The 288,358-nt window shown below is 44.6% G+C and overlaps 1 protein-coding gene across 1 annotated transcript; it reads left to right on the top strand.

Annotated features, from left to right (window-relative positions):
• Positions 1 to 56,830: 56,830 nt before the first annotated feature.
• On the top strand, positions 56,831 to 268,763 carry C6H1orf21 (chromosome 6 C1orf21 homolog). Its single transcript, XM_051147567.1, has 6 exons — positions 56,831 to 57,068; positions 147,026 to 147,249; positions 175,181 to 175,275; positions 237,321 to 237,397; positions 243,192 to 243,252; positions 267,245 to 268,763. The coding sequence occupies exons 2-6, from the start codon at positions 147,156 to 147,158 to the stop codon at positions 267,281 to 267,283; spliced, it is 366 nt and encodes a 121-aa protein (XP_051003524.1). The 5' UTR covers positions 56,831 to 57,068; positions 147,026 to 147,155; the 3' UTR covers positions 267,284 to 268,763.
• Positions 268,764 to 288,358: the final 19,595 nt, after the last annotated feature.

The raw sequence follows: 288,358 nt of genomic DNA, 5'->3' as shown, positions 1-288,358 counted from the left end.
GTTATATCTTGACTCTCTTCGTGGATGTGGGAGAGAGCAGAAGGAGAGGAGAGAAGAAAAAGAGAAAGAGGGAGAGGGAGGGAGGGGAGGGAGGGAGGGAGGGAGGGAGGGAGAAAGAGTGAGACTGCTATTTAAGAAAACGTAGTCTAACACCAGAGAATGTTAATGTTTTTAAAAATAGGATAAACCAAACTTCAGACACATATAACTATGCCCCCAAAACATGGCAATTTTATGATGTGCCTACCTGGTAGAATTCTGCTTCAGTCTGCCTACCTGTGATGTCATTGCCTACCTGCCATGGGGGTGTGGCCCTGCCCACGGCTATATAAAAGGACCCCCTCCTTGTGGTTCTTTCTCTTACCTCTTATTCCCTTTCTCTTCCTCTGTCTCTGTCTCTCTCTCTACTCTCTCTCTCTCTCTCTCTCTCTCTCTCTCTCTGTCCCTATAGGCCCCCTCTTTTACCCCTTATTCTCTCTCTCCTCTCTCCCACTCTCTTCTTCCTCTCTCTCTGGGGTACCCCCCCCTTTCCTTCTCTCCCCCCTCCCCTATGCTTATTAAACCTCATATAATCTAATATCTGCTGCCTAGTACTTTATTATCTTATTACCGTATCTTCTTCTATAAACATAAAAATACCTTCAAAAGAACTGCATGCCGCGGAGAGTGTAGTAATGAATGCATGTGTCTGTCCCATGAGCTATCACTGACCTGTATACTTTTGAGTTAATATCTGATACTAAAGATTAGAAGAGGGATACCTGAGAGATGGCTCTATTAGAGGCCCCAGGCTTGTTTCCAGCACCCACATGGGGGAGGGGTTCCTGTCCCTGGAGATCCAGTGGCTTCTTCTGGCCTCCACAGGCACTGCATGTGTGTGGTGCCCAGAAATACATGCAGGCAAAACATACATACAGGTATAGCAAAAATCTTTTTGTTGTTGTTGGTTTTTTTTTTTGTTTTTGTTTTTTTGTTTTTGTTTTTTTTTGGTCAAAGCACACAGGACACACCTTTGCAAATGCCAGCTGGAGTGGCTACCTCCTTCAGATGGGCATACCCCATACCTCAGTTCCCACCCAGCCTGTCCCATCATTCAGATTACTTCCTAGTAAGGGTGCACCCACATTCCATACCATTTCACATGCAAATAACCATCTAAAAATATTTGTGTGGCTTCCTAGATGTTTACTATTGTCTTCATCGCTCTCCTAATACAAAATAGAAAAGCCCCATTACGTTGGCAGTACTTACGACCTGTTTATACGGCACCCAGCTTGACAGCCTCTAGCCACTGGGGATTGCTGAACTTCCAAAATACAGTTAGTCCCAATCAAAATGTGCTATAAGTGTAAACTATACACTGCATGCCACATTTAGGATGACGACAAATAACATTATTATTGACATTTTTATTTGACCTCCATGTTAAAGTGATCATATTTTGACATAGTGAGTGAAATGGAATACCATATGAAAATGATTTCCACTGTTTCTTTTCAGTTGCCCGTGTCGGTGTTGGGCATGTTACATTACGCAAGGTTCTTTGCCTTGCGTCTTCTTGGGGAGCTCTGATCTTGACTGGATGTGGACTTGCTAAAAAGTTTACCCAAATCCCATGAGTTTGGGAGTTAAATAATGCATTTTGGTGAACACAAAGCATGGGTCTGAACAGGTGAAACGTGGCCCGGTTCGAATCCCTCACCTGCCACAACTGGAGCTGAAGTGCCCTGTTTGTTCTTTCATTCCATCCTAGACTACTTCGTCTGCCATAGGTGGTAGTGATGGGGGTGGGTGAGGATGGAAAAGTAGGGGGAGAGATTACTTTTAAGCTTCAAGACTGCTGAGAAGTTGTACTTGTTTGGATCCTCTGAGAGCAACTTCAAGAGGAGCTCGGGTGTGCAAGTGTTTTATTAAGGAGAAGGCTGTGAAAGGAAAGCCAAGGAAAGATCCACATAGCTGGGCTAGAAAGTCTAAGACACAGGCGGATGAGAGCAAGAGGAGAGATAGAAGCTTTCTAGGGGCCTCACGGGCTACGAAAAGCTCCACAAAGGGCCCAAAGAGAGAAGAGCCTATGTCTGTCTAAGTTAATGTTCTTTTTACTGTGAAAAGACATAGGTGTGGAGCTTTGCGCAGGACAAACTCATGGTTCACTAAGCCGAGCTTGATGAATCATTTGCTGGCTGACATTGATGCCCTATCTTGGTAAATAGGTGTTTAGTAAATTCCTCAGAAAAAGAGGACAACAAAAGTCAGTACCATCTTTTAAGACATAAGAATAAGGAAGGACGTGGTCCAGTCATCACCACAAGGGCAAAAGCGTCGGTCTTTCAGAAAGTCTTTGTAACTTTGCTTAATTGAGGACGGTCCTGTCTATGTTACTTGGAGGGCCTCGGGGCTCCTATATCATAACACGTTAGAAAAAACATAATAAAGGTACTGAACAACTTAAGATTGTATGGGAACATAATACCAGCATTTTGCACTATAAACTTAACTTCTGTCCATAGCGTCTGGGTTCTTTGAACAACATAGAATTTTTGTGTTAAAGCAGTAAACAAACAAACAGGTTCTGGGGAGATGGCTCTGGGGGCAAAAGCACCACATGCAAGCTTGAGGAACTGAGTTACAATTCCCCTAGTAACTCTGCATTAAAACCAGTTACAGTAGCACAGACCGTGGAATCCCAGATTGCCCAGTGGAGACATGTGGCGCATGCCACCATCATTCATGGTGTAAACGACTAAAACACAGACCTTACATTTCTGAGAGCAGGTCTAGACCCCACAAGATTTAGGTAATTGTTCTCTGGACATGAACTCTGAGCGTCCCCCAATATTGAGACCACCTCACCTGGTGGGATGCCTGATGGAACTCAAGAAAGAAATAAGCAGGCTCAAGATGAGACTTTAGATAGCCTAAGGACCATATAGTGGGGGAGGGAAAGGTCCCCCTGCGTCCATGACCTAGGAGAAGGAATAGGTGAAAGCAGAGGGAGGGAGAAGGAGAATCCAAGTGAATGGGAGAACAATTGAGTGTATCTGAATAAATTAATAAAATTAAAAAATAAAAAATAAAGTAATTGTTCATGGGTAAATAAGGGTGAGAGGATTTTTTCTTTTGTTTCTGTCAAAAAGACATGCAAAGAACAAACATAATAAAATAATGAGATCAAGCCTTTGAGAGCCCTGTTGCAGCTGCAATATGTAAACAATGAATATGCACAGTGGAGTAGGGGGTGAGATTTTTTCTCTATAATTCCGGGTACTGTTGCCAGGAGAAATTAGGCTTTAGGGCTATGGGGTCTATCCCTACACTATAGGTAGTCTCTTGTACTGCTTGCTGTGACTCAACTAGCTGGCAAGAAGCAACTCAGAAAGGAGGTTTGTATGAAGCTCGTTATATATGAAGGATACAGTCAACTACAAGGCCAGAAGGGCCTAGGCACAGCTGCGAGAGACAGCCCAGTAGGGCGGGGCTCTAAGGCCGTAGTCCTACCCACCACTGACGCACTTCCCTCCAGCAAAAGACTCCTCCTTCTTAAGGTCGTGCCCTCTAAAAAACAGCACAACCCAGCTAGAGACCAGTGAGCTCAAAGGCAGACGCTACACGGACGTTTCACACTCAAAACACCAGGGTTTGATACGTTAAAGAAACCGCGTTTTCAACTCTCATGCATTTGCTTTCCTCATTTACCCCCACACCTCCCTGCCCACTCCTGTTACGTTGAGGTCGCTTAACATTCCCTGTAGAGAGCTGTCCCCAGCCAATGACAAATCCTTGGCTCAACAGAGGCAGGCAGATCGCAGTTGATGGGTTATAGACTATAGGGAATAAATGAATGAATGCGTGAAGTGAATGAGCGATTGGGGCCTATTTCTCCTGGCCTGCCAATTTAAAATACAAGGTCTTCCCCTCAACTCAAAAAAGCAGAGCTCTTGGATTGAAGAGGCGTTGAATAGTAAATTATGTACAAAGAATTAAGGGTTACCATTGCTTATGAGGAAGCGCTTTGTCATTAGTGGATTGGCCCCCACGTTTCCTCTCAATTAGAAACTGCTGCATAACCCACAGGCCACACGGAGAAGCTCAGCATTATATGCCTAGCCCCAGAGATCTTCTATGAGATTTATTCAATCTTCACTTTATTTCGGTGTGACGTGTGGGACTAACTCAGACAACCTGTGAGAGAAGCAGTTTTATCACTCTCCCACTTCGTCCTTGGATTGTGCACGGATTACCCATCCGTCTGGCCGCCGTTCCCATCTTCTCTTAACTAAGAGCCTATTGGGAATTAACTGGTAGGAACTAGTTCATATTAAGCATATGAAGTTGACTTCTTTAAAGGACGGCTTCGTTAAAAAAGAGTAAAGAAGTCCAATCAAGATAGGCTTTTAGCATATAGATAAGTTAATCTGTAATCATGGACGCCCCATCTTGGATAAATAGTAAAGGGAGACACTTAGTGACCAGCTTTTCTGAAAGTTCTTTAACCCAGTCATGAGGAGCACGTGCCTTGCAAGATTTATGAAAAGACCCCTGCTCCTATTGAAAAATTTAAGATGTATTATTTAACTTTGCATAGGCAATTTCGTCTTTTGGAAGTGGCTGTTGAACCATGAAACTCACAAGTCACTATAATCAAAAAGTAAGTAGCATGTGTTTTGTTTTTTCCTTATAAGATCATACGGTTTTGTTTTGTTGTTGGTTTTGCGAGACAAAGGGTTTATCCTGGTAGCGTTGGCCTAATCCTGAACGTCAATTTGTAGACCAGGCTGAACTAGATGTCAAACACTCTGTAAGAAGTGCAAAAAATGGCCCCTCAGCTCCACAGAGCTTAGGTACAGCCATCAGGGCCCCTCGGCTCAGCAAGAGCTTACAATGCAGGCAGGCAGCAGGCGTTCCGGTTGAGCTATGCTGGCTGCACAACACAGACCTTTTGGCTGTGGCGTTTCTTCAATATCAAGGAACGTAGAATTAATAATTCATCGGACAACGTGTTGTTGAGAGTGGAATCCAACAATTGATCCCTATCAAAGCATGCCAATTAGGAGTGAAAACATCTAATGAAAAATGAAGTCAATTTAAGAGGCTGTATAGGGAAATGGGGTAGGTTGAAAGAAGTGGCTTTCTACACCATTAATGGTCGCGCGGTGAACTTAATGTTTGTTTTTGCTTCAATTGGAAAAGTGTTTAAAAAAAATAATGAATAAGAGTAGTAAGTAAGAAAAGGGTAGGCAAGAGGAGAAGAGAAATAGATGTTGATTGAATTTATGTCTTTATTTGTGTAGAAGGCGCGGCAGCGAGCCAGCTGGCATGACTCAGGATCTCAGACCAGACCGTGTACACGCGATGCTCTGCTTACACACTAGCGCGTCTTCAGCCAGAGGAGAAATTTTAGTAGACAGTCACAGGAAAGCGTGTGTTAACAATGTCCCTTATTTTATTTCAGTTTGGTTTTTTCGAGACCAGGTTTCGCTGTGGGCCTTGGGTTGGCCTGGGCCTCTTGGTAGACCAGGCCTGGCTCGACTCAACAGAGATGCCGCCTACTTGACCCCGATGCTGGATTAAAGGGTGTGCCACCACACCAGCGCAGTGCCTTATGTTGATGCAGTGAATGTCCCATAAAACTATTGGCTACCATGACATCCCTCAGGCACAGCCAAGAGCAGAGGGCCGCGGGCATATTCCATACGGGCTGTCCCCAGAAACAAAGCATTATGTGTTATGATTGGATCCCAGACGAAGAACTTAGGGCGACGAAGCAAAGTGTGTCAGCGGGAAAGGCAACTGTAGCTTTGCAGAATCTTTTCAGTTGCCGTGCCAACACACCGATAGGAAAACTTCCTAAAGGCAGGCAATACCAAAAACTACCCTGGAAGTAAACTTGGAAAAAATGATAATTCTCTCTGCCTGCTTTAAGTGGTCCTTGAGAGTCCAAGACTGTCTGCCATCACATTCCCTCCAGGGTTGCTGTGCTCATAAAAGACATTTCTGGGATAATTATGTTTTGAGAACTCTTTCAAACATAGGAAACACACTAATCTGACGCTGTTTTCTTGTACTGCTTTGTAGGACATACCAATGCTGTATGCCTTACAGTCCCAGTGTAATTTCGTTCGCAGCCTGGAACAATGCCTGTGGCATAAATGCTGGCTCATGGCTATTGTCTGAGGTCAAGTGGAGGTCAAGCGCGTTGCGTGTCACTGTTTCTCTTACATGTTTCCTGTGTCAGAGGAGCCTTTGGCAGCGAAACTGCTTTACATGGGTATTGTGTTGGGCCAGTTATGATGAATAGAGTTTTTAATTCTGGACTTATAGTCCTGCAGGGAAGACTGGCAAGGCTGGATCTTACTGGGCCTCGAGAAAGGAAGACTCTGGAGGTTGTCGTTTGTACCGTGTTGGTTCGGAATGGCTGACTTGCATATTCATGCTATTTGATTCCAGCTGCATTTTCACTTCAAGGAAATGGAAGAACACTGTGCTTTTATGTCTAAAACGTTATTCAGGATTTCTATGTGCGTGTGTGGTTTGTCTCATCTGTTTTCTGTGCACTACATGTATTTCCAATGTCCCGTGGAGACCAGAAGAGGTTGTGAGCCACCCATGTGGTTACTCGCGAATCAAACCAGTTTTTCGGAATCTAACATATGCTCTTAACCACGGGTCATCTTGGCTAACCCAAAGGATACATTCTGATTGAATATTGCCCTTAGTTGGGAGCTTTCTTTATTGGCTGTGGGTAGACCTTACCTCACACTTAAAAACCAAAGCAAACCCGCCCCTGTTGTAGAGATAATTGTTAGAAAACGTAAAATTATTTAAAAATTAGAATAATTTAGATTAATATGTTTGTACATCTGATGAAAGGAATTAAACCATGGGAAATGTTTGGAATTATAGTGTTTAGTTGACGTTCGCCTCTGCATATAAAGGCATACAAATGAATATATATCCGTTTATTAATGTGTATTCGCAGTTATGCATATATAGTCACCAACATAATCAGTAAGAAAACTAATTCCCAATAGATTCATTAAAAAAAATGTATAGCATTTTTTTTTATTCTGGCAAGTCTAAAAAGAAAAGATAAAAAAAGCCTTAAAAATTTAGGTCCAGTATTCTAATATCAGAAATAAAAATTAAACGGAATCCCCTTGAGTTAATTATATGTTCATTAACACATATTGTCACAAGTAATGCTTATTATTGGCAAAAGTAGAAACGTTCTGGAAGCATTTCACATAGTATTGCAAAACAAAGATGCTTGCTGTTCTTCAGGCAGACAGAGAGCAATCTATACGTTATGTTTTCTCATTATGTACTATAAAATAGAACTAGAAAAATAGGAAGTGTTAAAGCAATACAACCATGTAGGGAAATTTTTCAAGAAAATTATGAAATCATAAGAACAGTCAATGAAACAACACTAAATAAAACAGATTGCGCCCTAGCTGTGCTTAGACGGTTTTGGTGTAGTGTGAAAACCTGTGTGTCTATGAACATGCATAGAAAAGCTTCAAAAGGACGTTTTCAATATTACAATTTGACTCTGATTGTTAATATGGTTTAGTGCTTCTCTTTTCGTTGTGCTTCTTTCTCCACACATTTTCTCTACAACAATCATGTACGTACGTGAGGCTTTAAAACTAGCTCTAAAGGTAAAAGAAATGGAAGGCCTGGGCTACTGGCATCCTATAATGCTCCACAGAGCATTTCAGCTTTCTCTGGGTGAGTGGCATCTCAGCACATTTCCCTGGTTCTGTGGCGCGGTGCTTGATGCATATTTCTCTGTTTTGTTTTGTTGCTAGACCGGGTTTCGCTTTGTAACCAAGGCTGGACTGCAAACCCCAGCGATCTGCCTGCCTCGCCTCCCAAGTACTGGATAAAAGAAGTGCCACCTGCCCGCTGGTGATTTTTAATTTATTTATTGTATGTATATGATTGCTCTGATCGTGCATGTACACCGGCACACCAGATGAGGGCACCCAGATCTCATTATAGATGATTGTAACTCACATGTGGTTGCTGGATTGAACTCAGGACCGCTGAAGAGCAGACAGGCTCTTAATGTTGAGCCATCTCTCCAGCTTGCTTTCTAAAACTGTTTTATTTTCTCTTCTCCCAGGACAGGTATTGTCGTGACAGATGTTGCACAGTCCCTTCAGACATGCCTGAAAGCCACGTCAATCTATGTGCAAGTGTCATTTTGTACTGAAGAAGGGATAGCCTGATGACCGAGGTTTGGCTAAGAGTAACAGTGTGGTGTTTACACTGTAGAGGCGTCTGTTTCAATCCTAGACCCAAAAAGTAGGAGAAAAAAGTTAGCTCATTACAAAAAATAGGCAAAGGTGTTTTACCCTCACCGTTCAGGAAAACCTGCCCAGCCTTCCTTAAACCCTAGTAGGTACTCGCCCCGTTTTCTGAGGGGTTCTTTTCCAGATTTGTCCAATAAGACTAGTATTTGCTGCACTCTTCATGGGGTTCAGTTTCCCTGACGCACGGACCCACACAGCTGACCTGTGTCCCCTTAAGCATAACGTCCATTTTTACTCATTGGTCGTGCACTGCAAACACACTACTGAGCACCAGAACGTTTTTTTGTCTGGGGGACAGCGAACTGCCGTTAAAATATAAGTTACTGCCAGCATGGTGGCAGCACAGGCCTTTATTCCCTCCCAGCACGGGGGAGGCAAGAGGCAGGCAGATCTCTGAGTTCGAGGCCAACCTGGTCTCAGAGTGAGTTTGAGGACAGCCAGGACTACAGAGAGAAACCTGTGCCTTGAACCCTGTCACCTCCCAAAAGAGAAATGCAAAACGAGAAAGTAAAACTAATTTCTTGAAGTGAGGGCAATGGCCTCTTCCAACACGTCTGCAGTCATGCATGTTAAGTTGTTTTAGATTAGCTGACCCCAAAGTAGCTGCACTAAGCCAAACTGGTGTATTAGCACTGTTCTCTTAACGAACTTCCCTGTCCGTCACAGGTTGTTGGAGGATCATTGCTCAGATAAGCATTTCTTTGAATAACTTTGCTTGGAAATGACGTACATAAAACCATGGAACAGAATTCAACCGTGATGAAACTGGTAAGACCCAGAAATGAAGTAATGCCAGTCCCTGACACCTTAGAGTGATTAATAATTTTCATCGTGGGTTAGAATAACCCTAGATGCTGTAAGAAGCATGGTTTTTTTCAACAATGCTGTCCTTTTCTTTCGTGTAGTTTTTTTATTTTTTTCTCATCAACCCTTGATCTCTAGAGCGCAATCTACCACTATTGTTCTGTAAAAGGTCGAATATTGGTGTTTTATGTTGTTTCAAGCCTCCTGATGCCTGCTAGATGTGTGTTTGTCTTTTTGTTGTGTACAGTCTGTTTGTAAGATATAAAATGATTCTTAGTACAAGATCTCAACAAAATAAGGGTCTCTGGTCAGCTTAGACCTATAACTCTAGTCTGTTGACCCTCCTGTCAAAACAATGGTCCCCTGACAGGCAGCGTCAGCATGTTTAAGGAAGCTCACGAATATGCGCATCCTGTAGCCCTCCCTCCTCTCCATCCACTGCATGCAAAAGCTCTGCCTTTGTATGGAGCGCCGGGTCCCCCACAAGCCTTCCAGGTGATTGTCCAGCAGGCTGTCAAGTTACCTGCATACCAGACCCTAAAGCGCCTTGAAGCATGTCATGACCCAAGCTTCCCTGAAATCCTGAGGGTGGGCCCAAGTCAGAAATCCTGGGGTGGGCGCCAAGGCCATGGATGCTGTTAAAAATGTTTGCAGGTATTTCAGTTTGTGGCTTCCTGTTGGGAATGGATCTATAGACACCGGATGACAGTTTTTTCATATCTGCAAAGAAAAAGTTGTCCGTGGATGTTGCCAAGGGTACGTAAAATCAGACTGTTGTTGTTGTTGTTTGTTTGTGATATTTCTTGAAAGGGACTCACTGCAAACAGTTGATCAGAAGATAGCTATCTGGAACTGCATATGAAAAGCACAATGTTAGTTAATCACTTGGTTTTTTTGTTTTTGTTTTTGTGTTTGTTTGTTTTTTAGTTTTTACCAGACAGGTTCTCTGTGGGTATACCTGGCGTATCCTGCCTTGGTTAATTTGTAGATCAGGCTGGACCGCGAACTCACAGTGATCCAACTGCCTCTTGCTACCCAAGTGCTGGGAATACAGGCAATGCACCCACCATACCCAGTTACATGGACATTTTTAAAGCGTGGTGAGAATGGAGCTCTGTCATGGTGTGGTGAACACCCCCATAATCCAGCAATCCAGCTGGGAATCGTGTGGATGACTTAAAATTAGCAAGAACATACTGAGTTCCTACAAATATTGGACGCACATAGAAAAATCACCAAGGCGAGAGAGAACTGGGCAGAATGCATGGCTTCAAAGCTGACGTCAGATTGGCACGGTAGTGGTACTGATCGTGCCAAAGCCTTGGGCTCGGCCCAACATCATCTATAGCCAGGTAGCGATGAGCAATGAGGAGGTGGAGATCTCAAAAAGTCAAGGTCACCCCCCCCCCCCATATACAGTTTCAGAGGGATTCAATTTGAGAGACCTGTCTAAAAAAAAAATGTGTGTGGATTGCAACTAGATATGAAATAATGTGCATATGAAAAGAATCCTTTTTATTCAAAGAGCCCCAATTTCAGTGTTACTGAAAGGAATCAAACTAGAATCAATCTGCTAAAAAAACAGTTCCCATTCCCAATCCCCTGAGGTGAAATTAAAAAGGACTTCCTCCGCTAGACCCCCTGGCCTTACCACAGTGGGGCGTTGGCCCAATATTCACCACTCCACCCACCCCCCCCCCCCCCCCCCCCCCCCCCCCCCCCCAAAACAGTGCTCAATGGATGGCGTGTTTTCATGCTTGTTTCAGAACCAGTTTCCTCTATTACTGTGTGGAGAAACACGTGCATGGTTTCATTCCTGGTAAGATAATTCTAGAGTGTCACATTTGACAAATGACATCACTAGTCCTGTTACGAGCCAAAACAATTTTAGAACCTCTCTCAATAATTGGGGCTTCAGGCAAGGCCTGTAATATAACCACAGGATATACAGTACAGAGTGTCCCGTACCACACCCTGAAGATCACAAAAATCCATTCCGTTACAGAAGCTTGGCCCTGTAAGGTCAAGCCCTGTGGTCCACCAGCGTAGGAATCCTTTGACTGGAAGTGTTCCTTGACTGGAGGTGCCTGCTGTGTTCTGTGCCACTGTGGCAAGGCTCACTGGATGCGTCATCCTTCCTTTGTCCTCAAAAAAAATCCACCTCTGGCCACTACCACCGCCTTTTCTGCCTGCTTTGTTGATTAGGTATGCCGTTGGCTCAGAACAGACGCCATGTTCTGCCAGGTTGATTCTTGGTAGTGACCACAAACTGTGGTAATTATACTGTTTGTGGTTGGTATTTGGATAGAAGAATGGAACCACAATCTGGCCATAAACCGTCAGAGGAAGTGCTGTAGAGAAACCTTCGGAGAGATTCTCCTTTGCTGGTTCAATGAAATGCAAGGAAAGAACCTTCATTTGGTCATTCTTATTTTTTCCCCCCTTCATTCTATTCTTTCGTTGTAGGGGACTAATTCTGGGTAGAAATACCGTCTGTCACTAACTTATAGTGTCAATCCCAACAACAATTAGTTTTGTAAAGGATGTTGCTGCTGGGAGCCAATGTACAACATCTCACATGAAATATGTTTACGCGAAAGTGCAACATAGCACAAATAAGCACATAAGTTGTTAATTTCTGTAATTTTAGAAATAAATGCAAGTAGATATGTACATATAGTGATTATTGAATTAAAATATGATGATTATTGAATATAATAATTAATATATTATATATTATCACAGTTGGAATGAATGTTCAAGAATATGGCCACAGCATTAGAGAGTGGATTAACTTCTGTGAAGAGGCTGGGCCTTTTTGTTCTTTAATGTTATTTACTTCTTCACTTTACAGAGACCTTTTAAAAATCTCATTCCTTTCTGACTTTCCCCCCTTTCTATGTAAGGTTTGCGTATTGCAAGTGCCACAGCGTCACTAAAATTCTTAGGTTTGTATTCTGACCCATGCTAGACACTGACACATGGGACTGGCCACACCATGAAGGTACTGGCTTTTTTGAAGTCTGTTTAATGTATCATTGCTTTAATGTTGTTTACCATGGTCACAGTCTGAGCGGCCGAAGGCTGCTCTGTGTGCTTGTACTTTGCATGTCATAGGGAATTCATACCCATCAGAAGAATGCCAGTGAGTCCCATTTGCAATAGAAGGCCCAGATGGAGCCTGGAGAATGTGCAATAAGTTCTGGTCCTATCTTGGAGACCCGGCACAACTGTCCTCTCTTTCTATATCCAGTTAAAAACCAGAGGGTGAGCATCCAGAGCTCATGTTTGTTTTGTTTGTGTTGTTTTGCCAGATAGGGTTCGCGTGTAGCCTGGCTATCCTAAATTCACTTTTGTAGGTCAGGCTGGCCTTGAACTCACAGAGTTCCAACTGCCTCTGCCTCCCCAAGTGCTGGGGAATTACAGGCATGTGCCACCATGTCCCACTCCGTAGCTCGTCTTTAAGAGCACAGGAATCCTTTCTTTTCTCTTGTCTGCTCTCTTTGGACATTTGTCTGAACTCATATTGGTAGTATAAGTTGTTTAAGGCAAACATTTTTATGTCGTCAAGAAAGTTTCTTTTGAAGCCCTAAGAATTTTCATTGCTGTAGTGTGGTGTTGAGTGTATGTTTGGTAATATACACATGTGTGTGTGTGGGATATGAAGTGTGAACACAAGCTAACCTTTTGAGAGCAGCATCAATTACTTCAGTCTACAGTACAAGTTTAATAGGGAAACTTCAAAGGCATGGGACCAAATGCCGAACATAAATGCTGTTTAAAAGAAGTGGCCTTTCAAGGAAAATGTCTCAGCCCGCAGACGACTCTGGTGCCGCAAAAAGAAATTGCTTAATTTATCTCTAGCTTCCTCCCTTCTCCATCCCCTGAAAGGACAATTTGTGGGACTGGGTGTGAGTGTGGGCACAGTAGAGAGAGCATGGCCTCTGGCTTTCAGATAGAAACACATAAGTAAACCTCAGGAAGGGAGGCTGCTTCATGCTAGGACTAAAAAGTCACAAGAAACAACGGGAAGAATGAGGAGCTCAAGCAAAGGTGGAGGGTGTGTCACTGGAGGAGACCAGGATTCCCGAAGCGGACTCTGAAGTTTGAAATTAACTCCTTTGTGGGACGGTGTGGTCCTTAGGAAGTTTAATGAGAGAGGGGAATATGCCAGAGCCAAGCAAATGTGCATGTAAATATGATTTCTAGTCCTTGGCCAGCCAGGTAAAGACAAAAAACCATTGGCGAATAACTGATACCAAGAGTGGTATTAATGGCAGAGCAAAAGCACTCTTGGGCTCCTTATGCAATACGAATGCTCCTTATGAAACAGTGACAGACGTACAGTGGTCGCTGTCTTCTACGTTGCATTTAAGTACTAAGACCTGGCCCAGATTTCGAGTTGTCCTGGAATTCAGTGACCTATGAAATGTTCCCAGTAGCAGGCACCCAAAATGTTTTGAAAGGAGCTAAGTCAACCATTTAATAGGGAAAAGCCAGCTCTGTCAGTTTTGACAGATAGTTAGACAAGCCTAGGAGAAATTTAGGCAAATACGTAATTAAGGCATTTTGCTTAGAGCACAGGAGCGGGGTCTGGAATCTGACAGACCGTGTTTCGCCGAGCAGACTTTTTCCACTCACTGATTGCCTCCGTTGTGGCAAGGTGTAATGAGCCTCATTGTCTTCCGGAGAAAATTTCTCAATGGAAGGGTGGGAGTAAGTAGAGGTGCTGGTTTAGGGCTGTGGGCCGCCTCCGATTCCAACGCTGAAGTTCAGATCCTCCACGCCATGTGTGACTTTTGGAACAAGGATTTGTCGAATGGTTACAAACGGCTTCGGGTGCCCCACCCGTCTATTAGTAGACTATGGCCTAGTTTCTTGGTTGGAAGAAAAGTTAGAGCTAGACCTGCACGCAAGTAGAGAATACAACAGCAATTTTAGGCAACTCAGTGATGTTTCTGACGCCACCAATGCTGGGAAGTTGCACAGCACAAGGTGCTTTTGTAAACTCTCAGTAAGGACACAACCGCACCAAGCCATTTTGTCCCAGCTCCAGAAGTGTGAAGAATGGTTTCCTCTGGTACTTAATGCAACTCTTTTTGTGTAGTATTCTGTCAAGAGACTGTCCTAATAAACGCATACCGTGCATGACATAAGCACACCAGACGTGGCCATGTATGGATGCCAGAATTTTAATGATCTTTGTGTGTGTGTATACTCTCCTGGGAGCTTATGAGTAAGAATTGACTTTGGCAGAAGGTAACTATTTGGCCGGTTTTGGAGTCCCACTGAAACAACAGTAGTGGGTGAACCATGATTTGGTTAGAATGTCAATGTTTGGGCTGATACAGGTTGAATAAAGTGTGAGGAAGTGGCAGTACATAGAGATATATAATGTGTAGTAAAATATTGGTCTCTAGAGAACCCCATTTTTCAGAACTTATTAAGAATTTGCTCTTTTTCTCATGCATTTTTCTTTTTTTTTCTTTTAATAAATAAAAACGTAGTTTTTCCCCTTTAAAACTAAAATGCCGAATAATGGAGAACGCCCTCGTTTCATCTCCTTTACAGTTGCTACAATGGAAATAACTGAGGGGGTAGCAGACAAGAGTTTGTTTAACTCAACAGTGCTGGCAGGTTGAAGACAATCCACTGCTGCTGCTGGGATCCAGTTGTGCTCGTGGTAAAGCTGTCCAAAGGCAGAGAGAGTGAGGAAGAGGCCATGCTGGGAAACAGGCAGCAAGCAAGACGGAAACCCAGGTTGTTCTTATATTACAAGTCAATCTTGTGGAGACCAAGCAGGCTCCATGGACTGCACCTCCACTGACTGACTACGGCTGTAGCCCCGCCTCTGAAAGGTTCTTACCAATGTCTCTCTCCCATCATGTCATGACCTCAACCTCCAAAGCATGAAACCGTAATAGTGGAGCAAAACCCAACACAACATCTGCGCTGTACTGCTTTTTCAATAGTCTATCTTTAAAGCTAAAAGAAACTGGCTAGCCAAAACTGAAATAAAAAACATCACAGATGCCCTTCAATACTTACGCTTACTATTTAGAATAAAACCACTGGGCCTTTAGTAGGAAAACTACAGTAAATTCTCTCTTATTTCCCTTTTTTTTTTTGTTGTTTTTTTTTTTTTTTTTTGAGACAGGGTTTATTTAGTTTAACGCCTGGTTGTCTTAGACTCGCTTTGTTGATCCAGGCTGGTCTTGAAATCACAGAGATCTACCTGCCTCGTCTCCAGTGCTTGGGATTAAAGGCATGTGTCACCCACACCCAACGTTTAATGTTCCCAGTATTTATTTATTATTTATTTTATTATTTATTGAATGTTTGGGTTGTTCAAGACAGGGGTTTCTCTGTTAGCCTTGACTGTCCTAGACTCATTTTGTAGACCAGATGGCCTCGAACTCACATGATCTGACTGCCATTGCCTTCCAAGTGTTGGAGATTAAAGGCATGCACCACCACAACCCGGCTTATTTTCCCAATTTGTATTTAACAGTTCGTCCCATGTCAATTTAACCACATGGCCATTGTAGGCCTTACATAGCGCATTCATCCAGTGGAGATTCGGATGAGTCTTAGCTCCAGCCTATCTGCAGGGCGGAGGTAGCAACAATCTCTCTTGAGAATGTCTCAAAAGTGACAGATGGTAGACATGTAACATCACCATGGACAGAGCAGAGCATCCAAAGATTCCGGAGCAATTAATGGATGACGCTGGGGCAGAAACAACCCTGCTAGAAAGGCCGGAGGACTTCATGGGGGCGAGGGGTACAGAAATGGAGTCCGTTTTCTTTTTTTTTTTTAAGAATTTAGTTATTTATGATTATACACACAGTGCTCTGCCTGCATGTACACCTGCGTGCCAGAAGAGGGCATCACACCACATTACAGATTGCTGGAGCCACAGGTGGTTGCTGGGATGTGAACTCCAGGACCGTCTGAAGAGCAGGCGCCCGCTCTTAACCTCTGAGCCCTCGCCAGCCCATCCTGTTTCAAGGGATGAACACGAACTGGTCTGAGAGAGCACCGAGCACAGACTGAGATGCTGGGTGTAGCATCAGGAAAAGATTCCTCCACTGAATTAGTCTGAACTGAGAACTGAAGGGAGAGGTGGTACTGGAGCCCACAGTGCAAGAACAAGAGCTCAGTGGCTTTTGCATGGCTGAGAATGCGTGGAGATGGAGTTTTCAGGTAGACCAGGAAAGGGAATACTGTACTCCTACACTGATCTTTCATGTTATGTGGGGGTGGGGGTGGGGGTCCACGTGCATGTTTTACAAGTGTATGCAACACAGGTGTGTGGTGTTCGGGTTGGAGGCCCAAAGCTATGACAGGAATTTTCCCGAATACTCTCCCACCCTTTAGGCCTTGTAAGACAGGATCTTGCGGGGCGTCTTGTCCTGGGGAATCCTTGTCGCAGGCTTCTGGTTTCCCCGGATCTCAGCAGGGTAACGCACCCTCTTGGAATTTACGTGGATGTCTGGGAATCCTTTACCAAACTCTAGTGTCTGGTTGTGTAATGCAAGTCTTTAACGATCTGGTAATCCTTACTAGACTTGAGATCATGCTGGCCCAAGCTAACAGTCTGCGTTGTATCCCGTTGGCAGTAAATGATAGTTTTATTGTGGGAAAATTGCAAAACAACAGATTACCAGCTTAAGTCATGTTTTCAGTGTAGAATCGGTGAGTGAGAGTGGCACCATTGTATTGCACAAACCTTCACCACTCACTGACCCGTTCCGGAACTTACTTACATCACAGATGCTGTGTTTTAAATAATTACCTACCCAGTTACAAGGCCTACTACCCCTTTGAGCCTTGCAACCACAAATTCTACCCTGCCATCTCATCATCTAGATTTATCTATTCCAGGTGGCCGCAATAGGAATGGACTCATCAGTATGGTTTCTTCTTTTCTGGCTTGGTGAACGTAGCAAAAGCTTTGAGGTTCATCCAACCGTGTAGCATGGTTTAAGAGTTATGCTCTCTTTGCCTGCGAGGCACACAGCGTGGTGTTGGGCATACAACACGGCGGTGACGTTCATCGGTTGGATGGCCATTGCGGTTTGCTTTTTGAATTTTGGTTCCTGTAATAATGCAGTCCATGATACTGGTGGGTAACGACCTTCCTAAGTCTTGGCTCTTGACTTCCTGAGTGGGAACGTGGCAGGCTGTAAGAGCAGTCGATATTTAACTTTGTGAAGAACAAGCTATTTTTCCATAGCAACATACTCTGTTTCATGGTTGTCACGACATACACGGCTTTCAAATTTCCATGTCCGGGACAAAATGTCGTTAGTGTCTGTTGTTGGGGTGGAAGCGAAGAAGTAACCATGTTCTTTAATAGGGATAAACGTGGCCCCACTGGGGGTTTTCGCTTTAACATTGCTTTGGCTTAGCATGCACCATTGTAGTGCAACGGGGACAGGGGCAACTTGTCAATTGAGACTGCTACCATGTGGAGGCAAACACTGATAACCTTGAAAGCCATCTCTCTGGCCCATCACGTGCTTCAGATCTACATTTCTCTAATGGTTAGTTGTGCTGGGCACTTTTTTGCCTTGGTTTTTTTCCTCTGGAGAAATGCTTATTAGTTCCTTTGCCTGATTCTAAGCTATGTGGTTTTTGTTTTGCTTGTTTGTTTTGACTTTTGTGTTGTTTGTTTGGGTTTGTTTGGTTGTTTGTCCCGTATTGAGTTGTAGACGCTTTACTTTACGGAGATAGTGCTTTCTATCAGTTCGCAATTTGCCAGTATTCTCTTTCCATTCTTGGTTATCTTACGTTTTGCTGACAATGGTTCTTTGTATGACAAAAAGGTTCGTTAAAATAATTTTAAGATTATACATGGTATTGTTCTGGTCAGTGTGTAAGAGAGTGAATGGGGAGTGAGGGGGATGTCAAGGCAGGGGGACAGGGGGACAAGGCTGGATTCGTCTTAACCTTAGGCAAGAGACAATGAAATACTGGCTATAAAAGGAGAAGGAAAGGCTGGGGGCGGGGGGGAGATGGGTCTCTTAGCGACATTGTTGCAAAGTTCTTGCCACTGGAACAATTAGAACTAGAGTTTGTTTTCCCGAAGCCAGGTAATTTCTTGGCTGGGCATGGTGCCCACCTGTAAACCCCGAGCTTCAAAGGTAAGACGGGGTAGAACCAGCCATACTAGTGTAAATTGGTGAGGTCTGGCCTTAATGAGAGACACCTGTCTCCAGAAAAAAAAAAGATGGAAGTAGTCGAGGAAGATCCTGATGTTAACCTCTGGCCTGCATGTGGCATGCACGTTTATATACAACAGACAAACATACACAAGGCACACAACACAAGTATGCAGCAAACGGGGGATGAGAGAACAGAAATAAAGAGTTCCCTGTTATGACTTTTCCTAGTGATACATGAATAGTCAGTTGGTGCAATGATAAAGGGACAAAGAAACAATTCCACCAAGCTTGCTTAGTGAACCCTGAGGGTTTTGGGGTTACTCGCATAAGAGAATAGGTAGAGTGTCACCTGAAAAAGCAGAGATGACTCGAAGCAGCTCATCATCGCATAACTCAGACCGCATGGTGACAACTCAAAAAAAAAGCTACATCTTGATGCTTCCAGACAAGCTCCTGGTCCTTCTGCATAGTAGAGAGCCCCATGATTGCCCAGCCTTGCTACTACGGCTGTATAACACCTGGGGAAGGAGCTTCAATCAGGCGCCGTCTGAGCCCTCTAAGTTGTCCTTGACGATTCCTGCCTTGTATGCTTTGTTTGATTCCATTGTGTCCTGCGGAAATGCTTTCAGAGCAATGAGCTATACAGCATAATAGGAGAATTATGAGAGATAATGAGGACCACGCCTGTGGAGTGGAGGAAGGGGCTGACAAGGAGGGCCTTTGAGAAGAGAGATTCTAATGGGTAAGATTGGGAGGCTAGGTGAAGGGATGGATGCTCGTGGCCTGGAACAACTTGGTCAACTGCCCTCCGTGGTTTCTGTTGATAACCTAAGGAAGCCCATCTTTGACACAGAACCGGCCCTGCCACTAGAGGGATGCAGGTCAATAAAAAGTGTACGAAGAAACCCCGTTCAAAGAATCTGCATTGCCGTGTGCTAGAGTGCTGACACATTGCATACACACCCCAATCATTAGGGTCCGCATCCCTGGTCCGTCACACAGAGATACGAGAGCATGGGATGGGTTGAGGGCAAATGGAAGCAGGTTCTAGTGGTGTAACTGCACTGAGGACCCAGCTCACAGGAAATCTTAGATAGTTGAAGGGCCGTGTTTTGCAGCTCGGGTTCCTGTGCCCCGGAGAGCGCGGAGAATCCTAGCTGCTGCAATCAGAAAACTGGATTAGGCCCTGTGGATGGCTCGGTCGATGAAACAACAAGAGCTTGGTTTGTTGGAACACACACACACACACACACCCCACACACACACACACACACACACACACGTAACTAAGCAACACGCTGCAGCGCGCACACCTGCGATCCCAGCATCTGCAGAGACGTAGGGTACTGTTTAGTCCTGCAAGCAGTCACAAAGCACCAGGTTCAATGAGAGACCTGTCTCAAAAAAAATTTAAGTGGGAGAACAGGGTGGAGGTTGGGGGAGGATGAAAGAGTTGGCTCCGTGGTTAAGAGTGCTTGCTGCGTCTAGTAGAGGACCATTCTTCAGTTTCAGTATCCAGATCAGACAGTTCATAGACAACCCTCTAACCAGCTCCAGGGAATCCAAGGCCGCTTCAAGCGCTGTCAGCACCGGCACACCATGTGCAACACAACGCATGCATGCATGTATATATGCAAGTAAAGAAATAAAGGTATTTTAAAAAAGATACAGTGGAAAGTAACACAGGAAAATTGGACCTCCATCCTCAAGGCATAGGTAGGTGGTACACATATGCGGTGTGGCGTGCACACACATCTGAAAGTCAGGTTTTTGATTGGCGCTTTTCTTAGCCTCTTCGCTTCAATCAGAGAGTGACGCAACACGTGCAAGGGGTGACTGGAATGTGTTGGCCGGATTGGAAACTGTACTGCCAAATGGCTTTAACAAAGCATTTATAATGAGACAGTGATTGTCACAGTGGGATAACTAAGAGCTGTGGGTGTGTCCCATACAAGATGAGACCATATCAAATAAGATATTATAATATTTTCTTTTTTATTTTTTAAAGAGGACACCACATTTCATTATAGATGATTGTGAGCCATCATGTGGTTGCTGGGAATTGAACTCAGGACCTCAGCCAGTGCTCTTAACCTCTGAGCCAGCTCTCCAGCCTACCATAATACTTATTTCTTCTTCTTCTTCTTCTTCTTCTTCTTCTTCTTCTTCTTCTTCTTCTTCTTCTTCTTCTTCTTCTTTTTCTCTTTCTCCTTCTCCTTCTCTTTCTTCTTCTTCTTTTGTTTGAGACAGGGTTTCTCTATGCTCTCTTGGCTGTACTGGACTCACTTTGTAGACCAGGCTGGCCTCCAACTCACATGGCTCTGCATCCTGAGTGCTGGGATTAAAAGTGTGGGCCACCACACCCAGCTCCATAATACTTCTTTGAGACTGAAATAATGTGGTACCTAAGTGAAAATAAAAGAGAGTTGAATAGTATATAAAAACCTAAATAAATAAATATTTAGACAAGATTAATGTCCCCTCCTATAACGTATTGCACTTTTGGTGGGAGCAACAAAATGTTGGCAAAAATTAGACACACATATAAACATATATCCATAGTGAAAACTTTACACAGTGAATTACAAAATAATCTAAGAAATTAAGAATAAATTATGAAATATTAACAAAATATATTAACTACTTGGAAATTTTAAAATATGGAACATTTCTTAAAAGGCATTTGATCAAGATCTCAAAACTAAAATTTTGTTTGTTTTTTTAAAAAGATTTATTTATTTATTATTTATACAGTGTTCTGCCTGCAAGCCAGAGAAGGGTACCAGATCTCACTATAGATGGTTGTGAGCCATCACGTGATTGCTGGGAATTGAACTCAGGACCTTTGGAAGAGCAGACAGTGCTCTTAACCTCTGAGCCATCTCTTCAGCCCTCAAAACTAAAATTTTAACTCTGTAATAAGCAGTGAAAGTGGAACATGCATCACATATCAATGAATGGGGTACAACCAAATATGTCATCTGAGCTAATGATAAAAGGTCACAATGCCTATATTATTTTCAATGATGAAAATAAACACTTTTAAAATGTAGTATCTAGCTAGAAAGAGTGTTTACAAGTTAGAAAAAGAAAACTTATAGAGATGAAACTTCATTTAACCAAAAGAGAAACAAAACTTGATAGAACATAAATTAAATCAAATAGTATTTTTTAAAAAGCCAGTGAAACACATGATCTTTTGCAAACAAGTAAAGCAATAACAGAATGTAACAATATAGATGACTGAAAAGGAGAGGGGGCCAATGAGGTGCTTCAGGGTATGATGCTTGCCAGGGAAGCCTAGTAATCTGGGTTTGAACCCTGGAACCCACCCAAAGCAGGCAACAACCAGCTGCACAAATGTAACCTCTGATTTCCATGTGCACACATCTTGTGCACATGTGTGCATGTGCACACATACTCACAAAAATAATAAATTGTAAATAGTAAATTGAAATAACTTTAAAAATAAAAAAAAGAAGCCAGGCATGGTGGCACATGCCTTTAATCCTAGCACTTGAGGCAGAGGCAGGTGGATCATTGTAAGTTTGAGGCCAGCCTGGTCTACAAAGTGAGTCTAGGACAGCCAGGGCTACACAGAGAAATCCTGTCTCAAAAAACCAAAAATTAAATAAATAAAGAGTATAAGCTGAAACAGATGGGAAATTTTTTATAACAAGACATGATTGCACATTTTCAAATCTAGAAGAAATAGATTTTTCTTTTTGAGACAGTTTCTCTATGTTAGTCTTGGCTGCCCTGGACTCGCTTTGTACACCATGCTGGCCTTGAACTCACAGCGATCCACCTGCCTCTGCCTCCCAAGTGCTGGGATTAAAGGCATGCGCCACCAGTTTAAGTCCATAATGTGTATTCAGGGTCAGTGAAGGACAGAGTACTATGTTTGGTCCATGGAACAACAAAAGACTAAAGGAGAAAAATCTAAACAAGAAGTTGAAAAATGTAGTAGCTGCTTTCTCTGAATTTGAAACACTCCCTCCTGGAAGGAGTGGGGCTCTTAAGATTCCAGTGGAGGAAATGTAAAATGCTCAGCAAGTCAACTTATGAGGCTGAGGAAAGCACTGAAGCTTACAAGATTCACAAGGCCCATCCCCAAAGTTATAGGAGCAGTGAAAACTTCCTGTTTTACCTGTTCTCTGCTCTCTGACCAGCCTAGCTGCCTGCAAGTTGTGTGTGATGCTCCAGAGGTTTTTGTGAGCTGTCACTCATGTTGGGATAGGTTTGTTTGTTTTTGTTTTGTTTTTGTTTTTTTTTGGTTTTTTTTTTTTTGACAATTTAAGTACCTTTAGTCTTCCGTAGTTCTGTAAGTGACCCCAACAAACTCACTGGTTCACTAAGCTAGACTTGGATGTAATCATTTTGCTGGTCTGACATTGATGCCCTATCTTAGGTAAATAGGTGTTTATTTAAATCTCCTCAGAAAAAGGCAGACAACAAAAGTCAGTACCATTCTTTTAAGACATAAGAATAAGGAAGGACGTGTCCATCAGTCACCACAATGGCAAAAGCTGTTCGGTCTTTCAGAAAAGTCTTTGTAACTTTGCCTTATGGGAACGGTCCTGTCTATGTTCTGGGAGGCCTCGGGGCTCCTATAGTCATAACATACTTAGAAACATTAATAAATGGTACTGAACAAACTTAATATTTATGGTAACTAATAACCAGCATGTTTTGCACTATAAACTTCTGTCCATAGCTGTCTGGTTCTTTGAACAACATAGAATTTTGTTTAAACAGTAAACAAACAAACAGGTCTGGGGAGATGGCTCTGGGGGCAAAAGCACTCACCATGCAAGCTTGAGGACCTGAGTTACAATTCCTATAACTCTGCATTAAAACCAGGTACAGTAGCACATGTCTGTAATCCCAGTGCTCCAGTGGAGACATGTGCGCATGCACACCATTCATTCATGGTTAACAACGAGCTAAACCACAGAACCTTACCTTTCTGAGAGCATAGCTAGACCCCACAGATTTAAGGTAATTGTTCTCTGACATGAACTCTGGCGCCCCATATTTGACCACCTCCCTTGGTGAGGAGTCCTGATGGAACTCAAAGAAAGAATAAGCAGGCTACCAAGATGAGCTTTAATAGCCTATGACCATATAGTGGGGGAGGAGGTCCCCCTCGGTCATAGACCTAGGAGAAGGAATAGGGTGAAAGCAGGAAGGGAGGGAGAACAGGAGAATCCAAGTGATGGGATAACAATTGAGTTGTAATCTGAATAAATTAATAAAATTAAAATTAAAAAATAAAGTAATTGTTCTATGGTAAATAAGGGTGAGAGATTTTTTCTTTTGTTTCTTCAAAAAGACATGCAAAGAACAAACATAAATAAATAAATGAGATCAAGGCCTTTGAGAGCCCTGTTGCAGCTGCAGATGTAACAATGAATATCACAGTAGGAGTAGGGGGTGAGATTTTTTTCTCTATAATTCCGGGGATACTGTTGCCAAGAATTAGGCTTTAAGGACTATGGGTTCTATCCCTACACTATATTAGTTACTTTTACTGCTGCTGTGACCAATAGCTGGCAAGAAGCAACTTCAGAAAGGAGGGTTTGTATGAGCTCGTTATATATGAAAGGATACAGTCTACCAAGGCCAGGAAGGCTAGGCACAGCTGCGAGGACAGCCCAGAAGTGGGCGGGGCTCTAAGGCCGTAAGTCCTACCCACCACTGACGCACTTCCTCCAGCAAGACTCCTCCTTCTGAAGGTTCCGTGCCCTTCTAAAACAGCACCACCCAGCTAGAGACCATGCGCTCAAAGGCAGGACTCTACCACGGACGTTTCACACTCAAACCACCAGAGGTTTGTACTTTAAAGAAACCGCGTTTCACTCTCATGGCATTTGCTTCCTCATTTACCCCCACCTCCCTGCCCACATCCTTTACTTGATTCTCTTACATTCCCTTAAGAGCTGTCCCCAAGGCTCAATGACAACTCCTTGGCTTCACAGAGGCCTGCCAGATCGCCAGTTGATTGGTTATAGACTATAGGGAATAAATGAATGAATGCGTGAATGAATGAGCGATTGGTGCCTATTTCTCCTGGCCTGCCAATTTAAAGATACAAGTTCCTCCCTCTCAAAAAAGCATAGCTCTTGGATTTGAGAGGCGTTGAATAGTAAATTATGTACAAAGAATTAAGGGTTACCATCTGCTTATGAGGACGCGCTTTGTCATTAGTGATTGCCCCCACGTTCCTCTCAATTAGAGAACTGCTGCATAACCCACAGAGCCCACGGAGAAGCTCAGCATTATATGCTGCCCACAGAGATGCTTCTATGAGCTTATTCACTGCTTATTTCGGGTGACGTGTGGGACTAACTCAGACAAGCCTGTGAGAGAAGCAGTTTTATCTCTCCCATCCTTCGTCCTTAGGATTGTGCACGGATTACCCATCCGTCTGGCCTCCGTTCCCCATCTTCTCTTAACTAAGAGCCTATTAATTAACTGGTAGGAACTATTACATATGTAAGCATATGAAGTATTACTTCTTTAAAGGACTTCTTCCTTTAGTAAAGAAGTCAATCAAGAATAGGCTTTTAGCATATAGAGAAGTTAATCTGTAATCATGAACGCCCCATCTTGGATAACAGTAGAAGGGACACTTAGTGACCAGCTTTCTGAAAGTTACTTTACCCAGTCATGAGCCAGTGCTTGCAAGATTTATGAAAAAGACCCTGCTCCTATATGAAAAATTAAGATGTATATTTTAACTTTGCATAGGCAAATTCGTGCTTTAGGGAAGTGGCTTTGAACCAATGAAACTCACAAGTCACTATAAGTCAAAAAGTAAGTAGCATGTGTTTGTTTTCCTTATAATAGTCATACGGTTTTGTTTTGGTTTGTTTTTTCGAGACAGGGTTTCTCTGTGTAGCGTTGGCTATCCTGAACTCACTTTGTAGACCAGGCTGAACTAGATGTCAAACATCTGGTAGAAGTGCCAAAAATGGCCCCTCAGCTCACACAGAGCTTAGGTAGCAGCCATGCAGGCCCCTCGGCTCAGCACAGAGCTTACATAGCAGGCAGGCAGGCAGGCGTTCCTGTTGAGCTAGGCTGGCTGCACAACAAGACTCTTTTGGCTGTTGCTGTTCTTCATATCAAGGGACGTAGGAATTAATAATTCATCGGACAACTGTTTGTTGAGAGTGGAATCCGAACAATTGATCCCTTATCAAAGCATGCAATTAGGAGTGAAAACATCTAAATGAAAAATGAGTCAGATTTAAGAGATTATTAAGGGGAATTGGAGGTTAGGGTATGAAAGAAGTGGCTTTCTACACAATTAATGTCGCCGTAACTTAATGTTTGTTTGCTTCAGAATTTTTAAAAAGATAAGAAATAGAGTAAGTAAGAAAGAAAGGGTGCAAAAGGAAGAAAAGTGTATTTTATGTCTTTATTTGTTGAAGGCGCAGGGCCTAGACTCAGACTCAGACTCAGACTCAGACCGTGTACACGCTGTGCATCTGCTTTACCACTAAGCTGCGTCTTCAGCCAGAGAGACAATTTTAGTAGACCGTCACAGGAAAGCTGGTGTGTTAAACAATGTCCTTATTTTTATTTCATTTGGTTTTTCGAGACCAGGTTTCTCTGTGTAGCCTTGGTTGGCCTGGGCTCTCTTGGTAGACCAGGCTGGGCTCGAACTCACAGAGATCCGCCTACCTTGACCTCCCGAGTGCTGGAATTAAAGGCGTGTGCCACCACACCCAGCTGCAGTGCCCTTATTTTGATGGCAGTGAATGTCATAAAAACTATTGGCTACACATGCCATCCCTCAGGCAAGGCCAAGAGCAGAGGCCTCGGGCATCATTCCATACAGGCTGTCCCAGAAACAAAGCATTATGTGTTATGATTTGATCCCAGACGGAGAACTTAGGCTACGAAGCAAAGTGTGTCAGCGGGAAAGGCATCTGATAGCTTTGCAGAATCTTTTTCAGTTGCTGCCAACACACCAGATAGGAAAACTTCCTAAAGGCTGCAATACCAAAAACTACCCTTGAGTAAACTTGGAAAAAATGATATTCCTCTCCTGTCCCTTTAAGTGGTCCTTTGAGCAGCCAGAGACTTCTGCCATCACATTCCCTCACAGGGTTGCTGTGCTCCATAGAAAGACATTTCTGGGATAATTATGTTTTAGAAGAACTTCTTTCAAACATAGAAAACACACTAATCTGACTCTGTTTCTTGTATCTGCTTTGTAGGACATACCAATGCTGTATCCTTAAGTCCAGTTATTTCGCAGCCTGGAACAAGCCTGTGCATAAATGCTGGCTCAGTGGCTATGTCTGAGGTCAGTGGAGGTCAAGGCCGTTGCTGTGTCACTGTTCTGCTACATGTTTCCTGTTCAGAAGGAGCATTTCTGGCAAGCAGCAACTGCTTTAACATGTTTATTGTTTTGGGCCAGTATGATGAAATGAGTTTTAATTTCTGGACTTAGAGTCTCTGCAGAGGAAGTACTGCAGCTGGATCTTACTGGGCTCTAGAAAAGGAGAGACTTCTGGAGGTTGCTTTTGTCCGTGTTGGTTCTGACTGGCTGACTTGCATATGCATGCTATTTGATTCCATGCTGCATTTCACTTCAAGGAAATGGAAGAACACTTGCTTTATTTCTAAAACGTTATTCATTTACTTTATGTGCGTGTGTGTTTTGTCTCACTGTGTTTCTGTGCACTACATGTATTTCCAATGTCCGTGGAGACCAGAAGAGGTTGTGAGCCACCATGTGGGTACTCGGAATCAAACCAGTTTTCCGGAAGTCTAACATATGCTCTTAACCACTGGGTCATCTTGCTAACCCAAAGGATACATTCTGATTGAATATTGCCTTAGTTGGGGAGCTTTTCTTATTGCTGTGTGTATGACCCTTACCTCACACTATAAACCAAAGCAAACCCTAGCCCTGTTTAAGAGATAATTGTAGAAAAACGTAAAATTAAATTTAAAAATTAGAATAATTTTAGATTAATATATGTTGTACATCTATGAAAGGAATTTAAACATGGAAATGTTGGGAAATTATAGATTTTTAAGTTTACTTCCTCTGCATATAAAGGCATACAAAATGAATAATATATCCTTTATTAATGTGTACAGCATTTATGCATATATAGTCACCAACATAATCAGTAAGAAAACTAATTCCTCATTAGAAAAAAATGTATAATCACTGGCAAGTCTAAAAAGAAAAGATAAAAAAAGCCTTAAAATATTTTAAGGGTCAGTATTCATAATACTTCAGAAATAAAAATTAAAACTGGAACCTTGATTTTATCTGTCACTTAACACATATATTTCACAAGTAATGCTTATTATTGGCAAAAGTAGAAACTTTCTGGAAAGCATTTTCACAATATGTGCAAAACAAAGATGCTTGGCTGTTCTCAGGCAGACAAGAGCAATGCTATACTTATGTTTTCTCATTATGTTACTTAAAATAGAACTAGAAAAATAGGAATAGTTAAAGCAATACAACCATGTAGGGGAAATTTTCAAGAAAATTATGAAATCATAAGAACATTCATATGAAACAACACTAAATGAAAACAAGATTGCGCCTAGCTGTGCCTGTAGTACGGTTTTGGTTAGTTAAACCTGTGTGTCTATACATGCATAAGAAAAAGCTTCAAAGGACGTTTTCAATATTACAATATTGACTCTGAGTTGTGCTAATATGGTTAGTGCTTTCTTTTCTGTGCTTCTTTTCTCCACACATTTTCTACAACAATCATGTACTACTTGAGCTTTAAGAACTAGCTTCTAAAGGTAAAAGAAATGGAATGCCTGGTCTAACTGGCATCCTAGAAGTGCTCCACAGAAGCATTCAGCTTTCTCTGGGTGAGTGGCCTCTCAGCACATTCCCTGGGTTCTGTGGCCTGGTGCTTTATCATACTTCTGTTTTGTTTTGTTTTTCTAGACCGGGTTTCGCTTTGTAGACCAGGCTGGACTCAAACCCACAGCGATCTGCCTGCCTCTGCCTCCCAAGTACTGGGATTAAAAGCATGTGCCACCTGCCCTGGCTGAATTTTTAATTTATTTATTTTATGTATATGATTGCTCTATCTGCATGTACACCGGCACACCAGATGAGGGCACCAGATCTCATTATAGATGATTGTGAACCACCATGTGGTTGCTGGGAATTGAACTCAGGACCTCTGGAAGAGCAGACAGTGCTCTTAACTGTTGAGCCATCTCTCCAGCTTGCTTTCTAAAACTGCTTTTAGTTTTCTTCTCCAGGACAGGTATATGTCAGTGACAGATGTTGCCAGTCCCTTCAGACTATGCCTGAGAGCCACGTCACATCTGATGTGTCAGATGTACAGTTTGTACTAAGAAGGATAGCCTGAGACCGAGGGTGTTGGCTAAGAGTACAGTGTGTGTTTAACATGTGAGAGGCTCTGTGTTCAATCTCTAGCCCAAAAAAAGTAGGAGAAAAAAAGTATAGCTCATTACAAAGAAATAGGCAAAGGTGTTACCCTCAGCCTTCAGAGGAAACACTCTGCCCAGCCTTCCTTAAACCCTTAGTAGGGTCTCTCCCCGTTTTCTGTAGTCTCAGATTGTCCAGATAAGACTTCAGTATTTGCTGCACTCTTCATGTGTCAGTTCCCTGACGCACGGACCACACAGCTGACCTGTGTCCCTTAAGCATAAACGTCCATTTTACTCATTTGTGTCACTTCAAAACACACTACTGAGCAACCAGACGTATTTTTTGTCTGGGGGACTCAGCTGAACCTTGCCGTTAAAAATTACTTTATGCCAGGCATGGTGGCACAGGCCTTTATTCCCAGCACTGGGGAGGCAGAGGCAGGCAGATCTCTGAGTTCGAGGCCAACCTGGTCTACAGAGTGAGTTTGAGGACAGCCAGGACTACAGAGAGAAACCTTGCCTTGAACCCTGTCACCTCCCAAAAGAGAATTCAAACGAGAAGTAAAATACTAATTTCTTGAAGTGAGGTCAATGGCCTCTTCAACACTGTCTGCAGTCATGCATGTAAGTGATTTTAGATTAGCTGACCCCAAAGTAGCTGCATAAAGCCAACTCTTGTGTCATTAGCACATGTTCTCTTACAAGACTCCCTGTCCGTCAACAGGTGGAGGATCATTAGCTCAGATAAGCATTTCTTTGAATAACTTTGCTTGGAAATGACTACATAAAACCATGGAACAGAATTCAACCATGAAACTGGTTAAGACTAAATGAAGTAATGCCAGTCCCCTGACACCTTAGAGGGATTAATAATCTTTCATCTGTGGTTAGAATATACCCTATGCTTGTAAGAGCATGTTTTTTTCAACAATGCGTTCTTTTCTTTTTCTGTAAGTTTTTTATTTTTTCTCATCAACCCCTTTGATGCTCTAGAGCAGCAATCTACCACTATGTTCTGTAAAAGGTCAGATATTGGCTGTTTTATGTTTTTTCAAGCCTCCTGATGCCTGCTATGTGTGGTTTTTCTTTTGTTACAGTCTTTTTTAAGATATAAAATGATTCTTAGTACAGATGCTCAACAAAATAAGGGTCTCTGGTCAGCTTAGACCTATAACCTCTAGTCTGTTGACCTCACTGTCAAACAATGGTCCCCTGACCAGCAGCGTCAGCATGTTTAAGGAGCTCACTAATGATGCTCATCCTTGTAGCCCCTCCCTCCTCTCCATCCACTGCATCAGAAGCTCTGCCTTTGTATGGAGCGCCTGTGCCCCCACAAGCCTTCCAGGTGATTTCCAGGCAGGCTGTCAAGCTTACCTGCATACCAGACTCACTAAAAGCGCCTTGAAGCATGTCAGTACCCAAGCTTCCCTGAAATCCTAGGGTGGGGCCAAGTCAGAAATCCTGGGGTGGGGCCAAGGCATGGATGCTGTTAAAATGTTGCAGGTGATTCAGTTTGTGGCTTCTGTTGGGAATGGCTCTATAGACCCCGGATGACAGTTTTCATATCTGCAAAGAAAAAGTTAGTCTTGATAATGTTGCCAAGGGTACGTAATACTTCAGACTGTTGTTGTTGTTGTTGTTTTGATATTTCTTGAAGGGATCTCACTGCAAACAGTTGATCAGAAGATAGCTATCTGGAACTGCATATAAAGCACAATGTTAGTTACACTGGTTTTTTGTTTTTGTTTTTGTTTTGTTTTGTTTTAGTTTTTCCAGACAGGGGTTCTCTGTGTTATCCTGGCTATCCTGCACTTGATTTGTAGATCAGGCTGGCCTCGAACTCACAGTGATCCAACTGCCTCTGCTACCCAAGTGCTGGGAATACAGGCATGCACCACCATACCCAGTTACACTGGACATTTTAAAGGGTTGAGAATGGAGCTCTGTCATGGTGTGGTGAGACACCCCCATAATCCCAGCATCCAGACTGGGAATCGTGTGGATGGACTTATTATCAGAAACATACTGAGTTCCTACTAAATTGGAAGCACTATGACAAAAATCACAAAGGCTGAGAGAAACTGGGCAGAATGCATGGCTATCAAAGCTGACTGTCAGATTGCACGTGTAGTGTGTACTTATCGTGCACAAAGCCTTGGGCTCTGGCCCCAAACATCATCTAAGCCAGGATCGATGAGCACTGAGGAGGTGGAGGATCTCAAAAAGTCAAGGTCACCCCCCCCCCCCATATACAGTTCAGAGGGATTCAATTTGAGAGACTCTGTCTAAAAAAAAAAATGTGTGTGGATTTCTAACTAGATATGAATAATTTGCATATGAAAAAGAATCCTTTTTATTTCAAAGAAGCCCCAATTTCAGTTTTACTGAAAGAATCAAACTAGAATCAATCTGCTCAAGTTCCCATTCCCAATCCCCTGAGGTGAAATCTAAAGGACTTCTCGCTAGACCCCTGGCCTTACCACAGTGGGCTTGGCCCATATTCCACCACTCCTCAAACAGTGCTCAATGGATGGCGTGTTTCATGCTTGTTTCAGAAACACAGTTTTCCTCTACTTACTGTGTGGAGAAACACTTGCATGGTTTCATTCTGGTAAGATAATTCTAGAGTGTCACATTTGACAAATGACATCAGCTAGTCTGTTCTAGCCATAAACCAATTTAGAACTCTTCTGCATAATTTGGCTTCAGGTCAAGGCCCTGTAATATGAACCAACAGGATATACAGTACAGAGTGTCCGTAGCCACTACCCTGAAGATCAGCAAAAATCATTCCTGTACGAGAAGCTTGGCCTGTAAGGTCAAGCCCTGTGGTCACCAGCGTAGGATCTTTGACTGGAATTGTTCCTTGACTGGAGGTGCCTCTGTGTTCTGTCCACTGTGGCAGGCTCACTGGATGCGTCATCCTTCCTTTGTCCTCATCCCCTCTGGCCACTGACCACCGCTCTGCCTTCTTTGTTATTAGGTATGCCCGTTTTGCTCAGGAACCAGACAGCCATGTTCTCCAGTTGATTCTTGGTAGTGACACAAACTGTGGTAATTCTACTGTTGTGGTTGGTATTTGGAATAAGAATGGAACCACAATTCTGGCCAATGAAACCTCAGAGGAAGTCTGTAGGAAGACCTTCTGGAGAGTTCTCTTTGCTGGTTCAATGAAATGCAAGGAAAGAACCTTCATTTTTTCATTCTTATTTTTTTCCCCCTTCATTCTTTCTTTTCGTTGTAGGGGACTAATTCTAGGGTAGGAAATACTCTGTCACTAACTTATATGTCAATCCACAACATGTAGTTTTGTAAAGATGTGCTGCTGGGAGCCAATGTAACCATCTCACATGAAATATGTTTACAGCTGAAAGTCAACATAGCACAATAAGCACATAGTATGTTAATTTCTTTATAGAAATAAAATCAATAGGATATATACATATATTGATTATTGATATTAAAATAATTATGTATTATTAAGTATATAATTAATATAATTATATATTATCACAGTTGGAATGACTGTTCAAGAATATGGCCAACAGCATTGAGAGAGTGCATTCTGTTGAGAGGCTGGCCTTTTTTCTTTAATTTATTTACTTCTTCACTTTACAGAGACCTTTTAAAATCTCATTCCTTTCTTACTTTCCCCCCTTTCTATGTAAGTTTTCGGTATTGCAAGGCCACAGCTCACTAAAATTCTTAGGTTTGTATTCTGACCCATGCTAGACACTGACACAATGGACTGGCCACACCATGAAGGTACTGGCTTTTTTGAAGTCTGTTTATATGTATCATTCTTTACATTGTTGTTACCATGGTCACAGTCTGAGCTGCCCGAAGGCTGCTCTGTGTGCTTGGTACTTTGCATGTCATAGGAATTCATACCCATCAGAAGAATGCACCAGTGATCTCCATTTGCAAATAGAAGGCCAGAGTGGAGCTGGAGAATGTCAACATAGTTCTGGTTCTATCTTGGAGACCCTGAGCACTAACTGTCCTCTTCTTTCTATATCCAGTTAAAAACCAGAGTGGTGAGCATCAGAGCTCATTGTTTGTTTGTTTGTTTGTTTTGCCAGATAGGGTTTCTCTGTGTAGCCGTGGCTATCCTAAATTCACTTTGTAGGTCAGGCTGGCCTTGAACTCACAGAGTTCCACCTGCCTCTGCCTCCCCAAGTGCTGGGATTACAGGCATGTGCCACCATGTCCCACTCCGTAGCTCGTCTTTAAGAGCACAGTGAATCCTTTCTTTTCTCTTGTCTGCTCTCTTTGGACATTTCTGAACTCAGCTATTGGATTATATAGATGTGTTTAAGGCAGACATTTTTATGTCTTCAAGAAGATTTTTCTTTGAAGCCCTAAGAATTTCATTGCTGTAGTGTGTGTGTTGAGTGTATGTTGTGTACATATACACATGTGTGTGTGTGGATATGAGTGTGAACACAAGCTCACCTTTTGAGAGCAGTCATCAATTACTTCAGTTCTACAGTAGCAAGTTTATAGGGAAACTTCAAAGGCATGGACCAAATCCGAACATAATGCTGCTTTAAAAGTAAGTGCCTTCAAGGAAAATGTCTCATCCCGCAGACTGACTCTGGTAGCCGGCAAAAAGAAATTGGCTTAATTTATCTCCTAGCTTCCCCCTTCTCCATCCCCTGAAAGGACAGATTTGTGGGACTGGGTGTGAGTGTGGGCACAGGAGAGAGAGCATGGCCTCTGGCTTTCAGATAGAAACATCATAATGTACCTCAGAGAAGGGAGGCTGCTTCATGCTAGGACTAAAAGTCACAAGAAACATCGGGAAAGAATGAAGGAGCTCAAGCAAGGTGAGGGTGTGTCACTGGAGGAGACCAGGATTCTCCGAAGCGGACTCTGAGTTTGAAATTAACTCCTTTGTGGACGGTGTGTCCTTAGGAGTTTAATGAGAGAGGGGAATATGCCAGAGCCAAGCAAATGTGCATGTTAAATATGATTCTTATGGTCCTTGGCCAGCCAGGTAAAGACATAAAAACCATTGGCTGAATAACTGATACCAAGATTGGTATTAATTGCATAGCAAAAGCACTCTTGGGCTCCTTATGCAATACTTACTGCTCCTTATGAAACAGTGACAGACAGTACAGTGTGTCTGTCTTCTACGTTGCAGTTTAAGTACCTTAAGACCTGGCCCAGATTTCGAGTTGTCTTTGAACTTCAGTGACCTGAAATGTTTCCAGTAGCAGGCACCCAGCAAATGTTTTGAAATGGAGCTAAGTCACCATTTAATAGGGAAAAGGTCCAGACTCTGTCAGTTGACAGATATTTACTAAGCCTAGGAGAAATTAGGCAGATACCGTAATTAAGGCATTTTGCTTATAGCACAGGAGCGGGGTCTGGAATCTGACAGACCGTGTTTCGCATCGCAGCTTTTCCACTCACTGATTGCTCTTGTTGCAGGTGTAATGAGCCTCAGTTTCTTCCCTGAGAAAATTTCTCAATGGAATGGTGGGGATTAAGTGAGGTGCTGTTGTAGGCTGTGGCTCCCTCCAGATTCAAACGCTGAAGTTCAGATCCTCCACGCCATGGTGTGACTTTTGGAAACAAGGATGTTGTAAGTGGTTAAAAATCGGCTCGGGTGTCCCCACCCGTCTTAGTAGACTATGGCTAGTTTCTTGGTTGGAATGAAAAGTTTAGAAGATAGACCTGCACGCATAGAGAATACAACAGCAGATTTAGGCAAACATCAGTGATGTTTCTGACGCCACCACATGCTAGGGAAGTGGCACAGCACAGGTTCTTTCTTGTAACTCTCAGAAGGAACCAACCGCACCAGCCATTTGTCCAGCCTCCAGAATTGTGAAGTAATGGTTTCCTGGTACTTAAGCAACTCTTTTTGTAGTATTCTGTCAAGACTGTCCTAATAAACGCATACCTGTGGCATACATAGCACAACCAGGACAGTGCCTAGTGTAATGGTGTCCAGAATTTTATTGATCATTTGGTGTGTGTTATACTCTCCTGGGAGCTTATGATTAAGAATGACTTTGGCAGAAGGTAACTATTTGGCGGTTTTGGAGATCCACTGAACACAACAGTAGTGGGTGAACCATGATTTGTGTTAGAATGGTCAATGTTGGCTGATACAGGTTAGAATAAAGTGTGAGGAAGTGGCAGTACATAGAGGAATGATATATGTTGTAAGTAAAATATTGTTCTCTAGAGAACCACATTTTCAGAAACTTATTAAGAATTTCTCTTTTTCTCAGCATTTTTTCTTTTTTCTTTCTTTAATACAATGAAAACAGTATTTTTCCCCTTTAAAACTAAAAGTGCCGATAAATGGAGAACGCCCTCGTTTTCATCTCCTTTCAGTTGCTACAATGAAATAACTGAAGGTGGGTAGCAGACAAGAGTTTGTTTAACTCACAGTGCTGCAGGTTGAAGAGCATGCCACTGGCTGCTGCTGGGATCCAGTTTGCCTCGTGGTAAAAGCTGTCACAAAGGCAGGAGAGAGTGAGGAAGAGGCATGCTGGGAAACAAGGCAGCAGCAGACTGGAAACCCAGGTTTGTTCTTATTATTACAAGTCACTCTTGTGGAGACCAAGCAGGCTCCATGGACTGCACCTCCACTGACTGACTTACCTGGCTGTAAGCCCCGCCTCTGAAAGGTTCTTACCATGTCTCTCCCATCATGTCATGAGCCTCAAGCCTCCAAAGCATGACCTATAGTGGACAAAACCAAACCACATCTGCGCTATTACTCTTTTTCATAGTCTATCTTTAAAGCTAAAAGAAACTGGCTAGCCAAAACTGAAATAAAAAACATCACAGATGCCTTCAAATACTTACTCTTAACTATTTAGAATAAAACCACTGGGCCTTTAGTAGGAAAACTACAGTAAATTCTTCTCTTATTTCCCTTTTTTTTTTTTTTTTTTTTTTTTTTTTGAGACAGGGTTTTTATGTGTAACAGCCCTGGTTGTCTTAGACTCGCTTTGTTGACCAGGCTGGTCTTGAACTCACAGAGATCTACCTGCCTCTGTCTCCCAAGTGCTGGGATTAAAGGCATGTGTCACCACACCCAACTTTTATTTCCCAATTATTTATTTATTTATTTATTTATTTATTTATTTATTTATTTTGGGTTTTCAAGACAGGGTTTCTCTGTGTAGCCTTGACTGTCCTAGACTCATTTTGTAGACCAGGCTGGCCTCGAACTCACAGTGATCTGCCTGCCTCTGCCTTCCAAGTGTTGGAATTAAAGGCATGCACCACCACACCCTGCTTATTTCCCAATTTTTAAAAAGTCCATTTCTTCCCATGTCCAAATTTAAAAGCAGTGGGCTATACATAGACGTCCATTCATCCAGTGGGAGATTCTGAGTGAGTCTTTAGCTCCAGCCTATGCTGCAGGCTGAGGTACCACAATCTCTCTTGAGAATGTCTCAAACTAGTGACAGATGGATAGACAATGTAACAATCACCATGGACAGAGCAGAGCATCCCAAGATTCAGGAGCATTAAGGGATGACGCTGGGGAGAAACAACCCTGCTAGAAGAGGCCGGAGGGACTTCATGGGGCGAGGGGTACAGAAAAAGTCCTGTTTCTTTCTTTTTTTTTTTTAAGATTTATTTATTTATTATTATACACACAGTGCTCTGCCTGCATGTACACCTGCAGGCCAGAAGAGGGCATCACACCACATTACAGATTGCTGTGAGCCACCATGTGGTTGCTGGGGATTGAACTCAGGACCTCTGGAAGAGCAGGCAGCGCTCTTAACCTCTGAGCCATCTCTCCAGCCCAGTCCTGTTTCAAGGGATGAACACGAACTGGTCTGAGAGAGACACCGAGCACAGACTGATGATGCTGGGTGTAGCATAAGGAAAAGATTCCTCCCCTGAAATTAGTCTGAACTGAGAACTGAAGGGAGAGGGTGGTCTGGAGGCCCACAGTGCAAGAACAAGAGCTCAGTGCTTTGCATGGCTGGAGATGCGTGGAGATGGAGTTTCAGGTACTGACAGGAAAGGGATCCTGTACTGTCCTACACTGCTTTTCATGTGTATGTGGGGTGGGGGTGGGGGTCGCACGTGCATGTTTACAAGTGTATGCAACACAGGTGTGTGGTTTCGTGTGGAGGCCCAAAGCTGATGACAGGATTTTCCCGAATCACTCTCCCACCCTTAGCCTTTTAAGACAGGATCTTGCTGGGCGTCTTGTCCTGGGAATCCTTTCTCAGGCTTCTGTTTCCGGAATCTCAGGCAGGGTACCGCACCCTCTTGGCATTTACGTGGATTCTGGGAATCCTTTCCAAACTCTAGTGTCTGGTTTGTAAGGCAAGTACTTTAACTACTGGTAAGTCTCTCTAGACTTGAGATCATGCTTGGCCAAGCTAAGCAGTCGTCGTTGTATCCCGTTGGCAGTAAATGATATTTTTATTGTGGGAAAATATGCAAAACAAGATTTACCATCTTAGTCATGTTTTCAGTGTATAATTCGGTGATGAGAAGTGCATCCATTGTATTGCACAACCTTCACCACTCACTACCCATTTCCGGAACTTACTTATCATCACAGATGCTGTGTTATTTAAATATTCTACCCAGTTACAAGGCCCCTACTCCCCTTGAGGCCTTGACAACCACAATTCTACCTGCCATCTCTACAGATTTATCTATTCCAGGTGGCCTCATAGGAATGGACTCATGCAGTATTGGTTTCTTCTTTTCTGGCTTGGTGAACGTAGCAAAAAGCTTTTGAGGTTCATCCACGTGTAGCATGGTTAAGAGTTATGCTCTCTTTGCGAGGCCACACAGCGTTGTGCTATGGGCATACCACACTGCGTTGATGCGTTCATCGGTTGGTGGCCATTGCGGTTGCTTTTGACTTTTGGTTCCTGTGAATAATGCAGCCATGAACAGTGGTGTGTAGCTACCTTCCTAAGTCTTTGCTCTTGACTTCTCTAGTGGAACTGGCAGGCTGTACAGCAGTCTATATTTAACTTTGTGAAGAACAAGCTATTTTCCATAGCAACTACTCTGTTTCATGTTGTCACGAGCAATACACGGGCTTTCAAATTTTCCATGTCCTGGACAAAATGTCTTAGTTTCTGTTGTGGGGTGGAAGCGAAGAGTAACCATCTTAATAGGGATAAAGTGGCCCCCACTGTGGGTTTTCTTTAACATTGACTTTGGCTTATGCATGCACCATTGTATGCACGGAGGACAGAGAGCAACTTGTCAATTTGAACTTCTACCATGTGGAGGCAAACACTTTACCTGTGAAGCCATCTCTCTGGCCCATCACTGTGCTTCAGATCTACATTTCTCTAATGGTTAGTTGATGCTGGGCACTTTTTTGCCTTGTATTTTTTCCTCTGGAGAAATGCTTATTTAGTTCCTTTGCCTGATTCTAAGCTATGTTGGTTTTTGTTTGCTTGTTTGTTTGACTTTTGTTTGTTTGTTTGGGTTTTGTTTGGTTGTTTGTCTGGTATTGAGTTGTAAGTACTCTTTACATTTACTGGATATCAGTTGCTTATCAGATTCGCAATTTGCCAGTATTCTCTTCCATTTCCTTGGTTATCTTACGTTTTGCTGACAATGTCTTTTGATGAGCAAAAAGGTCGTTAAATAATTTTAAGATGATACATGGTATTTTCTGGTCAGTGTGTAGAGAGTGAATTGGAGTAGGGGGATGTCAAAGGCAGGGGGACAGGCTGGATCGTCTTAACCTGTAGGCAAGAGACAATGAAATACTGGCTATAAAAGGAGAAGGAAAGGCTGGGGGCGGGGGGGAGATGGTCTCTTTAGCGACATGTAGCAAAGTTCTTGCCACATGAACATTAGAACTAGAGTTTGTTTTCCCAGAAGCCAGGTAAATTCTTGGTGGGCATGGTTGCCCACCTGTAACCCAGCTCAAAGGTAGAGACAGGGGTAAGCCAGCCATACTAGTTAAATTGGTGAGGTCTGGCCTTAAATGAGAGACCCTGTCTCCATAAAAAAAGATGGAAGTAAATCGAGGAAGATACCTGATGTTAACCTCTGGCCTCAATGTGCATGCACTTTTATATACACAGACAAACATACACAAGCACACAACACAAGTATGCATGCAAAACGGGGGATGAGAGAACAGAAATAAAGAGTTCCCTTTATGACTTTTCCTAGTGATACATGAATACCTCATGTGTGCAATGATGACAGGACAAAGAAACAATTCCACCCAAGTCTTGCTTAGTGAACCCCTGAGGTTATGGGGTTACTCATAAGAGAATAGGTGAGAGTTCACCTGAAAAAGCATAGATGACTCGAAGGCAGCTGCATCATCGCATAACTCAGACCAGCATGGGTGACAACTCAAAAAAAGCTACATTCTTGATGCTTCCAGAACAAGCTCCTGGTCCTTCTGCATAGTAGAGAGCCCCATATTCCCAGCCATTGCTACTGCTTGTATAACCCTGGGGAAGAGCCTTCAAGTCAGGCGCCCTCTGAGCCCTCTAAGTTTCCTTTACTTCCTGCCTTTGTATGCTTTGTTTGATTCCATTGTTTCCTGGAGGAAATGCTTCAGAGCAAATGGCTATACAGCATAATTATGGATAATTATGAAGAGATAATGAGGACCCGCCTGTGGGAGTGGAGGTAAGGGCTGACAAGGAGGGACCTTTGAGAAGAGGAAGTTCTAATGGGTAAGATGTGGGTAGGGCTAGGTGAAGGGATGGATGCTCGTGGCCTGGAACAACTTGGTCAACTGCCTCCTTGGTTTCTGTTGATAACCTAAGGGAAGCCCATCTTTGACACAGACCGGGCTGCCACTAGGAGGGATGCAGGTCAATAAAAAGTGTAACGAAGAAACCCACGTTCAAATCTGCATTGCCGTGTGCTAGTGCTGACACATTGCATACACATCCCCAAATCATTAGGGTCCGCATCCCTGTCTGTCACACAGAGATAACGAGAGCATGGGGATGGGTTGAGGGTCAAATGGAAAGAGGTTCGTGTGTAACTGCACTGAGCCCAGCTCACAGGAAATCTTGATATGTGAAGGCCGTGTTTGCAGCTCTGTTTCCTGTGCTCCAGGAGAGCGCTGGGAGAATCCTAGCTCTGCAATCAGAAAACTGGATTTAGGGCCTGGGGAGATGGCTCGGTAGATAAACACAAGAGCTTGGTTTTGGAACACACACACACACACACACACACACACACACACACACACACACACACGTAACTAAGCACTGCTGCATGCACCTGCGATCCCAGCATCTGCAGGAGACGGGAGGGTACTGTTAGTCTCAGCAGTCAGCAAGCACCAGGTTCAATGAGAGACCTGTCTCAAAAAAAATTAAGGTGGAGAACAGGGTGGAGGTTGGGGGAGGATGAAAGAGTTGGCTCCGTGGTTAAGAGTGCTTGCTGCTCTAGTAGAGGACCATTCTTCAGTTTCCAGTATCCAGATCAGACAGTTCATAGACACCTCTAACTCCAGCTCCAGGGAATCCAAGGCCCTCTTCCAGCAGCTGTCAGCACCTGCACACACATGTGCACACAAACGCATGCATGCATGTATATATGCAAGTAAAGAATAAAATGTATTTTAAAGAGACAGTGGAAAGTAACACAGGAAAATTGACCTCCATCCTCAAGCATAGGTATGGATGTACACATATGCGTGTGCGTGCACACACATCTGAAAGTCAGGTTTTTGATTGCTTTTCTAGCCTCTTCTGCTTCAAATCAGAGAGTGACAGCAACCAGTGCAAGTGGTGACTGGAATGTTGGCCGTCTTCGGAGGTATCCCATCCCATCCCATCCACTAAGCTCCACCCACTTGGTGTTCAGATCTGAAGAAATGTGTTAACTCACCTGGAGGACACTGAGGATAGCGCTAAGGATTTTTATGGCTTTGGTGGAGCCTACCAGTCATTACAGTGAAGGTGACCCACAAATGGCCAGGGCCTGAATAGCTTGGTGGCTACTCTGAACCTTATTTGTCCTGCCTTGCATCACAAGATGACTTCCTGTGTCACCCTCTCTGCCAGTGTCCTGTAACAGAGATCTGGAAGATCTTACATGAGCACTTCCTGCCCTGAGGACTTGGTTAGTTGTTGCTTTCTCTCCTTCAAATCTAGCCAGAGAGTCCTGTTATATCTTGACTCTCTTCGTGGATGTGGAGAGAGCAGAAGGAGAGGAAGAAAAAGAGAAAGAGGGAGAGGGAGGGAGGGAGGGAGGGAGGGAGGGAGGGAGGGAGAAAGAGTGAGACTGCTATTTAAGAAAACGTAGTCTAACACCAGAGAATGTTAATGTTTTTAAAAATAGGATAAACCAAACTTCAGACACATATAACTATGCCCCCAAAACATGGCAATTTTATGATGTGCCTACCTGGTAGAATTCTGCTTCAGTCTGCCTACCTGTGATGTCATTGCCTACCTGCCATGGGGGTGTGGCCCTGCCCACGGCTATATAAAAGGACACCCCCTCCTTGTGGTTCTTTCTCTTACCTCTTATTCCCTTTCTCTTCCTCTGTCTCTGTCTCTCTCTCTACTCTCTCTCTCTCTCTCTCTCTCTCTCTCTCTCTCTCTCTGTCCCTATAGGCCCCCTCTTTTACCCCTTATTCTCTCTCTCCTCTCTCCCACTCTCTTCTTCCTCTCTCTCTGGGGTACCCCTCCCCCTTTCCTTCTCTCCCCCCTCCCCTATGCTTATTAAACCTCATATAATCTAATATCTGCTGCCTAGTACTTTATTATCTTATTACCGTATCTTCTTCTATAAACATAAAAATACCTTCAAAAGAACTGCATGCCGCGGAGAGTGTAGTAATGAATGCATGTGTCTGTCCCATGAGCTATCACTGACCTGTATACTTTTGAGTTAATATCTGATACTAAAGATTAGAAGAGGGATACCTGAGAGATGGCTCTATTAGAGGCCCCAGGCTTGTTTCCAGCACCCACATGGGGGAGGGGTTCCTGTCCCTGGAGATCCAGTGGCTTCTTCTGGCCTCCACAGGCACTGCATGTGTGTGGTGCCCAGAAATACATGCAGGCAAAACATACATACAGGTATAGCAAAAATCTTTTTGTTGTTGTTGGTTTTTTTTTTTGTTTTTGTTTTTTTGTTTTTTGTTTTTTTTTTGGTCAAAGCACACAGGACACACCTTTGCAAATGCCAGCTGGAGTGGCTACCTCCTTCAGATGGGCATACCCCATACCTCAGTTCCCACCCAGCCTGTCCCATCATTCAGATTACTTCCTAGTAAGGGTGCACCCACATTCCATACCATTTCACATGCAAATAACCATCTAAGAAATATTTGTGTGGCTTCCTAGATGTTTACTATTGTCTTCATCGCTCTCCTAATACAAAATAGAAAAGCCCCATTACGTTGGCAGTACTTACGACCTGTTTATACGGCACCCAGCTTGACAGCCTCTAGCCACTGGGGATTGCTGAACTTCCAAAATACAGTTAGTCCCAATCAAAATGTGCTATAAGTGTAAACTATACACTGCATGCCACATTTAGGATGACGACAAATAACATTATTATTGACATTTTTATTTGACCTCCATGTTAAAGTGATCATATTTTGACATAGTGAGTGAAATGGAATACCATATGAAAATGATTTCCACTGTTTCTTTTCAGTTGCCCGTGTCGGTGTTGGGCATGTTACATTACGCAAGGTTCTTTGCCTTGCGTCTTCTTGGGGAGCTCTGATCTTGACTGGATGTGGACTTGCTAAAAAGTTTACCCAAATCCCATGAGTTTGGGAGTTAAATAATGCATTTTGGTGAACACAAAGCATGGGTCTGAACAGGTGAAACGTGGCCCGGTTCGAATCCCTCACCTGCCACAACTGGAGCTGAAGTGCCCTGTTTGTTCTTTCATTCCATCCTAGACTACTTCGTCTGCCATAGGTGGTAGTGATGGGGGTGGGTGAGGATGGAAAAGTAGGGGGAGAGATTACTTTTAAGCTTCAAGACTGCTGAGAAGTTGTACTTGTTTGGATCCTCTGAGAGCAACTTCAAGAGGAGCTCGGGTGTGCAAGTGTTTTATTAAGGAGAAGGCTGTGAAAGGAAAGCCAAGGAAAGATCCACATAGCTGGGCTAGAAAGTCTAAGACACAGGCGGATGAGAGCAAGAGGAGAGATAGAAGCTTTCTAGGGGCCTCACGGGCTACGAAAAGCTCCACAAAGGGCCCAAAGAGAGAAGAGCCTATGTCTGTCTAAGTTAATGTTCTTTTTACTGTGAAAAGACATAGGTGTGGAGCTTTGCGCAGGTACAGCTGTGTGTCTCGGTGCAACCATTAGGTCCCAGGACTTTGCATCTCTCTAGTGGAGGTCTGCCGGCATACCACAGAAGCCAGCCCTGATGACACACAGGCTAGTTAGGCAATTCAGAAAAAGCATGGCCAGTATATTACTGGCAAGAGATCAGAGAGCTAAAATAACCATTCTTTTCTCTCATATACTTAAAGGAAAAGAGCAGCCTTGGTATGTAATTAACTACAGTGTAAATTGAAGTGCTGGGTTAGCTTCCAGGGAGTCTGCTGGGGGTTTGAGATGAAAATCTTAAAGGTCACTTCTACTTCCGTACCTATCACACTTCTCTGTTTTCAGGGAAAGACTGGTAGGTGGGCTCGCCTCTCAGCAACATGTTTTCGTCAAAGAAGCTACGAAGACTGAAGGAGAAACAGAAGACACACAGAGAAATGATATTACTATATAGCTCAGGCTGGCCTCAAACTTGCTGCGTAGCACAGGGTAGCCTCGTAGCCTCCCAAGGGCTATGATGACAGTCATGTGTCACTACACTTAGCTCAACATAATGGATATTTCTGTTTTAATGTTTTATCATCATCATCATCATTTTGTGTGTGTATGTGTGTGTGTGTGTGTGTGTGTGTAAATCAGAGAAATTAGGTCTTTCCTTCCACTGGTACCTGGTTTCCAGACATTGAACTAGTCATTGGCTTTGTTTTTGTGGCAAACACTGACCCATCTCCCCAGCCTCTCTCTCTCTCTCTCTCTTTCTGTGTATGTGTACACACATATATATGTATATATAAATTGCTTAGTTGTCCCTTTGATTGAAAATAGAATCATATACAATGTGTCCTGACTACAATTTTCTTTCCCTCTCTTCCTCCCAGTTTCTCCCCGACCCCACCCCACTTCTGTCCAGGTCCACTCCCTTTCTGTCTTTCCTTAGAATGGAATAGAATTCTAAGAGATAACAAAAAACATAATAACCTAAAATGGAAACCACCACATTAAAGTTGGACAAGGCAAGCCAACAGAGGGGAAAGAGAAGGCACAAGAATCAGAGACCCACTCACCCATGTACTCAGGAGTGGCATACGAATACTAAGCTGAAAACTATAGTATATATACAGAGGACCTGGTGTAGACCAGTGCAGGCCCTGTGCTGTCTGCTTCAGTCTCTGTCCTTCATGTGACTGTTGCTCAGCTGATGTAGAGAGCCTTGTTCATGTCAGCAGCCACGTCACCCTGAACAAGCCTGATCTTGTCAGTGACCAGCCCACATCCTACTGTATGGAAGTGGGCATTATTCATATTTTTCAAAACACATGAATATACAATTTAATTAAATTTACTAGCTTGTTAAGGTTTTATTTATTTTTATTTTATGTATGTGAGTGCTTTGTCTGCATATACCCGTATATTTTTGGACCAAAAGTGGGGGCAAAATTAGGGTGTGCCTTATGGTCTGATTGCTCTTTTCACTCTTTTTCTTGTTTTACTGCTCTAAAAACTAGGTGCGTCTTATGGTCAGGTGCGTCTTATAGTCCAAAACATATAGTACGTATATGCACCCCATACATGTGGGGCCCAGCAGAGGGCTTTGGGCCTCCTGGAACTGAATTGCTGGTGGCTTTGAGCCACCATGTGGGTGCTGGGAACCAAATCCAGGTTCTTTGTATGAGCAGCAGTAAGTGCTCTTAGCCACTGAGCTAGTGCTCCAGCCCACATTAAATTTACTTTTGTTATACTTGTGATCTCATGAAATGAACAATTTTCATGCTATTTGTAGCACAGTCACAAATGTTTCCTATTGTCAGCAAAGCCCTTAAACTAGTGCCTTCTAGTGAAGATCAACGGTCACTTCCTTACAGTAAGTTCTTACAAAGTGAATAAATGCTAAATAAACACCAGCCTTCTAATGCTTTGATTAATTATTCATCAATTTACTCTATCACCAAGAGTATCTATTCTTCTAAACTTCTTTTGTTTTTTAAGACAGGGTTTCTCTGTGTATCCCTGTCTGTCCTGGACTTGCTTTGTAGATAAGGCTGGCCTTGAACTCACAGAGATCCTCCTGCCTCCCAGAGTGCTGGGATGACAAGCTTGTGTCACCACATTCAGTCTTCTAAACTTTGTCAGCACCATAGTTAATACTTTTTTTAAAAAAAAAATCATATTTTAATTGTAAAATTGAACTTTCTCGTCTTATAATCTATTGTCCTTCATTTTGAGTTATTTCTTCATATCTTTAACCAATTTTCTGTTGAATAGTATCTTTTTATTTACAGGACACTTTACATATTAAGACAACTTCAATTTGTTTATCAAATATATTACAAATACTACCCAGTGTGTCTCCTATTATTTTATGTATGATGTTATGTGACTTGTAACTTCTTCAGACATTCAAAACCAGCAGTCTTCTTTTGTTTCATTCATAGTTTCTAATTAGATAAGGCTTATACAGAGATTTCTCCAGTGTTTGGTCTTCTACTAAACTGAGAACAGAAGTGGCTTGACTTTTCACTTTTAAATGGGTCGTCATCAACTGGAATTTAATTTTATGTTTTGCTCAAAGTAAGCACCCACTGTGGTTATTTTACGGTCGATGCCAGCTTGTCCCAACAGTCGCCACAGCGTGACCTCTTCTTTTCCTTCTCACCTTTCACACAGGTAGCCTTTGTAAAGCCTTCTGTTGCGCGTTCCTAGTCTTGTTGCATCAGATAATGTAGCCAGCTCTTTCTACGTGAGGAAATGCGTTCACATTTCTACCTTACCACGTACGCCAGGCAGGTCTCAGTTATGAGCTATTACGTGGTGTTGAGGAATGAATTTTTATGGCCAATAAAGTATTTAAGCTTGTGAATGGCGTTTATTTCCTTTTATACGCTGGAGGGTTTCTGCTATTTCACTTATAGTAGTATTTGGTGTTACAGTGTGCGACAGTGGGACAGACTGACGGCTGCCCTATGCAGTCACTTCCGGGGTGGGTTGTATCTTCCTAGCTTCCTTTGCGTTGGTGTTTGTGAGGTCTGGCCATCCTGAGATTTCTGATCTTGCATTTCAAGAAAGATTCTGTTTCCCGTTATGCTTCAGAAAATTATTACAGTAATTCTTCTTGGTCCCTCTGACTCAAGCAGTGATGACGAAGCCTCCATTTCTCACAGTTAAAAAGCAAACAAGCCTCTTAGGAACACCATGCGCATCCCTCAGGGCTAAAAGAGAGACTGGTTCATCAGATGAGGGGGTGTGCCTGGAGAGCCAACTCTGGGCTGGAGGGACACCCTCTGCTGATTGGCTGCCCTGATCAGTGCTAACCTGCTCTAGGTGCTCTCTTTCAATAGCCCGCCTTGGCACTGAAGCACTCTGGGTTTTGTAGCTGATGCGTTCTCAAGGGATTGGTAAGTGCGTCTTCCCACCTCCCGGCTGCTGTAGCTCTAACCTCTTTCTGCGCTGTCCAGTGAGTGTCCACTGGCCACACTTTCATCCTGATTCTCGGTTTTTTTTTTTTTTTTTTTTTTTTTTTTTTTTTTTTTGCTAGTACTGAATGTCTTTCAAACGAGTTCTGCTTAAAGAGTGTCTAACAAGCATGCTTTATGTCTTTGGTGCTGTAGCAGCGCTTGAGTTGAGGTTCTAAGATGCTCTCTGTTTCCGCTATTGTTTTAATTCCTTTGAGAGTAGATTTTCAAGGAACATGGGAGAATTAGGCTTTTGTGCTCCAACTACCATCATGAGGTAGAAATTGCTTCTTGGTGGGTTTTTTGTTTGTTTTTTGTTTTGTTTTGTTTTGTTTTTTCTTATTTAAAAACTAAAAAGAACCTTTTGTCAAAGGTCTAGGGGAAGGGAATAGGTTGGAAGAAGAAAGGTAGGAATGGGAAGATACAATCGAGGGGATAACAATCGGGATGTAATCTGAATAAATTATAATAAATTTAAAAAACTAAAAAGAATTAATTTTAAAATACTACTCCTTGGTAAGTTATTGTGGCTGCACCTTTCATTCCTTCACTCAGGAAACAGTGGCAGGCAGGAAGATCACTGGCCTGGCCTGTATAGGTCAGTTTCAGGTCAGATGGAGATGCATAGTAAGACCCTGTCTCAAATAGTAATAATAACAACAACAACAATAATAAATCTTACTGATTTTGCTGAAATAATGATGGGGATAAATTTTCAAAAAAGGGAAGCAATGCCGGAACATTTTTCTTATCTTTACCTTTCTTTTTTTTTTTCATTCATTCCTCCCATACTATTTTGTTATTTGTTGTTGCTCACTTGTTTGAATCAGAGGGTCATGTGGAATAGGCTGGTCTTGAACTCTGTGAAGCTAAGGATGATTTTCAATTCCTGATTGTTAGATCCTATTGTAAGGCGTGGCTGGCATGGCCTACCTTCTACCTAGGGGCGGGGCTTCCTCTCTCCGGGAGACTCACTATGTAAACCAGATGTTTTGCTTTCACTGCCCCCTTTTGCCCTTTACTGCCCTTTTTTCCCCCACCTTCCTACCCTCTCTCCTTCCTTTACCCCTAACCCCCAGTGTGCACTCCCCCTCCTCCTCCCCCTCCCGTGCCACTTCCAATAAACCTGCATTTATATATTATAGCTTCGACACCAGTTATCACTGATCATCCAAGTGCTGGGATTACAGTCACGTGCGAGCTTCTCATTTCCTTAGTCTCTGTCGTCTCCTTCAGAGTCCGTTTGTTCAAGGGCACCCCATGGATGAAGTGATGTGGGAGATAAACTCCTTCGGTTACCACATTTGAACCTCACCACTTAGCTCTGTGCAAAGTCTTATAGGAAATCCCAAAGGAAACCTAGTGCTGGCTACCACAAGGGCTACTGTAAGACTTTAAGCAGACTTCAAAGGGGGGAACAGATGAAAAGACACAACATGATTTCACATTAGGTAAATGCAAAATGAAACCACAATGAGAAGACAATGACCTTTCACGTCCACCAGGACTGGGAACTTAAAAAGCAAACAATAGAAGTGTCTGCGAAGACAAGCAGAAGTTGAAAACCTATCCTCCGGGATGCAGGGAACATGCAAGAATGTTAGTAGTAGTGATGACTGTGCATGTGACTATAAGCCACTGAACCATATGGCTTATAAGATCCATATGTGCTTCCTAATAGTAAAAGTGGAGTGGCAGTGCAAGACATACGGCAAGTTTCAAAGTCTTTTTTATATACCTCAAAACTTCAAGAAGAGGCAAGGGAAGAAGGGCCATTGAGAGGAGAGAGGTTTTAGATGAATTCTCTGAAAAACAAACAAACAGCATTGAATCCAGACCACAAAGAACAAGGCTTTTAACATAACAAAACCCTGAGTCCGGAATCTTCTCTGTGAACAGGCCTTTTCTAGCTCTCTCTGCTGCAGGGGAGAAGCTTGAGGCTGGAGCAGTGGCTCAGTGGGTAAGAGCACTCGATACAGACACACAGAGAACTTGAATTCAAACACACAGAACCCACCTTCAAAGTCACAGGTCACCTGTGGATATGTGCACCTGTAACCCCATGGGGACCGGAGGATCACCAGGGCTGGATGGCTGCCAGTCCAGCTCCAGGTTCAGTGAGAAAGAAGCCTTGTCTAAAGAAGGTAGGGCAGAGGTGATAGGGAAGGACCCCTGGTGTCTTTTCTCCTCTTGTGCACACACAAGTGCTCACAAATACAACACACACACACAGACACACACACACACAGTGTCAAGGCTAAGAGAGATCAAAATGGCTTACCCATCACCACGCAGTAAGCAAATGGCAGGACAAGACGATTGGCTGAGAGTCAGCTCTGGAGCCCTGCAGGAGTTTGAATGTGCTACAGGAGTGTGAGAGGTTCTACGCAGAGAGGATGTTTAGCGATGACTCAAGGAGAGAAAACTACACTATGTTGGCGGGAACCTGTTGCACTTGCAACTGAGACCAGTCTGGAAAAGCAGTTGGCAGTTCAGACAGACTTCCTTCATCCTCCCCCAATGAGCTAGAGCCTCTTAAAGTAAAATAAGGATTATGTAGGTTGAAAAGAAGAAGAAAAGGCCCCCACAAAATTTCCAAGACACAGGATCCTCAGTAAACGTATAGGCTAACCCATCAAGCAGTAAACACACTGCGGGAAAGTTGAGACTGAGATGGGTAGAGAAGAACTTAGATATTGCTTATACACACATACTTGGAACACTTTGAAATCTTTTTAATTTTTTTTTATTTTTTTGGTTTTTCGAGACAGGGTTTCTCTGTGTAGCCTTGGCTGTCCTAGACTTGCTTTGTAGACCAGGCTAGCCTCGAACTCACAGCGATCCGCCTGCTTCTGCCTCCCGAGTGCTGGGATTAAAGGCGTGCGCCACCACGCCCGGCTCACTTTGAAATCTTGTTAGGAGATTTCCCAATCTCTTTTCCTTTTAGAAGCAGCCAGAAAATAACAGTTTGCTGATTTCTCTGTGGTCACCATATTTTCCATTAGATCTTAAAGGGTCAAGTTCGCAGTAATCGTGCCTGTGGATTTTGTAAGTGCTATTCACAACAGCTTACGTATGGAATCATATCCAGATGCACCTCCCTTCACCGGACAAAAAGGTAAAGGGAACATGGTGTGTTTCCAGAGTGGAATACCGTTCAGCCATAAAACGAATCAAATATCCGTCATTTACAGTATTGTGGGTAGACCTGTAGATCACTGTGTTAAGTAAAAACAAGCCAGACATAGAAAAACAAACACCAGGAGCTCTCACTTAAGAAACAAGAAGTCACCAGGAGGCGCTGACAGCGCAGGCCTTTAATCTCAGCATCAGGGAGGCAGAGGCAGGCGGATCTCTGTGTTCAAGGCTAGTGTGGTCTATGTGTAAGTTCCAGGACAGCCAAGGCTACACAGAGAAATCCTGTCTCACCACCCCCAAGCCCTACAAAGAAAAAAAAAAGTCAAGCTTGTAGAAGCACGGAAAAACAGTGGTTACTAGGTGTGGGGAAGAACAAGAAAGTGGGAGGACAGGAAAAAGTTAAGAGGGCCTTTTAGGCACTGGGAAGATGCTGGGGTTGTGATCCTTGAGCAGATACTGGGCAAAGGATTAGTCCTTGAGTAGAAGCAGTTGGATGCACAGAATGAATGCACGATGCATACAACGAGGAACTGTCACTGTCAAGAATCCCACTAATTATATAAATAACAGGTATTTAAAGTATAATATCTAAAAATCAACAAATACACAACACCATACAACTGTAACACAAATAGGCTCATACCGTCAGAGCCTGTGCAATTGACTCAGCTATTTTGGGGGTTGTAGTTTCATTGCATGAGTAGGGTTATAGTGATTTCCTGTGACTCGCGTTACTGTCTCGCCAGCAAGAACGACGCTGCACACACAGGATCCTTCTGCAGTAAAGCTTTAATGCGTCTTAAGAGGGAGAGCATAAGCTTACGACAAGTAAAATGGAGACCCCAAACAGCAGAAACCCATCCCTTATATAGGAAACTGTTCTCCGCTTAGGATGTGTCAGTCCCTGATTGGCTGTTACTCATCAGGCGATATGACGCCACGGGAGAGGCAGAGCACAACAAGTGGAAAGTTCCTTCGCACGTGCGCAGATTACTTGTTTACCAGTTTGGGACACAGGATGTCAGCGCCATCTTGTAATGGCGAATGTGAGTGCGGCCTCTCACATCTTCCCTCTTGTTTATTCTAACATTGGGCCATTTTCTGAAGCAGGGTAGAGAAAAGAGAGGGCATTTTCAAAGAGGTAAAGTTGGGATAGAAGTAAAACACACACACACACACACACACACACACACATTTCTGTTCCTGTTTCTCTCTCTGAAGTTTTCTTTGTCTCACATTCTTTGGGCTATCTCACAATTGCTTAGCTTTCTGAACGCTGATATTTATTGTTGCCTCACAGAAGATGCACACAGCAACTTGATGGATGAGTCCCCCAGCGTCTCCTGAAGGGTGCACTGAGCTAAAGTACTGTGGAAATCTCACAGCCTGACTCCATTTCCCACGGATTTCAGTAGCCTGGAGCACGAGACCAACATGTGAAACAGCCTGGAGCATGAGACCGCCACGTGAAACAGCAATACTACATGTACAAGTAAGATGGAAGCAGGACTCTCTCAGCAATGATCAGCAAGAACCAAATGACTTGGTCATCGGGGAGTCATAGTCACATAGAAATAGGAAAGCTCACTTGTGTAACCTAGGAGAAAAGGTTCCATACTGTCCTTGCTAACTGCCAACATCTGAGCAAAGCAAAGGCCACTGAAGCAAAAAAGGGAGAAAGCCAACCATCCTGAGAGTTCACCTCAGCCCTCCTGCATCCCACACCCACCCCTGCTTGAATCCCGATTACAGCTCTTAAACTCTTGGCTTCAGGTATGGATATTTTGGTCTGCCTACCCAACCTGTGAAAACAAGATAAAAGAAAATGTATACCCTAAGGTGAAACCCGAGGAAAAAATAAATATAAGAGCTATAATTTTAGGATCTAGAAAAGCAGGTTACTCAGAGTAATTCACACATTGTTGAAAGACCAATTAGAGCCATTAACAAGTTGCTGGCACTGGCTTTAAAACTCTCTACTCTGATTTAACCTGGGACCATGCAGGAGCTGCCGGGCCTTCACATGATGCACTATAATCAAAACACATAAACAGCTCTCAATCTACAGCTGCACGTAGCATTTTACCTGCGGGTATAAACCTTATACCCTACCCCCGTTCTCAAGACTCTAGCTGCTGCTGATGGTGTGACTAATACAAAAGATGTGTGTGAAAGGTCCCCAAGAGCATAAAGCTGTACAGTTTCATCAAGTGGAGAGGAGGCACTGTACACTCAAGGGGCTGCAAGCATTCCGATCGAACTTTTAGATTTAAGAGTCTGAATGTGGCCTTGGAAGACCAGAAGGAAAAGTAAATTTCCTTCCTTCCTTTCTTTCTTCCTTCCTTCCTTCCTTCTCCCCTCCCTGCTCCCCCAAACAGGATCTTTCTGTGTAGTTCTAGCTGTCCTGGGACTCTCTTTGTTGGCCAAGCTGGCCAAGAACTCACAGAGCTCCTCCCGCCTCTGCCTCCCGAGTGCTGGGATTATAGACGTACGCTGCTGCTCAGTTGAAAATATATTTCTTAGCGTGGGCTCAGGCACGGAAGTAATAAGATTCGGCACTGTATGACTTCCCTCCTCTTCATTCTGTCTCCCGCCCTCTGCATGGGAAGGCTGATAAGAGCATCAGACCGTGACACTGGGAGGATGCAGTGAGTTACTTCAGAGTCATTATGAATTACACAATGGAAGCATGGCACATAACGCATAATCAAATAGCACGCGCTGATACTGCATGGAGCAATAGCTTTAGGAACAGGGAGAATTATGATGATGATGATGATGATGATGATGATGATGATAATAGCACCTTTGAAGATTTTTTTTAAAAGATTCATTCATTTATTTGGGTGTGTCTGTGTGCTGAGATCAGATGACAACTTCCAGAAGTCACTTCTCTCTTTCCACTATTGATTCATCTTCATGTACTTACGTGTACGTGTGCATGACACAGATTGTCCACGGAGGTCAGAGGTCAACTTGTGTGGGTCAGTTCTTTCCTTCCACCCCATGAGTTTCTAGGGCCAAACTCAAGTGGTCGGGCTTGAAGGCGAGGATCCTTGCCTTGTTTTGAGGCAGGGTCTCTCTTGTGTCTGCTGCCTACTGGCCCAGGAGCGTCCCGCTGAGTTTCCTGTGTCCTGAACTTATAGGACCCAGGCTTATAGGATTGCAGGGAATCACAGCCATCTGTTGATCCTCACGTTGAGCTGAGGTCGCCTTGTGAATCAAGTGCTTTTACTTGCTCCTGTCATCTCCTCCGCCCCCATCTTTGAGGATTAAAATGTAGCTTTTCTGGGTAAAAAGGCCGTTACTCTGGAGGCAATATTTAAAGTGTTGGATGGAACGGGATTCAGATATTCTGGTGATGTGGAAGAGCAACAGAGTGATGCCAGGAAGATGCATATGTAAGTCTGCACATAATTATTTATATGTATCTGTGTTTATAGCATTTATATCGCCAATCAATTTGCATTGAAATGGCTAGTAGATTAGGTTGACAAGCAGCTGGGTTTTTTGCTGTTTATTTTATGAGACAGGGTCTATGAAGTCCTGGCTGGCCATTTTGAGATCAGATGACAGCCTCTTCTTCCCAAACCCTGGCAAAGTCATTGCTGAGCTCCAGCCCCAGGCCAGGCAGTTTTTCAGTTTTTATTGCTGCATGGGTTAGTGGCACATTTGCCTCCCTCCAGTCCCTGGTGGCAGTCCTCCTGCTTCCTCCTCTCACATGCTGTTCTTCTACCCTGACACTGCAGTGGCTAGGTGTGACAAGGTGCTGGTGCTCTCTGTTCTCGTCCCTCCCAAATTTGTGGGCAAAGGAAGAAGACGTAGATGCCTAGAAATCCATGTGAAATGAGGAATTGGCATGTACTTTGAAGTAATGCTTAACAAAGAGGTTAATTTCTGGCCAGGCATGGTGGCGCATGCCTTTAATCTCAGCACTTGGGAGGCAGAGGCAGGCGGATCTCTGTGAGTTTGAAGCCAGCCTGGTCTACAAAGCAAGTCCAGGACAGCTAAGGCTACACAGAGAGACCTTGTTTCGAAACACCCCCCCCCCAAAAAAGAGGTTAATTTCTGTAAGAGTTCTACTACCAATGGGTAAACTTACTAAAAACCTCATGAGACTAGTTTATGATTTCTTTGTATATAAACACTTCCCAAAGAGTTTTTAGTGCTTTTAAAATTTTTTTTTTTTTTTTTTTTTTGAGACAGGGTTTCTCTGTGTAGCCCTGGCTGTCCTGGACTCTACTTTTGTAGACCAGACTGGCCTCAAACTCACAGAGATCCTCCTGCCTTTGCCTCCCAATCCTGGCATTACACCATGTGGGGCTCAAAAATTTAATCTTAAAAATGGATCAAAGTTGTAAATGCTTCATGCCCTATGTGACTAGATTGCCTGTGATCAGTATGGAGATTTAAATACAGGATTCTGTCAATGAGATTCAAATGAGTAGTTTCTCTGAGGAACAAGTAACACTAACAAGCATATTGTAACTGGGACCTGATAAATTATCTGGTCTCCTAATGAAGTGTTTAATAAATGTGTGCTGACTGAATAACAATTAAAAAAAAAAAAAGAAAGGGAAATAGTTATGTTGGAAGCACTTAACAAGTGTTTATTTCTGGATGGTGAAATTATGATTTTTAAATTTTGTCTTCATATTTAGCCAATTTTTTTTTTTACATTAAAAATATTTCACAGTATAGAATGGTGACACATCCCAGAGATCCCAGTGCTTGGGAAGAAGAGGTTGGGAAACAGGAGCTCAAGGTCAGAGGTGGCTACGTGAAATATTGTCACTCAAAACAACAAAAACACAAGGAACATGTACCACTCTGACTAATTTTCAAACTAGTTCACAGAATGGGTGGGCCTCCAGCAGTACATGTGTGAAGTGCTTGCTCGGTGGCCTTCTGTTACCTCTCAGGATTTCAAGTCACAGGGCAGCCCCAGAGCTTTGGGCTCAGGAAATCTCCAGTACCAGCCCTTGTCTGAGACTGGTCAGAAGGAAGAGATACAAGACATCTGAGAGCTTGGTCCACTTAGGGTGGTCTGTGCAGATGAGGAAGGGAGAAGAGGCAAACAACAGAGTGCACGGCCCTCAGTGATCCTTTTATGTACATGTTGACATGGACACACACGCATGCCTGCACATTGGCTATATTTTACTTTCGTTTTATCACCAATGAAACTTTAGGGCTTGTCCTAAACACCCCAGAGAATGGTTGACTACATTTGAATGAACTCAGCAGCAGTGCCTACCCTCTTCAAGCCAGAATTTAAAGGGGTGGGGGGGAACATGCTAAACTCCGGGCTAACATATATTGAAAATAGCCGGCCCAGTGGCAAACGCCTTTAGTCCCAGCACTTGGGAGGCGGAGGCAGGCAGGCGGATGGCTGTGAGTTCGAGGCCAACCTGAATTACAAAGCGAGCCCTAGACAGCTAAGGCTAACACAGAGAGACCTTGTCTCAGGGAAAAAACAAATTAAACATATATTGAAAATGACCACGCCTGTTTGTTTACTTCTTATGCCACACACAACTGTCTTACTGCTTCAGTTATTTTCTTCTTACTTTCATAGCGAGTTTATGAGCAAGAGACTACTATCAACTCCATTGTGCAGTAGGAAAAGCTGGCTAAGCATCCCACACGCACTTTTCCTTCCTAGCCATTCCCTTTCAAGGGCTTAGGCTATACATCCAGGCTACAAAAAGAAAAATAAACTAAAATACAGGTACTTAAAAATGCAATCCAAGTTGAGTTTCATGAACAATGTAATATTAGCCTTTAACGTTGACAAAGAGATGGAAAGGGAATTGAATTTGAAAGAGGCCGGCTTTCCAGATACTAATGGGTGGGTTTTTAGCTCATTTCATTAAGCCGAATTATGAATTTGCTTTTCAATTAAGTGTCCTATCACTGTCACAGCTGTGTCTCTTTTTGCCTTCCAACTTCATCCTGGCCCAAAGTGGGAAGTGACTGGGTTGTGTGTGTAACCGGTGAGGTCTGGGGAGGATCTTTTACCCCCATTGTTTTCTTGGGTGTCCTCGCTCTGGGGGCCTGGCATTCCTCACAGTGTCTAAAGCAATGAAGGAGCAGTGAAGCGCTGGGAAGCTGCACAAAAGACCTGCAAAGCCTATCAGTGTAGAAAGATCAATTCAGTGTGCACGCGAACCGCCCAGTGTGCCTGGGATGGGGAGAAAAACACCCCTTTCCTAAGGGAAGGAAATTGGTTGACCCATGAGGGTCCATAAAGAACTGGCCCGCTAGCGGGGGGGGGGGGACAATCTTTATAGGTCCCTTGTCAATCTCTCAGCTGGCCTGCCCTCACCCCTTCGGTTCTAAGAGGATCTAGAGGGTGGAGAAAGCAGAGCAAGGCGTCCTCATATCTCCCCCAGCAGTTTTTGGCTTTTACTAAGTCGCAGACGCTTCTTCCTTCAGTCAGCTTGTAGGCACTGCAGTTAGCTCCGAGGCAAGGTGGAGATGTTCAGAGGCAGGCCTCCCGGCCTAGGCTGTGGCCGGCCCTGCCCAGCCTGGGAGGGGTAGGGCGAGGCGGTGCAAGCCTTCCCTAGTCAGCCTCTCCGCCGGGCCTAGGTCTTTCGATCTGCAAGACAGACGTCTCCCCTCCCCGCCTCAATCCTGTGAAGCCTCGGTTTGCACCCACGCCAGACAAGATACAGCCTTTCTATCTGGGTCTGTCCTCCTGCCTGCACCGGTGCGCGCCAAATCACACAGGCACACACACACAGACACACATCGCCTTCCGTGCAACACACACATCACACTCCCGGTTGCGCCCACACTCGCCACACAGACACACAGTCAGCCCTTCTTGCAGCGTTCATGCACACAGAGCTCGCCCTCCCTGCAGCACGCGTGTGCATTCACACACTAAGCTCGTTACACACACACACACACACACACACACACACACACACACACACACACACACACACACTCACACACACGCAGGCAGACAGACTCACACAAGCTCGCCAATCCTCCTCCCTCCCCGCAGCCCCGCTGCCCAGCCCGTCTTCCCGGAGCGCCGCGCCCGGCGGCCTCCGCAGGCCCCGCCCTGGGGGAGGAGAGCCGGACGCGCGCGGGAGCCGGGCAGGGGAGGGGACGGGCGGCGGGGGAGTGTCTGGCTGCCCCCGCCCCTCGAATGAGCGACTGGGCGCGGAGGTCCCCTCCCTCCTCGCTCGGAGTCTGCCAGCTCCCGCTCGCTCCCTGCCCACTCCCGGGGGGCCGTTCCGTGGCGCGGCCGCCACGGCCACCGCTTCTTTCACACTTTAGTTGCGAGCCGCGCACGGCGCACCGCGCTCAGTGACTGGAGAGCTGGCCGCGCGCCGCCTTCCTGCACGCACGCACGCGGGCCCGGCTCCGGGGTTTTTTTGCTTTTACTCCAGGCGGCCGGGAGGAGGGGGAGCCCTGGCCACACTGTAGGGAGGAGGAGGACGTGGAGGAGGGAGGAAGAGAGCAGGCGAGGAGGCCAGGGGCGGGGGGCGGGGGGCTTGCCACCTTCAGCCCCCCCCCGCGAGCGCCCAAGGTAAGCGGGAGCCACCGGCGGCGCGCTGGGCATCCCCGGTGGGCGAGGAGGGAGGCCTGCGGGTGTCTGCCGAAAGGATGGGAGCCGCGATCCCGGTGCTGCCGGCGCTTGCCTGGTGCTGGGCTGCTGCTGCTGCTGCTGCTGCTGCCGCCGCTAAGGGGCTGCTGGGGCTGCTTGCTGCCAGGGACTGGAGCAAGGCTCGGGGAGCTGCAGGGAGGGTGGAGGGGGGGTCTGCTTGCGGGGTGGAGGGGTTGGGATGCGGTTAGGGCTGCTGACGACTTTCGTCACATAGAGGCCTGGATGGCTGGTGTGAGACACCCCTCCCTTCCCACCCGCGCCCCGTGCCGCCCTCAGCCTTCCTGCTCTTCTCTAGCTTTGCTTGTAGCCACTGTTACTTTGCAAGCAGGAGCTGGGAGAGGTGGGGCGGGGGGGGGGGGGAACCCACCCAAATTTAGAATCTTTCGCTAAGTCTCCAAGTCCCTTTTCTGGCTTCCACTGATGCACACGTTTCTGTGGGTGATGTGATTCCCGGGATTTCTGAAGTTTTGACCTTTTGGGGTGGCTTGTTTTCTGTACATCTGTTTGCCTTCCCCCGTGTGTTTATTATTCGTGCCCTTGCGCGGCAGCCCGAGGGTGCTTGGTTATATTACATGAGCAGATTTCTTTTCCCTCTGCAGGCAGTTCGAGAAGTGCCGCGGCGCCTGGGCTGCCTTTGCTAGGCTGCCTAATGTCCTTCCCAGTCAGCCACCCTGCCCCCTCCCTCCAGAGATATTTTTTTTTATACCCCAGTTTAATGAGTGTGTGGGAGAAGTTCCTAGGCTGAAGGGCTTTCATCGCCCATTCATTCCTCTTGTGAAGGCCCTGAATGGCTCAGGCATGCTGATAACATTTGGGGGTGCCTTTCTTTGCTTATAGAGTTGCACAGCCAGAGATAAAAATATATACACCCGAACACGCATTAATCTTGAGAGATAGAGGGAAGTGATTTGTTTCCAGTGGGAAGTTGACAACCTATGAGATACCTTCATCGCATGCGAGTTAGGAAACGTGTTTTAAAATAGAGCTTATGTTCTGTGTGGCTGGAAGACGGCCATAAGTTCAGTTGCTGAGCAGCTCTGAAAGTGATACACCCTGAATAACCAGGACCTTACTGAAGACGCTGTACACTGACTCAGACACTGGGAGGGGGCCGGTTGGCCACAGATTCCCTGCAGTACTTTTTTTTCCTCTTTAGACGCACGGGAAACTGACAAGCTCGTTACACAAATGGTTATAAGGAGCACTTTCCAATTCCAGCCGATGGCGTTCAGTTTTTATCTAATGGGAATAACCTTTGAGTTTGGTAGAATTGGGACGAACCAGGATGAAACAAACATGGGCAGAGTGGGCTCAGACTACTTCAGCTCCCGTGGGGGGAGCTTGGGTGATGTTTAAGGAAGGTCTGTTAAGCCCAAGGCACAGAATTTGGGATGAGGGTTCTACCCTTTTTCATACTTTTGGAGCTGGGTGATAACCTGAGTATGTGCTGTGTTGGGGCTTGAAAATTGATCTGGACTCCCATCATCTGTTTTTGTTTTGATAACAAGGTAGGAAGGGTCTGTGGGGTAGAACAAACCAGCGTATTTAAAGGCGTTAGGCACTGTTGCTGGAGCTAGCGCTTCTGGGATCAGAAATGCGGGTTGAAATGTAATCCCTCCAGTGTTTGGTACTGTGCACACTAGGTTCAGAGAACTGGACTGCTAGGAAACAAACAAAGACAGGAGCTCTGGACCCCTTAGATGGGAGAGTGTTTCAGGAGGGACGAGGTGCCCCTGTCCTTTACTTCTTGTTTCATTTGTCTCAACGCATACCCCATCTAATTTTGGGACATACACCCTACTTGCCCTCTTGATTGGGTGGTAGAGAGGATGCGCAATCTCCAACAGGAAAAAGTTCGTTCTAGATCTTTGTGTTCTTAGCTTCTTCCTTTTTCAGAGTTAAAAGTTTTTACTCTATGTTGAAAAAACTGATAATTTTGTTTTCCTGGCTAGTAATTTATCTCTTCCCCGGCCTACCTCCCTTAATCATTTTGTAAGGACTTCTGGGAGCTGATAGTGAGTATGTGTGTGTGTGTGTGTATGTATGTATGTATGTGTGTATGTAGTCTTTTGATGAGATCCCGTCTCAAAGGAGGTGGACAAAGTTCCTGAAGATGACACGTGAGCTTGTCCTCTATCCTTCAGATGTGTTTGTGTTCTCTGCCTGTCTGTCTGTCTCTCTCTCTCTCTTTGAGACTAGAGTCTCTCGAAGACTCACAGATAAGAATGAAGAACTTCCCCATTCATGGGCCTGTCTATTGTGACTGATTCAAACACGCTACCAAGGATGAAGATGGTTCACACCTTGTACTATGTCCAGGCTGTCGGTGTGTTAGCATTGCTTTGGATTTGGCATTGTGCAAGCTTTGCTCAGTGTCGTGTCTGAGTGCCTTGCTCTAGGCTCTTGTTTGGCCACATCTATTGCATGTTCTTTATCAGAGAAGATGTCAAAAGCTAAGTGTCCCCGAGCTTCCCTTAAGTCAGAAAGATGCAGGAGACATTTATACAGAGGAACCTAAGTGTGCCAATTACCACGGGCTTCCTGTGAACTCATCTATATGACTGGTAGCCATACGAACACCTTTTGTGGCAGGCAACTTTAAATACAAAGCTCATGGGCTTTTTGCGTCCTTCAAGGTTTTCTTCTAGCCCTACTTTGAGGATAGCTCCAAAGAGAGACTATGATGGTAATTCTGGCTGGACACTGTGGAAGAAAAATAGGAGTTAACAGAAAATGTTCAGCTGGCATTGTCTTATAATACAATGCCTTGCTTTCCTTCAGCTTGTTAGAGTTGAGCATGAAGGGGGCGTGGTGTCGCCTTGTGTGTCCCGAATGTATTTTTCCTCCTGCTGTGTTGCTGATGTCTCAGGCTGTGGGTGGTGGTTTAAACTGTTTAACTCTGGATCTCCTCATGGCTAAACTCAATGCACCTCAACTCCTCAGAGCTGTGTGGTTGAGGCAGTGCCGGGGAAGGAACGGGGCGTGCCAGCCAGCCCTCACAGCGGCATACTGCCCATTGGCAACCAGAGGCGAGGCTTGGCACAGCTGCTCTTATAACGCACTTTTACGTGAAAATGCTTTTACATAAAAGTTGATTTGCCTCTTAACTTTTCAGAAACATATTGACTATGTAAAGCAACCCAGACATCTATCTGGTAAATAAGGGGTCACTCTGGTAATGGAGGGGTGAGACTTAGTTTCATGAAAAAGTACATCTCTTCAAAAATACTATTTTGGAAATGATTATAGGGCGGGACTCTGCCCTAAAGGAAGTAGAGGGTTATGGGAGATGGTACAGGTATGAAGCCCCACACAGTGTACATTGCTGGGTATTCAGACGTTTCTCTCATCCTTCTCTGCTTTAGGATGTAGAAGTATTTTAATAACCTTTTTACTTATTGTGTGTTCATGTGTATGTGAACACAGGTACATGTGTGTGCACAGGGCAGCTTTCAGAAATTGGTTTTCTTCCTCCACCATGTGGGCCCTAGGGGTCAAACTCAGGTTGTCAGGCTCGGTACCTGCCACCCTTATGCAATGAGCCATGTCACTGACTCAAGGAGAAATCATTTTATGTTACTAATATGTTTTTTTTTAAGCAAATATGTGCATTTTACCTATTTCATGGTCCTTCTTTGAGCTTTACTCCATAGTGTGAGAGAAATAAATTGTATTTAGATAGGTTCTAGATAAAATCCTGCAAAGTAGATTGCAACAGACAGTGCAAAGTACTGCTTAGAAAAACCACACACACACACACACACACACACACACACACACACACACACACAGGGAGGGAGAATAGGTCTTTTGTGCTGGAAGAACTGCAGTAGTAAAACCGCATTTTAAAAGATAGTGACAGTTTTGACTTTTAGGCTCATAACTCAAGAGCTTATCTGAAATGGTGTATAAATTATACATATACATATTTTTAAGGCAGGCAGTTACTTAGCCTGTCTCAGTTCTGAAGTTTAATTTTACAAGTTACAGTTGCAATAAGAAACAACATGACATGCTGCGGTTATGCAATTATGACAGGAGTGCTTGGGGGTAAACCAGGCTAGGATAAACACAGCGATGAATGCACAGCAGTGTCTGCAGTTGCCAGGTATTAATACGATCCCTCACTTTCCTACAAATGTGTAGCTGGAAAACTGTATTTCCTCCGTTGTAAGTTGCTCTGTTCCCCGGGAGAGGAGACCGCTTTCCCAGTCTGATTTCAAGCTACTGACCATGCTCCTGGAAGGCAGGGCTGCCTTGCTCATCTCAGAACCCCCCATGGCAGCTGGCAGGGCATACTACTTTGCACTTGGAAGTCACTCAAATAGCGATCAAACTGAAGGAATTAACTTAATTAGTTAAGGTCTGTAATGTGTTTAAGACCTTGGAGAAATACATTAGATGCAGACATAGTTTTTTTTAATAAACCTGCACGATAGTTTATTAAGAGCTGTGTATCATGCCTCGGGGTGGAGTTTTTGAAACATTTGTCAGGGACGTAAACATGGCAAACGAACATGGTAAACATGGCTCTTTTAGGTAACCTCGACTCTGAGTTAGGGTCATCTTAATTTGGAGTAGCCATGGTTTCCATAGCTGATGAATCTTTCCCTCCGGCCACTCCATCTCATTTGTCTGAGGAGCTCAGCTAACATCTATACCTCTTACTCACCATTTCATGTTTCTTTTTGTGTTTATATTTATAGTCTTCTTGGACATTCAACCTTAGTGGTAGCAGTCAGGGCTTTCCGTGTTGGCGTCTGCCCTGGTGGTGAGGTCCTGGGAGAGCTCTAGCACTCCCAGCTCCCAGTTTATTAGGTTCACAGCTGCTTCCTCTAAAATAACCTGGGAAAAAGCAATGTGGAGCCCTGCCCAGTGCAGTGAGCTCACTCAGGCTCCCGGTATCCTGTGGCTCTCTCAGAAATCTGTTCTCTTGGGCTGGCCTTACCTTCCTCCAGTTCCTCTGCCAAATATCCCTTGGAGTTTCCTATCCTTCCTGGAGCTTTTCCGTGCTCTTCTGTCCCATAGATGTCCACCCACAGCCCCTCTGGCTTCTCCTCCCACCACTGTATTTTTACCTGCAACACCTGAGGTTCCTTTGAGACTGGGCTGCCCTGGTACGTATTTTAACCACCTCCCAGGAGCCGCTTACCCCCTGTTCCTCTCACCTGACGTCCTACTGCAGACTTCCTGCTTCCAGCCAGACTCTGCCCTCAGGGCGCCTCTGCCTGAGTCCTGCTTTGCTTTGCCCCACGCCTCATTCCTACCACCTTCTCCCGCCCTCACTCCTCACCCCCCCCCTCCCCAATCAGGCCTTAGATCTTCCAGCACATACATGCCTTGGCCTGTTTCACAGCCTCCCGCCATCTCAACTGATGTGTTTACAGCATTTGTGAGTTGACAGTCACACAACTTCAGACCTCGTGGGATAGATGGGATTAGAGGAGTAGAAGTCAGGGGGCTTCCAACCCCGGGTTTCACTTTGGGCTCCACAGTGCTGTGTTGTTGACCTCGAAAGGCTCCGGGCCATTTACAAATATGACTTGGAGCATCGTGCTTCTTTGCCTCACTTGAGGACTCCATCCTCTGCTGGGGAGTAGCGAAGGGGAATATCCTGCCGACAATTGTTATTTTTAAAAAAATTTTATCCACAAATCTTGGAAAGCGTTTCAGAGCTTTCCATAATAGCCCCATTCAAAGGCTTTATTACGGCACCGGATTCTCCTTGCTAATCACACGTAGAAGTGGTTTCATTTCACGTCTTTATCTTTTCTTCTCCTTTAGTTAAATAACTATAACGTGAAGTGCTCCCCTCCCCCCCTTTTTTTTGATGATTTTACAGTTACAGTGAGTCTTGGGACACACTTATGCCAAGCAAAGGTCTCTGTAGCAAAAACCTTACATTGTCAATTTCACCTCTAGGTCTGTGGTCTGTGCTGACCTTTTCAGGAAGACTGGTGAGAGTAGAAACAGCCACGTGGCAGATGTAATACAGCTCCGAAACAGCCACCTGGCAGATGTAATACTATACAGCTCAGTGGGAAGACACAATCTGAGGTCCTAGGTTTGATTCTCAGCTCCAGAGGGGAGAGGAGGGGAAAAAAAAAAAAGCAAAAAACCGCATAAGCCTGTTAATGTGGGACTGGCCTTTTTACAACTTGAGAAGTGCAGTGAGCCAGCCCTTCTGCAGTGCAGCAGGGAGGCCAAGGGTTTGAGTGAGCATCCCGCTGCCATGGCTCTCTGACTTAGCTGACGATGGCAGATATCACAGTAGTTTGAGTTCACATCATCGAATGCATCTTCATCGAATTCCACTTTACTTGTTGACTTCCGGCTTTTCTTGCCCGAGCCATGCATTGTTTACCCTGGAATATGGGGCCTTTTTTTTTTTTTTCAGAGAAAGGAGTGGTAGGTGAAGTGGGTCTCATAACAGCCTGAGAGGCGCTGAGAGCACCACAGCCGCTCCTGACAGCTTCTCCTTGAACTCCGGTATTGAGGAGGAGGAGGAGGAGGAGTGCGTTTGTTGTCTTCAGTGTGGCAGAGGCCTTGGGTTTACACGGCTTCTCATGAGAAGCCCTGGAGGCCCTGGGTAGAGTAAAGTGACGCAGAGATGAGTCCTGTATGTCAGGAGTTGACTTTGGTTCTGTCTGCAAGCTCAGCCGAAAGCAATTTTCCTCTGATGGTCATGTGACAGTTCCTAGGATTAGAGAGTTCTAAGGGAAGAAACAAGCCTGGCAAGGCGGCTCACGTGGCTCTCTCTGTGAGTTCGAGGCAAGCCAGGTCTACAAAGCGAGTCTAGGGCCACCAGGGCTGTTAACACAGAGAAAGCCTGTCTCGAAAAACCTTTTAAAAAAGAGAGGGGGGGTGGTTTAAGCATCATACATCCACCCTAGATACTTGGATGGAGGATTTCACAATCTAGAAGTCTCTGTGAGCTGCCATAACATCCGCCGAAAACTCACATGTTCTGTTTTCTGTGTTGGGGACCTAGGACTCTCTGAGACAGGTCCTCCAAAACAAACCTGCTTACCTTTTGTGGCTTCCTCAGGCCGGCCTCTCACTGTTCCTCCTGAGACTGAAGAAGCCCTTTCTCAAGCCTGAGCTATAGCCCCTCCCACCCATCATTCATATATTTCTTGGTCCTAGGTAAATAGATGCTCTTCTGTCCTGCCCACTCAACCAGAAGAATTGGTTGTGTTGTGTAAATAGTTATTGGTTGATTGACAGCTAGTAATTGATTTGAAGCTTGGATTTTTTTTTTTTTTTTTTAAGAAAATGGCATTCCTATTTAAAATTCTCTTTAACTAAATGAGGAAGTCTAGTCTGGACTGGGAAAGATAGTGTTGTTGTTGGCCAAGGTGAAGGCACTCATGTGTCTTATCTGCTCCAATAATTTATTGGGCAAACATTTGCTTTTGTGGGTGATGTTCTGTGTCATCCCTGTGCCTGGCACGGGGGTGGGGGTGGGAGTGGATGGGGGGGAAGAGATGCTGGAGATACAGAGATCAAGAGGCCTGGCCCTGGCTTTGTATAGTTCCCAGGCAAGCCGGGGGGATTGTCGTGTGAACACGTGATCCCTGGTGAATACACAAAGGTGCTTTGGGAGCTGAGATAAGAAAGCTAGGAGATAGGCCCACAGGGCACCCATTTTCCCTGGGAACAGTCTTGGTTCACTCCACCTGCCCAACACTGCTAACAAAGTGCTCTGTCACCCCTCGGAAGGCCTCAGGTGGACAGTTAATTATGGTTTGATAAGTTTTAATTTTTCTCACCCTACTCATTCATGGACTCTTAGACTGGCATTTTGGGACAAGCAGGTCTGGCAGCAGCAGCGGTGGAGGATGGGGAGGACGGAAGGGCAATGAATCAGGCAGAGGAAGCTCTGTGACAAGGTGGATGTGGTTCTTTGTGGCTCCTTTTTCCCAGCAAATGGAGGACTGGAAGATGAGGCTGACGAACTGTGTAGTTTGCTGTAGAGTTTGGATCTTTACCCAACATCTTCAGCAGTGGAGGTCACCGCAACAGAGAAGACACACGTTTTTGCATTCTGTTCTTGACGGGTAGAGAAGAGATAAAGGGACAAAGAACAAGTGAGCCAGCCTAGTTAGGGCTGCTGAGAGGTAAGTTAATGCCTAAGCCTGGGCAAAGAGGGAGATAGGACAAGCATTAAAAAACAAAAACAAAAAACAAGCCAGAATTGGAAGAAACCGGTAAAACTGGGCAAAAAAAAAAAAAAAAAAAGAAAGAAAGAAAAAAAAAGAAAAAAAAGAAAAGAAATTGAAGGACAAGTATTAATATTTTTTGAATCTATCATGCTGAGATGACTATTCAAGCACTCAGTGAAAAAGTTACCGAGTCAGTTAAAACATACCGCATTTTAGGATGTCTGTTCTCCTAGCTGGAGAGGCCTGATAGCTAGCTGAGGTTCTGGGCCGCCTTGCAGAACAGAGGTTGGGTTAGAATTACAGGTTTGATCTCAGCTCAGTCATCATTTCTTAGGGAATCATTTTGCAATTTCCACAGCAAGGTTAAACTCCTTTATTCTACCTTCTTACTGTGCCATGCGACTCCTCCCTTGTATGTCATCGCAGTGTTGCAACTGTGTGTTCACTTTTGTGATTTTTGGATTAACATTAGTACTACACCCCAGCCCAGTGTAAAGTACACAAGGGCAAGATTGCATCTTTGATCCTTCCCTATTAAAAGGAATCCTATCATACACCGGGGTGGGCGTGGTGACAGTGCATGTGTGTTGCGTTGCCTATGTGCATGGATGAATGAATGAATGAATGAATGAATGAAAGAAAGAAAGAAATGTGGTCGGTGCTATTGTAGTTTAGTTTGAGATTGCCCCTAGGAAGGTATAGAGGAGAAAACAGAACACCAAGTTCTGGGAAACTCCAACCTTCAAGATATGTGGTAGAAAGCACAGAGGAGAAAATTCCAAAATGGAATGTCTCAAAGAGGCAAGCTGACTAGGCTAGAGTTGTCTGTAAGAGGAGAAAGGATGGAGCAGTGGTGTTCCGTCAGCATTCTTGCATAAGAAGCAAAATAATTCTGATGAATGTTACTCAGGATTTAGGACGTCTCTTATTAAAATAAGAGAGCTGGGACTATCTACTTCATTGAGGAATATAAATATTTCCTCACTCTTCAGAAATCATAACCAAACCAAACCACTGGCAACCTGCCATTGTTATGCTAAGGTATGCTTCATGCAAAGCTAGAAGTTCTATCACGGTTAGTTTGTGTGCTCAAACTCTCAACAACTTACGCCGGCACCTGGTGAAGTGGTAACGCATTTGGGCTGTATTTTTGGAAGGGGTATGAAACAGCACAGTGTTTAATCATTGTGAATTTATGAGTGTGTGTATTGATTTACAAGGGGGATGAAAATCCATCCTGCAGACGAATAGCCATTAAGACTAACCACACAGTTGCAACATTATCACAAAGGATGGCTAGTTGTCTCTTTCCAGAAGTGGAGGCTGAGAAATGGTGTCACTAATGATTTGTAATATAAATAGGGAAGCCCGTCTACAGAGAAACTAAAGGTAGAGGTGGGTGACGCATCCTAATAGAGTGGAAAGGATACAGTAGCTTTGGGTTCAACAGATGCTATTCAGCTTCCTCCACTTCCAGCCTGTGATCCTGACTTGCAGTGGCAACACTTGACAGTGGTACTAATTGAAGCTAACCTGTACTGAGTATTTGCTCTGCTCTGAGGTACTGTGCTTGCAATAGCTAGCTGCAACAATTACTTCTACTTTATACATAGGAAAAATTGAGGCACAGCATGTTTAGGACCATGGCCAAGGTCTTGTGGGTAACTAGTAGTGGTGCTGGGAGTAGAATCAGATTCTCTGACCCCATTGGAAGGCTCTGCCCTCTACCCTGCCTGATCTCTTTACCTGTGTTTCTTTTTAAATCATAATTACAGACATGATTATCATCTTGTCTGTACCTACTGGATTACTATTTCTAAATGATAAAAGCCTTTAAAAAATATAACCGCAATATTATTATCACGCCTAAACTTTAAAAACGTAATTCTTTTATATCAGATATCAAAAGAGCAAATTCTCTTGATTGTGTGTGTTTGTGTGTTGTTGTTGTTTTTGTTTTTTTCTTTTTCTTTTTTTCTTTTGTGACAGTCAAGATCCAAATGATGTTCACAGCTGAGGGATGCATCTGTTTTTATAGACTGGCCTCTTTTATCTGCATTTCTTCCTCATTTTCTTACCGAGAGTTTATTTGCTGAAGAGACGACTGTTTCTTGGGAGGTTTCTGCATTCTGTGACTTTCTGGTTGCATCTTTTTAATCTTTTCTTTCCTGTTTTTCCTGCACACTGGTAGCCCATCGCGTGGAGTGTGGTACCCATCCAGTTGCTTCACAGGAGTGGTCACAAGCACCCTATATCTTTGGGGAAGAGTTAAGAGAAAGGGCCTTGACTGAAGTCTTGTAGGTAGTAAGTGAGGGGCTGAGACTGTAAGCCAGGCTCAGTGGATGACTCAGTGGGCTTTGTTGTTGTGGTCAACCCGTTTCTTCCATGATAGAATTATCCTAGGCCCTTCAAGCCACTGGTGGTCACTGTCATTGCGGAACAGGTTATAAGATCAGGATAGTCTTCCTGCACTTGCTAGCTGGGAGTTTTCTTTCATTAAATGTATCAGCCATTTGGTGTATGTCTTTCAGTACGATTAATGATTGGTTTCCTTCCCTTTATTATAATCAATGTTCAAAATGAGTTGATTTTCTAGTATCTTCCAAATGAGAGCAGTGAGAGATTTCTCATATTGCTTATGCAAATATCATTATAAACACATGGATTTTAGTGTAGTTTTCATTTAAACCCCCTGTGAGTATTTATTGATTTTTATACATTTTTTTCTCTAGACAGAGTCTTGCATTTAGACCAGGCTGGCCTCCAATTGGAAATCTTCCTGCTTCATCCTCCAGATGGTTATTTATTTTGAAGCTTATCCTATTCCCCGCCCCCCTCCCAGTGGGAGAGTCTTTAAATTGGTTTCTGAATTTGCTTGACAAGTCTGGAAAGACATTGATTGATCCATTACTTTATAGTTTAACAAGGTATTTTAGATTTATGTTGCATTTTTTGTGCTTCAGATCTTCATTAGTGATAAATGGTATTTAGATACCACAGCCTAGATACTAAAGGTGCTTGCTGCCTACAGATCTTTTTGCTTTTTTTTCCTCAGTGGGCAGAATTAGGAAGGTAAACATGTATATATGTATCTACTGAGATATGGTTACAAACACATGCGTATATATACAGATGGGAGATAGTAATTAATATGCATATGTTCATATTTATGCATAATTTTATTTAAGGCAATCAAACTTTTGCCTTTCTTTCCCCTAGGAAAAGCAGTAGAATCCCATAGTTCCATGCATTCCTTTTTGCACTTAATAGTGTATTTGAGGGATCACTTTGGGGTTTTCTCATTACATCTTACAACTGTGACTTTGTTTTGTTAAAGTATCCAAAGTACTCATTTGAGTACACGGCTGCTTCTCATCTGTTGTACTTCCATTGTAGTGGGGAGTGGGTTGTTTTGTTGATGGAGATTTAGCTGGCAATCAAACAAAAACTTGAGTGTATAGAGCTACACTGGAAAGCCTTGTGGACATTTGTTAATATTTGAAGCCTTATCTTTACAATAGGTTCTAAGAGGGAGAGTCACCAGGTCAAAGGATAAATGCCGTGTAATTTTGTTCAATGCAGCAGTTCCCTGTTGTCCTCAGAGATGCTGCAAGGTCCCCAGTGGATGCCTGGACGTGGCAGATCATGCCAAAGCCTGTATTCTTTCTTAGACCTCTGGTAAGACTTACTTTGTAAAGCAGACACAGTAAGAGGTTAAAGTTAAACAGTTGTGACACTGTGCTTGTAAATAAAAGTTTTTAGAACATGAATTATATATTTCTGCATATTCTCATTTAGCGTTATCTAAATAGTGAGAGATGGTGATGCATGGGGCTCTCCTCTTTCCTGGGGGGCCGATTCCACCAGCCCACTGAGGCAAGGGGAGCAGAAGACGAGGTGCAGGGCCCGGAAGGCCATAAGCAAGATGGAGATGAGCCACTCCAGGGACCACTCCGGGAACTAGTCCATCTCTATCAGGGAGAACGAAGGCTGTATACCCCTTGGGGAGTGGATAGGGCCTTCCAGGATAGGTGTTCGTAATTGGTGGAAAACAGGCACTTTAAGGATGCTGGTTTTGCATTTGACAGCGTGCATCTATCATATGAACGGGAACACAGCACCTAATTATCCTATAGGCACAGGGAGAAGAGAGCTAGCAGGGAGCTGTGTCAAGGGCCATATATCAAGTGTGCTGTGTCTAAAGACACTCTCCAGATGGAGTCAGGCAGAGAGGGAGTCCTACACCTAACGCTGAGCTCAGAATGGCTATGCAGACAGGATGGCAACCTCAAACAGCAGGGCCCTTCCAACAATGTACTCACGTAATTCATTACCCGCCTTCATCTTGAGGCAAGGTCTGTTGTGTCTCAGGGTCTTTGTAGGCAAGGATGACCTTGAACTTTTGCTCTTTGAAAGTGCTGGGATATCAGCTCTTGCACCGTCATGCCCAGTTGCATATGGAGCTAGTGATCAAACCCATGGCTTCCTGAATTGTAGCCAAGCACGCTCCCAGATGAGCTTCACCTCAACCCTCTTTGTTTCTGATTCTAAATCAACTGCCCCATCCCCATGAATCATCTCTTAATTTTTTCCCTTTATTGTTATATTTTCAATTTATCATTTGTCATTTTTACCGACTGCACTATTCATTATATAAATGATTTGTTTTGTTTTGTTTTTTTTATTGCTTCATGGTTTTGAGTCATATTTTGGAAAAACTGCCCTTATTTTCCAGGCTTTAGAGAAATACTTTATGGTATAATATAATGTAATATAAACCATGCATGTAATTTGTTAGTTGCTGTGATAAATATGTAGATGAGAGTAATTGAAATAATATATTTCCTTTATCTCGAAATATTATCATAATAAGTAATCAGAGTTTTTTTTCTTTCCTTTTTTATGTATTTATTTTTCTGAGACAAGGTTTCTCTTTGTACCCTTGAATGTCCTGGACTCGATTTTTGGTCCAATTTGGCCTTGAACTCATAGCAATCCTCCTGCCTCTGCCACCCTGAAGGCTGGGATTAAAGGTGCATGCCACGAGGCCCAGCTAGTAATCTGTATTTTAAAATTATTGATATTTCCATGTTTGTTAGTGTATATTACTCAAAAATAATAAGTTTCATTGTATTTCATACATATGTAAATGTATTTTGATCATATTTGCCCCATACTAAAAAATTTAAGACTATATATGGATGCTTTAACTTAAAAGATTAAAAATGTTTTGTGGATGTATGTGTGCATGTGTGTTTATGTGCACCATGTGTGCAGGAGCCCTAGGAGGCCGGCAGAGAGCATCAGACCCCTGGCACTGGAGTTCCAGGCAGGCGTGAGCCACCATGTGAGCGCTAGGGATTGGACCTAGGACCTCTGCGGTGGCAATTAAGTGAGCCTTGACCTCTGAGCATCTTTTCATCTTTGTGCTTTAACTTTTAACATAGCTCAGCTTTGTACTAAGCTTTTAGTGTAAATAGTGGGTCTGTATTTAGATTTCATGATTTGCAGTTGAAAAAGAGTAATTTCATGTAACAATGTCCCACATGCACCTGAGAGTCTCTCTATAACTGAATTGAGTACAAGTGTTTGGACGTCCAGTTTCATTTACTTAAGAGTAAATCTAAAGAAGAGTACTGAGTTCCCAAGCACTCGGTCACCATGTATGCTTGGCTGCTGCCCTTTGTAGGCCCAGGCATGGAAGAGACTCAGCTATGTTGTTTTTTAATAATTGTGTGATTTTTGTCATTAGCATTTTACTATGAGTTTATCTTAGTGGATGGTGTGGAGACTGGATCCAATTTCCTCTTCCTTCAATATGGTTATCTGAGTATTGCAAGACCCTGCTTTAAAAAAAAAAAAATCCATGTTTGCCCATTGATTTTAGATAGGCTCCAATTATACAATTAATTTCCATAGGTAATCAGTTGTATTTCTACATCCTCAATTCAGCTGTGTCCCTTCATGCTCCAGTACCCTGCTGTCTAAGCATAGTGAATGTAGAATATATTTTAATATTAAAATCATTCACGGTGCAATACCATCTCATGCTTGGCAGATCTGTCGGTGTCAAGTGTTGGGCAGATGGACAGAGGGGCCACACTTCTGGTGCTGGTGATGTCAGATTGATGCAATGATTTTGAGAAGAGGTCTGGGCAGCGTCATTCCATCAGCCATCAGGGTAGCAGAATGGGGTCTCCTTATAATATGTAACAAGACTGGAGTGGGAGCAGGAACTTCACTTTGCCATTCCAGCATTATCAATCTTTATGTGTTGGGCTGATTTCCCATTGAGAAACTCTTAAACACGTACAAGAATGCCTGGAGCAGTGCCGTTCATGATAGCAACACTCTTGAAATGGCCAGTGCATCTGCCAACAGTACACGGAGTAAGGCAGCTCTGTATTCATACAAATAGTAGTGAGAGTAACCTACACATTGGTAAGTCACCCTGTAGTAGCCTGCTGTTTTATCTTCCCACAAGCCTGCATGCTTTTGAAGTTGTAATGGCTGAGATGGGGGAAGGCAAAAATGGGACAACAATATGGTAGGGCGCCATTTATGTGAAGTTCAAAAAATGCTTAGCTAAAGCACCTTTTTGTTAATGAGAGATTCGTGTGTAGGAAACTGTATTCCGATAAGCAAGGTCGTTGAGTGAGAGGGCTGTAGCTACTGCACTGTGAAGGCAGGTTGTGCTTGGGAAGGGGCATGTGGGAAATTCTGTGGGTCCTCGCGTGGCCCAGAGATGGGCGTGTAGATGCTCATTTTTGCTTTCATACTTTAAAAATCTACATGCATTATTGGTTAGTTCGTTGCATAGAGGATCCAAACAGCAGTGGCCCAAATCTAGACAGAGGCTAAGCAAAGCTCAAAGTAAACGTATGCTGGCGAAGGCTGCCAGGTTGTTTTGTTTTTGTTTTTTCATTTCTTAGGTCATAGCAATAACTTTTCAGTTGTATGAAAGACTGAAAGGAAAACAATTTTTATTGATACTTGTGTCAAGCAGCAGGATATGTTCTCAGGTAGTATTTGCACGCAGGTTACTGTGCCATCAACAGACGCAATATATGTAGGCTTGTCAGTCCTTCCATACTAAGCAAAAGTGTTGTTTATGTAGATCACGGTCACTTAAAACTTTACTGAGTGAAAGCAGATCCTCCCTCCCTCCCTCCCCTTCTTCCTTCCTTCCTTTTTTCTTAGTTAGGATCTCATGTAATCAGGCTGGTCTCAAATTCACCACGTAGCAGAGTCTGGCCTTGAACTATGAATCCTCCTGCCTCCACCTCCCAAAGGCTGGGATTATAGGCACACACCAACTGTGCCTGCCGGGAGTGACTTTTCGAAGCAAACTCTCAATAAGCACATGTTATATGCCAGACACGGTGTGTCTCAGGAGCTCATGCAGTTTGAAAAGCAGCCCGGTGGAAAACGAGACATGGTCTGCCTTCTGCAGATTAATAAACTGGTGTCCAAGAGGGTAAACAACTTGTCCAACATGGGTTTATCTGGCCCCCAAGTCCACATTCATCATTTTTGTTCTAAGAAGTTCTAATTTCTTCTTTCTTTCTGTTGAGAACTTTGGCTTCTCCTCCGTCCCTTTTCTGCTTTGGTGGAGATCCATCCCAGAAAGACTGTTTCTACCGCCTCAACTTTTAGACAGGGAAATCCTTCAGTCTCGTGGGCACAGGTCTTCATAATATCTCAGGGAGGTTTTTAAACATCAGTTGTAGGCTTGCTTCACTGTGGACCTGTGAAACAGCTGTTTCCTGCTCCGCCGACTTGCGTGGATTCATTGGTGTTGAGCGGATTTGATTCTGTGGAAGACCCGTCCCTGTGTCTTATTCCTTGTTTTTAAATATGATGCCTTCCCTAGTTTGTGCCCCCAAGACTAGCCTGGATTCTCAAACCTTCTTTAGGTACAAACCCCACCTGTGCCCCTCTCTTGCTTGTCAAGTGTAAACACCTATGGTGGCTCTTATTTCCTAGAAGGACCTATATGTTTCAATTTATACATGTTCCCCGATCTTTTACCTTTGGTGTAGCAGGTTTAAAAAGCAGAGGACTGATAATTCTTACTTTGGCTTGATGTATATCAAGTCCCCCTGTATTCCCCCCCCCCCACTTTTTACTGGCATTTTCATCAGCTGACAGGGCGACTGGGCATCAGGATGGGTAAGAAAATTCAAATGAGCCTTTGGTTGCTAGGGAACCTGGTTAACTCAGAAATTATGACTTCCAACAATTATGGAGAAATCGCAAGAGAGCTGCTTGGGAATTGCTGTCCTTTCCTTTTTTGATTCATGCCCCTATGGCTGTTAAGCTTCTTTCCCTGGGAGCCAATACACTAGCTGTTTCAAGGAAGTGAAAGTGTGTGTGTGGGGATGGGGGGAGGGAGCTAGGGATGTAGGTCGTTGGTACTGTGCGCTCTTAGCACAGAGCACAGGCTTGATCCCCAGCGCTAGCAGAAGACGCTAATGTCTTACAATCAAAAGGAGAGCATCAGTGTAGGAGTGAAAATGGCGGCTGCCCATCTCTTCTGATCTGTAGGTCTTTGGGTGCCTCTTGATGACCAAGAGAGGTACTTCTAGAATGACTGACAACCCATATTTGTTTATTTCTTCCATTTTCACTGTTTGGAGTTTTGGGGTCACGTATCAGGAAACATACCATCTCATGATATACTCTTTGCTCTCTGTGAAGAGGAAATCTTCATTTTTTTTTTTTTACTTAAAAAAAAAAAAATCATCTTTCTGACTAGCCAAGTTACAAACTAACCACATTTTTCCTTGACCAAACTCATTTGATGGGAGAAGAGGCGCAATGTGTGAGCATGGGGGGTGGGGTAGGGGAGATGCCTAGGGCACCAGCTTGGTTTTCTACTGCTCTCTCAGATCATGCACTCCCTAATTTGGGGCTCTGTTTGGGGTCTTTAATTGTTACAAAGGTAGGATTCAAGTGAGGGTCAGGAATCTATGTGAGTGACAAAGCAGGAAAACCAACCCTGATATTTATGATCAACTGTTGTGCTTGGGAAGTGTGATTGCTATTTGAAAGTGTGACCAAGTTGTTTGTTAAATGGGAAGGAAGATAGAAACGGGAGAGGATTCATTGGGCTAGCAGTTCCTCCCTTCAGAGGCCCTGGAGACATCCTTGCAGGGTAGGAAATACATTCAGGATGCTTTCCCCAGTGATTGTTCCATTCAAGGGCTATTCAGGAAAGACTTGAGCCTTGTTCTGACCCCTTTTCATTGTGCTGTTAGGAGTCAGCTGCGCATGTGGGCCGTGGGGGAGACTTGTGGAGACTGATTCAGAACTGGATGCTTATAACACAGTAAATGAGTCTTTACCTTCTTTCCTTGGTGTGAAGCGAACTGTGGTTATCATGTTTTCTGTGTTCCCAGGAGTCCCATGTCAAGCTGCCCTCCATCTTACTTAGTATAGTGTGTACATCTGCTAACCCAGTGCTTGCACATCTAGAAGCACGGGCACATTTGCCTCCCAAAAAAACAGAATGCACCATCTTGGGTTGATTTAATAGCTTTAATAAATAGGGGTTTTTTGTTTGTTTGTTTAAACAAATCCCTGTTCTCCTCGAAGCATGGGAACAGCATGGCTTTTTGTGGGAATGAGGAAAGGCAGACAAGAATGTTTAAGGCAGCGTATGAGATCTTTGGCAAACCATTCATGGTGACTAGGATGCCAGGTGAGTGTTATGTTTACATAGGTATCTTTTTATTCCTTTTTATCAAGTATGCAGAAATTGTGTGTCTGTGTGGTGGTGGTGGTGTGTGTGTGTGGTTTGTGGTGTGTGTGTGTGTGTGTGTGTGTGTGTGTGTGTGTGTGTGTGTGTCTGTGTCTTTGTATTGGTTGCAGTCATGATGGAAGGTACCATTTATAGATGCAGGGTCTGGTCCTGGCACTGTTTGGGCAGATGCATTAATGGGTATCAGGAGAGGAGGAAAGTTTAGAAACCATCAGGTAGTACTGGGAGTCTGGGTTCTCATTCTCACATCTTACTAACCTCTACCTTTGTTAGCTCAAATGATCGATACAGCTCAGGGTAGCTGGATGATTAACAGACCAATAATACTAAGACTAGGCAGCCAGGGAGGAGAAGACGAAATAGACATGGCAGCAGTTCTGCATCTCCTCGCTGAGTAGGTAGATGACTCAGTACACTTGGTAAAACATTAAAATTGCTCTAATAAAACCAGGAAGTGTGTGCATGTTAATGCTATTACATCACAGTGGGGAATTGGCTGTTTTTTTTTTTTTTTTTTTGGTGGTGGTGGGTCTGCAAATTAAACACAAATCCCAAACTGAAACATTGCTTGTCACTGACTAGATGGGCAGCTGAGTGAGCACAAAAGCTCAGTCCATTGATTCTGTAGCAGTCCTGGGGTTCAGAAGGTCTGTGCTCAGAGGTGACCTCCTGCCCGTGAAGAGACCCCAGCATCCCATAGCATGATCCCTCCTAGCAGTGGGAAACACTGTTGTATTATCTTGACCTTTCACTCACTCACTCACTCACTCACTCACTCACTCACTCACTCATTCATTCAATTAAACCCAAATCAACAGTGGATTGTCAGTGAGTTATTTGCTAGGACGTGGGGCTTTGTTAAATTTAGCTATAAATTAAATGTTAGCTATCACCAGGCATGGTGGTGCACGTCTTTAATCCTCAGCACTTGGGAGGCAGAGGTAGGTAGATCTCTCTGAGTTCAAGGCCAGGTTAGTTTACAGAGAGTTCTAAGATAGCCAGGGCTACATAGAGAGACCCTGTCTAAAAAAAAAAAAAAAAAAAAAAAAGTTAACTATCAAAGAGGGATCAAAACAAAACAGAACAAAAACCTGTTGGGGTATCTTAAGGAAAGGAATCCTTGACAAGACCTTGGAAGTGGGCGGAGCCATGGCAGTGCTAACTGCACAGAAGGCTAAAGCACGTTTTCATGGGGGCTCTATCACCCTCGGGGGATTCTCTGACATTTGAAATAGCTGTGGTAAATGGTCAGATTTCACCACACTTTCTCTTCCATCCCAATCTGATGAAGTCTCACGCATAACAAAAATAACACATTAGGGGCCTTTTATCTACTGCTGACAATGCTCCCTCAGAAGAAAGTCTGTGCCTTTCACTGTTCTCAGAGCAACCCAGTGGGCTTAGATGTCAGTGTTCTTCCTAGTAGAGACTACCTAGAGTTATTTCAGCAAGAAGGTGAGACAGCCATCTTCATTGTAGCCCTCCTCCTCCTCTTCTTCCTCCTCCTCTTCTTAGATTTATTATTTTAAATTTCTATGTGTGTGTGTTCAGGGGTGGGGTTGTGCACATGAAGCAGGTGACCGCAGAGGTCAGAGGTGCTGGGTTCCTCTGGCACTGGTGTTACAGGCAGTTGTAACCTGCCTGACTCAGATGCCGGGAACCAAACTCCAATCCTCTGCAACTGCTGAACCGTCTCATTAGCCCCCGACACTGCCAGCTCTTGCTCAGCACCTTTTTGGTCTCTGTGTTTGTTTCCCTTCATTTTTACTTGGCATACAAAAACAGATTCTTTTGTAATTTCAGGGAGGGCCTGAACCTGATGTTGGATACAATTGATAGAGTCTTCCTGTGCTTTCCTCTCCTTGGTCCAGGAGCTTGCCTAACCCCTACCCCACAACCTGATCTTTGTTCTTTGCTGCTTAGGACCCTGATTCAGATCTTTACCTGTTGTAGGAAGAAATCACTTCACAACACTGGGAGGAGGTAAATGAAGTGGGAGTCCTGGAGGGTGGGATGTAGACTGTGGACCCAAAGAAGGGGTGGGAAATCTGCCAAAAATGAGCTCAGTGGAATTTGAAGGCAAGTTATGTCTCATGTGTCGTGTGGAGTGAAGGGGCAAATTCAAACAGAAGAAGAAACAGAGCTTTGCCAGAGTGTTAGGGTTCTTCCTTCCAGAGTAGTAATTAATTCCCCACTGAGTGAGGACTTGGTCTCCCTGCCCCGCCCATGTGGGTAGCTCATCTCTCACCTTGCCCCATGCCAGGCTCACAGTGGGCTTGATGAATTATACTGAATCGGATTCAATGTTGTGTTGACTCCAGGAGCTCCAAGGGCTTATTGCTTCATTTCCCATCACTCTGCATTACTGAATAATATCCTATGGTTCTAGCCCTACCCCCATGGCTTTACTCTTATTTATGCCTTTTCCCTTGCAGTACAGCAGGGTAGCTGCCGGCAAAAGAGAGCCAAAGCATTTTTATAAATTTGTGTAAGGGCAGGGAAAGAGATATAGCAGAATGGGGATAAAGGATGAAAAATTGGCAAGCTTATGAGAAATAAAAATGATATATTAGACATCCTCTACGGAGAAGAAGTTATAGAGATGGTAGGAAATTTATTTTTCCAATATGAACTGAAATACAAATTTATCTATAAATTTAAAATAACATCTGAAACAGAGTTTCTATAGCAAAATCCTTTCTCTAGCAGCCCCAAAAGGCTCCCCCCGTATGCAGGATTTACTCATTGTGACCTCATCAGTAAGAGGGAACAAATTAAGGGGCCCACTGAGCCCAAGCCCATCCTCACGCTACCCTTGTATGCTTTAGAGAAAGAACAGGAGCCTAGGCAAGAGAACTGCATGCTTAAGTGGCCCCAGGCAAGGCAGAGTCCGGTTGATCATTTTCTCAGTTCTGATGCTGAAAGACGGTCAAGGAAGTCCTTCCTCGGTCTAGAGAAAGGTGCGTAATGCTCTTGCAGAGGATCTGAGTTTGGCTGAAACTCGAGGCTCCGCTCTGATGCCTCTGGCTTCTGTGGACACGAGCACTCATGTGAACCTACGATCCTCCATACACATAGTTAAAATTAGTAATAATAAAGATGCCTTTATTGCTGGAGTGGGGGATAAGCTGGTTCTCAGAAGCATTCCTGGGTGTAGCTCCTCTCCTGCAAGTAATTACCCTCATCTGCTGGGTGGGCTATCCTGGGATGCCTTGAATCCAAGGCGACTCAAGAGGAAAGGCTAAGGACAATGACAGCTCTGTGCCTTCAGCCAAAGTAAAGACTACAGACACAAAATGCAGGCAGATGTCAAACTTTCATCTCTTAGCTCCACTGTGGGCCAAGGGAGCAGTTAATACTTTTTTTTTTCAAAAGTAGCTAGGAAAAAAGCTTTGTATCTAGAAAAATAAGCTGCAAGTTTCTTCTTATTTCAGAGTTTTATTGATATGACTAGTAAAACAAAATTGCTATGAGGGTTGGAGTGATGGCTCAGTGGTTAAGAGCACTGCTGTCCGATCTTCTAGAGGTCCTGAGTTCAGTTCTCAGCAACCGCATGGTGACTCACAAACATCTATAAAGAAAGAGATCTGGTGCGCTCCTCCACTGTGCAGGCACACCTGCAGGCAGAATACTGTAGTAAATAAATTAATAAACAAACAAATCTTTAAAAAATTGCTACATAAGATAAAAGATCTGCAAATAATTTGCCTAAGAAACACAGCATTAGAAGCAATGTTTGCTAATACTATCGATGGACATGCTCAAAGACGTTGGGGACCACCTTGGGAAGGTAATCCTGAAATACAGCATGATTTTTGGATAGATATCTAGGATTTTATGCCTTCACTTTAACTACTGAAGAGTGGCCACATTTGTAATAGCACAGAGTATAGTGAAGATTGGATGGTAGGTTGCTGTGTAGTTTTGAAACATCAGCCAGAGCCGGTTCATTTCCAGGTGGACATATTTCTGCAAGTTGAAATGAATTACAATAGGCCCTACATAGCAACATCTTGCTAATGGTTTATGATGGTATTGAACAAGAATTTGTAACCAGGTTTCAGATTTTCTTCTAATACATCCTTTGGATTTATTTTATCTGACAGAATGAGAGTTTAAGTTACTAAAAAAATATTTTTTTTTTCCTCAAAATTTCTGTCAACTAATGTTGCTTCTCTTGGGCAATCATAAAACTCTGCATTGATAATGTAAATGAAATATTTCCAGTTTGGAGAAAAGTCCCTCATTGATTTTCTGTATTTTACTGACAATATGTCTTTGCTTAAATTTGAATCTTTTTACTTAAAGGATGGTTTCTGGTCAAACCCAGGCTCCGAGGGTCTGTCTCATTTTCAGGAATTAGCTGCCGAGCTGGTTTGCTTTGAGAATTTTGCTTTGAGGCTCTGCAGGACCAGGGACGTTCCTTGTTCATGACTGACAAGTGAGAGTGCCCTTGTTCACAAGCGAGGGTGCTAGTTTGTTCTTTGGAGTGGACTTCTGAGCCCCTCTGGGTGCTTTCACACTAGGCAGAGAGAGCTTAATCCAGTACAGTCGAAGAGTGCTGGCTCTATGTGTTTCCTCAGAGGTGGTTTCTTTCTGTCATAAGCCAAAGTTTAGTCCGGACCCACCTGTTTGCTTTGGAGTTCAGAGCCCCCGGTGTGAGACACTACACTTACCCTCTGGTGCTATCCTGATGGTAATGATATGGCTGGGAAATTTGCCAGAGGATTGTATATTTATCAATTATTTGATAGAGGTGCCCATTGTTGCATTTGGTTTGCAGTTTGCTTCTCGTGATGCGTTCTGTGATGACAACATCATTGGGCGGTTTTTAGGTTCTGTTTACTTTAATTACTTTATTTCTGTCACCCACATTTAAATATCACTTCTGTGAGATACAACAAAGCTTTGCTTAGGGAGAAATGAAGCCGGGGTCAGTTACATCATCTGAACGGATGGTAAGTCGTTTCCCAGCGATGGGCTGTAGGCCTGCAGTGGGGCTTCTTGTGTAAGGAGTGTGCACTTGAAGGTGTGTCTCACGGACTTGGGTCTGGAAACTTTTCTGTGCTTGAGAATGTTTTGACAGGAGGTAAGCATCCCTTAGCAGAAACCCGAGTAAAATAAAGCATGCCTAGGCACTTATTAAATAGTATTTGGTGTGTGTGTGTGTGCGCACGCACGCGCGCGTGTGCGCATGCCAGTGCGTGACAGAGATCAACCTTAGGTGCTGGTCCTCAGGCACTTGATAACATTGCATTTGAGGCAGGGCTCCTCACTAACTCCATCAGTCAGATACATTGGCTGTCCAGTGAGCGAGCGCTAAGGATCTTCTGCCTCTCTGTCAGCACTGGGTTACTAGTATGCAACACCATGCTGGTTTTTAAATATATTTTTTTAAACCAAGGGTTCTGGGGGATTGAACTTGGGTCCTCAAACTTGTAAGGCAAACACTTTGCCACCTGAATGACTGCCCCAGTCCTATTTACTTGTTTCTTAAAGAATCAAATGATAAAGACAAAACCCAAGGATGCCATTGCGCATCAGTCATGTGAAACCAGAAGAGTGTTCATATCTGGAAATGCCCAAGAGCATTAGAGGCAAGCTACAAAGCTGGCCCCGCGTTTCCCTGCTGCCGCTTGAAAGGAAGAGGCACAACTGGTTTCAAAGCTCAGTTAGTTCTAAGGTAAAATATAGCACTGTTCTGGGCAGATGTGGCTATTTCTGCTACTATCCGGCAGGAATTTCTCCTTGAACATTGGCAGTCTGACTTCACCTGGGAAAAGCCCTGGCATCTTTTCCAGGCTGTGTGAAATAGCTCTGTTGATGAGTGCAAGCATGGGCTTTATAAGGCACCGCTTCTGTGCCCCTGGAGGAGGCAGCTCTCAGGATGGGATCGACCTGAGATCCCGAAAGCAAGCAGAAGGAGTCTAGATGCTGCTGTTCCTTCTGACATCTGCTGGGTGGAACTGTGCTGCGCAGTGACCCTGCGGTGTCGACTCTGAGCAGATTCTGAATTCTTCAATCAAGAGACTGATTGAGGCTCCCATATGCCATGGTGTATGGGCATTACAAAAAAGTATGTGAGAGAAATTCTTAAAATGCTAGCATCCAGAGATTGGGGCCTCCAGGAAAAAGCCCCTGTCTAACCTGGGGGATGCAGGACTCAGTCCTCAGCATAGCAAAACTTCCCCAGCAACAAAGAATGGAAACATCTCGTATATACCATCCAATCCTGGGACAAGGCCCATCTACAGATCCTCACAAAGATTGCAGTGTGTTTATAGCTGATGTTAGCATTCATTTGAACTAAGTCTGACAGACTGACTGGGAACACAGGAGTGAGGAGTTTGCTTTGGGTTCACGTCGCTGTCCCATGTGGACATGCGAATGGTGACAGAGTTGGTTATTTTAGGTTTATCCACGTGGATGCAGTCTGGGGACTCTGTTGTTGCCGTTTTGTCTGTTCTGGAACAGTAAGTCTCTTCAGTGTCTGTGCCAGACCTCACCATAGCAGGTGAGTCTTTCTAAAGAGTATCTAGGAGGCTGAGGCAGTAGGCGTAAGGACACACAAACAGATCACTGTCATAGGAAAGGGTGTGACAGAACCTTTCATCTTTGCTCTTAGTCCCAGAGCTATGGGAAAAAGGTGTCTCTGTCACTAAAAATATGGCTGCATGTAGCCGAGGCATCTTCAGGCCTTATTTGTATTTTGTAAATAAGAAAGTAAAGAAAGGAAGCCAGAAGCAAAGGAAGAGTGTCCTAGTTTGCTTTCTATTGCTGTCAATAAGACTAAGACAACTTGGGGAAGACAAGGTTTGCCTCAGCTTATACCTGCAGTCCATTACTGAAGGAAATCCAGGCAAGAACCTGGAGGCAGGAGCTGATGCAGAGGCCATAGAGGAGTGCTGCTTACTGCCTTGCTGCCCATGGCTTGTTCAGCCTGCTTTCTTATAGCACCTGTGGCCACCAGCCCCAGCGTGACACTGTCCCCAGTGAGCTGGGCCTGCCCACATCAGTCATTAATCAAGAAAACACCCTATAGACTTGCCTACAAGCTAGTCTTACAGAAATATTTTCTCAGCTAAGATCCCCTGTTCCCAGATATGTCTAGGTTTGTGCCAAGTTGACAAAAACCAACCAATAGCATGTGAGATCCGGAGAGGCAGAGCGAGGAGAAAGGAAAGTCCCTCTGCCCTTGTGCTCCTCTGTGCATACACTGCAGGTATTTCTTCATCAGTCTAGGTGAATCCCAGGCATCATCATCCACTTTCCTGTGTGATTTGTAAGAACACAATGCTGACAGACTTACAAAGGACTTCCATAGAGCACATGAATTGTAGGAGTATCTCTTCCCACCCTGTAACACCCAACCCTGGACCAGAAGTTAATAGCTGCTCATTAAGTTAATTTGGTTAGATGCCAGGGAATAGGCTTTGCGTTGTAAATATCACATCGGTCTTTCTATGGAAATCACTGTGTATGCGGCCCACAGCTGACTGTGTAAACCTGACCCAAATGGAAAAGGGCTCTTGATGGTGCTGGTGCTGGTGGTGCTGGTGGTGGTGGTGGTGATGGTGGTGGTGATGGTGTTGGTGGAGGTGGTGGTGGTGGTGATGGTGGTGGTGGTGGTGGTAGTGATGGTGGTGGTGGTGGTGATGGTGGTGGTGGTGGTGGTGGTGGTGGTGGTATTGCTGGAGGTGGTGGAGGTGGTGGTGGTGTTGATGATGGTGGTGGTGGTGGTGATGGTGGTGGTGGTGGTGATGGTGGTGGTGGTGGTATTGCTGGAGGTGGTGGAGGTGGTGGTGGTGGTGGTGGTGGAAAAGGAGGAGGAGGAGGTGGTGGTGGTGGTGGTGATGGTGGTGGTGGTGGAGGTGTGTTATTAGAAATGCAAAACCAAAAACCTAACCAAGCTCTCAGTTGGCAGTGACTGTTCTGACCCCATGCTTAATCTCATCTTCTTGAATAGTTTCACATAGCATCTGGAGGTTGGCTCTGCTTTTGGTCACCACTGGTCTTTGGTTAAAACCGTGGAGTGCCATTGGTTAAGTTTTAGGCTCGAGGGATTAAAATGAATGCTACTGATCACTGGTTTATTGAGCGTCTTGCCTTCTTTTGTATATCTCTTTCCTCCAAGTGAAGACATTCCCTCCAGAGGGATGGGGGATGGGAGGGCTCTGAGGAGGCTAAGGCAGCTTACAAGACCGGGAAGATTAGAAAGTTGGGATTTACATGGAGGAGACTCATCCACAGAGCTGCCTGAAGCATGGCTGGGGTACTGCCGTGATGCAGCCATCATGAGCCTTCACCCATGTTGGGGTGGACCCTTGAGTCACCCATGTACCTGTAAGCATTCCCCTTCTTCTCATGCTACTGAACATAATCGTAATAAACTCGTTGGCTCGCCAACCTGGGCTTGGGTCGAAGCATTTCACTGGAGTGAAGAGCTATTTGTTCACATCTTCCTCCTGTGTGGAGGGGAAACAAAGCTCTGCGCTTCTGTTGTTTCATTTTTTCTTTCAGCCCTCGAGCACCATTTTTGTTAGGTCAGAGGTGCCTTTGATGAAGATCAATACAGCTTGAGCGACATGGCACATGGACTGCAGAGTGCCTCTCCCCACACCCAGGAGCCTGGCTCTGGATTTGAAGCTAATTGCGAACTTGGCCATTTGAATGCTTTTGTTTGTTTGTTTCATATTCTTGGAACGACCATTTACAAGTGGTAGGGTTTGCCTTCCTGTGGCTCCCATTGGGCATGGCAGTTCTAGTTTCTGGAGCACGGGTCACATGTGGGTCAGCAGAGGAGTTTTATGTGTTTAAGCACACTCACCTGGCAGACAGGAGGCAAGGGTCCTCGCTACTGGCTTTGCTACTAGTTCGAAGTGTGGCTTTGAAAACCCATTTCACTTCTTCTTGTCCTTGGTACCTCCACTTACTAGAACAGATTCAGACTTCAGAGCACAAGCCAGTCTCCTAAGAAGCTCTCTGAAGTGACAGCTCATCGGCTTTACCCACTGATGACACTCCGTTGTGGGAGTCCTGGGAGAGAAACCAGCAACCTGCCTATTTGGCATGCTGCATTCTGATAGAGGTTGGACTGTGGCCCACATGGCCACAAACATATGGCATCGGTCAGCACTTTCCTTAACTGTGGGAGGTGACCCGCTAATGGTCTTGAATTTCGTTTAGCGGAATTTGGAAGGCTATTTATAATGTTGAGCAAGAGAAGAGAAAGTACCAGAAGCATCAAGGAGTCAAGAGGAGCCAAGTTAGAGGGTCACCCAGTGTGTTTTTAGGTGCTTGTTGCACTCACACATGCTGGCTTGAGAAGACTGCCCGGTGTCTGCCAGTCAACTTGAAGAGTCCAAAGAAATTAAATGGAAAATTACAGAATTAAAGAAGCTGTAATTTAAAGCACATGGTGTGGTGACGCTGTGTGCCATCTCACTCCATCCTACTGGTCTGTGGAGGAACCATTTGTCCAGTGTCTGCACGGTATATGTGGCTCACTTGATAATCATTTGGTAGGCATGCTAGTTGTCAAATCGACAGTGCGGTTAGTTATCCCAAGAGCATACTGTTGAAAACACCTTATTATTACAGATGTTACCTTCCAGGAAAAAGGCCGTGGTTCATACTGGGTTCATGAGCTACGATTTGGATGTAGTTTGTCTCTCAAAAGTTCATGTGTTAGAAGTGTGCCGCTTGCTGTGGTGGCAGTATTGAAGTGACAGAAGTTTGAAGCTGTGGTGGCAGTGTTGAAGTGACAGAAGTTTGAAGAGTAGGCCGGGCGAAGGCTTGTTAGGTTTTGAGGCCGTTATCCTCTGAGTAGATTAGTGGCGGACTTGTGTGTGAGTTACTTCTCTTCAGAGCGTATTGTTTTAAGGTGATGTGGCTGGGGTGGGGGCTGGAGACGTGCTTAGTGGTTAAGCACACTTGCTGCTCTTGCAAGGCTCTGGGTTGAGTTCCCAGAACCCACGTAGTGGTATACAACCTGCTGTGACTGCAGTTCCAGGGGGGAACCGGTGCCTTCTTCTGGCCTCCAAGGGCACAAGACCCAAACGTGGTGCACATCTCTATTCATGGAGGCAAAACACCCATACAGAAAAGTTAAACAAATATGTTTTTAAAAGGTAGCATGTTTGGATTCTTATATTGTAATGAGGTTGAGTGGGGTTGGGGGCTTGCCAGGATGCTGGCTGCGGCTCTAGTGCGATGAGCTAAGCTATCTTCTCTATAAAATATCCAGCTTCAAGTATTTTGTTGTAACAACAGAAAATGGACTAGTATAAATAGTTCAGGCATCCACTGGACCTCTTAGAATGTGTCTATTGAAGACAAGGGTGTTAGCACAATAGCAATCCCGGTTTCTCTTCTACTTAATTAAAACAAGTCCCCAAACAACAAGATTGCCAGGGAGAAACTAAATCTTCACAGGAATAAAATAACTTTGTGGGGGGGGGGGGGGAAAGAGAGAGAGAGAGAGAGAGAGAGAAAGAGAGAGAGAGAGAGAGGAGAGAGAGAGAGACTTGTCTACTGAAAGAAGTCTGGATAGGCACTCCCAGGAACCTACGTACCCCTCTCTTTGCTGGTATTTGCTCAGTAAATATTTTCGAGTGAAGCCTCTCGAATGTCATTCGGTCCTGGGTTCTTTGAAGCATCACATTTGCATATTTTTGTTTCTTCCATCAAGCAGCTGAGGAGAAGAACAATGCAGAAAGAGTTGTTGTTTGTGGAAGTTAACCGAGCTACTGGGTTAGCAGGGAACTGGCGGAGGTCGTCGATTCAGCTCTGTCCACCCTCTGTCTCATGTCTGTCTGAGTGCGAAATATTGTCATAGTGCCTTTGGCGATTTTGTACTAATTCCAAAGAAAGGCCTCATCGTCATTGTCGTTGTCATCGTGTTTGTGTAAAAACAAACAAAACTCAGGCACATCCATCACCCTGGACATGTGGAACTCTTCTTTAGAATTTCCCTTCAGAGTGAGATTAGGATCCTCACTAGAAAACCAGTTTCATGACTTCAGGGTTACACCTCATCTTTGTGAAAAACAGCGTTACTCAATGTGATTGCCTACCCTGCTCGGCAAGCCTGGCGCTGCCTGCTGGTTGCGTCTCTGAGTTCTGTTTCTCGGAGAATGACAGTTTGTTGCCTCTGGGCTGTTGGAGTGGCATCATGAGAGCTCAGAAGACTCTTCAGCCGGGAGATTTAGTACATCAGAGCAGTCTTTTGGGCTTCTGGAGGAAGTGCTGGGTTCCAAAGACGACTGTGCAGAAAGGCCAGCACTGTGAAATGGAAAGTTTTCGAAGCACTCTATAAAGCAAAAATCATCCGCTCTTGAGTTCATTATTTGATTAACGGTGAGATGCCTGGAAGCTGAGGGGCCAGAGCTTGGCCAGGCGAGCTATGATGAGGAGCTGGGTGGCTTCCTCTATGATTCCTTCAAGGAGTACATGACTGAGTGTGTGTGTGTGTGTGTGTGTGTGTGTGTGTGTGTGTGTGTGTGTGTGTACCTGCATGTGCCTGTGCTTGCAGCTGTGTGTATAAATAAGCCAGTTGATTTATGCTCTGCCTTCAGTGTTTTTGGCTCAATGGTGCATCAGGAAGGGTGACTGCCCAGGCAAGGCAGGGCATGTCACATGTGAGGTATGTTACTGTCACAGCACTTCCAAGTGAAGAGAAAAGCTGCATACAAAGAATATGGCCTTTACTGCCATTGAAGGAGGGAGGGAGGGAAATCGAAATATAGAGCTGTTTCTATAGCGACGATATTTTTTTTTTAAGTATAGTTAGACCCCAAGTATGCCCCTCCCACAAAGACACTCATGTTTCAGGACAACTCCTATGGTGGTTGCAGTTGCGGAAGCTTTTAATTAATTTTTTTCCTCCTAAGGATAGCCCATTTATTTTATATTAAAATTGTTACAAATTATAGATCCCAAAAATTAAGACTAGGATTAGCATCGTGATTAAAACAACTTAGTAGGGCTTTAAAATGTAGGGGTTTTTAAGCAGTTACCAGAAAAAGAATTTTTGTCATTTATATGTAATCTAATTTTAGATATTTGAATTCAAAATACAGAATTAGAAAGCAAGAGGGAAACTTTACTTAGCCACATTTGAGCTATTTCATTGAAACCAGGCAATTTCTAATGTTGAATGTTAGCTTCTCCTTTAACCTCTGGGGGAGAAATTGGGCGTAGTTCGTGAGATGGCCGCTATCCATCTGACAAGAGTAAAAACAAATATTTTCTCACACAGTGTCTGGGAGACAAACCATAGGCAAATTTGGGGGGAAAGACAAAGTAACCCATGATGGAAGAAGCTGAATGAAGGCCAGGCCTGGCAGGTGACCAAGCTTGGTCATACTTCTTATATGGGAACTGGCCTTCCCTCCTTGGCCCCTACTATCTTTGATTCAAGTCTACATTAGCTGTGGCAGCACAATGCCCATTTGCAAAGGCTGGTAAGGAGGATAGAGGCTATCCTTATCACCGCAAGCCTTTAGGGAGACCAGGGCTGACTTCAGTAAGCTGGGCCATCTCTTTATGTTTTCTTCTTGTTGGTTTGGCTGTCAGAGTGGTCTGGATGATTTAACAAGATGACCAGCTATTTTATTATAAAAATACAGCATGGTGCATCCCTATAATTCTGTCACTGTGGAGGCTGAGGCAGGGGGTTTGCAAGTTCAAGGCTAGCCTGTGCTATGTAGTGTGACTATGTTTCATACAGCAATCAAGAAGAGTACAGCTCTTTCCACAGTGGTCTTCCCACTCACTTCTTTGAGTCTTGCTTTTCTGTCAATCACTAACTGCACCCCGGAGCCTTTTAAAAACATGGCGTAGGTCTTACTGTTTGGGATTCCTAAAGATGTGAATCAGTTTTATAGTGAAAGAAGCAAAGTAGGGCTCAGACAGCCCTGGGTCTGCAGAGAGCTTACCTGAGCATTTTCAGTTTGTGTCTTAGATTGTTTAGTCGTTTAGTCTTCCTGAACCCAGTTTCCTCCCGGGTGCAGTGAGAACAGGTTTCTTTTTCCCTGTGAAAAAAGAGCCAAGAGCCAATTTAAAAACCAAAGATTTATTTAGCTTATGATTCTCATATCTGGAAAGTCTAATTTATGGTGGTGGAGTCTTTTGAGGACATCCTGGCTGCTTTACCAGATAGTGTGCTGAAGAGTGGCAATCCACTCCCGACCGACCAGGACCAGTCCAGTCCCACAATAGCCAGGGCTCACCAGGAAGCACATCAATTACTCTTGCAGATGCCAACACCTCTCACTCATAGACTGTGCCTTACCACCTCCCAACACTGCTGCACTGGGCTCCAGGCTCCCACTATACGAACCTTTAGGGGATGTCTAATTGCCAGCCATTGGGTTTTTAGCAACTCACGTTTCTTGGGTCGGATTCTGTGGTAGAAAATCCAGTCACCAGTTTTACCATTCAGGGAGTCTTGAGTACCTCATAGATCAGAGGAAGTGAAGCAACCAAAGATCATTGTCACCCATTCCACAAATAATTCATCAAACGCCTATGATATCCCAAGCACTCGAGAGCCCATTGAGTGAGCAGTCTAGACAAATCCCGCCCTTCACTGAGTGTATCTGCCTCCTAACTGGTGAAAGCTGGCAATACATATAGTAAATTAATAAGCTATATCATGGTTTAAAGCATAGTACCATGGGGAGAGAAAATAGAAAGAAAAAGCAGAGCTAAAGGGCATGTTAGTTTCAAGAGTCTAATAGGGAGGGAGCATTAATTGAAAGATTTCAGGTGAAGGTAGCCATGCAGTTGTGTGGAAGCATTCAAGGCTGGGCAGCCCTAGGAGGCATCCAGTGTAGCCAGAGAGGCCGTGAAGGGCAGAGAGGAAGGATGGAGGGCCCTCTCTGCAGTACCTGGGAGCTCCAGGCGCTCTGGCTTTTGCTCTTAGAGGAAGGGTAAGAGTTACCTGCAGGATGACAGGATCTGACCCTTTCTCCCTCTTTTAGTGAAAATAGCTTTTTTTTTTGTCCCTTCCCTCTACTCCTCCCAGTTCCTCCTCCCTCTACTCCTCCCAGTTCTTCCCCACCTCCCCTTCCATGTGGCTCCTCCCTCCTTTCTGTCTCTCGTCAGAAAACAAACAGGCATCTAGGAGATAATAATAAAGTAAAGTATGATGGCATAAAACAAAAGCCCAGCAAGTCACACACACAGAGGGAAAGAACCCAAGAAAAGGCACAAGAAATAGTGTGGAGGCAGAGACTCGCTTGTTTGCACACTCAGGGATCCCAGAAAAACACTAAATGTGTGTGTGCCTGTGTGTCTGTGCGTATTTAACATTATGAGACGAGGACCCTCCAAAGATGCCCTTAGTTCACTTTCTGTTGGCCATCCAGTGCTAGGCATGTATCCTACCCTTAAGAGTAGTTTGTTTCCGCAGTGAGACTTCCTTGGAAGAAAACTAACATTTCTATCAATTGGAGATGGCTTCTGGGTTTAGGGGTGGTGGTGTATATCCACTTCTTTCCGCTCTAGGAGCCCATCTAGTGCAGACCCTTGCAGGCCCTGTGCATGCTGCCTCAGTCTCTGAGCTCATGTGAGCTTTGCTCGTGTTGATTTAGAAGCCCTCCATCCCTTCTGGCTCTTACATGCTTTCTGCCTCCTCTTCCTCAGGGTCCCCTGTGCTCTAAGGGGAGGGATTTGATGGTGATATCCCTTTTAGGCCTGAGTGTTCCAAGATTTCTCACTCTGCATAATGTCTGGCTGTGGGTCTCTGTATTTATTCCCATCTACTTCAGGAGGAAGCTTCTCTGATGATGGCTGAGCAAGATACTGATTATAAGTATAGCAGAATGTTATTAGGAGTCATTTTATAGATACTTTTTTTTTCTTTCTTAGAACAGTAGTATTTGGTTTCCCCCCCAGGTCTCAGATATCTAGTCTCAGGCTTTTAGTCACCCATGCAGTGTTGGATATGGGTTCCGTCTTTTGGAGTGCGCCTTAAATCAAATCAGTTATTGGTTGGTTACTCCTACAAGCTTTGTGCCACCATTACCCTAATATATCTTGCAGGCAAAGACACCACAAGGGTGTGGCTGGGTTGGTGTTTATCTTTGTCCCCTAGTAGCATGCAGAGTGCCTTCCTGTACCAAAGATGTACGGGTGAGGGTGCTACGTAGGCACCCGCTTGTCTTCTCCATGTTCAACGAGTTGTGTAGGTGTTGTCTTCAGCAACAGGGCCTTCCTTGCTGTCAGTTTGTGGAGAGCAACCTATAGTCTTGGCAACAGCCCCTTTGGCCAACTCAATTAAATGTCCTGGTCCTGGAAAGCTTCGTTTAGTAATGAGATATCCAGTTGTGGCTCTGTTGCCTCCATTATTTGGTGGTTTCATTTAGATATTCATATATTTATATATTTTTCCAAAGCTTCTACCATATTAGGTTTCTATACTATCTCTCAAGTGGCCCTTAATTTTAGCTATTTTTCCTTGTTCCCCTCTTGGCAACCCCTCTCCACTTGATCCTCCTGTACCAGCCCCTCCCCCCATCTATTTATAACTTTTTAGTTTGTTTCCTTTCCTAGTAAGATCTGTCATTGTCTCCCTGTCCCCCAACCTGTCCCTGGTCCCTCACTTTGTACCCAACCTCTGTGGTTCTACAGATCGTAGCTTTGTCCTCGTGATAACTTGTAAGTTATCATTGACTTACCAGTTAATATCTACATATACATGAATAAGTGAATGTATACCGTATTTGTCTTTCTGGGGTCACCTCACTCAGGATGTTTTTTTCTCCCTAGTTCTACCCATTTCCCTGTTAATTTTATTAAAAAAAATATCTGAGTAATATTACATTGTGTAAATATACCACTTTTATTTTTCCGTTCATCTGTTGAGGGGCACCTAGGTTGTTTACAGTTTCTGCTTGTTATGAACACAGCGGCAGTGAACACGGTTGATATCTGTAATAGGTATGAGTGACCTTTGGGTAGATGCCCAAGAGTGGTATTTCAATTCCCATTTTCCTGATGACCACAGTAGCTGTACAAGTTTGCTTCTCAGCAATGGATGAGTGTTCCCCTTGCTCCACACCTTCACCAGCGTTAGTTGTGAATTAAAAAAAAAAAAAAATGGTCTTAGCCATTCCGATGGGTGTATGATGAAATCTCAAGCAGTTTTAGTTTGCAAGTCCCTGATGACTAAGGATGTTGGCCGTTTAAGTATTTCACAGCCAGTTGAGTTTCCTTTCTTGAGAATTCTGTTTAGATATGTACCCCAGTTTTTAATTGGGGTATTTGTTTTCTTGATAGTTTCTTGAGTTCCCTATATATTTTGGATATTAGACCTCTATTGGATGTATAGTTGGTCAAAATATTTTCCCATTCTGTAGGATGCTGCTTTGTCTGAGTGATGGTATTCTTTGCCACACAGAAGCTTTTCAGTTTCATGAGGTCCTACTTAGTAATTGTTGATCTCGGTGCCTGTGCTAACAGTGTTCTGTTCAGAAAGTCTTTTCCTGTGCCAAGGAGTTCAAGGCTGTTTCCCACTTTCTCTTCTATCAGAAGTGTATCTGGTTTTATGTTTAGACCTTTGATTCATTTTGGACTGGAGTTTTATGTAAGGTAATAAGTATAGAACTATCTGGATTCTTCTACATGCAGCTATCCAGTTTGACTGGCAATGTTTGTTGAAGATGCTATCTCCCCCCACCCCCCAGGATGAGTTTCTGATTTCTTTATTGAAAATCAGGTATCCATAGATGTGTGGATCTATGTCTGTGTCTTTATTTAGAATCTATTGAGCAGCATGTCTGTTTTTGTGCCAGTGCCATGCTGTTTTTATTACTATAGTTCTGTGGTACCCTTTGGGCTTGGGGATGGTGATGCTGCTGGCGTTGCTTCTCTTATTCAGCATCTGATACTTGTACAGACCCACTGGTCACAATGGAGTGAGCAAAGGAGATGGAGGGTGTTGCCAGGCACAGCTTTTGGAGTGACTCTGGATCCTCCCTTCTCCCTCCCTCCCTCTGTCTTGTTAAAGCCCGTTAGATCATGTTCCTAAATCTAGCCCACAAGTTTTATTTGGCTATTTCCTCCTGCTGGGGCTCACCACTAAGGTTCCGCTATCGAAGCATTGAAGTCCATCCATCAAAAGACCCCTTTGGATCGCCTAATTAACATGCCTAATTAAAATTAAACATTTCATCGAAACAGGGGGGGTTCCCATTATCCCTTTATAAACTGCCGTTTTCCTATGGGCCACGTTTGTCTCCTCTCTACTCAGAAACAGTCCTGTGTCCTGCAGGACAAAAGCGGCTTTCCTTTCTCCCTTGCTCCCTTTCCCTTCTCCCTCCTCCTCTGTCTCCTGTCTGTCTCTACTCCCTGCTCCCCATCTCTCTGGGGCAAATAAATCTCCTTTGTGCAGAGAACTTGGCCATGGGGTTCCTGAGTGATAGTTTTCCTCTGATCTTTGACCCCTAAGTTGGAGTCAAGGTGTCAGCGGACTCTGCCTACACTCCATTGTGTGTGTTCTTCAAATTCAAAATTGAAGGGATGTTGCTGAGATGACTAGGCAGGTGTGTAAAGGTGCTTGTCACCAAGCCTGATGACTAGGCAGGTGTGTAAGGGTGCTTGTCACCAAGCCTGATGACTAGGCAGGTGTGTAAGGGTGCTTGTCACCAAGCCTGATGACTTGTGTTTGATCCCTTAGACGCATGCAGTGGAAGGAGAGAGCCCATTTTCACAGACTGTCCTCTCACTTCAGTATATGAGCTGTGGCAGGTATGTGTGCATCCGTCACACACACACACACACACACACACACACACACACGCACACACACACACACACATGCACACACAGATACACACATGCATGCACACACACACAAACACACACAAAAAATGTATTACGCAACAAGAAATTGAAGGGCTCCTCAGGGAAATTGTGAAACTATCCTTTATACTCTGAGAGCCAGGATTTGGGCAGCACTGGAGGGAAACGTGCTGATCTTGTTTATTTTTATTAACTATGTATCTTGGAGGATGAAACCTGAAGCTGTTTTGCTTTTGAGTTGTTTGTCCTTATTACTTTGGTGGTAGGTTTGTTTGTCTGTGAAGCTTGGGGTTATAGATGGATACTTCGTGTACAAAGTAGCAAGCAGTTCATTATTTTGGCTTCAAGATGTCATTACAGTTAAGTTCTCTAGGTCTGGCCACCAGGCAGGCAGCCATGGGACCACAATGTACATGGTATTAAAATGAGACAAAGATCATTTTTACCTAAAGAAAGAGAACACTGCAAAGCCATCTAATTTCAACTGTTAGGAGAAAGCTGATTTGTCTTGAGTTTGCCTTCCATTAGGGTCTTTCTGTTTTTTTTTTTTACAATAATCTGTACTAAACTAGGCCCCTTGGCTTTTGGACTTTCCCCGAGAACACCTTATTCAGCGTTGAAATGCACTTGCCTTCCTCCAGATGTTAACTGAGCTTGTTAAAGGCTGGAGAGATGCCGCAGGGTTTAAGAGCACTTGTTGCTGTTCCAGAGGAGTAGGTTTGACTCCCAGCATGCTTTTGGTGGCTCACAGCCATCTCTAACTCCAGTCCCAAGGGATCCAGCGAACTCTTCCGGCCTCTGCTGGACACAAAGCGTGTCCATGGTAGACAAGAGAGTTGACATTTGAAAGTAGGCTCATAAATTAGTTCTTAACATAGTAATCTCCTTCAGCTATACTTTTAAGAAATATTTTAAGCTCATAATTAAAAAGTGAGATCTCCAGTAAGTGGAGACTAGTCTGTGTACAGATGACAATCTAATGATTTGGAGAAAAGATGATTATCTAAGTTTTGAGTGTTTTTCTTCTTTTCAGTTGTTTTGCTTTTTTTGCTTCCTGATTATAAATCTTCCTCCCTTTCTGTGATTGTCACACTTTCTGTGGATGTCACACTTTCACTATTGTTAGGTGTGTTTTTTGTGCATTTCTTCTGAACCCCTGTTATCACCTTTCTCTTTGAATACTTTCATGCACTGTTCAATCAAACCAAAACTTAACCAAGAGAAAAATAAAATTCCTTCAGGCTTTAAAATGAAACTGATGGTTGATGTGTGCTGACATTAGGAAACTTTTTGTATGTTTTTGATCACTTAAAAAATAACTCAGCAGGGCATGGTTGCGCATGCCTTTAATCCTGGCACTCAGGAAGGCAGAGGCAGGCAGATCTCTGTGAGTTCAAGGCCAGCCTAGAATACAAAGCAAATCCAGGACAGTCAGGGCTACACAGAGAAACCCTGTCTCAAAAAACAAACAAACAAACAAACAAACAGAACAAAACCAAAAACCCTTCTCACTTTTTTGTGTGTATTTGACTTTGATGAGGAAATCAAAAAAATGCATGGTGCTGTTGCTAGTTACTATGTGCCAGGCAGAGTGGAGTTCCCTGGGTCATCAGTTCTCTTTTTTTTTTCTACTGTGAGTGGCAGTTTTCAATAATAAATCACAGCTTTCTTCCCCATTGGCTAGAAATGCAGGAGGCCAAGTAGGAAGTGCTTGCAGGGGCATTGCCTGCAGTTTGCAGATGCTTTCTAATTTCGGCTTCACAGCGGTAATTAGTGTAACAAGTATGTCTGAGCTTGAGCTGGGGAGCATCGTCTGGAGCTCCACAAAATAAGCTGCTTCGTGGGCATAAGATAAGTACCCCAGGAGCCCTATGGAGATCGGTTCATACACTGTATGTATGGACAAAAGTATGTAAAAATACCAACTGTACACTAACCTTGGCAAAAGATATATCAGCCAAGCATGTGAGGCAGAGAGGTGGGGAGTGGCCTTTGAACTCACATGGGTTGGCATTGGATGATGGGTAAGATTTCAGTGGGTCATGGTTGCTAGAGCATGCATGTCAGGCAGGGAAGAGATGAATAGTAGTACAGGGCCACTGCAGCATGGCTGCTGCTGACTCCCACTGCCAGACATTTGCTTCCCCTTCCCACCTTATTGTCCTTTTATTTTCCTTTCAAAACTTAGTTCAAACCTCACCATGTCCATCCTGAGGAAGACTTATTATGGTTTGGGCATAAAGTCTTCCCCCAAAGACTCATTATGGTCCCCAATTGGTGCATCCAATCACTGAGAGGTGATTATGAGGGTTCACCCACTGAGTGAGACATAATTTGATGGCCAGATATGGAGGTGATGGAGACACTGAGAGGTGGGGCCTAGCTATGGGAAGGAGGTCCCTGGGGCATGGCCTGGGGCCTCTTTCTTCTTCTAAGCCTCTCAGTCTCATCACTAAATGGCCACTATGAGGTGAGCGGCTCTTCTCGGCCACACCCACTGTATCATGAGATCTGCCTTACCACAGGCTGAAAGCAATGAAACCAGCTGGTCACAGACTGCAGCCTCTGAGACCGTGGGCAAAAGTAAGTTGTCCCTCATCTTTATTGTCTCGTGTATTTGGTCCCAGGGTCGAGAATCTGAGTACAAAGACTGCTTGAAATGCATATGGTGATCGGAATCAGACCCTCACCTGCTGAGCTCTTGGGCGAATTAACAGGCGAAATTTATATCAACGCTGCTGCCATGCAGAGTTCTTGGCCTCCATCGTTGGCTTGGTCTTTCATCTCTACACTTTCCCTATAAGGCAGACATACTGCCTATCTTATTTCCCAGACTGAGGGAACTGATCTGAAAGAAACAAGAAAATTGCTTAAGGGCATACATCAAGAAACGTGGCAGGACTAGGCCTTGGGCACTGGCACTTTGACTTAAGAAATGCTACTCTTTACTGTGGAGAGCCCTGCCACACCACTGTGTATTTATTCGCAAAGCCTCATTGTATGATTTTTTAGCATAAGCATGCGGTAGCTGCTCAGAATTTAAAGGCATGGCGGTTCCTATTTTCCATCTCCTTAATTTGACAAAGAGCTTTTTCTTCCCATGCATTTCCTCCTGGTAATATTTGATGCAGATTTCACACAATAGGCTGTAAGCGTCTTGAAGGCAGAGACTATACACAATATGGGTGCTGTCATAGAAAATCAGCACTGTGGAGTGGTTCACATCTAGGACTTCAGGCAAACCCTGCTGGGTTTGAAGCCAGCCCCAATGGCCTATTGCCTTTGTGTCTTAGGCACATTATCCTTCCTGAGGGCTCTGCTTCCTTGTCTATTTAGTGGGGATAATGTATTTGTGTTATATATATAAAACCCAAGGAGATAATGCCTATCAAGGGCTTAACAGAATGCTTGGCATCTAATAGGCCAACAGGTCCAATGATTCTTAGTGAATTATTGCCAAAAGTTAGGTACTCTGCCTCATGTTAGAGGTGTAGAGATAAAGATTCCTTTCCCATGAGGAGCCTCGCAAGGCAGAATGGTCACCAGATACGTTATAGTTATGTACAGTAAGGTACAGTAGGCAGCTTGAAAAGGAGATCAGCCAGCTCTTTGGCGGGGGAGATAGCCAAGTTGGGTTTTGAAAGATGAATAAAAGTCATAAGACAGAGCAGGAATAGAGTCCTCAAATGCCAGGTTTGTGGATTTAATTGAATAGGGAATGGGAAGTCATCGAAAGTTCTTGAGTGGGAGGGTGACATCAACAGAGCTGTCCTTTAGGGAGATTAATCTGACAGAAATATGTAGGATGAGTTAGTGGGGAGAGAAGTGAGGAAATAAATACCACAAAGACCTTTAGTGGAACCTCCTACACGGGATAGAAATCCACTCGGCAGCAGCAGCCCCTACAGATGGTCAGCCAGCTGATACCTGGACCGCCCCACAGTGGGAAGTTCACTACCCCCATTGGGTGGCTCCCTGTGTCCTACTCGCCTCTACTTCCCTCTTACCCATCCATTCCCAGCAGCATCCATGTGTCTATCACTTACTGTTTCCTGTGTGACCCCTGGGTACTGGGAGCATAAAACTGAGTATTGTCGGTCTTACCTTAGGGCTGCTCACAGTGTGCAGTAGCTGTGGGTTTTGTCCACTATTGAGTGTAGTCCTGATGGCTGGAAATTGTTTCTCCTTAGCTTCATCCTGAATCTTTGAGCCTCTGTCTTGCTAAGCACTCCCCCCCCCGGCATTGTGTACCCCAATCTCGTGCGCATCTTTCATTCATGTTCACAAACTTCTGTCAGGGAACTTGCTCTCTTCGCTGTGGGAAACCAGCTAGCTCCTTTATGAGAGCCTTAGAAAGCAGGCCTGGAGCTGAGTGAGGTTTTGAAAGCTACTTAGGGCCTGTATCTCAGCCCTCATCACTCTGGGGTAAGATTTGAGTCACAAATAAGTTGTGACTTGCCTCAGATCACACAGCTGCCGAGTGACAAAACTAGGGCAAGAACTCAGGCTTTCCAGTGTCCAGACTTGCAAGGCTCCTACATTGTCTGTCTCTTAACTCCTCCCAGATGGTCCACACACTTCTTCGTACCTCTCGATAGTCTGGCGGGAGAGTTGAAGGTCCTGATGCAGTTGCATTCTGATCTGGATGGCGAACTGAGTTAGAGTTGTAAAAGGCCAGTGAGTGTGGTGTTTGAGCTTCATGCCAACCCCATGCCTACATTTCCTCCTTCAATCTCCCTGTGGGTGGGTTTGTTGGTCTGGTTTCAAGAAGGCAAAACTGAGCCTCACAGGAATGCAGTGCTTTCTAACCCTTGACCACGGACGGGGCCATGCTGGGACTTCAGTGTCCGCCACTGACCTCCCCAGAATGTCTGACAGATCCTAATGAAGATGCACTGAATGAAAGCTCAGTATTTGTGGATGGCCAACATCTCAGTCCTTGGGCCATTGGCCCTTTTTCCTTGAGTGGTGCAGATGCTCTCCATAATCCGCCTCTGGAAGAGTCTTCAAATCTGAATGGAGGGCTCCTGTTTTCACTAAACTGCACACCATTGCTTTTACGTGACTTCATAGATCCAGAGTGGAGCGAAGCTCTTGAGCTGGGACCTGCTTTTCTTGGCTCTGTCCTTCCTGCGTGGGTGGGGGAGGGGGGACCTAGCAACTTTCTTAGAAATCAGTCAGGATGTGCGATTAAACAGGCCAGCGTGTGTGTGGAGCGACTTCAAAACCAGTGCGTGAATGCTAATCCTGTGTTCTAAAATAAGGATGGGGCCTGCCTTGAGCTTGAGCTCTGAGTGTTTGTCCTCTGTTCTCACCTTCCTCAGGCTTTTCCATGCTGTGAGGAGAGCTCCGCCCACCCCCCACCCCCACACTTATGATGTTACTGGCCTGTTAAGGGCAAGGCCAGAGGCCACTTTAGAAAAACAACTCCCAAGTTGCTGGATTAGAGTGAACTTTTCTTGTCAGCACACGTTCTGGCAAGCGTGTTTACAGCACTGTGGAAGAAGCCCTTATCACAGCCCAGTGAGTGTTCGCTTTGCCCAGATGTGCTCCCAGCGCCAGAGTTCTTTGAGAACACAGGCCAGAGGGGGTTCAGCCTTATGAACCCCTCCTTTGCCTGATCCTATAAAGAGGTCAAAGGAGGTTTCGGTTGTATCCGGTGTTGAACATCCTTCCCAGATTAATGTCCTGGGCAGCTTTGCTGCTTTCCCTCTGGCTTCGTCCCCATCAAGATAAACATGTTGGAAAGGGCAGGGACCAAGGGCAGAGCCAAGGAAAAATGTGGCCCCGAGGGCTGATTCCCCCACAATACCACTGGAGCATGAATGAACTTGGTCGCCATTAGGTAACTGTGAACCCTCAGACCCTGGCATGATCCATGCCTGTCCATTCTGAGTGCAACTGCCGAGATTGCTACAGGGACTCTCCTAACTGGGCTCTCCTATCCCTCTATTTCCCAACCTCCCAGTTAGTTCTGCTCACACAGCCAAACGGGTCCTTCTCAGATCCTGACTGATCATACTGGCCCCCTGTTGCTGCCAGCCCTTCAGCTCCAGGCTCCATGGAGCAAGCATCATCCAGGACCTCGCCCACCGCTCAGGCTTGGCCGTCTCCACAGCCTGACTTGTGGGTACCCTATGCACTGGTCCTCCTTCACAGGCCTTCTTTCCACAGGCTGCTCCTGACAAGCTCTTCTTCTTCAGGCACCGTATCTTCTGATAGCTTTTCCTTTTCTAACGCTGTCTTGAGTTTTGGCTTTGGTGGTCTTCCCCGGCGGCCCCTCTCTCAGCATCCGGTACTAACCCTTCTCAATATAGACGTCATCTCTATGTTTCTTAATCCATTTAATCCCCCGTCTGTGCTTTTCTGTTCTGTGATGAGCACAAGAGGCACAAGGCAGAAAACAGTTTATTTTGCTTATAGTCCTAAAGGGCTAGATGTCTGTAGTAGTGAAGGCATGGCAGCAGGCCACAAGCACAGGAAGCTGGCTGGTCATATTTCAGTCACACATAAGGAGCAGAGTAAGCTAACTGGAAATGGGACAGGCTAAGAATTCTCAAAGCTCATTGCTAGCGACGTACTTCTTCCACGTTCTAAATGGTCCATAACCTCCTTATGTGGCAGTGCCGACTGGGGACCAAGTGTTCGACTATATGAGCCGCTGGGGGACATTTCTTACTGAAACTACAGCCCCATCCCTCAACACCAAGTACTCTGAGGAGAGGCCAGGACCTTGTCTGTTTCCTAGGCAACACATACTGTATTCTCCTCACAGTTTCCCCACTCAGGAGATGCTGAGGTCCTCCTCTGTGCCAGGCCACGTGCCTACCTATTGACTTGGGTTTTTCAGACATAAAGGAACCACTAGTAACCAGTTAGTAACTGGCCCCCTTGGGAGTAGAGATGCTGGCTGAGGTATTCAGAGGGCTGGCAAAGGTATCTCTAGAAGGTTCTGTCTGAGCAGAGTTCAGCTCTTAACTTGTTATTTTTATGCTTCAGGTGTCATGACTCTTGACACCCCAAATGGACCCAACTTTTTCTGCTCACTTAACAGCTCTTTCGGAAACAGGGTATACAAGTTCACTTGACACGATCTTAGTGCATCCCTGGTTAATGCCTTGTGATTATAAAACTCTCTGAGAAAGCTCCACTTTAGCGTTGACAGAAAGCTGGCCACTGCTTTAGTTTTCTGAGTCTGTCTCCATTTGGAAAGGGAGAGAGGGTGGGAGGGAGAGAGAGAGGGGCTGGGGGGAGGGGGAGAATGGAAGGGGAAAAAGAAAAAAAAAGCTGCGTTTTGAACAATGGACCCGCAAAGATTCCCAGAGATGCTCAGAGGCCTGGGCCTCCTCGTCTCTCCTCAACTACCTTTTCTCCCTTTTTAGATATTCTTGTTATTTTTTTCCCTTGTTCTTTTCACTGCCAAGCCCAGGGAGGTGTCTTAGCGTAGGGAACAGAGTGCTAGAATCTGGAGGCCCGATGTTCTCTTCAGCTGGGTGGCCCTAGGCAGGCTTTTACTCCTACCTGTTGATGATAGAGTTGACAGGAATGAACTCGGTGTCCCCTTCCAGCTTCTGGCCCCAGGCAGCCCCACTTCCTGATGTCACAACCTTCTAGCTCCAGAACCCAGGCTGAGCAACACTTGAGCCTCTCAGCTCAAGGCTCGCATGGCTCACCGTCCCTGCCCTGTCCTCCTTGATTGGAAAAGTTGATTGGCTGCCTTTCTTCTCCTTTAACCTCCTAGCACCATTCTCCTGCCTTTATCTTTTCTTGGCATGGCCATCCCAACTTTGTACACACTTGGGCCATACTTGGAAAAAACTTTGTCCCCTTCACTCTAAAGCTAGAACTGTACTGAGGTGCTCAGATTTAGATTCTGCCCCAGCTGTCTGGCTGTGGGTAGGATACTTCACCTGCCTGAGTTCCGCCTCACTTTCCTTATCCACAAAATGCGGATGAGAACAGAGCCCACGTCTGTGGACGCCGTGAGATGTCGGCTGCTCAGAGTTCAGTACTTTATTTCTGGTGAGCTGCCTTTCAGTGTTAGCCACTTTAAATGTTCGTCCCTTCAAATTTCAACCATTGAAAACTCCCCAGCAGGCCCCCATTGAATTCTTCAGCTGTCTCATGTACTGTAGGGTACTATGGCCGAAACTTTGCAGGCCAACCAAGTGGCTGCCTAATGAACAGGACCGCAGAGGGCAGCTTTAGGAGGAGAGCATGGAAGCCAGGCCCAGAAAAGAGTCTTTTTCTAAGCGGTGCAAGAGGTGGTTTATTTACATGGTCAGAGCAGGACAAGGCTGATTGTACCTCATGTGTCAGAATTAAAAAAGCGCGCACACACACACACACACACACACACACACACTTAGCCACATGAGCACTGAGTTGCTTTAATATTTTCCAGGAATCCAAGTAAGGATTTATTTATTTATTTTCATTGCTTCAAGACAGGGTCTCGTGGAGCCCAAACCGGTCTTGATTTCCTATGTAGCCGGGCCTGGCCTTGAACTCCTTGTTCTGCTTTCCGGATGTGGCTTTTTCCAATATCCTTTGGTGTCTGGAGATAATTGCTCCTTCCTGCGGATGTAGATGTTTCTGTTGCTTCCCTTAGAGCCTGGGTTCTACTGGGCCTGTGCCCCTGGGAGATAAAATAGGCAGACAGAACGGAAGTAGCTGGGTCCGAACAGAGTGCAGCATGAGATGTGTTTTGTAGGATCCAGATGCAAGGGAGTGATTAAAACGTTCCGTTTCATTATTAGGATGTCATAAGTGGAGGGCCCGTTAGGGGAAAGGACTGTGGGCAGGGCTTTGGTCACTGTACCCACGAGTGTACCTTCTGAGGTGTTTTCCTAACCTGTCCCCTTCTCCATTCAGTCTCAGTGACTCCACACAACATTGTCACTCTCAGTTGTCCACCAGGCGTGTCTTAAACACCCACGGAGTGCCCAGGACTCTGCTCACACAGATGAATTGATGCCCATCGAGTCTGCAGACGCTCACAGTCTGCTCCTTTTCCATCTACAGCCCACTCCTAAAAGTGGCCTCTAAGTTACTAACGCTGGGAGAGTAAAGGGAGTTTGGAGCCACAGAGGCCTGGCATCTTGCTCCTGTGAAGTCAAAGGTGTTGGTCACATCCATGTCGATGGCGGTTATAGAAAAGTTCTCTGCATTTGCAAGTGACATAATTTTTTTCTCTTAAAAAAGGAATCTATGAAGGCTTCCAATCCTACAAATTCCATGATTGTATGATTCTAGATTAATTTAGGAAAGGAGGCAGACAGTTTTGGATGTGTTTCCATGGACACTGTGGACGTTGTGTTAGGGTGTCTGCTTAGTCACATTTGTTGCCATCTGTCATCAAAGAATTGCTGGATTTTGGTCTGAGGGCAGCTCAAGGCACTGATAGGGGCCTGCTGTCCTAATATTCAGCTGAAATGTTAGAATGTTCTAGCAGCTTAGCATTACCATCAGACAGTATTAAGCTTTCCAGGCAATTGTACAGTATACCAAAAACCAACTAACCAACCAACCAAACAAACAAACAAAAAACACAATTAAGTTTTTATTTATACTAGTTAGAAAAGAATTTTTAATATTGGTCTGTCCAGTTGATATGCTTTAGGAAATATTAATACAAAAATAATTTTCCAATGTTAATACAATAATTATTTGAATTAACTGGAGATTATTTGTGTGTGTGTGTGTTTGCTAAGTTTGACAGCCCCAGGCATGAACAGTGTTAGCATACAGCAATATTTATCACATAATAAGAAACTTTCCAGTCAGCTCTAGAGGGTGCCTCCACACTACGCCCCTACTCAGATGAGAGGAGCTGCTAATGGTAATTCAAGCATGATAGATCTTATTATTCATAGGAATTTGATATTTCCTTTTCTCTCCTTGCTAATAAAGTGACAATACTTTCATTAAAATGACCACAAATAAAGTGTGTATCTTAATTATCAATTGGTTACTTATATTTTTGAGAAGCAGATTTTTAAAAAATTAATTTTTAGTGACATTTGAATTTATAACGTAACTTATGAATGACTTCCTCCTGGCTTTGTTTTTCTTTTTTTCTTTTTACTTTTTTAATTAATTTATTAATATTACATCTCAATTGTTATCCCGTCACTTGTATCCTCCCATTTCTCCCTCCTTCCCTTCCTCCAACTTTCACTCTATTCCCCTCCCCTAGGTCTGTGACCGGCGTGGGGGGTTGGCGGGGGACCTCCTCCTCCACTATATGGTCATAGGCTCTCAAGTCTCATCTTGGTAGCCTGCTTATTCTTTCTTTGATTACAACCAGGTCTCCCCACCAAGGGGAGGTTGTCAAATATGGGGCACCAGAGTTCATGTCAGAGTTAGTCCCTACTTGGATCTAGCCAATGGACAGGACACATTCATTCTCTCTCTTTCTCTCTCTCTCTCTCTCTCTCTCTCTCTGATAAAACATTCTGGAATTTGTAGGAGTTGGGACCTGTTACCTGAATGACATCTACACCGGTGCCTGTCCCCACACCCTGTTCTGCAGTTCATCTTTGCTTCTCATTAGCCTTTGACTATTTATGACTTTTTCCAGTCATCATTTCTTCTTTTACAATCTGGTGCCTGTGTGAGGAAGAAGGGAAGAACACAGCCCCATGTCTTGGCACAACTTATAGGTATGATTTGTAGGTGTGGTTTGATGACTTAAGGTATGGCCCAGAGTCCTGCGTGGGAAACACCAGCAGAGGCCTGCCGAACCCTTCAGGTAATGAGGAACTCCCCACTCTTCCTTGTGCTACATTGAGGGATGGAAACAGGAATCTGAAGTGCAAACTGGATGTTTTCATGATCGTGGTTGATATCAAAAGACGGGGTCAAGCATCTTTATTTCTCTAAACCTTCGTTCGGCCTCAGAATTTCTGCATTGACATTCAGATGAGTGCTTTCCAAGGCAGAGCTCGGAGTACGTGCTTTTATCCCATCAAGTCTGAGGAGTGAAGAGCCGCAGCTACCGTCGTTTTCCTATTTCTTCTTGAGCACTACAGGGGTCACAGGTCTGATGATGGTTCTTCCTCTGGTGGCAGGAGTAGAGTGTAGTCTATATGCGTGATGGTCACTCATGGCCTTGATTTGTTCACTCTGTCTATTAAACACTTCCCAGTGGCAGGCACTGGTCTCTGGGGTGGGACTACCACTAAGAACAACACAGAAGGCCCTTGGTTTCATGGGAGACCTGTCCTAAGAATAAGGAGTCGCCATAACCAAGGCGCTTGTTCCAGTAATTCACATAACAGGAATAAATAAGGAAATCTTTGTCTTACAAGGAGATTTCTCCCACACCTTTCCTTGGCTTGCTTTACCTCTTGTCTGAACTCTCTGTGTTTGGTTCCTCCATTTCTTGAGAACCTTTTTTTTCCTCCTGGCGTCACACTCTGAGTGTAAAGACAGAGCGTGAAGGTGGACAGGAGACATGAAAGTGTCAGGCAGCACGGAAATCTACAGTAGGGACGCTGTTTTATGAACTTTCCCCAGTGATCAAAAAGAGGAAAGTTTAGAGATATAAAGCAAGGTACTTGCCACCAAGCCTAATGACCTCAATTTTGATCCCTGGAACCCACATGCTAGAAAGAGAGAACTGACTCCTTCATGCTGGCCTCTGATCACGTGATTCTTCATGCACGTTTGCACATAATACACACCATAGGTAAACAACCATATATTTTTTTTTTATATTAAACTCAAATAAAAAAAGGTTAGAGTTCACGTTCTCAGTAGCTTTTCAGGAGCTGACTTGTTTCCCCGGTAGGTGTGACATAGGACTTTGCTCACTTCCACTTTGCTCTGTTCTGCGTGGCTTATAGGGGGCGGCACACCGAGACGACAGTCCTGTTTTACAGTTGTGTTAGGAATTTATGAGCTGGAAGGTCTCAGGACTTCTGTAACTACCCAGGAAAGAAGCCCCTACCTTCCTCTTTCTGTATTATGTAGTACTAGAAGGACAGATGGGTCCCTCTGCCTGTGTGGCCTTTTCTGTTCCCCGCTGTGATGCTTCTAGCACTCACCTCACAACACAGAGAGAAAGCAGTTACCTCAGCAAGGCATACTATGTGGACAACATTGCTCAAGGTCAGGTGTAGCTTGGCCTCCAGGACTGAGGTACAAGTTACAGAGGGTGGCATGTCAGCACACCTCTCGGTGACCCTCTTGTTGGAAGCTCTGCTGGTGGGATGCATCCCTTTATTAGATTGTGTACCCCCTTAAGGATGGGGACTGCGTTTTGTCTGTTCTTGAATAACTTTGTGCTATAAAAAGATATACAACAATTTGCTTATGATGAGAGTTATTTTGACTCAGAGTCTGGGAGATTTCAGCCCACTGTTGATGATCACTGTTGCTTTGAGACTTTGAGGTAAGCAGTACTAAATGGCAAACAGGGCTCCTTCACCTCATGACTAGTGTGAGAGAAAGAGGAAGGAACTATGATCCCACAATCCCTTTGAAGATACCCTAAATATCTTAACACCTTCCTCTAGGCCTAGTCTCCTAAAGTATCCACTGCCTCCCTGTAGTGCCAAGCTGGGTTAATCCTTTAAAATGTAGGTGTTTGGGAGGCATTTCAGAACCAAATTATAGTGCCTTAAACCCTTGGAGTGTTTTCTGAATCTGCAAGAGAGCCTCAAGAATATGGTCACTTTAAATGCAAAAAGGATCTCATTAGACACACACACACATACAAGAAAAAGAAAGAAAGAAAGAAAGGAAGGAAGAAAGGAAGGAAGGAAAGAAAGAATAACAAGCTACATCACTAGGTTGCAATCATGACACATCATTAAGAATGTTATCTTTCTGTTTCTGGCTTGTTTGTTCACATCAGTCTGGTTTGAATCCTGGTTCTCACACTGTTTGGCTATTTGATCTTAAGCAGTGTTGTGGTGATGCTGTCAGATGATTGTGGAGCCTGTGGGAGACAGGGCGTGGCTTATGGATGGAGGTCATAGCCTGTAGCCTAGCCTCACTTCTGGTCCTCTTCTCAGATCTACAAGCAAACTGTCTTGTGCTCCTGTTGCCGTGGCTGACCTGCGGCTACAGCCATGCCTTCCCCATTATGGCGAACTCCTTCTTCCCCTTCAGTTGTTCCCACCAGATAGTGTTGCAGCAGTGAGAAAAATAAGTACAAACCAGCTTACCTGTCTCTGGAGGCCCTGGTGTATACAGCTATACAAATGAGAGTTGATAGGGTTCTGTGTGACAAAGCCAGACCTTACACCAGGGCTGCCCTGACTCTACAGCATTGCTTTACCTAGCATGTCCCCCCCAGAAAAGCTTGCCTGCCTGCTTTCCTTCCTTCCTTCCTTCCTTCCTTCCTTCCTTCCTTCCAAAAACTTACTCTCCGCTATATGTATTACACACAAGAAGCCATGATTACAGCCTGTGATTTAGTTAAAATAGAAACTGGCTAATAAGATTTGTAAACTACTTGAGGCCAACCCAACAGTTTGTGAACTCCTTGGGATTCATCATTTGTGATGGGACATCATCTTATGTATGAAGAGTTACAGGGATAGTTAAGGTTATGGCGCAAAGAAAAGTGGCATAAAAATGGAATCTAATGATTCCTTAAGGGCTTTCTCTTTCTTGTGGTTGATTTAAGGAAAAGGAACAAGAAAAAGAAGTGAAGAGTTTGCCCATTTGGTAGTCAGTTGAGTTCTCTAGATATCGTGACTGGAGGAATGGATTAGACACTTTTCCTGGTTCTGCTCTCCCAGGTCTGATGGGGAGGAGTCTCGTGAGGGTGGGGGCCACTAAGATGGACTTTAGAGTAAATGGGGGGGGGGGGAGTAGAGTAATAGGAAGTGGTTTCTGAATCCTCCACAGTAGATATTGATGGCTTTGGGGAGCCTATTTCAAGATTAACAGCATCAGAAAACATCCATTTCCTTTCTGTGTTTGTATAAAGTATTTGTCTTCATATTTACCTTGAGCGAAGTCCTCTTTGTCTAAATTTCTTTGAAAGGCACTATGAAGTTAAACTTGCTTCAGAATAGCAAGGTAGTTAGCAGGTTTGGAGAGGTATTGTCAATACTTGCAAGGTTGCAATGTGAACACTGTGTATGTGTGTGTGTGTGTGTGTGTGTGTGTGTGTGTGTGTGTGTGTGTGTGTGTGTGTTTGCATGCAGTGAGGGTTGTGAAGCATGTGTCAATGGAAGATACCATTAAGTTATGCATTCAGCAATTATGGTAAGCATTACTAAGAAACTGAGACTGAAACATTCGTCCCTCAGGGAAGCTCCTTAAACTCAAAATAGCTTCAGGAAGTTCCTGAAACTGACCAGATTCACTCTGCCCCTCCCTGCCAGAATAAGCCATAAAAGCAGCAAAGATGCCCCAAGCTAAGCAGAAGAAGGCTCCCAGGTAAGCCAAGCTGTGAAAGAAGACTCTCAGACTGTCAGAAGCCTGTCAGAGGTTTAGACCAGTTACTTGAACCGAGTACATTGCAACCTGTTGCGCCGCTTGCAGCCTGTGCAGTGTGCGTCAGCTTTCCCAAGTCTGTGAGCTGTCACCCATGCTGGGATGGGCCTTGGTGAGTCATTTCTGCTCCTGTAAGTAACCCCTCACTGGTATTCCTTTAAGTAACCCCAGTAAAACTTATCGCTTCACCAAGTAGGACTTGGGCGGCATCTGTTCTTTGGTCTGTTGTGGGATCCCTGTCTGGGGTGAGTAGACGTAAGTGTTGTGTCTGCTCTGGAAACATTTTGTCATACAACAGAACCTGCCCACCTCCCTTTTTTTCTTTTTTCCTTTGTTTAATGAAAGACCCCAACTTCTCTTTAAAAAAAAAAAAAAAAAAAAAAAAAAAAAAGTCCTGGAGCGGCTTTGCATTTTGTTAGAGTTCTGAAGCCAAAGACTAGGAGAGGTGTCTCCTTATGTTTGCGCCTAAGGGCCCACTCTCCTCTGTCTGTTTAGGCCCACTTCCTCAGCGGCTGCAGTTCCACTCACTTCCTTTGGAGCGGCAGGGTGGAAGAGGTACCTTCTTCTGTTAGAAGTCTTCCTCTTTTGATTTGTGGAAATTTGCACCCTGGGCTAAACAGACATTTCCCTCATTACAGCTTCCTCTTAATTTTTGTGATGGAGTTATTTTTAGTGAGTCACCACGTTTCTCCTGTTCCCCATTTGACTAAGCTGTACCTGTTCCTTCTCTTTTGCCATTAATTACTTTCCACAGCTTGTTTTTAAACCTTTCCTGTATTGAGAGGCACTTCACCATCTTTTTTTTTGTTTGCTTCTTTTTAGGAATAGGTGCGGAGGGGCGTCTTTTGTTTGGAAGTCAGGTATAGGATCTGCCCTAACTTTATATGTATTTATTTCCAGGCGCACTTTCATTTAGCATACCACAATTAGAATTCATTCCCTGGGCTCTTTATTCTTTTATTCTCAGTGAACCTAAAAAGGACCTCCCTACTTTTAGGTGCAATTCCAAAAGAGAGGACAGGAGCAGTCTGTGTGACTACAACAGTCTTGAGTGACTGTGTATGTCGCATTACAAACCATGGCTGTCTTTAAAATGTCCCATACTGAAGCCCTGGGGGAATGGGTTGTATGTTTCCTGTTTCATCGATGATTTGTCAGAGCTAGCGGTTTAACCGCTGTGGAAAAAATGTATACTGAGTTCCTTGGGAACTTACTCCTGTATTTAAAGCTGCTGTAAACCCCAAGACAGTTGCTTGTCAAGGAATTGGGCACTAGTTAAAGTAGTAGGTTAGCTCGTTTCTGCTGTAGTTCAGGTACAGCAGGAACAGATGTTGACAGTGCTTGCTGTTCGTTTTCACTCTTCGTGTGGAAGATAACAATGGCTGTCGCAGCCCAACCTGTAGATTCTGCTCAGCTATGGTGTGATCAGCAAGCAGAAGATGCTGATAATGAAATGCACCTTGAACTCCGGGGTCACATGGTGCTTGATTCAAGTCCTAACTTTCCCCTAACTCTTGGATGAACTTGCAAGTTACTTAGCTTTAGGATAGTTCATCTGTAAAGTAGAAGGAAACAGTAGATCCTTGCGGGGGGGGGGGGGCAGTGACCTGATTAAATGGTGAAATGTTTGTGAATTGCTAGGAGCCGGATACGTAATAAGCGTTCATTAAAATGACAGCTATAAAATGCAAGGTGTTTTCTATGTCTAGCCTTGCTCTGAATAGTGAGTAACATGAGGCCATTATATTTATTAAAAACTTCAGGCACTGTAGCTGGGCCGATACTCAGCTATGCTAACAGTGGCCTGCCCTATTCCTGCCACATGGCCTGTTACCTGTCATCTTAGTTTCATTCTGGCACTTGCTTCTTTATCCATATTCTCAATGCCAGCTCTCCAGGTCCCCACCTGAGAGTCACTCATTCCCTCTGTCTCTTGTCTCTCTTTCTCTCTATCCCTGTAAGTCCCTGAAACTCCTGTTCAGCTCTTTATTTTAGCCAATCGGGAAAGTGATGGAAAACAATGTTTGCAACATAGCAAGACAGGAGGTGCTTCATAATAACGACAGTGCCAAAATCTGGACTGTAACCAGACCTCTGGCTACAGAAATCAGCATTTGAATACACAGTACACAAAAACATCCTTCAACAGACAGCTGCTTATAGCACTTGAAGCAGTCATAGACTGTAAGTCAGGCCAGGCGACACAGTGGAAATTCTGAGTCTCTTAGCAGTAGAACCTCCATTAAACCCCCATGTCTCTTTGAATTTCTTGATTTGTGTCATGGATATATATAAAAGAGGATTATGGTAAACTTTATGAAAAATGTGACCTTTGAAAATACAGAGAATTAGTTGATCTTCATAAATGCTGATAACCCGACCCTGTGGCTGCCAGGGCCTTGGACAGGCCTGCTCTAGGACGTACAATTACTGGGGGAACTCGGCTTACACTGACCATTAGTTCCCCTGTGGCACTTATCACACGGCGACAATCCCCTTCCCAGTAACTGACATGTACTTTCTGGGTCAAGACAGGGTTAGATCCTTAAATACTCTTAGGACCTGAACGTGTTTGATTGTTAAGATGAACGTCTTTATTCTTCTACAGTTGGTATTCTTTTGCAGAATCTTTTTTCTGTTTTAAATTAACTTTAAGTTAGGATGCAAATTAATTGTTTTCATTATGGCATGCATGCTGTTATACCTTGCTGTTACCCTCCTCCATGCTGCCCTTCCCCCTTCCTTTCTTGTTGCTGCCCCCCTTCTGCCCCCCCTCCCAGCTTTCATGTCACATGCTAGGTGATCCCTATCTTCAACATCTTGGCTATATTCTGTCATGAAAAAATTTTTTTTCTGTGTATGAAAAAAAGGAAGCTATAAATGAAAGGATTATGACATTCAGTGTGCTATGTTACCATGTGAGTCGGGTGTTTCCAGATGTGATTCTTGTGAGCCAGTCAGAATTTGGTATCAGACCAGCAGTGTTTTAAATAATTAAACATCATGTGACAGGTTTAATTTTGAAAGAATCTGCCTCATTCTTCCCGGCCAATTTTGTATGAAACATTATAGGTTTGAAGTTTTTTGTATGAAGCATTATAGGTTTGCAGTCCTCTGGGCATTGAATGCGAAGAAAAGGTGAGCCAGGCCGAATGGAGAATGGCTCTGTGCCTTTTCCTGGAGATCCCCAGCTCGGAGGCACTTCCCCAAGGCTTAGGTGCGAAGTCCCTTGATCATATACTTAGCACTTCTATTCTTATTGCAGCCTGTTTTGTTTCTGTAGCCGTGTGCCCTGCGCACGCAGCTCTGGGTGAGAATATCATGTGTAAGATAGGATCTTCTTCCTTAGCTGCCTCATGGTTTGGGGGCTGGAGATGACAGTCACTCTGAAGCATATTGTCATCTGGTTTCACAACCTGAAGTTTGGTTCATCATTGAGTACTGGGTTTTATATTCCACTGGGGGGAAAAGTCTATAAATACTTTGACAACTTTCCTCTTCTCTCACAGAAGGCTCCGCCTCCTGTGGCAATAATCTTCACAAGTGTGTGCTTGGCCCCAGAGTCTACAAGTTAAATTTCCTTTGTAAATACTGTGCCTGGAAAACCAGTATTGTGTCCATTTCTACTTTTGTTTCTTTTTCCAAGCCCATGGTCTCACTCTGTAGCTTAGACTGGCCTCAAACTCAGCATCTTCCTGCCTCAGCCTTCCAAGTGCTGAGATAGTACAGGCAGGACTGAAAGAAAGAGAGAGCCAGAGAGAATGAGCGACTCTCAGCTGGGCACCGGGAGAGCTGGCGTGGAGAATATGGATGGAGAAGCGAGTGTCACAGAGGGCTGGTTAGCGTATTGGGAGAACTCATTTCAAGTCCTTTTTGTGTAATTAGACTGTTGATTTATTTCTCCGGGTGCTCCATCCCTTCTTCCCAAAGCTGTCCTGAGCATCATCCCTAAGGAACAGTAGAGAAGTCTCTAGAACTTCATTGTTTCCATCACTGCCATTTGTCGTGCTGGCCTTTGCTGCTGCTGCTGACGTAGCGACTCTGGAACAAATTGCAGGGCCAAGATAGCTAAGCAAAGTCCTGAAGGCTTCCTAGTGTATTGGGAGCAGGGAGTGAAATGTCCTGTCCGCGGTGGGGCCTGTACACAGGCAGCATTTTTCACAATGACTGGAAGCACAGCATGACTCTCTAGAATGAACAGGTATTGAAGGGTTTTTTTTTTTTTCAATGAAAGAATTCTTGTTTTCTGGGGTGTGGCGGGGCGTGGGCGGGGTGGGGCGGGAGTTCTGAGTCCTAAAGTGCCCTAACTCTAGGCATTCTTCCTTCACATGAAGTCAGTTTACATAGAAATCCCAGGTTTAGTGATCTCTGTCTCAGCACAGGAAGACCTTTGCTCTTTTCTCTCTGTGTTGCATCCCCAGGGTTATGTTAACAATCACCTCAGTCTCTTATTTTCATCAGCATCATTCTCAAGTAAAGTGGGCTCCTTAGCTAGGATGCTCTGGAAGAAGACATATTGAATTCTAGTCTAATTTTTCTTTCTCTGGAGACAGGGTTTCTCTGTGTAGTCTTGGCTGTCCTGGACTCGCTTTGTAGACCAGGCTGGCCTCGAACTCACAGAGATCTGCCTGCATCTGTCTCCTTGAGCTCTGGGATTAAAGCCTGCGCCACCAAGCCCAGCTGCCTAAACTGGTTCTTTTTAATGTAAAAATGAACATGTACTGTTTAGCTTCCCTGTGCAGGTCACATTATTGGTATGAGAATGGGTGAAATGGTCCATGCTGTCACTCAGGGACATTTCATGCTCACAGGGAGGAGGCTGGCCAGGTGTGGAGGCAGACAAGGAGGGTAAAAAGAAGAGTGTCCAAGCTAAGAAAATACTATTGTACCTGTTGAGTTCTTGGTGTGGAAACACCTAGAATGATTCAGCATTTGTTCGGGGGTCATGTGGAATGTGATTTCTGCTGAAATAGACAGGATGCGAGTGAGAAAATAGCAAAGTATGATGGGTTACTACTTCCATGAAGTGTGGAAAAAAACCTTCCAGCAGAGGAAAAGTTGGAGTTGAGCTACGCCTTTCAGTTGACAAAAGTTCATGAGAGAGCGGATGTTGTCGACTTGGCTTCCTGTTCTCTACAGTGGTTGCCTGTCTAGTCTGTGCCCCAGCATCACTTGTTGGCTTGGACTTAGCACTCACCCTAACAAAAGTCACTTCGTAGGTGTGCTTACAAACACATTGGAACGGGCTTGTTCTCAAATGTCAGTTTGTGGATATACACTTTTGTAATGGAAAGCCTATTTACTTTTCTGGGCCAACTTTGCCCCAGACCACTTACTTGTCTATGAATAAGAACCTGCTTTGTTTTCGACATGGTGTTTACTTCCAGTGACAGGGTAGTTATAATACATGGGGACACTTAATGCTTTGGAATATATTTGATACAAATGTTGAAGAAAATGTTATTCCTTAGGGGTACAGACAAGAGAAAGGTTAAAGGCAATGAAGTGGGTTTTCAGGAGAGAGACAGTGTTCCTGTGGGAGGAAAATGCCACGTGGGGTAGTGGTGAGAAGCACAGTGTCATGTGCAACCTTGAGTCACTATGTCACTTTATGTCAATAGTTAGCACCAATACTATGTCATTAACTAAATAGTTTTGGGGTTTTTTTTGCAAGATAAAGAATTATGATTGTATGGACTTAGCTTTATGATAAAGATAGCCCTTGAATTGACACGGTAGAGAATGCTCTTTCATGAGTTTTCTTGAAAGACAGTAGAGATTTCTAATTTGGGTAAGTTATCATGGCAGACTTTTAAAAATGCAGGACATGCTCAAAACCTCTCATTGAGGTAAACACAGAAATAAAACACTTCAGTGTTGTGTTGTTGTTGTTCTCCCGTGTGTGTGTGTGTGTGTGTGTGTGTGTGTGTGTGTATTGGTGTGTGTGTGTGGGGGGTGTGTGTGGGTGGGTGGGTGGGTGTAGATATCATCTTCCTGATGTCTTTAGGATTGCTATGGTGGGTCTGGGAGTACAGTGCTTTGTGGGTATAGTATGCAGAGCTTTTTATGCTTTTCTGAATCTCTCCTGACCACCAATAGTTTTATTGCCACACTGTCTCCTGTTGTCATCCTTACATTTTTACTGGCTTCCTCACACCATCCTCAGTTATCCTGGTTCCCTTAGTTGCATGTTTGCATCTTCATCTCTGGTCTCCGGCCTGCAGTTCTGTCCTTTGCATCTGCCCTGGGCATCACTTGCCAACTCCTTATCTTCCTGTTTGCATCAGCATCTCCGAAACTGTATTTGGTGATTTCTGCCCAGACCACACAGCTCTGAATCAGCCTAGATTGTTCTTCCTTCCCTACCTATTCAGTGCCTGGATCCTTCTCCTTTCCCTTCCTTCTTTCTTTCCTTCCGTTTTCCTCCTCCCGCCTCCTCCTCCTTTCATGGAATCTTATCCTCATTCTTGCATAGAAGACACTTACTTTACTGATTGGATTAAAGCGGTCTCTCCCATCCACTCCAACCTGATTAAAAAAAATCCTCCTTTGATACATCTTGATAGAACTCTACAGTCTTATAAGTTATATTTACCAAAATACTGGACCTGAATCTATCTGATCAGATGTCCACAGCCAAGGGACAGTGTACACAATATGAAGGAATCCAGTGAACACATTAGAGGATACTCTGTAGTTGTAATGAACAAGAAGTCAAAACTTAACAGATCAGATGACCAGGGACAAAACAAGCACACGTGCAGAGGGAACCTATAGCTTGGAAGAGACCAAAGGGGCCTGACAGAGCGCCAGGTATACAGGATGGATTGGGTCCTGATTTCAAGGAAAGGAAAACAGTATAAGAGAATTGAGTGTTCAACACTAGCTTGGTTTTAAAAATGGCTTTAAGGACTTGCAGGATCTGGTAATAGTGTGGTTATGTTGCCTTTTTAAACAAGTGGTCCTTCTAGAGACAGAACATCTAGGAATGAGATCTCGTGTGTGTGTGTGTGTGTGTGTGTGTGTGTGTGTGTGTGTGTGTGTGTGTGTGTGTGTTGGGGTGATGATTTAAGGTTAGACATGGATACAAGGGGCTGTGTTTTACGGGTCTCTCTACTTCCAGTATTTCTTTAAAGTCTCCAGAAGTGAATATTAAAAACAGCAACAAAGCAAACCCTGACTTTGAAATGCACTCCTATTTCCTCTGTTCTTTCCAGAATCCTACCATGCATTTTCTAGAAAGGCAGTCCAGGCTTAATTCTTTGTTACTGATGCAGCATTTTCTTCTGTTGTCTATTTTTTAAAGACTTATTTTTACCTTGAGTATGAGTTTTGCCTGCATGTATGTGTGTACACCACATATATGCCTGCTCCCTGAAGATGCACTGGCTCTTTTGGAAACCGAGTTAGAGGCAGTCGTGACAGAGTGGCCACGAGGATGCTGGATCCTCTGCACGTGCAGCAGGTGCTCCCAGCCAACGAGCCAGCTCTTTATTCTGCTCCTTATTTCTAAACTGCTGGTCTCTTCAATTCTTGGTTTATTCTAGAATTCTTAATCAGTTCATAGATGAGCTCCAAAAAAGAATTAATTCCTCTGAGATGTAGTGCTTCATATATATGCAAATGTGTACTTTTTTTTTTTTTAAAGAATTCAGTCTTTTGACTTTTATCTTAGTTCAGGTGTGCATGATTCAAGAGCATTTTGGACCTCCTCACACTCTCCTCAGTTATCCTGGTTCCCTTAGTTGCATGTTTGCATCTTCATCTCTGGTCTCCAGCCTGCAGTTCTGTCCTTTGCATCCACCCTGGGCATCACTTGCCAACTCCTTACCTTCCTTGTCTGCATCAGCATCTCAGAAACTGTATTTGGGTGATTTCTGCCCAGACCACACAGCTCTGAATTAGCCTAGATTGTTCTTCCTTCCCTATCTTAGCATCTTTAGGTCTGGTGTGCCCTCTTCTTGTTTGGTACCCTGTCCTAGTTCAGGCCCACCTTGCACTTGCTTATGGGACCCCAACTGTAACTTAGGTGCCAGTTTCATTGCTTCTAGCCCAGTTTCTTGTGCCTCTGCATGCTGTGCATCTCTGCTGATCCCAGTGGCTTATCAGGGCTCAGTGAAGCTCTTCATTAACTAGCTCCGGTCCTCACAGTCAGTCTCATCCTGACGATTCCTCCTCAGACTTATTTGGAGCGCAACAAGTCAGATCCCCACCATCTCCTAGCACCGTGCCCTGCCCTGTGTCAAGGTGGGAAATGCCTCTTTAGCCTTCCTATTTTAGGAGATGGTTCTGCTGGGTCCCTCAGGGGCTACCGTTTGCAAAGTCACCATGCTAGACTGTCAGGGCTTTTAATTGTGTGTCTCCAGGGCTGCACACTCATGCGTTAGTACTTTCATAGCATCTCTGAGGATACCTAGCTGTTGCCTGAGACTTGGAGATGGTCAGTACAAGTTGCCCTGAGCCTTCAAGGACTGTTTTTCTCACTGTGGACCTCACTTCCTCCTTTGCTGGGAGATGGTGGCAGGGAGAAGACAAAGCCCCATTTCTGTTGATTTTCATTCCCCCAAGAAAAGAGAAGATGTGAGGCCTGGACCAGAAGGGAGGTGAAGGAGTGTTCTAAGATGTTTTTCTCTAGTGACTTGAGCATGTTTCTCCCCTTCTAAGTTTCCTTGTTTTCTCTCATTTTTAAAAAGCAATTCCTATAAAATATGGGGTACGGGATTTGCCGAAAGAGTATTCTCTTCCCAACCTTTCTGTTTAAATATATCGTTTGAAATCAATAAGGTGATGAAAATATTATTTAAACCTCACTATCCAACACTTTTTAACAATAACAAAGATTTTAACTGGACTTATTTTTAATTTACTTATTTATTATAATTATGAGTATGTGTGCATGCATTCGTGCATGCCATGGTGCATGTGTAGGGCAGAGAACAACTTTGTTAAGTCAGTTCTCTCCCACCTTTACATGGGTTCTGGCGATCAAACTCAAGCATCAGACTTACATGGTGTGTCACCAGCTCTAACTGGCTTTCTTAGTGCCCATTGAGCCACTAAACTCAGTGTTGATAGTAGACCCAGTTTCCCAGAAAATAATTCAAATCTTCTGAGAACAGTTTAAGTCAGAAAAGGCTTTCCCAGTTATCTCAGCATTATGCATGTAATAGCAGTCATAATTAAGAGCCCTGTGTTTAATATATTTATAAGCCAGGGATTAGCATCAATGAGCCTGTATCTAATTGTGTGATCATGTATCTCTGCATAGCTTTCTTTCAGTTTGTAGCAACTTCCTCACACCAGGGGGCTGGACCAAGACATAGGGTGTGCTAACCCTTAATGGTTTTGAAATTGGGAAAGGAATGCTTATATTGACTTCATTTTAGAAATAAAAAAAAAAGCCCCCCTAACTGGTGTGTACGGCATGGGTACAGAGCGTGGAATTGATGGGGGACTTCTATGTTGAAATTGAGTGTACGGATATACAGTGTTATGGCTCAAGGATGGTGAGTCTTGAAGACAGCATGGTTAGGTCCTGGGTGGATACCTGCTACAGCTGTGTGTCACCTTACTGAGGAGCTTTACAAAGGGCTTGTCATGTGAGCTTCAATTCTAGAAGTCCCATTTTATTGACCTTAGTGGAGCCAGTGAAGTGCAGGGCGTGGGAGGTTTGGGCTCTGCGAGAGGCAGCCAGGCTGTGTCCCTGCAGGCAGGCTTCTACCTGCTTCCGCTTCCTGGGCTCCCCTGCTCCCATTGCTCCATGCTAAGTGAATGGAATAAGGCAGTAGCACGGATGGTAAGCTATGTGTTGTCCTCCCAATAGACCTGCCTTTAAATGGATGCGAGCAATATCTTAATACAGAGAACAGGAAATCTGTGAGCTTTATGGTAGTAAAGTTTGGCATACCCCAAAGGTATGATATATATGTGGACACCTGGCCCCCAGCACACCGTCCCCCCACACACACACAGAGGGAGAGGGGAGAGACTGTATCTAGATTGCCTGTTATTTCGCTGTGACTTTTAGATATTCTGCTTTGTCCGCGCCAACATAAAACTTAATGAAATTTGATTTTCATGAAAGGTTTTAAAAAGGTCAGGATAGATCATGACATATTTTTGGAGTCAATGAGTTATTTTAATCTCTATAACCAGATTAGTTGATTCTGTAGATTTTCTTGTGGTGTCGACCTCTCTGGCTCCTTCAATCCTTCCTTCCCCTCTTCCATGGGATTTTCCAAGCTCCACTTAATGTTTGGCGGTTGGTCTCTGCATCTGTTTCCATCAGTTGCTGGGTGAAGCCTCTCAGATGACCGTTATGCTAGCCTCCTATCTGCAAGTACAGCAGAGTGGCATTAATAGTGTCAGGGGTGGGCTCCCTCTCGTGCCATGGGTCTCAAGCTGGGCAAGTCATTGGTTGGCCGTTACCTCAGTTCTGCTCCATCTTTGACCCCCACACATCTTGTAGAGAGAAGATGGGTCTGAGGTTTTGGTGCTATTGCTGTTTTGATTCAGTTTTTTTGAACATTGAGTTTAATCTCAACCTGCCTATGAACATCTACTTAGTGTTTTGTGGCTCTGATGAATGAGATTGGGGGGGGGTGAGGACAAGAAGAGAGAGAGGGAGAGAAAGGAAGAGAGAGAGAAGAGGGAAATATGAATAAGAATGTAGGGAGGTTTCTCTAAGGTTTAGGAAGCATGGCCTCAAAGCATGCCCCCAAACAAAAACGTGTGTGTTGGGCCTGGTCTGGTGGCACATGCCTGTCATTCCAAGCATTTAGGAGGATCGAGAGTTCAAAGCCAACCTCAGCTACACAGTGAGGCCCTATCTTAAAATATTAGTTATTATTTTTTACTTTGTTGTCTAGCATATGGAAGGCTTCCTTTGCTCCGGGCTCACAGAGGGCAGGAGTGACCGCTAGGCGTTAGAAACTCAAGCTCCCCGTGTTTATAAACCAGATGGGCAAGTGCTTCACTGGCTGATTACGTTCTCTGTAAATTGTTTTGGTTTTAGACATAAATGTTAATGTTAGTTTGTTGTTGGACACAAATAAAAGTGCTAATGAGTCCCGGAATGGTCTCTGTCCATCCGGTCAGGGCAAATGTGTTGTGACATTGAAATCACAAAGCAAATCAAAGGCCAGATACTAAGTGAATTCTCCCTTAGTGACATATGGAATTCTTCTTGGATCCCTAGACAGCTGCCTGTGTTGTATGGAAACACTTTGGTGGGGGGGGGGGGGATGCTGGCTATAGATGGTTTGGAATCTTATTATTGACAAGGTAGAAGAGTGGCTGACTGGCTGACTGCGAAGGAAGAATGGTGCATCACCGCCGAGTCTCCTAGAAAGAAGCACTGTTTTGGTTTGGAAGATTCTCACACTGGAGTCCAGGCTGGCATCAAATTCAAGGCAGTCGACCTACCTCAGTCACCTGAGGACTAAGATCACAGACCAAAGCTGGAGATGCAGTGACCGCCCCCGGCCATCATTACTGGGGTCACCGCTGGGGAGGCGCTGACCTCTCCTCTCATTGGTGGGGTCTCCATTAGAGAGGTCCTGGGCCTCTTGTGTTTATAACAAACAACAGTTGGGAATTGCTCTAGAAATAAGCCTCTGAGATTTCTGTTTGTGACAAGGTCATGTCACATTTGCCTTATGCAGTAGCAGTGTGACCCCATCGTTGCCAAGAGTGAGGCATCATGGCCACCATATTCGCTGACCTTTTCGCTGTGTTCCTATGTGATTGATGTCTTAAAGCAAGTTTTGGTTAATAGTTTTAACCAATAAATATCACGAAAAAGTTCCGCAGATCCCATTACTTAGAGTGCCACACGGGGTTAGTGACATTGTATTCTCCAGGGCAAGAACAAAATCTGTCTGTACCTTCCGTGTTTATCCTCTGCCGTGACCCTCTTGGAGCACTGTCTTTTTGTGGCCCAGCATACTTTTACTGGAAACTGTATGATGAGGGATTTTTAAAGCCTTTAAAAAATTTAGTAGCTTTGGCCCATCTCCTTTGTTTATACCATAAAAGCTCTTGCGGGGCGCTGGGGGGAAGGGCCTGGTGGGGGGAGTCACTTAGAAAGAAGCATGAAGTGTTTTGCCAAGAGGACAGCTGTCTCTCAGAAGCTATTGATTGCTTTTATTCTGCTGTTTCCCTCTTCAACAGTGAACTGACTCAGTGTCAGCCACGGTGTACTTCTAGAAAGATCTCCTGGTTGGAGAAAGCACACTATGAAATGTTTCTAAGTGACGAAGAAGCCACCGCTTTGGGGAGAAGAGCGTCGTGTTGTAGCTGTGCTGTCTCTGTGGAGTAGAGCTCCATTCCTTCTGCAGGTTCCATGCGGTGGAAGCTGCAGCTTGCATGGGGCAGGCATCCCAAGCTGGTGGTGTCGTCTCTGGTACAGGGGCAGCGGAAAGCGCGGCTTCTGACAGCATGCGTTTGTTCTGCAATTCTTCCTTTGCCATTGATACAATTTTAGTTTGGAGTGTTGTGTCACAACACATTTAAACATCTAGAACCATCGTTCTCAGGAAACTGATGCTTCATTTTCCAGAAGACGGCAGCTCGGCATTCCTCTGCCCTGTTTCTTCAGCCTGGCGAACGGCCTGATTTTAATTTTCTCTCGTGCTCTAAGACGGCTTCATTAGTTGCTGGCACCTAGTTTTGTTTTTGCCCTTTGAATAAATCTCTACTAGAACTAACCTTTTATTTTATTTTATGTGCATTGGTATTTAGCCTGCATGTATGTCTGTGTGAGGGTGTCAGCTCTTGGCGTTACAGACAGTTGTGAGCCACCAAGGGGTTGCTGGGAATTGAACCCAGGCCCTCTGGAAGAGCCCTCAGTGCTTTTAACTGCTGAGCCATCTCTCCAACCCCCGAACAATTTTTTTTTATGCTTTTGTTTTATTTATTTAAATCTGATTATTTTCTGTTAATTATGATGTTTGGCCTGTTCTTGAAGAAATAGCTTTCTATATGAGACTTCTGAGATGAGGTTGCAGTGAGGACCAGATAATTCTGATTTTTTTCCACTTATGTTAGGGCTCATCTGAACGAAGCTCCTGCCATAGCGTTGCCTAGGATGGGCTGTTGGATTTCAGTCTGAAAGACAGGCCTATGGAGAAGACTGATTGCAGCGAGTCTTTGGATAGATCGATTGAACTGTTTCTAAATTTAAAAACAAGTACATTTTGTAGATGGAAATTTAAACTGCATAGCCTTGGGTGCCTGCAGGTTTTGGATGAATATTTACCACACATGGACATCTACCCACCCACAGATCTACACACACACATACACAGTGAAATATGCCCCTCCCCCTTTTGGAAAGACAGTAAGTAAAGAATTCTGAATGTTTGAAACAGCCTTTTCGTTACTAAAACTGAGAACTGAAGGAAAGGATAGAAATAGTTCAAATTTCCTACATTTTCTCTACTTCAGTATGATATGGTTGGGTCAAATACTTTATTTTGTGTGGGCCATCTATTGTCAGAAAGGGTATAAACAGAATCAGTAATTACAGTCACAGAGTCTTAGAGGCAGGGTTTATGGCATGTCCAATGGCTGCCGGCAACGTAACCCACTAATTACAAGCTTATGAAAGATACAGGGTCCTTTACTAGGTACCTGGGATTGAAATTTGACTTCCCTAAGTTTCTTAGGAGACACTGGTCTCAACCAAGTGCAAGACTGGCCTCAGACACCTGCGTTCTTTGGAAGAAATGGGAACAGTACATACTTTCTCTTATATAAAGGATTTTAAATGAATTATGCCCTTGTTTCAAAACAGTCTAGCTTTTGAAAGTGGGGATTAAAGTTTAATGAGGTGTGATGTGTCGTGGGCATCTAATAATAGATCTGTTCTGACATCCAAGTTTTGAGTTTCTCAAGGTTCTGTTGTTAAAGATGGTGAAGATATTTGTGGGTTTGTCCCCAGCCTTATGACCTAGCATGTGTTAAGAGCACCTGGGTTCCCTGCAGACTTCCGGTGGCATTAACACAATCTTGGGTTACATAGATGTGGCACTGATCGAGGGTGATTTGGGGTGTGGGGGCGGTCTTTTAAGTTATTTTATTTTATTTTATTTTATTTTTGGTTTTTCGAGACAGGGTGTCTCTGTGTAGCCTTGGCTGTCCTGGACTCACTTTGTAGACCAGGCTGGCCTCGAACTCACAGCGATCCGCCTGCCTCTGCCTCCCGAGTGCTGGGATTAAAGGCGTGCGCCACCACGCCCGGCTATTATTTTTCTTTTATAGAGATTGGCCCTCCATAGAGATTCCTCGTTATTAATAAGGACCAGAGCTGTTCAAAGAGAGTAAATAAACGCTCTGAGCCTAATCACAATTAAGCCGAGTTAAGAACACAGTGGCACTTGATGGCTGCATAACCTCACCAAAGCCGACTTCTCAGACCCTAGCTCTCCCACAAGTTTGGAGAGAGCCTTAGATGTCTGATTTGCCGCATGCTAGGTGAGCTGTCTAGCAAGTGAACTTACAAATAAAGCCAGCTCCAGAGGCACTTCTGCACCTCCGGTGTGCACATGAGGTTTTTAGCAGTCCAATTCTGAGCGCTAGGTAAGGCCCAGCATCTGCATCCCTCAAATAAGCCCTCTCGCTCTTGTCAGTCCCCAGATCACACCTTGAAAAACAGTTTTAGGAAATGACGGTGACACAGTTGTGCTTCTTGTACCCCACAGCTGGAGTCAGTGCATCCTTTGGGCAGTAAGATTTCCCCCTTTGAGGGGAGCAATAAACATAGTATCACTTCATGATTACCTTTCAAAGTAATTGCTAACGTTAAGATTTACTAAATCGCCACTAAAATTCCTGTCATTTGGTTTCCCTTCCTATTTCCCGGATCTACAGTACCTACACATACCCGGCCCTAAATGAATAAGTCAGCCAAGTAAGATTATGAGCGAATGACCGTCTAAGTGCGAGACTAGGGATCGTAGGAGTATTGTCCGCTTTTGGTTTTTGTTTTTTGGTTTTTTTTTTTTTTTTCTTTTTTTTGTTGTTTTTTGAGACATGGTTTCTCTGTGTAGCCCTGACTGTCCTGGAACTTGCTCTGTACACCAGGCCGGCCTCAAACTCAGAGCTCTGCCTGCCTCTGCCTCCCAAGCACTGGGATTAAAGGTGTGTGCCATTGCACCAAGCCACTTTTGGTTTTGAGTGTCACATTTTCAATAGTGGGCTGTGGGATCAAACACACCAAGAAGACACAGTTCTATGAGTAGAGGTGAGCATTCTGTGTGTTGAGGCCCCGTTCCTGTCTGTTGTAGGTTGCCTGTGAGTAGAGGTGAGCATTCTGTGTGTTGAGGCCCCGTTCCTGTCTGTTGTAGGGTACCTGTGAGTAGAGGTGAGCATTCTATGTGTTGAGGCCCCGTTCCTGTCTGTTGTAGGGTGTTTGTGTTGACACCTGGTCTCCCTTCAAGGCCTGGTGCTTGCCTTTACTTTCTGGATAATCAAAATAGCTCATCATAGCCAGTAGGTTAAACAGTGTGTGTGTGTGCGCGCGCGCGTGTGTGTGATATTTCATATTGACATGTAGAAGCTTGGTCCTCAGAAAGACTCTGTTTTTCTCCTGTTGTTTTATGAACTCCTGGCTCCCACTCCTCTTTAGGAGCAAGTGTAGTGGCCCATACTCAAGGTTTGAAACTCTTCATGCTGAAATTCTCCATACTCCAACTCAAGCCCTCCCTTCTCAGCACACTTTGTCCTGACTCCGTTCAGGCATACCTTGTAGCTTTTTCTTTGATCCTTCATTTTCTGCTAATTCTACCAATTACCTTATTGTATGATAGGTTTTTATTATATCTTTAGAGGATAGAACTGATGTTTTGACGTATGTATGCCTGATGAAATGACCACAACATTCAATCAAAGTAACACATCTAGGATACCTTCTCACCAAGTTACCTTCTAGAAGGTCTATGAGTGTGTGTTTGTGTGTATATGTGCATGTATGTGGTGTGTGTGTGTGTGTATGTGCATGCATATGTATGTATATGTGGGTGGGTGTGTCTATGTGTGTGCATGCATATGTGTACATATGTAGTGTGTGTGAGTATATGAAGTATGTGTGCATATGTAAGGTGAGTGTGTGTGTGTGTGTGTGTGTGTGTGTGTGTGTGTGTGACAATAGTACCTGAACTCTACTGTCAGCAACTTTCCATTGTAAAACTCAGTGTAATTTATGTATCATCTGAAACTGCTGCCCTGTGCTCTTTGAGTTACTTCTCTCCCACATACCTTTCTGGTAATCACTATTCTAGTCCCTGTTTCTGTGTATTTAACTTTATTTTAAATATATGTCCCAATGAGTTTAAAAGAGGCTAGGTCATGCAGTATTTGGTTTTCTGTCCTTAGCTTACTTCATTTAGCTTGATGTCATCTAGTTTAATCCATATTTTTGTTCATGTGGGACCTTTTATAAGACAGAATAATTGCCTCATTTAATAGTACTTTCTTTATTCATCCACTCATAGACAAGTGTTTGTATGATATATGTATGTATATAATACTCTATATTTTGTATATATAGCTCCTGGGAACAATACTACAGAAAGCTTGAGAGTACCAGTATCTGTGTGGCATGCTCTTTCCGCTGACTTTGAGAGCATATTGAGAAAGAGGGTTGCTAGGGCATATTCTAGTACTGATTTTTGAGAGCCATCCATACTGTTTTCTCAAAGTAGCTGTACAAAGTTACATCTCCGCCAACAGTGCCCAAAGGTTCCAATTTCTCTGCCTTCTCACCAACACATGTTATGTATTTAAAATGGACAGCCTAACAGATTTGCTGTGTATCCCATTGTGGGCTTCATGGGCACTTCCCAGTAGCCAGTGATGCCATCACCTTCCCAAATCTGTTGGCTCTTCATATGTGCTCTAGAAAATAAGTCTGTTTAGGTCTCGCTCTACAACCCCCGCACCCTTTTGCTGTGGAGTGGTTTTTTGTTTTTTTTTTGTATATATTTGTTTTCTTTGATACTTTCATTTATGTAGATAATAAGTTTTAGATAACAGAATTCAGCCCTTATTGCCTTGTCCCATCCCCCCTTTTTTTCCACTGAAAACCTTTCTTCCCAATGAGTCTACGTCCTACCTTCATGCCCTTTTTGTGCCTGTGACCCACTACTGAACTTACTCATGGTTGCCCATGTAAGCATGGTAAGAGCTTGTTTGATGGCACATGGTCAGTTTATCAGTGGCTACACCACTGAAGAGAGGGACACTCCTTCCTCCAGCCGCATTACCTTTGCATAGCTTCTCAGCAAGGGTGGAGTCTCACTGACCCTTCTCCCATGATGCAATGCTGGCTGACCCAGCGCCATTGCAAGGCTTATGCAGGTAACCACAGACCCAATCAGCTCATGACTGCCATCCGCCCCGTTGCCTCAGGAAGATGCCGCTTTCCAGCACTTGTCCCCAGCCTCTGGCTCCTACATTCTGTGCCTCATCCTCTGCAGTGTTCCTTGAGCCTTGGGGAGGAGGCTAGATGTTCTTTGCCTGAGCGCTTCACAGATCTTATTCTCAGTCTTCATCAGTTGGAAGTCTCTCTTACCCACCATCCATGGCAAGAAGAAGTTTCCGTTGACGAAGGCAGAGAGCTCCACTGATCTGTGGATATGAGGGCAAGTGTTTAGGAGCCAGTTTTCCTTGCTGTTTCTCATCACCCACCTTTTGCTCGCTGAAAATTACTCCACTGAACTCAGATATTATTTAGATATACCTCTGTATAAGTCTGTATATATTGTATATGCCTCTGTGTAAGTCGGGTGTGGCCTGGGTTACACAGGTCTAACAATGGATGTGGACTGAGCAAAATTATGGCGTGAAACACTAAGCTCGGAAAGAAGATCGTCTGGGGCAGCCTTTTGGAGAGGATGCCAAAGGAAGGTGGGGGTCAGCTTCCCCTCTGAGCATAGTATGATAGCATTGCCCTTTATATTTTAGAGTTGTAAATAAACTCTTTACAAGACAGGGTTGCCTTGTGTGCAGTAGTCAACAAAGACTCTAGAGTATTCTAGAAATTCTTACTTGAAGGAAGGCATTCAGGGCTTAGAAAGGCTAGGATTACATCTGTCACCTTGAGAGGCAAATTAGTATGCTCAGCAAATACTGAACAGAGACGAGTAACATTTGGCTGGCCTTCTAGGGATGTGTGCTCTGTAGTACATAGACCGACACAGGCAGCCAGCTCTGACCTGGTAAGATGGATACCAGCAAACAACCCAAGGGGAGCCGACCTCATCCTAGCTGAAGAGAGTTCAGGCTGATAGTTGGAGAGAAACATTGCTCCTTTTCTTTCTTTCTACTATTTGTCTGTTTATAGGACTACAGCTCTGTTTCTGTAGATGTATTTGTGTCTTGGCTGCTTTGCTGTGACTCACTAACCCTGCTCTTCTGAGTTTGAAAGCCCCCCTCCTCACCCAGGCCCAGTGTCCATCCCCTCTTCTCTGAAGCTTTACCTCAGCTATCAACTCCACGCACATGAACACATTTCCCTTTGCTCCTTCATGCTAGAGTATGCGTATTTCTCGTTAGCCCATGCATTTGCTCGGCTCTTCATCATATCTCACTCACTGGTACCAAACACGAAAATGGCTGCTTCTGCGTATTCTGATAAAGTCATTCAGAAAGGTGTAACTTTGTTTTTGATCGGGTTTCACTTTGTAGTCTTGGCTGGCCTCAGACTCACTAGGTAGACCAGAGATCCTCCTGCCTCTACCTCCTGAGTGCTGAGATTAGAGGTGTGTGCAGCTGTGCCCAACTAGAAAATATATATATATATATTTTTTTTTTTTACATAAATTTTATTTCTCTGTACTTCTTAAGCAGGCTCAATGGGCCACAGGCAGTCTGAGGTCTGTGAATACACTATTATTATATCCTGGTTACTTTTTCTGTCAACATAATTTAGAGTCAGTTGGGAAGAGGAGCTCTCAACTTTGTAAGACCCGCCTTTAGGCAACTCTGTCAAGCACTTTCTTGGTTAATAATTGATGTGGGAAGGCTCAGCCCACCGTGGGTGGTACCAACACTGGACAGGTGGCCTTGAGTGGAGTGTGAGCAGCAAGCCAGTAAGAAACAGCATCTGTCCATGACTTCTACTTTAGTCTCTGCCTTGAGTTCCTGCCCTCATGTCTCTCAGTCCTGGAAATATAAGATGAAATAAACCTTTTCCTCCTCAAGTAGCTTTTGCCCATGATGCTTTCTCACAGCTGTGGGAAAGTGTGACCTGTGCACTGTGGAGCTCACCCTGAAAGCTGTGCCCCCGAGCTGCATTGACTGAGTCCGTATGGGTGCATGCTTACGGTTCTTTTGTGCCACTTTCATGGGTATCGTGCCAGCTACCATCATGTGCGCGTCCACATTCTCTTTCCTCCACCTGATCAGTTATAGACTTTAAGGCAAATAAAGAGAAAGTGAGTTTGCACTAATTTCAAATGTTCTGAGACACCTTCCTGGAAGTCACACTTACTATAAAGTTCACTGAGGCAATAAGTAATAGCCCTTTTTATCAGTGAAGAGTGTGTGTACTTCCTCATAGACGGGCTTTTTATTTTTTATTTTTTAGTCTTACCTCCTGTAAAAGACCTACTAAGTTCTTGGTAATGTGCCTTTGCTTTGCATATTTTGGCTCAAACCCTCAGAAGGCTCCTAGAAGGAAAATGCTAGTATACCTATTTTATTGGAGAGAAAACAGGTTTAGAGAGATTAGTTCTGCCTAGGGTCTGCCCACTGTCCAGTTTGTCTGTTTGTAGGTGAGGGTGTGTGTTCTGGTCCAAGAGCAGGGCTGCCTTACTATAGGTGCCCTGTTCCTGCTGGAAACCAGTAATTGGAAGCGTAGATTATTGAGCACGGAGGGAAAATGACTATTTTCTTGTGTAGTCGTTGCTCCCAAGGTGTGTACTGCTTTGCTTTGTTCAGCATGGTGGGGGGTGCTGGACATCAAACCGTGGGCGTCACGGCAGCTAGGCGACGGTTGCACAGCTGAGGCACACTCTACCCCATCTTCTGCGGCACTTGCTTCTCTACTGGGATTCAAAGGACATTTGTCAAAATCCATAGTTGCTTCTTTGACTGTGCTGGTTCTCCTTGGAATAACAGATTAGAGGAAACTTCTCTGAAGAATTTAACGTGTATAATTAAAGATCAAGACAATAAAGACCTTGAACATACGCCTGGCCTATGTGTACTGAAATAAATGGGTATGCTATCGAGTCTGCTATAATTTGCAACAACGCCACAACAATTTAATTTAATGTCTCCATTCACTTTTTCAACAGTCTGGCTTGCTGCCAGTTATCACAAGCGATCTGGAAATTCTCTCATAACAAAGTTAATTTTAATTCATTGCTAAATATATGCCATAAAAGGAACTTAAGAGACTCAGACTAACTCAGTGCTTGAGCATTAAAATTTGCGTCAGGAAACAAAACAGTGGTGAAATAACAGTGTACCGGAAACAGTAAGAAATGAACGCTTCCGTAAAGGCTGTCAAATTGAAATGACTCGAAGCCGGAGTGGTATTTATGCCGTTACCAAATGTTTGTGTGGTAGAGGTGATTCTCCTTGAGAAAAGTCTGGGTTTTTAAAAAACCAACCTGGGAATAGTTTTCCTACTGAAGAACTACTCAGCAGCTTTTCAGTGTATCACAGGAGGCTGTTTCTTAGACTATGCCTTTGTTTCAGTGTGTCAGTATTTTAGTCCTTTTCCGGGTGGTGAACACAGAGTCCTAAACCTCCATGTCAGCCTCCATCATTTTCACTGGCTGAGTCAATGTGGCATGGAGAGTCACCTATTTTCTAAACAGCCAGACTTCCAAGGAAGGAGTTCATAACTTTTAAGAAAATAAACAGTATTTCTCTAGTTATGTCTCTTTTTATTTTTCCTTCTGGAGATGGCAAAAGCTAAATCAGATTAATTTGTTTTTTTTTGTTTTTGTTTTTGTTTTTCAACTGGTGATTTTGGCGGTCAAGCCTCAGTCTTCGAGTGCAGAGCAGAGCAGTTACTATTGAGCTATCCTCCCAGCCCCCACTCTCCTCAGGCTGTTCAGGTTTGCTTTCATACTTTTAGAGCAGATACTGTCAAGTATTACATTTGTACCGGTAACAAACTGGCACCGGTGGTGAGGTGTCTAATTTGGCCTCCCAGAACATTGAGACAGCACACGGCTTTCTTCTTTATCTCCCTGTGAAATGAATGGCTCCCCGCATTTCTCATAAAAGAGATTTTATTAGTGTTCCTTGTGCTGTGTATTGGCTTAAGATCCCAAAGCCGCCCCAGGATTGTTATAGCCTGTCTCTGTTTATTGACGTTGTCTGCATTCTTAAGCCTTATCTCTTACTCAGGAAGCGTGCTCTGGACACCTGTGCCCCAGTCACAGTCCAAGGAATCATTTAAAAGTGAGGAGGGGAGCTCTGGCGTCCTACCCTCATCCTCCGCTGTAGGGACGGACACTTAGGAAAGCAGTGGGAAGAGTGGATGAGGAGTTGCGGGGGGGCTGCAACTAGTAACTGAGGCTCCCAAGAGCCAGACACTTGGAGCTGAAAGGAGAGGCTGAAGTGGGCTGCCTAGGGTGGTGTTTCACACTTGTAACCCCAGCACTTGGAAGGCCAGGGCAGGGGCACTGCTGCGAAGCTTGGGCTATGGTGAATTCTAGGTCAGCTGTGCTACACTGTAAGACCTTGTGTCCAAAAGTGCAACAAACAAAAAGAAGCCCTGGCCTGGCGGGAAGCAAGGCCACCCCCAAGGACCACTGCACACACTCACTTCCCCAAGGACCTCCGCATCCATCGACTCACTTTTCCCAAGGACCTCTGCATCCACTCACTTCCCCCAGAACCTCTGCATCTACTCAACTCACTTCTCCAAGGACCTGTGCATCCACTCACTCACTTCCCCAAAAACCTCTGCAACCACTCACTTCCCCAAAAACCTCTGCATCCACTCACTTCCCCAAGGACCTCTGTATCCACTCACTCACTTCTCCAAGAACCTCTGCATCCACTCACTCACTTCTCCAAGGACCTCTGCATCCACTCACTCACTTCTCTAAGGACCTCTGCATCCACTCACTTCCCCAAGAACCTCTGCATCCACTCACTTCCCCAAGGACCTCTGTATCCACTCATTCACTTTTCCAAGGACCTCTGCATCCACTCACTTCCCCAAGGACCGCTGCATCCACTCACTTCCCCAAGGATCTCTGCATCCACTCACTCACTTCTCCAAGGACCTGTGCATCCACTCACTTCCCCAAGGACCTGTTCATCCACTCACTCACTTCCCCAAGGACCTCTGCATCCACTCACTCACTTCTCCAAGGACCTGTGCATCCACTCACTTCCCCAAGGATCTGTGCATCCACTCACTTCCCCAAGGACCGCTGCATCCACTCACTTCCCCAAGGATCTCTGCATCCACTCACTCACTTCCCCAAGGACCTGTGCATCCACTCACTTCCCCAAGGACCTGTTCATCCACTCACTCACTTCTCCAAGGACTTCTGCATCCACTCACTCACTTCTCCAAGGACCTGTGCATCCACTCACTTCCCCAAGGACCTGTGCATCCACTCACTTCCCCAAGAACCTCTGCGTCCACTCACTCACTTCTCCAAGGACCGCTGCATTCCCTCACTCACTTACCCAAGGACATGTGCATCCACTCACTTCCCCAAGGACCTGTTCATCCACTCACTCACTTCCCCAAGGACCTTTCATCCACTCACTCACTTCCCCAAGGACCTCTGCATCCACTGACTCACTTCCCCAAGGACCTCTGCATCCACTCACTTCCCCAAGGATCTCTGCATCTACTCAACTCACTTCTCCAAGGACCTCTGCATCCACTCACTCACTTCCCCAAGGACCTCTGCTCCACTCACTCACTTACCCAAGGACATGTGCATCCACTCACTTCCCCAAGGACCTGTTCATCCACTCACTCACTTCCCCAAGGACCTTTCATCCACTCACTCACTTCCCCAAGGACCTCTGCATCCACTGACTCACTTCCCCAAGGACCTCTGCATCCACTCACTTCCCCAAGGATCTCTGCGTCTACTCAACTCACTTCTCCAAGGACCTCTGCATCCACTCACTCACTTCCCCAAGGACCTCTGCTCCACTCACTCACTTCCCCAAGGACCTCTGCATCCACTCACTCACTTCCCCAAGGACCTCTGCATCCACTCAGTCACTTCCCCCAAGGACTTCTGCATCCACTCACTCACTTCCCAAAGGACCTCTGCATCCACTCACTCACTTCCCCAAGGACCTCTGCATCCACTCACTCACTTCCCCAAGGACCTCTGCATCCACTCACTCACTTCCCCAAGGACCTCTGCATCCACTCACTCACTTCCCTAAGGACCTCTGCATCCACTCACTTCCTCAAGACCTCTGCATTCACTCACTCACTTCCCCAAGGACCTGTGCATCCACTCACTCACTTACCCAAGGACCTCTGCATCCACTCACTAACTTCCCCAAGGACCTCTGCATCCACTCATTCACTTCCCTAAGGACCTCTGCATCCACTCACTTACTTCCTCAAGGACCTCTGCATCCACTCACTCACTTCCCCAAAGACCTGTGCATCCAGTCACTCACTTCCTCAGGGACCTCTGCATCCACTCACTCACTTCCCCCAAGGACCTCTGCCTCCACTCACTCACTTCCCCAAGGACCTCTGCCTCCACTCACTCACTTCCCCAAGGACCTCTGCCTCCACTCACTCACTTCCCCAAGGACCTCTGCATCCACTCACTCACTTCCCCAAGGACCTCTGCATCCACTGACTCACTTCCCCAAGGACCTCTGCATGCACTCACTCACTTCCCCAAGGACCTCTGCCTCCACTCACTCACTTCCCCAAGGACCTCTGCATCCACTCACTCACTTCCCCAAGGACCTCTGCATCCATTCACTCACTTCCCCAAGGACCTCTGCTTCCACTCACTTCTCTGTATTTCATTTCCCTCAACTCTTCCTCTGGTTGTTCTCGTTTCCTCAGTCTCCCACAGTCCTTAGCATGTGCCTGGTCTTCTCACCCTATTTATTACTCTCCAGTTCATGTGTAGCCACTTCAGACTTTTCCCTGTGAGAACTCTAAACATGGTCCTTTCTAGACCCAGGACAGCAAAGCCAGCAAGTGCCTTGGGGGAAAATGGCTCCACTGTGGTTAGAAATCATTATTGTTTCTCTGTCGATATTAAGTCACATACTTAACTCAAGATCTTCTTGAGAGGTGGTGATTGAACTAGTCAAGTCGAGATGGGTAAGAGGTAGGAAGAAAGCCACTCGGTACACCCTAGATGCCAGCATTTGTTCTAGTCACTTGAGAAACCACTGCCATTGTCCGATGGATCTGTTCCCTGTGTGGCTAGTAATATCACCAACAGTGTGCAGTTCCAGTGGACACTGAATGGAAATGGAGTTGTGTCGAGGCCGGGATGACGCTCAGTGGTAGAACACATGTTTAGCATGTGCAAGCCCCCATGTTCCTGTCTTAGGGTTCCTACTGTTGCCATTATAAACATCATGAGCAAAAGCAGCTTGGGGAGGAAAGGGATTATTTCTGCTTAAGACTCTCAGATCATGCTCCATCATGTAGGGAAGTCAAGGCAGGAACTTAAGGTAGGAACCTGGAGGCAGGGACTGAAACACAACACTGCTCACTGGCTTGCTCCTCAGAGCTTGCTCAGACTGCCTTTTTACATCACCCAGGAGCACCATCCCAGGATGCCATGGCCTACAGTGAGCTAGGCCCACCAACACTAATCAGTAATCAAGAAAATGCACTACAGACTTGAGCCTGGAGGCCCTGTGGTGAGGGACATTTTCTTATTTGAGGTTCCCTCTTCCCAGTCATGTCTAGGTTTATCCCCAGTTGACATAAAACTGACCAGGACGGTTCCATTTGCTAGAACCTCTCCCAAAAGAATACAAAAAAGGAAGAAATTGACCTTTGTATGTGCTAACAGGACAAGCTAAGGTCAAAGATGTTATAAATACTATTGGCTGTTATCTAATACTCTACAAGGAAAAAAAAAACAGTTACTCTTCAGCAGAGATCAAATTAAGGTAACGACCCCCCTCCCTTTAAAGTATGCTTCTCCTTACTTCGCTGGGCACCTAGCCCTGGGTTAACTCTATTGGCACATAGAACCTCTTATTTGTCCTCTAAGTTGCCTGGATGAACCTGGCTGACTGACTAAGCGCCTGTGTGAAAGATAATGCACATGATGGGTGCTGCATAAACATAAGTCGAACTTGTAACTGTGGCTCTGAATATTGTCACTGCGCATCACCATGTGACCCTTTGAGGAAGGACAGGTGTCTTTCCTTGTCCCCAGCTGTGCTTTGGTCACCCGCTGTCATTGGGCATCACTGCTGGAGATAGCCTGGTAGCCACACCTCTCTTCATGCTGTGACCTGGAACACCCATCTCAATCGCTCCATTATTTGTTCCTCTGGCTAGGGCCTCAAAGAACTTACCAGGCCACACAGACTCTGACCTCGCCTGCCCCTTGGGGACAGCATGCTTCTTCTCTTCTGATGCCAGTGGACCGGATTCTCCTGTGTCTCATGTAACATACCATCCTCTTGACAGAGTTGAGTGGGTGGCCAGCCTCTAACATGGGGTTGATGGGATGGAAATGCAATCCATAAAACTGAGTGTAAGACTTTGGGCTTAAGCTTTCCACATCCTTGGGACCTGACCTTGTGTACCTTGGGAAGTTTGAGTCTCCATTTCTTAGTAAACTTTTCTCACTCTTGATTGTTTTCTACTAAGAAATTCTGACATGACTTTATAGGTATATAAAATAGATATTTATCAGGCATTTACTGATAACATATAATCAGAAATTTTATTTTAAAATAATTCTTTGGTATACGTAGAGTTTTTTTCCTTTCTTTCTTTCTTTCTTTCTTTCTTTCTTTCTTTCTTTCTTTTTCTTTCTTTTTCTTTCTTTCTTTTTTACCGTTAAGAATGATGGCAGATTTGCTTACTAATGAGTAATGAAATTGGTCCAATTATTTTTACTTAGTTAAATCATGGCTGACTGTTTGATCCTAGAGGAAGTAGAACACCAATAGCATTTACTTCAGAGCTGACGGCTGTTTTGATTTGTCATTGTCACTGTGAGAATGCCATGTTGTCACACGACCACATAGTACAAAACAGCAGAAGTATGTTTCGAAGCACCTACTTCAGAGACTGTTGGAAATTCTGCTCTAATCCTAAACCAGAATCCATTTAGTGACGTTTTAAGTGAAACTCGAGTCAACAGCTCAAACACCAATTTATACAATCACACATGTTAGCACCATATAGTTTTAAAGCACACTGATTTGACACATGCTGAGAAAAGATGGCTGGATAGTAGTCAAAGTCTTTGTTTTCCAGGGCTGGGAAGATGGCTTAGTCTGTAAAGCATTTTCTGTTGCTGTGATAAACACCATGACAAAAAGCAGCTTAGCGGGAAAGGGTTTATCTTATCACATAGACCATAGTCTGTCAATGAGGGAAGACAGGACAGGAAGATGAGCAGGAAGCATGGAAGAAAGCCGCTCACTTGTGTGCTCCCAGACTCAAGTTCAGCAGCCTTTCCTTGTAGCTCAGGCTCACTTGTCTTGGGATGGTATTGCCCACCGCGGGCGGCGCCTTCCTACACATCAGTTAGCCCACAGACATGTTCGAGGTTAGTCTGATGGAGGCAGTTCTTCAAGTGAGATTCCTCTTTCCCAGATGTGTCAAGTTGACAGCCAAGATCAGCTGGGACACAAGGCAGGCTTGGAGACCAGAGTTTAGATTTCTAGCACACGCATGAAAATCCAGGTGTGGTGACATGTGTCTACATCCTGGTAGGGGTGTGGCAGAAGCAGGAAGATCTCTGGAGCTTCCTGGCCTCCTTCATTGGTGAGCTCCAGGTTCAGTTAGGAAGATGTCTGACACTGATAGCTGGTCTGCACACACACGTGCGCGCACACACACACACACGAACACGAACATGAACAAACACATAAACACACGCATACAGAAAAAAATCTTTGTCTTCCATAATTAAATCATTACGATTCTATAAGAGCAGAACACTTGATATGAATGGTGAATAAACAAATAAATCCCATACTGCACTTCACAGTGGTCTCTAATCTGAGCCATGCCATCTCAGGCAGCATTCCTACCGTTGCAGGGCGTGAACAGCGCATGTAGCGCCAAGTGTTTGAGTTCTGCATTCAGAACCCCCCGCCTTCGCTTGCCTGACTTGCAGTTTAAGAAGTTGTGTCTTGGACACTGCCACCCATAGGTCGTTGCCCGGCCCTTGTCACCTTCCCTTTCCTTCAGTACAGAACAGGGGGCCCCCAGTAGACAGGAGGCAGCTAATGTTTGGGAAGGCTGCAGGTCTAGCTGCAGCACTTCCCTGTCTTACAGACTGACGGCGCCTAGCTGTTCTGCTGATCCCACTATGCACCTGTGTTTCAGAGTGAGTGTGACAGGGGAGGACAGTGTTTTTTTTTTTTTTTTTTTTTTAATTATTTATTATGTACAATGTTCTATTGCATGCACACCTGCACACCAGAAGAGGGCATCAGATCACATTACAGATGGTTGTGAGCCACCATGTGGTTGCTGGGAATTGAACTCAGGAACTCTGGAAGAGCAGACAGTGCTCTTAACCTCTCAGCCATCTCTCCAGCCCCGCGAATGGTGGTTTTAATCTAGCAAGAACCCATTGCCCTTCGAGGGATGAAGGGTAGGCTCGTGGCTTACTCCTGTTTGATTTGCTTGCTTCACTGGGGGGGGGGGGGGGAGAGACACAAATGGCTGTGTCATTCCACAGAGAAGTCTGCTTTTTCTTTGACATACAAATAAACAATCTTCCACGTTTGATTTACTTCTTTTTACCGCTGCTGGAACCATTAGTTTTTTTTTTTTTAAACCACATTGTTTTGTTGTTTTACTGTATTATGACCTTCATTTTTGGATGGGAAGAGGAAACAAAACAATAAATATGCCTCTGTATCTTATTATATAAGGTGTGGAGGGCCCTTAGCTGCAAGTGACCGCTAGAAAACGGAATCCTCTAAAGTCTAAAGGATGGGCTGATAAACTAAAGCAAACCCCAGGGTGGAGGGCAGGGGCTACACTGTTTCTGGAAATGTCTTTATCATGACAGTTCAATTTTTATCCGCTTGTTAAAAGAAAGCATTAAAATATCTTGTCTCTGTCTTGTCCCCTTTGTCTGTCAGAAGGTCAGGAGTAATGCAAATATCGCTGTTCGCTTTCATTTAAAGCGCATAGCCGGCCTGCAGACTATAAAAATGTTAGGTGTTGGCTGTTAAGAGCATCTAGATTCTTATTAATTTGGGTTGTGCCAAAGCAAAAGTGTAATTGGCATCTGGTCCTAAGTAATATGTATTCTTCTTCTTCATAGTCCTGATGCTGAGATGTTTGGAACCTGGGATCAAGGCTCCTATAACCTTCCAGTTGTTTCTCCAATCTGTCTGCCAGTATTGATTTGTCATTAGCCAAATCTGACTTGAGCAGTGTGTTTCCAAGCCCATGCCAGGCACGTATGTAGATATTGGCACAGTTTGGGAAAAGGTCTCAGGCTGCTCTGTTGCTAGGTTACTGAACCCTGAAGTACTGAGCCCCAAACATAGCTCCGAATTCTACGCTCCAAATTCATTATTTATGGTTGCAAGCAGCTGCTGTTCATACTTGGGTAAACAACGAGATACAAAATGAATAAAAGTAAATAGTTCAACACAGCATCTTGACAGATAACCTCGGGCAGACATCTGGGACTTGGTCAGTAAAGGAAACTGACTTGATGGTACTGTTTATGCTCAGAGAGCTGTTGAGCCACCTTTGCAGAGCTTTGATGTTGACTCAGTCATGAGCTTGAATTGAACCCTGTAGCCAGAGCTAGCCAATGAGGCTGCAAGTGCTGTAGTCCAGTGTTTTCTGGGCTAGAGGTGGGGTTAAAAGTGTCAGTTTTGAATATTCACTTTCCACTGAAATTTCTCCTCTTTATATTTTTAGTTACATGGGCAATTAAAAAAAAAAAAAAAGGAAAACCCTTATTCAGAGAACATGTTTACCAAAATATGGTATATAATATATAATCAACATTTGACCTCTTTAAATCACCTTGGATAGTGATTTTTTTTTTTCAGCTGTACTTTTCACAAAAGTTTCTTTTAAAGCCAAAATTACTATAGTTCTCTCATCCTACAACTTCTGCTTTCCAACCAGCATCTAAGGTAACAAATGTTAGTTAAGACTTCCATCTTTTACAAAGACTCACGCAGGAGCAGACTCATCGAAAGCACAACTGGCCTCCAAAATTCACAAACGACACCAAAACACAAGGTCACAATACAACGCAAGAGAACGGGCGATGCCCCCCAAGGCTGTGTGTATAATTATTTCCTAAATGAGAGTTAAATGCTAACTTCAGAGAGAGGACTCCTGGTGGACCAAGTTAGATGGAGATGGAAGGATAAGTGCAGACTTGTAGCAACTTGGAGGGTGGTGAGTGGGTCCTGCAGACCCACGCTGAAGACATCAGAGCAAGGGAAGAGCTGTGGCCTAGAGCACGGTTTCTTAGAGATGCTAGGGTGTGTTCTGACCTTTGAAGGGTGGCCAGACTTTGATAGCAGGCAGAGATCATAGGAGGAGTTCTGCAGACGACTGAGAATACAAAATTTTGTGGCTAGACACTACACTTACCTCATCAAAGCACCCCTAAAAGCCAGATGGGATGGCATATGTGTATGGAAAACCTTCAGTCACATGATAAGGTTTTATGCTTTCACTTGGAAGAACACATTTATTACTTTTTTAAAGGATGTATTTAATTGTGTATACATATGTGTTTCTGTGTGGAATATATGCTGTGAGTGTGTAGGTGCTTTCTGAGGCCTGAGGCAACAGATCCCCCTGGGTGCTCGCAACCAAACTCAGATCCCTTCAAGAGGCTCTGCGCCACTGAGCAGTCTGTCTAACCCTTACTTACTACGTTTCTGGTGAGCATATATTCTAAGCTAAGTTCTATTGATGTAACCCCAACACTCAGGAAGCTGAAACAGGATGGTAGCAAGTTTGAGGCCAGCCTTGGTTGGACAGCAACACTCTGCCTTTTAAAAAATGCCATAGAGTTTAAAATTCATATTTCTTGAAATGATTTGGAAAGGCTGTTGTGCACTGTGATGGTGGCTCTGAGGTGGGCGACCATCCGTGGCTCCAGCACCTTTTAGGAAGGTCGGCGTATGTGCACCAAAAGTCAGGCAAAGGTGAGGCAGGAGAACCCTTTTCTGTGCAAGGTCGAGGGGCAGCAAACACAATCGGAGACACAGAGGCCTGCTGTTTGGCATTTGAGGATTTGTTGAGTCCCAACACAGCTGTGGGAAAATACAGCGATGGCGTCTACCTTCCAGACACGGCTCCTGTCCTTGTAGCATCTGCTAGACTGACATGTCTTCAAAACACCACAGAACCAACTCACTGAGAAAGCGTTTAGAAGAGTGAGGAAACTGAGGCACATTATGGAATGAGAGTCACGGGGCACGCAGGGCAGAATACTGAGGAGAAGGTTATTTGTCGAGACCCATGGCGGGATTCTCTTATTCTGAAGCGGTAGGAAGAAGCTGTGGTGGTTTAGCAGGTCTCGGCGAGAGGTAGTAGTATTTCCCCAGCGTTCAGTGTTCTCGGTTGTGGCTTTAGGAACCTGACCTTCAAGTCTTCACCCGGGAAGCGTCCGTGAGTGTCAAGGGTCTGAAGCTGGAAGAAGGCCTTGATTTATCTTTGTCATAGAAAATTGATGAGATACTTTTGAGTTTGTGAGAAGTAAAATGTTTTGGTGAGAATCTGAATCATTTTCTGCCAAAACTGCCATCCCAGACGCCCATCGGACATGACTGTGCAGTTTTCCCTCTCAGGAAAAGCAAAATGGAAACAAAGGAACACAATATAGCAAAATCTGAAGTCCGAAGGCCAGGTCCATAGATGATCTACAAATACTGATTTTAGTTTATATCCTTTTAAAAAATATTTTTCAACAAGAGCTTGGCATTAGAAACACTTTGTCATATTTTTTTTTCTAGCCTCCTCCTGGGGTGGCAGTCACAGGGATGAAGTTGGACTAGGGGACAGTGTGTTGGCAGTCCTCCTAGGCACAGCAGTGATAACCAGGCTGCCCCATGTATGTCTGTCGTTTTTAGGCATACATAGCCCGTGCAGGTGAAATACCCACTGCTGAGCCTACAGCCGCATTTCAGGCCAGGGGCTAGCTGGACTGGAATGTAGTCACACCGTCCTTTTGCTTCCTCAAGCCCTCTCGGAAGCTTAATGCCTGAGCCGAGTGTTTAACGCTGTGTTTCACATAAAGCCTCCGTGTCTGCAGTGAGAACCGCTCGTAGCCAGCGTGTCTTGATGCTGCACTGTGGGCCTTCACACTCGTGTCGTGCGGTCTCCTTCTCCGAGTACATGCCATGGACAAGCAGGAGAGAACACCACGTTCACCAACAATGTGACCTCAAGTAGGGAACATTGGGTTGATTCAGAATAGTTGGTTGCAATTTCTGGGAACATTTACAAGGTCATCACAGCTTGGGACCTTTAGCCCTATATACTTTTGGATTGACTTTTGGTGGCCAGATAAGAACATGCAGGGTTAGGGGGAGCATCCCTTCTGCTTGTCCTCTCGGATCCCAGTGACCGTCCAAGGCTAACTGCAGGTGCAGTGAGAAGAGTTAAGGTTAAATGTGGCAGAGACACGGCCGTCACTCTGCTGATTTTGTCTTGTCCTCTTGGATCTAGTCTCCAAGCTTCCGGTGACAGTGATTACACAGAATGGCTTTTTGGCTGCCTGCTACAGAATCAACACAGTTCCCCAAAGCCTTAAGCTTTTCTGGAGAACAATATGAAAGAAAATGGAGATGCTTAAAAACAAAATCCAACTTAGTAGGTGGAAGGGTCTGGTTTCTGTTACCTGAAAAGATATTTATCATTTGGCCTCCTAAAGATATCATCCTTAAAATGCTCTTTGCTGTGGAAAACCATTCAAAGACTTCAATTCCAGCCAGAATAATCAATCAATTTGATAGATTCGATAGTTGATCTATCCAATAGATTCTACCAGATGGGTCTGTTAAAGTGATGCAGCTCGTGTATTGATTCTAATGAAAAGTGAGGAAACACGTGCAGGGGGCGGAGCTAGATCCCTTACTTTGAATCTCTGGACCCCAGTGGAAAGTAGAAGATGAAGGAGGTTGGCAAAAAAGTATTGTCAAAATAAATAAATAGCCCATTTCCCCAGAGCAGATTAGGGCCAACATTCAAGTGCCAAAACATTGAAAATTCTGCCATTACTCCTTTCCTGTTTTTTTGGAAGAATATACTGAACATTTTAAATTCTCTGTAATGAAGCCGAGCATAATGGCACATGACTGTAATCCCAGCACTTGGGAGGCAAAGGCATGTAAATCACTGTGAGTTAGAGGCCAGCCTGGTCTACAAAGGTGAGTCCAGGACAGGCAGGGCTACACAGAGAAACCCTATCTCAAAAAACAAAACAAAACACAAACGAAAAACAAAAAACAAACAAACAAAATAAATTATTGGTATTGGCCCAGACGAACATTTTAAACTTTGATTATTGCTATTTATTAAAGACGTCACTGTCCATGAAGATAAGTTAACACAGAGCTGAAGGCAGCTCCCTTCCTTAAAAGCATTCTCTGTTATGCCATGTCTCTGTGAAAAGAGGATTCCAAGATACTTCATACATTGGCCATTTATTTCTCCACTGTTGACCTGCCAATGTGGTAGACACAACACAGAGAGAAATGATTAGGGCAGATTGTAATCTTGGAAATCTCCCTGGTGGGGGAGACAGAAACAAGCTGGTAACAGTGAACTTCATGCTCGTGGGAACTCTGACCACATGTGACTTCTGCCCTACTGTGTGTTTGCACGCAGCCCGTGCCGGTAGAGCCTTGAGACATGCTGCACAGGGACTGAGTGTCCCATACCCAGTACAACAGAGGCGCCTGGCGCTCTGCTCAGGGCTCTTCTGGAGAAAGAGCTCTCTCCCAGTGTCCTCTTCATGGTAGGTCATCCTGCTAACCCTTGGTTCCTAAAACCAATAACCTGCCACAAATTATCTGCCCCTCTCTATTTCTTCTTTTGTTCCTTCTGCTTCTGGTCTCCGAAAGTTCATCAATGTGCCATTAATAGTGTGGACCATGACAATAGGTACTTAGTAGCTGGTTTCTTCACGCCAGGTGTCATCTTAGATGCTTGCCACAGGTCATCTGGCCTCCTCTCCACATCCACAAGGCCTGATTCCAGGGTACAGATGAGACGCAAGGCATGCCACAGGAAGGAACTTGCCCACATATTCTTTCCCATAAGATACCGGATATAATTTACTGCTTCATCAGGATGGTGTATCTATGAGAGAAACATCTTCCCCTGCATGAGGAGGTTTTGCCTGTTCACATTCTCCAAGCTTTCAAGGCCCTTTCAGATCACACACAATGTGTCCTAGAGAAAGGATGAAGATTCCAGAAGACAGAATTTGAGAGAGAGCAGAGACTGTTCTGTAGAGATACGTTTCAGCGAGCTGCTGTCTACCCAGCAGTCTGGGGTACTCACAGATGCCACCCACACCTGGACCATGTGGCCTGAGATCCTAGAATGAGACCTCATAGGCCAGAGGAAACACCAGCGTCTTGTGGTGGGATTTCACTTATTTTAGTTCAGGGACTAGAAAGAAAAGGGGAGGTTGTTTTGGGAGGGAAGAGGGGCACATGTTTATATTTTTAGGGAAACTGTGCTTTGAAGTTGTAGGACTAAGATCTTTCAGCGTTCCTACTCTATTAAAAGTAATAATAATTCTGGCCATATTAAATATATCCACTCTCAAATATCGACACCAATTAAGTTCTCAGGTAAAATCCATGCATTCCTTTGTGTTTCTGAGTTGTAAAAACTCATTTGCTTCTGGTTCATGCTTCTGTGGTTTAAATTGTTTAGAGATTTATTTTATTTTTTATTTTTGTGTATATATATATATATATATATATATATATATATATATATATATATATATATATGAATGCAAGGTGGGAGAGTGAGCACATGTTTGTGTGTGGCATGTGCATAGTGTGGCTTGGACCCTCAGGAGCCAGAGTGATAGGCAGTTAGAGCTACCCAGCATGGGTACTGATGTCCTGGAGAGCCCACACTGACGTTGGTTTGTGGTTTAATCAGGAACTGTTTGACTGTCTGTCCTCCCAGAAGCCGTGTCCAGTACTCACAGTATGATGGCACAAAGTTCTTATCCTGAGCTTGAAGGACAGACGTTATTCCCCAGGTGGTTTTGTTTTGTTTTTTCCTAACTGATTCACTACAAGAAGCATCACAAGAATTAATTTTATTCATTAAAGCCAGGATAGAGAAGGGGGGAAAAGGCTCTCTGCTCTGATTTTCAGATTTTAACACATCGAAGCCATCATCACCTGTGGGCCAAACATTATCAGAAATCATACTGATATTTCTTATGTCAGTACTACCTGGAGCGCTTCTGAGAAATGTCCAGACTTTAGACTTCCAAGCATCTGTTAATGGAGAAATGTTAGGAAAAATAAAAAATAAAAGAAGTATGTACATGAATTGACTCTAGGTGAGACGAGGCCTTTTCGTGACTGGTCATTCTATCCTCACCATGGAGCCCTGGGTCAGGCAGGCCACAGACTCAAGCTTAGCTACGTGAATCCCAGCCTCGGTCCAGGGACAGGCCTGTGACCGTGGAGAGCAGGGTTGACCTGCCTCACGTCCGTTCTTTCTACTTCCCACCCGTCTCTTTGCCTCACTTGGAAAATCCCGCAGATGTGTACCCCCTTGCGTCAAGGCCTGCTACTCCTGTATTTCTGTGAGATACCTCTGCCCAACTTATTTGCAGAGAGGTGAGTTCTCCCATTAAGAAAACAGAAGCCAAAAGCTGTGTGTCTTTGGAGTTAATAGCATATTGTCTATTGTTTTGATACCGAGTAAGTGTGAGTGGAGGGGTGAGCCTGGTTGGTCTGTGATGTGAGCAGGAAGATTTGACGTCCAGATACCATCATGTCAAATGCATTTCATCTCTGTGTATTTTTAGCAATCACATTGAAATGTGAAAAGGTGTTAACAGCAGGCCCAAGGGTACCAGAGCTTCAAGATTAGAAATCACTTTTAAGATCCCCCCCAACGACCCCCAGTGGGCTCTTGCATTAGCACTCACTATGGGGACTCACAGCAGATGGGCAAACAGACTGATTATTTTTACAAAGTGTGTGTGTGTGTGTGTGTGTGTGTGTGTGTGTTTGTGTATGTGTGTGTGTGTTTCTTTATGGGGCTTAGATGCTGTCTCTTTCTTCAACAAAAGAACTGTGTTTTAGATGTCGCCTTGTCTTGGTTTCCCTTTTTAATCAAAAGTACAAAAGGGGCCACTTTGCTCTGGTCTATTAATAAGGCAACTGCATCCTTTTCTTAACTGCTGACTTCATAACCCTCTGTGTGCCCATTGCAATCAGAATTTGGTTTCTTTCCAGACCTGCAAGCCTCGTGTGGGCCTTCACATCCGTGTTCTTTCTGGCCTCGGGTTCTTTATGGGGTTTATCACTTCTTTTAATTCGCTTTTTTCAGATGTGGTTTTCTTCACAAGAAATTTTTCTGAGATATTTTGTCATTTCTATCCAAAATGAAAAGGTCTTTGAGTAATTAGTGGGAGGCAAAGTCACCTATAACATTATAAAATCAGAAATCTCTAACTGTAGCCTGTTTGTTTAAACAAAGGGGTTGTTTAGCTCTTTGATTTTCCTAAAAAAAAAAAAAAGTTTTATTTTACTTTTCAGTTTTATGAAAGTGGTTTTCTTTTTAATGAAACCCTGCTTCTCCTAGTTTTTCCTTGTGATGGGCATGCATATAAAATCCATGTGTGCATATAGACAGAATTTCCTGTGATGTGCCGTGAGTCAGCGTGGAGTGAGAACTCGCCTTATGATACTGTGAGAACCTTGGAGCACGGTACAGGGAAAGGATGCAAACATGGTCACACAGTTTTAAAGTCCATCATAAAAAAAATTGAATTAGGTGTATAGATTTGCTGATGCATTTTATAAGAAAATAGTCTTTAAAGATGGTATTGAATTAGATTAGGTCATGGTATTGTGGTTTCCACATTTTGAGGACACTACAGATGTCCTCAGTCATTTGAGGAGAATTGTACACAAAGCCATTAGCAACTAGTTGGGCTCTGTGTTTTCTGAGATGTCCGATGGTCCTAGCTCATAGATTATTTAGCTTAAAAACAAACCAACCTGTGAGTTCGTATTAGAAGTGCCCATCAAACTTCAAAGAGATGCTTTGGCTCAGTTCTCACACTGTGATCTGCGGCTTCAAGCAGCAGCATGCTGTTAACAATGCTGGGGGAGAGTGTGGACTCTGCATGCTTGCTTGCACCGCGAGCCTTGCATCTGAGTGCTGTGATTGGAGAGACCTAAGTGAATAGGCCAGATGGGGGGCTGGGAAGGAGCCCAAGCAAAGCTGAAGGGAAGATGGAAGCTGAATAGGAGCTCCTGTTTTTATGTGAAGGTACGAACCGGAGGGGAGCTTTCCTGAGCAGGTGGCTCTACCAGTCCCCAGGGACACATCCTTGAAAGTCTGCTCAGAAGGACGTCTGAAGCCGAATTCAAGTGGAGCAAGAGACTCTTAGAGGAAGCCTTGACATTACACACGAGTACCGAAGACTAAGCAGTTGAGAGGTGTTCTGATGAGGGGTCCTTAGCTGTAGTCTGGTCTCAACCCCAGCACCTCTTTATACTCACTCTCTCAAAGCTGAGTCAGGTGCCTGTGGGGTGACCGCTCTGGTGTCCTGTGTTTAATCTGCGGAAGCCAGACCACATGACTGCGCAAGCGGTCGAATTAACCTTCTTCACTGATTGTTTAGATTCTGTGTGGGCAGAGAGGGAGTCATCTCTCACCTTCTTACCACTGTGGGTTTGGTACCTACCGATCACAGCCTACTACTACTAGGGAGTTTTCAATTAACATCTGCTAATTAAGTGGTTAAATGGCATAGTCAAAGTTTCCTCAGTGATCCGTGCATGACGAACTCCATTACCGCCAGAGAGGTAAACTTATTGAAATGTATTTGTAATGAGCTTGTAAAACTTGAAAATGTCACTTTTAAAGTCAAAATAGTGCTACAAGCTATGTCCTCTAGTGTATTTTATAAATGAACTCTACACCGACTGCTGATGGAGAGAGAGTGCCTATTGAGTGACGGTGCTTATCACAACATACTTAGCTGGATGTGGTGGTTCATGCCCAAGTCCCAACTGAATCAGGAAGATGCTTTAGCCCAAGAGTTCAAGATCCCTTCCCTCACCTTCCTTTCCACACACCCCTCCCCGCGCCCCGTGATATCATATCATATATACTAAATATATACCTAACTAAACTGAAACTTCTTATGGAGTCATTTGAATTGCCTTCCCTATGCCTGCGTGAAGTGGTTTTCTTGTACACTTTTTATTTGGAAAAGAAGGGGCTTCCTTCCAGCCCTGTGACTTCCCCTTTGATGCTGAGCTGAGAAAGGAGTTGATGCTGGCCTGAGGAGGGGCTGACAGAGGCCAGAAACCACCCCAGCACCAGCAGGGAGAGGGTTAGTGAGATCGTAGCTGCTGTAGGCTGGGGAGGCATTTTCACCTCCTCACTCCTCTCTTGTTTCTGTGGTAGGCAGAGGCTAATCATGCTACTAATTTAATACATTTTGCAGAAAGCCCTCCTGGGCAAGTCACGCCTTCTCCGGGCTCTTCAAATCACCAGCGGCGCTGGCCTCTTTCTGCCCTGACCCTTTGGAAGCAAGTGTACAAACTTTCTCGAGCCCAGTTCTTAGTTCAGTTGCTCGTCACGTGTGCATGCTGTCGCTGTGTCTTCAGACCAGTCAGTTTCTACTGAACCTTTAATACCACACAGAGATACCACTTCCTCAGTCTAGTTGCTGCCGCCACCCAGTCAGAATTTGATCTGCTCTTTTGAATCATGCATTGCCATTGATTCTGCCACTGCCCTTGTTGTGGGTATATATCTGTTTTCATTGTCATCAGCTCTCCCCCATCATGCTCCTGAGATATACTGTTGTTTCAAAGACCCTACTGCTAAGTAATAGAATAGCTTCTGTGTATGTGTGTTAGTACATACATTCACAGACCTAGATTTCATATAACCTTTATAAAGATGAAAACATGTTAACGTAAGGTCCCCTGATGTATGAAGGGGGTGTCAGCATTAGCTCTCTAGGAGACAAAGCTCCATGGTTTGTAACATTTCTCCAAGCAGCTCTGTGCTTTCTTCTCAGGATCAGCGATAGAGAATTCTGAGCGGTTACACACAGGCAGCGTATGTTATTGTCATGGTATTGCTGCAGCTATTGTTTGCATGGCTTGATTTGGATCATTACCCTTGTATTTAATCTCATTTATTAACTTAATTAGGTTGTTGGGGGAAAGGCTCTTTGCTGAGGTTTTATGGCTTAAATGATCAGATTTCTGTATCTACAGATGTCCTTTGCTATATCTATATCTACAGCTGTCCTGCTGAAAAATAATGTGTGCAGCTTTGGGTAGCAGCATCTGTGAGACTTGATGGTCTCAATTGATCCTGGCAGGAATGGTAGGATGTGGGTGCTGGTGAAGGCTGACCAAAGCTTGAGGAGGAAATGGCTGTGTTGATAAGGGGAGGGACCAGGGGAGGGATGGATAAGAGGCATTGTAACAGGAACAGCGTCGGGGTTGTAGCGCCTCATTTCCAGGACTGCAATGGCTAAATAAGACCAATGATAAACACAACAAAACCAACCCAAAGTATGTGAGTGTGTTGAACACCACAAACCCTGAGACTCTGGCAGTGAAGGTGCTCTCACATCAGTCAAAGTGAGGGTTTGCTCTGAGTAACTTATATTTAATGAGGGTCCCCTCCAAGGGGTTCATTCATAAGCAGCCCTTATGCCTTTATGAGAGACCAGTTGCCACAAAGGCCATGCCAGGAGTTAGGCAACTGAGTGGTGTGTTTTCTCCGTCTTCCTATGGTTTTGGCTCAATCCTGGAAACGGTGAGTAGGCGGAGCAGAAAGTGAGCGCAAATGAGTCTAACTCTGGGTACTTAACCTGGTCCATGGCTCCATCTGAGAAGGAAGGGATCCCCTGGGAAGGATGGCCTGCAGGCAGGGGTGGCAACAAGGCACCGTGTGGCTCTCACTGGTGTGCTTTGCTTATTCTAGAAGTTTCAAGACTCCAGAACATCAGCAAATTTGGAAGCACCTTGGATGCCCATGTGGCCATCCGTAGTTATCATATCCTCGAGTAGACGCGGAATGGCTTTTGCTTTTCTTTGAGAATGTCTCTTAACCAGCATGCATTGTGTGCAGCATGGCTTCCCTGGTTGCTTTCTGAGCAGGGATCGAGAGGACATGGCCACCCTGCACTTCTTTTCCTCAGCACTGAGTGCTGAAGCCAGGAGTTGGGCTGTGTAAAATGCTGGCCACCCACCCTGGGGAAGCAGTCCCAGGTACAGGTCTCCCTTTCTTACCCAGCTTCCTCTCTTCGCAGGTGCACACACTGTGACCAACACAGCCACAACGTGGATTTCCTTTGTGCTTGAAGAGAGGGGAAGAAAATGTCCCCGTGTCTGTAGAGATGATTTGCAGTTCAGCCCGGGTGAAGCTGACCAAATGAGACTATGGGCTGTGCCTCTGCCAAGCATGTTGCTACTGTTCAGAATGAAGAGGAAACCCAGAAAGGGAAGAACTACCAGAACGGAGATGTGCTTGGCGGTGAGTGCTCACACGCTCTGCTCCTTGGCCTTTTACCTTGGGTGATGGCGAGCCACTGGACTGCTCTCATGTCTTCTGCTCTTCTCATGTCAAAGTGATGCTGAGACTTGAGTTCAGTCAGTGGTGACCTTTCCTATCGTACGTTTACATCGTTTGTACCCAGGGAGGCTTGGGGAGGATCGTGGAGGTTTTAGACACAAGTTCACAGTCAAATCAACTTAAAGAACAAGAGATGTTTTAAGTACGGATATCAGGCGATGGCATGTGTGTCCTGGTGGGGGGACAACTGAAAACACAAGCCAGAAGTGGAGTGGGTAGAGGTTTATAAATGAGAAGGTGGGTGTGTTTTAGGGTTAATAGAGTGAATTTATATATTTTAAAAAATGCTATAAGGAATTTTAGTGTACCTAGTGCAAGGACCACACAAGCTCATGGCCTCCTTCTCTAAGCCCAAGAATTAAAAGAAGTGCGGGGGAGGGGGTAGATTTTAAAAATCAAGATGCTTTGCATAAAAACTCAGTGTTTTCAGGAGCTCTCACAACTCTAGGTCTTTATTTCTTGGGGAATCAGCAGTGGTGTTTGTCCTTTAGTCAGCCTTTAGCCTCCATTGAGCCCCAGACCCTTCTCTCATCAACATGCGCCAAGCCTAGGTCACTCTGTAGCATTACCTGCCTAGCCACTTGCTGGGTTTTGAACCTCTTAACCTTGGGTTTGTCCTTTGAAAGAGCAATTTCTGCTTTGATGGTGGTATGTGTATTTGTATACGGTTCTAGTTAGTATAGGGCACATGAAACAGTTTCTATTGAGTGATTTCAACAGTAATATCCAATAACTGGGAAAAAATAGCTCTTTTATTTATAAAAATACCATTTCCTCTCTTACTGGATAAAGAATCTCTCCAGGAAATATTTCATCCCCTAGTCAGTCTCAGACAGTGCTGTTACTTGTACAGTGTGTAGCTGTGTGTGTGTGTGTGTGTGTGTGTGTGTCACATGCATGCACGTGCACATACACACACATGCATGCAAATGAGTGCATGTGTGTAGAGGCCAGAGGACAGTCTTAGCTATCTGTTGTCAACCATGCTGCATCTTGGCTTTTCTGAGACAGGGTTTCACTGGCTGGACAAGAAGCCCCGTCCCAGGGGCCCAGTCTGTCTCCATTTTTCCAGTGCTGGCATTATAAGCAAGTGCCACCAAGCCTGGCATTTTTGTCTGAGTTCTGGGGGACAGACTCAGGTCTTTGTCATATAGAGCAAGCTCTAAGCTGACTGAGCCATCTCCCCCGCCCTGACATTTGACCCATTGTAATGATCGTTCTTGAACTGGGATTTCTATGTGCTCTTGTGAATGAGGAGTTTTGTCCTGCACCAGACTTCCCTATCGTGGTGACTACCTGGAGGATTTAGAAGTGTAGGGCAACATAACGGTTATTTGAGCATCTTCATAAAGCCAGACACCAGCTCACTGAAACCTCGGATACCTGGGAAACAGCTAATTAGAACCGGATTCGTTGCTGTAACCCTTAAATACTTAACTTCCAAGAGAAAATGATCCACCATCAAGGGTTTGTTTAAACTAGCCTCTGTGTGATGTTCTGTCATGATCGCTTTTATAATGGGGCTACTTGGGATGGAGCTGCTACCATATGTCAACACCGGGAGGCATTTGCATTCATTCTCCTGTTGAAGTTTCACAACAATCCTGTGAAATATGCGCTGTCTCAGTTGGCATATGTAGGGGCTGACTCACAAAAAGCTGGATGCTTCAAAGCTTCCCAGCTACTCAGTGTCAGCATCCACAGAGCCCAGGCCCTGGTTCACCGCCTCATCCCACGCTCCCGGCGCAGCATACTGTTTAAGGCTTTTTGCTACGCGTCACAGAGATTACCGGGCAAGCATTGCACAGCTCTTGCTGTCTTTGACTTTGTGGGAGGATGAGGAAGTGTCATGAAGCAAAATAAACAAAATAGCAGAAGATACCTATCATGGTAAGGCCCAGGGGACTAGACTGATTTCAAAGCCAGAATCAGAATGATATATGTATGTATACATGCATGTATGTATGAGTGTGTGTATATATACATATATGTATATGGAGGAAAATTACATATATAATTTGTATTTTTACATTTTATATATATATAATATATAATTTATTTTAAAATATATATGTATATACTTTACATCCTGACCACAGTTTTTCCCTCCTTTTCCCTCACACATCCCCACACTCTCAACCCTACATCTACTCCTCCATTTCTGTTCAGAAAACAGCAGGCCTCCCATGGATATCAACCAGCCATGGCATTTCATGTTGCAGTAAGACTAGGCACCTCCTCTCCTATTAAGGAAAGATGAGGCAACCCAGTAGGAGGAAGGAGTCCCAAAGGCAGGCAACAGAATCAGAGACAGCCCCTGCTCTCACTATTCGGAGTTCCACACAAAGACGGAGCTACACAACTGTAACACACGTGCAGAGGACCTAAGGGCTCAGGGACACACAGGGGCTGACCTGACATCCATGGAGCCTGCACAGAAGGAATTCTTTAAAGAGGTGGATAGGAACCTGTCTTGGAATAATCTAAACTTGTTGGATAAGTGTTCAGGAGCGAGCTAGGTGAGAAAAGGCTGGAAGTGATGTGAGACACACCCAAGAATTATAAAGAACCCAGTTTGAATGGAGCATAAAATATATGTGAAGAAACCCAAGTTGGGGTTAAGTAATAGGGGAAAAATGAGTATCAAATTACAGTCTTTAGAAAGAAAATCTATGGCAAGGGCACGATTTGATGATATTGGTACAGAGCATTTATATTCAGGTAGTCAGCTGTTGCCGGGTAGACTCTCAGTCTCGGTGGTGTGCAACAGCCTGTGCTTGGTTTTGATCTCGAGTTGCAGGGTCAGCTGGATGCTGCTTCACTCATCTCGCATCTTCGGCCCCACACACCATGAGCCACTGAGGGCCAGGTATCTTTTCTAAGAAGAACAAGTGTATGAAGCACACACAGGGTGCTTACTAAAGATAAACACATATGCATCACATTTCACTAGCCAAGCAGGTGACACAGGCCCAAAGTCAAGAGGGAGAAAAGTGTACACTGGCTGCATTGCATGTATGGTGAGGATGTGTATGCAGGGAGCAGCTAGCATTTGGTAATCAGGCTATTCCAGGTCTGCCTAGACCCTGATGGCTCTGTGCATCCATGCAGTCCAATTATAGGAAGTACAGTTAAAGAATCTGCTGAGGTGTGTGTGTGTGTGTGTGTGTGTGTGTGTGTGTGTGTGTGTGTGTGTGTGTGTGTATTTGAGAGAGAGGAGAGAAAAAGAGAAAAATGGAGAGATGATCTTATACTGACCTGCTACCTGTCTAAACTTTGTAGGGACCAGTTTCTCAGGACAACGGTGAAGATTAAATGACCAAATGCTCCTGATGTATTTAGAAATGCAAAGCAGTAGGAGGCAAAGTTATAATTCATTGTGTATCTCTTATAATTTTGATTGCACAAAGTGAAGAGTCATTACGGACACTTTGTTCATAAAATAACTAGAGAGAGGATAATGTGTCTCTGTGTGATACAGTAACCATTAGCCACATGTGACTGTGGAGCATTGATGATGTGGCTAGGCCTGCGATACTTTTACATTTTATACTAAATGAAGAGCTAATATGGAAAAAAACAAAACAGCTCATTAATAATTCCATTATTGATTGCATGCTAAAATGATAACGGGCATCTATCAGATTAAGCAAATTGTATTATGAAAGTTACTTGCACCTATTATTTTGTTTTTGTTTTTGTTTTTTGCACCTGCTATTTTGTAATGCAGCCACTACAATACTGAGAGTCCAGGCCAGGCCTGGTGGCATATGCCTTTAATCCCAGAACTCGAGAGGAAGCAGAGGATGGATCCGTGAGTTCGAGGCCAGCCTGGTCCACATAGTAAGTTTCAGGACATGCAGAGCTACATAGTGAGACCCTGTGTCAAAACCCAACAATAATAACAAGCAATAACACAACCACCCCCAAAAAACAGACTGTTAAAGGCCGGGGGCATTTAGGGAGACTTTGATAGGGCTGGTTTGTAGATGGTAAGAACTCAAAAAGCTGAACGCCAGAAGATCTAATAATCCAATCAAAAAGTGGGCAAATGAAATAGACATGCTTTTCAAATGCATCACTTGTTTTCTATATGTGGAATATCTTTTCTTTAAAAGACACTAATGCAGGAAGAGGAACTACTGGGGAGCAGGAAGGAGCATTGGGCGTGGAATATGTGTGGATAATGAAGGGAGGGTTCCGTATAATCAACATACTTGATACACATGTATAAAAAAAGCACAAAACCAACTCTTTCATATAATTAGCAAACAATAATAATAAAAAGAGATGCAGGTGTCTAATATATGAAAACATTGTCAACATCATTAGCCATCACAGAAATACAACTCAAACTACATTGTGATTGAGTGTCACACCAGCAAGAAGAAGAGCAAATGCTGCCAAGGATGGAGGCAGTTGAGGGAACTTTATAACACGGTTGTTTATCAGTGCAAATTATCTAATGTAAATTAGACCAGCCATGATGGGGATGGTATGGAGAGTTCTTTCTAAAAACCAAAAATAGAACTACCATATGGTCCAGCTATTCCACCGCTGCATATATTATCCAAAAGAGCGGAGATACCTGCGTGCCCGTGTTTATTACGGCCCAATCCATAGTAGCCATGCTGTGCGACCAGCCAGGGTACCCTTAAATGGATGCATCAGTCAAGAAAAGATACTCTGCATAGGCAGTGGGGTTTTATTTAGCTATAAAGAACAAAATTAGGTTGTTGGCAGAAAAATGACTGGAATTTGAAACTTCATATTAAGCAAAATAAGCCATTTGCACAAATGATGTGTGTTTTCTGTCATATGTGGAATTTGGGGGAAGCAGAGTTAAAAGTAAAAAGATGAGGGGACTCAAAAAGATAAGGAGAAGAGAGGATAAGAAAGGGTAATAGAGCTTGTGACTTTGTAAGCACATGCATGGAAATGCCGCAGTAAGACCTGTTAACCTTGTATAGTTTCTACTTACAGTACGAAACTTAAAAACAAACAAGCAAAAAGCATTTAACTCAAAATGTGAAGGATATATCCTAGTGTAGTCTTGGAAGATACTATGAGCTCAGAAAGTTTTGCAAGGCTAGAAGCCCACACAGCCTTCATAAATTAAAGAAACCTAACACCCTGGCCAAGAGTGTTTTAACTGCGCGCTCTTGTAATAAAAGTACAGCCTGCTTGGTTATTAAAGCCTTTGAGAACCAAAACTCTTCTGCCTGAGGGAAGTTGTTTCTGGAGACACTCGAGTTTCTCCAGTGTGTTGGGCACTGTATTGTGCACATGACACATAGATTATCTTGCTTTATCTTCCATACAGCCTGCAGGAAAACAGGGCCTCTAGTGTGCCAGGCTCTAATACCCAGTGATAACACACATGCACACGCATGTACACACTCGCTTGCTCACGCACATGCGCGCGCGCATGCACACACACACACACACACACACACACACACACACACACACACACACACACACAGGATCACAGAGGGCGATGAATTCTGGCTTACCAGCAGGAGTTTGGTTCCATCTTCACCACTGCTTGCATTACCTTTAAAAAGAACCTTAGCTCTCACTGTGCCACATCTGTAATATGGAGATAATCATGGTGCCTATCACATGGACGTGTGTGTAACAAGAGAGAGTAGGTGAGGCAGGGCCTGATGCACAAGTAGCTCCCAAGCACTCATTGTCGCTGAATGGCTTCGTTTCCGTTGACTGACTCAGCCGTTTTACTCCTGCCCCCTTGGCCACCGCTAAACACACAGCATTTGTGTTTTACTAGTTGGAAGTTTTTGGTGATAGAAGTCAAGAAATGCTCCATGAGCTCATTGTATACATATATATGAGTTTGTGTGTATACATATACACATATATGCACACATGTATAGAATCATATATATACGTTTATGGAGCATTTGAGGGAATACACACACACACACACACACACACACACACACACACACATTCCTAGATGCTAATTTTCCCTTGGTGTTGGCTATGGAGAGAAGTGAGAGTCATATATCGCCTAGTGTTCCCGGCAGCCTGACTATAAGAGGAAGAAGCCTTTGACTGGGCAGATCCTGTTTCAGGGTTACCAGCAGGGCCCCGGGAGTCCAAGCAGTTTCCTTCAGTTACTCAGTTGCCCCTCCAGGGGCCTTGTGTTTCTGTAACTGCTTGGATCCCTCTAAAGTGAAGTGAGCTCAGCTCCGTGGAAGGCAGTGGTGCAGCTGGTGCTTCCTGCACCCTTCAGTTGGGACACACAGGGAACCGGAGCAGCAGGCAAGGCTCGCTTGGTGCTGGGGGAAGTCCTATGGGAGTGACTCACCAACAGGAGTGGAAGTGGGTGGGGGCGGTGTATCTTTACCCTTAACAGTTCTCCTTCCCAAATGACACCAATGGATTGGAAACTGTGACTTCTCCCTGGAATCCTGGCTGGTGTGACAAGGGTGTTTCATAGGCGTCTGCCTGGCAGTCTCCCATAGCATCGCCCCTCCTGGCAGACTGGCCTCATTTCATCCCTCTTGCTCCTGTGTGGAGACCAACATCTAGGGCTTGAGTGTGCCTGCTGCTTTTGCCATGAGTTATTACAAGGCGTCTAAGGCTGCTTCTTCTTCTTCTTCTTCTTCTTCTTCTTCTTCTTCTTCTTCTTCTTCTTCTTCTTCTTCTTCTTCTTCTCCTCCTCCTCCTCCTCCTCCTCCTCCTCCTCCTCCTTCTCCTTTTCTTCTCCTTCTTCTCCTTCTTCTCCTTTCTTCTTCTTCTTCTTCTTCTTCTTCTTCTTCTTCTTCTTCTTCTTCTTCTTCTTCTTCTTCTTCTTCTTCTTCTTTCTTCTTTCTTCTTCTTCCATGCAGTTATCACTATTACCTTGTCTGTTCCAGACGAGAGGAGGAGGCTGAAGTTAAGACCTATCCTTGGTCACTTAGCTAAGTAGGATTGTTTGTATACTGAGGAAGGTGGCCTGATTGAGAGGATTCCCCCTTCAGGAGTAAACATACCTGTTGCGGGGGTGGAGGGGGGCATTAAATCTAAACCAGTCTTTGCTTAGGAGCTTTGGGATAAGAAATGACTAAGGGCCTCATTTAACCAGTTAAACACGGATGTCTGGAGATTCTGTTGTGGGAATTAGGGTTCTTTTCGGTGGAGTTGAAATACAGTCATGTTAACCACACAGCCATGAAATCTGGCAAACTGGCTCAAGAAGGCTGAGCTCCTCTCCTTACAAGCACGTAGACTTGTCAGACTAGAGAGCTTCTCACTGGCTTAGGTCCCCTCTGTACAGTGTGGGGGATGACCGGTACTTTCCACGGAGCTGTGGGCCTTACACGCATTGTTGCATGTTAAGCTTTTCAGTATTACTTGGTGACATGGGATAAGCTCTGAGTGGGTGCCAACTGTTAATCTCCACCGTTGTGCTGGCAGTGGGGACATGCTTCTGTTTATGCAGCTGTGACTTCTGAAAGTTGTTGACGGTCCTCTGCAATTAAACTTGGAAGAATTTTTTTTTTTTTTTTTTTTTTTTTTTTGGTTTTTTGAGACAGGATTTCTCTGTGTAGCCTTGCCTGTCCTGGACTCACTTTGTAGACTCGAATTCATAGTGATCCACCGGCCTCTGCCTCCCAAGTGCTAGGATTAAAGGTGTGCGCCACCACGCTCGGCTTCATTATCATGTTTTAAACAATGTCAGATTCACCAAACCTGAACAGTTGAGTCATTAACCTGGTGATTCTATATTTTAGATCTTTAAGTATTTGTGTTAATATGATTTTCTTCCCTTTCTGTCTTGACTTAGTCAGAACTTCTGTATTTGTAAGGTGTGTGTGTATGTGTGTGTGTGTTTTAAATCAGAAAGACAAGGGATGTATCTAAGAAATTATAGAAATATAGAAATATATGTATATATATAGTATGGTTTTTAAATTTTCCCACCACACAGCTTAACAAGCGTATGCCTTATTTATTGTGTGTGTTTTTATTACTGTGACAAAATACCAAAGTAAACCACTTAAAAGTGTAGGGACTTATTATGGTGCACAGCTTCAGCCTGTGCTGCGGGCTCCAGTTCATTGGGCCTGAGATCAGATAGACGTCGTGACAATGGAAGGACGCATGTGGCAGAGAAGACTGTTCACTCGGGGGGACAAAGAAGAAAGAGAAAATGGGGAAGGCCTGCTTCCTCAAACTGGACCTGCCCATAGTCCACCACCTCTCAGTTGTATAACTGAATTATGAATCAAAAAAAAAAAAAAAAAAAAAAAGCACTGGGTTCACTGAGGAGGTCAAAGCTTCCATGATCCATGATCCACTCACATCTACATGTCCCACCTCTGAACCAAGCCTTCAGCATGTTAACCTTCAGAGGACTTCAAACCCAAGCCACGCTACCAGACATAAATAGTGTCTGTGTGTGTTTATGTGTGGTGGTGGTGGTGGTGGTGGTGGTGGTGGGTTTTTTTGTTTGGTTTGGTTTGGTTTTCTGAGACAGAGTTTCTCTGTGTAGCCCTGGCTGTCCTTGACTCACTTTGTAGACCAGGCTGGCCTTGAACTCACAGAGATTGACCTACCTCTGCCTAAGTGTGTGTTTTATAACCTGAACTTTGCCAACACGCCAACACTTCGTGTAGATGTGGACCAAGGATGTTTCTTTCTTTCTTTTTTTTTTTTAATTGAAAAATAAAATCATTCATATTACATCTCAATTGCTATCCCATCCCGTGCATCCTCCCATTCCTCCCTCCCTCCCGCTTTCACCCCATTCCCCTTCCCTATGACTGTGACTGATGGGGACCTCCTCCCCTTGAATATGATGCTAGGTTATCAAGTTTCATCTTGGTAGTCTGCTATCCTTCCTTCGAGTGCCATCGGGCCTCCCCATCAAGGGGACATGGCCAAATAAAGGGCACCAGAGTTCATGTGAAAGTCAGTCTCCAGTCTCCACTTAACTGTGGAGAATATTCTGTCCCTTGGCTAGGTCTGGGTAGGGGTTTGATGATGACTGCACGTATTGTCCTTGGTTGGTGCCGTAGATCGAGCAGAACCCCTGGGCCCAGATCTGCCCATCATAGTGTTCTTCTTGTAGGTTTCTAGGACCCTCTGGATCCATCTATTTCCCTATCTCAAAGACGTTTCTTAAAAGATATTTCTTTTTGAAGTGCCCTACAGAGAACACGAGGAGATAGACACTGATGATGCCTGTCATTAGAGAAATGCATCTAGAACAAAACGAAAATTTTAAATGATGTACAAAATAGGTATTGTTTTAGCTCACAGTTTATTTCATTTTATTTATTTATTTATTTATTTTTGTTTGTTTGTTTGTTTTTTTGAGATAGGGTTTCTCTATGTAGCCTTAGCCATCCTAGACTTGCTTTGGAGACCAGGCTGGCCTCAAACTCACAGCCTCTGCCTCCTGAGTGCTGGGATCAAAGGTGTGCGCCACCACACCCAGCTCACATTTTATTTCTTAAAAGGTATTTATTCATAATATTAAAGTTGAATTCCTCACTTTATATTAAGAATTTCCAGGTGAACTTATAATTTTATTTACCTAACGTGTGTGTATATATGTATATGTGTGTATGTATGTGGGTGCTTATGTACTACTGTGCACACATGTTACGGTGTGTTTCTGGAGGCCAGAAAACAGTTTGCAAGAGTTGGGTCTTTCCTTCCACTGTGTTACCATGTGGGTCCCAGCAGTAGAGCTCGGGGAGTCAGTCAGGCTTGGCTGCAGGCTCTGCACCATCTCACTGGCTCTTCAGATGAGTCTGCAAATTTAAATGGAAGGTAAGAGATGGGGAACTAAAGAGTTCATCTCAGTCCACAAAACACTTACCACACAAGCATAAGGAAACGGTGCCTCCCTGGGACCCACGGAAAAGGTTGTATGTGTAATCCCTTCCAAGGCCCAGAGACCAGGAGAGTGGGTGGGAAGCCTAGGAGAGGTGGAGGATGGGGAGGTGTGTTTTCAGAAAGACCTCTTTCTTCTATGTAAGACATAGAAGTTGCACTCATGAGCTCACCATAGCTGTGGTCACTCAGCACAAGACATGCACAAGACTGAGCCCGTCAACTTTTCTCATGGAAGGGGGAGGGGCTTGTGAGGCCCCACCACTCCCTGGGAGTCTAGACACTTTCTTCAGTGGTGTAGCCACAAATAAGTTGCCTGTGTTCCAGTAATGCCCCCCCCCCACTTCTGCTCATATGGGAAACCTGATTAAACTCAGGGGGCCACACATACTAAAGCCTTGAAAGTAGGCGTGGGACCTCCTCAGGAGGGAGATGTGGAGAATGGAGGTTGAAGATGGGTAAAATCCACTCTATACATGCATGGAACTGAGAATGACAGCAAAATTTAAAAAGTAAATTTTTCCCCAAAGTGCCAGCTGTGAAGGTGCTCAGTGCTGAGAAGGACGAACGGGGCTGGCCGAGCAGCCAGCCTGGCCAAGTGTTTTTAATAATCTTAGCTTGCAAAATGTCTTCCATTTAATGCTATGAAAATTTGACCTCATAAAACCAAGTTGATAAATTTGGCTGTGTAAAAAAAAAAAAATCTAAAAACCTCTTCATGGCATTAACTAAATGAACCACTGTAAGCTAAGTTAAAAAGACAACTGTCAAACCATGAACAGTATTTGCAAAACAAATAAGGTAAATGTGAGAAATTTTTTTTTTTTTTTAAAAAAAGACGTGAAATCTAAAAGCAAATGCTAATTGAAAACTGAGCTGAATTTTTGACCAGGCAGTTTAAAGAAGAAAAGTTTATAAGAGTTCAGTAAGCAGACAGAAAAATATTCAACCACTCAGTCATAAGTAACCCCTACTCTCACCCTACCCCCACACAAAAAGAAAGCAGAACAAAGCCATTTTTACCCCATCAAACTAGGCAGGAATAGACATCTGTCTTATGTTCTAATGAGCAATGTCAAACCAGAAATTTTTTTTTCCTGGAGCACAAAATAGCAATGTGCGCATGGATTGAAATAATTATGCCTTTTGTGCCTGCGGTTTATTATGAGGAAGTAACTAGACAATTGTATATCGTGCACACCTGTATGCTCTGAGGTCTCCCTCACTATCGGAACATATGTGCAACAGAGTCAGTAAAGGTTAAGTAACCCTGCAGTGTTTTCTAAAGTGAAAAGTGCAAGGAGATTTTGCACAGTGTGTCTTATTTATAACAGTTTCTCAAGCGTTTTGTTTGCTTCCAATTATATTTGCTTGTTTATTGTCTGTTTGCTTGTGTATTTATTGATTTATTTATGTGTGCGCCACACATGTAGAGGTCCAAGGACAACCCTGAGATTGAATTTGGGCCATGAGGCCTGGCAGAAAGGCACCTTTACCAACTGAGCTATCTTGCTGAACCCTTGTGTTCTGTTTTCTGAGCCTCATGGCGTAGCCCAGGCTAGCCTACAGCCTGCTTATCTACCCAGGCTGGTCTCATATTCATAGCAACCTTCTGTCTCCACTGGGATTAGAGGCATATGGTACCATACCTGGCTATATGTTTCGTTTGTAATATATTTAATATTCTGCGTCAGTGCATAAAGAAAGAAGGTGTTCAGGTGCCTTCCACCAGCATTAACAATAGTCTGTCTGTGACTGTGAATTTCTTCTTTGTATTTATAGTTAACACATATTATTCCGTGCAACTATTTATTTTGATCAAAATAATTTAAATGTTTCCAACCTCCAAAGGGCTTTGGTTGAATTTTCGGGCACTGCAGATCTGCTTCCTGAGGGAAAGTGTGCCATGACTGGAAATAGCTTTGGGCCATAGGGATCTGTGTGATGGCATGCTTGCTCAGGTAAACAGATGGGTGCTCCTCACCAGTGCTTGCTTCAGTCAAACCTTAGTGTTCCTTGTCAGTCTGCAAAACATTTGCTCACTGTTCCGCATGCTCTGGACACCGGGCTAAGCAGCACAGCTCATACAGATGGGCAGAGCTAATGCCTGCCTCTAAGGAACTAATGAGCGGGTGACAGATGGATATCTTCGCCTAAAGTGTCAGTATCCTGTGGAGATGCTGCAGAAGGGTGCCACATTACAGGATCAGGGGAGGACGCACACAAGATGATTAAAGTCTTTGCTTAAAAGATGAACAAACAAAAGAAGCAGTGGGGCTGAAGCACGGCAACGGTATAAGCGGAGGCTCAGACACGGTGCATACAAGATTTGTCCAGAGGAGGCCGGGGAGCCGAACAAATAAGCAAGAAACCAGCTAGAAAATCTCACATTAGGAAAAGAGCCCTAAATATTTGGGAATTTCACACTAATTTCCCCCCAAGACACTAAGAAGCTCACACAGACAGTCTTAAGAATCATGTTACCGGTCTGGAAATTGGCTGAACATTTGGAAAAAAATACTAGAAAAAGAGTTTAGAAGATTGGAAGCCAGTCGCTTAGATGGGCAGCCAAAACCTCCTATTAGATAATTATGGACCCTGAAATAAGGATCTTAGAGCACAGGCTCCCATGTATGTTGAGACTGCACTATTACAAAGCCATGACAAAACCAGATGAGTCATGGTATGACAGTATTATGGCCTTTGTCCTCCATGGGATCGGATACGACCTACTTACTTTCGTTAATTGCTGGTGTCTTCAAAGAAATGATGTGTGCCGTGCAGTCTGTGCATCTTATGTTACATGCAGATGTGCTTCATGAAGCCTATCAAGGGAGCTGGCAAGATGGCTAAGTGACCTGAGTTCAGGGCCAGCACACATATAAAAGGCAGGTGTAATGCTGGAGAGGTAGGGATGGGTGGATCCCTGGGCCTCATGGGTCAGCCAGTCTAGTCAAAACTGTAAGCTCTAGATTCAGTGACATGCCCTGTCTCAGAATATAGGTGGGGGGTGATTGAGGAGGGTACTCAAAACTGACCTCTGAATGCATGTAGACACTTGGGATATATACCTGTGTGTGTACAGACACACACACACACACACACACACACACAGCTTTGGGAGTCATCACCGCCTTAAGATTTAAGTTGTTCCCATTGCTACACGTAAACCCTAAATCTTTGCCTGTAGCACACCATTCCCATGGGACAGTAGAAAAGACATGGTGGGGAGTATCAGTGAGATGTCTACCTCCGTGAGACAGCAAGAGTGAGGCATAACAATCTAGCATTAAGCCACCTGCCCTCAGTGTTCCTCAGCTATGAATTGCATTCAGTTGAACAGTTTGTCATCATAAATTGTTGTCACAGTTTAATTGTGTTTCTGATAACAGTGCTCTAAACTGTGAGGAAAATTGCCCCCAACCAATTAAGTGCTCCTAAGCTAATAATTCTGCATGAGGGGTGTTGATTGGCCTGTTACAAGGTTGAGTGTTCCATTGGACTGAGGCTGTAGGAGAAGGCACTGTTTGCTTGCTGATCGTGGATAGCAACTGTACAGATTCAGGCATCCTGCCATCAGTCTGTAAGCTGTTTTACAAGAGAAAATGCTGATGTGTAGGTAATCATTCAGGATGAAACTAAGGCCTAGAAGCAACACTCAAGTGCAATGAGTGAGTGCTCCATGGTCCGAATGTCCACCAGTGCCCCATGCTGTGCATGTTATCTCTCCAAGTTAATACGATGAGATTCTAACTCTCAGCTTAATTGTGGTAAGGGTTAGGTCCTGAGGGGTAGCACTCATTAATGTTGTCAGTACTCTTATCAAAGGGTTCCCAGGACAGTTGGCCTGCATTTGCTTCCCTGTACCTACACATTAAAAAGGCAGGCGACTGACTCTGACATGAACTCTGGTGGCCCATATTTGATCACTTCCCTTTGGTGGGGAGGCCTGGCGGCACTCAAAGAAAGAATAATCAGGCTAGGAAGATGAGACTTGATAGCCTATGACCATATAGTAGGGGAGGAGGTCCCCCTCAGTCATAGACCTAGGGGAGGGGAATAGGGTGAAAGCGGGAGGGAGGGAGGGAGGGAGGAATGGGAGGATACAAGTGATGGGATAACAATTGAGACGTAATCTGAATAAATTAATTTTAAAAATCTACCTTACATTAATATTTTAAATACAAAAATCGTGTTGATAAGGTTGAGGAGAAACAAGAACACTGTACATAGCTGTAGGAATGCACATTAGTGCAGGGCCAATGAAACAGTTTGGCTGTCTCTCAAAAAATTAAAAATAAAACACCACATGATTCAAAAAAAAAAAAGGCAGGCACCACTTGTGAGAAAGCAAGCCTCCATAGACCCCTGCTGGCACTCTGACCTTGGACTTCCCAGCTTCCAAAATTGTGAGAAACAAACTACATAGAAATATTATCTTGTAGCAGATGAGCTGATTTGGACATGTGGGTGATAGAAACATGCAGTGTGTCCTGCTTTAGAAGTAGAAAGAAAAGTAAAATGGGATGAGATAGGCATCCCCTGCTTGGAGAAAAACCCAGCCCCAGTTCAGGTGATCATCATTATTTTATGATCACTGATAGCGACCTGCTTGAAGAAAGTATAAATGATTGCTGGGTGCTGTTGTGCACACTCAGGTAAAGGAACCGAGGTTGTGAGAAACAAGGTGGATTCTGAAGGTTTGCTCAGGTCATTTTTTTCTAACATCTGGTCAGAAACTCTACTGCTTTTGAATCCCAGACCTTATTTCATCAGTGAGCAATGTGTACCATTGAAAGAGGAAGCAAAGCGGCTGGAGAGATGGCTCAGAGGTTAAGAGAACCGTCTGCTCTGCCAAAGGTCCCGAGTTCAATTCCCAGCAACCACATGGTGCCTCACGACCATCTGTAATGAGATCTGGTGCCTTCTTGTGCAGGCAGAATATAAATAATAAATTAAAAAAAAAAAAAAGAAAGAAAGAAAGAAGAAGCAAAGAAATAGAAACAGTGCCTTTATTCTAGATGTTTCCAATTCAATGGAAAAACAAAGCTTTGGGTCACCTGTCTCTTGTTTTATCAAGAGTTGGATTTATCAGACACTGATTTAAGCACTACATACGTGGGGCCTTTTTTTTTTTTTCCTGGTCTGCCATATGAGCAGAGATATATAGCTACATTATTCTGGCTCCTATTCCTACTGTGGTGACCTACTGTGTGACTCTTCAGGTGACAGTGACATCAGGGCTCTGCAGGCATGCCCTCTCATTGTAAACTCCTCCTGAGCCAGGTTCAGCCGCTAGACTCTTGGCAACCTGATCCCAAGGAAGGCCGAAGGTACCTGTTGTTGGAGGCTGAGTGCTAGAGATGCATTCACATGTTTGGCACAGCCTGGCTCTTGAATTCCTTGGACCGGATGAAAACTGTGTGCAACAGACAATTAATGTCACAATGGTAATATGTATGTAAATGCCCTGCTACCACATATCTAACAATCACTGTTTAAACATGAGTGAAATTATCTTTGAACGTTCTAAAGGTTTTTCATAGTAAAAGTTTAGCTAAAAAGGGTCATAAGTGGGGAGGGAAGACTATAGGGACAAACATAGCTTTTGTAGTCTGCTTTCTTTTACTCATAAACCATATTTGAAGTTATAGTGTATACGAATATTCAATTTTTCATTTAAAATGCTTTCACAAGCATATGCATATGACTATTAAGAAATAAAGTGGGGCTGGAGAGATATCTCAGTAGTTAAGAATACCTACTGCCTTTGCTTAGGATCTCTATTCCCAGTACACACATTAAGTGGCTCACAGGTGCGCCTGAGACTCCAGTTCCAGTGGACCCAGTGCCCTCTTCTGGCCTCCTTGGGCACTGCACTCAAGTGGTGCACATACACATACACACATACAGTAAAAAACAAACATTAGGAGGAAATGAAGGTTAAAAAAAAAAAAAAAACTAAAGGCAAAGTAGAAGTAGCATGTCTACAAACTATGAAATAGCATGTCTCCAGGCTGGACCATTCCCGCAAGCTGCAAGCAGAGCCACACAGGTCCAAATCTCTATCCAGACCACAGTGCATTTCCATTTTGAAAACCACATTCAAAGCAAACTAAATTACATTTGCGTTCTCTTCCCGCCATGGCTGTCTGTGTTTTACTATGTAAATGTCACTGCTGGTCTTGATATGCAGCCACGGAAGAAATCGTCACGTGATATAGAAATATGGGAGTTTAGTTTTAATGCACAAGAGCCTTTGCATTCATTGTGTCATCTGCATGGCAGTATTTTCCCATTAATCTTTTAGCTCTGGTTACCTCCTTTCACTCAAGAAATGTCTTTACTTTGCAGTGCTCATAACTTGCGAGGAGGGCTTTCCTCCTGTGCCTTACCAAGTTTCTCTGATACAGCTGTTAAGAGTTCAGAGAGAATACAATATGTTTCTAATGGAACTCTCAAAATCAGAATTACTCAATTAAGAAACACTAACTGTGCAAATATTATTGAAATAAAGCCTGGCTTTTGCTAGCGGATAAAAGATGTAGTTGGGCTATGGCTGCCCATTTTGTCTGCACTAGAGGAGATGAGCCAGGCCATAGGTGGGAAGACGGATGTATGTGGTTAGCAGGGATGAAGCCACACAGAGAAAGAAAAGGTGGTCAGCAGAGGAAAGGGTGGCTTGTTCAGGCTCACTGGCCGGGAAAAGTCAAGGAGTCGGCCTCTGCGCACACCTGCAGGAAGCAAGCCAGGAGAGCACTTGAGACCTTAGTGTTTACAGAGAAGCAGCCTCAAGCCATATGTCTGAGAAGGAGCTGTCTGATGGGTTCCAGGAGAGAAGCTTGAGACCCTGGCGCCCAGGTGATGAACAGAGGTGGGAAAGCCAGGCCCAGTAGCTGAGGCAAAGATGCAGAGGAGGGGTCCCAGTGGATGAAGCCTGACTTTGGTTTTAAACTAAAAAAAAAAAGAAACCAAAAAACTACCCAAGGCGAGGAGGAATGGGTCAGTGTGTACAATGTCACACTAAGATAGAAAATCTGATATTTGGATGCTCAGTAGGGAGGCTGACTATAGCTAGTAATAATGTTGTGTTTCAAAGAAATGTTTTAAGTGGACTGATTACCCTGATTCGATCATTGCTCGATGCACATACAGGGAAAATCCTTACAGAGAACTGTTTAAAAACACTATCCTGGCTGCCACGGAGGGGACCCACTGTAGAAGGTGAGCGTAAGGCCTAATACAGCGCACCTTTGATAGTGAGTTCTAGGCCAGCCAAGACTATATAGTGAGACTCTGTCTCAAAAAAGAAAAAAGGGGGTGAGATGGGGGAGTAGAGAGCGGAGGAGCAGCCAAGAGCTCTATCCCGTCATTCTAATGAGAGGTGCTGGGGTCCCAACTGATATGCCAGTGGAGATGGGGAACCCAAGGCCAGGTTTGGGGTTCTTGAGAAGAATGGTTAAGCATGGGATTCATCACAACCCTCTTATTCATGGCTTTCTCCTTGAATCTGGGAGTAGGGGGAGATGCTTGTACCAAAGGAGCTCCCCTCACGAAGCAATGGCATCCTCTGAAGCTTCCCAGTGTGGGAGGGCCAAGGAGCCTGAGCATTTAGAAAGTGTATCGAGCTGAGCTGAGAGTAATACGGTCAGAGCTCTCCTACCTCAGTGGCCGCTTCCCCCCCACCCCCCCCCCCACCCCCGGTGTTCACATTTGAGTCTGGCTGAGAGGTGCAGAGCAGAATTAAAGGGGATGGTGACATGCCTTGTGGCATGTCCAGGCCTCAGCTCTGCACAGGCACAAGGTAGCGCGTCACCGCTGGTCTCCAGAACCCAGCTATGCTTGCCTGCACTCAACCTAAGCATGAACGGGGATTTCTGGCATGCAGTGTTTGTTTAATTGAGAGCTGGTGCTCCCATCGAGCCATGTTGCTGGTCTCACCTCCCTCCCCCTAGCAGCCATTTCTCCCCCTCTGCCACAGTCTCTGGTTCGTCCACTCCTTCCTGTCCCTCACAGCCTCCTGAGCTCCTGTTTATTTTCTTCCCATTTGCCATCAGTTTTGCCCCCAAGGCCCGGCCCCAGCCTCTCTACTTCAGATGCATTCTCCCCAGGTCCTGTGCTACATGAGAGGAGGAAGTATGCACGTAAAGCCTAGCTCTCTGTGGAGGTGAACCAAACGCCCAGATAACTTCCCGTGGAGACCCTGCGGTGCGCGCTCTCATCTGCCCTCTGTCCAGTCTCACCATCCCTCTGCTAACAGCATGAGGAAGCTGTAGCGTGCTCAGGGAAAGAAGTGTTTTGTGCACCACAGAACCTTACAGCAGGGGAAAGTGCCCGATGACAAGATGCAGTGTGTGTGTGTGTGTTTGTGTTTGTGTGTGTGTGTGTGTGTGTGTGTGTCTTGTCAGACACCGTGAAGGTGATCCATGGTGGTTGGCGTCACCTCTACTGATTGTGAGGAGCAGCCAACAGAAGATGAATCTCAGAAGATGAGGTAGTGGAGGTAGTCTGATGGCCGGGTGGAAAGGGTAGAGAAGGGAGCAGGAGATGGAGACGATTAAAATGGGGTTTAGTAAGGCAAAGCCAGGCCCTTCCACAGAGCATCCTGAAGGAGACAACTGAGGGCAACTGGAAATGATCTTTTGTTTTATGAGGATGCAGTTTTTGTGGAAAAGAGGTACATGCTCATCAGAGGAGAGGAGAGCGAGGCAGCCGACCTCCCTCATGCTCCCAGCATTCCCATCACTCATTTCCAAAATTTATGGATGAGGGAAGCAGGGAATATTTTTTCAGAAGTAAAGAAATTACATTACTTCACCGTGAAGTGTAGTTGGGATGTGTTTTTTCCCTTTTGAAAGTCCAGTCACGCCGTTTGTATCAGGGAAATTACTTTGGCTGAGAATGACTCTATCCATTTTCTTCCTGTTCTTTCTAATAATGACTTCGCTACTGCCGAAGCCTTTTTAATAGCTCTATAACCCAGGTAAAGCCAGGCTCCTGGAGGCCAGCATCAGTCCAGAGACATATTTAAAGGAACACTGACATCATCGAAAGGCTATTGAAACTTATCAAATTACCCTTAAACCCAAAAAAGCCATCTAGTCATGGGCAGCACATTGAAACGTACTTATCACCACCACCCCCGCCCCCCGAATTTCTGCCACTGGCCATTCCTATCTTTCTTCTTTTGAACTTCCTCAAAACTCTGCAACTTCCCAGCCTACCCAGGGCTTCGTGCGCCTCTCCTTCCATCTGTTCTCCTCTTTAAGTCTGAAACTCCAGTATCATGCAGACTGGCTGGTTCCTTGGCTAATCTCTGGACCTCTCTCAATCTGTACCACAAACCTCATGAGCCAGTCTGCTCTTGGCAAGGCAGCCTTCTGCTTGGCTCCCAGGATGTCAGGTGTTTAGCATCGAGACAAATGAGACAAACATTTCTCTGCACTGTGTCATGATTATCTGAGATTCTTTCCTCAACCAGAAATTCAGTTAAGTCGGGATCCAGTGAAAGGAATTAAGTTCAGTGGGCATAGTCATAGATTGTGGTTCCTCCCAGATGCACACACAGGTGTATGCACATGCAAATACATACACGCACACACACACACACACACACACACACACACACACACACACACACACACTTTTCCTGAACTAAAGGGTAAGTGAGAGTTTTCTGGTGTTGATTCAATGCAAATGCCTCCTGCAGAAAGAATAAGAGATTATTCTGAAGCAAACATGAGTGGCCATGCTGTGGCACAAACATCAAGTTCCACTGGGGCAGAGGTTGCTTGAGCTTTCATAGACACATAAGGAAACAAAGCCATGAGTCAATATTTGGCAAACTCATTGATGGGGACGTCAGGTAGGCTTGTTACAGCAGGGCCAGGGAGGTCTCAGATGCTGCCCTTGGGTTTAGATGCGAACGGTCATGCTGGCGTGTTTGTTTTTGCTACTTTATTTGGGTCTTATATCTTCTAGTCCCCCAATCCCTTCCAAGTCCCCCAACACTAGGTTGGCAAGAAAGGAGGTGAGAGGGGAAAGGGGACCTAGACCTCGTTAGACTACTACTTCCTGCTGCTTACGGCCATCAGGTTCCTGGGGTCAAGTTTGATCTTCGTACAGAGGATACTCAATTTCTTCTTCTCTCTTTGCCCCCAACCACTTGACAAACCACAACAACAGCGACCACCAGCAGCAGCAGCAAGGGGAACAGCAGCCTCTTCCTCTTCTTCAGACCACCGCCCCCTCTCTGGGCTCTGGCATTTATACCCTCTTGAGAGTCCCCACAATTCCAAATGTAAACTATCTGCAGCTGGCAAATCATAATCCGCTGCTGTGGGCAATCTGAAGTAGTCCTGTATACCACACCTGGGATTAAAACCAAAACACAGTCGCATAACGCAACTGGGTTTTTTAAGAAACCAAAATTCTCACTACAGGCCAACTACGTAATACACCTTAAATGTTTTTCCTCATAGTGACGAACACATTGAGTCCGATACAGAGTTTGGTAGTGTTTATTGAGAGGACAAAAGGTACCTTTGGAGCATTCCATCCTTATACAGTTGTGGCGTGCTACACAGACTGTGGGGGCTTCAGAGAACTTCAGTTCATACTGATGATCCTCCACTCTCCTACTAATCAGGCATCCTATGAATGTGTGGCTGTGGTTGGTGAAGGAAGTAACTACAGATGAAACAGCTGAAATGTATTAGAAAAACAACTTGTTCTTCTTGGCCCTCCAGGGGGTGGTGGGTTAGCAATGTTACATACAAAGAACACATGTGACACTGTAGCAGCGTCCTTACATGCTTCTCTACCATGCTCTATAGTTTGTCTAAAAAAGAATTCAGTGTTTATGTTTATTCTCGATATTATATGAAACATGTATGTAAATTATGTTATAGACCAGTTCTGAAGCTCTACCATACAACAGCCCAGTCAGTGTTCCATGAAATAGACCCATTAAGGCCACTTCAAAAAAATAATTTTTAACTCTGGGGCCAGGTGTGGTGACGCAGGCCTTTAATCCCAGCACTTGGGAGGCAGAGACAGGCAGATCGCTGAGTGTTCGAGGCCAGCCTGGTCTACAAAGTGAGTCTAGGACAACCAAGGCTACACAGAGAAGCCCTGTCTGAAAAAAAAAATTAACTCTGATTTTTGCTTATCTTTTATTTAAATATAAACAAGCATCAGGTTTCATTATTGAATAAACACACAAAAGGTACAAGGAATTTGTATCTTAGTGGCATTTGCATACTTAAATTATGCCTCATCTTAACAGGCTTGTATATAAATATGAACAACGTGTTCTTTCTCTAGTAGACTTCCAAGGGCTAGATACCACTTGTGTTCAGTCTCCACAAAGTGTAACGCCCAAAACAATTCTTGTTGTTTTTGAACAACTGGAATCTTTAGGTCATTAACACATAAGTGCTTCCAATTTGAACGAAGCTTTTATTTATCAAGATTTAGTATAAACTCTGAAAAGTACAGAAACTTTCCATGGATGTGCAGAAAGATGCCTTGTGCTAGATAGCTCTGAAACATTAGGGCATGTATAACTATCCTAGAGATTATTCAGTAATGACCATCCCGTGAGCGCTGATGAGATCACTGTACACAAGGACAGTTAGGAAGTTATGGTTAGAGACTGCACGGCTCAGGGCCTTGATGTCAGTTCTCCGGTGGAGTCTGCTTCATGCATAACGTTGTTCCAAATTTAGAGTCCATCTGATGAACCTTGGCGGTGAGATGCACTCAGACTTTGTGTGCTGAGGGATATATGCCGAAGCTCGAGACGGGTTCTCAGGGCAGGAGTTGTCCCCTCCTCCAAGACACCTGTTTTCCTTGGGCGTCTTCTACACCCCCTCCCCCTTCCCTGTGTAGCTTAGCACGGAGCCCAGCACATAGTGTGTATTGATAGGAGTTTGATTGATTAAAACTGAACATAGATATGCCGACATGGGGCAAATCTTCACTGTTTTGTGCACGTTAGTACCTCTACAGTTTACACTTCGGTCCAGCAGATGCCCCACACGGAGCTCCTGCTACAAAGGGAGAACACAGCACTCGCCTGTAGAGAACAGGACGATAGGAGAGGTCATTTGAAATACACGCTGATGTGAGGGTTATGTATGGAAGTTAGGGTGCCTGGGTTCCCATCTCCACTATTTATAGAGTTGTGTGTGAAAGAAGGGGAGAGGGAAGAGGAGATGAAGTGAAGGAAGGAGCAGAGAGTAACATGTGTCTGATGAGAAATTTCTAAACTTGATTAAAAACAACAAAAAACAAAACAAAACAAACAAACAACAACAACAACAGTGACCCAAAGTTCAAGAGGCTCAGTAGTGCCCCCAAAAGACAGAAGCTAAGGCAGTCTGTGAATGTGGATTCCTCCACTCCCTTCTTAGCACAAATCCAGCCTGCTTCTCTTTTTGTGTTGTATGTATACTTCTGAATGCACCAACTGAAGATTCTTCCCTTACGAAGATAACCCTTTGGGCAGAAAAGCAAGTTTGAGAAAAGGCCTCGAGACACGTCACCTTAGTAGGACACTGCAGTAGAGGGCCAAGGGTAGGAAGCCGCAGAGCACACTGGGGCCTTGCAGCGTGGCCGAGCTCAGGAATGTGTGTGAAGGGGAGGCTGTTGGACATCAAACAAGCCTTTTGCCTGCCTATACTATTGGCTTAGCTCCAGCCCTCTGCCCAGGATCAAGAGAGAAAATTCTTCATCTTTCCTCCAACATCACAAGACTGCCTCCTCACAAGACCTACCATGAGAAGTCTTCTTCTTGCTGACCTGGCTCAGCTCTGTTAGGTTGAAGGGGCTTCCAGGGAGAAAGCTGAAAAGAAAACCATCTTTTCTGTATTTTCTGTGCAAACATGAGCTTATAAGTGCAGACCATTCGAGCCTGTGCACACACACACACTCACATGTGTGGTGTATTTGTGTATGTATTTGTGTGTGAGAGTTTGTGTGTGAGAGAGTGTATATGTATTTGTGTCTGAGAGTGTATATATTTGAGTGTGTGAGTATGTGTATATTTGTGTGTGTGTATTGTGTGTGTTTATGCCTGTGTGACTATGTGTGTGTATTTGTGTGTGAGAGAGTGTATGTGAGTGTGTTTGTACATGTGTGAGAGTTTGTTTGTATGTGTGTATATTTGTGCATGAGAGATATGTGTGTTTGTGTATGTATGAGTGTGTATTTGTGTGTGTATGCGTATATGAGTGTGTGTTATGTGGAAGAGTATGTGTGTGTGTGTTATTGTTTATTTTCAGTTGTCCTTATTAAAAGAGGTTAGTAGTTTAACTCCCACGCACATCTTTGTGCTTTCAAATTTACACTTCCAAATAGTTGACAGTCATTAAGGATTGCTAAGAAAGGAGCAGCATTTCTTTTTCATTTAAGATTTGTGTGTGTGTGTGTGTGTGTGTGTGTGCATGTCCCATGTGTGTATGTGCCCACAGAGACCAGAAAAAGTCATCAGGTTCCTGGAACTAGAGCTAGAGGCAGCTATGAGTCCCTGACAACCAGAATCTTCAGCTAGGGCAGCCCATGCTTGTGACTCTGCCCTCTTAAGCTCTAGATTGGCCCTTCTCAGTTGCCGTCCCTCAAGCGCTCTTTACAGATGGGTCTGCTATAGATTGCTTAATAGTAATAATAAGAATAATAATTTAAGACCGTGGCTTTGAGGCTGGAGAGATGGCTCAGTAGCTAAGAACACTGGCTGCTCTTCCAGAGACCTCGAGTTCCATTCCCAGCACCCACACGTTAGATCACAACTCCTTAACTCCAGCCTTTGGAGATCTGACACTGTTCCCTGCCTCAAAGGTCACTACTCACTGCATTAATGTGGTGCTTGCAGAGAAAACACCCATACACATAAAATAAAAACAAATTAAGCGTCTCTAAACAAAAGACAAACAAACAAAAAGCCACCCTGACTGCAATCAATTAGGAGATAAGTGCTTTTCTAATTCCAGGATTATTAAAAGTTAGAATTTTCACAAGCACACTAGACCGAGGAGGAGGAAAGTCGAAGCTCTCTGGGAAGCATACTCCAGCTAAGAAGGGCTTTCACTTTTGTTTTCCAAGACACTGGAAATCTGAAGCTACTTTGATACCCTTTTTCTACTTTTCATCAATGGCCGCTACCCATCCATCCCCCTCTGTTGTTACCTTGAATAAGATGCTAAAAATCCCACCACAGATCTATTTTGACTGGAAGCCTGAAACTGTTTAAGGGGATGAACAGCCTGCCAGAGTTGCTGACTTGCATTTTAATAAACCACCTGACAAGATGAACAGGACGGAAGAAAAGTGAACGGATGTGAGGGAGGAAGACAGCGCTGCTTCTGCCCTTCATCAAGTGCCACACTGTTCTGCTGTCAGCATTCTGACTTGTAGCAGAGTCCGTCCCCCCCCCCCCAATGTGGGCTCTGATTAAAAGAGGTTGAGGTAAAAAAAAAAATAATAATAATAATAACTCCCGTGTGCCGTTAACAAAAGGAAATCTTGCTGCCATAACCCAAAATGCTTGGTCCACCACCCCTTGAGGCCTGAAGAGAGCATTTCCTGTGGGCTACGTCTCTATGGAAATGCACGACATCTTCATTGATGGTCCCGGCCTTCAGAAATCTGACAGGCCCTTTTAATTTTATTTTATTAAGTATTTGTTTTTAAGAAATTGTGGCTTCTTGGAGGATCTTGCCAACTTCTTGTCTTATGCCAGGATGGGCTTTGCGTAGCGTGTTGTGTAAGTTGTAGTCTTAGATGTTTGTTTTCTCTCTCTTTTTTTTTTTGTTACTCAGTCATACTGCATTGTCTTGTCGATGCCCTGGCCAGCCAGCTAGGCTGTTCATGACACTGTCAACGCCTGTCTGCAGTCTAAACTGGCCAGAATTCTGTCTTGATGAAAAGAAAAGAAAAAAACCCATGTTTGCAGTAATGCTACTTTGAAAGTCATGTCACCAGAAGCTTTTCCATTTCATTGGAGAAAAATATTAATAGTTTGTCTATCTATCACTTTTAATTCAGTTGTGATCTCTAGAGGGCTGAGGAAATAAGAGTGATGTTTACTTTACCACGCTGCTCAGAGTGTGATTATACTGGAGTGTGGCAGGCCAGATGGGAGGGGGCAGTAGGCAGGGGAAGAAGGGTGCTCTTTCCTAGGGTACACCCATGCTGTGTAGTGTGCAGAGGGCCGTCTGCTCATTCAGACGTCTCTGCTTGTATTCTAAAGTGGTGTGTGATCTTCTCTGCCCTATTAGCTGAGGTTTGGATTCTGGGAAGAAAAGCATAGGATCTACCAGATTGTGCTATCTGTTATATTTAATAATTGGAGGCTCAACTAAGTGTGTATTTGATTAAACTGTAGCAATTGTACACTGATTTATAACTGTTAATGCCTCAAACCAAAGTTTGGGTGCCTATTTTTTTTTAATGTTTTTACCTTTATTTTGATCTTTGTATAACTATACTGGCGACATAATTATGTCTGTTCTATTTTTAATTAGCAATGGCTTTGCAACTTTTGAGTAAACAATCCTTAATTAGATGTATTGGTATTATTAACTTTCTTTTTTCCTGAATAGAAAATCAGAGTATGAGATTCTCTTGCTTTTTATTTTGAGACAGTGTTCGCTTTGTAGTGGCCTCAAACTCACTATGTAGCTTAGCTTAGGCTGGCCTCAAACTCACTATGTAGCTTAGGCTGGCCTCAAGATCAAGATCTTAACTCCTCTCAGTCATCTGTGTCCTGGGATTACACACATGGGTCATCATATCAGGTTAAGAGAAACTTTTACAGGGCTAACAATCGAGATGTAATATGAATAAAATAATAAAATGGAAAAAAAAAAAGAGAAACTTTTACTATGTACTTGTAGATCCAAATCTATCTATAAACTTGGCAATTTTTGAGTTAGAATTCCCGAAGGGCTCATTACTTTTAATTGTATGTAAGTCTCTCAGATTCCATTAGAAAGAAGCAGGAGTGGGGGGCTGGGGAGATGGCTCAGATGGTAAAGGGCTTTCACACAGGGACCAGGACCTGAGTTCAGATCCTCAGCACAGATGTAAAAATCCAGGTGAGAGGATTGCATTGCTGGGGAAGTAGAGATGGGGCATCCCTGGGACTTGCTGGTCAGGCAATCAGTCTGACTGAATCTTCAAGCCCATTTTCTGCAAGAGACTCTGCCTAAAAAAAATGAGTGATGCAGTGAGACGCCAGCCATTGGCCTCTGGCTTCCACATTCACGCACAAGATTCTAACACGCATGCAGAACACACTTGTGCACAAACATACAATAGAAATAAAATATTAATAGAGTCAATATCTACCTTGAACTGCCACCTGGGGGGAGAAAGGAAAATGGCTTAGTCACAAATATTGGGTCTTTTTATACACATACATGCAAATACATTTGCTTCACTTCAGAAGGAAGTGAGGAACGTTTGACAAGCACAGCTTCTTGGATGTTACTATAACTAGATTTCAGAAATACTGTGTTATGAGGTAGGATGGGGAAACTACAACTTTGTTAGGAAGTTGTGTTATAAATACTAGCCCAAGACTTTTTGTTTTGTTTTGCTTTTTGAGACAGGGTTTCTCTGTGTAGCCTTGGCTTTCTTAGACTCGCTTTGTAGACCGGGCTGGCCTCAAACTTGCAGCGATCCACCTGCCTCTGCCTCCCGGAGTGCTGGGATTAATGGTGTGTACCACCGTGCCCAGCTAGCACAAGACATTTTTAAGGAATGTACTCACTGTGCTCCGTCACAGGCCATAAGAAAACGTGTTACAGCTCTTTATCTTGAAGTACAAACTTCCTTAGTGATAGACAGCTGCCTTTCTTAGAGATGACGGCATACCGTTCTCGAGGCAGCTTCCCGATGAGATTTTTCTAATTCTCCAATTCCTGTGGGTTTTTTTTTTTTCTTTCCCCACAAGTTGAACCAAAGATGAGTCAAAAATCTCACTTGTTTTTGAACTTAATGTACCCAAGTCATTTCCTGTTGACAGGGATCTGGCGAAAACGTCTCCTTGTCATCGCCAGAGCTCTGTCCGAGAGAGGGGCTTTGCTGGCTGCCTGATTTTGTTCCATGATGGGTGCTGAGGCTCACGTTCTCCTCTCTGGCTGTTCCACAAGTCTAGGTTTTGCCTGCAGCTTCTGTGCTCTCCAGCCTCAGGGCCTTCCTTCCCAACCCACTTACAACGAGCTGACATTTTGGCTCCTGTGCGTGTAACTTTATAGAGATTGATGTGCAGTAAGTGTAGAAGGTTCAAATTTAATGGAAGAGCCCTAAAAAGAAAAAGAAAATAATCAGTTTCCATTTGCTTTTATTTATTGGCACAACTCTATGGTCATAAACAGTACTAAACTCAAAAAGGGAAAAAAAATAAGGGGTGAATATCTAGATAAAAATTGCTGCTATGGGCATTCTGAACAAAGAGTCTCCTGGGGTTGCCAGGTGTGGCGGAGCACGCCTTTAATCCCAGCACTCGGTAGGCTGAGGCAGGCGGATCTCTGTGAGTTCAAGGCCAGCCTGGTCTACAAAGAGAGTTCCAGGACAGCCAGGGCTACAAAGAGAAACCTTGTCTCGAAAAACAAAACAAAACAAAACAAAAGCCTCCTGGGGATAAATGTGGGCATTCTCCTGTCTCCTTAGGCTGATGTGTGGGGTTTCCCAAGTCGCGGTGGAAAAGCCTGCTCCTTCAGTGCTCGCTGCATAAGGGTAAGGTCTGTGGGCACACAGGGTTTCTCTGAACTAGAGAGCTCAGCCCTGCAGCAGACAAGGCAGAGCACTTACTAAAGGGGACCCAAGCTGCCCATGCGGCCTTCTTCCAGATTGTTCCAGATGAGCCTCAATGTAAAGGCTATGAGGGAAGAGTCTAATGTATGGCTTTGGCTTTGCTGCTACTTTTCTGCCACTGTGGTAAAATTCCTCCCCCCTCCCTTTTTTTGTCATTCAGATGAGTATAGGATCAAACCCGTGGAAGAGGTCAAATACATGAAAAACGGGGCAGAAGAGGAACAGAAAATAGCAGCCAGGAACCAAGAAAACCTGGTAAGAGCTGCAGTTCTCCTTTAACAATGCCTGTGTGTGGTGACTATTGTAAGAAAACCTGCATCGCATATGGAACTGAGACGCACACCCTGGTACAAGATTCCTTGAAAACAGTGCAGCTATTCTTAGCTTGCCTGGAAGCTGCACCATTACCCTGTATCCTGTTTGTCTCAGAATAGGTCTCTTTTTAATCCTGATAAGAAATGCTCCAGGGAAAACACAGCAAATTTATTAATGTTTCTGAAAATGAAGTTGAAGGGGGAGAGTGGGGGGGCGGAGCCTGATGTAAGATTGATTGAGACATACGTACTGGAGGTGGACTGTCCCCCACTCTGTCTCCTAACATGTATTCAGGTCAGGAAGAATAGTAGCATCTCATTATTCGCAACGTGTAATAAGGAAGCTGCCTTTCAAAGGAAAACTGCGTACTTCTAAAATAGGTCTCTGTTCCGAGAGCCTGCTCTTCACACTCATGGTGTTAAAGGCGTCGTACAGCTGAGTTCATGTGAGAATTGTAGGGACGTGAAGGGAGGGAGCGCCCTGCTCTGTTAGGCCTGGCCGTACACATTCCTTCCCAGCAGCCCACCTCTATAACCCATTTAGGCAGTCATCATAGTAATTGATTTGTAAGAGGTTAAGCTGGTTAATACATTTACCCAGTTGCATTAGTATGAGGTGGGTTTTGTTCGTATTCTGCACATATTTTATATTTGGATTATCTACTTATATGATTGGGCGAATGTTCTTTTTAGAATTTGGTGTATCATTAAGTGGTTTTTGCTCCACTGACATTTTTCTAATACATTTCATTCTTCGGTGACATCTACTGTAGCTTGGGGATTGGCATGTTATTAGCCACTCCCCGTGGCTGTCATTTTTCCATCAGACGCTAGTGGCTAGAGTGGCTTTGCTTCCTTCCCCCTCCTCTAAGCATGTGACCAACAGTCCTAAATAGTGAAATGCCAGCGAGTGAATATTTTGCATTTTAAGTAGAGGGAATAAAGGGCTGCTTGGTGGGAGGACACTTGCCTGGGACAGGCAAAGCCCCCGGCCACCCCTGCCCCGGGGTTCCAGCACCAGCACCACAAACTAGGGGAGGAGGTGTTGAAAAGGGTCTAGATAATGAACTGTTTCATAAACGGCATTTCTTTTTTTTTTTTTATTCTTTAATTTTATTAATTTATTCATATTACATCTCGATTGTTAGCCCTTCCCCTGTTTCCTCCCATTCTTCCCTCCCTCCTATTTTTCTCCTTCTCCCCTCCCCTATGTCTGTGACTGAGGGAGACCTCCTCCCCCTATATATGCTCTTAGAATATCAAATCTCTTCTTGGTAACTAGCTATCCTTCCTCTGAATGCCACCAGGTCTCCCCATCCAGGGGACATGGTCAGAAAAGGGGCACCAGAGTTCGTGTGAGAGTCAGATCTCACTCTCCACTCAACGGTGGAGAATATATAAATGGCATTTCTTAAATCCACGGAAAGGGGGTAGAAAAGTAGAAGTTAGTGTTAAGTAGACTTTTTACAGAAAGTTTGTTTGTTGCTGTTTTTGCTGTGAGCATCAGATAAAGCAAGACCTGGGTAGGTGAGAGGTGGGCTTTGTTTTTACTCAGTGGCCGAGTTTTCCCCACTTGATACAGTCTGGATTCAATGTGTAGATAGATCTCAGCACCGATGTTAGAAGCTGGCCTGGGACAGCCTGGCCTTGGCTTCCCCTTCGGTGCCACTGCTTGGTGTGCTTGTCCCTTGGGAACCTGAGGAAGCTGGAGACTGGGGCTGCCCTCGCTGCTCATCCTGCTGAGGCCAGCACAGTCTTCCCCCTCCTGTCAACCGGAAAATCCTTTGACTCTTCTCCTACCTTCCTAGACAACTCTGTGGTCAGGGTTAGTGCTAGTGTCCTGTGCAGGCCAAACAGACACTCAAAGAGACTTCTGGGCATTCTGGCTGATTCCTGTGACACGAAGGCAACCCCAACTCCTTTATTTGGCCAGATGATCAGGATTCGTACTGCCGATGGCAGTTTTATCGTGTGCAAACATTTGCACAGGAACAGGGAGGAGATAGATGTCTTTGATTCTGAGGTGAGCAAGTTGCTTTCCAAAGGCAGAAGTGATGTTCACTTACCTGTTAGTGTGCTGTGCGTGTTAGCGTGTGGGCCAGTGTCTAGTCTTAGCAGTATACACTACCTAGTAGTTGCTCAATAAATGCGTGCGTTCTCAGAGCCTTTTTGGCCACAGTTTCCACGGCTGATGAATCCAGCCTATGGCCCACCACAGATGTACCCTAAATTCACAGACATTTATCCTGATTTCTGCGGTTGCTTTCTATCTGCATATTCCATTCACTCTACCTTCTTAAGCAAGGTGGGGTCAACTAGTAGATTGACTTTCTTTTCTTTTTTTAATCATCAAAAAGATTATTTACTCATAAATGTCAACAAGAATCCCAGCTTCTCCATTTCCAGCTTTAAAAGCTTGGCCCGCTTAAATTCAAGTTCTTTATCTGGAATGTATCTGGAAAGTATTAGAAAAAAAATATAGGGAAAGGTCTTTGCAACTGAGATGTTCTTTCCTTCCTTCTTTCTTTCTTTCCTTTCTTTCTTTCTCTCTCTCTCTCTCTTTTCTTTCTTTTTCCAGTTAAAGCAAGCTTTATTACATACTGGCCAGGAAGATGGACACTGGCCACGTCCTTACCCAGAATTCCCAGAGAATGGCATTGAATTAAGTCAGTCAGATTCCTATAAAGGCCAAACCCATAAGGCTGTGTATTTTCTGGGCAAAGGAAACTTTCTTAATGGTGACAAGGATAGATGGCAAAAGCTGTAAAAAGAGAATGTTGTTACCTGACATCAGAGTCAAATACTTTTGTGAAACCTTCATAGCTGCAAGATTGGGGCAATAGTTAAGGAGGAGCCTGGGGGAAACATTTGTGGTCAATAAACAGTGAAAGGGCTCACGTCTGGGCTATACAAAATACAACCCTAAATATACAAGAAAAGGGCAGTCTCTTAGAAAGATAGATAAATGAATAGATGTGTGATTGAGAGTAGAGCACACAGGGTCATAGGCTTTCAAAAAGGTGTTCTCCATCACCTGGATTGGGCATACTTCCTCAGAGACAGCATTTTCTGTGTGTCTCTGAAGGATACTGACCCCCTCCCCCAAGGCATGCCTGCCTGGGTCTCTGGTGGGCTCCTCTCTAAAACACTTGTGCTTTTGTTCCTATGACTTCGTGTTTCCAAGCTCCAGAGGTGTGCTGGTTCTCAAACCGGTTTGTGCTGGTTGAAAGTCATTGTAATTATGTAATTTAGTTAAATAATATGCAAGCCATCGGAACACCACCGTGGAGAGAGCTGTTACAGTGAAATTGGAATGGAATGCTTTGAAAAGGTTTGATGAAGCTTATTAAAAGCTTGGTGTTTAATTGAATTCTGCATTCATGTTCTTTTTACAAGGTCTTTACTTTCTCACTTCACTTAAGAAAACCAAACAGGAATCTAAGCTATGCATTGAGGACAAGGTCATTAGAGGAGGTCCTCTCTTACTGTCCCCTCAGGGAAAGAAGAAGCCATGTTCTTATGACAAAAGATGGGAAAAGAAATGCGCATTTGGTATCTTAAAGTTAAATGTTTAGTGTCCATATACACTTTATATGATCCTACAATCACTCAATGACCTCCATTACCAGTTTGGGTGGTTTTATCTAATACTGCTTATTGTAATTATGGAAATGAAAATGAAAATGAGATTCCATTTTTCATCCATTAGATTGGCAAAAACTTGAAACTCGGTAATACCACACAGACATTGGCATGATTATAGGAAAATGTGTGTCCATATATCAGCAGTGAACACCTCTCTCAGAGGACAGTGTAGTAGTTGGTGTCTATGGAAGTTTAAATGTGCTTAGCCATGACCCAGCAATGGGCAGCAGCCTGGCTGCACAAGGGAGCTTGCACAAGACATCCAGTAATAGCGCTGTGTATATCAGTAAAAACCGGAGTGAAGACCTTTCTGCCTGTCAGTAGGAGAATGGAAGTTACATCACACTAGGCAACAATGAAACAGAACAAGTTGGAGCTCGTTGGGGGGAAGCACACCAAGTTGAATGTTGATCTATGTACTGTGATGCCCTTGAGGAGTCTTTAAAATGAACCCCAAACAGCACTGCTCTGTGTGTTGCCACAAATATTCACATGTATGCAAAGATCCATAGATATTTCAGAAAGCTATGATGTGTTCCAAATGAGTGGCACACATAGTTTACCTGAGTTTGCAAAATGGACATGATCACGGAACTCAGGTTAGTGAGAACTTGTGCAGAACACATAAGATATTAGCCCAGTTCCTGGTGAAGAACATGCCATTATTGGCTATTATTGCTTTGCTTTTGTTAATGGGATTGCGTTACCTAGGAGCAAATGAGAAAGAATCGATAATGTATTCAAGGGAGATTTTTAGTATTATATTAATATTTAAAACTTTGATTGAAAATTCATTTATTCAAAGGGGGTATAACAACACTTTCCTAGTTTTGACTACATCGCAACCATAAGTAGCATCGCGACATTTTCTCCTTGACTTGGGTGCGTAGATTCCACGTGGGGAGGACTAGAAGTCAGCAGAAGGAAGCATGAGACTCATCAACTTTCATGCTCTGGGAGTTCAGAGTTTTGCATGTAAATAATGTAAACATATTACTCTAGACTTGGCAGAACCCAACCAACCCTTTGCCTCTGCTAGTGTCTTTAGCAAAGAGCTGTCCACGTATAGTTTGGAAGTCCTCCCCGCCGTTTAATAAAACATTGTCTTGTTTTCCTTAATTAGCACTTACCATCCTGAGGCTGTCCTCCCTCAAGAGCTGTTAAATCGTTTCATGCCAAGTTGTTTACTTTGCTGGTTTGGGGCGTGCGCTTCCTAGATCTACACGTGTTGCATTGATTTCTATTCACTCTTTTCATGACATCTTTGTGTAAAGGAGAAGGTCCTTCTCTCTCAGATGATACACAACAGGAACTTTTGATTTGTCTTGTCCTTAGACACCAGCTCTCTGTGGTGCTCAGGAGGTGGCTCAGTGATTAGAGCACCCCTACTCTTGCAGAGGGCCTAAGTGTGGCTCCAGAAACCATGCCAGGCAGCTCATCGCCTGCTGTAACTGCAGCTCAAAGAATGCCGACACTCTCTTCTGGCTGCCTTAGGGAGCTGCACTCACGTGCACATAGACACACACAGGCGTGCACACAATTAAGGCAAAAAATCAAATATTAAAAAACCACCCTTATCTAACTCACCAGTTCCTGAGCATAGCCAAGAAACAAAATTTTTAAATGAAATGTTCTAATATGGCTCAGCAGGAACATTGAAGCGGAGTTCCATTTTAAGTGCAGCCACACACACGCCTCTTAAGTTTGTGAATTCCCAAGCGTACCCCAATGCATTCAATTTCCCCCACATATCAGAGCTTCGGACTACAGAAAAGACTTGAAATTAGGAAACATCTTTGATGAGAGTCTTCTTAGGAGTAGTGACATCTAGCTGGTGACGTAAGAAACCGCCCTGGCACGAGGGCTCCTGTTCTGCAAAGTACTGAGCTGTCGAGCAGCCGGAAATGTGAACCTGGACTATGTGTGATCCCACTGGGTAATTTAATCAGCAGGAAAGCTGAGTGCTCCAGACCATAGGCACCAAGTCACTCTAATTCTCAGTAGATATTTTATAAGGACTAAGCGGCATGTGAATGAAGTCTGTGAACTGATAAACGCCCCCACAGAGATGTGTTCTTATAATTAGCAATGCAGAAGCCCATGCGCACTATATTTGTTTAACTTGTAGGACTGTGTTTACTGTTCCGGTGACATGTAGAGCAGCTAACACAATAGCAAATTGACTTTTCTGTTTCAAGTTTGCCTTTTAGAGATGATTGCCTTTGATCGCTTGTCCTCAAATGCAAGGTTAGGTTGTTCTTTCTAGAAATCAAATACCGCAAAAACGCTATGACTTTGGATTGTCTCATTTTCCCAAGCCATTTAAACATCCCTAGTACTTCTCAGAATGAGGCAAATGAACTGACAGTGACAAAAGTGGTGCTCATGGAGAAGTGGGTCGCTCCGTGGCACCCCCTGCTCCAGGCACAGATTGGATTTGTCCTCAGGTTAGAGCTTAATGAGCTGTTGGGAATGGGGGTCTCAACTCGGAGGGTCCTGCTTCCTGGTGTAGGGACCAACGTGATAGAGACCGAAAAGTTCCCACGCCAAAATAAAAGAAGACGTGCTTGGTAAAAATTAGTTGCCTGTCTTGCTGTGACTGACCAAATACCCAAGAAGAAATGGCTTAAGGGAGGGATAGCTCACTTTGGCTCACAGTGTCCGTCCTGGAGAGAAAGGCCCCGGCCTGTTCCAAGGTGACAGGAGACTCCTACACACTCGAGGCTGCAGAAAGCTGAGATCAGACAGGAAGTGGGGCAGGCTGTCAAACCTTAGGGCCTGCCCTCCAGTGACCTACTTCCTTCAACAACAGTCCACCTCCTGAGTGTTCCACAGCCTTCCAGAACAGCGCCACCACTTGGGGATGGATTTAAGTGTTCAAACAAATGAACCTATGGAGGAGATTTCACATGTAAACCACAACGGCAAACTAGATACTTTTCCGAAACGTAACTGTTGCTCTGGCATTAGACTTAGCCCCAAGTACATATAGAGTTTAAGTACTCTTGCTTAATATTGCTAATTATCAGGCCGTTGAGGGCAGAATGTGTGAGTGGATGGGTTTGGTAGCATCCTTCTCTTTCTGTCTGCTGTGCATAGAGAGAGTAGCAGGAAGAATGGTACCTCCTCATCGATCTTGGACAGCTTCCTCTCCCCAGCTGGCATCTTGGTGTCACTGGAGCCAAGCACACTCAAGGTCTTACAGATTATTCTGGCACTGTGCTAATTTGTTTTCAAGTAGAACAAAAGTAGAGTTTAATCTCTAGGGAGGAGGGATTTGTTGACTCAGCCTTCTGAGTGTCCCGTGACTCGCAGAAACCAGGCTCCTGATTCGGGAAGAGCGCGTTAAGGGATTAAAACAGCACTCACGTGTGTTCTGTACCATACAGTAGAGCACAAGCTCCTGCCATCGCTGCCACGCCTGCTTCACCAGTCACCGGGGTCCGTTGCTGTTATTGGGGTTTTATGGCAGAAACAAAATGGATTCTAAGTAGGCATATTACTCACTACCCTTGAAGAAAGAGCTGTTATCATGGAAACTTCCAAGAAACAGAAGGGCAGTTATACACATCCTTACACACACTAAACACAGAAATCAATGGTTCAGATGTTGCTGGGGAGTATGGGTGCCGAGAATTCGGCCCAGAGCCCCGCACGTGCAAGGCAGGTGCTGTACCGCTGAGCCACCCCCCAGCTCCTCAGAAGCGGTTTCTGAAACAACTGCAAAACCATCCCAAAAGGAAAGAAAAATGACTGAAATCCTATTTCAGGTGACCTTTTCTCTTTCCCTCACTAATACATAGCTCTAACAAGGTGAGAGCAAGCAGGTTGTCTGCTCCCAGGACCAGCTGTCTCTTGAATAAATCGCTATTTCAGCACACTTAGTTCAGACCATCAATTGGGCACATTAGGCACCACTGAAGAGTAGAAGGTTGGCAAGGGCAAGTGGTAACTCTGAGGAAACCCAAAGGCAGACGGATGGGTACAGTGTAAACACAGGTGAGGGAGCCTTTTAGTGAAGCCTCAGGGAGACTGGGGAGAACTAGCATGGGATGGGGGCCCTGCACCTGGGATCTTAGGAGAGTCATGGTAGGCCAGCATTGTAGCAGGGCCTTTGTACGAGGCCAGCGTGTCGTTAGCTGAAGACTGGAAAGATTCTGAGCAGAAGGGAAAGTGTGAGGCAATTGTGGAGAGGTGGCAGGAATGCTTAGTGACTTAGGAGGCTGATGGAGTACGTTAGGAAGTTTTTGTGACTAGCCTTTGGAGTAGCCCTTGACACTAGAGTGTAGACACAAGCAGTACTTAGGTCTAGGTTTCTGCTCTCTTTTTCCAACTGTGACCACAATGTTTAACTAGAACCAAATGGAAGCCGTCTTCAAAGAGGAATTCTGTTCATGTCACTTAGGATATCTTTTCATCTCATCGGCACATGGACATTTTGTATGCAAGTGGCCCCGTTATAGCAGTGGAGTCTTGGGAATGAGTGACAGCTGAGATGCTTAGAGCCATCGTACAGTGGTGTGCCTTTTCTAAAGGCTATTCAGATTTCTCTTATAACTCAGGTGAAGCTAAAAATAAAACCGGACTATATAAATTTCACTCATCTGTTGACAAACTCAGTGAGGTGGCTTCACCCTAGTTTAATAACTTATGTCATGAGAGTGAGAGCATCCAAAGAAGCCATAGTGTTTCCAAACACTGGGCTCTGGTGAGCGCCTCTCCTTCATTTGTGAAGCAATATACCTAGAATTTGTAGAGATGAAGGATTCAACAGCCTCATGGTTTTTATCTTCAAAGGGTTCTTGATAATTCTTGATAAAATATGTGGTCATTCAGAAAAGAGAGAGAGTGGAAAGAATAAACAAACAAGGCATAAAATATTCATCCATCTCCTTTAAAAACAGGAAGTGTATTGCTTAGCCTGTCAATCATAATATCAAATACTGTTCTAACTGCTTGTTTTCACATGTTTAATAGGGCTAATTTAATTTCTTTACTCAGTGTTCTGTATGATAGTTGATGCCAAATTTCTTCTTTCTTTGGAAAATAAAACAATTGATAGTGACAACAGTATCTTTCCAAACTCAGTGAGCTGTCTTGGTTTTTCTGGTTTGTGTCTGAGTGAGTGAGTGATACCTTACAGGTTTTCATTTGTGGATAAAGTTCTCATAGCCTGGTAACTTAGGGGTTTGGTTAAGCCCAAATAAACACTTCTTTGATGGGTTTTTGTCTTGAAAGGAACTTAAACCAGAAGTGAGATGGGACGCTGGAGAAAGGAACCGGCATGGAGAAAGTGTTGCCCCCTGAAACAAAGGGGAATGCTCACTATTAGGACAGAAACACTGCAAGACTGGCACAACCCTGGGTCTCCCAGATGCTGCCCAGGGTCTCCTTACTCTGGGGTCTATGGCATGCTGAGCATGACAGGGACAACAGGAGACAGGAGCTGTAGACAGAAAGGGGAGAGTGTGCTCTTGTTCGTGCTCTGCAGAGGTACCTTAGCCCCCATAACACTTAAGCTCATCCCAATAGACCCTGTTGGCCAAACCAGGAAGAGAGGGTGAGCCAGCATGTAGCCAGTGCCACATGTTCACGCCTGTTGTTTAACTGTGCTTCCAAAATTAACTCTTCCTTGTCCATAAATATATACTGCTTGCTTGAATTACTTTAAAACACAATTGGCAAAAGGTAGACGTGAATAAAAATAAATAAAAATCGTTCACAAGTTCCGTGAGAACCATTTATGTTTTTATACCTCTTATGCATAGAAATGTAATATTCCCAAACAAAATTAGATCTTCCAAAGCTAAATATAGTCTCACCATATGTCCAGCACTCATGCTTTTAGACTGCTTCCCGAATTGATTGAAAAACTGTACAGAAACCATGTGACTTCTGGTAAGAGTTCCATTCATAAACACCTGAAACTAGAAGAAACCAAGATGTCTTTGGCAGAGGCATGGACAAACTCTGGCATGTACATGCAATAGAATATTACTCGGTGATGAAGAGGAATAAGCTACCCGAGGGGAGAGTCTAGTGAATCTTAAATGCATATTGCTGAATTGAAAGTTGCTTGGCTTTTACTTGGAATCATTAGTGCTGAGTTCCCTCTTGCTATCTTGAATAGACCATACCACAGAATGTAAAAGTAAATCCAGCCATTGATATTCTAAAGCTCACCATAGGCAAACTTATATTTGGGCTGTTGCTTTAGCAAATAAGAATTATTTGGCATTCTATGTGTAAACTAACTCCCAATGTATTTAATCATTTTATAAGCCCTCCTTTTGTTTCTGGGGGAAAGGGCATACATTTTTGCAGGATCCCCCCATTTACTTATTGATAAGTAGCCCAAATGGTAAGTGAAATGTTTACATGGAGACATTTTTGTATTCCCTTGAATCTTTCCAAAGTTAACTCTCAAAAAGAGAGTTTGATGACCACAGCCTGGCCACCACTTGAAATATAGATGGTATTTTAGTGTGCACAGTCTATGCCCAAGATAAAATTTTAGTTTCTTTGGAGAGGTACACTGCTTCAGCCTAGACGGCATCATCATCAGTGTTGTTCTGATGAGTTGTTATTATGTAACAGGCCTCTGCACCATGTCGTGCCTTTCTTATTTTCTGAAGCTTACGCTAATTGCTTGACACAAGATCCTGCTGAGGTGTCAGTGGTAGCTGCTTAGGACATGAGCTGTTCTTGGCTCGATGATCAAGATGGCTTGCAAACAGGGCTGCAGTTCAGAGAAGCAGTAAACTCACCTGGAGGACAAGTGTCCACATGGGACTTGTCTACCTGTTGTGGGATTCCTGCAGCTGGTTAGGCCAATGGTCGTCACACACTTCACCTGAAAATTGGCTTTGGACAGGCAGAGTGACAGGGATGTAGGGAATGGCAGGGAATGGCCCCAGCCACCTTTGGGAGCTGCAGTCTGCTATGATTACCTTGCTCAGATTTCTGGGTCGGTAGGGAGTGCTCCATGGGGGAAGCATTGTGGGGAACCCCGCTGACTTCAGAAATCTGGATCGAGCCCTTCAGTTTAATTTCTATTCAAAGAGAAAAGCTGGTCAAGAAACACAGGACCTCATGCTCCGTCCTGCAGGAAACACCCTGGCACCCTTGTGAGCACTTGGTACCCACAGGCACACTATCTACGCCTGGGGACAAAGAGTCCTGTTGGACATCAAGTCTCAGACAGAAGGAGCCTGAGAAAAGCATCAGCCTTGCTTCTAGCTCAGCAGCCTAACACAACAGCAAACTCCATGAACCTTGCTCCCTTCATCTAAAACAGGAGTGATTGTCACAGGCCTGGGTTATTTGAGGTTTAAGTTAATAGTCTTTTTTGTAATAAGTTGCATGATTATTTTTTGGTTTGTTTTGGAAATATATAGCAAGTTATTAATAAAAGGTGTGTGTTGTGCCTTGATTTCCACATAGAGCAGCAGTTCTCAACCTTCCTGATGCCAAGACCCTTGAATACAGTTCCTCATGGTTTGGTGACCCCCAACCATAAAATTGTTTTCATTGTTGCTTAATAACTGTAATTGTGCCACTGTCATGAATTGTAATGTGAATATCTGTTTTCTGATGGCCTTAGGCAACCCCTATAAAAGAGTTGTTCAGCCCCTTTAGGGTCCTCAAACCCACAGGTTGAGGACCACTGATCTCTAACTTTCTATAAGATTCCAGCTACTTTAGTGCATGAGAACCACAGTTTTACTGTTCTGTCAAGCATGACTCATAGAATCTTTCTAATTCCAGTGTCAGCCTTTGGACATAGCATAGATACAACATGATAATCAGTGTTGAGAGCTGGTCTCTCTGCCAAGCATTCGAGTTTGGTGGCCAGTGTTGAGTTGTTGTGTTTAAAGCAGAAGATTCTGTGTCTTTACTCTCCCCCTTCCACCTTAGATTAGCCCATATTGCATATGAAATTGAGAAAGAACAAATTCAGAGAGAGTTTATACTGAGTTATGCTGCGTGCTTTAGTAGAATTTGCCATCACACATTAATGGGGAAAAGCTGTGTCTATCTTCAGGCAGCATTCTTGTCTCAAGAGCCTGCTAATTAGCTAAATGTTTGCCGTGTCTCCGTTACCCCGGCGGCCTTGATAATTAAAAGTCAGCTTTGGACTCGCCAGTCTTCCATGTCTGTCTTATCTCTGCTTTTGAAGGCATCTTCATCCACTGAACTTTCTAATTGTAGTGCCCCACTCGCTCCCAAGCTGTGCGCAGGAGACGGCGAGTGGGCCACCACGTGAATCTTCTCATGGTCTGTGTCTTCAAAGGACACTTAAGTTAAAAATAGTCTTTTACTTTTCCAAAAGTAACATTTCTATTTTTAAAAGTCTTTACAGGGTTAAAGCTCTTGGTAACATCCTAATCCTTGATGAGAAACAAAGATTCGAGATTCAGCACAAAGTGACCAGTGTGGTTGAGCCTTTTATTTTAATTCATTGATTTATTTTTTACACAAAATTCAAGGAGTGCCATGACACTGAGAACTCCCACCGTCTAATAGTGATATAATATATCATGTTACAAATGGCGCTATCGGGCTGGAGAGATAACTTGGTGCTTCCAAGTACGTGTTGCTCTTGCATAGACCTGGGTTTGCTTTCCAGCAACCACGTAGTTTACCACAACCACTTACAGCTTCTGTTCTAGGGGATCCAATGCCCTCTTCTGACCTCATAGGCACCGAACGTGCTCATGGTGCATACACGGGTGCAGGCAAAACATGCGTATACACAAAAATAAAACAAGCAAATCTAAAACACGCAAACAGATGGAACCCAGAACCCAGAAAAAAGAAAGTCTCAACTCCATCCATTTTCTAACTCACATAGTAAGTCTCCATTGACCGCTGATTTCATCTCGGTGGCTTTGGGTGTGGCCTGCAATACCTAGAGTTCCCTGTCTACTGCTGAGAAGACAATCTATGAGCAGCCTGTTTCCATGGAACCACCTTATGGGTCTAAAATGTGAGCATGTGACACTGTGTGCACCTGACTCTAACAGTGCTTCGGGGGAGCCTTGTTTTCGTTTAGCTAGTTCCTTAAAGTCCTGTGGAAGCCGCTGTAGCCGTCTATGTATTACGAGCATTGCTGCTCTGTTGGCCTCATTCTTGGGAGTAACCTCCGTGCTGGGATATTTTGTTCATTCTACAAGTAATCATGTAATGGGAACTGTGCCTTAGAATAGCAATAAGAGGCTTAACAAACTTGTAGGAAACATGGCAGACCAGACTGTTATAGAAGTATAAAAGATGGTACTTACTAATTTTAAAGCCACAGAGCAAATTAGCAAGCAGCAGGTCATGGGGACCGTCAGTTATGTGTGAGGAGCTGTGGGAAAACAGACTCTTAAAGGCTGGAGGGCAGTGTTAAGGAAGGTGCGCGAGAGCCAGCAGGAAGAGAGGCCAGGGATTTAGAAAATCATGGTGGCCAATCAGAACTCTCCAGGGCCTGACATGATGGAGTGTAAGGCTCAAGATCTGAAGGGCTTTGGACACACCCTAACAAAACTGGACAACACACTGTCACTGGTAAGACTTACCTGGCAAAAGCAGCTTAAGGAGGGAAGGTTTCCTCTGGGTCTACCGTTGGGAGTACTGTGTCACAGCAGGGAAAGTGTGGTGGGAAACAGCTGGAGGAACATGAGACACTTGTGGCTGCTGATGCTCAGCTCGCTCGTTCCTCTTTCACTCGGGGACCCCAGCCTCTGATATGGCGCTGCACAGATTCAAGGCGGGCCTTCCTTCCTCAGTTAAACCTTTCTGAGAGCATCCTAATCAACCCAGCCAGGTCTGTTTTCTTGGTGATTCTAAATCCAGCTGGTTGATGAGGACCATTAAACATCACAGCCAGGTAGCGTGTTTATAGTATATTAAACTAACGAAACATGTGAAGCAATTGAGAATGGGTTTTTATTTGACAATGAATCAGGCAAATTCACAGAAACTGAGCTCCTTGCCCGAGGTGGTTCATTAAAAAAAAATGTAAGTAAGTATGCGATATATGTCTGACTCCATTTTCGGAGCAACTACATCTTAAAATTTGATTTAAAGGACTTACATAGTCCTGTCATCCTAGTGCATTTTTCATTTAGAGTCGGGAGAGGGAGGGGGGAACACTGTCCATCTTTGCTAGATGCATGAAATAGCTTTTATAGATGCGGAGTCATGGCCGGCATAAATTTTGCATTTTTTTAAAGCATTATATTGTTTTCCATTTTCCCTTATCATCACCGTGTTAAATTTTAATGGGTGTGTAAAAGTACTTCAGATTGATTTCCCTTTACTTTTATCCTGCAGCGGAGTATTAGTCTACTTCCTGTTATTTACCCTTACACAGTGCATAGCGTGGCTGTAAGCGTGTCCCCAGAGGCAGCAGTTTCTTCTCTTGATTTAGTTCCCTAGATAAGGTTTCAGATGTGGGAATCACTGACTTGATGGTCAGGAGCATCTTCATTGTTCCTGACATTGGCTGCCTGCAGCCTCCCGCCAGTAATGGAGAATGTCAGTCTCAACGCTGATATAAAATGGGTGTTTTATGGTTTAAAAACTTTTGAAGATTTAATGATAAATACAAATGATGCCTCAAGGCCGCTTTTTGCTTTGCTTGCTTTGATTACCAACTCTTTGAAATATGTTTTTACCTAATTTAATAACCCCCTGTCTTTTCTTCTTAATCTCACTGTTCTTATTCAATTACTGAAGGTGTCTTTAGTGCCTACTCTTTACCAGACTTAGGCTTTAGAGCCAGAAAGGAAATGGAAGACAGGATTTTATGCTTTCCTAGTGAAGGTGTGAGAATGAATACCCAAATTCAGCTTCCTAAGACGTGTTCTCTGATCTGAATCAGACACCAGAGGCAGGAGTAGCAAATGCTTGCAGAAATAAAGTGACTACTAAGCTATTTTCAAAGATGTTATCAACGCTACACATGTATAGACGTATGTATGAGCGTTCTTAATAGCTGTGTTAAGAACGTGTAATAATTACTCATAACCATGGTATGATGTCCTGACAAGAGGAATCCTGCACAAAGACAAGTGTACCTGCAAGGAAGGAGATGGAAGAATGTAGCAGCCCAGGAAAAATAGAATGAAAGGTTTGAGACAGTCAGCGGGGGAGCACTGGAAGATGGCAGGAGGTTACAGAATCCCAGCTTCTCCTATCCACCCTCCACCCTTGTAACCTGCCACCCCCCTACCTTCCCCCACACACAGAGTATACCTCTCTCTCTCTCTCTCTCTCCGTCCACACATCTTACAGAGGAAGTTAATTTCCTTGGGAGATGTCTGCCCCATCGGGCTGCCCCTGGAGGTCTTCAAGTAAACTTGGCAGAAGTTACTGGGTCTTGTCAAAACTAAGTCAACCTCTTGTCCTCTTATCTCTAATGCCCCCAGAAGGGTAGTATAGAAGAGAAACAGTCTGTGTGTCTGAGTCTAATAGACACTATTCAAGTCATGGCTGTGCAGCCTACTGGCTAGTTGACCCTGTGCAGTGCTAATGCCGTCACAAGATTTACAACGTCCACACTGTCACCTTCATATCTTATAGAGCTCTTACAATGGAATGATCTCATACAGATGCTCAGTGCAATGCCCAGCACATATGGGTCCTTTGTAAATAGTAGCTGCTGTAATGGTTAGTGTGCTTTTAAATAGAATAAATAGGGGACATACATTCAGTGTATGCTGCTCAGTAGTAGAGCATTTTTCTAACATGGATGAGGCCCTGAGTTCCATCCCTAGCAACTTTATAAGTAAAGGAATGTGTATGTACATGGATATAATAGTGACGTTAAAAAAAAAAAAAAGAAAAAAAAGATGTGCTGTATACATACTCTGTTCTTCTGGTCACAGCTAGTGATGGAGGCAGGTAAGTGACACCGTTAAGGACTGGCCGACAATCCTACTTAACTCTGGGCCTCTGGTGAATAACTTGATCGCTCTGGACCTCAGTTTCCACATCTGCAAAATGGAGACAGTAATAACACCCACTACATAGATTCATTTTGAAGTTTGGTACAAGAATGGTGATGGCTACGTAGTAAGTGCTGAGTCATTGGCAGCGTTGGCAACATTGGTAACGATTTTGCCAAGGATGAAGGAGACGATGACGATGTTTATAAAGATGGTGCTGATGATAGTAACCACCTCTAGATAAACTAACCTTATTCCACTTTCAGCATAAAACTACCTATGACTTTTGACTTTTTAATCCCTCTGTTACCCATTGCTTCATTATTTTTATACTTAAGGGCCTTAAATTCTCTTTTTCCTCTTTTTTTTTTTTTTTTTTTTACTTTTTATTGGTTCTTTGTGAATTTCACATCATGTGTCCCAGCCCTTCCTATCTGCCCTCCACCTTTGCAACCTCCCTCGGCCAAATAAAGAACACTCAAACAAAAAAACAAGACAAAGCGTAGAAAGCATCTCATTACAGAAGCTGTAGTGTGTCACAGTGTGTCCTACAGTGTACCTCTCAGTCCACACATCTTCACTTGATAATGTTGATTGCAATGAGTTATTGATCTGGTTCAAGGCCTCTGGCTTCTGTGACACCATCAATATTGGATCCTCACCAGGACTCTTACCTGTCATCCTGTTGTTTGCCTGTGTCATGGAGATCCTGCAGCTTTGGATCAGCAGGACCGGCCCTTTCGTGTGCCCCAGCAGTTCACAGATGATGTAGATTTTGGAGTGGACCAACTCAAAGCCCTGGATCTGGACCTGGGTGGTAGCTGAGCTGGTCAGCCTGCCAGCTCTCCCTTAATCTGCACCACCAGGGCAAGCTCTCCAGCACTGCTCTGGCTAGGCCACTCAACATATTCTAGCAGGAGGCAGAGTTAGCTCTCCCTCTCTTACGTCCTTGGGAATGGCTACCTGCACCTTTGCCTCCAGAGCTAGCTCTACTGTGCTGCCCAGTAGGTGCTGGGGGGGGGGGAGGGGGGAGGCACACTCTCCCAAGTGCTGCAGCTGGTGTGCCGGTGAGAGGCTGGGAAAGAGCTCTCCTGCTCTCATGATTCCAGGGTCGGCTTTCCTGACTGCTGGAGGTGGCAACCTCACTGCAGAGAAGTTACAGGCTAGTTCCCCTTCTCTCTAGCCGTTGGGGCTGGCTCACCTATGCCCACCCTACCAGGGCAAGCTCTATCGTGCTGCCCATGCAAGGTGAAGGGCCACTCTCACAAGTGCTGGGAGGGACAGGGCCAGCTCTCCCACTCTCGTAATCTCAGGGCTAGCTTTCCCAACTGCTGGAGGTGGGTGGAGGAGGGAGAGGCTCTTTTTTTCTTTCTTTTGAGGTTCACTTGTATTTAATTTTCTCTTCCTTTTGTCTCAATAATTTCTTCAAACCGTTTAATCCATCATGATTAGTACTAAATAACTATATTTTCTAAATAACTGTATTTTTTGATACAGGGTTTCATCATTCAAACTGTGTTGATCCTAGGCTCACAGTGCAGCCTGTTAGCCTTGAACTTTTGATACCCATTTCCGACTCCCAAGTGCTGGGATTGCAAGTGAAAGCCACCATACCCAGCCATATGTCCTTTTTAAAAATAGCTACTGCCTTCTCTTAAATCGAAGATCATTTCAATCATCATGCTTACATATTACCCAATATGAGAGTGACTTTGTGGCCACCCAGCCTTGTCACAATCAGCATCTCCCCACCAAGAGATTCCTCTCTTCTTCTGTCTCTGGTATTTGGGGAAGACTGTCTAAATTTTGTATTTATGGTATGACAGTGATAATGGTGCACACAGAAGTCTAATGGGACACATTCTACGTCTTACTCTCCTGCCGTCCTGCAGCACTGACCTCACCATTGACTAGGCCATGGGGACATTACTTCTGTCACAGAGTAAGTGTGTCCTGCTCTGTTCCATTTCATTTGTTTTGTTTTGTTTCAGACAGGGTCTCTCTGTGTAGCCTTGGCTATCCTGGACTCGCTTTGTAGACCAGGCTGGCCTCGAACTCAAATCTATCCACCTGCCTCTGCTTCCCAAATGCTAGGATTAAAGGCATGCGCCACCACACTGGACTTCTGTTCCATTTCTTAATGAGATTATTTCTTTTCTGTCCCCTAAGAATGAATAACATCTGCTTCCTGAATATTTTTTCGCATGATGTGCTAGGTTTATTTCAAGGGGTTTATAATTGCTTCTAAGATCTCCCAAGCTTTCCTTTTCATCAGTGCTGCATAGCTGTCTCATTAGGGCCAGACTCCTCCTTAGTCTCCCGCCTTCTCTCCTGGTTTTTGTGTGTCAGTTATAAGCAAATAGAGTTTAAGGAACACTTCCACCAGCACGGGGGCTAAGAGCAGGTCTTGTCACTGCCACTCAGGAGTCGGCAGGGCACAGCTGAGGTTGTAGTTCAGGCAAGTTTCATGAAACAGTTATCTTTCCCCAGCCACCTGGTCACTTCCAATGTTTGTCCCCACAACAGACTAGAAGCATGGTTCAAATTTCATGTCATCAGTGTGCTAGTTTAAAAGTAAAAATTTTCTTGTTGCCTTAATTTTTATTCTTTGGGAGCGTGTATGTAACTGACTGACTTAACTCTCAGAGAAGTTTCATGTGGATTCTGTTTGGCTTGGGTTGTTGTTGTTTAGAGAAAATTTTCTTTTCTCATTCTCATTTCCTCCAGTAAATCAAATTTTGCATGTGATGTTGGTAAAAATCTGGAGTCAGTTCCGGTGTGATGAGGAAATGGCCCTGGGCCCTGATCACATGGCATGGCCTGTCTGGCCTCGGACGAGTCAGAACATGTATGTGAGCTTTGGATTTTCAGCAGAAGCACCGTGCGGGTCTTCAGGGAGGCCGTGAAGGTTTGCTGGGGGAAGGATCTAACATGCTGCCCTTCACGGGTTCCTGTCAGGTAACTGCTGCTGTTCTTAGTGGCCTTAAACCCCCATGGGATTGGAAAGCAAAGCCAGCTCTGTAATGTAGAGCTGAGTCTCGCTTAGGGGAGAGCTCTCCCAGGTACAGTTTTCATTATTAAAAAGTAAAACACTAGCCAGGCATGGTGGCGCACATCTGGAATCCCAGCACTCGGGGTGGGGGTGGGGGCAGAGGGAGGCGGAGCTCTGTGAGTTCGAGGCCAGCCGGGTCTGCAAATCCAGGACAGCTGAAGCTACACAGAGAAACCCAGCCCTGAAAAACCAAAAGAAAAAATATTTTAAAGTAAAACACTAGGTCAGGACGATGTGGCTCTTTGTTTTCTCTTTGTGATGACCACGCCCCTAACCCACCCAGCTTCACCTTTGCTCCTTGCCACTCTCCTGGGTATTAAAGCCATGTCTTAACAGAGCTGACTGTGTCTTGAGGGGAAAAAAGAAATGGCTTCTTGTGGCTCTTGTGTTATCACCTGAGGAGGTGTGAGCCTTTACCACCATGTGGTGGCTTTGGGCCGCCCTGAGAGTGATTTGGTTTTGTTTTTTTTTGTTGTTGTTGTGTTTTGTTTTGTTAAATCCCTAACGTGTACTGCTTGCCTGGCCCACAGTAACCACTCTGAAGAGACTCCCTCTTTGCCTTCTCTCATAGCACAGCCTTCCATTGCCTGTCGCTCCAGTTTATGTAGTGCTTTCAGAGCCACCAGCTTCTTGGAGCCACGTGCATTGTGAAATCTTTGCTGTGGGTATTTTTTGTTGTTGTTGTTTTTTGTTTTAGTTTTGTTGTTTTTTCATTTCTTTCATTTCTAAGCGAATGACTTCAAACAAGGAAAGGCATGGAGGAGTGTTCCTTTACAACTAGTGCCTGCAATTTACTTTGGAGTGAAGTGGGATTTCTATTTTAATTTCCTGAATGTCAGTTGTGCAGCTTTAAGGAGATAGACGGAGGCACTGCCAGGCCTCCTGAACCCAGGCGCAGCCTCTGCTTCAGCTTTTCTGCATTACTAACATTTTGTTTCTGTCACAGCACAAAAGACAGCACAAAAGGCAGCATTACAAACCAGAACTGTTTTTATCTAATTCATTTTTTAATTTACACACAGTGTCTTAGGCCTCATTTTCCTCTCATTCTCTGTCACTCAGTCAGCATATAGTGATTGACCAGCTTCCAAAACCCAAGAACTGCCTCCTGGGCAAGGAATAAAATTAGGGGATAATCCCATCCCCTGAGGTGCTTACAACTTGTCTGGGTGGTTTGGAAACAAACAAACAAACAAACAAACTAAAATACAGTTAAACAGAAAATGCTGCGGAGGTTGCAGATCCCCGATTGTTTTCCCTCAGAGTCAGAAGGGAGCAGGCGAGGACACTCAGAAAGGAGACACATGGGAAATAGTGAGAGTGCTCATGGAAGGATGAGGAGGAGAGATGCCCCAGAGAGCGAGCATAGGCCGGCTGGGCCAGCAGTGGAGGTGAGGAATCTGGAAAGGTTGCCTGGGGGGTCTTAAGATTGTAAAACTCAGGCTTTCTCAAGCAACAGGAATCCCTGGGGGATTCTTGAAACCCAGTCCATGACATCAGCTCTGAAACAGTAACAGCATTGAAGACTCTGAGCAGTCCAGAGTCCTGTGATGCAGAACGGCCATTTGTCATAGGAAAGCAAGCCCCGGCTCTCACCGCTGTCACTCCTGCTAGCCTGAAAATGACTCAGGACAGCTAGAAGGGGAACGTGGAAAGAGGGGTGTGTAAAATCCAACCTGCGATTTCAGTTGTCAGGTAATTTACGATCAGCCCTCTCAACAAGAAAAGCTCCCAAGAAAAACCTTAGCAGAAATGTCCCAGCAGAGAGAAAGGAGCCCTGCTTAGCCCTGCTTCCACAGGCTGGATCCATAAGCGGGTGGGCGGATAGGCCGGTTGCCTCCTGAAGCAGCAGTTCTCAGCCGTTTCACAACTCCTTTTACGCGTGGTCCCAGGTGCAGGATGGGCAGCGGGCAGCACCGTTTTCTCCTGAAAGTCATTTCAGAACAGCAAGTGTGCAAACCAGAGAAACAGGGAAACCTCTTCTCTGTTCTGAGAGTCAACACTCACCCCCCTGGGTGGACTCCACCTTAAGTGAGGCCGTATTTCTTCCTGTGCTCACCAAAAGCTGCTTGTTTTCACCATTGAAGCCAAATCCCAGTTGTATCTTAAGTGCAGATCGGCTCAGTGAGCACTGCCCAGAGGGTGTGAGTCAAGAATTGCCTGCTGTGGCTGCTTCCTTGGTCCTGATAGCTTTGAAGCCAGCCATTTGCACTGGATTAAATCATTCCTGAGAGTTCTTGTTGACCACTGTGAGGCACTTGAGATGATGTCATTCTCAGAATGAAATACTGTTGCTGCCCTTGCCATTCTACTCTGAATCATGATGCTATGAAGCGAGTTTAAATCATTAAAGGACAATAGGACACTTCACCTCATGCCCGTATTTTAATGTACAGAGTACAGAAGAGGGAGCCACTTGACCCTGGGGTCATTTTCTAACCTCCCTTACCCTTAATTTCTTCATGTCAAAACACAAGAGTGAGCCAGCTCCCACAGGCACAGTCATCACCTCCTTACAAGCATGTATTTCTTTACACAGAGCACTGGTAGACAGTCTTCAGGGCAGTTACAGAAGTTTTGTAGATTCAGAGACCCAGGCCCCTTCCGTCTTGTTGCTCTGCCATACCCAACATATAGCTTTCAAACTGGGTTTTTAAAATGTTGCTTCTGGGGCTGGAGAGATGGCTCAGCAGTCAAGAGCACCGACTGCTCTTCTGGAGGTCCTGAGTTCAATTCCCAGCAACCACATGGTGGCTCACAACCATCTATAATGTGATATAAGGTCCTCTCCTGGCCTGCAGGTGTACACGCAGAGTGCTGTATACATAATAATAAGTAAATTTAAAAAAAAGAGAGAGAAGTTAAAATGTTGCTTCTGTGTCTGTCATCATGTCCACATACCAGCCAGATAGAAGAGAGAAAAGCCGGGGTGGGGGGCGATAGTGCTCTTCCTCAAAGACCTGACTTATTCCCTCCTCTCTGTACGTACCTTTCTGGCTAGGATGTAGGAACACACCTTTCAGGAAGAGATGTGGGGGACTGCTGTCATGCCTTGTCATATAAGTGCTATATGCCACAAAGTACTTGTGAGAGTCAGATACTTGACAACGATAATGGTCAGTGCAAGCTCCATGTCGATTGCCTATAATCTGGTGGGAAAACTTCAGATAGCATCAGTGGGGCAACATTGCCAAACTCAAGAGACTAGAAAGAATGCTGCCTCCTAAGAGTTCTGTAGTTCTAGGCCTTATATATCTTATCCATCTGACTTAAGTTTGTGTGTGGGATTAAGGCCCAGCTTCATTTTTTTGCATCTGGACATCCACCTTTTCTAGCACCAATGTTCAAGGAAAACATGTATCCTTATTGCAGTCTTGGCTTCTTTGCCAAAAATCATTCAATTGATATTTCTGGGCCTTCCATTTCATACCACTGTTTCCTGTGTCTTTATATCAATACCATACTGTGCTGCTGAGATTTTTTTTTTTCTGATAATTTATTAGTTTTAACAATTTGTTTTGTGAATTTTTTTATTTTTCTACATATTAGATTATGTTATCTACAAATGGATCATTTTATAACTTTGATACTTTTTCTCTTCCTTACCTTTTTGCTCTGGCTAGAACTTCAAGTTCTATACCAAATAGACATTTGACAGCAGAGATTTATTTTATTCTTTATTCTTTGTTCTGAGTAGTAGAGAAGAGTTAACAGCTTTTGGCCATTGATTCTAATGTTTCTGTGCAGTTTATTCAGAGCTTTTGTCATGTTTTCTTTTCTTTTCCTAAGTTGTTGACCCTAAAATTGTGAATAAGTGTTCTGTTTTTCCAAGTCCTCTTTGTATCAACTAAGATGGTAATACAAATCTGTTGAATTAAAATTTATTCTTTATACATTAATTAATACAATGAAATATTAAGACAGTAGTTTTCTTTAACCAGCTAGTTCCTCAATGACAGACACAGATACACTGTGGTTTATTATTAAGCTGTAAGTACTATGCTGGGCAGATTCTGAGATACTCTAATCCTACTACCTTGAAAACACAAATAAAGGTTTACCAATCTAACGACTCTTGGGGCGGCTTCTACTCCATCAGTCTCTTTCTCTAGCCATGTGCTCTGCCATCCTCTTCGTCTTTTCGAACCTTTTACCAGAAACCCCCACCTTCCATTTCCTGTCCTTCTGCCCACCTTATTGGCAAAACATCTCTTCATTGACAAGTGATACATCCACCAAAGACATTCCTTCACAGGAGGCTTGGTTCTTCCTTCTGTTAATATGTGTCATTGCTGAGTCTCTCTCACCCATCATCCATACATGGCTGAGTGAACCATCCTTGTATTCCAGAAGGAAGCCCAAGTTGGTTATAGTTTATACTCCTTTTATTTTTAACCCCAAAGATATCAAATTAAGTTTGCTAATGTTTTGTTAATAATTTTATATCAGTGTTTGTAAAAGATCTTGATCTGTAGTTGACTTTTGTTTGGTGTCTTTGGAATTGGGATTAACTTAGTCTTTTAAAATGGGTTGGGAAGTGTTCCTTTTTTAAATTTTTGCAAAGTTTGATAAAGACCACATTTGTTCTTCCTTAAAGCCCATGGCATGTCACACTACGTGTTTTATCCTTTAAATGACAGTGGGATCGTGTGTAGTGTTGAGGTCACTGGGGATGCCCACCGCTCACATTCTCAGTCTTCTCCCTCTGGGTTCATGGCACTTCTTTGTCCCAGTGACGATATACTTGTTTTACCCACAATGACAGTGGAGGTGGTATGTGTCACATCTAACGGAGTCCCTTGAGCCCCAGTGCAATATTCTACTGGTTCCTTCCTGCTTAGTGTCATGACCAGTAAGAGTCTGGATCGTTGGTGTCTTAGTTTGTGTCTCTGACTGAGGCCATGACTTGCAGCAGTCCACCAATGATGATGGACATAAAAGCTGAGGTATTGTTTGAAACTATTGAGTGGAGGAATGTGTTACCACAATATAAGGCCCTCTGAGAGAAACAAACACCCCACTTCCTGAATGGTAAGCAATACAGGCTGAGGTAATCACTCTGCAGTCTTTATACAGTGAACTCATTAAGTAAAATGTCCATTGTAGTTAATAAAATAAATCATGTATACAGTCTGTGTGTCCTTCTGTTCCTTCTGAACACTTTCATCCAAATACTAGTCAATGGGGCTCTAATTACATTCTCAGTTTATTTGCTGTCTTTTCCCAGTAGTTACTCATAAATACTGTTGCTAGTTTTTAAAGTAAATATGTACCCCTGAACATCTTATGTTCTGAGCATCCTATAGATGTACCAAGATTATAAAAGGAATTGGCAGACATAGTATATTCTTGAACGTGGCAGTTGTTACTATTTCAGGATCTTGCAGTTTCTAAGTTAATTTTGAGAAAAATTCAATGTGCTAGAACATTCCATATGCAGTCGCATGATGACTGGTTTTCTGTTCTGTAAACTGTAAATGGTCATGTTGGAGATGCCATCATAACAGCTTTCCAATCCATGTGTTGATCATGTCTGACTATTTAAAACTATTATTGATGAATTTTGCTACATTTTAAAATAAGTTGTTTAAGGAAAAATCCATCTATCTGAAAGCCTATTACAAGAATGAATAGTAACATTATTTTTGTGCTTTCTATGTGTTACGTAGTATGATGCACATAAATTAGTTCATAAAATCTCGATAACGATCACCTTATGCATAAGCAAACTGGGGAATAGAAAAATTAAGAAATCTGCTAAAATACGTATCGGTGGAGAAAGGAAGAAGTGGGGTCTAAAACTACGTTGTCTGGCTCTAAGCCTCTATCTGGATGCAACTCTCACATGAGTGGGAACCCAAAAATACTGTGTCTTCTGATGCCTGTGACTGAGTGGACAGTGAAAGCACAGATAGAATGTAAATTGTATGTCTTTCCTGCCATACTTAGCATATGATATTTTTTAAACTTAGGAAGCACAAGCCTTTGTTTGTTTGTTTGTTTGTTTAAAGTGAATATCATAGTTTGTACCTCAAGCATCATGCCAAGTGACAAAGCTTTCTGTAACATCAGAAGAACCTGTGCAGCCTGTTCTTCTTCCTCCTAACACAAAAACCATGGCCTCATCTCCTCCGTAGGTCCCAGGCTAGGACTTTTGACAAGTGCCTGCCTGGATGTCTTAAGGTAACACATAAAGGCATATATCTTTGCTTGGACCCTGCAGAATGTCTGGCCGGGACGTATTTGTGATCCCCTGACAATGTCAGGAGCCTGAAATGTTTACAGCATTCCTCAATGAGTACTTTCACTGCAGTGCCCTAGCTTTCTTCTTCTTCATGGCAAGCCAAGTAGACCTGGAAGTGCAAGTGGGAAGCTCAACGTGGCTTGCTCTTTGGGAAAGGTGTACCCACAAGTGGATCCCAGTGGTGTCCAGGACTGTTATGCAGAGATGCTCAAGATGAATGCTCTGAACTTCAGCAGGATGGTGACAGCATTTATGTGGCTTCGGGTGGAAGTGCTAAGCCACCTTGGCCAGCTGTCCATTCACACTTTTGTAAGGACAGAATCCCTGACTTTTCTAAAGTCTAATGTTGGGGCGGGGGGGGGGCGGAGAGCAAAGGTGATTAATTGCCCAAACTATGTTGTTGTTCTCAGACTCTTCCCTGACACAGGGTGTAGTCATGTTTAGCCCGCCAGCCTGATATTGTCACAACTTGTTGGGAAGCTCATCGCCTTTGCCACTTGCAGCTAGCTGCCTAATTGAGCAGAAACCCCAGGCTTTCCACTGGATCTCTGGTGGGTGTGGAGAGACTGAGGAGATAGGACTGGGGAATTCCCAGAGCAAAACCAAGAGCAAACACTGTGTGCCTGCCACAGGCTAAGTTTACATGTCTCTACTCATCTGCTACAAGTAACCAGGTATGAAGGAGGCTTTTTTCAGTATCCCTACTTCCCAGAGAGGGAAATCTTACGTACTTAGGTAGCTTGCCTAGCATCATGTAGGAAGGCAGCCTGGCAGGAGGGGCTGTGATAACCTCATTGTCCACAGTCGTATTCACTCAAGATAGTAAATTACAGGATGCATACTGATTTGCAGGAAGGAATGCGTGTTGTAGCAAGATATATCATTGATTTTTTTTTTTATTGTCTGAAGTTAACGTGCGACGCCCGTGACAAGCATGTCAGAATTCTGAGCCGTTGGCCAGAGGAGAAACCTCCTCACAGTAGAAGCTGTCGCCCTCCCTGCTTAGAGAAACACACAGTTCCTGAGTACAGCGGGCAGTGTGTGCTCACAGTTGGAGAAGTAGGAAAAGCCTGCGGGTAGTGCAGTGTGTATGGGGCAAGCGTCACCCACAAGATAGAGGTCATAGCCTCTGTGTCTGCTGAGGATTTGACAGAGCTTCGGGTGAAAGAGTGAAGTTCATCATGGTGGCGCACGCCTTTGATCCCAGCACTCGGGAAGCAGAGGTCGGCGGGTCTCTGTGAGTTTGAGGCCAGCCTGGTCTACAAAGTGAGTCCAGGACAGCCAAAGCTACACAAAGAAACCCTGTCTTGAAAAAAAATAAAGAAAGAAAGAAAAGAAAGGAGAAAAAAAGAAGGAAGGAAGAAGAAAAGTAAATGAACGAGTGAAGTTCACATTCCTGGACACAAAGCTCACACTTGAGCTTGAAGACTTCCTGCCTCCTGAGAATATAGCATCTTTTAGAGCAAAGATCCCATGGCTTCGTCCAGAGCCATCTTTGGCCTTGGAGAAAGAACTCACTTAGGAGAATGAGTGCCAGTGAGGACAAGTGCCCTCTTACTCAAGCCCTTTGATTTTCCTGCCACAGGAAACTGATGCAGCCTGGGAAATTATCGGGGATACTTGAATTAGATTTGAATTAACTTCCTTGACGTGTTCTAAGTGAAGAGCCAACAAGTCAGTGCAGTGGCCACGCAGGGCCTTTTTGCTTTTTTATTTGAGACTAAAAGGACCATATCATGCCATACAACCAATTGGTTTTGAACCCTAGATGTTTAGAAAATGCTTTCTAAAACTCAAACTTCCCTGGTGTGGAGTGTCTACGGTGTCATTGTAAGACATACATTTGTTTTCACTAAAACAATGTTTTTGATGACTTCTGGCAGTAGTAATACATGCAATGGATAATTTAGTTGAATTGTCCTTGAGACTAATGTTTTGAAGCACTAAAGATCTGTTGTCATTGGTGTGGTTCTGGGGCTAGGTGGGGGTGGGGTTTCTCCTGACCTCAGATGGCCACCAGGAATCTAGTGGGCCTCCTTATGGCTTGGCTTCTCTGGAATATCACCGGCTTCCAATATTTCTATGGCTTTTCACAAAACGTTAAGCATTTTCTCCCCAACCGGAGCCATTTATTCTCCCTGGAAAGTTTTGAGTTTGTATTTGACCCAAGACCTGCTGTGATGGTTCACTTCGGTCCTGCAGCTTTATAAAACATACGCATCATGAAAATGAGATGCTGAGTCCTTACTGGACCCCAAGTCCCTCCATTTGTTTTCCTTGTGAAACTTCTGGCAGGGCAGGATCAGAGGAAATCAGTGCTTGAATTTAGATCACTTGTGATGTTCATAGCATGAAGCTCACCCTAAAGTGATCACTTAACTGTTCTGTGTGGTTCAGGGAGAGCACGCGGAAGGGGCTACGACTACTTTCAAACTCAACCATGGTGGCTGTTATCTTGAGATTGTCATGGAGATTTTAAGTGTCATAGTATTGGCGTGGAGGTTGAGACTTGCTGCTTTCCAGTCTCTAGTAATAAACCGTATGGCTCTTTATAATAGACCTTCTTCTGCATCCCTGATCATGGTGTATTGGGTGTGTCTGAAGATCTTTTGAGATTAAAACAAAGATCAATGCAACAAGATGACATTTCTCCTACTAGCTGACCACAGTTGTCTAAGGACTTAGGGAAATCAGAGCTCTGCTGCTTTATTTATTTCTTGATAAAAATTTTGGCCAAATCTTTTCAAACTGCAAATAACTTTTGAGGGTTGGGGGTTGATACAAGCTAGTCTAGTCCAAGGTAGTCTAAAACCCCCTCTGTAGCCAAAGCTGGCCTTGAACTCCTGATATTCCTGCCTCTACCAAGTGCTGAGCTCATGGGCATATGTCACCATGTGTGGCTTATGTGGATTCCTTTGATGTTGGTAATTCACCATTATGCCTTTATCATGCGTGGTATGCTAGTTATTTATTACTGTGCTAGGAGTTGCCACAGAAGTTAGCATAAAACAAGCACTTACTTCCTGTAATCGTTTCTGAGTTCAGGATTAGGGCAGTTTAGCTGGTGGCTCAGGTTCAGGGTAGTTTCTGAGACTGCTCTGGCCAAGGTTTTCATTGTCTCAAGGTACAAGTAGGGCTAGACAATTCATTTCCAAGTTCCTTCACAGCTACATGGAGGCCTCAACCCAGGTCTTCAATAGGCAAGCCTGTGCGTTCTCACAGCAAAGCTGCTGGCTTCTGCCGGAGCATGATCCCAGAGACAGCCAGCAAGCAAGAGAGGAAAGCCTCCACCTTTTATAACCTAATCTTGGAAGTGACATGTCCATATTTCTACTACAGATCACCTGTTACATAGTCCAGTCCTATGGGAAGAGACTATCCAAAGGTCAGTCTCTGACCTTTTTGGAGGTCAGCTTGGAGGCCACCTGCCCGTGAAATGATGATGCGTTGTAGTGTAGACCATGTTGAAAGCTGTTAAGAAGATCTGTATGTACAGATATAAAAATATCTAAGTTATCCTAGTACGTAACAGATTATGACAGGAAGTGATATATCACTGCCTGTGTTTTACGTGCATTTAAAAACAGATGTGCACGAAATCTGGTCCATACGCTACTCTTCCTTTAAGAATGGGAAGCTGTTACTAGCGATTGAATCCTCTGTCTCCTCCTTTCCCTCCCTTTCTCTGGTGAGGAGTTTTTAGAACTTCAGGGTTGAGACACCTCCCTCTGTAGGGATGACGTCCCCCTGCTTACTTCGGTCCTTCCCAACACAGAGCCCTCCTGTTCGAGTCCAGAGCCTGCAGACAGACCCTGCTCAGACTCTAGCCCTTCTTCCCCCGGCCTCAGCTTCCCAGCAGCAGCGTTCCTGGCACTCAGCTTGCAGCCTGCGGGACAGGAAGAAGCTTTGCCTTTATTTCCTCACATAACTGGGCAGGATTTTTTTTTTTTTTTTTTTTTTTTTCCGTCTCAACAAGTGCTTCAAGCCCCAAGATGCCTGGTCTCTCTGGAGTCTCCTGAGTCATTGGAACTCTGTCTTGCTGGGCTCCCTCCCAGCTTGGGGATGCTGTGTGAACACCCCTTCAGCTCCAAGCTGGCCTCAAGGCACACACAGCCAGCCTGACTCTGCGGTTTTCTAGAAGAAGCAAGTTTCCTTCCAGCTCTGGAGGAAAAGGTTCCAGTGAAAATACTCCTTCTGGTTATGAACGGATGACTCCATCTTTTAGCCTGCAAAGCCCTCCTCTCTGTCTCTGGGATCCTCATCCACTCAGTGACGTGTATGTACATCTTCTAGGTACCCTCCTTCATGCCCCCAAGGTGAGCATTTCTTTCAATGTAATGCATCCCTCAAATACACACTTTACATTTTCTTTAGCACTGGCAGAGGTAATGAATAGAAAGCCCGTTTCTTGCCTGCCATGGTGGCTCCTGCTATCCAAAAAGAAAGCCTGATGCTCCTCGGTTAAGAATAAATGGTTACACACCCCCTTAAGTGCTGGGAATGAAAAGGCCTGTTGTATATGCAAGGCTAGACCTGCAGAGTCAATGAAAAATCATGTATCGCCTTTGTACAGGTTATAGGGGAAAACTCCCCTCTGTATACAGAGTGAAAAGCAGCCTCCAGGTGTATGCAGACTTGCTGGCAGGCTGGCAGGTTGATGGGCCCTGTTTCTAGTTTTCACAAAAGCTTTCTTTCTTCCCGTTGAGCACTCAGTCCCAGTACTCATGTCTTAGTGGAAGGAGCGCCCTCCCCACGCCTGTACTTTGATGAGAGTTTGCCCAGTTGACAGCCCCAGGTCTGGGCACTGGCTGACCTGGAGGACTACTGTAGGCCTAAACAAAGACCTTGGGATGAGCTGCTGATGATAACTAGAGGGAGATAGTGAAAGGAGCCATCAGTAGCCTTTCGGGCAAAGGAAACCACATTAAGAGTTAACAGAGGTGGCTGGGGAGATAGATCCCATAGAGGAATACTTGCTGACTAGTGTAAGGGTCTGGGCTGGGACCCTCAGCACCTATGTGAAAAGCCAAGTGCAGCAGCCTGTGCCTCAGTCTCAGCCCTGGGCAGGTGGCCCCAGTAGCATGCTAGCCACCTAGTCTAGCCTATTTCATGAGCTGCACTTTGAGTGAGAGACCTTGTTACCCAGAGAAGATATGGAAAGTAACTAGAGACTCAATATTGACCTCCGGTCTACACACACTGCATGCTTACACAAATACGCACACACGTGCGTGCACACACACACACACACACACACACACACGCGCGCGCACGTCACCAAAGTAAGAGAGACCTTGGGCTTTTCCAGGAACTAAGTACAGAGAAAAAAAATACGGACAAGATCTGGACAGGATCTTCCAGGACAAGGCTGAAGAGTGGCACTGAGCCTGGTCTTCATGGACAAGCTAAGGTCTATCTGTAAAATGGTGACCTTTTCTTGTCTATATAGGGGTCTGGCCTATGTGGCTTCATTCTTGTCTTTAACTGTAATCATTCTTTACTTCCCTGGCTTTACGTCTGTGATACTATCGCATTGACAGTTAAACATACAAAATCCCTCTCTTCACAAAGGACATATATTAGGTTCTTAGGGTAGCTGATGGGAGTGTGGCTCCTAGGAAGAAATCTAGGAAATCCTAAAGAAGCTCTTCCTGCAGGGTTAGTGCACACAGGGTGGGGGTGGGGTGAGGGGCAGAAAAGAGAACAAGCCTTTCTGGTGTGTAATACCCATATACAGTTGAGCTAGTAAAACCAAATGTTGCTCTTTTTTTCTGTCAACCTTTCAGATATTTAAATTTTTAGCTAATATCTTAAGCTAATTTTTAAAACTGAATGGATTAAATGTGAATAATCAAGGTGAATGTACCATCCTCTAGGATGGCCGTATGGGACAAGACCAGATAAGAATCCGAGTAATGCACGTTTGGCATTCGTAGCAGTCTGAAATGTCAACCTAGGGCATCAGAAATGTGACACTCCAAAGTACACAGTGGTGAGTTTGCAAACAGACACCTGCCTCTGCCACTTCATCAACAGCCACTCTGATGTCACCTACTCTTCTCATTGCAAAGGTTGTTACAGCGTGGGGAAGGCCTGTCTTCTGTTGTGCCTTGCATCTGGCTGGGTCTGTCTCTCAAAGCCTTGCTGATGGTTCCTGGTGGTACGTCCTGCTGCATGGCCTGAGAGAGAGCAGGCTTGGTGGCACCAGGCCAGTAAGAGGACATAAATTAGGCCAGGCCTAGGGGCACACACCTTTAATCCCAGAAGACAGAGGCAAGCAGATCTCTGTGAATTCAAGGGTAGTCTGCTCTACAAAATGAAACCTTGTCTCAAAAAAAAAAAAAAAAAAAAAAAGAGGAAGTAAACAGTTGACTTATAAGGCATTCAGATAAGTGTTTGGTGGAAACTTTAATTATTCATTTGATCCACACTCCTCACAGGGTGCCTACTGAGTCCTCAGCACTGAAAACCTCTTGGGTGTATGCACGTTGCTCAGACAGTCTGTGAACTTGGACCCTGAAATGCATTGCCGTCAAAACATTACACCGTTATTTCTAGTAACTTCTAGCACAATCTAGACTTCAATCTTGACCAATTTTCAGAACGCCTCTCTTTGGAGGAAAGAGTTCAGTGCTCAGCTAACAACACCCTGGTCCTGAACACCAGTGTGATGGTGGTGACAGGCCTGTGCCTCTGAGCTCTGAAAATCACAAGTATAGCCATATAATGCTAAAGTTGTTAAAATAATAGTGTTGGGGGGGGAGAGGGAGGGAAAGGGAGAGAGAGAGAACACACCTGATGGGATAGACAGCCTCCGCACTGTGTAACTTTACAACACCAATCTGGGACTCAGTTTCCCCAACTGTGCAACAGTTCAATCAGACTGGAAATCTCAGTGAAGGAACTTATTCTTCACCCTATAATTATATATAAAAGTCCGAGGCCTTGTTTCTTTGCAGTTTGCTTTTCTGCCAATGACAGTGTATTAAAATATAAGAAGTCTATACTTGAACATAAAACCTATAAGATGAGGAATCATGTTGGGTACAACCATTTCACATCTTTTAGTTGTTGGCCTTAAATATTTTAGTGTCCAGTCTTCTATTTACAAAACAACAATGCGTTTTCCATACGTTCTTTGCCTGTGAGATAACATCTGTGGGTTTTTTCTTTTTCTCTTTTTTTTAGTTATGTAGTGACAAATCATAATTATTATAGGAGTTACAGAAGTCTTTCTCTCTGTCCACTATGTGGGTTGCAGGACTAGGACTCAGGCCATAAGACTTGACAGCAAGGACCTTGACCCACTGAGCCATTTCACCACCCTATGTAGTAATTCTAATTTTAGTTTTCTGAGGGACTCCCTGCAGATTTTCACAATAGCTATGTTCATTCACTGAGGGATGTGTTGATGTTGTTTGTTTGCTTGCTTGCTTTTGTGGTGTATGAAAATTTACGTGTAGGTAAGAAAAGGACTATCGGCCACATTGTTCTGGAATTTTCCTGCCTGGTCGTCCCCGCCCCCAGCTTCTCTTGTCATTTTAGTGGAAATATCACTGAGGTACCGAAATGATTGGTTTCTGCATTTACTTTTAAGTCCATAAATGGTACCATTTTTTTGGACTAAAGATGCACCTGGCCATAAGACGCACCCAGTTTTTAGAGCAATAAAACGGGAAAAACAGCAGTGGGGCCATAAGGCACACCCTAATCCCCCCACCACAGACACACACTTTTTTGGGGGGGAAAGTGTATCTTATGGCCCCCCAAAATACGGTACTATTTCAGGTAAGTATATACATCCTTTCTGTTTCACAGAGTACCTAATCGTCTGCAGAAGGTGCCTCCAGAATTATGACTAAAGGACAAAAGTAATAGCTGGCTAAGGCTGTCATGATGGCTTCCCCCGAGAGCCCTAGAAGTACCAAGTAGTACATTCTAAGAACAATAGTAAAACACAGCCCTAGACGGGATCTCAGGCCTTTCATTTTGCTTGCTTTAAATTTTGTAGACCACCCAGTTTTCTTTACCCATTTTTTTAAAAAGGCAAATGATAATGCCACGCAGAACTCATTTACCGAATCTCTCTTAGCTGCCTTACTTACTTGTCCAGGCAGGGCAGATCAGCAGGGGTTCTGGCAGTCATCTGGTATCCAGGGAGTTTAGTTCCTACAGTTTTGGTAGGATGGAGGCATTGGGTGGGTCTGAAGCAAAGCTAACAGATGGTGAGGTGGTAGAGGAAAAGTCTCGTTTCATACCACACTGTTCAGAGGAACAGTGAAGGGGGAGATTCTACGGCAAGCCGTGGTGTATACAACAAAGTGACAGCGATTAAAACAGACATGGCTGAAGTGGAACTGAGCAAAGAGGCATGCGATGCACAGGCAGATACTGGCACCCAAATGTTTGAGCACCAGAACGTTGCAAGCTGGTGGGGGGACAGGGGGTGACGGCCAGAGGGCAGGGGGCAGGGGGCAGGGGGATGGATGTCAGGGGGGGGGGGGTCGGGGGTTTATGGATTGATTAGTCGCAAACCACATACCAGCGAATACAGATGAAATTAGAAAACTGTCATTTTTAATCCTGTTATTAAAATATACAAGAAAACAGTTGGCAAGCATTTAGCCCATATTGGAATGACGTAGTATTTTGAATAAAAAGCAGAAGGAACCACCAGGGAAATAGTCATTGTACTCCATCCTGTCTTAGTAAAGAGAGTCCTAAGTATGAGGAACAAAACCAACTCAAACTGCCACAAGTAAACCAAGATGTCACCTAGCCAGATGGCAGGTTACCCCAAGGGCAGCACCAGGGCTGGGACAGACCTTGCCAGGGTCCACAGGAAGTAGTTCTAGATACTGGAAGGACCCAAGCCCTAAATCTGTGGCTGCCTCCTTGCTGGGCTCATCACTAATGAAGCTCAGTTGCGTAACTCTGGTTCTGCTTCTGGCTAGCTGCTTTCTCTGTTGTAATCTGCTGTTTGGTGAGAGGGTGAGCCCCCTGGCTCCTCTGGGCAGGGGTGCATTAGACAAAAAGGGGCTCTGGGCAGGGCGAGATTGATTCATGCCTACAGTGTGTGTGAATTTGAAATGTCATAGATTGGATAAGACACAAACACTTAAAAGGCTGAGGAAAAAATATTTGTGACAAGTGTTATGCAGAGATGATGCCTCTAACAGAGAAGATGGTCCTGACAGTCACAGGAAGCTGTAGCTCAGGGCAGTCTTTAAGCGGGCAAAGGAGATGATAGACAGTTCGCAGGAGGAAATGGAGGGAGAGGAGAAAGCCAGTGCAGGTATAAAAGACAAAGATTTAATAAAACAAAGTGATGGTTTTGCTTAGGATGTTGGGAGCACTTTTGTGAGGCTTGTTTATTTGTTTGTATGTTTTTAAAATCATACTGCCAATTTTGGTCAAGAGTGAGCCAGATCCTCATGTTCTGCTTCAGAATATAAATAAATACAAGCCTTTTTGCATAAAGATACTGCCAACCAAAGAGATGATCCTGTTCCACTGGCCAGCAGTTCTAAGATGGAAGTCAAAGAGGCACAGCCATGGACAGCACACCATTTGTGTGTTGCAAGTGGGGGAGAGGGGGTAGCCAGCTAGAGTTGGTGACTAAAGAGTAGGCTGTCGAGGCATATGCCACTAAAAATCACTCATACAAAGATGTCTAATTTCTTCTTTCCAACCTTATAGATGTGTAGGAGGCAGAGAGGCAAAACTTTCACAGGCAATATTCTAAATTTTAACAACACTTGGTGGATGTAATAATAGGCGACGGCTTCTTAACTGCGGTGAAAATATTGCTTTGGTTGTCAAAAGAGCCTCCTCGGCAGTATATCTGCTGTTTGTACCAAAGATACAATCTCAGAGGCTCTCAGGAGGTCCTCTGCTCCCTCAGGCCCTCCCCCACTGTGCTCTCCTGTCCTGTGCACCTGAGACTGGGCCTCCTTTATTCAAGTAGCCATTGATGCTGAGGAGAGGCTGTGCCAGAGGCTCCTGTCCACAGAAGGCAGCCAGCCTCTCATGGTCCATGCCCAGGGAGGCGAATGTCCCTGTGCCACTGCTTGCGACATAGAAGACTGCACATCAGAGCCCATTCTTCTGTAGAACTGTGGTGTGATGTGGGAATGAGCTCTCGGACTCGTCACACTTGGGGCCCCGAAGGAGAATTCCTGAAATAAACGCTGGGTCCACAGAGGTTGATTAAAACCTCAGTGACGGTAGAGAGACTGGAATGTGAAGAGTTCCAGGACTGATTACAGTTTACCTCGGGCCATCTGTAGCCCCGTCAAGAGCCATTCCTTGCCCACATCTGTGTCAGGCTTATCATCGTGATAAACAGATAAAAAGATTTGGAATGTATTCACTTAGCAAAATCCCATTTCCTATAAACCACAGGACTAAGAATGCCGTCAGATAGCATCTGAAGCCTATAGCGAGGAAGCTTCTGTTGACCACGCCTCAGATGCTCCCACCAGTCTTTTTTTTTTTTTTTTTTTTTTTTCCCTACTGTTTTTGAGACAGGGTCTCTCTATGTAGCACTGGCTGTCCTGGAACTTGCTATGTAGGCCAGGTTGGCCTTGAACTCAGAGATTCTCCTGCTTCTGCATTCCAAGCACTGGGATTAAAGGAACGTGTCGCCACACTCAGTGTATTTTAGAAATGCTTTAGCCATTCGTAGCTTACTCTGTTCTGTTACTATACCAACTCCCATGTTGAAGCAGTGTAGCCCAGAGTAACCTAAGTCCTGGTTTCCAGAGGGCCACTCAGATTTGCTTCCAGAATAAACTATCCCTTTTCCTCTTTGAGTTGAGAGCTAAATTTTGGCTTTGGCTGGCCAGTGCGCACACATGTGCATGCACACAAGCATCTGCAAACACCTGTCTGCTTCCTGGTCAGCCTTCCAGCACGGCTAAAGTGTTCGTTTTAGTAAAACCTCACTTTCCGGTTTTACCCTCAATTTGGAGGGTGACGTTAAGAAAAGAGGGCGCTGAGGGTTGTTAGAAGAGGCTTGACCAAGTCAGAAGGTCAGTAAGGAAGGCTTTTCCTCCAACACAAAGGCATTCCTCCGACTCAGCTAAGTGTGCCTCTTTCAGGAAAAATAATTTCCATCTTGCAGCTAAGCACATGGAACCTCATGCAAATCGGTGCTGTGTGCAGCAGCCCACTGGCCCGCCATGCTGGCTGGACACAGCGGACCCCTGGGTTGAACTCAGAGTGGACTCAGGCAGGACTCCTGCTAAGAACCAATAAAGCTGTGCTATTTGCTTTGGCTTTACTCCCACCTGCACTCTAGATCTGTAGGAAACGTCCTGATCAGTAATTGCCTCTTCTCTTTCTCAGGGTTCCTGCCCTCCCCACACCAAGAACACACACACACACACACACACACATACAGACACACACACATACTCACACACACATACTCACACTCACACTACGAAAACACACACACACTCCCACAAACACAGACACACACACACTCACACTCAGACACACACAGTGTTCAGGGTATCACCTCTCACTTTGGAAGTGTTGGCCAAACACACTGCAGACATAAGTGCTCAATGCAGCTGTGGACCAGCTGGAGGCTCCCACTTCAGAAAAGCCCCTGCCAGGCCTGCTCACTCACTGCATGTTCCTGCTATGGTAACAGTGTATCCAGCAACTCTCCTGCCTCAGAGCTCAGCCTCCAGCCTCTGTGGCAAAGGAACCTTTGTTTCAGGAGACTAGTGTTCTGGGTCTGGGCAGGAGAAGTCCCAGGGCTGCCCCTTCCATGTTTGTAAACACAGTAGGAAGGAAGGCTCCTTCAGGTCGAGGACAGGGCCTCTGTAATGGCTGCCCATGGTTCCTTTTCAGGTCTGTGTGGTCATGTAGTGATTTCGGCCAGAAATTCTTAAAACTCCTATGTTTTATTTTGGAATAGTTCAAAGTGTTGAAGAAAAGTACACAAAGAAAAAACGCACTTGGATTTACAGATAGTGGAAGGGGTGGGGGAAGCTACTGGCTGAGTGGGCCTGGTGCTGCCAGGCCAGGGGAAGACATACGCCACACTCGCTTTTTAAATGCCTCAGCCTTATTGTTACAGAAGGCTGTTATAGTTTTAGAAAGGAAAAGATGAATGGAATACTGTCTTGGTTTAAAGAATCTACTTCTATTTTTTGTCCAACTGAATCACTCTGTGATAAAAGCAGCCCTGGGCATCACAGGACTTACTAACCTTTATGTCATTTCCCCTCCCACGCCCTTCCTGAAATGGCCTCCCCCCCCCCCTTCGGTTTTTATCTTGCTCTAAACAATACATATGTAGCTTCTCCACGCTGGCAGGCATTCCTCGCACTCAGGAATTATCTCTGATTTGTTTGCATGTGTAGCCAACTGCCCTCCCCTCCCATGCTCTCGCCCTCAGACTGGAAACCACAGTGGGCTGGGCTAAGCCTCCTGACTCATGAATATCAATGAGGTAATCATGAATTAATCAGTATTGTTCTTGAAGTGTTGGGTTGGTCTGAGAAGCCCAATTTGAAATATTCCCTTCGTGATTTAATTCCTGTTGTTAAATTATTTTGATTATTTTTGGTGCTTTTTGAGTATGTATTGATTCTTACTGATTCTGCTTTAACTTAAAACAGCTTGGCAGTGTCGCCTACCTACCCACAGGCTAGCTAGCTGGTGGAGCCTTGCTTTCTAGATCAGATGACAGAGTGGACACACCTGTTTGGATGTGGGGACTTGAGGGAACCTCAACAGAACACAGTTGTCCTTAGACTTCCTTGAGATGAGCCTTTGTTGGTCAAGAATTCGGGCGTGCATCAGCAGACAAAGCCCCGTGTGTCCCCTGCTTTGTCTGTTTGGCATTCCAAGTGATAAGAGGAAAGGGCAGCTGTGTCCCTGTCCACAGCCAGCTTTCCCAGGGGCCAGGTTACTCCGGTCCATTTCCCGGCTCCGTTTTCTCCCTGCTGTTCATTAATTCAGTAGCAGCCTTTAAAGTAAAAGTGACCTTAGCTACATTTCCCACCTGTGCCAGCTCCTTCTCATCACCGTCCTAACACTCACCTGTGAGAGGCTTTACCAAGCCTTCTACAACGTATAGAAGCCGCCAGTGTGCATCAGTAAATAGCCCTGATAATTTCTATGCCACTCCCCCCCCCCCCCCTACCCCCCCCCCATCCGTCTGTGTGAGTCATGACCGATAATTTCCCTCACCAAGGCTTTCAGAATTTGGCCTTGGCAAATTGTGCATTTCGTTTGTTTCTTAGAGTGGTGGATCCTGGGATGATTTTTTTTTTTTTTAATACCCAACTTCTATAATGGAAATTCCAAAGTCAAAATATACATTAAACCATCCAGGCAGGATCAAAATAAATAAATAAATAAATAAATAAATAAATAAATAAATAAATAAAAGTAAGAAACCTTTAAGAATAAAGTAAGACAATCAAGTACAACTGCCAGCCGTTCTCCAGCCTCCCCAGCACAGGGCCAGTGCTGAGTGAGAAGTGAGAAGAAGGATCTCCTAGGTGACCAGCCTCTCCACCCAGCTGGCTGCACAGCTGGAGCCACATCCTTAGTGTGAAGTTGGGCTCCATCTCTTCCTCCTACGTAATTGGCAATAATATATCATTACTTCCTCCGAGGATCATCACAAGTGTTAAATCAGCTAATGTGTGACATACCAAATGCTTTGGACTTTGTGTGACTGTGGGCTCTGTGGGTGGGACTGCAGAGGCATCGGAGGCTGGGCCTGAGTCCGGCCTTCTCGGTGAGAATCTACTATATGCCAGTACTTCCACTGCCAGCATGAAAACAAGGCAGGTTACTTACTCTGGTCTGAGTTTGAGTTCCCCTTTCTGTAAAATGTGGATAAAGAGTCTGCACTCAGTAGGAAGCAGTGTGTAAAATGCCAGGTCATTTGGGCTGACAGGATTCATAGAAGATGCTTGATGCTGAGCAGGTGGGCATGGGACAATAGTGATTAGCCACACTTTGCTCTTGGTTCAGTAGAAAAGACCAAAAGAAAGAAAGAAAAAGGTCTACTACTTGCTTAGCTTTGGCATTCATCGTGCCACTGCTCTCAACACATGGCATCCTTAGTGCAATATTTTGGAAGTTATTTCAGATTTGGGGTTTCTAGGAACCGAAAGAAGGAAAACTTTTTGTAAGCCTGAAGAGACAATGTTTTATACTAACCTAGGATAAAGAAGATGGTCTGTAGGAACCTCAGTGGAAACAAACATCTCTGGATCTGTTGAGCCAGGGGAAAGAAAAAGAAAAGGGGGAGGGAGGAGGACGGAGGGAAGGAAAGGCACATCAGAATTCTTTCCAGTCAACCCCTGCATTTCTCAGTGTTCCCTTTGGATGTGACTCCCCTTCCTGTCCCTGAAAGGCCCATGGCTGGACGAATCCTAGTGTGGTGTCTTCCCTACAGATGAAGAAGGAACACGGTGTTTTGTTGTCCATATGAAGTTGAGAATTGAACTTTCAACGTCTTTAAATTTTTGTGTAGGTGTTTTGATAGGGATTGCATTGAATCTGTAGATTGCTTTTGGTAAGATGGCCATTTTTACTATGTTAATTCTCCTGATCAACGAACAAGGGAGATCATTCCATCTTCTCATGTCATCTTCAATCTCTTCAGAATTTTGAATTTTTTTTCAAACAAGTCCTTCACTTGCTTGGTTAGAGTAAATCCTAGATATTTTATATTGCTTGTGGCTAACATGAAGGGTGTAGTATTCCTAATTTCTTCCTCCGCGTGATTGTCATTTGTTATATAGGAAGGCTACTGATTTTTTTTTTAAAGTTAATTTTGTATCCAGCCAATTTGCTGAAGGTGTTTATCAGCTGTAGGAGTTCTCTGGTGGAATTTTGGGAGTCACTTATGAGCATTATCATATCATCTGCAAATAGGGATAATTTGACTTCCTCCTTTCCCATTTGGATCCCCTTTTGTTGTCTTACTGCTATGACTAGAACTTCCAGTACTATATTGAAGAGATATGGAGAGAGTGGGTAGCCTTGCCTTGTTCCCGATTTTAGAGGAATTTCCTTGAGTATCTCTCCATTTAATTTGATTTTGGCTATTGGCTTGCTGTATATAGCCTTTATTATGTTGAGGTATGTGCCTTGTATCCCTGATCTCTCCAAAACTTTAAACAATCTTGTACAATAAAATATCCTCAAGAGGAATTTCCATACCTGATCTCAAGCTGTACTATAAAGCAACAGTAATTAAAACAGCATAGTACTGGCACAGCAATAGGCTGGTTGATCAGTGGAATCGAATCAAAGACCCAGAAATGAATCCACACACATATGGTCACTTGATTTTTGACAAAGAAGCCAAATCTATTCAATGGAAAAAGGATAGCATCTTCAACAAATGGTGTTGGTCTAACTGGATGTCTACATGTAAAAAAATGCAATTAGACCCATATTTGTCACCATGCACAAAACTCAAGTCCAAGTGGATCAAAGGCCTCAACATAAAACCAGAGACACTAAATTTGTTAGAAGAAAAAGTGGGGAAGAGCCTGGAACCTGTTGGCACAGGAGACAACATCCTGAACAGAACACCAACAGCCCAGGCCTTAAGGTCAACAATTAATAAATGGGACCTCATGAGACTGAGAAGCATCTGTAAGGCAGGAAACACTGTCAGCAGAACAAAGTGAAAGCCTACAGACGGGAAAAGATCTTCACCAACCCTACATCTGACAAAGGTCTAATATCCAAAATATATAAAGAACTCAAGAAATGAAACCCACCAAAACCAAATAACTCAATTGAGAAATGGGGCTCAGAACTAAACAGAGAATTCTCAACAGAGGAATATCAAATGGCTGAGAAACACTTAAAGAAATGCTCAACCTCCTTAGTCATCAGGGAAATGCAAATCAAAACACTCTGAGATTCCATCTTACACCCATTAGAATGGCTAAGATCAAAAACTCAAGTGATGCCACATGCTGGCGAGGATGTGGGGAGAGAGGAACATTCCTTCATTGCTGGTGGGAATGCAAACTAGTACAGCCACTTTGGAAATCTATCTGGCGCTATCTCAGAAAACTGGGAATAAGGCTTCCTCAAGACCCAGCTATTCCACTCCTTGGAATATACCCAGAAAATGCTCCAGCACACAACAAGGACATATGCTCAACCATGTTCATAGCAGCCTTATTCATAATAGCCAGAACCTGGAAATAGCCTAAGTGTCCTTCAGTAGAAGAATGGTAAAGAAACTGTGGTACATTTACACTGTGGAATACTACTCAGCTATTAAAAACAAGGAATTCCCAAAATTTGTGGACAAATAGATCGAACTAGAAATGATCATAATGAGTGAGTTAACCCAGAAGCAGAAAGACTCAAATGGTATATACTCACTTATATCTGCATACTAGCCCAAGGGGCATGTCCCACGAAAGCCTTCACTTACCAGGAAAGTGGGACAGAGGGGAGGACATCCTATTGGGACTCTAGGTGAGAGAAGCATGGGAGAATGGGGAAATAGAAGGATCCAGAGGGTCCTAGCAACCTACATGAAGAACATTATGATGAGTGGATCTGGGCCCAGGGGTCCTGATCAAACTATGGCCCCAACCGAGGACAATACATGCAGTAAACATCGAACCTCTACTCAGATCTAGCCAATGGACAGGACATTCTCCACAGTTGAGTGGAGAGTGCGGACTGACTTTCACACGTTTGACCATGTCCCCTGGATGGGGAGGCCTGGTGGCACTCAGAGGAAGGATAACAGGTCACCAAGAAGAGACTCGATACCCTATGAGCATATACAGGGGGAGGAGGTCCCCCTCAGTCACAATCATAGGGGAGGGGAGTAGGGGGAAAGCGGGAGGGAGGGGGGAATGGGAGGATACAAGGGATGGGATAACAATTTAGATGTAATATGAATACATTAATAAAATATAAAAAAAAGAAGGAGCAGGGTGGGTGAGGGTTGAGGAAAGGGAGGCTGCTTCTTTGTAGCCTGTGACCCCACAGGTCTTAACAGAAAGTTCCCAACCTCCAGAATGCCCCCAAGACACTAGTCCCCGACACAGAGGCAGCCACTAGCTGTCACAGGACCACTGCAGGATGAGTCTTCACTTTACCTTGAATGACCCTTTCTTCCTGGATTGAGGAGCTGGTCACTGTTGGTAGCCCCTAAATTGCCTGTTTTAAAGAATAGATGAGAATTATTTTTAATTAGTGTCCTCCGAATGTCTGTAAATGACAACCTCTGATGCATTTAGTGGCCTCTGGAAAACACCTTTTTTTTCTTTCTTTCTTCTGCTAAGCAAACATTTTCTAAGCATTCATATGTCCAGTGCTCTCTGTAAGGACTCCCAATAAGTAGAGGTACACTTCCAACCTTCATAGAAACCTCTGATTTTACTGGAGGAGGCGGCTTTGACAAAGGCATCTAGCAGGTTTAGACTATGGCTCAGCGGGTCAGAATGCTTGCCGTGCAAGCGTGAGTTCCTGAGTTCTAATCCCTAGAACCCGTGTAGAATTTGGACATGCACAGAGGTGTCTGGAATCTCAGCACTCCTACAGGGCAATGGCAAGGGGACACGGGAGAATCCTCAGAAGTTTACAAGCCAGCTTGCTGTGGGAAGCAAAGAGATTCCGTCTCCAACCAGGTGGAAGACAAAGACCGACAACCAAAGTTGCAGCACTGGGTTTGCTTAGCCCAAGGGTTTCTGATAGCCATCCCTGTGCACAGCTCAGAAACATAGCCATGAACCGTGCCCCGCCCCCGATCCGTGGCCTCAGAGTGGGAATGAGAGGACAGACACCTGGTCTCTGGCCAGCTGTAACCTGGATGAATGACAAATCCTCCCAATGGCAGCATGGAGGCAGTATTTGACATTTTAGGATCAACTATTATGATTTGGTCGCAGACATAATCTAATCACGTGCCTTCTCCCCAGTCCCCACCCAGTTATTTCTCTCGTAAATTTTCTAAGTAACTCCCTAAAAAGTCACTTTAGGTTCTAAGAAGTCTAACTTTGTCTGGTGAAGAGCTATATTCTTTTTTCAGAATTTCTTGAAATGTGGCCCATTGCGGGAGATGTCCCCCTATGGTTTTCTTTTTCTTTCTTTAAGCATCTAGGAGCAGCTTTCACTCACCAAAACCCTTTACAGTCTCTCTAGTATACCCATCAAAATAGAAGCTTTATTATTGCCAGCTGAAAAAGAGCTGTGTGTTGTGTATGCTGGGGAAAACGATTTCCAAGAACAGATTAAGGAGTTCCAGACAAAGCAGTACAGGAAGTGACTCCCACAGTATCCTGGAGCAGAGGGAGAAAGCCCACTGTGCCTCCGTGTTCCAAAAGCTGTCAGATCGCAGCAAAAATTACCTAGGACTACTTGAATGGAAAGCAAAGGAGGTGAAGTTTTGCTGTCCGCTTCCACCTTAGTCAGAGGGACATAATGACAGCTCTCCTGCACCACAGAGTCAGGTCTCTGGGAATGTAGATAGATCTGATTCTGTCTGGACAGGGTAGCAATTGACATATGTTCGCTGGTCTCCTTTTGCCTGACACTGTTTTAGCAGCTACATAAAATATCAGTGGTACATGGAAAGACAGTACTTCCACTAATACATTTATAAACTGGTGACATGACTGCTCAGTGGTATAGTTAAAGGTATGGTTATTATTGTAGATAGGAGAGAAAGAACAGCCAGAGGCATGTGGAACAGTCCAGAGTGGAGAAAAGGAAGTCGTAGACTGGAGCTGGCCAGGAGAGAAGCAGGAGTGGGGGAGGGTGGGTGTAGAGAGAGATAGCAGAGCATAGGAGATGGGTAGGGGAAGGGGGAGGGGGAGACAGGAGACAAAAAAGGAAAGCATGGCCTAACTAGCAGGGTTGTAAGGAGAAAGAGTAGCTGGGGGGGAGGGTGGCAGGGATGGGAGCTGGAGAAGTCGGGGCAGGGGAGGAGGTGAGAAGAGCTGGGATGCTACCATGGGCTCTGAAATGTGTAACAAGTACCCATGATACTGAGGGAGCCTGGAGACCAGCATGGGCTTTGGTATGCTCCTAGGTACCTCAGGTAGCCATCTGTCCTTTCTGCCTTTTGGAATTTGGGGAAATGGAGTTTCCTTTGAACCTGACAGTACCTTAGTATGCTGTCGTTTATCTACACAGAGCCTTCCAGTACACACAAATGACCCTTCCTCACTTTCTTTTGAGGTGGTGCTAAAAACTGATAACTGAGCTGGAGAGATGGCTCAACGGTTAGGAGCACTGACTGTTCTTCCGGAGGACCCAGGTTCAATTCCCAGCACCCACATGGCAGCTCACAACTGTCTGTAACTCCAAAATCTGACACTCACAGACATACATGCAGGCAAAGCACCAATGTACATAAAATAAAAATAAATGAATTATTTTTAAAAATGATAACTATGGAATCTGTTATCTTTACTAGTTAAGAAGAACAGTAGCCATGTGCTACTAAATGTGTTTTATATGGAACTTGGAGTTCTAGAACAAATAATTTCTTACACCACCCATGAAAGTTCTGAGACAGATACAAGTTTGGATGCGTGCTTAATTCCTAACTGTTTGGTCTTCAGAGTAGTCCCACTTGTCCTTCGGCCTCTGATGTGTGCAGGATGTTTTCCAATTAAAACTAAGCCGGGGTAATTACATTTGTGCTATTTGTAAGCAGTTTTAGGCTCAAAACCAGCTTTAGGAGTCTTATAGGTCCAGACTCAGCAATCTTTATAGCCACTTAGATAATATGAAGCACAGAGTGGAGATTTAATCTGTGCAGGCAGGGAAGAGGAACAGATGAAGGGCACAGATGTGTCTAAACTCATCTTCAGGATACTGACACAAGCTCTAGGATTCATCAGGAAGATTGCAGACAGGACAGCAAGAGATCTCCATCACTAAGCAGCAAGTCAAGATGTGATCTGGTTGTTTCCATTCTAGTCCTGTGGTGTGGCCCAAAGAAGCCCTTATTGCTTGAGAGGACAAGATGGTTCTCAGGAGATAATCAGTCCCATTCCTTATCAGACCCATCCTCGGGTGGGTAATCACCCTCATCTGCAAGAAAGAGCTGTCTTTCCAGGCAGTGTTGGTCCTGGGATCCTGGGCAACTTGATTTAGGACAACTCGAAATTGTTGGCATCCTTTGGGGACCTAGAACGGGACACTAAAAGCTGACGGTAAGATACCTGGGTTACTGTGATCCTAAAGAGGGTGGAAGGCTGGGCATTACCAGTGTTCAGCATCAAATGTACTTCCAGAGGTAAGGAGCTGCCCCAGAGCACAGGGGACGTGAAAAATGAAGGCAGTGATGCCACATTTCACCCTGCCTGGTTTCCCTCGTTGGTAAAAGAGGCCGTGAAGAGCCTACTAGAAGCTCAGCACAGGCACCACTTCCACCCTCCTCTTCATTATCCAGTGTGCTTCCTGCATCGTGACGTAGTGACCAGTGTGCAGGCCAGGACAAGATTTCCCGACTGCTAAGACTTCGGTGCCACTAATTCAACTTTGTTCATCTTTTTGTGTCACATGTTCTATTACCTACTGCACGACCCAAGCCTTTACACCATTGGTTTTCTTTTCATTAAGTTCTCGGACATGTGAGGAGAAAGACAGGAACCATGATTAATGCTTCTGCACAAGTAAGAAGTCACTGTAAATATAATAAATGAGACTATTTTTTTAAATCTCTTCTGTACTAAAACATCTTGTTAATTAACACTTACCGAACTGGAGCTAAGCAATTTTTAATTAAAACACACACACACACAAAAAAAAACCCTACAGGTTCGCAATATTCTAACGCACTGTACAATTCAAAGAACCCAACGAACCAGACCTCTAAAATTGTTCAGCACTGCCCCCTAGCATGTGTAATTTTAGGCAAGCAAACTAGGAAGGAAATCCTTTAAAGCATGTGTTATTTTTACATGTCTAATTAAATGGGCAATTCTGGCTATTATTCCCAGCCTGCATGTTGAAGATAGCTACCAGCAGGGGATTGCGTAATCTAGCAAAATTACTTCCTGTTCAAATATTTTCAAAATTATGTTACTGCTGCTCTGCGTGTCCTGGATCCCTTGCTTCTGCTTTGGTGACTGGCTTGGGGAGATGGCCCCACCCCTGCCCCACCCTGTCATTCATTTAGGAAAGAGAGGCAACAGGACTGGGAAAGTTTCCTAAAGCAGGCTAGGGAGTCTTCTTCAGAAAATGCCCAGATATGGTCTCTGCAGCCACCGTCTCCGGGTGTTGAGATCCTGAGGAAGTCTTTTTACTAGTGCAGGGCAGGCTGTGTTCCTCTGTGAAATGGGTAACAGCTCCGTCCCTGTGCTGCGGCGCTGTTGAAAGTTAACGCCCACAGGAAATGAGTGTTGGTCATTGGTCATCATTACCGTCAGTCCACAGCGGACATGGTTTGGGCTTTGATTTCCAACCTGAAATTCTTTGGACAAGTTCCTGGAACTCAGTTTCCTTGTCTCTAAGTGGGGTAAATCACAACCGCTGGGTACAGTGGTACAAATAGAAAATTCGTGCAAAGTCCCTGTCGACAGGAGGAGTAGAGAGAGCAGGCAGAGCACAGCTGTTGGGCCTTCAGAATAACAGCAGGATTAATCCTCTGAGACCAGAGACCAGGAGACAGCAATGTCAGTGTTCTGTTATCTGCGAGCAGAGACTAGAACCTGACTCAACAAACCCATTAAACCCCTACATGGACAGAAGGCCCAGCGCTTGCTAACACCAGGTATCCTAGATACCGAAAGGAAGATACACTAACACCAAGAGACTTGATTAGGATTCTATTTTTAAAGGCCATCTGGAGATGGGGAGACGGCTTAGTGAAGAAGGCATTTGTCGTGCAAGGGGGAGGACCTGAGTTCAGATCCCCAGCACCCATGTAAAAGATGGGCAGGTGGCATGGCCTCATAAATCCAGCTCTGGGAGAGAGAGATAGGAGGGGACAGGAAGATCCCGCCAGTCCCTAGGGCTCCAGGCTCATTGAGACACTGTGTCTCAAGAACGAAGAATATGACCTCAGGCCTCGATGCTCACCCACCCCACCCACACAAGCATGCCAACTGCCAGGTCACCATACTTTTTTTTTATTTTTAGGCACTCTAAGGAAAGGATACTAAACTAAAATCACAGCTCTTAGGTGGAAGTTAGTGCCAAGACTCTTGGTTGTCACCCCCCTATTTTGATACCCAGATGCTGGCAAGAAGGTGTAGAGTCTCCCAGTAGGTGAGGTGAGATGAGATGAGGTGAGGTGAGCCTTCTCACATTCCTCTTCAGCCTATCAGGTGGACACACAGGCGAAATTCAAGTCCTTTAGTCTGTCCAGGCATCCATAGCCCAAGGGCTCGGAATTACAGTCAGATCGCAGCTCTGTTCCGCAGCACATCTTCAGAACCCTGGTTTTCAGGCTTCTCTGCAGACCTTCCTCCAACACTGCTTCATGCCCAGACAAGCCGAGCACTGTGCTGCCTTCACCAGGGCTTTCCATTTCCACCGTGGCTGTGCCACCATTCCCTAGACAGTTGCATGGGGTTTCTTCCCATAAAGAGCTCAGGCATTGAAGTATACAGACCTGGTGCCATGCTTCTCTGACGAATTAGCTGTTCCCTGTTCTCGAAGTTCACGGGTGTCTAAAAGGCTCTGCAGGTGTGAGACTGCCAACATGCCAAGGCATGTGGAGTTTTTCCAATACAATCAAGCCCAGAGATCATTGTTGCGTGGTCGATAGTGTGGCACCAAAGTTATCCTTTGAGGTTGCACCATGTAAGCGCATGAGTAACTGTTTTAACAGATCTGTGTGTGAGAGCATGCTTTCTGGCTTTGAAATATACAAAAATAGCACATTGAACAAATTTGATCCAAAAAAACTTTAAATGTGTATTTACATAAGATTTGCTACTCTGGCATTTTAAATTTTATTCTTTGACAGTTGCATACGTGTATATAATGAGTTTTAGTTTTTAACCCCATTACCCTCTCTCATGCCCCTTCTATTCTCATGCTCCACCCCACGTGGGGGCGGGGATCAGGGAGGGGCCGTCTATCCTGCTGACTTGAGTTATGCTTGCTTCCAAGAGCATGCGCAAAGGGCATGGGCTATCTATCAGTGGCTACCCCACTAAAGGAAATGAGACTCCCTCCCCAGAAACAGTAGTCCCTCAGAAAGCGGTGGGGCCTCATCCTTTGAGAGTTTTTACATTCGTATTACACTAGTACCACCTTTCAAGCTTGCAGCCCGGCCAGTGCAGCATCCAGGACTTTTTTCGTCTTGCAAAACTTCAGCTCTGTTCCCATTAGTCACTCACTCCCTATTTTTCCCAGCCCCTGGCCACCGCCACCCTACCTCTCCTGAGTGCTGGTGAGGCTTTTAGCTCTTACACAAATGATTGTTATTATTATCAATGAATGAGTAACAGCTGGCATTTGTTACCGTTGTGGTGAAAATACTTGACAGGTATTTACAGTGAAATTAAGTTCTTTTTCCATTCCTGAAACAACTTAAACCCTGTTTTCGAGGAGGAAAACCACCATGACCTTCTTAAAGCCCATCTTCAGAGCGCCGGTGCCATGAATTTTGGTAACTGCTATTTCTTGCTGCTTTGCTTTCCTTTTCTCCCCACTCTCCTGTCGGCACAGCTTTAGTCAGGGCTACAGTTAAGATCCCAAGCCTTGTGTCTTTGTTCTAAGGCTCATTCTTATGATTCGCCAGCCCTTTCTGTGTCCAGCTTTATTTTGAGTTGGGATTCCTGTTAACTGAACAGTGTAGTAAAGGAGGAAGACAGATGTTCATTTATTCATCCAGCAAACACTGAGTGACAGCCGCCGCCATCTCCTGCTGTGGTTTGGATATGAATGCTCTCCCAAAGGCTCGCGTTTTGGAAGCCTGACTCCCAGCTGGTGGGTCCAGCCATTGAGAAGTGACTGGATGCTTGGGACCCTGGACCACTCAGTGGACACATCTGTGGATGGAAGATGGGTGATGGGAACTGGTAAGAAGCAGTAGTCACTGGGAGTGTGTCTTTGAAAGGTACCTTGTCCCTGGCCCTTTCCTGCCTCTGTCTGCTTTCTGGCTACTATGAGACAAGTAGCTTCCTCTGTCATAAATTCCAGTTGCCATGACGTTCTGTCTCATTTCAAGCCCAAAGCAATGAGTTCAGCTGACCTTGTCCCAAAGGTTCTTGGACTATGGACCAAAATAAGTCTCTCCTCTTTAAGTTCTTTTGGATATTTGTCACGGCAACAGAAGTCCGTCGCATCTGTATATGGATACTGTAGACGGATACGGATACTGTAGACAGGATACTATCGCTAGTTTAAAAGGACGCGTGTTTAACCCAGGCCACGAGAAGAGACAGACTTACAGAGTGGTGGCTGTCTACCAGGACAACAGTGGAGGGAGAGTTCCACCCAGGAGGCTGACACTTTCATCTTGGTGTCTTCCTTACCTTCTTCATAGCCTGGGCCATTGGGCAGGACTGCGTGTCCAGCTTCTGCAGTAACTGCTCACAGCGTCTGGAGATTAGAGAACTATGAGGTGACTGTGGAGCAGCATAGTGGACGGGTCCTTCCTTATTTAGATAAGAGCAGCCAGTTCCCATCACTGTTCCTGCCTTCTCCTCTTGACCACATATAAAGGATACTTGACATATTGCCATATAATTATTTAAAGTCGCTCTACTGCCCTGGTGGCTATCAACCACCAACCTAGGTGGCTAGAGCAATCACATCTTATCTATTAAATAACGCCTCTATATAACAACAGCTGATGAAACAGCTTAGAGGAAGGAGGCAGGCATCGATTATAACGCCAGGCAATTCTGCACTGTAATTGGCTCACAAAATTCCTAAATATTTAGGAATTAGTTCTGATATGCGCCAGGATAGATGTACATTTTATGTGTCGTTTGGTTGTCGTGAGTTGCACTTTTAAAGTGTTTTAATTGAATGCCTTTAGAAGGAGTGGCCTCTTACATTTATCCCTGGTCTCTACTCCTTGTTAGTGACTCAGAGCTCAATGGTCCCTGTATGTTCTGGGCCTTGGCTTGGTTTGGACTGGGAGGGTGATTGCAGTGGCTGAGCAGTGGTATCAGGACATCACCAGTGTTCAGGACTCTGTCCTTAAAACTGTGCCTTCCATCCAGGCCTTGGTCTCGTCTTCAGATGTGAGGACATAAGGGGGACTTTGAAAGGGAGAGGGCCCCTCTTTCCCTCGTTCTCTTTAGATTATGTAGAGTCGGCTTTTTAAGAAATGCAAAGTACGTAATGAAAGAGATGTGCGTCTGGGGCCACTCTTTCACCCTGGGTCACAATTCACGGATCCTAAAGATCTCCGTTTCTTTAAAATGACCTTCTTCTTATTCTCAGCGTACGTACATAGTTGTTGTCAGAATTAGCTGATACAAATTAGATAAACAATCATAGCATTAAGAATTATAGCTGACATTTACTGAGATAATAGCACTGGGGCCCGTGGATGGATTTTATCTTGATCTAAATCAGTTAGAGCCCACGGGCTAGCATGAGGAGTCTACCAAGGGAAGGATGCTGTCACTGCTAGCTATTGTTTTCATCCTTGCTGCTGCCTTTATAGTTGTAAGAAACCTTCAACAACTCAGTATCGATGCCTGTTTTCCCGTTGTTGAGTGCTCATGGGAACAGCACTTAAGTATGTGTGCTCTCATCTCAGAAGCAAGTGAAGGCTCACCTAGGCATTTATCCTTGGTAGCGCGAAATGGGAGAGAGAGCAGGAGAGTGGAAAGTGAGAACTCGCATTAGGCACAAAGACCCAACATACATGTTTTCTTTTTGGTGCCCGCAGTATGACACGTGACCATTAGACAGCAGTCTTCATGCCGCTTGTGAACTTTCATGACATTATGTTACTGACATGAGAGTTTTGCAAAGTGGCATAAGGTCTCGAAGACGTCGATTAAATTTTATCAAAAACTATCCTTTCAGCCATGATTTCCGTGGTAAGGTTCTTTTACGTTGTGGTTTGTTTGGGAAAATAGATGCTACCCTGTCTTTGAGTCTCAGAGGAAGGAGCCCTCATTTATTTTAAACATAGAGTTTGGGAGAGATACAACTTAAAATACTGATGTGCTTGTTGCTTCGGGTGTTTGTAAAGCTCTTCCAGCAGGTCATTCTGTTTGTTGGTTGGTTTGGTTTTCCTAAAGGAAAAAAATAAACTAATTTAGTCATGACTTCTGGTGGGTCTTCTTATACAGCCCTTCCTGGGGGGCCAGCGATGGGAGGCCTCACGCGGCAGGATGGCCTTACAGGTGAGATACCATGAAGAATGGTCTTGAACTTCTCATCCTCTTGCCTGCCTGTCCCAAGTGCTAAGAGTATAGGTGTGAGCCACCACACATGGCATAAGCAGCTTTTTATCAATTACTTATCCAAGAGGATAAGGCAGTGAGCGGCAAACTGTGCTGCCCTGGTGGCTTAGCATGACAAGGTCAAAGTGCATCTTATTTCATATATTGAAGGGGGAAGATAATACACCTGAAAACATGAGGTGAGGTGAAAATGCTTGTGATACTAAACGATTGAAAACATCAATGTCAGCGACTCCAGAAGAAGTTTAAATTATTTCAAAATTTTTGAGTATGGAAAATAACATTTCAAATGAAAATGGGTCTTCCATATCATGTGACTATAAACACATGCAGATACATCTGAATTAATAAGCTATATTAAAATCTAGAGATTTCAGTCACGCCAAAGGATGGCAGTTAGGCTTGCCAGGACAGGCTTTGCAAAGACAAGCAACCTTATCTTCAGGTCCCCGTAGCTGATTGACGCTCATAAGCCTGCACTTTAATTTTGTTTTATTTTTTGCTTTTTACTCAAGTGGAGGAAAAATCTTGCTGAGTTCTAGAGATAAGGAATGAGAGAATCAGCAAACTAACTCTGAAAACTAATTTTTCTCTGGTGTCATTTCAGTAGGAGGTGCAGCCCAATGAGGCTGTCCCTTGGGGGCCTCTCCCAGAAGCAGCTGTGGTCTTGACTTATGCTGCCTAGGGGAATTTTAAGACAAGGCAGTATGAAGCAAAAAAGATTTTTTAAAACAAAATTTCTATTTCTTTTTTTTTTTTAAGATAAAAGCATTGGGGAGATGGCTTAGTAGGTGAAGTGCTTATATTGCAAGTGTGAGAACCAAAGTTTGGGTCTCCAGAACCCAAGTAAACATACATGGTGGCCCACCTACAATCCCAGCACTTGGAAGGTAGAGGTGAGGGCTTTCTAGAGCAAGCTGGCTAGCCAGACTAGCCATATTGGTCAGTTCTGGGTTCAAGTGAGAGACCCTCTCTTAATAAATAAGGTAGAAAAAGATTAAAGAACATTACAGGTCAACCTTGGGCTTCTAGCACAAATGCATACATGTACCTGTGCATGCATGTGCGTGCGTGTGTGTGTGTGTGTGTGTGTGTGTGTAAAAGAAAAGTAAAAAATATTACACATTTACACTTAAGCACCAGCACTGAGAGGGAGGTGTCACCCGAGCAAACCTTAGAAGCTAGTACACACTGGGGGTAGGCTGTGGTTTCGCACAAACAATGACATCATTAGGAGCATGGGTGGGATTTTGGATAGCTTATTTATATACAACTCTAACAAAGGAGAATATTCATGGGCGTTAGGGAACAGTCCAAGAATGGTCAAGATTTCTAAGAATAGAGAAATTTTTCTACTAGGTTTCTAAATATGTCACGGGTCAGATGCATGATGGTAGCAGGCGACTTAGCAAGGCTAATGTTATGAAGATGCCATTATAGCAATAGACGGTAAGTCACCCATTGAAGTTGTCACACTGGTCACGGCTGTACTACAGCCGTGGGTCCCATTAGCCATCTAACACTGTTCATTTCAGCTGACTTGTTGGTTTTCCCTGCTTAGCTGGCTTATGTCAGCTGGCCCTATAGGGCATACAGAAAGAGCGAAGAGAACAGTGTGGTCGATCAGGTAGTGTTCAGCAGCTTTGTCACGGGGCAGTTTAGTAAGCCTCGCTCACTTTCTCAGGGATGAAGTCCTGTTCAGTAAGTCTCCTAAAACTGATCCTCAGTTAGGTGGGACGTGAGAGCAGCAGACATGGTAGACTTCTCCTCCCTGACGGGCCACCATCCCAGGCTGTGCAGGCCCATCACTGCCCACCCACCCTCTGTAAATGCCCCCACTCAGATGTCTTCAGGAGATGTACACCGAATATAGGGGCTATTAGGAAAAGACAATATGGAAGCTCTCCTAGAAGGCTTCTGGAAGACTGAGCAGCTAAACTAATGAAGAAACTCAAAGCTGAGCATACCTTTTAAGCATGTCAAGATCAAAGCCACCATTTCTGGCTGCGTGCTTCTCTAAAACAAGAAAAAGGGGTTAGGGGCGTGCTGGCGCTTTATGGCCTAAGCACTGTACATGTTAACTAGGAGGAGCCTCTTCAGCCTGGACTGGTAGCTACAACCAGTTTCCACCTAAAGCCTTGGGCTGCGAGTGCTCACACAATCGAACAACGCCAGATGTCATCATCGAGTGCAGGACTCTATAGGAGTCCAGTGGCAGACGTCATCCACTGTGTGAAACAGTTCCAGCGCAGTAGGTCTGATGAAAGCCAGAAAGGGAGGGTGCTATGAAAACAGGGATTTCTCGTTTGCTCGGACTTCTGATGGCAAAGATGTGTGAAGAGGGAACTGAATTGAGAAGTAGCTAGAAAAACGGCACCTCATCAATGTGTGCGTTTTTATATTTTTATATTGCTGTTAAAAATAAGTTATAGGGTTGCTGGGAGAAAAGGAAATGAAAAAGAGAAATCTTCGTTCGCCAGTTCAAAACTCAAACCTCTTAGATGTGAAAGCATGTCCTCGCTGTGTGGGCCGTGTTGCATAGACTGTCATTTTAATAGTAGAGTTTTACATATGTGTACATACATAGGTTCTAACAGAAAACATTTGTAATACAAAGAGCCCATGGGCAGATGAGCAACAAATGCTGTGGTGGCCGTTGCATCCTTTTTTCCCAACAGCGTCCTCTGACCCGCTAGGACACCACGGCCACAGAAGTGGCCAGCCGGCTCCACCTCTGGTTAATTTCGGTGTTTTCCTACTGTATTCGTAACTGGGACCACAGGAAAGACTCACCTTATGGACCACACAGCTGGTAGGATTGAATCTGGAGCTGGCAAAGTCGTGACATAAAGTCACAGTGATAAGCAATGACAGACGGAGAGACGTACTGTACTTCCTGTGTGGCACTGGGTGAGATCCATCCCTCCTAGGTGCATTCCTTCCTGGCTTGAGGGAGATCTAATGGTGTCTGAAGGAATCCTAACTGGTGGGGACCACTCTGAGGGCCTATTGTCCTCTCAGCATCTCCCAGCTCTACTCCTTCCCCTCCACACCTCCCACTGGAGTACCCTGGAGAACAGAAACATCTTCTCACCCCACAATCCAGTGTGTCCTCTCTACCATCAGGCTCACCCTGTACGGTCCGTCAAAAGACCGCCGAGATTACTGTGGCAGGCTCCTTGGGAGACAGCCTGCCTCTGCTTCTCTTGCTTCATGGCGGCAATGTTTCTAGAGCTTAATATCTAGTCATATGACCTCCCTGCTTAAAACTCTTTAGGATTCCCCGTTGTATCTAGAATAAAATCCAGAATCTTTCATTTCTCTTCCAAGTCTGGAGGAGTATGGCAGAAGCTCAGCTCGTAATTCCTTCTGTTCCACCCTGAGTGCCATGCCAGCTGTGAACAAGGATGCCTGGCAGAGGAGAGTTGATAGGCCATTGGTCTTACTGACGAAGATTAGCATGAATGGGATTCCCGTTCCTATGTGTTTTGTTTTATTCAAAGGGAAAGGAGCAATGGAGAGGCTATGATGTGTGATCATATGTGCTTTCCATGCATTTTTCTGGAATGCATGCACTCCAGATGTTATGTCCAGATTGTATGTAGTGTAATGGACCAGTGCTAGCCACTGTGGTCACTTACCTAAGTGCTTTAGCCTGTTCTGAATTTTGAATGGCATTTTCATCCTGTTTAAATTTTCAATGTTTGTTGTGTATTTGCATAAAAATTTCACATTTTAATATAAATAATAGTATTCATTATACAATTATACATCAGACTGCTCAGAAAGAGCGAATTCTATAATTAATATTTGGTAGTACTATGATTGAAAATACATGCGTTTAGAAAAACTAGAAATATAGTAGTTAATAGGGCATCAAGATATATTGAAATTCTCCTGGCAAATGTGTAGTGGGATTGTTATTATCTTCCCCTCTCTCCCTCCCTTTCTCTCTCTCCTCTTTTTTGTTTTTTCTTTCTTTCTTTTTTTTATTTTTTTATTTTTTTAATAATGTCTCACTGTATAGCCCTGGCTGGCCTGGAACTCAGATTTCAGACCTGTCTGGTGTCATGTTTTCCCTGCTTTTGACTTTAAATGTTCTGTAAGGTATTATGGCCAAGTAAATATGAGGATTTAATGTTGATGGCCTAGCCATGATAAGTTTGAAAGTCACGGTGATACGGAGCCTCAGCCTGAGTATCTGGCTTCCTCACCCTGCGCTGGAGGAGCAGCGTGCACCAGCAGTAAACTTCCATCTGTTAACCTTCTGACATTGGAGGCTGTTTGTTACAACGCATAAGCTACCTTTCCCTAGCTGATAAAAGCATCATGGGTAAAAATCGGATATAGTTCCAAAGTAGGTGGTTCCGTGCATGTGTATACCTTGAAAAAATCCAGAGAAGCATCATCTTTTTAAAAATATCCTTAACTTATAATTGTCAGTAGGATTTGGTAACACTGTAGCTTGTTTCTTTTAATTACCAACGTAGTGACTTAATGACTTTGTTCTAAATTTGTTGATATACAATTAAATCTGTTCCAAGCTGTTTCCTGTGGCTGTTTAACTTACATGATTATTTTAAGTGTTTCCGGTCTGCCTTAAAAAGCAACTCCATGAAAAGCATCGGGATGCTTTGTAATCCATTTGCCCCTTTCACATTCGCTTGCCGTAAGATGGGGCACAGGGCAGTATTTTCGTTTAAGGGGAAGGAATTTAAAAAAAACAAAAACAAAAAACCCTGACACTTCACATTTTAACTTCATCTCCAGTAAATGACTTTAACAAAATGCTGACAAGTCTAGAACTATCTGTACCTAAGGAAGAATGATAGTGGACATTTGGACTTTGCGTTACTGTTCTGATGCTGGGTGGCCAAGTTCAAAAGCTGCAGCTGATGGAGTGAACATTTCCATATATAAACATGCGGTAATTCTGGGCAAGTAAGTGCGGTTTAGCTAACCACAATCATGAGAAGACAAGCTGTCTAAAAGAGACAGTGTCCTTCTTCATAGAAATCAAATATCCAGTGTCACATGAGATGGGTTTTAGAGTTTACAATCTATGAAATTCACTCCCCCAAAGAGAAATGATTATTTTGTATCTAAGTAAGTTCCTATTTTTCAAATATGTGCCTGTGCCCCAAATTTTCTTGATTATTGGACTTTGAAAAATATTTTATTTCCTAGTTTCCATGGACTTTCTCAAATGAAGTGATTGTGGTATGGAAGAAGGGAGTCACAGACAGACAGACAGAGGTAGGGGAGAGAAACCACCTATAGCACTAGCCCTTTGTTGGGCTTTCATGTTCAGTGTCTTCATGTCATTTCTCTGCACAGGACACTGTGGCAGACCCAGGAGCCGTGACTGTGCTCCAGACCTCACATTCTGAGCCTTGGGGTTTCTAAGTAAGAGAGAACTCCCCAAGCCGGGCGTGGTGGTGCACGCCTTTAATCCCAGCACTTGGGATGCAGAGGCAGGTGGATCACTGTGAGCTCGAGGCCAGCCTGATCTACAAAAGTGAGTCCAGGACAGCCCATTGTTACACGGAGAAACTATCTTGAAAAACCTGAGGTGGAGGAGAGGGGGAGAGAGGGGGGTTAGAGAGAGAGAGAGAGAAGGGGAGGGGAGGGGGAAAGGGAGAGAGAAAGAGAAAAGGAGAGAAGAGAGAGAACAAGAGAGACAGACAGACAGACAGACAGAGAACTCCCTGCTCCTGCGCATTCGAAACCTGGGGGGGGGGGTCCACTCTACACTTTAAGCCCAGCTAGGAAAGAGACCCTCACAGCTATAGCTGTGAGCTCAAGCAAGGTAAACGAGACAAGGAGGTAACGGAGAAAAGATATTCCATCCTCCTACATCCCAGCCTATAGCAGGGTGGTTTCCCCCAGCATCCTGAGCAGGTCCTGCCTCCTTCAGCATTGTGGAGGTAAGGTAAGAGAGGAGGTTTTAAGAAAGCCCCAGGCTCTTCTGGATATTTTCTTTCTCCCTCCTCCCCTCTGGGAGTTGCCAGGTGGGTGGGGGAGCTCTTGGCAGCAGTGTTAATATAGTTGCTTTGGCTGTCTTCAGTGACTGACGAGGGAAGGAGAAACTTACTCTGACATGACAGGTGTGCTCTGTTCCTAAAGAAAGAAATTATTCTGCGCAAAGGAAAAAACTCGTTATTTAAATATGCTTGTCACTACCTGGCAGTAGTTTGCAAGCATTTTTGCAAAATGGATGCTTCTTCCAGCTGATGGAGCCCCTGAAAATAAGCGTTGAAGAGGTGGCTGCCCTGGCAGGTAGGTCTCTGTGAGGACCCTGAGGTGTCCGTGCAGAGCCTCAGGAACCGTTCTGTGAAGGGCAAATGGGGAAATACAAAGCATGAAGGCATCTTTATTCTGAAGTGAAGTGCTCAGACTTTTAAAGAGTTGCAAGGACTCCTTTTCCAGCTGCAGAGTCCTTGGCCTGCAGAGACTCTATCCAGGGTGTCTTGAGTGGGTCTGGAGGCTGCATTTTAACACGCACCCCAGAGGGCTTGGATGCCAGTGTGGAGAGAGGAAGCTCCGTTGCTTCTAGTCAGTTCTTCCTGTGCCCAGCTGATTTGTGTAGGGTACTATGTTTCTAAGGGTGAAATAGCATTCAAACAATTTCCTCTTCTGAGGGAAACAGCACCTCATGAGTTTCCTCTTCCTCTTTCTCCCAGTTTCATTCCTGGAGCAGGTGTCTCATGGCTCTCATGGGTGCCCACTACTCCCACCAACCTGTTCCAGCCCTTTTTTGTTTCCGTCCCATCCCCTCTAAAAAAGGCAATCACTTCACATCTCTCATTCCCTGACAAACAAACCCTGAAGTACAGGTTAATTATGTTTCAAAACAAATATAAAGCTGGCTTTCTTTGATAAATGTAGGCAACCAGTAAATATGCCAGTACTCTGTCTAAAGCACGAAGTACCCTGGGGGATGCATAGGGAAAAAATAAGAACAAATTATTAAGACGTAATGTTTAATAATAAAGTTCCCAGTGAGATGGCACTACGTGGCCTCTGGAATAGGAGTAATTGAGAAACTGCCAAGTGCTGATGGTAGAATGTGTAAAGCCTGGACCCATCATGCATTGCAGATGGAAATATAAAATCATGCCACCACTTTTTAAAATAGTGTGTTGATAGTTTCAATAGGGAAACAGAACTTATTGTACAACCCAACAATTCCACTCCCAGAAATCTCCCCAAGAACAATTAAAACCTATGTGTATGTACACAGAAGTACCTAATGTAACCACCAATAGCATCATCCCTCATAATGGCCACAGACCAGTAAGTGATGGCTAAGTGTGGAAAGTTCATACACTGGGATGTTAGTTTAAAATTAAAACAAGGGAAGTGCTGATACATGCTACATGTGAATAAATCTCTAAAGTATGCCCAGTGAAAACTGCTGAAACAAAAAGCTACACATTGTGTGACGTCACAGGAACTTAGAAATTGCAGGTTTGTACAGATAACAATGATTGTTTGGATGAAAATGAGTAACTACAAATGGTTTGGGGAGACTTTTTTGGAATAAGGAAGCATTAAAACTGGGCTATGGTGATCTATACACAGAACTACAATTATACTAGAGAATTTATGGTATGTGCATTTACCTCATGAGGCTGTTAATTTCATTTACATGAGGTGTGCACCATGATCAAGTAAGTAAGCTTTTGTGTGTGTATGCGAGAGAGAGGGGGGAACTGTGGTCAAGGCGTGGTCTGCATAGCCCTTGGGTCTCCCAGCCAAGGGTACCTTCACCAGGAGGAAACACTTGAGACTACCTGCTCTTGGATTTTCACCTTCCAAAACTGAGCTAAATAAGCCCTTTTTCTTTTTGTAACAAATCACCAAGCTTCTAGTATTTCATGTAAGACAGCAGTCAGTGTGCATTGGCCACCTTCTCATGACTTATGGTAGAAAATTTCTTTTCACTTAAGAATGCCCTCAATTAAGCAGTATTGATTTACTTTTATTAAATCTTGTGCTGGGGGGGGGGGGCATATCTTTTTTTCCGCCTTGCAATGCAGTGAGTGGTAGGTACGCACAAAGCAAGCATTTCCTTTGCCTACCCAAGGACAGCATTTTCCTGAAGAGAGGCACTTCCGAAGCTGGTGGAGTTGATGGCTGAATTACCAGTTCTTTCTTTGAATGAGATAGCAGAGCTCCAGACAAGCCATGGGCACTCAAAAATGAATGAAGAGAGATCGTCACTTCAAACAATCAGTAGCAGGGGTTTGTTTTTGGTTTTGCCAGTGATAAAATTCAAACCTTAACCAAAAACCATAATGTTGGAAAGCTTTGTACCTACTCTTATGAACCTGACCACAGTCAAGAGATTGCTGATATATAGGTGAGGATTTCAACAAATGCATTTCTTTAAAATAGTGTGAATGAAGTGTCAAATTTTGAAGACTACAGATAGAAGCGTTGATTCTAAACATTTGAGAACTTGTGGCCTAGCAACTACGAGTGTGAACTCTGGAGTCAGGCTGCCTGGGTTCAAATCCCAGTATCACTTCTCATTACTTAAGTAATTACATTCTTCATCTCTTAATGCCTCAACTTGCTAAGCTGTACATGAGGATTAAGGGACTAGAGATAGAGGTGTACGCTGTAATCTCAGCATGGTAAAGCTGAGGAATGGGGCCTGAAATTTCAAAACCAACACTGTCTGGAGTGAGAAAAAAAGCGGGGGGCGGGAGTAATAAAATGGTACCTAACTCAGAGAGGGGGGTATAGGCATGAAAATAAGTTAATATATGCAAATATTTGTGAACACTAATTAGGTCAATATATATAAATTTCTTAAAATACTGTCTTACTTAAAGGAAGTCCTCAATAAGTTGTTACTGTTGGTCTTGAAGAATTATAATGTGCAAGATAAAGGCGACATGCATAGTAGAAAGTTTTGCCTTTGAGCCTCTGTCCTTTTGGGGTTTGCTCATAAGTATGTATAATAGGCCTTTAAGGGAGATTTGAAGAGGTAATGTAATTATGTAGGGGAGAATACCAGTAGGTTACAGTTGTGTGGCATTTCAGTTCCCTGCCTCTGTTGAAAACGATGATGTATCATTTGAGCTCTAGGAATTTGGGAGATTGTGTGACGAGAGGGAAGTGACAAATCATACCTGCCCACTCTCAGTGTTTAAGAAAACATCCAGCTTCCAGGAGAAAGTGCCTGTCCAACTTGGAAGAAACTTGGAAGTGTATCTTCCACACTGCCTGGGAGGCTTCCTTGGAGCTGTTTCCCTCTCTGAGCCTTACAGAGAGACCAGTCATTTGCTGGCACTGTTGGCTCTGCTACTCTGTGCTGAGCACCATGCATGATGCTTGAGGCCCTTGTCCGGCAGCACAACCCCAATGGTAAACAGTGGACACAGGCCCTCGGCTACTGGAGATGGTGCCTTAGTTTGCTAATAGCCCCACCTGCTTTGTAAAAGGCCCAATAACTATGTGTTGTTCCCTATCTACCCCAGCAGGAGAAGCAGTGTATAGCCCACACTTATTTTTAAATTTATGTTGTTTGCCATTAGGGATCGTGGCCAACACAGCACGCATGTGGAGAAAGCTGTGGGGTGGGTTCTCTCCTTGCACCAGGGGGTCTGGGGATGGAACTCAAGTCATCCAGCATATGTAATAACCACTTTTCCTCACTGAGCCATCTCACCAGAGCCTCATTTTATACTTCTTAGATGTTCATAAATACATTACTTTACTATGAAGAAGGTAAGGTGGCCCGGAGGAAAATGGTCATTTTTTTTTCTTTTCCTAGAACCTGAAATTACCATATTTTCAGAGTGCTGATATTTTGCAGACACAGACGCGTTTGGTGGTAAATAACAGCCAACCAGAGAGTATAAAAGTGGCTGGGATTTCACTGACTGAAATGGTGTCCGCTGTCTTCAGGGGAACTAGAGACACAAAAGAATTTATTCGGGGGATCCATCTGTTTCGTGTCATCTAGGCTACTCCACATGTAGTGACACTCCTGAGCTAGTCCACTGTGGCTTTTAACTCCTAAATTAAACAGTGGCCTCTTCCATTGTGGCCACAGTTCAAGCTCTTTAAGGATGGACAGCCTCCTGTTAATGAGGTGTAGAAATTTCCTTCCACTTTAAGGGTATGTTTTTCAAGCTACACGTAAATCGCTTTGCGTATGTCTCTAAAAACACAGGATGGTTGTCTTTTTGAGATAATCTACTTACTGACCCACCAGCACTTTAATACTTGAGTATATCTTTCCCGTGTGGCTGCTGTGCTGGAAATACAAAGTCTTGTCTAGCTAAAAGCCAAGGACTTTTATTAATCCAGTAACATCTAGTCCCAAAAATTTAATGGAGTAAAACAGTTAGTCATTTGTAGTCATATGCTTGTCCTTGTCCCAGCTGGGCATTCACCTGAGCAGGTAGACAGTGCCTGTGATTGTCCCCTCCCCTCCGTCTGACACTGGAACCTTTTGTCGATTTTTCTCACTATTAAAAACCAGTAATTAGATGCTGCTTGCATGCTGTTTTCTAAACAGAGTGGTACCTGTGACAAAGCCAGCTCCTCTTTTCATTACCGTACTTCCTGTTCACAGTCTGGTGGGGTCTGCCTGAATTATGTAACGTCTTTCTGGGGGTATACAGCTTCGGTAGAGGGGCAGATCAAAGGGTTCGTGACAGAAATGCTCACTATATCGCATGATCGTGGGTTCTCATCTGGTCTTTTACATATGTGCTTGTGTTCCAGGAAAAAAGCGTCAGCTCGAATGCCAGGCTTAAAAGTAATAAAGAAATCCCTGGACTAGTCCATCAGCCCAGAGCAAAGTAAGTCTTCTTTTCTGTTTGCCTTGTTTTTTTCCTTAAAACTCCATTTTTGCTTACCGGGTAATCAAGATTTAATATAAAGCTTTAGTAATTGAGACAGTAAACAAAATATAGTCTCAGAAGACCCGTAGGGCATATCAAAGCTGACAGTTTCAGGCCAGCCAGTTAGTAAAATAAATAAATAAGAAGGATAGTTTTATGGCTCTTGGATAGAGGGGAATTTTAATTAAGATATAAAGTATATGTATAAATCCTAAGGAAATTTACCAATAACAACTGCATTAAAATTATGAACCTATCTTCATGAGAAGTAGAGGTCACAAAACAGAGGATGGTGTACAAACGACAGTGTAGATTTTCCAGAATATAGAAAATAATTCTACAAGTAAGATCACATTTTCCACACAGCAGCATGTATGTAGGGTGTGTGTGTGTGTGTTTTAGGTTGCAAGTGGAATCTTGTGTACTTGGAATGCCTTGAGAGTGGGGCGGGTGGGAGGGGGGAAGGCAGCTGCCCCTAAATGGGTTCGTGTAAGTGAAACACAGGCTGTTTACATGATAAAAGATAAGTCAGCAGGCTAACCAAGGGCTCTGCAGCAGTGCACCCTGCCAATTCCATATCAGTCCTACACTAGTTACACAGAACATGTTGCACTCTACAAATTTTAAAAATACAACCAAAGCAGGTAAAAGGCAAGAGAGGGTCTCTCTAGGGCAGAGGGACACACAGCTGGGGACAAACCTTGAGTCAGCTATAGCTTGTAATCAAGGTTCTGGTCATTAGTTTTGGTTTGAGTTTTATGGGTACTTAACGTTGTCTTTTGTTTGTTTGCTTTGCAAACAAAACAATTAAACAAATAAGAGTAGTGGTGTCTGAACTACCACCGGAAGTGTGTCAGAAACATTAGAGTGAATCTTCTAGCCCCAAAGTTCAGTTGAAAATGGCTGACGCTCATGAAGAAAACACTGAGCAATTTAAGATTAAGAGGAGCTCAGCAGGTCATTGAAATTTGGGTGTGCAGGTGTCCAGACAGACCAAGCTGTGTCTCTGTCCACGTGGATTTCTGTTTGGACCTGAGAATTAAATTGTCACAAGGTAGATAAACAGGAAAAGCATATCTGTTCTGGGAACCTCTGTAGAAAAGCGAACACCTGAAGCCAGTGAAAACCTGTGTTGGGAAGTTGAGCAGAGAGAGGCAGTATATTTGGGGATGATGTGCTGTCTACCTTCTCTGCTCCTCCTGTCTTAGGGATGTTTCTACAGCTGTGGTAGAGCATTAGTCAACATCAGTCTGGGGAAGAAAGGGCTCCTTCCATCTTATGGCTGGTACTTCATCGCTGAGGGAAGTCAGGGCAGGACCTCAAGGCAGGAACCTGCAAACAGGAACTGATGCAGAGGCCATGGAGAAGTGTTGCTTACTAGCTTGCTCAGTCGGCTTTCCTGTGTCATCCAGGACCACTTGCCCAGAGATGGCACCCCCAACAGTGAGCTAGGCCTTCCTACATCAATCATTAATTGAGAAAATGTCCCATCTGGCTTGCCTTCAGGCTAGTCCTATGAAGACATTTTCTCACTTGTTCCCTGTTCTCAATTCTAGCTTGTGTCAAACTGACCAAAAAAAAAACCACACCAAAAAAACAACTGGGACACCTCCTATGTAAATCAGATTTCCATTGCTATGACAAAACACCGGAGAAGAGCCTCCCGAAGAAAGGAAGGTCCATTTTGGCTCTTAGTCATTTGCTCTGTTGTTTCTTGGCCTCTGATGAAGCAAAGACATTGCAGCAAGTAGCATGTGATATAACAAAGCCACTTACCCCATGGCAGCCAGGACAGTGGAGGCAGGGAGACAGAGACAGATACTGTTGAATATGGAAAGGGCCAGAGACAAAAATGTGACCTTCAAGAGCCTGCCCCAACCAGCCTCCATCTTCCAGCTAAGTCCCCTCATTCTAAGGTTTCCATCACTTCTCAGTAACCCGTTGAACTCTAACTCTGTCAATGAATTCATCAGTAATAATGAGTTTAAGGATCCAGTACCCCACCCCCAGGCATTGCTATACTGAATCCCGAGCCCTCTCGGCCACCACCTTTGGGAGGTCATTAGCAGATCCAAACCGTGTTTATTAAAGCCTTCTGGTTTTGTGGCTGAAGTTTTCCATGTTTGAAAGCGTCATACGTCGCTGAAAATGAAAGCCGAATGCCTTTCACTCTGAAGCCCCATTTTGCCCGTCATTGGATTGTTTGGCATTAAGGTTCCCCAGTCACCCTAAGTGGAGAAGCAACAGAAAGAGAAGCCTCTGAGGGTGCAAGGTGCTCTTACGGAGCGTTGCAGTGCCCTCTGGGGTGTTCGCTGAGCTCTGTTAGTTAGTACAGACACCAGTGGGTAGCCTACTGAGTTTCAGCCCCACATAGTCACTCTGTTTAAAACTTGTGTGCAGAGCAGCAGCAGTCCCTACCTAGTATGTAGAGAGAAAAGATAAGAAAATCTGTGGGTTTTGCCTCTCTCTACCCAACTCGCAGTCATTCGATTGTGCATCAGGAAAAAAAGATGCCTAGAGGCTGGGCGTGGTGGCACACTCCTGTAATCCCAGCTCTCAGGGAGGCAGAGGCAGGCAGATCTCTTGAGTTTGAGACCAGCTTGGTCTACAAAATGAGTCCAGGACAGCCAAGGCCAAGACAGAGAAACTGTCTCAAGCAAACAAAAATAAATAAATAAATAAATAAATAAATAAACAAACAAACAAATGAGTAAAAATTTAAAAGATGCCTAGAATAGAGTTGGTACCCAGGGCCCAGTCCTCACAGGGCAGTCTGTACTCTTAAAGGTAAATGCTGATATCAGTGCTATTGTGTTAATAGGATTTCCATGTGGTGAGGGAAGAGTCCAGCTGATATTGGGCAGTTTGTTTCACCAGAATAAAAATTCTGTGTTGATGAGCTTGCTTTCTGCCGTCTGGAATGAACCCATGGAAAACAGACTAAGCTTTGCTCTTTCCTACCTCACTAACAATGAGGTGATAGGTACGTAGGATCCTGAGGGAGCATTTGCTCCTGTGTGAAGGGTGCCCTTGTCCCTCTGACAGAAGCTTTCATCTCAAGGAGCTTGTGCCGTACACAAGGTTTTGCCGATGACAAGCCCCCTCCGGTCCATCAGTTCTGCCTACTGCGGGACACATACTGTATTTCTAGAGTGCTTCTGCCTGGCATGTGCAGGCAGGCATTTCCCTCTCTGTAGGCTGTACAAACTAAAAGCTCCGAGGAGTGTCTGCTTCTGTCTCCACACACATTCTTAGGCCAGTGGCCTTCACCTTCAGTCTCAGGTTCTTGATACAGGACCCATAATAAGTTCCTTGTGACCGCAGAGATGGCAGGCGCACTTGCAGCGCTAAGCCTTCCCCCTCACCTTCCGTGCATCTGTACGACTGCTAGCCAGGCACTTCTGGTCTCATGTTGTAATCATTAAATAAAGACTTAAGTGGAAGCCGGCAACAACTGCAGATGGTTAGTAGGAAACCTGTCTGAAGGGGAGTCTGAGGTCAGGCGCCTCACCCCTGTGACAGACCACGCTGCATCTGTGAAAGGTCAAGAATCATGTAAATTTAAATACCCATTGCCTTGCTTTGCATGCAAAGTAACGCACTGCTAAGAACTAAAGCCAAAAAAGTTTGCACCATCAACACCAAAACCTGAGAATGCCATTTCCATGGGTTTTGGGTTTGTTTGTTTGTTTGTTTGTTTGGGCATTCTTAAAGAGGCTACACAGACGTGTCTTTTGTTATCTATCTGAAGATACACTCCTATTTTAACCCCTTTGCTACCTGGGACATACAACTGTTAAGAGCCTGGCCAAGAGCAAGAACCAAAGTATGCCCATGTGGCCAGCATGGTGCCAAGTGGTTCGTGCTCTGCACCGTCAGGAAGCCTGGAGTAAAGCAGCATCCGGGAACAAGGCTGGGAGGACCAGCACCACTACCACAAGAGACGGCTAGAAAAAAAGCCTCAGCATCAGGCATCAAACTGAAGCTCTAGGGCTCCAGCCGGCCAGCCCTGTCCATGCTGGCGACCCTGGGTATCACAATATTGCAGGCGAGTCGTGAGTGAAGAGTGGGGTCTGACTTTCACATGAACTCTGGTGCCCCATATTTGACCACGTCCCCTGGATGAGGAGGCCTGGTGGCACTGAGAGGAAGGATAGCAGGCTACCAAGAAGAGACTTGATACCCTATGAGCATATACAGGGGGAGGAGGTCCCCATCAGTCACAGTCATGGGGGAGGGGAGTAAGGGGAAAGCTAGAGGGAGGAACGGGAGGATACAAGGGATGGGATAACAATTGAGATGTAATATGAAGAAATTAATAAAATATATATATATTTTAAATTTTTAGAGAAAAAAAAAGACTATGGGCGTGGCCTCTAGTCAGCAAGGGAACATGGGCAGATGCTTATAGTGAACCCTCTATTAAGAGAATGTATGGCTGGGCAGGTTTGCTTCCAGGGTAGCCCAACGAGAGAATGCTTTGCCGTTTAAGCAGGTAAAGCTGTGAGGAAGCTGGGAAAACTCAGTGCGCACTGCCTTTTCTGCTCAGGGCTCTGCGAAGAGAAGGCTGTTTACCGCGTTCTCTTCATCCCCGACTAATTCTTGCCCCTGCCGTTTAAACCTGCATATCAAGGAGGTCCAGTTCCCGAACAGAACATTTCCCTTATTTGAGCAATTTCATACAGGACGGCAAGATTACACGCTACGTGTGAAAGTGTTTTGCAAGCTGTGAACCAATTAGTGGTGTTGCAGGGTTACCCTGTGTTCCCTCCAGAGCGCAGCTGATGCCACATGCTCACTTGGCCTCACACCTAGAGGGGAGCTTCTCAGGAGAGTCCGGTTCATGGAAAGCCCGATGGTTTCAGGGCACCTGTGTCCTCAGGTGGCCTCTAAGGGTTGAAGTGTCATGCTAATGGCACATCAGGTCGGCTGCTGCTCCCTCCGACCTTAGTCCCCAGACACTGCAACCAACGTAGTGTGCAGTGGAATATCTACAAGTACTGACAGGCTAGAAGGGCCGCGTGAGCACTAAGGCCTGTTCTGCCACGCCCTTCCCATCTGTGACCCTGCTGTCTTTGCCTTCCTATGTGCTGTCCCCACCAACACCAGCCATCTAACTTAGCAGGCTAAGCAGCATAGGACAAGCAAGCGCATGGGGTAAAGGCTACTCAAAGGCACTGCTTAGCTTACCCCATCTTCCGGTGGACTTTCAGTTACTAAAAGTGGGGAAACTGCCCAGGGGCAGTGCCCAGCCACTGCTCTGTCCTAGGCTCTAGTGTCTCCAGCTGGTACTCACAGCTGGATATGCCGGTGCTATGGCCTCGGTGCGTCGGCCTCTTTAAGATCCGTGTTTCGACATAACTAGGGTGGTTTTCTGTTTCACATACAGGCCTGAAAATGCCGCATGTTGCATGTTCTTAGTTTGTCCTTTTAAAATCCCAAAATGTGTTTCTAAAGATTAAAAAAAAAAAAAAAATGGCAGGTCCTGCCCAGTAATACCACTGTAAGTAACCCCTGCATGTTGAGCGGAAGTTGTAGTCCTTCCATCGTGAGCACTCGTAGACTTAGGAAACATTTTTGCAAGATCAATGCCATGGCATCTGTTCTGCAGTAGCTTTGGGGTATTGTAGTGGGAATGTCTGCAGTAAGTAATCGCCTGCACAGGAGCTTAGAGGGATCCACCATCACTGACTTGAGAGGGCGTGGTTTAAGAAAGCACCGAAATATGCACTTACTCTTCTTTGTTTTCCAGCATGCACATCTCTGAAAGCCAACAAGAATTCTTCAGAATGCTGGATGAAAAAATTGAAAAGGTAAGAAGGCAAAACAAGTGAAACACATTATTTCAAGGTAAATATACTAATGACAAGCTAGGATAACGATACTTTTACCCCTAAATCTGCTGGTGAAGGATTAGACAGTTAAAACAAAACAGAGTCTGTATGGAAATGATGTGGTAGAGCCCCACCCCAACCCCCACCCCCACCCCCACTCCCACCCCCACCCAGGGTCATAGGCTGCCCTAGTTCGGTCTATTCAGTCAAATCAGGTAGAAGCCATTGAAAAACTCAAACCTCAGGCTGCAAGGAGGGCTACTGCCTGCCAAAGTCCGCCGAGTGCCCACGTTTGCCGAACACCGAATTCTTCACAGGCAGCTTCTTCCTGTTTCCATTACTACCCTCCTGGGCAGCGGCCTTTTCGCCACCAGACCACACCAGCAGAGTGCTGCTACAGATAACATAGAGGGAGGGTTATTGTCCGCGTTTTGCTGAGACTCACGATGCTTGAGTAACTTTCCCCTCAGTTGGCCATCTTCCCCTCAAGCGGCAGCTTCCCTCACTACAGCTTCAATGACTCACAGTCAAGTGTGGTTCGGACATACTAACGGGAAAGTCAAGTGATAACCCATAACTATTGGCATAATTATTATTCCTTGTCACTAACCTCTTACTACGACAGACTTATACGTTAGACTTTGTTATTATACACGCGTAAGTCTCTGTTTACGTTCACATAACAGCCTAACCATCATCTGGTCAGACTGCGTACGCGAGGGCTATCACCTAAGATTGTGACAGCAGAGCTGAAAATGCTTCTCTGCCCAGTGGTGTTGGAGAGGAGCTGTCATACCACAACGTGGCTTGGGTGTTTGTGGTGGTGCTGGTGTGAAAAGCATCCCCTCCTCTGCCAGCGGCATGGAAGGGCAGCACAAACAGTCCTGGTACATGATACTCAGGAACAAAGGGGCTATACTACTGACCTGTATACCTAGTGTACTACCGTTTTAAAATGTATCCCTTCTACTTATAACAAACTGTAAGTTGACAGTTAAGAAAGAGTGGCCTTGCGGCACCGACATCCGTCTCATGCATCTGGGGTACCTTAACAGGCCACGGTAGGTGACTGGTCCAGATCTGTGGGAGCTCCCTCTCTGATGTCTGCACAACGAAACTACCTAGTGATGTATTTCTCTAAATGTGTCTTTACCATTACATGGCATGTGACTATATATAGGAAAACAGAATATATAGGGGTCGCCACCATCCCCAGCTTCATGAGTGTTTGGGAGTCTTGGAGACCTATTGCCAACAGATAATAGGGATGACGGTATTAGTCAGGATTGGAATTCCACGGTCCTGTCTTTCAGCAGAGTCTCCAAGTTGCTTCCCTAACAATACATGGATTTACACTGACAGAAAAGTATATGTAGAAATGTAAGCACTAACTTGATCTCAAGTGCCACATGTGCTAAATGGGGTATGGAACCAGGTGATAGTGTTAACTTACACAGCTGACGCTATAGCTTACGAACACTATCCTAGAGAGGAATAAATTCAGAACACACTGTACTATTAAAGCATCACAGAGGACTCTTTTTGAGCTTTGTTGTTTATTATTTTACCTCCTTGCTTTGGTGTGTGTATGGGCACGTGTTTGTTCAGGGGCACATGCACGTGTGTGCATGTGGAAGCCAGTTGGTCAAGCTTGGGTATCATTCCTCAAATTCTTTCTGCTTATATTTTGAGGCAGAGTCTCTCAGTCGGTTTACAAGATGAGCTAGCCTTTCTAGCCAGTTGAGCTCAAGGAATGCACCAGCTCCATCTCCTCGGCGCTGGGATTACAGTCCTGTACCATCAGGCCTGGCCTTTTTTTTTTTTTTTTTTTTTTTTTAATAATGTGGCTTATGGGGATAGAATTCAGGTCCTGTGTTTGCAAGTTAAATACTTCATAGATGGAGCTACCTCTCTATGAACCCCACTCCTTTTTTTATATTGAGGGCTGTTAGGCAGGTGTTGTTTGTTTTTGTTATTTTTACTTTTTTTTTTTAACTTCATTCATATATACTATGAGTCTTTTTCTTTCTTTCTTTCTTTTTTAATTTGTTCACTTTACATTCCGATTGTAGCCCCTTTCCTCATCACCTCCCCATCCCACTTTCCCTCCCTCCTCCCCTCTTCCCCCACCCCTAGTCCTCAGAAAGGGGAAGCCCTCCTTCCCTAATTTCTGACCTCAGCCTATCAAGTCTCATCTGGACTGCCTGTATCCTCTTCCTCTGTGGCCTGGCAAGGCTGCCCCACCAGGGGGAAGCGATCAACCAGTGGGCCCCAGAGTCCATGTTAGAAGTAGCCCCTACTCCCCATATTAGGGGAGACTGTGCTGCCTATGTACTACATTTGAGCAGAGAGTCTAGGTCCTTACCATATGTAGCCTTTGGTTGGTGCACCAGCCTCTGCAGCACCCGCTACCCCCTGCTGGCTCCATTGGTCTCCTTGTGCGGTTCTTGACCCCTCCAGGTCCTTCTATCCCCAACTCTTCCCTAAGACTCCCTGCGCTCCACCCTGAAGCCTGGTGTTTTGGTTGTATCCACCTCTCACTCCCCACTCCAGCTCCTCTCAGGAACCCCCATCACCCCCCCCTCCTCCATGTTCTCTTTTGTAGTTTTTTAAAAAATTTTAACCCAGAGTCCGATTAATGTTCCCTTTATGTGCGTGGACATGGGGGAACAGGTGGAACCTACCAGGAGCCACACCCCTAAAAAAAAAGCGACTCCCTTGTCCAACTGTCATCAACTACCAGTACCTCCTCAGCTGTGCGCAGGGCCTTGTAACGCCCTCTCCCTCCTGTACTGGACTTTCTAACTGGCTTGATCTTGTGCAGGTCTTGTGTAGGTAACCATGGCTACTGGGAGTTCATGTGTACATCAGCCATGTCATGTCTAGGGGAGAGCACCTCCCCATCCTCTGGCTCCTCCAGTCTTCTGCCCCCACTTCCCATGATGCTCCTGAGTGTGGCGCAGAGGCAGAGGATGATGTCAGGGTCACATCTATTACTAAGCACACAGAGTCTCTTACTCCCAGCCTCTTATTGAACACAAATGCCTCTCTGCATCAACCACTACCCACTGCAGTCAGAAGCCTCTCAGAGAAAGGTTGGAAACAGCACAAGTCTATGGACATTTAAAAAAAAAAAAAATTTAGAAGGCAGTTTGCCAACATGACCGTTTAGAAAATTGTCAGTAGGTTCTCCTCCTCTATGACTTCCATAGCCATGGGGTTTGGCCATGTTTGCAGTAACATGAATGAATTTCCTCTTGGGGAGCAGACCTCAAATCCAATCAAAAGAGTAGTTGGTTATCCCTGTTATCTGCCACTATTGCAGCTGTGGATACATCTTTCCTGGAAGGTCAGTATTGTAGCATGCAGAGTCCACCGATGGGTAAAACCATTGCTGTCTTTCATCCCCCAGCAGCCTGCATAGCACCTTCCAGCTCTGAAAGCCAGTCAGTAGGGAGAGGGTTTTTTTTTGTTTTGTTTTGTTTTTTGTTTTTTGTTTTTTGTTTTTTTTGTTTTGTTTTGTTTTTTGTTTTTTTGGTCAGCTCAAGACTGATTTCTCTGTGTCTGCAACCGAAGTGTTTCCAGCAGTAAAATGTTACCATCTAGTTATGGTGGACATGCAAGAATGGTGGCCATAGTCTGTATTGTTTTGGGTGCCTCTCGGTATTCTCTGAGGAATAACTTGTGTGGAGGTAACCCATGCCTGGCACTGAAATTTTCACTTAAAAACTGGTGTCTTTGGAGAGCAACATGATTTACAAACATGGGGTTACTTCTGTCCAGACTCCTTTTAAAAACTATTTTTAACTAGCTTCCATACTAGTGGAGTTTCCCAAGGCTTCCTCATAACTATAAGCCATAATTATAGTTAACCCACCCTACATCTCCTTTACACCACCCACACGGGGGAGCCCACTCAAACCTTTAGCGTCCGGGATTCTCCCCTGTTCCTTCATGGCACATGCTCTACTACCTCTTCTTAGGTTTTCCACTTGCATTACAGGGTCATGAGTCCCCAAGGAGCTTCTTCACGCAGACGTCACTTTGATTAAGCCTTCTCCTGACCCCTCACTTGCCCTCCCCTCCCCTCCCCTCCCTGCTTGTGCCACTCTTCCCCCGGAATTCCCCCCTCTCTGTCTTCAGTTCACCTGTACCTTACTGTTTTCCCTCCCTGAATTCTTGCCCCTGTCAATGGAAGTTTCTAGTTTCCTAGCTCCCCGTGTATTCCACGCTAAACAGACAAAAGATTTGAAGTAAGGATACTCACATGAGAGAGGATGTGTGGCCTTTACTCTTTATGGCCGTTTCTTCTGGGTGCCTGTCCCTGAAATTGTGCCTAATGGTTATGCTACTTAATGTAGGATACTTACATTATGTAATATGTACATAGGGTAAGTGGTTTCAGAGTAGACCCAGGAACGAGAAAGTCCATAGACGTCTCTCTCATTGAGTGACCAGCAGCTGCCACCAGCGGAAAAGGTAGATGTGAATAACGACCCTAAATGGTGTTCTGTGGAGTTCCCTGTCTGTATAGAAATGTTTTAAGTGTGGTTTTGTTTTGTTTTGTTTTCAGTAAAATATTGGCATATGTCTGACTTGACATTGAAAAAACTTCATTTCGGATCAGTTACCAAATTTCACATATTGGTTCAAAAGATGTTCAGCATGCTGATAGCATTTTGTTTAGTGAAGACAGCAAAAAAAAAAATTTTTGTTCCTACTATAATGATAAAGGTCTTTTCTTTTTCTGTTTATCTAGCCTTTCCCACTACTAGCTCTTTTTTTCTTTTTCTTTTCTTCTTTTCTTTTTTTTTTTTTTTTTTTTTTTTTTTTTTTTTTATTTATTTTTTTTTTTTTTTTTTTTTGGTCAACTAAAAAAAAAGATTACTTAGTAGTTCAGGGTAGACTGGAAATATTGAAACCTACATTTTAAGTTATGATTTTCAAACATTTATGAGCTCTGACAAGGCATTGAGATGTTCTCGTCCTTTCCCATCAAGTTGCCACGACTGAAAGGAGCTTTGCAATCTGTCTCACTTCTCTTTGCGTGTCCCTCAGTAGATTAGTAAACTAAAGGGCCCAGCTCACTTATTTAGGATGAAGTCTGGTTTGGTTCTGGAGCTAAGAATTCATGCTGTAGTCTAGGCTGTTCTAGAACTCACTGTGTAGCCCAGATTAGCATCGAACTCACAGCTATTCTCCTGCCTCTGCCTCCTGAGTGCTGGGGCTACAGGTATGCACTCCTGTGCTCACTTTGTATTTTTTACTTTAGGTTGTTAAGTTGGGTGGGTAGGGAAGTGGGGGGACAGGTGCTGAGAGGAATTAGGGAAAGGGAAAAACATCAGAATATATTATGAAAAATGTTAATTAAATAAACTTTATAAAGACTGCCCCTATTGAAATGGGTGTAGTGTTAGATACACAAAAGTTTTTACCTCTAATTTCAGGGTTTTGTAACTCCACAGGACCCGTCCATGGCCCCCACTTCTTGCTCTTGCTTCTTAGACCCCAGCATCGCCCATGAGCACATAGGCAGTGGTCTGCTGTGTGTGTATCTTTGACTTTACAACACAGTGTCCTTTTAGTTGGAAATGTCTCCTACAGGCTCATGTGTTTGAACATTTTAAGTCTCCAGTGTGTTTGGATAGATTATGGTACCTTTACAAGGTGGGGCCTTGCAGGAGGAAGTATGTCACGGGACAGGCTTGGGGGTGGGGGGGGGTTGCGGGTTGCAGCCTCCTTTCACTTCCTCTTATGTCTCTCTGCTTCCTGTGTGGATAAGAATGTGATCACCTACCTTGCTCCTTCTTCCCTGTTGTCATACCTTCCTGCCGTGACGGGTGTTTCCCCTCTGGAACCAGAAGCCAGAATAAGCCCTTTGTTTCCTAAATTGATTTTGTTCATGGTATTTTATCACAGCAATAGAAAAGTAACGAACACAGGAAGCTTAGGAAGCAGTGGAAATTCCTCCCTCCTAAATGCGGTTCTCCTTCTTTTCTCACTGCCCTTCATCCTCCTGCTGAAAAGTACCTTTCAGATTGCCATGCTCTTGCATCATTCTGAGACTTTGGCTCTTGTGGTTGGAATTACTCATTTGAGGAAATGTCTAAAGTAGAGCAGTGTATGAGTTTGAAATGAGTTGGTTTTAAGATGCAAGTTCGTTTATATAGAGACCTCTACCTATGGAACAGTCATTGATTCACACTTACAGAATACGTCCCTGAAGGACCTGATCTCCAAGGGCTCAAAACTTTACTAGCCAGTAAGAAAGATTGTAATAAATCTGCCTATATGAAGTTGTTTCAAGTACCTTTGTCTTTTAAATCAAATTGGGCCAGTCTGACCCATGCCTGCCCAGAGTCAGTGTATCAGGTATCAAAAGAAGCCCACTCTTTACCTGATGCAGTTATGACCACGATGCTGAGCTCTGGGTGAACAACTGTCTTAGAGACATTTAGTCTCTGAGTTGCTGAAGAACCAACTACAGTGTTTGACACATGCAGCTTTACGTTCCGGCAGTGTATTTAAAGACTCCTTCCATGCCTGAGACTAATGAGAAAGCATGGGGCTATTGTGTACAAACCTAAAGAATGTCACGTGGCCTGACTTACACACAAAAGATTGCTCTCCCACGCCATGTGTTAATCAGAAGTGGCTGCCCTGCTGTTATCATTAAGTAGAACAGTTTCCTGCAGGGCTGGGGAGATTGCACAGTTGGTGACGTGCTTCCTTGAGCGTGAAGACCTGAGTTCAGTCCTCAATAGCTGGTAAAAACCTGGGTACAGTGGTGCACATCTGTAACCCAACACTGAGGGAGGAAACACAGGAGCATCTGGCCAGCAAAGTTAGCTAATACAGTGACATCAGCCTCTGGCCTCCACACATACATGCATGGGGGAGTATGGACCAGCACACACACACACACACACACACACACACACACAGCAGTTTCTTCCTCCGTGGTGAGCATGCCATCAGACTGCAGCCTCATCCTTTGCATCTCTCCCTTCACCTCCTGGCCATCCCTCTCTCCCACTTGTATAGCCAAATTAAAGCTGTGAGTACAAAGAGCAAGGATATGACTCACACCAGCTCTGTTTTTATTCCTGTTTCACAGCTTTATGCAGATGACTTAATAATTGTTGTGACAGCGACCGTGGTAAAGAAGCCCCCAGTGAAGTGTGGATGCACTCTGGCCTTTAAGTATGCCAGCATTCCCCTCCGGCCCGTAGGAGTTGTTGATGCAGTCAAGGGGCATGAAGGGGACTTGAAGGGGACTTCGAGTGGACATCAAGGAGAATGAAGGGGCCTAAAAAAACTTAAAGCACCTGCTCACTTTCCTGTGCAGAGCTTGAGTTGCAGAGAATTCCTTAAGTTCCTTCAGCCTGGCTCTTTGGGGAGCAGCAGGAGAAGTATTCGGGTCCCGGAGCTAGAGAGTGACGAATCAAAGAGAAGCTATGCCACGGCTATGAGGAAGACGTGGCTGAAAACCCTGTGGGCTCAGCGTGGTAAAGCCACCGGACAAGGCAGGGGCCCTACAGTGGCAGTCAGGGCAGCAGGATGCTTGTGCTGTTTGGTCCGTGGTCCTGGTCCCATTTCCGTTTCTGCTCTCTAATTATTCTTCAGCTGTCTATCTCTCTTCTTCCTGGCAGCCGCTCTACCATTTGAATTTGGCATCCGTGAGCATCACTGTGGCATTACAGCAAGTGCTCAGGGGCAGAGTGTCAGTCTTGGGTAACTGATTGTCTCTGCTGTTTAAAAATACCTCTGTTAGATGTGGTAGCACACACCTAAAAGCTCAGCTGCTCAGAAGGCTCAACGTGGTGGTAATTCCAAGGCCAGCTTGGGCTACAGCATGAGGTAAAAGCTGTCATGGGCAATTTAGTGAGACCCTATCTCAAAATCAAAAGTAAAAATGGGGCTGGGAATGTAACCCAGTGGTAGAGCACACTTGGCCTAGCTTTTTTCAGGCCCCAGGGTCAGCTCCAGTGCTGGAATTAAAAAGTCAAAAGATATTGGAAGCATTGAGCAAATCCCTAAGCTTAAAAACTGAGTCTCACTTGTCTTAGTTTCCCTAGAACATAGCTTATGACATAAGAGGCATACAGATGGACCATTGGGCTTCATCGGGAAAAAGGCTATAAGAGATGGGGGCATGGTTGGGAAGATGCCTGTGGCTTTCCTAGATAGATGCTTTTAACAATTTGGAGCAACATGGGAGTGCGCAGCAGGTGCATTGCCAGGGGACTCAGTCCACTGGGTCTAGAGTGGGACCCAACATGAGCGAAAGCTTTAAACCTGAGCCAAATCCGGGAACTGGCTGCAGCTACATGACATAGGCTCATCACTTAGGCTCTCTGATCCTTAGTCTCCATACCAGTGAGATTAGAATAATGGTGATAACAGGCAACTAAACAAAGTACATATGTACAGAGCTATGGCTGTGGCATATATGCCTTGTGTTCAGTGGCTCCTCTTTTGAAGCTGAGTACAAGCATCACCGAACATTGAGAGGCGTAGTGTAAGTCACTTATAACCCTACTAACCAAAACAATAGGAGAGGAGGATTAAGAACACAATAGCAAAACCACAAGGATATTAGTTCCAAGGAACAATTTTCTCTTCCGTAATCAGCAGAATTTCTTTGGCTGGAACTTGGAGTAACCAGAACCCAGAACCTCAGCAGGAGCCGGAGCCCCGAAGCCTTCCCTCAAGTGGTTCTCTCTAGGAACGTCTCGAAGTAGAGCGATGAACAGTCAAAACTATCTAAAGTCTCCAAAAGCCCCGCCTCCTGTTCTGGGCTCATTTATATATCTCTTCCCAGAGTCTGTTCATGGATCTTTTCAGCTGGCAACAGTCAAGCTCCTGCACAAGATGGTTGGTCTTCTAATGGATTACCCTCACCTGTTTTCTCACAAGACTGTTCCAATCCCTCACTTGAGATCCTAAAAAACAGGTTTATCTCTCCTTCATCTCCCCCTTTCTATTTAATAAAATAAGCTATATACAACAAAATAAGAATTATCCATTAAGTCAACATTTACAAGGACCAGTCCATTTGTAGTTAACAATTTGTAAGAAATTATTCCACTATCCTATGCTACTGATTCTTTTAACTAAACTTATTTTAATACTGTGCCTGTCTAGTCTTCAACCCCCTCAGAGACCCCAGAAGGAAAAAACTATCTAATATGAAGGAAGTGCAGGCCAGCAACTTCCAAAAGTATGGACAGGACAGAGAGCTGACTGTCTGGACAGTCACAAGTTCCTCTCCATTGTCGGGGCATCCAGTCTTCAGCCAGCCAGCCCAAGGCATCTGACAGACTGTTTCTGGACTGTCACAAGTTTCTCTCCATCGTAGGTGCATCCCACCTTCAGCCAGCCAGCTCAAAGCATCTCACAGACTGCTCTGAAGCATGAATCCTGAAGGACCAGCCCACCTGGTCTCTGCAAGGCTGGGCAGTCAATTTCTCAGTATCAGGCTTGATCATAGTGCACGGTCATTCTGTCATCAGCAGTAAAGATAAGCAAAGTTCCTCAGTACAGTGGCTATCTGCCACTATCGTTTCTTGATGCCCACATAATTAGACTGGAGGTGCTGCCAGGAACGGATGTGTCTCTCTGTCATAAAAGCCCTTTGTTTATTAAATGCCATTTTCTGTGGATCTCTGAAGTGTTTGAAGACCATCTATCTATCTGCTCTATTATCTATATTCCTTTGAAAACATATCCAAAAACTAAATAAAGCTTATTCTATAATTAGTTTAGTATCTAGTAAGATTTTTAAGTGATTAACTATCAATTTTTATCTCCAACCCTCCTGAACAAGTTATAACAGTTATTTTTCACCTTTTCAAATAAGTTGTACATGTATAATATATTAAATGTCAAACAAAATGATCTTAAGTTTCTACCAACATACAATATACAATTAAGTTTCCATTAGCATACCATATATAATACATAAAGCAAAAATTGAAAAAGGAAAAAAAATCTTAAATTTCCATCAATCTAAAATACCAATGTAAAAATATATAAATACTAATGTAAATTATTTGAAGCTAGTAGATTCAATAATCTACTTTTTATTCTATAAATCTATCTCATCCCTCATATCCTTCCCTTTTATCTTCCCTTCTTCCTCCCTTTTCCCCTAATGTTAGGTAAGATAGAAAAATAAGAGAGAAAGAAGGATAGAAGAAATCCCTAAATGAAACTTTTATTAACTATAACGAACGCCCCTAGGCAAAAACAAACATTGATAACTCACCAAAGCCCGCCACCCCACCTATTGGGAATGGGAGCGTCATTCTCTCAAAATTTATTTTTGCTGTTTGGGGGAAAAACTTCTTTTGGGTACCCTTAGAAAAATAAGATATTGACCAAGCGCTGCAAAAGCTAGCTGTATCTGTTTTGTCCAGTCTTTTTTTTTTTTTTTTTTTTTTGATCGATCCTTGAGGCTAGCCCTTTTTAAAGTTTATATGCGTGCAATTTCTTGAGGAAGACAGTAGCTGAAGCACTCTTTGATATTGAATCGCCCAGGCGATCTGCTTTGTCTTCATAATTGTCTATTTTTTGCTCAGGTTCCTCCACCATGTCCCAAGCTCTTAAGGCTGCAGCGCGACATTGTTCGATCACCGTGTCGTCATATTTGACTTGTTGTCTTAAGTCAGCATATCGCCCTTCACCAAGTAATTGCTCCTTACTGATATTTATCTCCCTCTTCCTATTTTCTTGTTCTAATCTCTCTGCCTCCCTTCGCCACCATGATAACCACTGCAGCTGTTGCACCGCTTCTAATACTGCTGAAACCAAACTTTTCCAATCTTGGGGAACAAGTCTATGCCGCGTGGCCCAGTTGTTCAACATTTGTTTAACAAAAATGGAATGTAATCCATACCTGATGACAAATTCCTTAAAATGTTTTAAATCTAACATATCTATTGGACTCCATACCATTTTATCATAACTCTCAGCTCCATTCTGAGCTAGCACACATTTTACAGTAACTGGAAAAGCCGATGGTGATGGTGTGACTCTGGGGCATTCCTCTATGGGAACATTTTCCTCCAAAACCCTTTTTCTGCTCTCCTGATCTTGTAGTTTTTTGTTTGTTTGTTTGTTTGTTTGTTTTTTTACAGCCTCTGCGGCTTCCCATTTCTCTCCGCCCCCTTCCACACGCTGGTGCTCTGACCACCTGGCCCATGGAGCAGGGCAGGGCGGCAATTGTGGGAAACACTCACCTTTATCAACAATGGCACAATTTGTTTTCTATTTGCGTCAACCTCTACCTTCAGATTTTCTAGTTGTACTGCCAACTCTGCAATCCTTTCCAGGACGATAGAATTTACTGACCCTTCCAGTTTTTGTATCTTATCAGTCTTTCTTCCAAACCTTTTAAATATGTTATACAGTAAAAAGACCAAGGGGGGGGGGGAAACGATTCTATCTAGATATAAGGCAGGAAAGGACTTTGTAACAGCAGCTGCGATTTTGCTGACACCCTGAAAAAAAGCATCATTATCTCTTGAAAACCATTATCTTCCTCCTCCACAACATTAGAAGGTAAGGTACCCATGATGCCCAAACCATGTTGGGTGCCACTTGGTTTGTCTTCTAGTGGATTAACATCATCTGTTCTCTCACAAGACCTTTCCCAAACTTGGGATCCTAAAACACTGGTTTCTCTCTCCTTCAGAGAGGTCTACAATAGAAACTGAAAACGAAGAATTTGGCTCAAGTCTTGCCTAAGCCAATCCTTCCTGCTGCGGGCATCTCCTCTTAAAGACAGAGTATTAGAACAGGCCATCGCCTACACACTGGCCGTCTTGCTTCTGTGTGGCATAACTGTGCTGTGGACATTTATAAAGCCACTGTGACTACAGATCAAGCCAGTCAGTCAGCGGCAGGGTCCAGCCAAACCCTTAGCTAGATTTGTCCTGTTTGGGGTTCTTTTTAATTAAGTCCTATAGGGTTTTTACAACTTTCATTCATGAGTCTTTTAAAAGCGTGTGTCGCTATCCGCCCGAGAATGCTTGTAACAATAATAGTGACCAAAGAATGTTAAGAAAAGAAGTACCATCAACATCACAGAGATAGTGAGGCTGGCTTCTTTAATAGGCCTCAGTTCTAGGGTAAGCACGGTCACTCGGTTCTCTGGACCAGAATGGGCCAGCAACAGGGAGATACAAGGTAAAGCATTAGAATAGAGGGCTTGCTTTCAGATGCTTCTAATGCAGAGGCATAGCTGTCGGGTTGTAAGGGCCTGTGGAGAGTGTCTTACCCGTTCCTCCCTTTTCATCTTCCTCTCCAGCGCAGAATGAAGCTGGCTGGTGTCTGTCAGCCAATCACAGTGTGCTTGTGTAGTTCTCTGAGCATTTACGCTGGGGCCTCTTTCATTCCTGGGGAAGGCTGCTGTGTGAAGACATGGCCCGCTCCTTCCTAGAGGAGCCTGCCTCTTCTGCACGGGTCACGCACGGGTTCTCTATAACAGGAGAACCAAAATGCTTTATGCGCATATGTTCAGTCTTGATTTTTAGAAGTTTGGAGTTGGGCAGTCATAGCTGCCTTTCTCTGGGTACCCAGTGAGTAATGACAGACACAAGGAGCCAGGGTAACAGCCCGATTCAGCATCCACCTTATTAATGAGCTGAGTGAGTCCCAGACACAGATTGAGAACTAGTTTGGGATGTATTTGTAACATTTAAAACATCAAAAGGCTTGTTGTTAAATTAAATAATATAAATATATATATAATATAAAGTATATGTAATTCAAGCTATTAAAAATTGTCTCTTACATTAGTAGGTATATACCCTTGAAATTCTCTTACATATATAAAATAAAATTCACCTTAGCACTATGTGCTAAATAGCAAAAATGAAAATTTTAAAAGCTGGAAGCAACTGAACATTCAACAGCAGAGAAACAAATTAAATCTTCTATATTCCAGTATTATACAACAGTTAAAAGACGTGAGCCAGATGTATAGATGGCACAGTTACATTTTTCAAACTTCTTTATTAAATGAATAGAGTGTATAAAAATGTGTGTTGTGAAAATGCTATATTATTTTTATACTTACATTCAGCAAATAGATAACATACCATTAGTCTATAGGTTTGATAGCCATGTGATAATTGATAGGCATATGATAAATGCATGTTCATACTTGCATATTAGTATGGTATGTTCTGTATGAAATATTTATAGCTGGAGAGTATTTATATGCTATGTATCTAAATATTCAGACACACTTAAAAATAGTATATTTGACATAGTATGTGTAACACATTGTCAATGTTAGGAATATTAAAGTGTCTAAAAAGCTTGGCGTGGGAGTGGAGCTCACATGCCTATGCCTGAGTTCAGGTCCCAGCATCTGGAGGGAAAAAAGCTAAAAGGATGAATACCAAACCTACCATTACAAAAATACCATTGTAATTTCATTTCCTAGGTGGAAGGGTGAAAGATAGATGCATGTTACAAAATATGAGGAGTTCTTGTGTCTGAGTGGTAACTAGACGGTGCTCACTCCATTCTTTAAACTACTCTGAAACTTAAATTTCTCAGAGTCAAAAGAAGTCCGCGAAAACAGGAATATATTTATGACGAAATGTCAAGTGGAAAGCAGATGGCACGATGGTTCACTGGCCTTGCTCACACCTTCCGCTACCCCCAGCATGCGCAGCTGTCCGGAAGGAAATCTCTAGGATGCATTAGCCTCTGGGCAGTAGGCTGGGCACTAGGTCACCTGAAACATTTCTATTTTAGATTTCGGTTGGAACTCCTATTGCAAAGGCTCCCATGGTCATAGCCGCAGATAAATCTGAGTTGCCTGGCCTCTGTGAAATGCTGTTCCTATTGGCCATTTGGTCAGATGTGTGGCAGCTCATAATTTAATCAACATTTGATAACACACTGGGACAAAAAGTCTCCTCATACAGTTGGTTCTGCCAGCTCAGAGGCTTCTGTTTTGTCTGAACCCCATTTGGTTGCCATCCTCCCAACCTGCTCTCTTGGGAAATAGGTTGGGTCAGGCTGGCCAGCAGGCAACCCCAAATACATTATGAAATCAAGCAGACCCTCTCATCTTCCTTTCTGGAGTGTGGGCAAGTTGGCCACCGGAGCCATGCCCTGGAAGAAGAAGGAAGCCATGTGCAAGTGTTCTAACTCAGAACACATATTCCAAAGGCCTCTCTGCTTCCTGCTTGGTGACCTCATGTTCTGCCTTTCACAGCTTTTATAATAGTTGTCCCCTTGTGCTTCCTATTCCAAAAGCCAAGAGAGAGGAACGGAAAGGTGAGCCTCCTCATCCAGCAAGCAGTGGCACACCCCTTGTGGGGAAAAAGGAAAACAACCATGTTAAAAATTGACCATCCCCGCAGTCTTCAATGGGCCTGGTCTATGGAGCAGTAAGAGTGGTAGGCAGCATCCTCCACTTCTCCACTGTTACTAGTCACTGTCAAGAGAGCCTTAGTGGCTTTGAGGGAGAGGAGGAGGCGTCTGTAATCCAAGAAACAAGCTGATGGTCTCAAGACTCTTGCTGTCGATTGCTGGTTAAGTGCAAGGAAGAACAGGATGTTACTCCTCTTCTCAGCCATCCATCCTCACTATAAATTCCCGAGTAAGTATAACCTAACTTCAGGTTATAATGACTCTACAGAATGTGGACTCACATCTCTGTCATGAGGCAGATGATTTCACATCTCGATTTGCCAATTGTACAAAAGGAAATTAGCCTTGGGCAACCCACAAAGCCCTCAATCACAGTAGGTGATGCTAGAGCTCCTGGCGTGGGCTGAGAAGCCACTGGACAAGACATTAAATAAGAATCTCATAGAATCAGATCCATTCAGGTAGCCTGGAAATCTTTCAAAAAAATATATGGCACACCTATTTATCATCACACACACACACACACACACACACACACACATACACACACACACACACACACACACAAATCTCAACAGGAAAATATTAAGAAAGATAATGTCCAGTGGGGAAAGAATAAGGAAAAAAAATTATGCCTGTCGCGAGATAGAAGCCACAAGAGAATGACGTGTAGATGGATGAAGAAGCAGATGAAATGTGAAAATTTGGATTCCACAGGGAGATGAGACTGCAAATGAATTATTAAATTTAATTTTGATTGCTACCATTTTCTCATTGCTGGATTCTGAACAACGTTTTGTAAGTTGCCACCTTGCAGAATTCAGTTCTTTCTGGAAGAAAAGGTAAAGCTCTCAGGGTAGATATCAACTCCGGTGTCTGATCCTTAGGGAAAGAGCAACGCTGACTTCTCTCCACATGGGGACAGATCACCGTTGTGCTTTCTGGGACTGGAACAGACAAATAACAACCACGCCACATCTGACCCACAAGATGAGAATGGCCTTTACATGTTTATAAGCTGGCTTATGAAGGGACAGTGTCATGCTATGTAGCCCAGGCTAGCCTCAAACTCACAATCCTCCTGTCTCTGCCTCCTGAGTGCTGGGATAATTGGTACCACCATCGCTGGTCTTATGGATGTTTCATGGGGACTTGCCTGTGCTCTTTAAGCTGCAGCAGGGGCCTCAAATATCTACCAGGTGGCCCTGCCAAAGGTAGTTTGCCAGTCTTTGCTCTAGGACATGGGTTCAGTATGGCCCGGAGAACATAGTAGACACCCCAAGTTCTTTATCCTTGCTTTCTTCTCATCGCTGCTCCTGTGGAGAAGGACATCACTGATGTAAGTACCAAGTGAGACAGAGCTTGGGAAACGCAACCTTTAGAGCTTCTGAACAGTCCTTGCTGATGGTGGATGGCAGTGTGGGTGCAATAAGCATGGCGGCAGGGCTGTAGGGGGCAGGGGCATAGTTAATACGTGTGGTGTCTTGAAAATGCAATGCCCCATACACCAGGATTGTCACGGCTTCTGTTATCACCAGATCCTTCCTGAATATGGTCAAAGCAGCAGTCAGAGGCTGCCATGCTCTGCTGCTCCTCACCAAGCAGGCCTTTTCCCCAACTGAACTAATAATGTGTGAGTCTAATTAGAATAAAGCTCATTAGAGACAGAGACAGCCATTAATGCCTTCATTGATTTTTCTAATGAAATAAGCCGGGGGAGGAGACTTTAACAGGACAGCTGATTATTTTTTGTTTTCTTCAGCATTTCTCCTGCTTTTAAAACTGTTGTTGTAAGCTGCCATTGGACTGTAAATAAAAGTGGAGCTGAAAGCAGCGTGTGACATTTTCAGCCCTGGGGAAGGCGTCTGCTTCCAGCCCGCAGCCCTGCAGGGAGCTGTAAGACCCCAGTCCCCTCCCCAGCGTGTTTCCACGGCATTATGGCTGGTGGCTCTGAGGTGCCAAAGCTGTGAGTGTGGTTATCCAGCCCAGTGGTCCTAGCACAAGGCTGAATGTCCGTCTACATTCCATGGACCCTTGGATGCTGTTGTACCTAGAGGAACAGCTTGTGAACTAGCCGGGCAGAGAAGGGAAATACTCCCCCCCCCACCCCCATCCCCCCCACGCCCCGTTGAACTTCTGTACATTGAGTCGATGCACAGGAACTCAGATGGGCCAATCACATTGTATTAATCTAAATGTTCCTCGCTCCTGAGAAAGCAGTAAAGTCCCCCACAGTACCAGTTACAGAAGGGAAACGGTCATTCAGACCCGAGTGTGTGCTGAGTGTGCACCAAACTCTAGTTTCAGTCCACAGGACAGACAAAAAAAAAAAAAAAAAAAAAAAAACGGTGGGATTTGAGTATCAGCTGCTAGCCCTCTCCCGTATACACTCTTGCCCTCTCCCCACTTCCACACTGTTCTAGCAACACTAGCCTGACCGCTGCTCGTCCTGGAACCACAGCTGATACAGTTGAATTGTTAAAGGGGGCCAGTCTTCCTCCAGTGGGACCTGAAATATGGTGACCGCTTACTTCCCTTATGAAAACGCCAGGGTGCCTTCTGATCGCAAACTACTCGCCAGTCTCCCTTCAAGGCAGGGTGTTCACAGGTGATGTGGTGGGAGACATACGGGATTCAGTTAGACACCAAAGGGCAGGGCTGCAGGAAGCATTGCCTGTCCTCTCAAATAAGCTGGGGGGGGGGGGGGCAGCAGCAACATGTTAGCCAAAGCTATTGATTGGGCTAAAGAAGAACCACCGAGAGGGGAAGAGACAGTTGGGGACAGACTGACGGGAAGACGCCATATTAAACCCAGGTCATACAGACACAAGTAGCCAGACAGTGAGTGCAAGAGGAGAAGAAGGAAGAGAGCAGTCAGTGTATATGAATACATGACTGGGGCACAGAGAATGCCGGATGCTACTGGACTTGTGTGTCGGTCTGTCTGGTGGGAGGCAGTGCATGAATGCCTACTGGTGTCTGCTTTCAGATACTCTTTTCCATATCTAATAAAAGTGCTGTAAGATAAATTACTTGTAATTATAAACACGACAACTTCATCAAGGCATAATCTATACCCCATAAAGCTAACTGATTTTGCATGCACAGATCGATGGTTTTTAGTAAGTTGGCCCAACTGCAGAGCCGTTAGCACACCCTGACTTTAAAACACTTCTATTGCATTACTAATGACTTTCCTACTTGCTTGTCATCAGTCTCCATTCCCACCTATAATCATGTATCTTTGATTTTTATTTTGCTGATTGCTATAAAAAAGGATACAAATCTTCACATGGCTTAGCAGGGATTGCCAGGCCACTTTAGAAGCAGCCTACCACTATGGTACTGTAGCTAAGAGTGAGTGAGGGCTGCATCGCACTGTACACCCTCAACAGCTGGCTGCCACGAGTACTTAACTTCTAATTATTTCTATTGGGTTTTTGCAGATTATGTTTCTATTTGTGTACTTTTTGCTTGCACTTTGTTTTGAGTTTTCACTCTCTGCTTTACCTCTCTTTAGGATTCTCTTGTGTCTTTAACTAAAATTTTAAAATGTAGCTGAGCATGGTGGTGCACTCGTTTAATCCCAGCACTCGGGAGGCAGAGGCAGGGGGATCTCTGTGAGTTTGAGGCCAGCCTGGTCTACAGAGTGAGTCTAGGACAGCCATGGCTGTTACATAGAGAAACCCTTTCTTGAAAAACCAATATATATATGTATGTATATATGAATTTTTCTTACAGATTTTACATATTAAATCCTTTGGCTTTTTTGCCAGTGTGACATTTTAATGTGTAAATATAGGTATATACAGATAAAAGGTAGGTGTGTGTGTGCATGTGTATGCGCAAGTGTAGGCCTAAAGACAACCCTGGGTGGCATTATCCTCGGGAATGTCATCTACTGCCTTTAGGCATTTGAGGCTAGTTAACTGTTTAGTTACCAAAAGTGTTATGCTATGATAAACTTTTTTTGGCGGGGGGGGGGGGGGGGGTTCGAGACAAGGTTTCTCTGTGTAGTCTTCACTGTCCTGGACTCACTTTGTAGACCAGGCTGGCCTCGAACTTACAGTGATCCACCTGCCTCTGCCTCCCAAGTGCTGGGATTAAAGGTGTGAGCCACCACACCTGGTATAATAAACTTTTAATATACTGTCAGTTGATTTCCATGCAGTTTAAGCTGTCTTTTTAGGACATGATATTCTGGTTTGGGGATGTGGGGTTCTGGACATATGCTTGTCTTGGATGTATCTTTTTTTAAAAAGAAGATGGAGGGCTATAGAGATGACTCTGCTGTTAAAGGCTAGGCTCACAACCAAAAGAAGAAGAAGAAAGGAGGAAGAGGAGGAGGAGGAAGAAGGAGGAGGAGGAGGAGGAGGAGGAGGAGGAGGAGGAGATAGGAAAGATTATTTAGAATCAAAGAAGAGGTGAGGTAGGCAGAAGCCTCGGGCTGTAGAACCATGGTTCCCATCCATCTGTAGCAGCGTCCACTGAGTCCAGCAGCCAACTGCTGCCTTCTCTGGGGGCTACAGGAAGGCAGGGAATACACTGTTCTAACATATTTGCCATTTGTTTTCAGTGCTGGGCAGGCATGTGCTAGGCAGACACTTTCTCATGAAGCTGTACGCCCCCACACATACTCCCTTTTGTTGTTTGTTTGGTTTTTTGGGTACAAAGTTTCGCTAAAGATCCCCGGCAACCCTTGAACTTGGAGACCTCCTGCCTCCGCCTCCCAAGTAGCTAAAAATTCAGGTCTCTGCTACCAGACCCAGCTTTTCCTGTAATTTGAATCTATACCAAAATGTACCTACTGTTCTTTCAAATAGTCCTTTTTCGTCATCATCATCTGGAATTTCCATTCTTTCGCTGTGGTAGAGTTCTCCTGGTAGAGTTACCTGGTAGAGCCTCCTGGTAGAGTTCTCCATCTCCCTGGGGGGCCGTTGGCCACTAACCCACCAAGGCAGGAGGAGCAGAAGGTGAGGCACAGAGCTTAGAGGGCTGCAAACACAACAGCGATCAAACACTGCGGGGACCATGTCAGGGAGCTAGGTCAACTTTACTAGTTCAACAAAGGCTCTACGGCCGTTGGGGCGTGTGTGAGGGCTTCCAGGAGAGGTATACATAATTGGTTGGAACCAGGCACTTTAAGGATGCTTGTTTTGCATTTGGCAGCCTGCTCCTATCACATGAACGGGAACACAGCACCTAATTATTCTATAGGCACAGGGAGGAGAGAGCTAGCAGGGAGCTGTGTCAAGGACCATATATCAAATGTGGTTAAGGTCATCTATGTCTAAAGACACTCTCCAGATGGAGTCAGGCAGAGAGCCAGAGGCCCTGCTGGGGAGAGGGAGTCCTGCACTCAACGCCAAGCTCAGAACGGCTATGCAGACAGGGAGGAATGTGACCTCCAACAGCAGGGCCCTTCCAACACCTGAGAAATATCCAATGGGTCCCCTTCACAAGGCTGGAATTGTGACTGACAGTTCTCACCTCTGGTTGCAACTTAGGGTCTTTACAGAGGCTTTCACTTTTGGGTCCCTTTATGGGGGTGGGGGGGCATACTTCAGCTAAGAGACTTACTGTGTGTTGTTGCCTTAGTCGGCTCGTTCCTACATCCTTCCTCCTCCTGACTACTAAAAGCTTGACAATTCTGTTTTTTAGCAGTTCTTTAACAATTTAAGTGAGACATGAAGTCCTGTTAGCAGAATCAGGTTCCCTGGCTTGCCCAGCAGGACCAGTGTACAAATGGGGATTCCCATAAAGTACGGAGACTGGATGCCATGCGGTCGGTACGTCTTAGCTGTGCTATGTTCTGATTTCAGAAGTCTTTGTTAGCAAAGTGTACGGTCCTCCTGGCTGCGGTCAGGTGATAAGAAAAATGAAACTGACTGGAATTTGAATTTTTCTTATCAAGTCATTACAGTCTTGCAGAAAAGGCAAAGATTAGCTCAGGGATCTGGGCTTCTCTGAGATTTGCTCACAAGCCGTGAGCCTCACTCCTACCCTGCAGGGTTGATATGAATAATAAATGAAATGATGGCTGCAAAGAAGCTCATGTGGGGTTTTTTTTTTTTTTTTCCTCCTTTTCATGGTAATTACAAAAATTTAGAGGAGTAAAGTTTCAGAAAATGAAAGTTTCAGGGTCTTGCTTATACACGGGTTTATTCAGCGGCATCTGTCAAAGGGTGTGGTAGAGGCCTTTGTGTGTTAACGGTGAACTTGCAGGGTCTGAAATGGTCCTTTAGGTTATTTGCTTTTGTTTTTAGTGTGTGAGTGTATATGTGTGTGTGTGTGTGTGCTGGGAATTGAACCCAGGTCCTCTGCAAGAGCAGCAAGTGCTCCTCCCTACTGACTCATCTCTCTAGCCATGTGTTCTTTAGTTTGTAATCTTGTAACTCCTTTGCATGGTTAGGAACTGTGTTATCAATAAGTACAAAAGGTTTCATATACAGGGTGTGACTATGTGTCTGTATTTGTGCGTGAGAGGTAGGTGTGTGTGTGTGTGTGTGTGTGTGTGTGTGTGTGTGTGTGTGTGATTGCTGTCAAGTTCATCCCAATGGTGGAGGGGCCCTCTCAACCTCACATGAGCCACGCGAACCTTCACTTAGATGTGAGGTCTTATTTTGGCACAGGGTGAGAAGGGACTTTAGTTTTTGCCATAGAACGTGTATTCATATACAAGGATTGGGGTTCAGATCTGCCTGGGACACACTGCTGAGGAGGGAGCCACTGTCAGGTCACACTATGACCACAGCCCTCACTCACCAATGAGGCTCTTCATCTCTGCTGGGTGCCTGAACAGACTGGTGTTTATAATAACAATGACAACAAAAGCGGCAACAGCGAACGATTATTGACTACCTGACAGAATGATGTATTTTCCCACATCTAGCCCTGATCACAGCCCTATTGGATAGAGATCATGGCTGTACCCAAGAACCAAAGCCTATTATTTCACCCAGGTCCCACTTTTCTATGCTAATAATATCTCCATGGAAACTCTGAGCCCAGCCTGGCCTGTCCAGCTGCATGCCCAGCATCCATCAGCAGGTCCACTCCGAGTCTCCTCCTCAGTTGAAGGCACATGGAGAGCATCAATTGATGTTTGTGACCTCATTCAGTTAGATGTGTGTGTGTCCTGTTTCCCACACTGGAAAGTAAGTTCCCAGCAGGCAGGAACCTTGGGGGTCTCCTTTGCAGCTCTGCAACAGGTGCCTGAGAGAACAGCTCCTGCCTCACCTGGGCCAAAGCTAGAGATGGTGTCAGCTTGAGCTATGTCACCAGGAAGGCTGTCATGGGGTGACATGACTGCTACGTACATACTCTTTTGGGTGACCTTGGTTACCCATTTCCTCTGTTCACTAGAGGTATTATGCCACAAGTGAATCAAACCTCAGCTTGACACTGGACTCAGGCATTCTGCAAGACACTGAGGACTGCAATCTGATGGTGGAAGAACTAAACCAGGCTAAGTAGTGACTCATTCTGACAGAACAAGCAGTCTGGGGCTGTTTGGCAGGGAGTTGGGATCCTGCTTCTGCAGATCCCAAGGTTTCATTGGATGGCCGCAATGGTTTGTTTGTTTTGTTTTCACATACAAAACACGCTTGTACACATGAACATACACACTATGAACACATTAACTACCAATCACTATTTAGATACCATTAATGCTGCCAACAGCCACATCAAATAACTGTTATCATTTTTATTTCATCAGTGAAAAAACTGAGACTAAAAACGGTATCTTGAACAAGGTACCAAAATTAGTAAGAAACACAGCCAATGTTAGCATCCAGACATGTGATTAATAATTCATCATGGTGACACTTAAGCATAGGGAAGTGTGAAGTATTTCCAATGTGCAGATACAGAACAAAGAATCATTTAAACATGTTTGTATGTGAGGAACAGTTTGTAAGCATTGGTGCTTTTAAGAATTGATGCTGCCAGGTGTAGGGTCACACAACTGTAATCCCAGCACTTGTGGAGGCAGAGGCAGGGGGATTGCTGTGAGCCTGGTCTACAAAAGCAAGTCCAAGACAGCCAACACTATGCGGAGAAACCCTGCTTGGAAAAAAAAAAATTATTCCAATTATTTAGAAATTTCTGGGTTTGGGAGAAAAAAAAACAAGTTTTCTGAATATACTGGAAGGAACCATGGGATGAGAGGTTTAAAAAGTACTTCTAGTAGCCAAAATTGTAGTTTCTTTATGTAATAAGATATGATTTATACTATTATCAATTCAGCCTGAAATCAAAGGAGTATATACACAGTAAACAAAGAATTGTTTGCTACCAACTCTCGTCATGCACACTAATTACAATAATGAAGTAGAATAAACAAAAATAAAAGAAACAACAAAAATTCATTGAAGTTGCCTATAGCAAATGTACTATAAAATAGTTAGCAAGAAACCAGTTTAGGAGGATGGCTTGCTTATCTAAGTAGAATAAACTACTGACGCATCCACTGCCATGTACAACTTCTAGTTATATTGTTTGAGGTTCTCATGTTTATAGGTCATAGAGCCAAAGTGTTTGTTTTTAAAGGAGTGTTTGTGCCCAAACTTTAGAGCATCTAGTTTGTATTTAAAAAGAAAAATGAGTGAAGGGTACAAACAAAATAATCCAGCTTGACCTTTCACCGCCGCCTGTTCTGTGACACTGTGATGAAACAGGAAGGGAATTTTGTCTTGTCCTGTCTGTGGAGATTTGCTCTCAGAAAGCTACATACTTTGATCAAAACAACCCAGCCAGATCAGATGTGGAACTTCAGTCCTGGTCCCGTCTGTGTCCTCATGTGGAGAGAGGCTAGAAGATGCTCAAAAACAGCCATTCCCTCCTGTCTTTAAGCCTGCCAAGAACCCGCCTGCTGGCAGGCTCTCGAAAGCCTCTTGTCCTCCTAGTCATTCATGAGGACTAGGCACAGCCCCAGATCTGTCACACATGTTCATAAAATCCTTATTTGCTGTTCCTTTAAACCATTTTTAGAGCGAATTAAAAACTCAGGCATCCCTTGATTACACACCGTTCTCCTGTGACACTTTAAGCGCCCAAGCCTGGGGAGGGAGCTGCAGAATGTGAGCCCTAGAAGGTGACTGCTGAGTCTTCCTGGTGGGAGATAAGACTCCTGGCAGCAGTATCCCTTTGACTTCTTGGTGTAAGCTGTACCTCATTCATGCCAATAATTCAAGTTGACATAAATTCTTGCCAGCATTTTTAAAAAGCTTATTATGGGCCTGGTCTCTCATGCCTTGAGATAATTAGACCTTAAAAATCAGTCTCTCTCTCTCTCTCTCTCTCTCTCTCTCTCTCTCTCTCTCTCTCTCTCTCTCTCTCTCTCTCTCTCTCTCTCTCTGTCTCTCTCTCTCTCTCTGTCTCTCTCTCTCTCTCTCTCTCTCTCTCTCTCTGTGTGTGTGTGTGTGTGTGTGTGTGTGTGTGTGTGGTCACTGATGAAGACTGGATTCCATCACAAAGCCGACTTAAATTGGAAGGAAATGGACCAGCAGTAACTATTCAGGGCCCTGGCTTGACTTTTGTATTCACGTGACCTTTTCTCTTTTGTTCCCAGGGTCGGGATTACTGTTCTGAAGAAGAGGATATCACATAGCATCGATTCTCCCACGCAGACCAGGAGCTACTACTGTGTAAATAGGTTACACCCCAGTTGAAACCTTTGCAAAGGTCGGTTCTCTTCACCGAACAGCACTATAACAAACGAAGACCGGTCCATATCGTATGCCCCATTAAATTACAGTGTTTCTTAATGAACCTGCAAAGGAATATTGCTAAACACAAACACAAAAACTGTTCTGGAACTTTCTTTGTTGCTGCTAGTTAAAACTTGTTGCAACTTTTCACTTCTCTTGTGTCCAAGTATGCAGCAAAATTCTGCAGTTCACCTTAAAGATACTATTGGTTTTCCGATGCTCTCCAGCCTATTTTCTATAAGATGAGGTAGAGGTGAACTCTCACACAGACTCCAGTTCTAGCCTGGTTCTGCTTTGATGTCAAGCATCCCCTCCCCTCTTTCCTCCTCCTCCATCTCTTCTGAGTGGTCCAGAGATGGCCTGAGCCTTGCTTCTCACTGGTAATGTGTGGCTTTGGACATGGAATGGTGGCCATGGTAAGCCTTGTTTCTCTGCTCAGAAGCAGAAGAGCCGCAACTGATTAAAAGCATGTTGTGGCCTGACTCCTGGAAGTGACACAGGTGCGAGCAGTAGGTTGTTCCACTTGCTAGGACTCTTAGTGCAGGATTCAGCTTATAGCATTGGCTTTGCTCACATGCAATGGAAGTGTGACCACAATCAGCTTGAATCCCTCTTCCTCACTCTTTTTTTTTTTTTTCTAAGAAATAAACATTTTACTGTTTTTATGTATCCTTGTCTTCTCCCATTCATCCAGTTCAGCATTTTAAGATGATCCCAGGTGTGGAAGTTAAGTCCTCTTTCACAGTGACACTGATGATTGCCCTACATGGCTCCCCACCCTTCTGTTGACATCTACCATGGTGTGGAAGGGCTGTGAGTGGTCGGAAGAGATACAGGACAACCCCGCGACTCCTTAGGAGGGCTGGAAATCACCGCTACCTATCACTTTGTTAGCTACTAAGGCACGCTGTTTTCTGAGTCTCCCCTTTCAAAATCAAAATGCCACATTAGCCTTGCCCCTTCCTTCCCTTGTGTTTCCAGATCCGGTAGAATGGGTAAAAGGTTGTGCCTACTGGGAAACATAGGACATCCACACTGGAGATGTAATCTGGAGATGTGAAAGCCAGAAGCCCCTGGTGGTGGGGAGTCTTGGCCGTGTGTTCAGTAGAGTTTATTTTTCCATGCTATATGAAGAGAATGGTCTCTTCTCAAAGACAGAAGTAATATTTTTAACAAATATTGTCACAAGTAAATAGCAATCAAAAGGAGAAAATAACTTTTGTATTTTTTTAATCATGTTTGATAGCTTTGAACGAGGGTTCTCTTTGTTACTTTCAGGGGAGGGCACCCTATCATATGCCATCCCAGCAGTCCAGGGTTGGGCTTGCCCTACACACACACACACACACACACACACACACACACACACACAGACATACAGACACACACACAGACATACAGACACACACACATACATATACACACACAGAAGAATGCTCTGTTCTTTCCTCTGAGGGTTGTGAATTTCAAGGGCCTCACTGTCAGCCACACTGCCACCTTCGGAAGGTGGAATAGTTACAAGAGGATTAGTTAAGATGTTCCCAGCTGTCAAAAGATAGTCTGCCACAATATAGAGCGGGAAGCTAAATTCGTTCTTGCCAAAATGAGCCTTGACTTTCAAATCTGTCCACAAAATGGCAAGATTCTTCACCTCCTGTCAGACCCGAGGCAGCAAAAGCGAGGGAAAGAAAACGTGGTCGAGTGCTATAGAAAATGGACTTGGGTGTTAGCAACAAAAAATCCCATAATTCTTGCAGCCAGCAGTAGCTATTTTGGGGAGCAGCTGTGGTTGTTACATAAATAGAGATGTGGCCAAAAGCTGAGGCTTTTTATCCAGCTTCAAGCAGAAAAATGCAGGGAGAGTCGAGTAGTCTAGGGTTTTAAGTTCCCTCCTCTCATATGGTTTTTTTGGCCAAAGGACGAAAATAGTTTTCCTCAACTGTAAATGAACTGCTAAAGCCCGTCTCACTTGTTCACTGGCGGCTTTGTTCACTGTTCTCTGGATGGCCGTTTGCGGGATCTCGTGCTCTTATCAAGCAAGAAGGAAGCGAATGTTAACATCTTCCGTTTGACCCCTCTACTTGGTGTCTAAGACAGTGTCTTCCCAGGAAATCAACACCCTCCGCCCAAAGATGAGATGCCCGTGTCCTTTTCCTCAGTCATGTTTAGCGTTTTGGGTGTCACACATGTTTCTCGGGAACCTCATTTTTGAGTGTTAAAGAAACCCTAAGTGCTGTTTCAGGAACAGCGGCTTTTCACAGATCTGTCTCCTGTATTTCATGCTGGATACCTCTTTGCTGTACAGAAGTGATTTCATCTTCAGGCACGTGTGGTTACCTCTAGAAATAGGTCCAAGAAACAGGATGGTTGAGTGGGTTGGCATGAAATGCTGGACTATATTAGCAACACTCGAAATTGTCTGTTTTCCATTTGTTGGTTTGAATCATAAAATTGTCAAGTGATTTGTGTTTGTATTTTATTTTTCTATACCTTCTGGAAGGATCTAAATTAAAAATATATACCCCCTCCCCCATATCATAGCATTAAGCAGATTGTCTCAGGTATAAGGAAAAGATTTTTCCGGTATAGATGCTAGTTGTCATGTCTGTAGGACTTGGGAGCTGGAAGGAGGGAGGAAGGGAGGGGAGTGGCCTGGCGGATGCAGGAAGGGGGATGGGCAGAGGCTATTTTGAAGAGCTTGTAGAGCGGCTGTGTGCTAAGGCAGCTGGCCTAGTGGCCAGTGGGTGGAGTGGGTCTGCAGGCAAGATTCGTAGCTGGGTTACACACGCCTCACGTCCTCCACCGTGTAGAGTTGTAGAGGTTCAACAGTGTGTGCGCGCAGCTTTCTTTGGCTTGGCAGACATTCAGGATCCCGGAGTACTGCTCTCATAATTGAATACGTGTTTCTTACTGGCAGACAAACTCAAAAGAGGCTTTTACCTTCGGGAGGCCTCCTAGCCCCAGGCTTAAGCAGGAGCATTAAGAGTGACATTATAGTCTATTTAGGGACAAAGAAGGTACAAAGTCCAGAGATGAGAAAACTAGGTCAGCCCTGCAGAAACAGCCACATAGTGGCAGGCCTCTCCCTGTCTGCTGTGCCTAGGGTCTGAGGCTCAGCTTTGATGACGCAAGTAAGAAATACGTACCCCAGGAATAGCCTTGGTTCTCAGCCCCCTGGTCCTTCACTATAAAGCTTCTCTGTGTCCTGGGTGGAGCCAACTCTGAAGTGGCCATGCCAGAGAGATGACAGCCCAGGGATGGTAAACGCTACATCTTGACCCAGTTGATGGCCTCCGACTTTGAGTTATAGCTTTGCCTTCCACTCAGCCTCATCACTCCCTTTCTTGGTCTCTGTCTCTTCCAGCAGGGGTCCCATAACCTGCTGAAGTAGAATACCCCTCTTCTGACCTTTGCCTCAGTCACCTACAGGGCAGTGTGGCATAGCGATAAGTCTTGTTTCGATGCTGGGTGAAAATTTAAAGGTTGTCCCATCTCTACTGGTCCCAAGAAAAGAAGCTACATTAAACATGTTTGGTTTGTAGTAAGAGAAAAGATCACCTTCTTAATCCAGGAAAAATATGAAGAATCTGGACTTTAAAAGCCGGGTATTTTCCTTATAAAAGACAAAACAATTGACACAGAAAGTTTTTCCCTTAAGCTTCTCTCAAAAACAAGGGCTGGGGTGGGGGCCAGTTTCATTTCTGTATACCTCTTTAGAAGTTGATCTTCTTGTTAAGTTGTTTTAAACTCCAGTAGAAAAATAAAGCATGCTTGGTGTGTAGGGGCTATGTATTTACAAGGCATAATGAAAGGGGTGGCTGGAAGTGGGGGGCTTCAAGATGTCATGAGTGGGTTGGCAGACCCCAGTGTGCCTCTGCAAAGCTGTGTGGAACCTCTACAGATGCCCTGGGATGAAGCATTGGGATTCCTTGAACGAGATCTGTGAATCTCCTCTTACAGACAAATGGATGCGTTCTCCTAAGGGGGAAGACACCTTGATTTCCACAGTCACCAGAAAGAAAAAAAAAAAAAAAAAAATCACAAATCTGTGAGAGAATATATGTCCGTTATGACAAAACCCTGGGCCCCATGGTTTTCAGGAGACCTTCTGTCATATCTGAGATCTGATTTCATCTTGAGTGGGAAGAGGAAAAGGAACCTTATTTATGCTAGCTCTGTGCCAGATGCTGTCCTTGACATCCTATCTTTATCTCGTGTATTCTTCAAAATAGTATATTTACCCTGCCCCCACATTCTAAGTAACGTGTCTTACATGTTGAATTCATCTGTCCAATGCTCGTGTTGAAAGAAGGAAATATGTCTTCTGAGGATATTAGTAGTATTACTGCTACATACCTTGCAGCCCTGTGAACAAAAGCTTCTGGGGGGCGTCTGCCTCCTAGAGTCTCTCTTAGGCTCCTTCCTAGCTTGCCTTCCTCATGAGGAGTCCTACCTGACCTTCCCTAGTCCCACAAACTGCACATAGACCTGAAGAAGCCACTGGTGACGGAGAACTTTGGGGTTCAGAGGGAAAGGCTTGAGGGAGGGGGTGTCATCCTTTCAGCTTCTGAGAAAAGATGTAACCTTTACCACGCTTTGGGTGTTGTGGGTTTTTTTTTCCCCGAGTCTTCGAAGCTTATTTCATCAGAGCCTTGTCTTTTGAAGGTTAAAAGCCATGCTTACCTTTGCAGAGAGATCTGAGGGACTCTGAGGAGGAGCCAATGTCTGGGCCACTGACTTGGATGGAAAGCCTTCCTTGGTTGGGGGGTGGGGGGGCTGCAGTTGGATATTTCTTTTTGATTGCTGGATTAGGAGTCTGTATTTTCCAAGACTACTTTAAAGCCAAACCTCAATGTGACTCTTAAGATCGTAAGCATTTTCTGATAGTCATATGGTAAGCAGGGAAAGTCACTCTGCTCCAAGGTTAGGCTAGCTCAGGAACGCTTCATAAAGTAAATGAGGCAAAAGATGACATGTCACTAGACTGGCTGGTAAAGGCGCCATCTGGAGGGGACCCAGCTGGTAAAGGCATCACCTGGAGGGGACCCAGCTGGTGAAGGCGCCACCTGGAGGGGACCCAGCTGGTGAAGGCGCCACCTGGAGGGGACCCAGCTGGTGAAGGCACTACCTGGAGGGGACCCAGCTGGTAAAGGTGCCACCTGGAGGGGACCCAGCTGGTGAAGGTGCCACCTGGAGGGGACCCAGCTGGTGAAGGCGTCACCTGGAGGGGGACCCAGCTGGTGAAGGCACTACCTGGAGGGGACCCAGCTGGTGAAGGCGCTACCTGGAGGGGACCCAGCTGGTGAAGGCGCCACCTGGAGGGGACCCAGCTGGTGAAGGCGTCACCTGGAGGAGGACCCAGCTGGTGAAGGCACTACCTGGAGGGGACCCAGCTGGTGAAGGCGCTACCTGGAGGGGACCCAGCTGGTGAAGGTGCCACCTGGAGGGGACCCAGCTGGTGAAGGCGTCACCTGGAGGGGACCCAGCTGGTGAAGGCGCCACCTGGAGGGGACCCATGACCACCCTCATTTACTCACCTTCTGAGACAAGAATTTCCTTGTTCAAGTTCCTTGTGAAATAGGTCCTCAAGATCCTGATTGCTTCTAACCTAGCAACTTGCAGATTCCTTCGAAATGATGTGGGAATAGCCCTTATCTCTCGTGAGCTAGAGAAATCCCTTAAAGTGAGGAAGGTCCCACTAAGCCAAAGTCTCCTATATAACATTGTCTCTTTGCCTTGAATCCATTCTTTTTCCCTTCTCGAGGGTTATTTTTAGGTCAAACCTTTGGGTTTGGCTGAATAAGATTTAAAGTTTAAAAAAAAACATAAACATAACCAGAGCTTCTCTCAGTCCTCCAGGGGCCACTTGGCTCAGACCCAGGAGTTAAAAAAAAAAAAAAAAAGTGGCTTGGCATTTCAGTCCAGACCTTCAGGGCCTCTTCTCCTTTGACAGACAAGTGAGCAAATGAAGTTTTGCAGGAGATTCCAAGCCAGATTTTTTCCATCCAAAAAAAAAAATGTAAATTCATAAAAAGTATTATCTGTTTTCCTGGATCAGACCCAGGCAGTTGCCTTATTAGGATTTTAAATGTGGATCTTTTCTTTTAACACATATACAAAGATAGATGGATAAAGAAAACATAAATACTTAATCATAGACAGGCTGGGGTGAGGGGGCTGTCTTTTTTTTTTTTTTTTAAGGGAGCTGTCTTTTATCATTCTGTAATCATGACAGGAATGTCTAGATGTCCACATAACTGTAAGGATGCTTAAAACAGGAAAACCTCATGGCTGCTTTTGTAGTAGTCTGAGTCAGATCCAGTGAGAGCCCAAGGTCTGTGAGTGGACTCCTCACTCCGTGGTCTTCTGTGCCTGATGTCTGCATGTGTCTGATCCCTCTGGGCCTCTGGGTTGGTGTTCTGCCTCATGCCCTTTTCCCAGCGCACGGTGGGACTGAAGGCACATGCCAGGTCCAGCCATGGCAGTGCTTACACATTGCCACTCATCAGTGTGGCCTTGACTGTGACATTGCAGCAGCTCTGCTGGGACCCTTCCTCGGGTTGTTCTGGGTGTAACTACCCCTCCTAGGCTCCAGGCCCTGAGCCAATGGCCAAGCAATACAAAGGTGAGCCACAGTATTCACCCTCCCGGAGCCTATCACTAGGGGGGAAAACCATCTGGAAGGGCCACCTTTGAGAAATCACAAAGAACTGTGGGATCAGGCTGCAGTGGTAGCTGGCCAGCTTCAGGCATCGAAGCTTCCAGAAAACAATGGAAGCACAAGTCTTACTTGTCTAAGCACAGGGGGAATGTTACCAGAAGAGGCATCCGTGCCCAGAGGACAGCATGAGATTGCATGGGTGGGGAGGGCCCTCTGGGGCCTCCATGCAGGGAAGCAACTCAAGCTTAGAGTAGTGGAGAGAAGAGCAAAGGATGAGGACGGAGAGGCAAGCCAGGCTCTGGGGCTGAGCCGTGGGTTCCTGGAGGATGAAGCAGAGTTTCAGATGCATCTCTGCACGCTCCGCTCAGTGTATGCCCTGAGAGCCAGATGTGACCGTTCTCAGGGTGGGAACCGCCTTCCTCTGGAAATACCGCAGCTGCTGGCTGAGATTTATGCCCAGCCATCGTCTCTCCCCTTTCCAACTTCTCTTCCTGCCTCTAAAAGCTGTATGAGTTCAGGGGCTTTAGCCTGGGCTGGATCTAGTTTGGAGATTCGTGGGAGACAGGGCTGGGTCATCCTGACCTGTCTTTAGAGAAATGATGGCTAAAAATACCTCTTGGGACCAGGTTGGCCTAGACCCAGAGATGTGAGTGCACCCTAAAATAAATATTATGAAGTGCGAGAGCTTTCCTATTTAGTGTGTGGTTCTAGCCAAAGCTTGGCCTTCACATAGCCTTGCCCTGGCTTAGGTCACAGGCGCTGACCCAGGGACAAGTGCATACCTGAGGCTTGCCTAGGGAAGAGGATCTGGGGGTCTTTAGTGGGGGATTGTTTTGGGTTTTTTTTTTTTAATCATAAAGTACAGATAAGTTGTGTGTAAGTGCAAAATATTCCTGAGGCTCTGCAGTGGCTGAGAACTAGGGGGACTGTGGGTGCTAGGAGCTCCCCTGGAGTGAGTTGGGGAAAGCAGAATTCATCAGGCTGAGAGAACAGTTTGCAGTACCTTGTAGGTCTTCCAAAGAATCTATTTAGAATTTACAGCAGTGGTTTTTTCCCTTCCTTCCTTCCTTTCTTCTTTTCTTCCTTCCTTCCTTCATTCTTCCTTTCTACAAAAGAAAAAAAGATTTTTTAGAAGAAGCAGAATTAGATACTTCAGAATACTAGCAATAAGTCAGCATGACCAGAAAAACTAAGGGAAGACTCACACAGGGTGACGTTCCCCTAAGAGGCCAGAGCTTTAGGGCCGAATGCAGCTTTTCTAGCCACATGGCACTGGCTCTCTACTTGGGGATTTTGGGCAGCCCTCTCTAGCTAGTCTTGGGGTTCGCAGCTTCAAGCTGCCTACATCTGCCTTCCTGAGTGCAGCTAGACATGCCTAACGTCCACACCACCCTTTAGGCTGGAGGGAAGTTGGTTTGTTTCTTGTTTGTTTGTTTGTTTGTTTGTTGCTCAGACTGCCCACTCTTCCCAGATAGCCATCTTGCTCCTCACCCAAGGATTTCTACTTCTGTGTCTTGTGGTTACCTTGGTAGAATCCCACATGCCTGACTCTGGCCTGTGTTGAGGCTGATGCTGGAAGCCAGTGGAAAATGTGGCCTCTCACCTGCTTGAAAATTAGGATGCCCTCTTGTCATTTTCTGCCCACACTCCTCCACCACCGCCGCCACTGCCGCCACCGTGTGCACACACTCATTTCCCACTTATCTCCATCACATTGCCAAGAGATGGTCCAACTGCCTCTATGCCAGCTGTCAAAGGCTGCATGATGGCTCATCCCACAGGTACTGGCATTTATATAGGAGCATTGCCTTGATTCAGGGTAAAGCTACTAGTGAAATATTCAACCTCAAACAGTCTTGCCCTTCTAGGAACTTAAATAGTCAAGTAGTGGTGGGCCTGGGAACATGGAAGGGTTCTTCTGCCTGCACATGGACCTGTGAGGCAGCCAGGGCCTGTTTCCATCCCATGTGGCTACTACAAAGCCGTTGTGATGTACACCCTCCTGTACATTAATTTGTTAAATCATATGTCCATCTACTTTTGTAGTAATAGACATACAAGAAAAGAAAAACAAGTACACAAATTTAAAACAATGATACATAAGACAGTACAAAGGTTGTATTATTTTCTCTGAACTCCTGTGACCACAGGTGTCTCCTGGTATGTTGGATACCCACGTGAATACCACTACTTTGGTGCAAATCAGTATAGTGTGATAGTATCCTAGACCACTGTCTGGCACTCAGCCTGCAGAAGGAAAGAGTCAGAAGGCAAGCACTAAGAGTTTTGAGTCTGAGAAATCTGAGGCAAGCAAACTCACATGGCATGAACTGAAATAACTGAGAACCCTGAGGGAGATGTCCATAGAGGGGAGTGGCTGTCGGTGCTAAGAGCAGGCACACTGCACAGGGTCAGGCTTTGTTCACCTTCTCTCCCTGGGTCTCCTAAAAAGGACATTGTCATTACCCCAGCTCCCTCCTGAATGGAATTCTTTGAACCCTCAAAGTGCTTCAGCCATCCCAATCCCATGGCACCAGTGGGCTGTGGCTTAAAGATCATGTTTGATTTGACTACCAAGATGTTCTGATGCTTCTGTTCCATTTTGAAAAGGATCTGAGAAAGTATATGAGTCTAATTATATATGCATATTTATACATGTGTATTTTTGTTTATTGTTACATTTTGACATTGGACTTTCTATTAAATAATTTTTAACAGTTGCCCTGGCTCTGTTCTTTCTTATGTCTCTCTGCCTACCTGGGTCTGGGTTGGAGTGGGTGGTCTCGTCTATCTATATGAGACCCTGTGATAAGCTTTGTCCTTCCTTTTCTCTCTTCTGGACTCTCCACTTGGGAGGGTGTCTGTTTTCCTTCCTTACATGAACTCCTGTCTCCGCAGGACACACATCCAATCAGACACCCCGTTGGAAGCCCCCAACCTTCCTGCCATCTCCAGTCTTGCCCACCCACTTCAGAAAGTTCATAAATCCACATAGCTGATCATAATGCACACATGGGGAATGACCCCAAAATGATGCCTTGAGCTTTATCTCTTGTGTAGTTCCTAACACACATGCACACACATGCACACACACACACACACACACACACACACACACACACATACTCACACATGCGCGCGCACACACACACACACACAGTTCTACCTGTGAGACCTTGGACAAATTACTTAACCTTCTGGAGCGCAGTAAAACAGAGTATCCTCATAAGTTTGGCCGGCGGCGATCCCCTAGAAACCACCTAACAAAAAACCATCTGTTTCCCAAAGACTTATTTATGTGTTCTAGTCGTTCTGCCAGCTGACACATGTTTTTTGTTCATTGTGTGCTAAGCTCTGGAATCCCCCCAAGAAGAGAGCCAGGGGTTTGAGGACTTGCAGAGTTTGCCCCTCCAAAGTTAAAGGTGCCAGTGGATCAGCATGAATGAATCGACCTGTGACTTGCATGCCCAGCTCAACTCTGCGACCACCTGACTGGCTTTGGGGTCTCCATGGCACCAGCTGGCCCAGCAGCCTTTGGCTCATAGAAGCAGGGTACCTTCATGATTTCCCGATGGTATCGTGGTAGGAGAAAGGGTCAGCCGTTAGGGATAAGAGATCAATAACCAGCCGCCCCCATCCCGGCCATAAAGTTGGAAGCTCAAATTATTCACTGCTGAGTTTTATGAGCTGTCACACGAGGCCAGTGCTCAAGCCCAGAGTGATCCAGAGTCCAACTGGATCTTTCAGAAACAAACCTGTTTCTTCCAGTACAGACCCACTTAGACTCGCAAAGGCCGCTCCCTCCCCACCACCACCACCCAGCCCCCTACCCCCCCCCCTCCACCCCTCACCCCCCACCCCGGACAAGCAGTGGTCAGTGTAATTCTCCTTCCTGCCCTGTTTGCCTAATCATTAGGAGTACAGGATGAATAGCCTCCAGTCGCCCCTGCTTACTCACTGGGAAACAGCACTCAGCTTGGGGAGCTTTCCACACCTCTGCTTCACATCATGTGTCTATAACCTTTCCTCTAGTTTCTCAGTGTAGATGACAGGTTCCCCTAAAGCCCCATAACTTCGGTGACCTGGGAAAGGAATCAGATCTTGACCAAGGCTTTGAGATCGAATTCTGCTCAGGACTTTTGCCTTGGTAATCCTGCTTTTGGGATATTGTGGGCAGTTTGGCCTAAAATATCTCATCCACATGTATCTCCTCCCACAGCTGAAAGGCCATCCGGATCCTCACACAGCATCCCAAGTTTTGCTGGTGACTGCTTTCCGCAATGGCGGAAACCCTCAGAGTTAAACAGGCCCTGAGCTTGGCCAACTTGGCCAGTGTAGACGGTCAGGTAGAATTCAGTGAGTCCTAACACAAATGCCCAAGAAGAACCACACCGGTGTTAGGCCGGGCCATAGTTGATAAATACGCATATTGACAGGTATGTATGCTGGCCATCCCATCTGACTCCTTAAAACCTCTGATCCACAGATTCAGAAATGGTGACTGGCTGGCCCAGGTGTGGGAACCAGAGGGTGAGAAGACACTGAGGATGAGGTTTAGCATCTGGGGATCAGAGAGAACAGCCAGGCTATGGAGACTGGAATTCCAGACAACGTGTAAGCTACTCGGTGTGCTTCGAATGCCTGCCAGTAGCTCTAGCTCCCCTTCTAAACATGTTTGGCCCCAGGCTTTCATAGAACAAACAAGTGCTAGCAGTAGGTAGGGGTGAGAATCTGTCACCTTGTACACATTAAATAATAGCAAGTACAGTGTCAGTTTGGCAGAGCTTGCTTCTAAGTCCATGAACAGTGTGCTCTAACTGGTCTCCACCACGTTCATACATTGGGCTAACTGGGGACCTCTCCTTAATACCTCAGGTCAAGTCAATCAGTATCCCTGGGGGATGGAGCTAGACCTAGCACTTTCATATCTTCCTGGAAGTTGGAGGAGGTCCATTTGTGTCAGAAAACCAGAGAGAGCAAATCCCCACTCCTGGAAAAGCCTCCATGTGAAGGACAGTGGGTTTCATCGGACTCAGACTCCCTGCTGCTGGGTCTCCTTAGCTGCCTGAACAGAAAAGCAAGGTTTACACACACAGTGTCTTTCAGGGAAAGGGCCCGTGATTACTAATATTGTGGCTGCAGTGGTTGAGTTTCTGGCAAAAGAAGACCATCTTGGTAAGTTTGGGAATTGCCCGCTGATGTATGACCCAAAACGGAGCAGCCAGGCTCGTGGCCGGAATGCCAAGCCCTTACTCCAATTGTTTGCAGAGCTCTGGTCATCGGTATGCTCGGCGCTTGGCCATGAGTCTGGTGCTGGGCTCTGCAGCTAGCTGTCCTGTGGAGGACTGAAAGCCTCGGATGCAACGGCACAGAAAAGATCCAATAAACAGGAGCCGTAAAGACTTGCCTTTCTCCTCTTGGCATGAGGAGAGGCTGAAAACTGAGGGGTGCAGGGTGGACGATGGCTGATCCCTCAATGTCTTCTTATGTCAGCTGACGATCACAAGGGATGCTTAGCAATCACAAACTCAGGCTGGTGCCCAGAGAGGTGTCAATGCCCCATGATTGGACTGGAATACAAATAAATGGGGTTTGGGGTTTAATGACATGGCTGGGCAGCGTGTGGGGAGCAGGGCACAGGAAATGTTCTTCTCAAGCTCCGTTGTGCTAGGAGTGAAACAAATCGCTCGCCTTGTCTGGTATTAGCTCCCTCCCTCAACTCACAGGCTTTGCCACCACCACCACCACCCCCGCCCCCCCGGAATCACTAGCAGAAACTTGATATCGCGCCTTCCCAAAGCCTCCTATATTTTTGAAATGATGGGTCTGGCATCAGTGTCTCTGCTGACACAATGGTGTTCTGGTATCCCAGACCCTTTAGAGAGCACTGATGAAGGCTACAGAGGTCACCTTAAATATCTCTCCCTACTCCCAAGCACAAGGAAGGGGAAAGCTTGAGGCACCTCCAAAACGTAAATACCAAGTAAGGATTGGAAAGACGACTGGAGCCCCCTCACTCGATGGCACGAGGTCTTCCGTCTTTCCTGGTTTCCACAGCGGTAGCTTGAACACGGACAGAGCCCAAAGCACACAGGCCCAGAGCCATCCCCTAACCCATCCTCCTAACAGGTACTTATACAACCCACCCCATAATTCCTGGAAATGGCTGACCCTTTGTTTTAGAGTTAAAGAAACTAGGCCTCAAATAGATTAGTTCAGTTCACCCGAGGTCACGCAGCAGTAAGCGGTAGAGATACAGTACCAACTCAGGTTGGTTCTACTCAGAGGCCTGGCTTAGAGCCAGCTCTAGCATCCTTCATATTGGCACCTCAGGATGACATGCCGTTGGTACCACATTGGCTCCAGTCTTTGCCGGAGCCACGCAGAACCACCTCATCTGCCTTTCTTCCAGGTTATTCTGCCCATCCCTCGGCAGAAGCTGGTGTCCTAAGTGTCCCTCCTGCCTTGAATACGACCAGCAGCCCTGTGCTGGTAAAGCCACACTGCCTTGAGGCACAGGGATGGGACCACCCAGTTTCTACCCCTCAGGCAGCCCTTCTCACAGCATCTACAGTAGCCTACTAATTCCTAGCTTTCTCTTCTTTGCTTTAGTTCTCCCTCACTGCTTTCCCTGATGCGTTGCTCTCTTGTCAACCTTTTAGGCTCATGTGCCAGATGCGTGGGAAACAATGGCGATTTGCACGTATGATCTGACATCTCGGGCATTCTACTTGGTTCTCCTCAGACCATTCCTGGCAACTAGTCCCATAAAAGAAAAGCCACTGTCACCCGCTAGGCCCTGTCTGCCCAAGGTCTCCTGGAGCTCCCAACAGCACATGAGCCCTTTTAACCAAGGAAGTGTGAATCTGTATTTGCTAGATGCTGTACCAGGGACAGAGAAGAATGGCGCCCATTACCCACAGGGCCATCTCCTTCAGACTCCTCCCTCACCAGAGCTCCATTCTTAATTGCTCGATTGGCTGTGACAGACACTTCTGACAGCACATGACAACTAGTGGCTAATCAGTACTCCCTACACCTAGCAGACTAATTATTTCTTGAGGCAGAGAGAAGGTGGAGGCCTTTGGGAAGATAACTTCCGTGGATCGATGGCAGTAGGTCCCCCAGCATCTAAGAGCAAGAGGCCCCTGTCTCCTATGTATTCTGGTTTCCAGGCTAGTGGGTGGTTGTTTTTCCTCCAAAGCCCTTCCTCTTACCAGAGGGCTGTGGTCTGAGGAATGTTTTGACTTGAAACATTCAGGTCCTTGGTGGTATTTGGAGCTGTGAGACCCTTCTGTGCTAAAAGGAAAAAGAAAATGAATGGACTATTTAGAGACCGCTAACAATCCACAGCCTAAGAACAGTCTACAGCTCTGTAGCTGAAATGCTAGCTTTCAGAGAGAAGCCCCAGGGGAGCTGCTGGCCTTGCAGCAACCGCGACCTCAACTCCTGTTAGTCCTGCTTGGAGCGCCCTGCCCTAAAGTGTCACAAAACTTCCAGAATATTATGCCTTTGTTCTGGCTTTTTCTCCACCCCTCGTCAACCTCTTCCCAGAAAACTCCCATCCTGGAGCCTGTGGCATTCTTTCTCGGTGAGTTAGAATGCTTCTAAACCAGATGACCTTTGCACAGGGAAAGGGACCTGTTTGAGAAAGCCTCAGACTGCTTTGCTTGCGAGTGAGTGGTTCGGTTTGATTTCCCCATCACGAGATGTGTGCTCACCTGTGGGAGAACATTAGCTTTCTCCACAGAACAAAATGGGAGCCCCTAGAGCCTGGCGTGCCCGCCTGTGTGTTTCCATCACCAGAAAATGGTGCTGGCATTGAATCCTGAGATCCAAAGAGACCGACAGCCACAGGGTTCTAAATGTTCAAGTCTATTTAAAACCTGACCAGTTGACAGAACTAACAAAAGCTTGTTTCTAAGATTGCCATAATTAGGAACAAGAGTCCAGAAACAGACCCACCCATTCATGATCAATTGCTTCCAAACATAGGTGTCACAGTAATTCATTGGGGGGCAGGGGGAGTGGTACCTTTTGTTTTTCATTTGTTTTGAGACAAAGTAATCATTGTTTCTGAAGCTATCAGGAAACTCACTAATAGCTTGCGTGGGCTGTCCTCTTACTCACCGTTCTCCTACCTCAGCCTCTGGAGCCCTAAGGTCACAAGTGAATGCCAACACACCCAGCATAGATTGTCTTTTCAATAAATGGCGCTGCTGCTAGATGTGGCAGGTCCAGACCTGTAATTCCAGCACAGAAGGTAGAGCCAGAAAATCACCCTCAGCTACCTAGCAAGGCTCACATAAAACCTTGTCTTGAAAAATAAAATCAGGGGCTGGGAGATGGCTCAGTGGATAACAGCATTTGCTGAGGAGTTTGAACCCCAGCACCCACATACAATCTTGGTGTGGTCACAAGTACCCCAGAATTGGGGGACACATTCCCAACATGTTACTAAAAAATCCCACATTCAAGAGAAGGACTCTCACCCACCCAAGACTTGTATCCTATCCATGGCAATTCTACTCATGAACTCCAAAGGCATACACTTCCCAGACGTCTGTCACCTGGAGAATGGCTTAGCAGTCATGGTAGAGCTATATGACGTAACAAAAGTGACAGAAAGGATAGATGCAACAAGGAAGCATACCTTCAGCATTTGGCGAAGCGAAGGGTGCCAGTCACCAGATCCCATTCTGTGACATAATGGAAAATTACAAAAAAAAAAAAAAAAAAACAAACCCACAGATTGGTGCTGCAAAGGAGTTGAGCTGAGAAAAATTACAAAGGGCTACAAAGTCAATCCTAGAGTTATTTTTAAATACAAAAATGAAATATAAGATAAATATGAAGTATAAAATATGTGCCACAAAACAGATGTGATATGGAGAAGTTTATTATAGTGGTAGAGGTGCCCCCAGAGAGAAAGAAAGAAACAGAGAAAGAGGAGTGTGTGTGTGTGTGTGAAAGAGAGAGTGAGAGAGAGAGAAAGAGAGAGAGAGAGAGAGAGAGAGAGAGAGAGAGAGAGAGAGAGAGAGGAGGTGGGTTTGTCCTTTTATGTACTCCTGGACAGGGGGACTGCTGGTGGCAGGCAGGTAATTATGTCATAGGTTGCTAGGCAGACTGAGGCAGTATACTAACACTAAGGATACATCAAATACTTTTAAAAGATGTCTTTTGTGTTGTTTAATTATACCTTAATAAATCTAACTAAAATGAATCTTCAAAACCAGCTTAGCTCATAGAAACTCATAAACTTGGATGGTTTTATTTATAATTAGTGACAATTTATACCTACAAGGTATAAATTTTACATTTACTCTATAAAGCTAGGTGTGGTGGCTCATACTTATAACCCCAGCACTCTAGTGGGGTACTGAAGCAGAATTATCATGAATTCAAAGTCAGCCTAGGTAACAGCTGCGCGCGTGCGCGCGCGCGCGCGCACACACACACAAACACACACATTTTCTGTATAAATCCCTTACCCTGTTTGGGTTCCTCTACAGATCACTAGAGTCCTCCCAGTAACTTGGCTACAACAGACCAAAGAAAAAGCCCCATCCTTCACAATGTAACCACTTTTCTAAAATGAAATTCTGGGAAGGGGGCGTCCCCTCCAAAGCCCACCGAAAGCCTTTCTCCTTCTCAGTCTTCCAGACTCATTCAGCACAGGCTTCAGAAGGTGACCTGATGACCCCAGCTTAGCTCCCTGATCTCATTCTTTTAGACCTCACATATATTCTGCCTGCCACACTGGCCTGTAAGTACCTAAGAAGTTTTGTCTTCCTACCCATAGTTTCTTGGGTGGCAGCCATCCTGAGGGCCTCACCTCAATCCCTGCATTTATCCTAGTCCCTAGGGCAAAAGGATACTCAGTTCCTCTTGAGAAGTGGAGAAATGAATCCCAGCACTCAGGAGGCAGAGGCAGGTAGATCGCTGTGAGTTCGAGGCCAGCCTGGTCTCCAAAGCAAGTCCAGGACAGCAAAGGCTACACAGAGAAACCCTGTCTCGAAAAACCAAAAAGAAAGAAAGAAAGAAAGAGAGAGAAGTGGAGAAATGTACAAAGGGAGGTAAGTAGAAAGGGAGGGAAGGAGGAAAAGAAAAATGGAGAACTAACTTGAACAATGTCTATATATGATGACATAGTAACCAGAGTTCCCCTATCCTCCCTTAGCTAATTTTTTTCATCCATGTGGTCAACTTGGCTCACCAGTAAGCCCCATGGTCTCTTTATTTCTTATTCCAAGGGCCTCAGTGGTCTCCTGGCATGGGAACCTCACCTCTCAGAAACGCCCACCCAGGGCCTCCAGCATTTGTCCTTCTCTGAGCTCTGCTGTTCCCAAGCTCCCCAACAACAGCATCACTGACTGTACCAGCCCCCAGCCATGGATCCCACTGAACAGTTCTGGTCGGCTCCAGCTATTGCCTGGGTCCAGCCTTTCTTTCTCAAACAGCTGAAGTCTGGATGGCCACGTATTGGGATAATCTTTATCTTCTTCTTTTAAGGTTTGTCACACTCCTTTTTCATACCCTCTGACAGGGACATCCCAGGGGGATGATTACCATCCCAGTGGACTTTAGGGAGGGCCAGCTCCTCCTCCCACAGGTGGTGTCTCCTACCTGGGCAGCTGGATGGCATCTTCCATAGGAAAGGCACCATGTCCTCGGTGGGAGATGAAGGCTGATGCTCTCTCCTCACACTCCTCACAGGCTAGTGGGAAGCTTGGGGAAGAGACAGTTCTATGAGGAAAAGAACATTGCCTTGTTCATTTGCCTGTGGGTTCCCTCCACCCAACGCTGTGACTGGAACACAGGAAAAAGTTAAACTTGGCCTTCTTTTATTATTATTATTATTATTATTATTATTATTATTATTATTATTATTATTATTATTTTCTTTTTTCTTTTTTTAATATTTTTATTAATTCATTCATATTACATCTCAATTGTTATCCCATCCCTTGTATCCTCCCATTGCTCCCTCCCTCCCATTTTCCCCTTACTCCCCTCCGCTATGACTTTGACTGAGGGGGACTTCCTCCCCCTGTATATGTTCATAGGTTATCAAGTCTCTTCTTGGTAGCCTGCTATCCTTCCTCTGAGTGCCACCAGGCCTCCCCATCCAGGGTACACCTTCTGAGTGAATGGGTGTGCGCGTGTCCTCTGTATGTTCTCCAGCACTCACCCCAACCCTTGGCAACTACTGAAGAGTAAAAGGAGGAGAAAGGAACAAAGCAATGTTGAATAGGCATTCTCCAGACAAAAGACAGAAAATGAGCCAGGCACAATGGTGCATGCCTGTAATCTCAGCACTCAAAGAAGCAGAGGCAAGAAGACCTCTGTGAGTTCAAGGCCAGCCTGGTCTATAAAGTGAGTCCAGGACAGCCAAGGCTACAGAGAGAAACCCTGTCTTTAAAAGAAGCCGAGAGAGAGAGAGAGAGAGAGAGAGAGAGAGAGAGAGAGAGAGAGAGAGAGAGAGAGAGAGAGAGAATATGAATGAATGAATATGAGACCCAGAATTCCCAAGAGCAGAGAGAATGACATCTACCCAAGTATGGAGCTTTCATGAAACACAGCTTGTTGAAAATGGTCCGCAATTTTACCTGAAATTATTTTAAAGATTTACAAGAAAATGTCAGAAGGCCATCTCAGTTTTCTCACATCTTTCCCTTTTAGTTCTATTTCTGTTGCTCTGATTAAATGCCTGTCAAACGCAATTTAAGGGAGGACGTGGTTTCTTTTAGCTCACAATTCCGAGGTTCCATTCCGGAACCACGGAGATGTGAGAGCAGGAACTTCAAACCGCTAGTTACATCACATCCACAGCCAAGAGCAGAGAGAAATGAATTATGACCAATAAGTACACTTGCTTGACTGCTCCTATATAACTCGGGGACCCTTGTTAGGGGATGTTGCTACCCACAGTGGGCTGGATCCTCCCATATAGATTAACAAGAAAAGCCTCCACAGACCCACAAGCAAAGGGATCTAGGCAATGTCTTGAGACTTTCTTCCCAGGTGATTCTAGGTTATATCAAGTTGACAAAACTAATTGTCACACCCTTCTACTATCAGCTTATCTGCTTCAGAATACTGTGTCCTTTGTTTGCAAGAGAAATACTTTGGTCAAACTAGCTGAAAAGAACCGGCAAGTTCTCTAAGTGTTTCTATGCATAGATGTCTTTATGGCTATCCACTGTGTTCTAGTTTGTCTTCTGCTGCTGGAATAGAACACCATGACCAAAGCAGCCTGGGAAGGAAAGAGCTTATTTGATTTACAGATTACAGGCCATCAGTGAGTCAAGCCAAGGTCAAGGAAGTCACAGCAGGAACAGGGCGAGGCTGCTTACTGGCCTGCTCCCTGGCTTGCTCCACCAGGCTTTTGTATACAGCCCAGGCCTCCCTGCCCAGGGATGGCACCACTTGACGTGTGTGTGTGTGTGTGTGTGTGTGTGTGTGTGTGTGTGTGTGTGTGTCTGTGTGTGTGTTTACCTGTGTATTGATGTGTTTTCTAAAAGGGGAACAAATCTTAGTAAAGTTCTGAGCAATACAAAATGCAGCCTTTCCCTGATTCTACAACAGACATCTTCCTGGAAAACTTCCTGCATTTGAAAATATGCTACAAATCCTCCATGTTCCTATGCCAAGAGGAGTTCAGTTTTATTTGATCAAGAGTCCAAACGGAGCATCCAGCAGGCATGTGGGAAGAGGCAGTTCTCCCAATGGTCACTGCCCAGAACTCAGTAGAGGCTGTCCGGCATGTTCCCCTTTCTCCTATTAAGTGCTGGGACCATTCTAGATAGGCCAAACCTCCAAACTCTGCTTCAGAAAGAATCGATACCCCAAAGCTTGCAGACTTGGAGAGATGAACAGCATATTGGAATCAGCTCCGTTTCATCGGGCACAGTGAAAATGAAACATTATGTCAATGTGATTCCCTGTGACTATCAGATTTGTTGAGGTTTTGTTCCAAAAGATCAGAAGTGACTGGGCCCTGGAGCAAGGGTCTGGGCATGGCGGCTCAAAAGGCAAAGCCCTTTACCCCAGGGACCTTTAAGACTGACTTTACCTCTTAGTTTCTTTGTAAAAGGAGGAAAGAGAGCTGGGGAGATAGCTCAGTTGACAAGCGTAAATCCTGAGCCAGATTGCAAGAAGCCAGGTTAAAAAGCCAGGTGTGGTAGTGTTATGGTTGTTGTTGTTGTTTAAAGGTGAATTGCACCTGAGAAATGACACCCAAGGCCTTCCTTTGGCCTCCACACACCTGCACAGGCACCTGCACACATACACATGATAACTCTCTCTCTCTCTCTCCCCCTCTCTTTCTCCCCCCTTTTCTCCCCCCTCCCCCCTCTCTCTTTCTCTCTCTCTCTGTCTCTCTCTCTCTCTCTCTCTCTCTCTCTCTCACACACACACATACACACACACACACGGAGGAATAAAGGGAGAAACTGAAAATGAATGGAATTTAGCTCTGCCCCTTTCATTTCCTGCCTACTAATAGCATATGAATGAGTCACAATGAAACATTTATTAACTGTCTCTGCAAGTGCTTTTACTTAAAATAGTCCCCGGCCATTTTTCTTTGCTACTCTGACACTGGGCAGCCAAGATGGTGGGCACTGTTTCCAAAGAAATGTGCCTGGAAAAATCAGGTCTCATTGGGACTATCTAGTTGGGACCCTGAGTCAAAGCACCACGGGCCTCTTCTCAAACTTAGAAACCAAAGAGACAGGAATGCATAAACCGCTGCTAGGAACATCCAGGCTGCAGCCTGGAGTCTGCACATAGACAGCTGTGAATGCAGACTAACAGAAATCCATAAATTTACCCAAGACAGTGTTGGCTTTTTTTCCCCCTTTTTCTTTTTTTCTTTTTGCAACTTGACTGTGTAGTCCTCTTGTGTAAAGTTTGCATCACAATGTCAAAAATTGAATGAACCCGCAACCTTCTTCCCCAGATCCCACCCTCCGGACATTTCATTGAAGACACCTAACTGCCTAAATCCCAGCATAGTTTCTTAATGGACTGTGGTGGGGGACTAAATAAAAAGCACTGAGCACCTCCACGTGTATAAAAAAGAACAGAGCGACAAAAACGAGTGAGATGTCTGCCTCCCAGGACCCCAATGTCAGCAGTGTCTCCTTCTCCATGTCTCTGAGATGGTAACCCACTCTGGGCCAGCCCCTTACTTTTTTCATTTCCTGAGGCCCCACGACTTCATCTCCTCGTCTATCCCAAGCCATTTTTAACCATCAGACTGGGAAGGATCTGACCTGACAGGACAATTAAATATTAATACCTTGATTGA

This window comes from Acomys russatus, chromosome 6, assembly GCF_903995435.1.
Source record: "Acomys russatus chromosome 6, mAcoRus1.1, whole genome shotgun sequence".
NCBI lineage: Eukaryota > Metazoa > Chordata > Mammalia > Rodentia > Muridae > Acomys > Acomys russatus.
Note: the sequence above shows the minus strand (reverse complement) of the source record. Positions and strands in the feature narration are given on the sequence as shown.

Excerpts from the sequence above, each read along its gene's own strand:
- C6H1orf21 (XM_051147567.1), top strand. The coding sequence starts at position 147,156 with ATGGGCTGTGCCTCTGCCAAGCATGTTGCTACTGTTCAGAATGAAGAG. Across the intron at positions 175,276-237,320 it reads CCAGGAACCAAGAAAACCTG|GAAAAAAGCGTCAGCTCGAA; the intron begins GTAAGAGCTGCA and ends CTTGTGTTCCAG. Across the intron at positions 243,253-267,244 it reads TGGATGAAAAAATTGAAAAG|GGTCGGGATTACTGTTCTGA; the intron begins GTAAGAAGGCAA and ends TTTTGTTCCCAG.